This window comes from Pristiophorus japonicus, chromosome 3 (genome assembly GCF_044704955.1).
Source record: "Pristiophorus japonicus isolate sPriJap1 chromosome 3, sPriJap1.hap1, whole genome shotgun sequence".
Classification (NCBI taxonomy): Eukaryota; Metazoa; Chordata; class Chondrichthyes; family Pristiophoridae; genus Pristiophorus; species Pristiophorus japonicus.
In genome coordinates, this window is record NC_091979.1 from 96,855,500 (window position 1) to 97,143,857 (window position 288,358).

At 44.8% G+C, this 288,358-nt stretch overlaps 1 protein-coding gene and 1 pseudogene across 2 annotated transcripts; one reads left to right on the top strand and one right to left on the bottom strand.

Moving 5' to 3' along the window:
* The first annotated feature begins 15,584 nt into the window (after positions 1 to 15,584).
* Positions 15,585 to 164,744, top strand: LOC139259809 (activin receptor type-1-like). Of its 2 annotated transcripts, XM_070875613.1 has the most exons (11): positions 15,585 to 15,922; positions 22,882 to 22,971; positions 82,740 to 82,813; positions 99,242 to 99,505; positions 107,196 to 107,413; positions 108,826 to 108,925; positions 120,551 to 120,697; positions 124,581 to 124,856; positions 134,663 to 134,860; positions 161,254 to 161,384; positions 163,402 to 164,744. In XM_070875613.1, the coding sequence occupies exons 3-11, from the start codon at positions 82,747 to 82,749 to the stop codon at positions 163,534 to 163,536; spliced, it is 1,536 nt and encodes a 511-aa protein (XP_070731714.1). In that variant the 5' UTR covers positions 15,585 to 15,922; positions 22,882 to 22,971; positions 82,740 to 82,746; the 3' UTR covers positions 163,537 to 164,744. The 2 variants fall into 2 exon arrangements, with proteins under 2 accessions (XP_070731714.1, XP_070731715.1); XM_070875614.1 differs by lacking the exons at positions 15,585 to 15,922; positions 22,882 to 22,971 and adding an exon at positions 82,220 to 82,341.
* On the bottom strand, positions 80,029 to 82,657 carry LOC139254210 (small ribosomal subunit protein eS7-like; annotated as a pseudogene).
* Positions 164,745 to 288,358: the final 123,614 nt, after the last annotated feature.

Below are 288,358 nucleotides of genomic sequence, written 5' to 3' on the forward strand. Positions count from 1 at the left end.
AGCACACAACAGTGAAGTGACCGACAATTTGAGGAGAGTATAGCAACTGTCCTCCAGAATGGTCCAGGCATCGGAATCACTGTTTTCAATATGCCAATGGTCCTCTCAATGATGCTGCGCGTCGCAATGTGCGCCATGTTGTATTGACGGTCAGCTTCTGTCTGTGTCACGCGTAGGGGCGTCATGAGCCAGGTGGTCAGGCCGTACCCTTTGTCTCCCAGTAGCCAGCTCTGCCCTTCTGGCTGCTGCTCAAACATGTCAGATATAATGCGTAGGATGAACGCATCGTGGGTGCTGCCAGGGTATCTTGCATCGACTGACATGATGCGCTGCTTGTCATCACACACGAGCTGCACATTGATAATAGGAAAGGTTTCCACTCTTTGATTCTGCTCAGAATCCTCCACAGGTGCTCGCAAGGCTATGTGGGTACAATCAATGCAGCCCTGTACCTTTGGGAAGCCGGCAATCCTGAAGAAGCCCACAGCCCTCTCATGGATCGCTTGTGCGGTCATTGGGAAATTGATGAAGTCATTCCTTTGCGCATACAGTGCAGCCGTGACCTGGTAAATGCAGGCATGTATTGCTCGTTGAGAGATGGCACACACATCTCCAGTTGTAGCCTGAAATGGTCCCGAGACATAGAAAGAAAGTGCAGCTGTTACCTTCACTGCAACATACAGGGCAGTTGGCGTTCTGCTTCTGGGCTGAAAATCTGCTCTCACCATATCATAGATCTCAGTGACAACTTCTCTGCGAAAACGTAGCCTTTTCACACAATCAGCCTCGCTCATGTCCAGGTACGAGCGTCTGGCTCGATATTGTCGACGTGGGTAAGGTCTCCTGCCCATCAACCTACGGGCTACGACGTTCCTGGTGCGGTGAGCTCGAATCAATTCTCTCCTATGCAGTGAATTGATGGCAAACCATTGTATAATACGTGGTGTTGACAATGCAGCACCCATTATGCAAATTTAAGTATAAAACTGTCTATGTGGCTGCCTCTCCCTGTCCAAATGGCCTCAGTCCCCCTCACAGCTCGAAGGCTGCTTGATTGCTGTGTCTTTGCCTGCCGTCCAGTCACTGACGATGCCCCTATCCCATGGCCAAATGGCCTCAGTCCCCTCACAGCTCGAAGGCTACTGCTGTATCTTCGGCTGCCGTCGAGCCACTGACTCCGCCCCTATCGCGTGACCGAATGGCCTCAACCCCCTTCGAAAGCTGCGTGTGTGTTGATTCTTCGGCTGCCGGCCAGCCACTGACGCCGCCCCTATCGCATGGCCGAATGGCCTCAACCCCCTTCGAAAGCTGGGTGCGTGTTGCTTCCTCGGCTGCCGGCCAGCCACTGACGGAATGAAGGCCTGCCTGAAGCACTGCAGCTCAGCTCGAAGGCTGCTTGCTGCTGCTGTTGGGGCTGCCATCAAGACACTGACGCCACCCCTGCCTGTCGCCAATATGAAAGGCCTGCCTGAAGCACAGCAGCTCGAAGGCTGCTGCTGTTTCACACAGGTAGGAACATGGATTATTTAATCTTTTCTTTGCTTATAAATTTTTATTCAGGTTGGATTTATTTGTATAATATTTGTATAAGTATGACTGCTGATTGATTGTAGAACTTAATGACTTCCCTTCCCCCGCCTCATTCCCGACGCCTGATTTGTAACCTACGCCTGATTTTCTAAAGTCTAGACAAAGTTTTTTCGAACATACAAAAATCTTCACTTACTCCATTCTAAGTTAGTTTGGAGTAAGTTTTCACTGCCTAAACTTTGAAAACAGGCGTAAGTGGCCGGACATGCCCCATTTTGAAAAAAAGATTCTGTTCCAAAGTGAAACTGTTCTAACTGACTAGAACTGGAGCAAACCAAATGCCGAGAATTCAAATTTCTAAGATACTCCATTCTAAACCAGTTGCTCCAAAAAAACAGGAGCAACTCAGGCTGAAACTTGGCCCCAAAGGGTGGTAGAAGTTTGGAACTCTCCACCGCAAATGGCAATTGATGCTAGATCAATTAAATTTGAGATTGATAATTTTTTGTTGACCAAAGTTATTAAGGGATATGGGCCAAAGGCACATCTATGGAGTTAGGTCACAGACCAGCCATGATCTCATTGAATGGCGGAAAAGGCTCGAGGGGTTCAATGGCCTACTTCTGTTCCTATGTTCCGAAGGGTGCAGCTATACTGCCCTCCTGAAAGAGGACAGCATGTGAAGCTTCTATTTTGCTAGCTCCACTCCCATGAGGCAGCAGATCAACTTACCCACTGATCTACGCGAAAACAGATTGTAGGTGGTCTTCAACCCGATCAAAGCCCCTATCTGTTATATGAACCTGTCTGTCTACGCTGCTGGGCAGCCTTTTCAAGCTGGAGGAGATGGTGGAAGCCAAAGCCTGAATGCCTGCAGTTTGAGCTTCTATCAAAACTACCCTCGCTGGTAATAAAGGCTCTCGCATTACACTGGAGTTTCCACAGAAGAGACTAAACTCTCCAGGGTAATGCCTACCGCCAGAAAACTGCACATGCTAGAGGAGGACTCGTCCATACTCTCAGCCACGACTCGGCAGCTCCTTGGCAGGTTGTCCAATACATCCACTATTTGCTCCAGGTCCTCGTTGCTTGCCTCTCTCTGATAAGACCCAAGACCTTTTTCTTCTGGGTGCACCTCCAAATGGGCACCTATCTGGCGATGAGTGAGGAAGGTGAGGCAGAGGCACTATTAAAATCCTTCCACTTTATTTGCATAACAATTCCACACTTGCACCTGCTGTAGGGACCCAGTGTCTCTCTGCCCTTTTTGTCTCTGCTTTGAGCACAGAAAGCCAGCTGTTTCTGAGTGTAACACAGAGGAAAATCAATGTTCATTTTAAAATGACAAGAATTAGTTTGATAACTGAAGGAAAATGCTCTCGCAAACACAGAGCACAATCAATACATTGCTGACTATATTATGCCAAAAAGGACATTTACTTTATTTCTAAAATAGACAAAACTGTTTCTGAAACAAAATGGTTATACCTGAAATGTATAACTTGTCTATTTTCTCCATAGATTCTGAGTTTCCTGCTGAGCATTTCCAGCATTTTATGTTTTCGTATATGTAGTTTTTATTTAACCTTCTAAATCATTTTATAAAACCTCAATAGTTTTTTCTGTATATTAATTGTTCATTTGTGTGCATCTGTTCTATTTTCATAACTTATTTATCCAGTTACAGTTATGCTTTATGTTTCATAACTTTTTTCTTGCCTCAATTGCTGTTGAAACTCAACTTTGAACAGTGACCTTCACACATGGTGTCACCCAGCGACTTATGTAAGGTCGACCATTGTACAAATTAGAGCTGAAAACTCAGTGGAACAAGATGCAAAAGGGGAAACAACTTTGTGTAATTGTCTTTGCAGATTCAGCTTTCCAAACAGTGGGCTCTGTTTTAGGTGGTATGGTGGAAAATGTGTTTATTTATCAGTCATTGCTGATTGAAAAACTTATTTTGCTTTGATGCTGGGCTTCCAAAACACTGTAATTAAAGTGTCTGTAAAAGTGCTAATGTTTTACTGTTTGGATAATTACTTAACAGTATGCAAACCCGTGAAATCACTTAGTACTAACAGGGTGTTGCTTCACTCAGTCATGTTATTTACTGTGAGATCTTTGTGGGAACTGGGAGTGATCTCCAGGCAATTTGTCCCTCTCCCTAGTCCAGGAATGAGAGTGGCTAAGTATAGTATTCCTATTGCTGTCCTGGCTGAGATCCACAAACTCAGCACAGACCAGGTATCAAACGTGAGACTTCTGTACCAGGGTTGTTGGCAGAAAATGTAAAACTGTGTACAATTACAGATGCAGGGTCCATTGTCTCCCTCCCAAGTCTATTGGCATATTTTATTTGGGAAGATGGGTCGAGGGCATGGTTCCATGTAAATTTTGAATGTTTACATAACAAATAGGCCAATTTAAACATTTTTGACTTCACAGTTAATTGATTTTTTTAATGTAAAAAATTGTGGGAAAATTAAGTGACATTTGAGTTTGTCCATATTCAACAGACTGACCTCATCATCACTTACTCAAAAACTAGATAGGCACCACTCTCCCTTTCACAGTAGCACGCCCCTCCCCTCTAATTCCCTGAGTTCATATAGGCACACTCTGCTTCCCAGATTATTGACATACTTCCGTCTCCAAACCCCCCACACTTTCCCCCTTCAAACCTCTTCCTCCAGTTCACAAAGGCACTCTCCCCTCTTTTGTTATCTAATCAAAACTGGTCCCAGCTGCAGCTCCTCCCGGATACTGCTGCTTTTCTTTGGCAGTGGAACTCCTGTAAACAGGCAAGAATTCCTGATCTATTATAAGACCAGGAATTCCTACTTGAAGCTTGCAGCAAAGAACACAGAACCGGCAGTGAAAGGTACATTAAGCAGTGGAGTGGCAGTGATTTATCTGACATATCAGCTGCTGCATTGAATGTTTGATGCCCCAGAGGATAATAAGGGATACAGATCTGACTGACCATGCAGACTTTCTCCTTCAATCCTAGTGTGTCCAGAAGTCAATCGCCGACCTGACTGGCAGACTCAATGTCTGATTGATTTACACAAGCCATTCTTCACTTGAAATTACGAACAATAACCTAGAAAATCAATGATGCCATGCCCAACTTTTGGGCATTAAACAGATGCCAAGCCTTCAATATAGTGCGCAGGAAGCATTATGAGCTTAAGAACATAAGAACATAAGAAATAGGAGCAGGAGTCGGTCATTTGATCCCTCGAGCCTGCTCCACCATTTAATAAGATCATGTCTGATCTGATCTTGGGCTCAGCTCCACTTCCCTGCCCGCTCCCCATAACCCTTTACTCCCTTATCACTCAAAAATCTGTCTATCTCCACCTTAAATATATTCAATGACCCAGCCTCCACAGCTCTCTGGGGCAGAGAATTCCACAGATTTACAACCCTCTGAGAGAAAAAATTCCTCCTCATCTTAGTTCTAAATGGGTTACCCCTTATTCTTAAACTATGCCCTGTAGTTCGAGATTCCCTGACGAGTGTCTCTGCATCTACCTTGTCGAGTCCTCTCAGTATCTTATATGTTTGAATAAGATCATCTCTCATTCTTCTAAACTCCAATGAATATAGGCCCAAACTGCTCAACCTTTCTTCATAAGTCAACCCTTTCATCTCAGGAATCAACCTAGTGAACCTTCTCTGAACTGCCTCCAATGCAAGTATATCCTTCCTTAAATACGGAGACCAAAACTGTACGCAGTTTCTCTTCTTCTTCTTAGGCGGTCCCCCGTATTGAGGATGACTTGCTTCCACACCAAAAAGCGATGAGTTCACAGGTGTTTCAATGAAGGACCTGATATTCCAGGTCCCAAACTAAATGTTAAAGGGTGGAAGATGCCTCTGCGTGGATTTTTTTAACGTGTGGTGGTCGTTGCACACCAGCCACCACACGGGCTTGAAGGAGCTAGGTCTTGGTCCAGTGGCAAGGATTACCCAAGACGACTGGAGACCAGCTCAGCTGCATGGACCTAGTGCACACACATATCGCAGTGTGGGCTGGCCCATGCTGCCCCTGGGCCCTTGCCTCAGCTGGACCCCGAACTCACGCCTCTCCTGGGCCTCGATCACGTCAATCTGAAATCTCTCACCGTTCCTGCTGTACCTGCCCACATTCCAATTAGCGACCTGGATTATGGTAACATCCAATCCAGTCACCCTCCTCCAAGATGTCACTCTCCTGCACCAGCTCGCGCTGCTCTGAGGTGGTATGCCGCCACGCTGGTTCCAGGGCCCGTAGCTCCGCTCCTTTTATGCAGTACTCTCGGTGTGGCCTCACCAATACCATGTACAGTTGTAGCAGAACTTCTCTGCTTTTATACTCTATCCCCCTTGCAATAAAGGCTGACATTCCATTTGCCTTCCTGATTACTTGCTGTACCTGCATACTAACTTTTTGTGTTTCATGCACAAGAACCCCCAGGTCCCTCTGTACCGCAGCACTTTGCAATTTTTCTTCATCTAAATTATAATTTGCTTTTTTATTTTTCCTGCCTAGGTGGATAACCTCACACTTTCCCATATTATACTCCATTTGCCAAATGTTTGCCCACTCACTTAGCATGTCTATATCCCTTTGCAAATTATTTGTGTCCTTCTCACAACTTGCTTTCCCACCCCTCTTGAAATCATCAGCAAACTTGGCTACATGACACTCGGTACCTTCATCTAAGTCATTAATATATACTGTAAATAGTTGAGGCCCCAGCACCGATCCCTGTGGCACCCCACTAGTTACCGTATGCCAACTGGAAACATAGAAACATAGAAAATAGGTGCAGGAGGAGGCCATTCAGCCCTTCGAGCCTACACCGCCATTCAATAAGATCATGGCTGATCATTCAACCTTAGTACCCCTTTCCTGCTTTCTCTCCATACCCCTTAATCCCTTTGGCCGTAAGGGCCATATCTAACTCCCTTTTGAATATATCTAACGAACTGGCATCAACAACTCTCTGCGGCAGGGAATTCCACAGAGTAACAACTCTCTGAGTGAAGAAGTTTCTCCTCATCTTGGTCCTAAATGGCTTACCCCTTATTCTAAGACTGTGACCCCTGGTTCTGGAACTCCCCAGCAACAGGAACATTCTTCCTGCCTCGAACTTGTCCAATCCTGTCAGAATTTTATATGTTTCGATGAGATCCCACCTATTCTTCTGAACTCCAGTGGATACAAGCCCAGTTGATCCAGTCTCTCCTCATATGTCAGTCCTGCCATCCCAGCAATCATTCTGGTGAACCTTCGCTATACTCCCTCAATAGCAAGAACGTCTTTCCTCAGATTAGGAGACCAAAACTGAACACAATATTCTAGGTGTGACCTCACCAAGGCTCTGTACAACTGCAGTAAGACCTCCCTGCTCCTATACTCAAATCCTCTAGCTATGACGGCCAACATGCCATTTGTTTTCTTCACCACCTGCTGTACCTGCATGCCAACTTTCAATGACTGATGTACCATGACACCCAGGCCTCGTTGCACCTCCCCTTTTCCTAATCTGTCACCATTCAGATAATGTTCTGTTTTCCTGTTTTTGCCACCAAAGTGGATAACATCACATTTATCTACATTATACTGCATCTGCCATGCATTTGCCCACTCACCTAACCTGTCCAAGTCACCCTGCAGCCTCTTAGCATCCTCCTCACAGGTCACACCACCACCCAGCTTAGTGTCATCTGCAAACTTGGAGATATTACATTCAATTCCTTTATCTAAATCATTGATGTATATTGTAAATAGCTGGGGTCCCAGCACTCAATCCTGCGGCATCCCACTGGTCACTGCCTGCCATTCTGAAAAAGACCCGTTTATTCCAACTCTCTGCTTCCTGTCTGCCAACCAGTTTTCTATTCACATCAATACATAACCCCCAATACCATGTGCTTTAATTTTGCACACCAACCTCTTGTGTGGGACTTTGTCAAAAGCCTTTTGAAATCCACCACATCCACTGGTTCTCCCTTGTCCACTCTACTAGTTACATCCTCAAAAAATTCTAGAAGATTTGTCAAGCATGATTTCCCTTTCATAAATTCATGTTGACTTGCACCGATCCTGTCACTGCTTTCCAAATGCGCTGCTATTTCATCTTTAATAATTGATTCCAACATTTTCCCCACCACCGATGTCACGCTAACCGGTCTATAATTCCGTGTTTTCGCTCTCCCTCCTTTTTAAAAAAGTGGTGTTACATTAGCTACCCTCCAGTCCATAGGAACTGATCCAGAGTCAATATAATGTTGGAAAATGATGACCAATGCATCCACTATTTCTAGGGCCACTTCCTTAAGTACTCTGGGATGCAGCCCTGGGGATGTATCGGCCTTCAATCCCATCAATTTCTCTGACACAATTTCCTGACTAATAAGGATTTCCTTCAGTTCCACCTTTTCGCTAGACTCTCAAACCCCTAGTATTTCCGGAAGGTTATTTGTGTCTTCCTTAGTGAAGACAGAACCAAAGTATTTGTTCAATTGGTCTTCCATTTCTTTGTTCCTCATTATAAATTCACCTGATTCTGACTGCAAAGGACCTACGTTGGTCTTCACTAATCTTTTTCTCTTCACATATCTCTAGAAGCTTTTGCAGACAGTTTTTATGTTCCCAGCAAGCTTCCTCTCATACTCTAGTCTCCCCCTCTTAATTAGACCCTTTGTCCTCCTCTGCTGAATTCTAAATTTCTCTCAGTCCTCAGGTTTGCTGCTTTTTCTGGCCAATTTATATGCCTCTTCCTTGGATTTAACACTATCTCTAATTTCCCTTGTTAGCCACGGTTGAGCTACCTTCCCCGTTTTATTTTTATTCCAGACAGGGATGTACAATTGTTGAAGTTCATCCATGTGATCTATAAATGTCTGCCATTGTCTATCCACTGTCAACCCTTGAAGTATCATTTGCCAGTCTATCCTAGCCAATTCACGTCTCATACCATCGAAGTTACCTTTACTTAAGTTCAGGACCCTAGTCTCTGAATTAACTGTGTCATTCTCCATCTTAATAAAGAATTCTACCATATTGTGGTCACTCTTCCAAAGGGGGCCTCGTATTTGACCCATTTATCCCGACTCTCTGTTTTCTGTTAGTTAGCCAATCCGCTATCCATGCTAATATATTACCCCAACCCCGTGAGCTCTTGCACAGTAACCTTTTATGTGGCACCTTATCGAATGCCTTCTGGAAATCCAAATACACCACATCCACTGGTTCCCCCTTATCCACCCTGCTCGTTACATCCTCAAAGAACTCCAGCAAATTTGTCAAATATAATTTCCCTTTCATAAAACTATGCTGACTCTGCTTGACTGTCTTATGACTTTCCAAAAGTGTGCAGCATGGCATATTGATGTAGACAAAAAGGTAGGTGACCAGTGCCCATGGCTGATAAAACTGTGAGACATTTTGCATCTGCAAATAAGGAGCTTAACGCCTGTCTGAGGCCCCGTCTGCAATATTGGTTTGCAGTGCTGGCTGCATTCAGGACAACCAGGTCTACATGCGACAGAGCTTGGAGGAACAGGAGTGTTCTTCCTGACCCCACTTTAAAACTAGGGGCCTTTGCTGGCCATCGCATGGCCCACCCTTCAATCGCAACCTCACCCCCTGCCCCCCCCGCTCCGCCAAACACCGACGATACTCTCCCTCCCCAATGGCCTGGCCGCCATCACCCTTCCTCCTAGCCAGCCACAGCCAACTCATGGTCATCTTCCTCCCAGTCCCTTGACTGCTGCTGGCAGCAGCTCGATCTTCGAGGCCGCTTATCCGGTGAGCTGCCTGGGGATGCCCATTCGATATCCGCAGCTCACCAGCTCAGTTATGATCTTATTAAATGGCGGAGCAGACTCAAGGGGCCAAATGGCCTACTCCTGCTCCTATTTCTTATGTTCGATGATAATGAAGCCTGAGGTCCAATGTTAGGTGCGCCTTGGGCCTATACATTCAGACGCAGGGATTGATCCCTTCACCCAGTTCACATCGGCCTGTTTTCCATCATAGAAACATAGAAAATAGGTGCTGGAGTAGGCCATTCGAGCCTGCACTGCCATTGAATAAGATCTTGGCTGATCATTCCCTCAGTACCCCTTTCCTGCTTTCTCTCCATACCCCTTGATACCCTTAGCCAGAAGGGCCATATCTAACTCCCTCTTGAATATATCCAATGAACTGGCATCAACAACTCTCTGCGACAGGGAATTCCACAGGTTAACAACTCTCTGAGTGAAGAAGTTTCGCCTCATCTCAGTCCTAAATGGCCTACCCCTTATCCTAAGACTATGTCCCCTGGTTCTGGACTTCCCCAACATCGGAAACATTCTTCCCGTATTTAATCTGTCCAGTCCCATCAGAATCTTACACGTTTCTGAAAGATCCCCTCTCATCCTTCTAAACTCCAATGAATAAAGGCCCAGTTGATCCAGTCTCTCCTCATATGACAGTCCAGCCATCCCTGGAATCAGTTTGGTGAACCTTCGCTGCACTCCCTCAATAGCAAGAACGTCCTTCCTCAGATTAGGAGACCAAAACTGTACACAATATTCCAGGTGAGGCCTCACTATGGCCCTGTACAACTGCAGTAAGACCTCCCTGCTCCTATACTCAAATCCCCTAGCTATGAAGGCCAACATACCATTTGCTGCCTTCACCGCCTGCTGTACCTGCATGCCAACTTTCAGTGACTGATGAACCATGACACCCAGGTCTCGTTGCACCTCCCCTTTTACTAATCTGCCGCCATCCAGATAATATTCTGCCTTCATGTTTTTGCCCCCAAAATGGATAACCTTACATTTATCCATATTATACTGCATCTGCCATGCATTTGCCCACTCACCTAACCTGTCCAATTCACCCTGCAGCCTCTTAGCATCCTCCTCACAGCTCACACCGCCACCCAGTTTAGTGTCATCCGCAAACTTGGAGATATTACACTCAATTCCTTCATCTAAATCGTTAATGTATATTGTAAAGAGTTGGGGTCCCAGCACTGAGCCCTGCGGCACTCCACTCGTCACAGCCTGCCATTCTGAAAAGGACCCGTTTATCCCGACTCTCTGCTTCCTGTCTGCCAACCAGTTCTCTATCCACGTCAGTACATTACCCCCAATACCATGCGCTTTGATTTTGCACACAAATCTCTTGTGCGGGACCTTGTCAAAAGCCTTTTGAAAGTCCAAATGCACCACATCCACTGGTTCTCCCTTGTCCACTCTGCTCGTTACATCCTCAAAAAATTCCAGAAGATTCGTCAAGCATGATTTCCCTTTCATAAATCCATGCTGACTTGGTCCGATCCTGTCACTGCTTTCCAAATGCACTGCTATTTCATCCTTAATGATTGATTCCAACATTTTCCCCACTACTGATGTCAGGCTATTATTACCTGTTTTCTCTCTCCCTCCTTTTTTAAACAGTGGTGTTACATTAGCTACCCTCCAGTCTATAGGAACTGATCCAGAGTCAATAGACTGTTGGAAAATGATCACCAATGCATCCACTATTTCTCGGGCTACTTCCTTAAGTACTCTGGGATGCAGACTATCAGGCCTCGGGGATTTGTCGGCCTTCAATCCCATCAATTTCCCTCCTAATAAGGATATCCTTCAGTATCTCCTTCTCACTAGACCTATTGTCCCCTAGTACAATCGGAAGGTTATTTGTGTCTTCCTTTGTGAATACAGAACCAAAGTATTTGTTCAATTGGTCTGCTATTTCTTTATTCCCCATTATATATTCACCTGAATCCGACTGCAAGGGACCTACGTTTGTCTTCATAGGCTAGCACACCTCAGTACTAAATATCAGCACTGTTATGATCTTCCAGTGCGTTTTCCTGGTGCATAGCCTATAAGTAGCAAAATGTTTCAGCACTAAAGCTGCTTGCTGAATTTTCCCTGCTGCTGGTCCTTGCCGTACACCCAGGAATCTTGCAGGTCTCTGGTAATGGTTCACTCATTATTTCTGCTACCCTGGCCGAACCCAGTGACCACAAGCTTACTGGGCTACTCTTCATATTCAATCTCTAACCAGCCTCCTTTCTGAACCTGGACTACTCTCCAGCCTCTGCACAAGAACTCCAGAGTATTCTCCATCCCCACACAGACTCTGGACTATTTTCTGATGTGCTGACACTTGTTCATCCTGTTCTTTGCTCCCCCAGCAAATTTTCTGCTCCTCACAGGCCTTCAAATACCTTCTTCTTTCACATTTTTCTTCAGAATATCATGGTCATTCTCATCCACGATCCTGCTTCAAGAAACTCCTGGTTTCTCCCTCACCTAGACCATCTCACTACTTCATGTTCTTCCCTTCTCCCTCCATCATAATTGCTGTGGTGGTGCCCACCTCAATCTGTCCTCCCATTCTCCACATTCAAACATCTCAGCATCCTACATCCTAACCACCTCTCCCTCAAGTTCTTGCTTATCTACTTCATTCCTGGATCCCCCCCAGTGCAATCATTTCTCTCCTCCTTCCTGTCTGCCTCCAATCCCTGCACTGAGCAAACGCTCAACCTCATATTATTGATTTCAACCTCCACCTGAACTCACAGTCTCCCACCACAGCCAACTTCCTTCCCTTTCTCACCTCTTTCAACCTCAATCTCCATATTGACTCCCCACTCCCATCCACTTGACCTTGTCATCACATGTGGCTTGGAGATATCGGAGGTCCCTATTATCAACTGCGCTCTCACCAATCATTTCCTCATCTGCCACTAACCCACTATTATCACCCTCCCTTGGACAATGCCTCTCTCACAAAAACAGTCACAATTCAACAACGCCCTAAATCTGGTCCACCACTCAGGATTTCATGGATGTCTTTGTTGATCTCTGTAATAACCGCCTCACCTCACCTTTAATGGCCTTGCCACCACCAGATCCTGGACAGAACTCTTACTGAGTTGCAGAATTCCTAAGAGTGCTGGCCATCTGCAATTAAAATGAAGTAGAAACTGAATCAATCAAATCACTCCAAGCAGTTAGCCACAATATGCAGCACCATGAATTTTAGAAACTTTTTTTGAAGTGACTATTTCCAAGTATTTCCTTTTTACTTCAGAGAGGTAGGGGTTGATTCGAGTATGTGCACTTTATTTTTATAATGAGAATCAAAAGGCAAATAAAGATTTATTTCTCAGTGCAAAACCCAAACTATGTCTTTCTTCAGGACATGGCACTGTCAACATGTTTGTTTCTGTAAATTATTTCATACAATCTAGAAAAGCGACTTTATATGTTTCTGATCTAAAGTTTCAGAGGAAAACTATTAACAAATGCTTATGTTTTTACTTGAGGAATATTGGTTCAGAGAGAGAGACAGACAGAGAGAGAGACAGACAGAGAGACAGAGACAGACAGACGGGGAACACTGATGATAATTTGAGAGCTGCAGTCATTAAGGAAATACGATTTTTTATTTTCAAAACAAATAAGAAACACTTGTTTCACTATCTCTCGGCAGATGGTTTCGACACTTCTTTCATCAGGGATGTGCACCATTCCCCACTTTGACACCTTGGTATCTACATGGAAATAGAGCTTCATGGAAACAGAGCACATTATTAACCGTTGAATGTTTTGGGAGGTCATCTTTGGTGCAAAAACAATGTACGTTCTGGGGATATTTTCATATATTCAATTTATCTTTTTGAAAGCAATCATGTTGGTGTCAAAATCACAATGTTATGTATTTTCCCAAAACTTAATGAAAAACATTTACTTGTTAACGAGGAGAACCTCTTTCCAAATTATCTCCCTTTCCACCCATTCCAGGTCCCAGGACCTTCCACTTAGTGCAATCAATTCTCAGGAAAGAAAGTCTTGGATTGATATCGAATCTTTCACAGCCACTGGACATCCCAAAGCACTTTACAGCCAATGAAGCACTTTTTGAAGTGTAGTCACTGTTGTAATGTAGGATCCCCACTAATAGTGCTGCCTGATTCCATGATGCCCAACCTGATGCTGTCAAACACCAGGACTCACATCTTCATTGTTGCTGAGGCTTTGGATACCCTTAACAGCTCTGCTAAACTCCGGATCCACAAAAACTGCCAAGAACCAGGGTTCTCTCCCTTCTCCAATGCTAAGGATCCTCCAGTACTGGTAAATCACACAACATCCTCCCTCTCCAGAGTTGCTAAATACTTAGTACTCCTTACCTGTCATCCTTCTTTGTATTCTGGGCTTTAACAAAGGTATGGGTAAAAAACAAGTCTTTTGTTAAAGGACAGAGAATCAAGGTCACTGATTTCCAGATTTTGCAGAAATATGCATAGAATCATGGAATATTGATCTGCAAACCACTGGCAAAAATCCCACAATACCATTTAATAAAAACACAATTTGGCTTAATCGGCCACCATAAATCAATGTTCTGTAACACCAATGTACTGTAATTACACAGTACAACACGTTTATTGGTCGGAGTCCAACACCGCCTCAGTGTGCCAGTGCAGCTTTCGGTCACCTGAGGAAAAGAGTGTTCGCGAAGACCAGGATCTCAAACCCGGCACCAAGCCCATGGTCTACAGAGCAGTAGTAATAACCGCCCTCCTATTTTATTCAGAGACATCATCATCATCATAGGCAGTCCCTCGGAATCGAGGAAAACTTGCTTCCACTCTTAAAATGAGTTCTTAGGTGGCTGAACAGTCCAATCCGAGAACCACAGACTCTGTCACAGGTGGGATAGATAGTTGTTGAGGGAAGGGATAGGTGGGACAGGTTTGCCTGCGCTTGATTTCTGCATGCTTTCGGCGATGAGACTCGAGGTGCTCAGCGTCCTCCCGGATGCACTTCCTCCACTTAGGGCGGTCTTTGGCCAGGGATTCCCAGGTGTCAGTGGGGCTGTTGCATTTTATTAGGGAGGCTTTGAGGGAGTCCTTGTAACGTTTCCTCTGCCCACCTTTGGCTCATTTGCCGTGAAGGAGCTGAGTAGAGCGCTTGCTAGAGATATGGACTATGTACAGTAGGCTCCTCAAAGCACTGGAGAAGTACCACCAACACTGCCTCCGCAAAATCCTGCAAATCCACTGGCAGTATAGACGCACCAACATCAGTGTTCTTTTTCAGGCCAACATCCGCAACATCGAAGCATTTTTCACGCTCGATCAGCTCCGAAGGACGGACCACATTGCCCGCATGCCCGACACGAGACTCCCGAAACAAGCACTCCACTCCAAGCTCCGTCACGGCAAATGAGTCCCAGGAGGGCAGAGAAAACGCTTCAAGGACACCCTCAAAGCCTCCTTGAAACAATGTAACATCCCCACCGATTCTTGGGAATCCCTGGCCCAAGACTGCTCAAAGTGGAGGAGAATCATCTGAGAAGGCGACGAACACTTCGAGTCTCTCCATTGGGAGCACGCGGAAGCCAATCACAAAGGAGCATGCGACAAACCAAGCACCCCACCCACCCGTCCCTTCAACCACCACCGGCCCCACCTGTGGCAGTGACTGTAGATCCCGCATTGGTCTCATCAGTCACCTTAGAACACATATTAGTGTGGAAGCAAGTCATCCTCGACTCCGGGGGACTGCCTAAGAGGAGAGTGTATCCTCTTGCTCACGACAAGCAATGTCACGGGAGATCTGCCAGTATATATAATACAGAAACTAGAAATATTAATCGAGCAAAACATCTTGTATGTTAGTTATGTTATTTGACTAAAATCTGAATAACTAGCAACGTTCAGTTTGGTTTGCAAACAATTTCACTCAATGGATGCTTAAAATAGTTTTTTTACTTACAGACGCATTGAAAAGAACATATTTCGTAATTAACTTTATGATAATAGATATTTGAGGTGAGAAAGTTGCAACTGGATTGGCTTCCCGATATTTGCAACAGAAAAGGAATGCGCTGTGAAAGTTGAATAGACGGTGTGTGATATTTAATTGGCCCAATCCCCCTCCCCATCCCCCCTCGCCCCAGGTGTCTGCTTGGGGAATTTGGACAAAGAGGAAATGATGTGGTAATGGGCTTGTTAATTACAGCCTGGGACTGATCCGAGCGACAGACTGTCGCTCCACAGGGCGGAGAGGGAGAAAAACAACACAACAAAAACCCATCGGATACTGGCATCGACAGCTTTGCAACTCTGTACTCGAAGGAAAACCCCGCGATCGATTGATCGCGACAAAAATCACAAACTTGGAGTTCCGGAAGGGCAATGTCGGCGGAATTTAGCTGACATAACTGTCGGTGCAGTTTCAGGGAGCCGTCCTGTGAGTCTCCAAACTCCACTTCAATGGTTGAACATTTTCCCCAGTAGCGGCAAAGCCCGGTGGAAGGTTTGGATCGATGTCGGCCTCTTCGAAAGAGGAATTTTGACTTCGCAAAGAGGTAAGTTAAAGCTATTTCCAACTTTAGATAAAATAAACGAGTCCTTCCATCAGCTTTATATAGCCGATCAGAGTTGGGGAGAGTGTCAACACATTTTTACACAATCTCCAGATAACTTCGATTCAAGCTTTAGTTATTGTACCCGAGGACTTGGAAAAGCTGGGCCAAGTTATTGTTCAAGTTTTCTCCCATCTGATACAGTTGTACAGCTTCAAAAGATGGAATGCCGGTTTAGTTGTGGCAGCCCCAGGCAAATGTGGTCACAGCTGTTACACATTACAATGGCAAGTTTTAAATCTCTCTTCAACAGGGTAACCATAGGAGCCTGCTCTGAATCCTGGGAACCACACAACTAAGGCAACGATTTCCCCCTGTGGTATTTTTCCTCTGCAGTTTAAATGGCGGCCTGAGGTTCAACCTGGCTGGGTGTGGAATTACCTTCACGCTGCCCCCTGAGGGCTACAGTTGCTGTCCAGGTTCGGTGTCGCTCTCATGTAATAAATTATTGACTGGGAATATAACCATGGACTTTCCGCAGTTATTTCCTATTGAGCAGCCTCACAGCAGACCCTATTACACGGAATGTAATTGGAGTGAAATGATCAACCTTATGATAGTGGAAGGGGAGGGTAACAACTGCAGTTTCAAACTTTTTTTTCAGAGGGAAAGGATTACTCCTTTTTGAATGAATGTACTCGGTGTGCATGTATTTAATTAACAATAACCACGGGTTTCTTTGGGCTGAATTCCACTGCTTTGTTGATTCAAGGCTAGACCCTGCTAGTGCTGCTGATTTCCTGCGTTTCATTCTGTTCCCCTGGATCACTCCCTCTTCCCCCCCCCCCATCAAATTCTGGTTTCTCCTCATATCAGTCTCGACCACAAGGAATCGTCCTCATCATGCCCAGCTCTCTGCCACTGTGTAATCTAAGCTGTCTCGTTGTCTCTCTTTCCTTCTCTTTTGCTCTCACTTGCTCTTGCTCTGCTCTCTCCTCCTCCATCTTTTCCAGTCATGCATCATTTACCTCATTCTTCAATAGCACCATGTCATCTTGATCCTTTTCCCCAACATATCATCCAATCTGCTGCCATCCCAGATTAATGTCTCTCTTCAATTAGCCCATGGCCTCCTGGTCCTTCTCTTCCTCAGCTACTCCATTGTCAGGAGGCCATGTGTATGTTGACAACACCCAACTTGATGTCTTCACTACTTCCCTCAATCACAAGATTACCTCTGTGCTGTCTGACTGCTTGCCTGATATTAAGTTGCAGATGAGTTTGAATTTCTTCCAATTGAGAGCAATGGAAAGATAGAAGTACCTGGTATAGTTTTAGGCTCCCACAATAAGCTCTTCCTTGCCATTGACTTCAAACCCTCTGCAGCACTATGAATCAAGCTGTGGAAAATCTCAGCATCCTATTTTATCTAGAGCTAAGCTTCAAGCCCAAAACTGTATCCATCACTAAAACTGCTTAATTGCACTTCCACAGTATTTCCTAATTCTACCCTATCTCAGCAGCTGATACCTTCAACCATATTTTTGTCATCTCCAGTTCAATTTCTTCAATGTCCTCCTTCCCATCCTCCACTCTCCATGAACATGCACGTCCAAAATTCTCATTCTGCCTGCACTAAATTCCACTCAACAGTCATCGATCCCTATTGTTCTACACTGGCTTCCTGTCTCCCAACACTTTGAATTTGAAAAGTTCATCCTTGTCCTCAACCCCTATCATGACTTTGCCCAACCACTTCTGCATCATTTGGTCTTCTGGCTCTGCTCTTCTGTGTATCTGCACCCTTTCCCTTTGCCTAACGTTAGTGACAGAGCCTTCAACTGCCTTGACCCTACTCTCTCAAATTCTCCCCCTCTGCCTCTCAACTATTCTTTATATAAACCTTCTTACAATCTATATTTTAACCAAACTTTTGCTATCCTCTCCTAACTCTCCCATCAGGTTGTGGCCTCTGTGTTCCTTTTTTTATTTTCTCTCCCTCTATATGGCCCTTGGAACATTTTTTTACATTAAGGGCATTATTTAAATGTATGATTTTGTATTTAATTTTATTGCAGTGCTTCAAATATGTATTGATTATCCAAATGTATTAAATTGTAAAGAGATTGAAAATGAAATGGGCTTGTACATGAAAGGATTGGAAAATTCCTCTTTCCATCGCTGAATCCATAATTCTAATTTAGATTTTTTGGGGAAAATTATCTTCCATGTGTCAGTCAAATCTTTGCCTAATTTCTACCAGATGAGAATATGGATTTTGACTGATTTTATGTGTCTTTAAATCATTATCTTTAATTTTGAGTGGAAAAGCTTTCCTTATGGTGTTGTAATTTTCTATTTTAGCCAATTATTAAGTGGTGATCCAATCAAGTTGAAGTCAGTGTGATATTTTTGATATGTCTGTAACCATGAACACATTTTAAAGGAAGAAAGTAGAGTAATAGACAGAAACTTTGCATTAGGCACTACAGGTGAAAGGAAAACAAAAAGATGTAAAGTAATTAAATCAGGAGAGAGAAATAAGAAATGAGAAAAATATTAAAGCAGAAGGATAGATTAGGGTGTGTGGCCCAAATAAATGTTCTTTTATACAAACACGCAGTACAAGGAACAAATTGAATGAATTGCAGGTGCAAATTCAATTTAGAGGGTACAACTTGGTAGCCATACAGAGACATTGCTGCAAGGTCAGGAGTGGGAACTAAATATACTAGGTTAGAAGAGTAAGGATAGGGAATTTGTTGGAGGGGGAGTAGTAGCTTTAGTGATTAAGGATGAAATTACCTCCTATAATAAGAGATGATATAACGAGAGGTAGCAGATAGTGGAGACTTTATGGGTAGAATTAAGAAATAGAAAAGGGTTTAAGACTGTAGTGAGAGTTGTGTATTGACCCCCTGGTCGCAGTTGTAAAGTGGCGGAATATATTAATGCAGAGATTATACAAGCAGGTAGCAAAGACAGAATGATTTTAAGTTCTATATAGATTGGGGGAAAAAGGCAGTGAATTTTTTAAGTGTGTTCGGGACATTTTTCTGCATCAATATATCCTAGAACCAACAAAGGGGCAGGCCATATTAGACTTAAATGAGTAATGAGCCAGATTTAATTAACAGCCTAACGGTGTATGAAAATTGATCTAATAGCGATCATAATAGGATCAAGTTCAACTTTGTGTTTGAAAGGGAGAAATGGAAAACAGTTACTTAGAATCTAGGTTTAGGTAAGGCCAACTTCAATGGGATGGGACAGACGGTTCACAGTAACTGGGCAAATCTATTAATGGGTAAAACAACAGCAGATAAGTAGGAGGTGTTCAAAAAAGAATTTAATGTGACACACAACCAATTTATACCCCTAAAGGGGAAAGAGCTCTACAATCTCAGATGACTAAAGAGGTAAGGGACAGCATAAAAGAAAAAGCATACAAGAATGCAAAAAATAGCAGAAATCCTGGCGAATTGGAGAGACACACACAACAGCAAAGGGTGACAAAACAGATAGTAGGAGCTATGAAAAAAGAATTTGGAAGGGATATCAAAATCAACGCAGAACTATTATTATGTTGGGGGGGGGGGGGTGGAGAAAGAGGAAGATTAAGAGAAATGCGGGCTCCTTAAAACCTGATAATGGTGTTATAAATGAAAACAAGGAAATGGCAGACGTGCTAAATAATTACTTTGTGTCAGTATTTATAGTAGAGGAAGAGGATAGCATGCCAGACATCCCAAAGAAACTAATATTGAACCAGGGATGGGACTCACCAAAATTAATGTAAATAAATTAAAAGTAATGATGAAAATAATGTTACTAAAGAGTGGCAAACCCCCAGGACCAGATGGTTTTCATCATAGTCGTTAAAGGGAGTAGGTGAGAACATTGCAAATGCCTTAACAATGACCTTCCAAAGTGTTTGTGATTCAGGGATCGATACTTTAGATTAGAAAATTGCATACATCACTCTGCTATTTAAGAAAGGGGAGAGAGGGAAACTAGGGAATTATAGACTAGTTAGCCTAACCTCTTTTGTGGGGAAATTATTAGAGTCTATAATTAAGGTAGAATGAATGAACAACTTGAAATTTTCAGCTGATCAAAGAGAGCCAGCATGGATTTGTAAAGGGTAGATTTATCGGGCATGACCTGATTGAAATTTTTGATGAGGTGACTAAAATACTGGACAGGGGAATGTCTATAGATTTTATTTATATGGACTTCCAGAAGGTATTTGATAAAGTACCTCATAAGAGACTGTTAGCTAAAGTTGAAGCTCAAAATTGAGGGCAAATTATTGACCTGGTTAGAAAATTGGCTGAGCGGCAGGAGGCAGAGAGTAGGGATAATGGGCAGGTACTCTAATTGGCAGGATGTGACTAGTGGCGTCCTGCAGGGATCTGTGTTGGGGTTTTAACTATTCACCACCATATTTATTAACCACTTAGCTGACGGGATAGAAAGCCATTTATCCAAATTTGCTGATGATGCAAAGATAGGTGACATTGTAAGCAGTGTAGAAGGAAGCATAAAATTACTAAGAGATATTAAAAGATTCATTGAAAGGGCAAAACTGTTGCAAATGGATTTCAATATAGGCAAGTGTGAAATCATCCGCTTTGGACCCAAAAAGGATATATCAGAGTACTTTCACAGTATTTTCAGATAGTCAGCCGTGGCTTAGTTGATAGCACTCTCGAGTCAGAAGGTTGTGGGTTCAAGTCCCACTCCAGAGACATGAGCACAAAACTCTAAGCTGACACTCCAATGCAGTGCTGAGGGAGTGCTGCACTGTCAGGTGCTGTCTTTCAGATGAGATGTTAACCGAGGCCCCATCTGCTCTCTCAGGTGGATGTAAAAGATCCCATGGCACTATTTTAAAGTTATCCCCAGTGTCTTGGCTAATATTTATCCCTCACTCAACATCACAAAAAAACAGATTATTTGGTCATTATCACATTGCTGTTTGTGGGAGCTTGCTGTGCTCAAATTGCCTGCCACGTTTACTACATTACAACAGCGACTACACTTCAAAAGTACTTCATTGGCTGTACAGTGCTTTGGGATATCATGAGGTCGTGAAAGGTGCTACATAAATGCAAGTCTAAACTTTTCTCCTCTCATCATCTTTTATTCTTCTCTCTTTTGTTTCTTCTCCTGCTTTCTCTCCCCTTTTTTCTTTCTTTAAAAAAATATCAAAAAGGCTAATGGGATGCTGGCCTTTATATCTAGAGGACTAGAATACAATGGGGCAGAAGTTAAATGCATCTGTACTATTCACTTCAAACACTCCCTGTGGTAGTGAGTTCCACATTCTCACCACTCTTTGGGCAAAGAATTTTCTTCTGAATTCCCTATTGGATTTCTTGGTGACTGTCTTGTATTGATGGTCTCTAGTTATGCTCATCCCCACAAGTGGAAACATTCACTCTGTATCCACTTTATCAAAATCTTGCAAAAATTTAAATACCTCTATTAGTTCACCTCTCAGCTTTTTTTTTTAAAAAGAGAAAAGTGAGCCAGCCTACTCATCTTTTCCTGATAATGTATACCCTCGCATTTCTGGTATCATCCTTGTAAATCTTATCTGCCCCTACTCCACTTGCCTCTACATCCTTTTTATAATATGTCAACCAGAACAATACGCAATACTCTAAGTGCACTCTAACCAAGGTTTGATACAGGTTTAGCATAACTTCCCTGCTTTTCAATTCTATACCTCCTAAAAATAAACCCTAGTGCTTGGTTTGCTTTTTTATGGCCTTGCTAACCTGTGTTGCAACTTTTAGCGATTTGTGTATTTGTACTCCGAGATCCCTTTGTTCCTCTACTCCACCTGGACTTGCACCCTCCAAGTAATAAGTGACCTCCCTATTCTTCCTACCAAAATGTAATACCTCACATTTATCTGTGTTGAACATCATTTTCCCATTCTGCAAGTCATTAATGTCCTCCTGTAATCTGTTGCAGTCCTCCGTATTGACTATTGCCCCCAATTTGGTGTTATCCGCAAATTTAGAAATTGTGTTTTTGATTCCAAAGTCTAAATTGTTTAACATAAATTGTGAGCAACAGTGGTGCCAGCACTGATCCTTGTGGAACACAACTACCTACCTTTTGGCACTACCCTTTACCCCTACTCTCTGCTTTCTGACTTGAAGCCAGCTGGCTATCCATTCTGCTACATGTCCCTGACTCCGCATTCTCTGACCTTGTTCACCAGTCTATTATGGGGTACCTTATCGAAGGCCTTTTGAAAATCTAGATAAATGACATCTACTAAATTGCTATTGTGTACTCTCTCTGTTACCTCTTCAGTAAATTCAATGATGTTGGTCAAGCAATCCATGCTGACTATTCATTTATATTTTTGGTTTCTAGAAGTTCTTCTATTTTCTCCTTTAGTAAGGATTCCATTATTTTTCCTATCACTGATGTTAAACTGACTGGTCTAAAATTCCCTGGACATGTTCTATCCTCCTTCTTAAACATGATTATAACATTACCTATCCACCAGTCCTCTGGCACTGAACCTTTTTCTAACAAATTATTAAATGTGTAGTAATACCTCTGCTATCTCTTCCCTAGATTAACTTGTGTGAAGTGAAAGGATTGTGGGCCACTTTCAATGACATGTATGTATATTGTGTAATATTCATTGCAACAGGTAGTCTAAAGTAGTAGAAATAACAATGGCGGTTTTATACTAGTAAAGTGTTGTTTCCTAACATGCAGATGTTGCAGTGGAGACACAGATTTCCCAGATTTCCCAGGTGTGATGAAGGTCCAGTAGAGAGCAGTGGTTTGCTTGGCATCTTGATGTAAAATTACATTTTAACATTTTTATGTATGGACCAATGGGCTGGCTCAGCATCTCACCTGTCAATGTTTTCAATATATCTTGTATATAAGAGGGATATAACTGTCTGTTGTCTCCATTCCTGCAGACCTGCTGGAAGGGATTGATTCAGAAAACGAAGAGCTGGTTCTCTGCACTCTACATTTTCTAAATCTGCTTCTAGGATAGTAACATACAGGTGAGTTGGGTATTGCTCTTCTAAATATAAAAACACCCTTTTTAATCCCTAGCTTCTGTGATGTTGTCAAGTGCCTGTACTACAAGGTTGAGTATTGCAGCCAACCTTAGTTTGGTCAAGATCACATTAGTGTGTTGAACTGTGGGCCTTTATTATCTGTTTTTGTTATCTGAATGTGTGCTGCAAGTTATTGATGCAGCGGGTGTTCAAGTGATCTAGAAATGTTTTTTTTCTCACATTAGTGTTGCATGTTTTCAGCTCTTTAGTGATAGGCATTTTATTTTATGCCTAAGAATACACATTTGATTTTTGTGATGTGAACTATTTATTTTACAAGTGCTTGTAAAACCAATATGGACCACTTTGATTCCACCTTGTCTTCAATAGATGTAGTTTTGCTACCTGTGCAGTGCTAAAGAGTTGTAATTTCCAAAGGTCAAATGTTGGCTTCCTTCCAGTGACTAAGGTGTTAATTATCAGTAGGAGTTTTTTTTCCTGTTGATTAAAGTTTTTATTGCCTCTTTAGGAATAAAAAATAACTGGTTGAACATGCAACAGAAAATTCCACCTACAATCCCCCTGTCATTAAAACATTAAGGACAACACAGAACTCTGAAAATTCAAACCTACAAACTATAGAATTTTAATTATTTTAAAAGGATATAAAACATACCACATAAGACATATTTTGAAAATAAAAGCACATGGGATTAAACGGACAGTAACTTGGATACGTAATTGACTGTGCAATAAGAGATAGAGAGTAGTGGTGAACGGATGTCTTTCTGACTGCTGAGAAGTACACAGTGGGATCCCCATGGGTCGGTATTAGGACCACGGGTTTTCTTGCTGCATATAAATGACCTGGACTTGCGTATAGGAGTATAATTTAGAAGTTTGTGAATGATGAGCAACTTGGCAATGTAGTAAAGAGTTAGCAGGATAGTAACAGACTTCAAGAACAACTTGTATTTATACAGTGCCTTAAACGTAGTGAAACGTCCCAAGGTGCTTCACAGGAGTATTATGCGATTTAAAAAATTCACACGAGCCGCGTAAATAGAAATTAGTGCAGGTGACAGAGGTATGTTTTAAGGATTGTCTTGAAGGAGGAAAGAGAGGCGGAAAGGTTTAGGCAGGGAGTTTCATAGCTTGGGGCCTAGGCAACAGAATTGATGGCCACTGATGGTGTAGCGATTATAGAAACATAGAAAATAGGTGCAGGAGTAGGCCATTCGGCCCTTCGAGCCTGCACCACCATTCAATAAGATCATGTCTGATCATTCCCACAGTACCCCTTTCCTGCTTTCTCTCCATACCCCTTGAACCCCTTAGCCGTAAGGGCCATATCTAACTCCCTCTTGAATATATCCAATGAACTGGCATCAACAACTCTCTGCGGCAGGGAATTCCATAGGTTAACAACTCTGAGTGAAGAAGTTTCTCCTCATCTCAGTCCTAAATGGCCTACCCCTTATCCTAAGACTGTATCCCCTGGTTCTGGACTTCCCCAACATCGGGAACATTCTACCCGCATCTAACCTGTCCTGTCCCGTCAGAATCTTATATGTTTCTATGAGATCCCCTCTCATCCTTCTAAACTCCACTGTATAAAGGCCCAGTTGATCCAGTCTCTCCTCATATGTCAGTTCTGCCATCCCGGGAATCAGTCTGGTGAACCTTCGCTGCACTCCCTCAATAGCAAGAACGTCCTTCCTCAGATTAGGAGACAAAAACTGAACACAATATTCCTGGTGAGGCCTCACCAAGGCCCTGTACAACTGCAGTAAGACCTCCCTGCTTCTATACTCAATTCCCTAACTATGAAGGCCAACATACCATTTGCCTTCTTCACCACCTGCTGTACCTGTGTGTCAACTTTCAAAAACTGATGAACCATGACACCCAAGTCTCGTTGCACCTCCCCTTTTCGTAATCTGCCGCCATTCAGATAATAATCTGTCTTTGTGTTTATGCTCCCAAAGTGGATAACCTCACATTTATCCACATTATACTGCATCTGCCATGCATTTGCCCACTCACCTAACCTGTCCAAGTCACCCTGCAGCCTCCTAGTGTCCCCCTCACAGCTCACACCGCCACCCAGTTTAGTGTCATCTGCAAACTTGGAGATATTACACTCAATTCCTTCATCCAAATCATTGATGTATATTGTAAAGAGCTGGGATCCCAGCACTGAGCCCTGTGGTACTCCACTAGTCACTGCCTGCCATTCTGAAAAGGACCCGTTTATCCCGACTCTCTGCTTCCTGTCTGCCAACCAGTTCTCTATCCATGTCAGTATATTACCCCCATACCATGTGCTTTGATTTTGCACACCAATCTCTTGTGTGGGACCATGTCAAAAGCCTTTTGAAAGTCCAAATAAACCACATCCACTGGTTCTCCCTTGTCCACTCTACTAGTTACATCCTGAAAAAATTCCAGAAGATTTGTCGAGTATGATTTCCCCTTTTAAATCCACGCTCACTTGGACCGATCCTGATACTACTTTCCAAATGTGCTGCTATTTCATCTTTAATAATTGATTCCAACATTTTCCCCACTACTGATGTCAGGCTAACCGGTCTATAATTACCCACTTTCTCTCTCTCTCTTCCTTTTTTAAAAAGTGGTGTTACATTAGCTACCCTCCAGTCCATAGGAACTGATCTAGAGTCGATAGACTGTTGGAAAATGATCACCAATGCATCCACTATTTCTAGGGCCACTTCCTTAAGTACTCTGGGATGCAGACTATCAGGCCCCGGGGATTTATCAGCCTTCAATCCCATCAATTTCCCTAACACAATTTCCCATCTAATAAGGATATCCTTCAGTTCCTCCTTCTCACTAGACCCTTGGTCCCCTAGTACTTCTGGAAGGTTATTTGTGTCTTCCTTCGTGAAGACAGAACCAAAGTATTTGTTCAATTGGTCTGTCAGTTCTTTGTTCCCCATTATAAATTCACCTGAATCTGACTGCATGGGACCAAGTTTGTCTTCACTAATCTTTTTCTCTTCACATATCCATAGACGCTTTTGCAGTCAGTTTTTATGTTCCTGGCAAGCTTCTTCTCTTACTCTATTTTCCCCCTCCTAATTAAACCCTTTGTCCTCCTCTGCTGAATTCTAAATTTCTCCCAGTTCTCAGGTTTGTTGCTTATTCTGGCCAATTTATATGCCTCTTCCTTGGTTCTAACACTATTCTTAATTTCCCTTGTTCGCCATGGTTGAGCCACCTTCCCCATTTTATTTTTATTCCAGACAGGGATGTACAATTGCTGAAGTTCATCCATGTGATCTTTAAATATAATCCGGGATGTACAGGAGCACATAGACTGGTGAAATGGACAGGCATATAGCAGATGCAATTTAATGCGGATAAGTGTGAAGATACACTTTGGGGTGGGCGGGGGGAGGGGGTAACATGTAGTACCCATCTAATCTAAATGGTTCTATTTTGAGGTGGGTGCAAGAGCAGAGGGGCATACACAAGGAAGATTCAAATCTTCGCAGATTAGTATTGAGCTTTGAGTGACACTGGTTTCCATTTTCAAGAATCAATGGTAATCACTCAAGTATCTTGGCTACTTAAATAAAATCTTAAGAAAATTAAATTAATGCCAAGGGATGTGTTGTCTCGATGTATTGGGTGCAATGGTACTAATGTGAGTAAGGAAAAATCTTAAGCTTTAATGTTGTTTTGAAAACTTTTATTTTGACACTTCTAATCATGTCCATCAATGATGGACCTATACCACCACACAAGTACTTCAACTTAGTGTTGTACAGTTCAAATATTTCTCTAGACAAATTCTATTGCTCCAAACTTGGAGAAGTTATTAACGTCTTTGCATCAAATTGATTGTCCGATCTGTTTGCTACTACAACTCATCTCTTCTGTTTCTTGAAATAATTTTTGGCTTGAGTCTATCTGGTGTCACTGACTCTGGAGTGTTATATTTTCTTTGTTCAGAACATTGTTCTGGCCACATTGAGGTTCAGTTTTAGTCCATCCCCACAAAAGATTACATGTTCTCTACATCTGGTTACTGGACTTTTCCAGCAGCTGATTGGTCACGTTTCTGTAAATTTCTGTTTAGGTGTAACTTTTTAAATACGTAAAGCTGATCTGTCCTTCTCGCAGGATGCATTGAAACGAATCCTTAAGGACTAGAGAGTTTCACTTGATGTATTGTGTCTATATACAATGAGCCAGACTTTGGAGCAAGATATTCAATCTCAATCCAAAAAAGAACCAGGACAAGCACAATATGTCTTCATTTTTGGAACTCAAAAAAAATATTGGAGCACTGGTTGCTGACCAGTCAGGGCTGGTGCCATTCTGTCGCAGGCAGCCGCGTTAAAACATCAATGAGTCAGCAGGTTTATTGCCACCTCTTTTTTCCAAAGCTGAGTGTTGGCTGATAGTATCTGGACCTGGAAGTGCTCCTTCTTTCTACCAACGTGGAACTTTATTTAAACCAGGATTTATAGCTAAGCTGATGTATTGGATGTTTACTGTTTATCCTGGACAGGATGTTGTTCCCATTAAATATTTTTCATGCTTCATGGAGCTGACTTTGCATCATATTCCAGTAATTAAAATATTGTGCATGGTTTTAAAATGATGATGGACTGGAAGGGTTTAAAAAATAAAACTATCATGCTAATTCTGGGACTTGTCCTTGCGAGAAAAAAGAAGATTGAGAGATAACCTAATGCAGATCTTTTAAAAGCTGAGAAAATTGCAATAAAGTTGAATTACATTTTGGACTGTGAACTGAAAACTGGAGGGATGCCTGTACAGAATTAATCAGTCTTGAATTTATTTTCCAACCACGTGGAATTACGTGGAACAGACTAGTCTCTCAGCTGAAACAGTTAATGCTGACCATTAATGCTTTTTGGAAAGAAACACAAGACAGATATCATAGAAACTTAGAAATTTACAGTGCAGAAGGAGGCCATTTCAGCACCGGCCGACTAGGAGCTACACGGCCCTCGGTCAGCAGCCCTGAAGGTTACATATAAACCTATGAACAATGGCAGAAAGGTAAAGAACATCCGGCCCAACCAGTCCACCCCACACAACTGATACCCCATGTATTGCAACATTTTACACACTCTCTTTCCCCCCAGCCCCCACCACCCAGAGCCATGGGATCTCCTGGGAGAGGCAAAAAAACAGATCAAAAACCCAGGCCAATTGGGGAAAAAAATATGGGAAAATTCCCCTCCGACCCATCCAGGCAATTGAAACTAGTCCAGGAGACCACTCTGGCCGTATTAGATTCCATGAAGTACTTGCCATCGTATCTGCGCCAGCCAACGAGGCTATCCAGTCTAAGCCCACTTACCAGCTCTAGGTCCGTAACCCTGCAGGCTACGGCACTTCAAGTGCCTATCCAAGCACTTTTTAAATGTGGTGAGGGTTTTTGCCTCTACTACCTTTCCAGGCAGTGAGTTTTAGACCCCTTTAACCCTCTGCGTGAAGAAGCTTACCCTCAAATCCTCTCTAAACCTTCCACCAACCACCTTAAACCTATGCCCCCTCGTAATTGGCCCCTCCACCAAGGCAAATAGGCCCTTGCTATCCACTATAACTAGGCCCCTCAAAATTTTATACACCTCCAATGAGGTCTCTCAGCCTCCTGTTCCAAGGAGAACAAACCCAGCCTATCCAATCTGTCCTCGTAGCTAAGATTCTCCATTCCAGGCAGCATCCTCGTAAATCTCCCCTGCACCCTCTCCAGTGCAATCACGTCCTTCTTATAATACGGCGACCAGAACTGCACTCAGTATTCCAGCTATGTCCTAACCAGTGTATTATACAATTTGAGTATAATCTCCTTGCTCTTGTATTCTATGCCTCGGCCAATAAAGGCAAGCATTCCGTATGCCGTCTTAACCACCCTATCCACTTGGCCTGCAACTTTCAAGGATGTATGGACAAGCACTCCAAGATCCCTTTGTTCATTTACACAGCTAAGTGGCCTACCATTTAATGTGTATACCCTTTCCTTATTAGCCCTCCCCAAGTGCATTACCTCACACTTCTCCGAATTAAATTCAATTTGCCACTGTTCTGACCAGTAGAGTGATATCCTCCTGCAGTCCATGACTTTCCTCTTCATTATCAACCACACAACCTATTTTAGTGTCATCTGCAAACTTCTTAATCATACCCCCAACATTTAAGTCCAAGTCATTGATATATACCACAAAAAGCAAGGGATCCAGTATTGAGCCCTGTGGAACTCCACTGGAAACATCCTTCCAGTCACAAAAACATCCATCAATCGTTACGTTTTGCTTCCTACCTCTAAGCTAATTTTGGATCCAACTCGCCATTATGCCCTGGATCCCATGGGCTTTAACCTTCATGACCAGTCTACCATGTGGGATCTTATCAAAGGCTTTGCTAAAGTCCATATGCACTACATCGTACGCACTACCCTCATCGACCCTCCTGGTTACCTCCTCTCAAAATTCAATCAGGTTAGTCAAACACAATTTTCCCTTAACAAATCTGTGCTGACTGGTCCCTAATTAATCCTTGCCTTTCTAAATGTAGATTTATCCTGTCCTTCAGGATTTTTTCCAATAATTTTCCCACCACTGAGGTTAAGTTGACAGGCCTGTAATTACTCGGCCTATCCCTTTCTCCCTTCTTAAACAAGGGTACCACATTAGCAGTCCTCCGGCACCATGCCTGAATCCAAAGAGGACGGGAAAATAATGGTCAAGGCCTCTGCTATTTCCTCTTTTGCTTCGGTCAAAGCCTGGGATGCATTTCATCCGGGCCTAGGGACATCCACTTTTAAAGCTGCTAAACCCCTTAATACCTCCTGTCTCAATCTGTTTATTTCATCCCAAAATTCACACTCCTCCTCGATAGCAGTATCTGCATTGCCCATTTCCTTTGTTAAAACAGACGCAAAGTATTCATTAACCATTACCACATCTTCCGCCTCCACACTCAGATTATTCTCATGGTCTCTAATAGACCCTACCTTTTCTTTAGTTATCCTCTTGCTCTTAATATATTTATAGAACATCTTTGGGTTTTCTTCGATTTTATTTGCCAAGAATTTTTCATGCTCTCTCTTAGCATTCCTAATATCATTTTTAATTTCACCTGAACTTTCTATATTCCTCCAGAGATTCTACAGTATTTAGCTGTTGGTATATGACATCAGTTTCCCTTTTTTTTTATCCACCCCTGTAAGTCCCTAGACATCCAGGGGGCTCTAGAATTGTTATTCCCACCGTTTTTCTTTAAGGGCACATGTTTGGCCTGAGTCCTTCGGATCTCCTCATTGAATTCCTCCCACTGTTCTGACATTGATTTACCTTCAAGTGGTTGTTTCCAATCCACTGTGGGGAAAATCACTTCTCATCTTAGCAAAATTATCTTTTCCCCAATTTAGGACTTTTATTCCTAGTCTATCCTTTTCCTTATCCATAACTACCTTGAATCTGACTGAATTATGGTCACTGGCACCCTAGTGCTCTCTCACTTATGCCACTTACACCTACCTGCCCAGCTTCATTCCCTAAAACTAAATCCAGAAACGCCCCCTCCCGTGTTGGGCTTGTTACATACTGACTAAAAAAAAAAAAAGTTCTCCTGAATGCATTTTAGGAACTCCGCAACCTCCTATAGCCTTCACAGTATATTTGTCCCAATCAATATTAGGATAATTGAAATCCCCTACTATTACTGCCCTATGGTTTTTGGACGTCACAGGGCCTATAATACACACCCAACAGTGTGATTGTCCCTTTTTTATTTTTCAGTTCGACCCATACGGCCTCATTTGATGATCGCTCTAACATATCATCCCTCCTCACAGTTGTAATTTAAAAAAATCAATACTGCGACCCACCCGCCACTCCCCACCTACCCCCCTTTCTGTCCTGTCTAAACATTCTGTGACCAGGAATATTAATCTGCCAAACCTGCCCCTCTTTCAGCCGTGTCTCTGTAACGACTATAATTTCATACTCCCAAGTATCAATCTGTGCTCTCAGCTCATCCGCCTTGTTTGCTATACTCCTTGCATTGAAGTATATACCATTTAGCACAGGAAGACCTCCTTGCTTACTACTTATAGATTCACTTTTTCTACATTCTTGCTTTCCAGTTTCAGCTTTACTTCCTTCCATATTGAATTTGTTCCCTGGTTCCCATCCCCCTGCCAAGCTAGCTTAAACTGTCTCCAAGAGCACTAGCAAAACTCCCTGTGAGGATATTGGTCCCAGCGCTGTTAAAGTGCACTCCATCTGGTTTGTACAGGTCCCATCTCCCCCAGAACTGGTTCATTGCCTCAGGAATTTAAAGCCCTCCCTCCTGCACCAACTCTCCAGCCACACGTTCATCCTCTATCCTTCTGTTCTTGTACTCATTAGCATGTGACACCGGTAGTAACCCGGAGATTTTTCCCCTAGCTCCCTAAATTCTGCCTGCAGGACCTCATCCTTCTTCCTACCTCATTGGTCCCGACAGGATAAGGATTATAATAAATACAATAGAAGCAGTTTAATGTTAGTGTGGAACATGAGCTATGAGAATTGTTTGTTCTGCTGGATTGAAGGTTCGATGTGTAGTCTACTGCTAACAATTATTCAGTAATTTTAAATTAAGTGACTGACAAGAATAGACAGTTTCAAGGGGTTTTATTTGATCTACTTTTGGTTGTAGGGTGAAATTTTGCAAAACCTTTCTACAGGATATTAAGTAGATTGGATAGAACTGACACTGGAATGGTTTATATGAAGTCTGTGGAATGAGTAGGCTTGATCGGCTGAATAACTTTTTTTGTATGCTTGTTTATGTCCTTGAGTTACTGTATAGAGCAGGGGTGCTCAAAGAGCCCTTAGTTCAACTGTGGTTTGCAGGCTGGCCCAAGTGATGCCGTTCCAGTTGTGCTTTTATTTTTAACTTGCTGGTTTGTCCTGTTTGAGTTTTGTGAACATGGGGGTTTGGAAAAGGTGGTTCTTAGAAAACCTAGATGTTAGTATCTCCAGCTTGAGTTACATACAGATTCATGGGAACATGCATATATGATAAACAGTGTAACAAAGGTAAATCGTTACGACTTGAAACTAAACTGTGACTGGGACAAAGGGCATGGATTCAAACTAATAAATGCAAATTTTAGGAAGTTCTTCATACATGGAATGGCCTTCTAGGAGGAATAGTTGGTGTGACAAATTTGGAATCATTTAAGAAACAGTTAGATGCTGTGATGGGAATGGGAAATGTTTAAGGTATTTTTGGATGGATGAAACACGCCTGGCCCAATGACTTTGATCTGCATGGGTCTTATGAACTATTATCTTTTGAAACAAGCGTTAAAAGCAAAAACATTTTAAACCTGCAGCAAATAGAAGGTCTAGTTAGTACTTGCAATATCTCCAGTTGCACTGGAACCAAAGCATTAAAAAAAATTGTACAGCATCCAAATCTTTTAATATAAAATGTTATGCCAAAGGTCATGCTGCAGTACAGCTGTCTTCCTTCCTGTGCCTTCCTCAAGTGGCCATTATTCATGTGTAAACTTGGAAATGAATGTGAGCAGCCACTCAACCATAGGCCCGATTGCAACTGAGTCTGTTGTTTACATGTATATTTTCTATCTGAGAACACTGGATAGTAATTGTGTGGAATCCCCAGCTAGTAATTGTGTGGGATCCCCAGCGGATTTTATATTTTTGTACAGGCCTGAGTTTGAACCAGACTGTTAAATATTTAATAGTTATTTTTCCCCACCCTTCATTTTTCCTCATCTCTTTTTCTTTTCCCTCTGCTAATCCCTTCCCCAAATCCAGAGTTTTAGGATCCTGGAAAGGAATGAGTTTGAGTAGATGGCATTGTGATGAGTTTTGATTTCAACAACAACTTGCATTTATATTGTGCCATTAACATAAAACGTCCCAATGCGCTTCACTGGAGCATTATCAAACAACATTTGACACCGACCCACATGAGCTATTGAGGCAGATGAAAGCGGTAGGTTTTAAAGAGTGTCGTAAAGGAGGAAAGAGAGGTGGAGAGGTTTAGGGAGGGAATTCCAGAACTTAGGACCTGGGAAGCTGAAGGCACGATAACCGGCAGTGGAGCAATTAAAATCGGGAATGCTCAACAGGCCAGAATTGGAGAAGCGCAGATATGTCGGAGGAGGTTAGAGATAGGGAGGGGTGAGGCTATGTCAGCTCATTACATTGAATCAGCCAAACTGAGGTTTATCGGTTTCCTATTTTTTGTTCAGGATTGTGAACGCAAAGTTTGAAGCGAAGGGGAGGGTTAAAGAAACCAACATTTTTTGGCATGTACCTGTGCTAGCAGGAATAGAGGAGCTTGTTGTTGTATTGCAACTACTGTACCAAAATAACAATATAGTATTCTGCAGTTTACAAATCAGAATAAGGAGCCAAGTGTAGAATATGGCAGCTGAAAATACTAGATAAGTATTCTGCCAAGTTCGAAAAAAATGGACAGCCATTGTAGCCTTGCAGTTGAATGGATTTCACCAATTATTTTGTACTGTTATCATACAATGTTAACATTTTAAGCCACAGTTTCTGTTTGACTATTGTAATATATTTGCTTCATGGGTTCTTTGCTTAAGAATTCATAGCAACACATTGCTATTAAGAACTAGTTGTTAAACCTTTGTTAATAAACTAATCACACTACACATTACCAGTTCATCCACTAGGCTCACAACTGAATACCTCATCGTGGATGACCTAGACGCAATTGACTGGGGTTTTATTGAGACTTATGAACATCACGTGACAGGCTAAGCCATTCACAATGCAACAGCTCTACAACTATTTTATTGCATATTAAATCAAATGCCCCCTTATTAAAGGGGCAATAAAACCGACCATTTGAACAAATTAAACTTTAAACTTAAAATGGTCAAATTAAAATTTGGGTGCTGGGGGTGATGATGCACTCCAGTGCCTACCTCTCACGGAAGGCCACGAGCGTACCAGTGGACACCGTGTGCTCCATCTCCAGGGACATCTTGGCTCGGATGTAACCGCGGAAGAGAGTCGGGCTGAACGACCCCCTCGACCGTTGCTGCCTGGACTGGTTGATGGCCACTTTGGCCGTGCCCAGGAGCAGTCCTATGAGGAGGCCTTCCGACCTGCCCGCTCCCCTCCGCACAAGGTGCCCAAAGATCAGGAGTGTGGGACTGAAGTGCAATCAGAATTTGAGGAGCAGCCCCTTTAAATAGTAGAAGAGGGGCTGCAACCTCTCGCATTCAAAATACACATGGAACACTGACTCCTCTAGTCCGCAGAAATTACAGGCGGCCTGGGAGCCGTGAACTGACTTTAAAAACTTGTTGCATGGGACTGCTCCATAGAGAGCACGCCATTGGGGACCCCTGCCTCCTCCGGACGGCAATATGGTATGCCGTGACGTGTTCGGGCGGCAGATGAGGATGGCAATGTGGAGAGTGTGCAAAAGCAGCGCGTATAGGAATCTCCTCCACGCAGATCTGAAGGGCACGGAGGGGATTTCCCAGAGGAGGCTCAAGTTGTTGGGCGCCGGCTCCCGAGGGAGGTTTCGGGGCTTGGTGCCGATGAGGAATTCCGTCCGGACGGGGGTGACTTCGGATGGGATCACCCCACGTGCTTGAGCATCCTCGACACACCTAACGGAGTCGGGGCCCAGTGCTGTTTTTAGCGACTCTGGTATTGGCTGTGTGCTGGATGTCGGCCGAGGATTGGCGCCGTGCCAGCTCCTCTGCTGCCATCCAGCAGGTCTCTGACCCTGGTTACCTTGCTAGACACGCAACTATTTTGTTGTAATACTTTTAATCAAGTGCCCCCTGATTAAGGGGTGGGGGGGGGGGTGGCACATTCCAAAGATTTTACAGGTGCCCCCTTGTTTTTTTTTTTAATTATACAAGTGCCGCTTGGTTGAAAGGGGGAGGGAGCACTAAAACCGGCAAATTAAACAAATGAACCTTTACACATTAAATCAAATTAAAATTTGGTTGCCGGGGGTGATGATGCACTCCGGCGCCCACTTCTCTCAGAAGGCCGCGAGCGTACCGGTGGACACTCTGTGCTCCATCTCCAGGGACACCCTGGCTCGGATGTAACCACAGAAGAGAGGCAGGCAGACGGGCTGAACGACCGCCCGCTGCCTGGACCGGCTGATGGCCCCCTTGACCATGCCCAGGAGCAGTCCTATGAGGCGGCCTTCCATTCTGCCCGCTCCCCTCCGCACAGGGTGCCCAAAGATCAGGAGTGTGGGACTGAAGTGCAACCAGAATTTGAGGAGCAGCCCCTTCAAATAATGGAAGAGGGGCTGCAACCTCGCACATTCAATAAAAACGTGGAAAATGGACTCTTCCAGACCGCAGAAATTGTAGGCGGCCTGGGAGCCCGTGAACCGACTTAAAAACTTATTGCACAGGACTGCTCCGTGCAACACCCTCCAGGCCAAATCCCCAATAAATAGAGGGAGGACTCCCGCGTAGAGTGCACTCCATCGGGGACCCCCGCCTCCTCCGGATGGCAAGATGGTGCGCCATGGCGTGTCCGGACGGCAGACGAGGATGGCAAGGTGGACTGTAGCCCGTACAGGAATCCCCTCCGCACAGAACTGAAAGGCACGGAGGGGATTTTCCGGAGGAGGCTCAAGTTGTGAGGCGCCGGCTCCCGAGGGAGGTTTCAAGGCTTGGATCCGATGAGTAATTCCGTCCGGACGGGGATCAGTTCGGATGGGATCTCCCCATGTGCTTGAGCCTCCTCGACACCGAACGGAGTCAGGGCCCAGCGCTGTTTTTAGCGACTCGGTGGCATTGGCCGCGCGCCGGACCTCGGCCCAAGATAAGTGCTCTGCCAGCTCACCTGGCGCCATCCAGCCCGCTCCTCCGCCATCGAGCAGGTCCCTGACCCTGGTCACCTCGCCAGCCACGGCCCTCTTATCTGCCTGCCATCTAAAACCGCAGTCGTGGAGGTACGGATTCCTGAGCAGCGGCTCTTGCAGGACAGCTGCCACTCTAGACAGTGGAGAGCTGCGCTTGGTGGCGACTCTGTTCCAGACCCTGAGTTCCTGGTAAAATGCAGGCAGCCCCCGCATTGTGGTCCTGACTCCCCCTAGGCTCACAAACAGGAGCTGCGTGTAATTGAGGCAGTACTGCTGGCGGAAGAAATACATTGCCAGCGCGCACCATCTAGGAGGGGGCTCAATGTAGAGGTATCTCTGCAGGGTCTGAAGACAAAGTTGCATGCTGGGTGCTGACGCACACCAATGCCTGACTGCCCTCCCTGCGGGCCGGGCTGGGGGGCATACACGTTCACAAAGTGGAGCGGCACGTTCCCCCAGGTGAACCACGTCATGGAGCAAGCGGCCTGGCACAGGCTCCTTGACCCCCAAGATCTCCGGCTGAAAATGTGGGGCCAGCAAGATAGCCATCCCACAAGAAGTGGCAGAGAGGTGGCTCATGTGGACCTCTCCTTGCCATTCCAGGAGCCACGTGGCCTCGTCTCCCGGAATGGTGTGGGTTTTGTGCAGGAAGCACACCGCGTATTTCCCCTCCCATAGGAGCAAAACATTGTTAAATCTACGGCGTGCCTCTCTGCCACCATTGATGTTGAGACTGGCTATTGTTATCTTCATGATAAAAGCATAGTTTACCCTCTAACTTAAACTACTGTCATGGGGGGGAAAGGAGAGCCGTTGATGACCTCCACTCCTTCAGCAACCCAGTGAGGAACATTCTGAGCCGGCGCAGCTCAAGGGTTTCTGGTTTTGTTAGGGTTCTCTCTGCGCCCATGGTTTTGACGGCTGCGCGGACGGACCTGATGAGCAGCGCCGGCTCGGAACATTTGTCCAGGGCCAGATGGGCGCCATTGTGGCAACCCTGGCATTGCGCCAAAAAGTCCCGGTGTTCCTTGGCTGGAATGAGGGGGCACTCAGCGGCGGGCACGAGAAGATCCATTGCCTCACTGCTTATGGACTCTAAATCCTCCCCCGTGCTTACGACCGTCCCTGTCCTCCTCCAGGAGGTCGCCACCAGCAGCTGGTCCGTCGACCGCACGGGGTACAGCGAATGGCCCGGCCGCACCATCCAGCCCTACCTCTGCCGCGATCTCACCCCCAGGGGTCCCCCCTGGGCTCTTCCTGGGATGCTGGGCCAGGAAGCAGCAGCGGAGGTACCCTCCGCCCCAGGCACCGGGGAGCATGGAGAGACCGGGCCGAAGAAATGCTCCAAGTCCCCCGGCTCCAACATTAGGGACGAAGATTGGGGTTCCTCGTCCTCCCTGCCACCACCCACTGGCCCAGCGGGTGGGGGGGTCATGAAATTTGTTACATTTTTCTGCCATGTCGAGCAGATCCCGGGGGATGTCAATAATTGGCTGGGCTGGGCGGGTTCGGACTCGACCTCATCGGCCTCGCCTGCCTCAGTACCCGGGACACTCGACCCGGCGTCGATACATTCTTTGTGACCCGCCCCTGCAACAGGCAGGTCTTTTTCCCCATCCCCGGAAGGCTCAGGCTGGGCAGCCTTGGAGGTCTCGCCCACCCGAGGGACAGACTCTCCTCGCCTTTGGCGCGCATTGGGAGCACTGGTGGGGGACGTGGTACACGCGCCGGGCACCAACTCCTCCATGGAGGTATCTTGCTCATCCTCCGCTTCCTTGGAGTGGTGCCTCCTTTTTTGTCTGGGAGGAAGCGGAGGCAGAGAGATCTCCATGTCTGCCGAGGCCTCCGGCTCCGCTCCCTCCTCCTGTATTTCGTTCCCGAGCCCGACCGCGGGTGTCAAACTCTCCACGGAAGCAGATATGGTCAAGGGCTCGGGCACGGGCTCGAGATCGGGATACCTCACCCCTGCTGGTGACGGGAGTTGGCCGAGCGCAGTGATTGGGCTGTCTGCCCCACTGAGGGGATTCGCCTCAGGCTTTTCATTTTCAACTGCGCCTTCCTTCCTTCCGACCTGTCGCGCTCCCCCCCCCCCCCCCCCCCCCCCCCCCCCCAAGCTGGAGGCCGTGATGACATTGGCCCCCAATGATTCCTGCGCATCTACAGCTCCCGTGGTGACTGGGAGGAGCGGCGGCGGCACCAGCCTTTGCCGCCTTTGCTATTTTAGCTGCCTTGGAGGTGGGGCAGTTCTTGCGGACGTGCCCCACCTCCTTACAGGCGTGCCACCGCATGCCGTCCAGAAGACTTGGTAGGCTGTCCCCTCTTGGACCACATTAAAAGATCCTTCTGTTAGCTCCTCCCAGGCCAGCTGAACGAAAACCTGGTGCCGGAAGGAGAACACATGACGGAGGCTGGCTTCTCTGAAGTCGAGTGGTATCGGCGTTATCCCCGACCTTACCTCCCCCAGTAGGTGGGGGAGGAGGAGCTCACCAGGAACAAAGGGCGGGACGTTTGATATAATTGTGCGGTGTCCTTGAGAGGATCCACCGGCAGGAAGGTCCCGCCCACCGTGAGCCCCTTTTCAAGGGCTAGGGACAGCGCCTGCTCCGATCCCAGGAAGAACACAGCCTTCCGACATTTTGGAGACGGCGACAATGGCCGAGGGGCCGACTACCCCAGCCATTGCCCTCACACAAGCCTCAATGGTCATGTTGGGGTGAGTGTAGCTCTTGACCCTGCTCTTTTTTTAATGAGTCTGAAGGGTGGCAGGGCAGCAGGAGGCACCGTGGACGCCATGTGCGCATAAGTTTGCGCTGGCCCTGCCACCGGCGAAGATGGACTCGCCATGTCCGGGTCCCTTTTAAGGGCTACACCCACCCCAATATCACAGGCCTAAAGATCTTAATTGGTCTCCTTGATGAACACAGGGAGCTCTTAAGCAGGGGTGAGGTGTGCCTTATTAATGATTGGGGAGGATAGAGAGAAAGAGAGACTTCCTTCGTTCCTTCCTTCCTTTCCCCCCCCCCCCCCCCCTTCCCCTGGTGCACTCTCCGATGGTAAAACACACAGTCTTTAAACGGTGGTCTTCTGGTGGGGGGAGAAGACGTCTTCCCCCGGGATAGCTGGAACCACCCAGGCACCGTCCTCCACCAGGTCTTAACGATGCTAATTGATTGGGGAAAAGAGACTTCACCCAGGTAGCTCCAGCTAACCTGGGCCAGGCAATTGAGGAGGGGTGTTTTAGTGGTGTGTGGGGCCTAGTTATTCGCAAGAACCCCACACACACTTGCGCACGCCCCCCTCCCCCCCCCCCCCCCCCCCCGATGTTCTGGCTGCCTTATTAATCTTCTTTCCATCCCTCACCTACAAAACAAAGTATTTTGTGGAGAGTGCACCAATATACCCACCTGTAGCTTGTTGATAATGGCTCTCCCTCCTTCCACACTGGATGATATTTTTGTCAAGTTGTTTGTATTTTGTTTTCCTTTTCCCCTCTCTCCAACTCTGCGGCAGCAGTGGTGTAGAGGCTGCTCTCCTCCTCTCCCTTCAGGTGTTGTTTCATTGGCCCCTTTCTCTCCTCCTGGGTACACAGGTTTACAGGCTTGCAGGAGCTCCTCAGTCCACAGACTCACAGCTCCAAGTGAATAGGCCATGCCCAAAACAGCTCTACCAACCTGTGAGCATATCCACAGGTGCATACATTACAACACTAAATGAAATTGCCAAGATACATACCAGCTTGTCTCCGTTGGTACTATTGCTTCCAAAGGGTTCAAGCCCCACTCTGGACTTGGGCATAAAATCTAGGTTGACTCTTCCATGTCGTACTGATGCATTGCCTTTTTGGATGGGATGTTAAATCTGTCTGATCAGGTCAATGTAAAATATCTTGAAGCACCATTTTAAGGATAGGGAGCTCTCCTCATATAAAAACAGAAAATTCTAGAAAAGATGAGCAGCTCAGGCAGCATCTGTGACAGAGGAAGGCAGGTTTAGCATTTCACTGACCCTTCTCGCTGTGTGGCTCAAAGATGTCCAATCATAAGCAGTCTGTCAAAATCGAGGAAGACTTGCTTCCACTCTGAGTTCTCAGGTGACTGTACAGTCCAATATGGGAATTACAGTCTCTGTCACAGGTGGGGCAGACAGTCGTTGAAGGAAAGGATGGGTGGGGAGTCTGGTTTCTGTATACTCTCGGCGATGAGACTCTAGGTGCTCAGCGCCCTCTCAGATGCTCTTCCTCCACTTGGGGTGGTCTTGGGCCAGGGATTCCCAGGTACTGGTGTGAATGTTGCACTTTATCAAGGGGGCTTTGAGGGTGTCCTTGAAACGACTTCCTCTGCCCACCTGGGGCTTGCATGCCGTGTAGGAGTTCCGAGTAGAGTGCTTGATTTGGGATTCTCATGTCGGGCATGTGGACGATGTGGCCTGCCCAACGGAGCTGGTAGAGTGTGGTCAGTGCTTCGATGCTGAGGATTTTGGCCTGATCATGAACACTGATGTTGGTGCATCAATGTTGGTCCCTAGAAGATCAGACTGGAGAATTAATAATGGAGAACAGGGAAATGGCAGAGATGTTGAACAAATATTTTGTATCAGTCTTCATGGTAGAAGACACTAAAAACATCCCAATAGTGGATAATCAAGGGTCTATAGGGAGGGAGGAACTTAATACAATCACCATCCCAATGAAGTAGTACTCGGTAAAATAATGGGACTAAAGGCGGACAAGTCCCCTGAACCTGATGGCTTGCATCCTAGGGTCTTAAAATAAGTGGCTGCAGAGATAGTAGATTACAATCAATGCATCCATCAAAATTCCCTGAATTCTAGGGAGGTCCCAGTGGATTGGAAAACTGCAAATGTAACACCCCTATTTTTTTTAAAAAAAGGAGGCAGACAAAAAGCAGGAAACTATAGACCAGTTAGCCTAACATCTGTCGTTGGAAAATTGCTGGAGTCCATTATTAAGGAAGCAGTAGCGGGACATTTGGAAAAGCATAATTCAATTAAGCAGAGTCAGCATGGTTTTATGAAAGGGAAATCATGTTTGACAAATTTGCTGGAGTTCTTTGACGATGTAATGAGCAGGGTGGATAAGGGGGAACCAGTGGATGTGGTGTTTTTGGATTTCCAGCGGGGACACAAAATCTGCAAAGGGATATAGATGGGGCAAAAATTTGGCAGATGGAGTATAATGTGGGAAAATGTGAGGTTAACCACTTTGGTAGAAAAACAAATTATAATTTAAATGGAGAAAAATTGCAAAAGTGCTGCAGTACAGAGAGACCTGGGGTCCTTATTCATGAAACACAAAAAGTTAGTATGCAGGTACAGCAAGTAATCAGGAAGGCAAATGGAATGTTGGCCTTTATTGCAAGGGGTATGGAGTATAAAAGCAGAGAAGTCCTGCTACAACTGTACAGGATATTGGTGAGGCCACACCTGGAATACTGTATACAGTTTTGGTCTCCATATTTATAGAAGGGTATACTTGCATTGGAGGCTGTTCAGAGAAGGTTCACTAGGCTGATCCTGGAGATGAGGGGGTTGGGCCTATACACATTGGAGTTCAGAAGAATGAGAGGTGATTTTATCGAAACGTATAAGATAATGAGGGAGCTCGACAAGGTTGCTGCAGAGAGGATATTTCCACTCATAGGAGAAACTAAAACTAGGGAACATAGGGCCCAAGTTTCCACATGATTTGTGCCTGATTTTTAGGAGCAACTGGTGGAGAATGGAATATCTTAGAAATCGCAATTCTCCACTTTTTTTTTTCTGCAGTTCTAGTCAGGTAGAACAGTTCTACGTTGGAACAGAATTTTTTCTTCAAAAGGGGGCGTGTCCGGCCACTGACGCCTGATTTCAAAGTTTCCACAGTGAAAACGTACTCCAAACTAACTTAAAATGGAGCAAGTGAAGATTTTTGTAGAACTGAAAAAACCTGTTCAACACATTAAAAAAAAAAATCAGGCGCAGGTTACAAATTCGGCATCCAGAACGAGGTGGGGGGGGGTGGGGAGGAGGGAAGGGAAGTCATTAAATTCGATAATAAATCCTTATTTATACTTATACAAATAAATCCAACCTGAATAAACATTTATAAGCAAAAAAAAAAATAATTTAATAAACCATCTTCCTACCTGTGTGAAAGTGCTTCAGGCAGGCCTTTCGGGACCGAAGGCTGAACGGGCCGGCCCGAAACTTCGGGCAGGGCCCATCCCCAGCACCAGATTTACAGGTAGGTGGCGTCGGGGGGAGGGGGGGGGAAGAGAGCGAGAGAGCGAGACCTTATTCACGCAGCCCCAGTGAGGCCATTTGGCCAGGGCTAGGGGCTGCGTGCTTTGGGCCTCTCCCACACAGTTTCGGGCGCCTGGAGCTACTGCACTTGCGTGCCCACTGTAGCGCGCATGTGCAGAGGTCCCGGCACTGTTTTCAGCGCAGGGACCTGGCTCCGCCCCCCCCACAGCTCGTGCTGTGCTGCTCCGAGGGCCAGAGGACCTGCAGGGAGGTGGAGAATACCGAAGATTTTTTTAGGCGCACTTTGTGGCACGAAAAACGGGCGTCCAGGTCGGGACTACGCCGTTCTAGGCGCGGCTCGAAACTTGGGCCCATAGTCTCAGAATAAGGGGTTGCCCATTTAAAACTGAGAAGAGGAATTTCTTCTCTGAGGGTTTTAAATCTATACAGTTCTCTGGGGCAGAAAATTCCAGAGGCTGGGCCATTGAATATATTTAAGGTGGAGATAGACACGGGAATATAGGATAATGGGGAGTGGGCAATAAAGTGGAGCTGAGTCCATGATCAGATCATGAACTTATTAAATGGTGGAGCAGGCTCGAGGGGCCAGGTGGCCTACTCCTGTTCCTATTAAGTTCTTATTCTCTTCTCCCTCATGCTTAAATGCAGCTAGACTATTCGCTAACTGTGGTAGCGAGTTTCACATTCTCATTACTCTCTGGGTAAAGAAGTTTTGTTGTTGACTGTAAACTCTTCTAGCTTACAAAAGTCTACAAAATACTGCCAAGAAAAATAATTTGAGTTAATTGAGACTGGAGACAGCTTGTGCTCTTCATGGGAATGTGGTGAATGAGTGTGTGATTCATTTTGAGTTATAAATTGAAGTTGTGCAACAATGGAGATGGGCGACTTCATAGAGCTAATTTTAAAAGTCTGACCTAGCAACATTTTGCATCTGTTAAGTTACATTGCTGCACCAAATTTAACATTTAGGGAGTGGGGAGCAACTTTTTTTAAAAAAAAAGGATGCAATCTCAGCTCAGAGTGCCAATATTTTTGTATTTTCTGTGACTTTTGAACTGGTTACTGGCGATGTCATTGTGGCAGAAAAGTACAATTAGCTGATGGCAATATCTTTGACTGGAATTTGAATTTGGAGGGGGTAGAGAGTGCAGTGGAGGGCTGCAATGCGGTCGAGAAAATGGATTACCCACTAGCCCTGCTGAATTTAACGGCGGGGCCTGATTCACATTTTGAATCTCTGTTTCCTGCCCGCAGCCTGCCAGCTGGAGGGTTGGGGAGGTTGAAAAGTTCGTAGGGTGGGGTGCGGGTTGCATTACCTGCTGTAGCAATATCCTGCTGTTTTCGAATTTTTACTGGATCTCCTGGACAAGCAGCCATCCCAAGCTGGAGGCATGATCGAGTCATAGAATCATAAATTTCTATCAGTCCAAATTAAATATGCAGATCGAGATCCAATGATTTATCAGACTTCAGCTGCATTTTTAACCCTGGCTTGAGCGGGAAAACCACTGCAGCATTCCTGCCAGGCCAAACCAGGTCAGAAGAGGATTGGGACACGGAAAGGCACTGAAAAATATATATTTTTTTCCCTCTTTACACTTTTCTTTCTGGGACTACGAGTGTTCCTCTGGGGCCTTGCAGGGAAAGTTCAGTTCCCCCCCCCCCCCCCCCCCCCCCCCAAAACCTTTCTCTTGGAACCTCATTCCCCATACCTACCCAGACTCTGGTGGGTGGGAAGTGGACCAGTGGCTTGGTAATGAGACCTGATGGTTCAAATTGTTGTGGCTTCTTGCAGCCGTCAGCTAATTGACTCCTGAGATTACCCACCAGAAATCTGTTGGGGTTGATCCCATGGTTTTTAAAAGCAATGTGTATTAAGATTTGTTTTTTAAAAAGCACCTAAACAAAAGGTGGTTAATATGTTAATAGGAAGTAGTTCCTCCCAGAGTCTAAACAATAAATAATTCACCAGTTTCTCTGGTGATTTACAAGAGACCTCTTACCATTGTGTTGAAAACTGTTGGTCTGTGAAAGGGACAGGCTTTTTGACAGTGAGAGGCTTTGAAGAAGAAAGCAGACACCAAGAAAGGCAGGCAGCAGAAGGCTGTGTAGGGTGGTGGGGGGGGGGGGGGGGGGGTGACTGTAGGAGAGTGGTTCTGTCTTGGGCTGTGAGACAGAATAGACCATTTAGTTAAGTTATTTTGCAATCTTGCACAAATATAATTTGTACCGTCAGATCATACCTATAGTTCTGTAAGTTTCACTGCATACCTATCACGACCACTGGACGTCCCAAAATGCTTTACAGCCAATTAAGTACTTTTGGAGTGTAGTCCCTGTTGTAATGTAGGAAACGTGGCAACCAAATTGTGTACAACTAGTTCCTCCAAACAGTAATGTGATAATGGCCAGATAATTTCTCTTTGTGATGTTGGTTGAGGGATAAATATTGGCCAGGGCACCAGGGACAATACTGCTCTTCTTTGAAATAATGCCATGGGATCTTTTACATCCACCTGGGAGAGCAGACAGGCCTTTGGTTTAATGTCTCATCCAAAAGATGGCATGTCTGACAGTGCAGCACTCCCTCAGTACTGCACTGGGGTGTCGGCCTCGAGTGCAACTTGAACCCACAGCCTTCATAAGAACATGAGAAATAGAGCAGTAGTAGGCCATACAACCCCTCGTGCCTGCTCTGCCATTTAATAAGATCATGGCTGATCACTTTCCTGTGCGATCTTCATATCCCTTGATTCGCCTAGACCCCAAAAAATCTATCAATCTCAGCCTTGAATATATTCAGAGTCTCAGCATCCACAGTCCTCTAGGGCAAGAATTTCAAAAATTCACAACCCTTTGAGTGAAGAAATTCCTCCTCATCTCTGTCTTAAATGGCTTGCCCCTTATCCTGAGACTGTGCCCCCGAGTTCTAGACACTCCAGCCAGGGGAAACAACCCCTCCGCATCTACCCTGTCAATCCCCTTCAGAATCTTGTATATTTCAATGAGATCACCTCTCATTCTTCTTAACTCCAGAGAGTATAGACCATTCTGCACAATCTCTCATCATAAGACAGCCCTCTCATCCCAGGAATCAATCTAAAACCTCTGTTGCACTGCCTCCAAGGCAAGTATATCTTTCATAAGATAATGAGACCAAAACTGTTGTGAATGGAGAAAGAGTCAGACTGAACACTGAGCTCAAAGTAAACTGTGACCGTAGTCTTTTATTGCAGATCTTCAGATTGCCTCTCCAACCTGTGAAGCCTCCTTAAATACCTGTGCTCCCAAGGGGTTATGGAATCCCTTGGGACTCCAGGGGATGAGCCCTCTGGTGGCTGTACAGAGTATATACAAGTCCACATATATAATGACACTCTTTTTTTTTTTTTTCCCCCCCCCCCCCCCCCCCCCCGCCACTCCCCCCTGCCCCGAACCAAAGTCAATAGTGTAACTATTTACAATGCGAGTCAATCTGGGGCCCTTCTTGCCCTGGTTGATTGTCTCAGTGTGAAAGCTGGTGTTGTTGAATCATTTGTTGGGCCCTCGCTGGGCTGCTGTGCAGCTGGCCTTGCTGGGCTGCCTGGTGTGTTGGGCCCTACATGGCTGCTGTGGATGATGGGTTCTGCTTCGTGGTCAACCGTGGTGCTGGTTACCACTGGTGTGTATGTTGGGGGATCAAAAAAGGTAGGGTCCAAGGTGGGTTGTTCAGGATAGTGTGTGAATCTGAGTTTGATTTTAGTCCAAGTGTTTCTGGTGAATGAGTCCATTTGAAAGTTTGACTCAAAACAGCCTGCTCCCCTCTTTAGCCACGACAGTGCCAGGAAGCCACTTGGGACCTGCTCCATAATTTAATACAAATACAGGATCATTGATTTCAATCTCGCATGACACATTTGTGCTATCACGGTATTCACTTTGTTGAAGCCGCCTGCTCTCTATCTGTTCATGTAGATCAGGGTGAATTAACGAGAGCCTTGTCTTAAGTGCAGTTCAGCAGGTGGGGTCCCTGAGGTCTCGTGCAGCAGCTAAGCAGGACTCGGGATAGGCGAGTCTGCAGTGAGCCTTCAGTTACCCTCTTCAAGCATTGCTTGATGGTTTGCACTGCTCTCTCTGCCTGACCATTGGACGCTAGGGCAGATGTGACATGTTTGATCCCGTTACGGGTCATGAATTCTTTGAACTCAGCACTGGTAAAACATGTCACTCACCAGTTGTCGCTCACCAGGACATCGGGTAAGCCGTGTGTGGCAAACATGGCCCGAAGGCTTTCAGTAGTGGCAACGGACATGCTAGCTGACATTATCTCGCATTCAATCCACTTGGAGTACGTGTCTCCAACCACAAGGAACATTTTACGCAAGAACGGGCCTGCATCGTCGACGTGTACTCTAGACCATGGTTTGGAGGACCAAGACCATAAACAGTGGCGTCTCCCTGGGTACATTGCTTAACTGTGAGCATGTATTACATCTGTGAATGCAGGACTCTAAGTCTGCATCGATACCAGGCCACCACATGTGGGATCTGGCTATCGCTTTCATCATTACGATGCCTGGGTGGGTACTGTGGAGGTCATTGATGAAGGTGTCTCTGCCCTTCTTGGGGACCATTACTTGATTTCCCCACAGAAAACAGTCTGCCTGTTTAGACATTTCATTTTTGCGCTGCTGGAATGGCTTTATCTCTTCTTGCATTTCCACTGGGACACTTGATCAGCTCCCATGAAGCGCACAGCTTCAAGATAATAAGGGGTCCTGGCTTGTCCAGGTTTTGATCTGCCGGGCAGTGACTGGTGAATGCTCACACTCAAATGCTTCCATAACCATGGCTAGATCTGCGGGCTGCGCCATTTCTACCCCCGTGGTGGGCAGTGGCAGCCTACTGAGAGCATCGGTACAGTTTTCTGTGCCTGGCCAGTGGCGGATGGCGTAGTTGTATGCGGACAATGTGAGGCCCATCTCTGGATGCGGGCCGATGCTTTGGTATTTATCTCTTTACTCTCTGAGAACAGGAATATAAGTGGCTTATGGTCAGTTTCCAATTCGAATTTTAGCCCAAACAGGTATTGATGCATTTTCTTCACCCCATAGACACACGCTAATGCTTCTTTTTCAATCATGCTGTAGGCTCTCTCCGCCTTAGACAGGCTCCTGGATGCATAAGCAACCGGTTGCAGTTTCCTGAAATCATTAGCTTGTTGCAGTACACACCCGAGGCCATATGACGATGCATCACATGCTAGTACCAAATGCTTACATGGATCATACAACAAAAGCAATTTGTTTGAGCATAACAATATTCTCGCTTTTACAAAGGCATTTTCTTGGCTTTTGCCCCAAACCCATTTGCTCCCTTTTCGTAGTAAGACATGTAGTGCTTCTAGCAGTATGCTGAGACCCGGTAAGAAGTTACCAAAGTAGTTCAAGAGTCCCAGAAATGACCGCAGCTCCATCATGTTCTGTGGCCTCGGTGCGTTCTCAATTGCCTGCGTCTTCGCGTTGGTGGGCCCGATGCCGTCCGTCGCAATCCTCCTTCCCAAGAACTCCACTTCAGGCCCCAGGAAATTGCACTTCGAGCATTTTAACCTGAGCCCCACGCGGTTGAGTCGACTAAGAACTTCCTCCAGGTTCTGCAGGTGCTCGACTGTTCTGACCTGTGACTAAGATGTCATCCTGGAAGACCATGGTGTGCGGGACTGACTTCAGTAAACTTTCCATCTTTCTCTGGAATATCGCCGCCACTGATCGGATTCCAAACATTTTATAAACAAAAAGACCTTTGTGCGTGTTGATGCAGGTGAGGGCCTTTGATGATTCCTCCAGTTCCTGCGTCATGTAGGCTGAAGTCAGATCCAGCTTCGTGAACGTCTTTCCTCTCGCCAATGTTGCAAAGAGGTTGTCGGCCTTTGGTAGTGGGTATTAGTCCTGCAGGGAGAAATGATTGATAGTTACTTTGTAATCGCCACAGATTCTGACGGTGCCGTCTCCCTTGAGGACTGGGACAATAGGACTGACCCACTCGCTGAACTTGATCGGTGAAATTATGCCCTCTCTTTGCAGCCGGTCTAGCTCGATCTCTACCCTTTCATCATGTACGGTATTGCTCTCGCCTTGTGATGGATGGGTCGTGCCCCCGGAATTAGGTGGATCTACACTTTTGCTCCTTGGAATTTCCCGATGCCTGGTTCGATCAGCGAAGGAAATTTGTTTAAGACCTGGGCACACGAAGTGTCATCAGTGGGCGATAGCGCTTGGACGTCGTCCCATTTCAGCGTATCTTTCCCAGCCAGCTCCTGCCGAGCAGCGTGGGACCATCACCCGGTACCACCCAGAGTGGTAGCTTGTGCATCGCTCCATCGTACGAGACCTTCACGGTAGCACTGCCGATTACAGGAATCAGTTCTTTCGTGTAAGTTCTTAGTTTTGTGCAAACTGGAGTTAAGACTGGCCTTGAAGTCTTGTTGCACCACAACCTTTCGAAAGTCTTTTTGCCCATGATGGACTGGCTCGCGCCCGTGTCCAGCTCCATTGACACCGGGAATCCATTTCCATTTCAACATTCAGCATTATCGGGGGACAATTTGTGGTGAATGTGTGCACCCCAAGTACTTCTGCCTCCTCTATCTGAGGCTCTGGTTTCGTCGTGATCCTCCGTGGATCTGTCCTCCTCTGCAACATGGTGGTTTGCCGGTTTAGCAGGCTTTGCAGCTCGCCTGCACACTTGTTGGAGGTGTCCCATTGTTCCACAGCCCTTGCAAACTTACTTTTTGAATCGGCATGAATGGAAACGATGATCACCCCCACAGCGCTAACAAGGTGTTAATGGCCTTGCATTCATCACCCTTGATGGTGGACTCTGAGTCATCTGTGGACGTGTAGCTGCAGGTATGTGACCTGCCCTGTACATTCTGATTCGAAAACATCACTTTGTTCATAGTACTTGTAGCAGTACTTGTGTGCTGAGAGATTTGCTTCATATTGTCACTGGTGTCAATGAACGCCTGGGCTATCGCTATGGCTTTACTCAAGGTTGGGGTCTCTACAGTGAAAACTTTGTGAAGTATGGTTTCGCGGCCAATGCCAAGTACAAAAAAGTCTCTGAGCGCATGCTCCAAATGTCCTTCAAATTGGCAATGTTCTGCAAGGTGCCTTAGCTCAGCGACATAACTCGCCACTTCCTGGCCTTCAGACCTTTTGTAGGTGTAGAACTGGTACCTCGCCATCAGAACGCTTTCCTTCGGGTTCAAATGCACTCGGACCAGTGTGCACAAATTGTCGTATGATTTCTCCGTGGGTTTCGCTGGAGTGAACACATTCTTCGAGGCCATACGCTGGTGCCCCAGAGACGGTGAGGAGGATCGCCCTTCGTTTGGCAGTGCTTTCTTCCCCATCTAGCTCGTTGGCCACAAAGTATTGGCCGAGTCGCTATACAAAAGTTTCCCAATCATCTCCCTCCGAAAATTTCTCCAGGGTGCCCACTGTTCTCTGCATCTTTGGGTTCGCTATCTGTATTTCGTCGCCAGTTGTTGTGCATGGAGAAAGAGTCAGACTGAACACTGAGCTCAAAGTCAAGTGTGACCTTCGTCTTTTATTGCAGGTCTCCAGAATGCCGTTCCAACCTGTGAAGCCTCCTTAAATACCTGTACTCCCAAGGGATTGTGGGATTCCTTGGGACTCCAGGGGATGAGCCATCTGGTGGCTGTACAGAGTAAATACAAGTCCACATATATAACAAAAACTGTGCACAGCACTCCATGTGTGGTCTCTCCAAGACCCTATACAATTGTGGCAAGACTTCCTTACTCTTGTATTCCAACCCCCTTGTAATAAAGGACAAAATTCCATTTGCCTTCCTTATTGCTTGCTGTATCTGCATGCTAGCTTTCTGTGTTTCTTGCACAAGGTCCCAAATCTCTGAACAAAAACGTTTAAAAGTTTTGCACCATTTTTTAAATTCTTCCTACCAAAGTGAATAACCTCACATTTCCCTACATTATACTCCATCTGCCACCTTACTGCCCACTTACTTAGTCTATCTATTTCCCTTTGCATACACTGTGTTCTCCTCACAGCTTACTGTCCCATCTAGCTTTGTATCGTCAACAAACTTAGATACATTACACTTGGTCCCTTCATCCAGGTCATTAATATAGATTGTAAATAGCTGAGACCCCAACACTGATCCTTGCGGCACCCCACGAGTTACAGACTGCCAACCTAAAAAAGATCTGTTTATCCCTACTCTGTTTCCTGCCCGTTAACCAATCCTCTATCCATGCTAATACATTATCTCCAATCCCATGAACCCTTATCCCTTTATGTGGCACCTTACCGAATGCTTTTTGGAAATCCAAATATACTTCATTCATTGATTCCCCTTTATCTACTCTGCTGGTTACATCCTCACAAAATTCGAATAAATTTGTCAAACACTATTTCTCTTTCATAAAACCATGTTGACTCTGCCTAATCATGTTATGATTTTCTAAGTACCCTGATACCACTTCCTTAAAAATGGATCCCAGCATTTTCCTGACAACGGATGTTCTGTTTTCTCTCTCCCTCCTTTCTTGAATAGCAGTGTTACATTTGCTACCTTCCAATCCACTGGGATAGTTCTAGAATCTAGGGCATTTTGAAAGATCAAAACCAATGCATCCACTATCTCTGCAGCTACCTTTTTTAGAACCCTAGGATATAGGCTGTCGGGTCCAGGGGACTTGTCAGCTTTTATTCCCATTAGTTTCTCTAGTACTTTTTCTTTACTTACTAATTTCATTAAGTTCCTCACCCTCATTCGCCTTGAGTTCCCCACCATTTTAGGTATGCTTTTTGCATCTTCGGCTGTGAAGACAAATATAAAATATGCGCTTCATGTTTCTGCCATTTCCTTAATCCCCCATAATAATTTCTCCTGCCTCAGTCTCCAAGGGTCAAATGTTTACTTTTGCTACTCGCTTCCTTTTTACATACTTGTAGAAGCTGTTACAATTTGTTTTATATTTCTTGCTAGTGTTTTCTCATAGTCTATTTTTCCCTTTGTATCAATATGTTGGTCATCCTTTGCTGGTTTCTGAAACTCTCCCAATCCTCAGTCTTACTACTATTCTTTGCAACATTATAAGCTTCTTTCATAAGAACATAAGAAATAGGAGCAGGAGAAGGCCAAACGGCCCCTCTAGCCTGCTCCGCCATTTAATATGATCAAGGCTGATCCGATCATGGACTTGGGTCCACTTTCCTGCCTGCTCTCCATAATCCCTTATTCCCTTATTGTTTAAGAAACTGTCTATTTCTGTCTTAAATTTATTCAATCCCCCAGCTCTCTGAGGCAACGAATTCCACAGATCTACAACCCTCAGAAGAAATTTCTCTTCATCTCAGTTTTAAATGGGCGGCCCCTTATTCTAAGATTATGCCCTCTAGTTCTAGTCTCCCCCGTCAGTGGAAACATCCTCTGCATCCACCTTGTCAAGCCCCGTCAGAATCTGATACGATTTGATAAGATCACCTCTCATTCTTCTGAATTCCAATGAGTAGAGGCCCAACTTACTCAACCTTTCCTCACAAGTCAAGCCCCTCATCCCCGGAATCAACCTAGTGAACCTTCTCTGAACTGCCTCCCAAGCAAGTATATCCTTATTTAAATATGGAAACCAAAACTGTACGCAGTATTCCAGGTGTGGCCTCACCAATACCCTGTACAATTGTAGCAAAACTTCCCTGTTTTTATATTCCATCCCCTTTGCAATAAAGGCCAAGATTCCATTGGCCTTCCTAATCACTTGCTGTACCTGCATACTAACCTTTTGTGTTTCATGCACAATTATCCCCAGGTCCCTCTGTACTGCAGCACTTTGCAATCTTTCTCCATTTAAATAATAACTTGCTCTTTGATTTTTTTTCTGCCAAAGTGCATGACTTCACACTTTCCAACATTATACTCCATCTGCCAAATTTTTGCACACTTAGCTTGTCTATGTCCTTTTGCAGATTTTGTGTGTTCTCCTCACACATTGCTTTTCCTCCAATCTATTTAGATTGTAAATAGTTGGGGTCCCAGCACTGATCCCTGTGGCACCCCACTGGTTACTGATTACCAACCCGAGAATGAACCGTTTATCACTACTCTCTTTTTTCTGTTAGTTAGCGAATCCTCTATCCATGCTAATATATTATCCCCAACCCTGTGAACTTTTATCTTGTGCAGTAACCTTTTATGTGGCACTTCTATTGCTATCCTTAACTTCTTCAGTTAGCCAGAATGGATCACTTTTCCTGTGTAGTTTTTATTTCTCAATGGAATGTATTTTTGTTGAGAATTATGAAATATTTCTTTAAATGCTAGCCACTGCTTATCAACTGCCATACCTTTTTAATATATTTTTCCAATCCACCATGGCCAACTCACCCGTCATACCTATTGAATATCCTATTGATGAAAATTCCATCAACCTCTTAAACTAGTGCTGATAACCTATGAATTCTATTGAACCTCAATCCTGCATGTTTAGGCAGAACTTCTTATTCTGACAAAAGCTTTTTATCTCCTATCAGAAGTATTGGTTTGCTTTTACAGAATATGGGAGAAAGCCTAATATGTACTGTTATACAATTGCAGATCTTGCTTTGTATGCTAACTCCCTTAACTTCGCCTCTGCTTTTGGTGAGGATATTAACTTAAAGCACATGAGTGTTTACATTAAGCATGGATATGCTTTGTATGTGATTACATCTTGGCACTCCGTGAATCAATTAAAATAGCAGATGCTCTGAGTTTGAAGAAACAATTGCAAAGTTCTGTGTGATATAGGAAAGCCCTCCAAAAAGTCAACCATAAAATGGAGAAACCTTAAGGGCAAGGAGCATCTGACTGCTGTGTGTGTGTATTAATAAAAGTTGCTTAAATTCCTTAGTGTAATGCTAGCAAGTAACTCCATTATAATCATTTTTAATCCATCTGCTTTCCATGCAATGTTTTCTAAATTTGATTTTGAATAATAAGCTTCTCAAAGCATGCAGGGGACAAAAAAACTCTGGGAAAAAGTCATTGTTATTCAAAATGTATGCAAAATTTCAGTGATCTCAAAGGGGATTCAACATGCAGAGGTGGATAATGAAAAGCACAACATGATAGGTCGTGGAATCCTTGGTGTCTCCCAGCTTGCTTGCCTCCAGATTACGCCCTCTGGTCCAAACCTACCTTCTGCCTCTGTGCTCATCCCTGCTCCTCTGACATTTTCATAATCTTCTTCACTCCACAGTTGTGTTTGCTGTACATTTGTACTTCTGGTTTGGTTGCTAAGTTGTTCTGCTTTCCTTAACCACAATCGTAAAAATAAAATCAGTTGGAGCTGTAATATTCTTCCAACTTTATTCTGTAGCCAAATCATGCCTTTCTTTTTCTGCAGAGAATGACCTAAAGGATATTACATCCAATATGATTGCCTTGTGGTTTTTTTCCTGTGGGGATTTGATTTGTATAGACTAATCAGCATCTTTATTATAGACTTTCAGTATTACACTGTGTCCAAAAATCAATTAATAAATGTTTTATTTTCCTACTTTTAATTGGGATTACGGAGACATAGCTCCAGGGTGACCAAGGCTGGGAACTCAACATCCAGGTGTATTCAATATTCAGGAAGGATAGACAGAAAGGAAAAGGAAATGGGGTAGCGTTGCTGGTTAAAGAGGCGATTAACGCAACAGTAAAGAAGGACATTAGCTTGGATGATGTGGAATCTGTATGGGTAGAGCTGCGGAACACCAAAGGGCAGAAAACACTGGTGGGAGTTGTGTACAGACCACCAAACAGTAGTAGCGAGGTTGGGGACAGCATCAAACAAGAAATTATGGGTGTTTGCAATAAAGGTACAGCAGTTATCATGGGCGACTTTAATCTATATATAGATTGGGCTAACCAAACTGGTAGTAATACGGTGGAGGAGGATTTCCTGGAGTGTATTAAGGATGGTTTTCTTGACCAATATGTCGAGGAACCAACGAGAGGGCTGGCCATCCTAGACTGGATGATGTGTAATGAGAAAGGACTAATTAGCAATCTTGTCATGCGAGGCCCCTTGGGGAAGAGTGACCATAATATGGTAGAATTCTTTAATAAGATGGAGAGTGACAGTTAATTCAGAGATTAGTTTCCTGAACTTAAGGAAAGGTAAATTCGATGGTATGAGACGTGAATTGGCTAGAATAGACTGGCGAGTAATACTTGAAGGGCTGACGGTGAATAGGCAATGGCAAACATTTAAAGATCACATGGATGAACTTCAACAACTGTACATCCCTGTCTGGACTAAAAATAAAACGGGGAAGGTGGCTCAACCGTGGCTAACAAGGGAAATTACGGATAGTGTTAAATCCAAGGAAGAGACCTACAAATTGGCCAGAAAAAGCAGCAAACCTGAGGACTGAGAAAAATTTAGAATTCAGCAGAGGAGGACAAAGGGTTTAATTAGGAAGGGGAAAATAGAGTATGAGAGGAAGCTTGCTGGGAAAATAAAAACTGACTGCAAAATCTTCTATAGATACGTGAAGAGACAAAGATTAGTGAAGACAAATGTAGGTCCCTTGCAGTCAGAATCAGGTGAATTTATAATGGGGAACAAAGAAATGGCAGACCAATTGAACAAATATTTTGGTTCTGTCTTCACAAAGGAAGACACAAATAACCTTCCGGAAATACTAGGGGACCGAGGGTCTAGCGTGAAGGAGGAACTGAAGGAAATCCTTTAGTCAAGAAATTGTGTTAGCGAAATTGATGGGATTGAAGGTCAATAAATCCCCAGGGCCTGGTAGTCTGCATTCAAGAATACTTAAGGAAGTGGCCCTCGAAATAGTGGATGCATTGATGATTTTCCAACAGTCTATTGACTTTGGATCAGTTCCTATGGACTGGAGGATAGCTAATGTAACGCCACTTTTTTAAAAAGGAGGGAGAGAGAAAACGGGTAATTATAGACTGGTTAGTCTGACATCAGTAGTGGGGAAAATTTTGGAATCAATTATTGAAGATGAAATAGCAGCGTATTTGGAAAGCAGTGACAGGATCGGTCCAAGTCAGCATGGATTTATGAAAGGGAAATCATGCTCGACAAATCTTCTAGAATTTTTTGAAGATGTAACTCGTTCAGTGGACAAGGGAGAACCAGTGGATGTGGTGTATTTGGACTTTCAAAAGGCTGTTGACAAGGTCCCACCCAAGAGATTGGTGTGCAAAATTAAAGCACATGGTATTGGGGGTAATGTATTGATGTGGATAGAGAACTGGTTGGCAGACAGGAAGCAGAGAGTTGGGATCAACGGGTCTTTTTCAGAATGGTAGGCAGTGACTAGTAGGGTGCCGGAGGGCCCAGCTATTTACAATATACATCAATGATTTAGACGAAGGAATTGAGTGTAATATCTCCAAGTTTGCAGATGACACTAAGCTGGGTGGCAGTGTGAGCTGTGAGGAGGATGCTAAGAGGCTGCAGGGTCACTTGGACAGGTTAGGTGAGTGGGCAAATGTATGGCAGGTGCAGTATAATGTGGATAAATGTGAGGTTATCCACTTTGGTGGGAAAAATATGAAGGCAGAATATAATCTGAATGGTGGCAGATTAGGAAAAGGGGAGGTGCAACGAGACCTGGGTGTCATGGTGCATCAGTCATTGAAAGTTGGCATGCAGGTACAGCAGGCGGTGAAGAAGGCAAATGGCATGTTGACCTTCATAGCTAGGGGATTTGATATAGGAGCAGGGCGGTCTTACTGCAGCTGTACAGGGAGGGCCTTGGTAAGACCTTACCTGGAATAATGTGCTCAATTTTGGTCTCCTAATCTGAGGAAGGACGTTCTTGCTATTGAACGAGTGCAGCGAAGGTTCACCAGACTGATTCCTGGGATGGCAGGACTGATATGAGGAGAGACTGGATCGACTGGGCCTGTATTCACTGGAGTTTAGAAGAATGAGAGGGGATCTCATAAAAACATATAAAATTCTGATGGGACTGGACAGGTTAGATGCAGGAAGACTGTTCCCGCTGTTGGGGAAGTCCAGAACCAGGGGGTCACAGCCTAAGGATAAGGAGTAAGCCATTTAGGACCGAGATGAGGAGAAACTTCTTCACTCAGAGTTGTTAACCTATGGAATTCTCTACAGCAGAGAGTTGTTGATGCCAATTCGTTAGATATATTCAAGAGGGGGTTAGATATGGCCCTTAAGGCTAAAGATATCAAGGGGTATGGAGAGAAAGCAGGAATGGGGTACTAAAGTTGCAAAAATGATCAGCCATGATCATATTGAATAGTGGTGCAGTTCCACATCTTGTGACAAAGTAAGCATATATAATAGCTGTTGTGACGAGACTCACCTAATTTAATCCATACAACTTGCTTTTAATTAATAATACAAAATAAGGAACATGCCACACTACAACAACAACTTGCATTTATTTAGCACCTTTAATGTTGTGAAAAGTCCCAAGGCACTTCACAAAAAAGAAAATGAAAGACTTGCATTTATATAGCGCCTTTCACGACCACCGGACATCTCAAAGCGCTTTACAGCCAATTAGGTAATTTTGAAGTGTAGTCACTGTTGTGATGTAGGTAACGTGGCAGCTAATTTGCGCACAAGCAAGCTCCCACAAACAGCAATGTGATAATGAACAGATAATCTGATTTTGCTATGTTGATTGAGGGATAAATATTGGCCAGGACAATGGGGATAACTCCCCTGCTCTTCTTCAAAATAGTGCCATGGGATCCTTTACGTCCACTTGAGAGAGCAAACAGGGCCTCATTTCAACACCTCAGCTGAAAGCTGCACCTCCGACAGTGCAGCACTCCTTCAGCACTGCCTTGGAGTGTCAGCCTAGATTTCTGTGCTCAATTCCCTGGAGTGGGACTTGGACCCACAGCCTTCTGACTCAGAGGCAAGAGTGCTACCCGCAGGAGTATTATGAGATAAAAAAGTTGGCATCGAGCCACTTAAGGAGAAATTGGGGAAGGTGACCAAAAGCTTGGTCAAAGAGGTAGGTTTTAAGGAGTGTCTTGGAGGAGGAAAGAGAGGCTGAGAGGTTTAGGCAGGGAATTCCAGAGCTTAGAGCCTGGGCAACAGAAGGCACGGCTACCAATGGTTGACCGATTTATAATCGGGGATGCTCAAGAGGGCAGAATTAGAGGAGCATAGACATGTTTGGGGGGGGGGGGGGCGGTGCTTTTGGGCTGAAGGAGATTGCAGAAATAGTGAGGGGTGAGGCCATGGAGGGATTTGAAAACGAGGATGAGAATTTTGAAATCGTGGCATTGCCTAACCGGGAGCCAATGTAGGTCAGCAAGCACAGGGGTGATGGGTGAGCAGGACTTTGTGCGAGTTAGGACATGGGCAGCAGAGTTTTGGATCACCTCTAGTTTACGTAGGGTAGAATGTGGGCGGCCATCCAGGAGTGTGTTGGAATATTCAAGTCTAGAGGTAACAAAGGCATGCATGAGGGCTTTAGTAGTGGATGAGCTGAGGCAAGGGAAGAGGAGCGATGTTATGGAGGTGAAAATAGGCGGTCTTCGTTATGCTGCAGATATGTGGTCGAAAGCTCATTTCAGGGTCCAATATGACACCATGGTTGCAAATAGTTTGGTTCAGCCTCGGACAGAAGTTGGGAAGAGGGATGGAGTCAGTGGCTAGCGAACTGAGTTTGTGGCGGGGACTGAAAACAATGGCTTCGGTCTTCCCAATACTAGCCAGCATCAGTGGGTTAAACACAATGGCTTTTAACTATCCTCCAGAATTTCACTAAGATTTCTCTCTAATTACCTTCCTGTGTCTAAAAAATCTGTGTCTGTTCTCTTTTTTAAAAATCTCTCTCTCTCTCTCTCTCTCTCTCGGCATACAGAGATAGGCATCAAAAAACTTTCCAACACAATGTTTGGAATGTGATGTGATTTTTTTGATTGCCTAGCCAAGCTAACAAATTACTTGTTGTTTAGTTTCAAGAGTTGTGGGAGAGGGGGAATTTCTATTTAGTATATTAACTGTCTTTTGTCTTTACCTACATTTTGCTTATATATATTTTAAAAGGTCTTTCTGTGGGGAAAAGTAGTGAAAAAGTCCCCAAACATGATGGGTTTGTCAAGAGTTTTAGCTTTTAAAGTTTGGAGGAAGATGGTGAAGTGGAGAGTTCTGGGAAAGATCTCCAGAGAAAAGGACCAATTTGTCTGAAGCCTCTATTGCCAGAAGTGAAGTGGAGTGGGGCGGGGGATGCACTGGAGGCCAAGAGTCAGAGCATTGGATTTCCTCTTACTTCACAGTGAAGAGCATAGAGTAAACAGAAGTTAGAAATGGGTTAGGGCTATCCATTATTTTTTTTAAAAGATCATGGAAGTTTACAGCAGAGGAGGATACCTGCCCCTCACGTCTGTGCTATTGTGAACCAATACAAATTCCACTTCTATGCTCTCTCTCCATATTTCTCTCCTCACGTAATGCAGCATCTTCCTCTGCTTCAAATTTTTACTCCCTCTTTAAAGAAAGATGCAATGTATGACTGACTCTTTCTCCTAACCTCCCCTCACTCTGACTATTTTAAGTCAATGATCTACTTGTCACTGACTCCCTAATTGGAGGAAAATTGTCTTCTGCTATTCACTTGATCAAAACCCTTCATCATTTTAAAAATCTCTATTAAACCTCCACTTGGCCTTCTATGTTCCAGTACAAATAGTTTCAATTTCTCAAAGTTTGCTTTACCACTCCCTCAAAGACGACTAAAAATTCACTTTAAATTTGTAAATCTCGAGTAATTATCATGTAAAATTTTATCATTAGTAGATAGTCCCTTAATATTGTAATATTGGCTGTTGTAATTCATTTTTTTTTTTAACAATCTTCTCCTCTTCCCTTCTTTTCACTTGAGCAAAGTTTCCAGAGCATTGCTACCCCTTTTGCATGCTACCCAGGTGGCCATTGTTCAAGTGAGCTTTGGTGAGGGTCACTGGACATCTGATTGTGGAGGATGTCACAGACAAACCAACTTTACCCTTGTCTGTTCCCTAATTCATGGACAGAGAAAACTGTGTCAAATTACATGAAAAATATTTTGTTTGTTCAGTATTTCATGATGGAAGTTGATGCTCAATGTTATTCCTCCCTCTGTTCTGCTATAAGTGGTCATGGAGAATTTAGGTTATTCTGCTGTTTGTTCTTCCAACTGCAAACACTAATTTCCAATGTTAATAACTTAAATAAACTTAATAACTGTTCTTCACCAGATGTTAAACAAACTTTATAACCATCCTTCAATCAAACAGTGGACTCCTTTTTTTGAGGAGAGGCGTGAGTTCGGGGTCCAGAAGAGGCGAGGGCCCAGGGGCAGCACGGGCCAGCTCACACTGAGATATTGTGTGCACTAGGTCCGTGCAACAGAGCTGGTCTCCAGTCATCTTGATTAATCCTTGCCATTGGACCAAGACCTAGCTCTGTCAAGCCCGTGTGGTGGCTGGTGTGCAATGGCATCTTCCACACTTCAACACGTAGTTCGGGACCTGGAATATTAGGTCCTTCATGGAAACACCTGTGAACTCATCCCTTTGTAGTGTGGAAGCAAGTCATCCTTGATACGAGGGACTGCCTAAGAAGAAAAATTCATGGGTTCTCTGGGTGGAAATCATGACTTCAGTGTCTAACATGAATTTTAAATTAAAAGTACACTTATTAGAAAAACAAGACATGATCCTTGAGTAGAACTATTGTTACTTATCAAAATCAGGGTCCAGCTCGCTTGCATGCTGGTTACAAAGTATTCTTGGTAGGCTAATTCTTGATTGGTTAGTGAAATTTAACCGTTGTAAATTGAGAAAGATGTGTTTAAACTGAGACAGTGATATTTGAAAGATGATTGTTAATAGATAGCTGTTTCAAAAGCTGTATTTCAGCACAAGGTAACTTATGCAGTATTACTGCAGCTTCCATATCTCTTTTGTTGCATTCTTTCTATTGCCTCCACTTAACCATCCCATTTTGTAACTTCAGACTTTTTGTGCTAAGCCTCTTTTATGTTGGTGCTGTTTTAATTCGGATTCGGGGAAACCAGTGTCCTTGAATCAACATTGCTAAACCGGCTTACTCATCCTAGTTCTCCGTTCAAAGACCCAGTTTTGTTTTTAAATATATGAATTTGTTATCAGATTAATTCAGCTGGAGTTAGCAATGTAAAATATCAGAACTGACTTGTGGATACCAGTTTCCTGAAATCCAAATTAAAAGAATGGCAATATAAAATGAATTAAACTTCAATGTAGGGGCATGATTAAGAAGTTTGCAGATGATACAAAAATTGGCTGTGTGGTTGATAATGAGGAAGAAAGCTGTAGACTGCAGGAAGATATCAATGGGCTGTCAGGTGGGCAGAACAGTGGCAAATAGAATTCAACCCGGAGAATGTGAGGTAATGCATTTGGGGAGGGCTATCATCATAGGCAGTCCCTCGGAATCGAGGAAGACTTGTTTTCATTCAAAAAATGAATCCTTAGGTGGCTGAACAGTCCAATACGAGAACCACAGTCCCTGTCCCTGCTAACGAGGCAAGGAATACACATTAAATGATAGGATACTGAGAAGTGTAGAGGAACAAAGGGACCTTGGAATGCATGTTCGCAGATCCCTGAAGGTAGCATGACGGTTGGTAAGGTGGTTAAGAAGGCATATGGGACACTTTCCATTATTAGCTGAGACATCGAATACAAGAGCAGTGAAGTTATGCTTGTACTGTATAAAACACTAGTTAGATCACAGTGAGAATATTGTGTACAGTTCTAGTCACCACATTACAGGACAGATGTGATTGCACTGGAGAGAGTACAGAGGAAACTTGTGAGGATGTTGCCAGGACTGGAGAATTTTAGCTATGAGGAAAGATTGGATTTGCTGGGGTTGTTTTCTTTGGTACGGAGGAGGCTGAGGAGAGACTTGATTGAGGTATAAAATTTATTCCAGACAGGGATGTACAATTGCTGAAGTTCATCCATGTGATCTTTAAATGTTTGTCATTGCTTATCCTCCGTCAACCCTTTAAGTATCCTTTGCCAGTCTATTCTAGCTAATTCACGCCTCATACCGTCGAAGTTACCTTTCCTTAAGTTCAGGACCCTATTTTCCGAATTAACTTTGTTACACTCCAGCTTAATAAATAATTCTACCATATTATGGTCACTCTTACCCAAGGAGCGTCGCACAACAAGATTGCTAATTAGTCCCTTCTCATTACACATCACCCAGTCTAGGATGGCCAGCTCTCTAGTTGGTTCCTCGACATATTGGTTGAGAAAACCATCCCTAATACACTCGAGGAAATCCTCCTCCGCCGCATTGCTACCAGTTAGGTTAGCCCAATCAATATCTAGATTAAAGTCGCCCATGATAACTGCTGTACGTTTATTGCACACATCCCTTATTTCTTATTTCTTGTTTGATGCTGTCCCCAACCTCACTACCACTGTTTGGTGGTCTGTACACAAATCCCACTAGTGCTTTCTGCCCTTTGATATTCCGCAGCTCCACCCATACCGATTCAATATCCTCCAGGTTAATGTCCCTTCTTACTACTGCATTAATTTCCTCTTTAACCAGCAACGCCACCCCACCTCCTTTTCCTTTCTGTCTATCCTTCCTAAATGTTGAATACCCCTGGATGTTGAGTTCCCAGTCTTGGTCACCCTGGAGCCATGTCTCCGTGATGCCAATTACATCATATCCGTTAACTGCTGACTGCGCAGTTAATTCGTCCACCTTATTCCGAATACTCCTCGCATTGAGGCACAGAGTCTTCAGGCTTGTCTTTTTAACACACTTTGCCCTTTTAGAATTTTGCTGTAATGTGGCCCTTTTTGCTTTTTGCCTTGGGTTTCTCTGCCCTCCACTTTTACTATTCTCCTTTCTATCTTTTGCTTCTGCCTCCATTTTATTTCCCTCTGTCTCCCTGCATAGGTTCCCATCCCCCTGCCATGTTAGTTTAACTCCTCCCCAACAGCACTAGCAAACACTCCCCCGAGGACATTGGTTCCGGTCCTGCCCAGGTGCAGACTGTCCGGTTTGTACTGGTCCCACCTCCCCAGAACCGGTTCCAATGTCCCAGGAATTTGAATCCCTCCTTTTTGCACCACTCCTCAAGCCACCTATTCATCTGGGCTCTCCTGCGATTCCTAGTCTGACTAGCACGTGGCACTGGTAGCAATCCTGAGATTACTACTTTTGAGGTCCTACTTTTTAATTTAACTCCTAGCTCCTTAAATTTGTCTCGTGAGACCTCATCCTGTTTTTTTTACCTCGATCGTTGGTACCTTTGTGCACCACGACAACTGGCTGTTCACCCTCCCTTTTCAGAATGTCCTGCAGCCGCTCCGAGACATCCTTGACCCTTGCACCAGGGAGGCAACATACCATCCTGGAGTCTCGCTTGCAGCCACAGAAACGCCTATCTATTCCCCTTCTATTCGGACCCCCTATCACTATAGCACTCCCACTCTTTTTCCTGCCCTCCTGTGCAGCAGAGCCAACCACGGTGTCATAAACTTAGCTGCTGCTGCCCTCCCCTGATGAGTCATCCCCCTCAACAGTACCCAAAGCGGTGTATCTGTTTTGCAGAGGGATGACCGCAGGGGATCCCTGCACTACCTTCCTTGTACTGCTCTTCCTGTTGGTCACCCATTTACTATCTGGCTGTGTACCCTTTACCTGCAGTGAGACCAACTTGCTAAACGTGCTATTCATGTCATTCTCGGCATCGTGCATGCTCCAGAGTGAATCCACCTGCAGCTCCAGTGCCGCAATGCGGTCCGTCAGGAGCTTGAAGCGGATGCACTTCCCGCATACGTAGTCGTCAGGGACACCGGAAGCTGTGACGTCACCTTTCGATTTCTTTCTACTTCTTTGCTTCCCTGTTGCAGTTGCACCAGCTGGCCTTTATAGGCCTCTGGCTGCTTGATCTCCCACCTCTCTGACACAGCCCCCAAGAACTCCAGCAAATTTGTCAAACATGATTTCCCTTTCATAAAACCATGCTGACTCTGCTTGATTGAATTATGCTTTTCCAAAAGTCCCGCTATTGCTTCCTTAATAATGGACTCCAGTATTTTCCCAACGACAGATGTTAGGCTAATTTCCTGCTTTTTGTCTGCCTCCCTTTTTTTTTTAAAACTAGGGGCATTACATTTGCAGCTTTCCAATCTGCTGGGACTGCCTCAGAATCCAGGGAATTTTGGTAAATTACAACCTATGCATCCACTATCTCTGTAGGCACATCTTTTAAGACTCTCGGATGCAAGCCATCATGACCAGGGACTTGTCTACCTTTAATCCCATTATTTTACCGAGTACTACTGCTTTAGTGATGGTGATTGTATTAATTTCTTCCCTCCCTATAGCCCTTAATTATGGGATGTTTTTAGTGCTACCATGAAGACCGATACAAAATATTTGTTCAACGTCTCTGCCGTTTCCCTGTTCTCCATTATTAATTCCCCAGTCTCATCCTCTAGGGGACCAATATTTACTTTGGCCACTCTTTTTTTTTTTTCCTTTTTGTGTACCTGTAGAAACTCTTACTATCTTTTTATATTTTGTGCTAGTTTATTTCATAATCTATTTTCCCTCCCATCATTTTTTTATTCGTTCTTTGCTGGCTTTTAAAAGTTTCCCAATCCTCTGGCCTCCGACCAGTCTTGGCCACATTGTGTGTCCTTGTTTTCAATTTGATACCATCCCTTATTTCCTTAGTTAGCCACAGATGGTTATCTCTTCTCTTGCAGTCTTTCTTTCTCATTGGGATATATTTTTGTTGCGAGTTATGAAATATCTCCTTAAATGTCTGCCACTGCTCACCAATTGTCCCATACTTTAATCTATTTTCCCAGTCCACTTTAGCCAACTCTGCCTTCATATCTTTGTAGTCTCCTTTATTTAAGCTTAGGACATTGGTTTGAGATCTAACTTTCTCACCCTCCAGCTGAATTTGAAATTCAACCATGTTATGGTCACTCATTCCGAGAGTATCCTTCACTTGGAGATCATTTATTAATCCTGTCTCATTACACAGTACCAGATCTAAGCTAGCCTACCTCCTGGTTGGTTCTGCAACATATTGTTCAAGGAAACTATCGCGGATAAACTCTACAAAGTCTTCCTTCAGGCTACCCTGGCCAATTTACTTTGTCCAATTACTATGAAGGTTAAAATCGACCATGATTGTTGCTGTTCCCTTTTTACAAGCCCCCACTATTTCCTGGTTTATATTCCGTACAACAGTGTAGCTACTGTTGGGGGACCTATAGACTACGCCTGCTAGCAACTTTTTCCCTTTATTATTCCTTATCTCCACCCAAACTGTTTCAACAGCATGATCATTTGAGCCAATAGCATTTCTCACTATTGCAGTGATTCCATCCTTTATCAACAGTGCTACCCCATCTCCTTTTCCTTTCTGTCTTTCCTTTCAGATTGTCAAATACCCCTGAATATTTAGTTCCCAGTCCAGGTCACCTTGCAACCATGTCTCTGTAATGGCTATTTGATCATGCCCATTTGTATCTATTTGTGCCGTTAACTCATCTATTTTGTTATGAATGCTACGTGCATTCAGATAAAGAGCTTTTAAATTTGTGGGGTTTTTTTACCATTTTTTTCCTGATTTGGCCCCACTTTCTGATAGATTGTATAAACATAAATGTGTGTCATTTCCAGGCACACTCTGGTTTTCATTTCTCCCATTGCTACCCTGCTCTATTGATTTCTCCTTTTATTCTTTGACATTTTAAATTTTTGCTCAGCTGAATCCCTCTTTCTCTTTTCCCCCCCCCCCCACTCCGACTAATTTAGTTTAAAACCCCTCTCTACAGCCCTAGTTATTTGATTCGCCAGGACCTGAGTCCCAGCTAGGTTGATTCCAGAGATGAGGGGGTTGACTTATGAAGATGGGTTGGGCCTATACTCAGTTGGAGTTCAGAAGAATGAGAGGTGATCTTATCGAAACATAGAAGATAATTAGGGGGCTCGACAAGGTGGATGCAGAGAGCATATTTCCACTCATTGGGGAAACTAAAACTCGGGTGCACAGTCTCAGAATAAGGGGCCCCTATTTAAAACTGGGATGAGAAGGAATTTCTTCTGAGGATAGTAAATCTATGGAATTCTCTGCCCCAGAGAGCTGTGGAGACTGGGTCACTGAAAATATATTTAAGGTGGAGATAGACAGATTTTTGAGTGATAAAGGAATAAAGGGTTATGGAGAGCGGGTGGAGAAGTGAAGCTGAGTCTATGATCAGATCAGCCATGATCTTATTGAATGGCGGAGCAGGCTCGAGGGGCCAAATGGCCTACTCCTGTTCATATTTCTTGTTCTTATGTTCAGGTGTATTTTGATTTATCTGTAACTAATAGTTGAGGCAGTTAGAGGGTTAACTTGTAGGCAGGAAAGCATGGAAGAAATGTACTCCTATTCAGGTTTGGGTGGGGAGTTCACAATACAAATTCCTAGTTTAAACATTTTACAAAATCAGAAATTTAGTAATTAAACTGATTTGCATATTTCTGTAACTTACTAAATATCACTGCAGCAATACTATTTTAATAGATATTTAAAGATTATTTTTAATTTTATATAATTTTTGTCCAATACAAAAACGGATCCCCGTCATGATGTAACAGTTCATTTATTCAACATTGTAGTTAAAAACATAGACACATAGAAATCCACAGCGCAGAAGGAGGCCATTTCGGCCCACCTTGTCTGTGCCGGCCGACACAGAGCCAAATGGCCCTCTGTCAGCAGCCCTGAAGGTTACATATAAACCTATGAACAATGGCAGATCTGTGGACCAGCAGTCCAAGGTCCCGTTGTTCATCTACCTTGTACGCACTAGTCTCATTGACCTTCTTGGTTACCACCTCAAAAAATGTAATCGGGTTAGTCAAACATGATCTTCCCTTAACAAATCCGTGCTGACTTGTCCCTAATTAATCCTTGCCTTTCCAAATGTAGATTTAGCCTCTCTTTCAGGATTTTTTCCAATCATTTTCCCACCACTGAGGTTAAGCTGGCAGGCCTGTAATTACTCAGCCTAGCCTTTTCTCCCTTCTTAAACAAGGGTACCACATTAGCAGTCCTCCAGTCTTCTGTCACCATGCCCAAAACCAAAGAAGTCTGGAAAAAGATGGTCAAGGCCCCTGCTATTTCCTCTTTTACTTCGCTCAACAGCCTGGGATGCATTTCATCCAGGCCGAGGGACTTATCTACTTTCAAAACTGCTAAACTCCTTAATACCTCCTCTCTCTCTCTCTCTCTCTCTTCCTTTCTTTCTTTCTTTCTTTCTTCCAGAATTTCACACACCTTGATAGCAGTAACTGCATTGCCCCTTTCCTTTGAAAACAAACACAAAGTATTCATTAAGAACCATACCAACATCTTCCGCCTCCACACAAAGATTACCCTCAGAATTTAAGAATAGTTTGATCTCTCAAGTTTCAAAAGGAATTATAATTTATTTTACTTCTCATAACATTGTATTTTTATTACTGTACGCATAGAGAAAATGTAAGAAATTGTGAAGCAGAATATTAATGTTTAAAGCTGTGTCTAGAATTGAAAAGAAAACTTAGTTAAATCATCATAGCAGTCCCTCGGAATGGAGGAAGACTCGCTTCCACTCTTAAAATGAGTCCCTAGGTGGCTGAACAGACCAATACGAGAACCACAGTCCCTGTCACAGGTGGGACAGATAGTCGTTGAGGGTAAGGGAAGATGGGACACATTTGCCGCACGCTCCTGTGCTTGATTTCTGCATGTTCTCGGCGATGAGACTCAAGCTGCTCAGCGCCCTCCCGGATGCACATCCTCCACTGAGAGTGGTCTTTGGCCACATGTTTCAGGTTGTGCAATCTAGTCTGGTAAATGTAAATTTTCACAATTTGCATCTTTGGTAAATGTAACTGTTATAATCTGCGACTTTCATGCTTCTGTATTGCAACTGGCAATGTTGGTCTGGCCTCCATTTCTGGAAAAAAGAATTGCCCTCAACTGCCCATGATGCACCTAAATTTGTTCTAACATGAACCTTCCCACAGGTGGCTCTATCTGAAGTTGGACCTATTTTATAGTGAAGAACTTGCCACATCTGTATTGGTTAGCGGTCCAGGATTTGGATTAAAACATAGAAACATAGAAAATAGGTGCAGGAGTAGGCCATTCGGCCCTTCTAGCCTGCACCGCCATTCAATGCGTTCATGGCTGAACATTCAACTTCAGTACCCCATTCCTGCTTTCTCGCCATACCCCTTGATCCCCCTAGTAGTAAGGACCTCATCTAACTCCTTTTTGAATATATTTAGTGAATTGGCCTCAACAACTTTCTGTGGTAGAGAATTCCACAGGTTCACCACTCTGGGTGAAGAAGTTCCTCTGCATCTCGGTCCTAAATGGCTTACCCCTTATTCTTAGACTGTGACCTCTGGTTCTGGACTTCCCCAACATTGGGAACATTCTTCCTGCATCTAACCTGTCTAACCCCGTCAGAATTTTAAATGTTTCTATGAGGTCCCCTCTCATTCTTCTGAACTCCAGTTGATCCAGTCTTTCTTGATAGGTCAGTCCCACCATCCCGGGAATCAGTCTGGTGAACCTTCGCTGCACTCCCTCAATAGCAAGAATGTCCTTCCTCAGGTTAGGAGACCAAAACTGTACACAATACTCCAGGTGTGGCCTCACCAATGCCCTGTACAACTGTAGCAACACCTCCCTGCCCCTGTACTCAAATCCCCTTGCTATGAAGGCCAACATGCCATTTGCTTTCTTAACCGCCTGCTGCACTTGCATGCCAACCTTCAATGACTGATGCACCATGACACCCAGGTCTCTTTGCACCTCCCCTTTTCCTAATCTGTCACCATTCAGATAATAGTCTGTGTCTCTGTTTTTACCACCAAAGTGGATAACCTCACATTTATCCACATTATACTTCATCTGCCATGCATTTGCCCACTCACCTAACCTATCCAAGTCACTCTGCAGCCTCATAGCATCCTCCTCACAGCTCACACTGCCACCCAACTTAGTGTCATCCGCAAATTTGGAGATAATACATTTAATCCCCTCATCTAAATCATTAATGTGCAGTGTAAACAGCTGGGGCCCCAGCACAGAACCTTGCGGTACCCCACTAGTCACTGCCTGCCATTCTGAAAAGTACCCATTTACTCCTACTCTTTGCTTCCTGTCTGACAACCAGTTCTCAATCCATGTCAGGACACTACCCCCAATCCCATGTGCTCTAACTTTGCACATCAATCTCTTGTGTGGGACCTTGTCGAACGCCTTCTGAAAGTCCAAATATACCACATCAACTGGTTCTCCCTTATCCACTCTACTGGAAACATCCTCAAAAAATTCCAGAAGATTTGTCAAGCATGATTTCCCTTTCACAAATCCATGCTGACTTGGACCTATCATGTCACCTCTTTCCAAATGCACTGCTATGACATCCTTAATAATTGATTCCATCATTTTACCCACTACTGATGTCAGGCTAACCGGTCTATAATTCCCTGTTTTCTCTCTCCCTCCTTTTTTAAAAAGTGGGGTTACATTGGCTACCCTCCACTCCATAGGAACTGATCCAGAGTCAATGGAATGTTGGAAAATGACCGTCAACGCATCCACTATTTCCAAGGCCACCTCCTTAAGTACTCTGGGATGCAGTCCATCAGGCCCTGGGGATTTATCGGCCTTCAATCCCATCAATTTCCCCAACACAATTTCCCGGCTAATAAGGATTTCCCTCAGTTCCTCCTCCTTACTAGACCCCCCGACCCCTTTTATAACCGGAAGGTTGTTCGTGTCCTCCTTCGTGAATACCGAACCAAAGTACTTGTTCAATTGGTCCGCCATTTCTTTGTTCCCCGTTATGACTTCCCCTGATTCTGACTGCAGGGGACCTACGTTTGTCTTTACTAACCTTTTTCTCTTTACATATCTATAGAAACTTTTGCAATCCGTCTTAATGTTCCCTGCAAGCTTCTTCTCATACTCCATTTTCCCTGCCCTAATCAAACCCTTTGTCCTCCTCTGCTGAGTTCTAAATTTCTCCCAGTCCCCAGGTTCGCTGCTATTCCTGGCCAATTTGTATGCCACTTCCTTGGCTTTAATACTATCCCTGATTTCCCTTGATAGTCACGGTTGAGCCACCTTCCCTTTTTTATTTCTATGCCAGACAGGAATGTACAATTGTTGTAGTTCATCCATGCGGTCTCTAAATGTCTGCCATTGCCCATCCACAGTCAACTCCTTAAGTATCATTCGCCAATCCATCCCAGCCAATTCACGCCTCATACCTTCAAAGTTAGACTTCTTTAAGTTCTGGACCATGGTCTCTGAATTAACTGTTTCATTCTCCATCCCAATGCAGAATTCCACCATATTATGGTCACTCTTCCCCAAGGGGCCTCGCACAACGAGATTGCTAATTAATCCTCTCTCATTACATAACACCCAGTCTAAGATGGCCTCCCCCCTAGTTGGTTCCTCGACATATTGGTCTAAAAAACCATCCCTTATGCACTCCAGAAAATCCTCCTCCACCATATTGCTTCCAGTTTGGTTAGCCCAATCTATGTGCATATTAAAGTCACCCATTATAACTGCTGCACCTTTATTGCACGCACCCCTAATTTCCTGTTTGATGCCCTCCCCAACATCACTACTACTGTTTGGAGGTCTGTACACAACTCCCACTAACGTTTTTTGCCCTTTGGTGTTCTGCAGCTCTACCCATATAGATTCCACATCATCCAAGCTAATGTCCTTCCTAACTATTGCCTTAATCTCCTCCTTAACCAGCAATGCTACCCCACCTCCTTTTCCTTTTATTCTATCCTTCCTGAATGTTGAATACCCCTGGATGTTGAGTTCCCAGCCCTGCTCATCCTGGAGCCACGTCTCCGTAATCCCAATCACATCATATTTGTTAACATCTATTTGCACAGTTAATTCATCCACCTTATTGCGGATACTCCTTGCATTAAGACACAAAGCCTTTAGGCTTGTTTTTTTAACACCCTCTGTCCTTTTAGAATTTTGCTGTACAATGGCCCTTTTTGTTCTTTGCCTTGGGTTTCTCTGCCCTCCACTTTTCCTCATCTCCTTTCTGTCTTTTGTTTTTGCCTCCTTTTTGTTTCCCTCTATCTCCCTGCATTGGTTCCCATCCCCCTGCCATATTAGTTTAACTCCTCCCCAACAGCACTAGCAAACACTCCCCCGAGGACATTGGTTCCGATTCTGCCCAGGTGCAGACCGTCCGGATTGTACTGGTCCCACCTCCCCCAGAACCGGTTCCAATGCCCCAGGAATTTGAATCCCTCCCTGCTGCACCATTGCTCAAGCCACGTATTCATCTGAGCTATCCTGCGATTCCTACTCTGACTAGCACGTGGCACTGGTAGCAATCCCGAGATTACTACTTTTGAGGTCCTACTTTTTAATTTAGCTCCTAGCTCCTTAAATTCATTTCGTAGGAACTCATCCCTTTTTTTACCTATGTCATTGGTACCAACGTGCACCACGACAACTGGCTGTTCTCCCTCCCTTTTTAGAATGTCCTGCACCCGCTCCGAGACATCCTTGACCCTTGCACCAGGGAGGCAACATACCATCCTGGAGTCTCGGTTGCGGCCGCAGAAATGCCTATCTATTCCCCTTACAATTGAATCCCCTATCACTATCGCTCGCCCACTCTTTTTCCTGCCCTCCTGTGCAACAGAGCCAGCCACGGTGCCATGAACTTGGCTGCTGCTGCCCACTCCTGATGAGTCATCCCCCTCAACAGCACTCAAAGCAGTGTATCTGTTTTGCAGTGGGATGACCACAGGGGACCCCTGCACTACCTTCCTTGCACTACTCTTCCTGCTGGTCCAGTTTCCAACTACCTGAATAAATGGGGCTTTAAACACTTTTTTTTTAAACAAATAAAATTTTCTTGCCAAATACCAATTACAGGGCAGAGGACAAACCAATGATTTATTTCCTGTCTGTTTGAGCACATTGGGGATCACAACCAAACCCATTCTTAAACTCACGGTTCCAGTGGAGGTTAAAGCATTGTGATCCAGAGCAAGATCCTTGGCCACCTTTCATATCCTGAACCCTAGCCAACTCAGTGACACTACCTGTAGCGCTCATGCTGTTGCCTTGGCTGAGATCAGTCAAGCTCAGTGTAGAGAAGGGATCAAACCTGGTACAGTACCTGCTTAGTGTGTATGGTTGAGCTATCCACTGCATTAAACTCTGAAGTCAAACTTGATTTATTTGTAAACCATTTTGTCTTGGTTTTTCTGTGTAAAATCAGCCATGATCTTATTGAATGGTGGTGCAGGCTCGAAGGGCCGAATGGCCTACTCCTGCACCTATTTTCTATGTTAAAATTGACTTTTTAAATCCAGTAGAATTCACTCTCCACAAATGTAAATGGACTGAATTGTTAGTTCAAGTAAGTTATGAAATGTTTCCATAAATTCTTTTAATTTCTACCCTCTACTTCAGCCAAAAGAAGACATTTACAAGTTTTCTTTTCTTTCCTCTCCTATTGGTTCAGCATTTCCATGGCCATGTCCTGACCCTGCCATAAGCAGCTGGGACTCCTATTATTTTCAGTTGGAATATTTGAAATTCCAATAAAATGAAATTGTTTTAACGTCAATGCTGCTGCATCACTGGATTAAAAATCAGCTGTCCTACAAAAGCTAATATCAAGGGACCTCTACCACAACAGTGAAGTCTTCCAGAAAATCCATTTTTAAATGCAGATGCTTATTATTCTGTTGCTAAGTTTTTCAAAATTTAAACTGTTTTCTGTGCGGTTCTTCTATTATAGATCTGTACGCTGAGTCTGGGCATGCCTTGTGCAGGATTATGATTTCCACATCTGGTGCCCATCTCCCTCCTCTCCTCCCCTTCCCCCACCCACTCTTTCTGGCAGTTGAAAACACAAGTCAGTTAATATGACAGAGTGAATACTAGATACCAATAAAGCATTGAGTCATTTGACTTGGGTGCAAATGACTGTGTGTGTGTGTGTGTGTGTGTGTGTGTATATATTGATTTGAAATTGCAGATACCAAGACTGGTTAAACAGTCTTTTTAAAAAAAAATGAAACTAGAAAATTCCACTTCCCTGTTCATCAAAAGGGAGTAGTTATTTTTAAAACAAATGATCTCCAGCTGTCTAGACCCCAGATTCTTTTGTTTCCTCTGTGCTCTCTTGTCTTGATTTGTTTTAGCTTTTCCCCACCTCACTGACTTGATTCTCTCCTAAACCAAAGGTATATAGAATTAAGGACTGTTTTAGGCATAGAAACACCATACCATGTGCTCTGCTGTTTTTCTTCATGTGAGCCACCTAGTTTAATTCCATTCCCCTTGCTCCCCAGTTCATTTAATTTTCCTCTTTTTCAAGCAACTATCCAACTCCGTTTGGAATTTTTTTTACAGACACTGCGCTTCAACAAACTATTGTGGCATAAAATTCCACTTTCTGTGCGTAACATAGAAATTTACAGCACAGAAGGAGGCCATTTCGGCCCAGTATGTCCGCGCCGGCCGACAAAGTGCCACGTGGCCCTCGGTCAGCAGCCCTGAAGGTTATATATAAACCTATGAACAATGGCGGACAGGTAAAGATCACCCAGCCCAACCAATCCACCCCACACAACTGCGACACCCCTTGCACCAAAACATTTTACTCTCCACCCCAACTGGAGCCTTGTGATCTCGTGGGAGAGGCAAAAACCAGATTTAAAAATCCAGGCCAATTGGGGCAATAAAGAAATCTGGGAAAATTCCCTTCTAACCCATCCAGGCAATCAATACTAGTCCAGGAGATCACCCTGGCTGTATTCGATTCCCTGCAGTACTTACCATCGTATCTGCATCAGCCAACAAGAGGTTATCCAGTTTAATCCTACTTACCAGCTCTCGATCCGTAACCCTGCAGGTTACGACACTTTAAGTGCCCATCCAAGCACCTTTTCAAAGTGGTGAGGGTTTCTGCATCCACCAACCTTCCAGGCAGTGAGTCCAGACCCCCACACCCTCTGCGTGAAGAAGCTTCCCCTCAAATCCCCTCTGAACCTTCCACCAAACACCTTAAAACTATGCCCCCTCGTAATTGACCCCTCCACCAAGGGAAATAGACCCTTGCTATCCACTATATCTAGGCCCCTCAAAATGTTGTACACCTCAGTGAGGTCTCCTCTCAATCGCCTCTGTTCCAATGAGAACAAACCCAGCCTATCCAATCTGTCCTGACAGCTAAGATTCTCCATTCCAGGCAGCATCCGAGTAAATCTCCTCTGCACCCTCTCCAGTGCAATCACGTAATTCCTATAATATGGTGACCAGAACTGCACGCAGTACTCCAGCTGTGGCCTAACCAGAGTATTATACAATTTAAGTATTACCTCCATGCTCTTGTATTCTATGTCTCGGCCAATAAAGGCAAATATTCTGCATGCCTTCTTAACCATCTTATCCACCTAGCCGCCTACTTTCAGGGATCTGTAGATAAGCACTCCAAGGTCCCTTTGTTCATCTACACTATTAAATGGCCTACCGCTTAATGTGTATACCCTTTCCTTATTAGCCCTCCCAAAGTGCATCACCTCACACTTCTCTGAATTAAATTCCATTTGTCCCTGTTCTGCCCACCTGACCAGTAGATTGATATCCTCCTGCAGTCCATGATTTTCCTCTTCATTATCAACCAGGCAGCCAATTTTAGTGTCATCTGCAAACTTCTTAATCATACTCTCTATATTCAAATCTAGATCATTGCTATTTACCACAAAAAGCAAAGGACCTAGTACTGAGCCCTGCTGAACCCCACTGGAAACATCCTTGCAGTCACAAAAACATCCTTCCATCATTACTCTTTGCTTCTTACCTCTAAGCCAATTTTGGATCCAACTAGCCACTTTGCCCTGGATCCCATGGGCTTTAACCTTCGTGATCAGTCTACCCTGTGTGACCTTATCAAAAGCTTTGCTAAAGTCCAGATACACTATCGTATGCACTACCCTCATCGACCCCCCCGTCCCCTGGTTACCTCCTCAAAAAATTCAATCAGGTCAGTCAATCACAATCTTCCCTTAACAAATCAGTGCTGACTGTCCCTAATTAATCCTTGCCTTTCCAAATGTAGATTTATCCTGTCTTTCAGGATTTTTTCCAATAATTTTCCCACCACTGAGGTTAGGCTGACATTACTCGGCCTGTCTCTTTCTCTCCTCTTAAACAAGGATACCACATTAGCAGTCCTCCGGCACCATGCCCAAATCCAAAGAAGACTGGAAAATGATGGTCAAGGCCTCTCTTTATTTTCTCTTTTACTTTGTTGAACAGCCTGCGATGCATTTCATCTGGGCCTAGGGACTTATCTACTTTCAAAGCTGCTAAACCCTTTAATACCTCCTCTCTCTCTGTTTCTTTCTTCCAGAATTTCACACTCCTCCTTGATAGCAGTATCTGCCTTGCCCCTTTCCTTTGTGAAAACAGATGTAAAGAATTCATTAAGAACCATACCAACATCGTCTGCCTCCACACAAAGATTACTCTCATGGTCTCTAATCAGCCCTACCCTTTTTTTAGTTACCCTCTTGCTCTTAATATATTTATAGAACATCTCTGGGTTTTCCTTAATTTTACCAGCCAAGCTCTCTCTTAGCATTCCGAATATCCTTTTTAAGTTTACCTCTTAACTTTCTGTATTCCTCCAAAGATTCTATAGTATTTAGCTGTGGGTATATGATGTAAGCTTCCCTTTTTTTCTTTATCCTCCCCCGTATGTCCCTAGACATCCAGGGGGCTCTAGAATTGTTATTCCCACTCTTATTCTTTACAGGCACATGTTTGGCCCGAGCCTTCCGGATCTCCTCCTTGAATGTCTCCCACTGTTCCGACACTAATTTACCCACAAGTAGCTGTTTCCAATCCACTGTGGCCAAATCACTCCTCAACTTAGCAAAGTTAGCTTTCCCCCAATTGGGACTTTTATTCCAGGTCTATCCTTGCCGTTATCCATAACTAACTTGAATCTGACTGAATTATGGTCACTGGCACCCAAGTGCTCTCCCACTAATACTCCTTCAACTTGCCCAGCCTCATTCCCCAAAACCAAATCCAAAAACCGCTCCCTCTCGTGTTAGGCTTGTTACATACTGACTAAAAAAGTTCTCTTGAATGCATTTTAAGAATTCCACATCCTCTATACCCTTCACACTATATTTGTCCCAATCAATGATAGTTAAAATCCCCTACTATTACTGCCCTATGGGTTTTGGACTTCACAGAAATGTGGCTGTATATTTTCTCCTCTATCTCCCTCCCACTGTTTGGGGGTCTATAATACATGCCCAGCAGTGTGATCGCCCTTTTTTTATTTAAATTCAACCCATATGGCCTCATTTGATGATCCCTCTAACATATCATCCCTCCTCACTGCTGTAATAGTTTATTTAATCAATACCGTGACCCCCCCATCTTTTTAACCCCCTCTCTGTCTTTTCTAAACATCCTGTAACCAGGAATATTGATCTGCCAAACCTGCCCCTCTTTCAGCCATTTCTCTCTAATGGCTATAATGTCATCCTCCCAAGTGTCTACCTGTACTCTTAGCTCATCCACTTTATTTGCTATACTCCTTGCATTAAAGTATATAACATTTAGCACAGGGAGACCTCCTTGATTAATACTTACTAACCCTTGTTTCCTCAGTCTTAAAGATTCACTTTCTAAGCTCTTGCTATCCAATTTCTGCTTTACTTCCTTCCCTATTGAATTTGTTTTCTGGTTCCCTTCCCCCTGCCAAGCTAGTTTAAACTCTTCCCAACAGCACTAGCAAAACTCCCCGCGAGGATATTGGTCCCGGCTCTGTTGAGGTGCAACCCGTCCAGTTTGTACAGGTCCCATCTCCCCCAGAAGCGGTCCCAATGCCTCAAGAATTTAAAGCACCCCCTCCTACACCAACTCTTCATCCACGCGTTCATCCCCTCTCTCCTTCCATTCTTGTACTCATTTGCACGTGGCACCGGAGATTACTACCTTCTGAGGTCTTAGCCTTCAATTTTCTTCCTAGCTCCCTAAATTCTGCCTGTCGGACCTCATTCCTCTTTCTACCTATGTCATTGGTCCCAATATGGACTACAACCTCTAGCTGTTTACCCTGTCTCTTCGCTCCCCCCCCCCCCAGAATGCTCTGCGTCTGCTCTGTGACATCCTTGATCCTGGCACCAGGGAGACACCATACCATTCTGGAGTCACGTCTGCGGCCGCAGAAACGTCTCTCTCTTCCCCGAACTATAGAATCTCCTATCACTAGAGCTCTTTTATTCTTTGTCCCGCCACCCATGGTGTCTTGGAATTGGCTCTGGCTGCACTCCCCAGAGGTACCATCGCCCTCACCGATGCTCAGAAGTGAATATCTGTTTGAAAGCGAGATGGACTCACGGGGTGACTCCTGCACTAATATTCTTACTCCATCTAGTGGTCACCCACTTCCCCTCTGCCTGCATGCTTTTAAACTACAGGGTGACCCCTGAAACGTGCTATCCATGTAGCTCTCAGCCTCGCGGATGCATCGTATTGACTCCAGCCACCGTTCAAGCTCCAAAACGCAGAGCTCGAGTAGTTGCAGCTGGAGACACCTCCTGCACACATGGTTGTCTAGGGTGTGTGAAGAGCACAGGACTTCCCACATGCTGCAGGAGATGCACTCCACAGGACTGAGCTGCTCTGCCTTCCCTCTAATTAAACTTGCCTAATTTAAAATCTAATTAAAAGAAAGAGAGAGATACTTACCAATCAAACAATCAACCTCTTACCTGCCCAGACGAGGGCTGTGAGATACTCGTCAGAAGTGAACTCTTCACCAGCCTCCAGTTCCTTGGACTCCCGGACCTCCCGAACTCCCCTGTAGTAACCACTATCCATCTTGATTCCTGAATCTCCAGATCTGCCATCTCTATTTTCGTATCCCAGGCTGACTTTGCAAGCACATTAAGCTAGTATGGCAGCGTGCTTATGTTGCGATATGAAACCTATACTTGTGTTGTACTGGGAGTTTTGGTGTTTATTTGCTGGTCTGTGCTGTGATTTTTGTTTTCAAAGTGGAAGAATAATTTAAAACAAACTTGTGCCCCTGCTCCCCTATCAGTATAAAGGTTTTTCTGAATTGGTCTCCAATGGGCCTTAAGGAGAGCAGAGGGGCAGGTTAGTGTATAACAACAATAAGTTGCATTTACATAGCACCTTAATGTAGTAAAATGTCTTGAGGTACTTCACAGGAGTGTTATAAAACAAACATTTGATACTGAACCACATAAGGAGAAATTAAGGCAGATGACCAAAAGCTAGGTTAAAGAGGTAGGTTTTAAGAACATAAGAAATAGGAGCAGGAGTAGGCCATATGGGTCCCTTGAGCCTGCTCTGCCATTTAATACGATCATGGCTGATCCGATCATGGACTCTGGTCCACTTCCCTGTCCACTCCCCATAACCCCTTATTCCCTTATCTGTCTATCTCTGTCTTAACTTTATTCAATGACCTAGCTTCCACAGCTCTCTGAGGCAGCGAATTCGACAGATTTACGACCCACTGAGAAGAAATTCCTCCTCCTTTTCAATTTTAAATGGATGGCCGATTAGTCTAAGATTTTGCCTTCTAGTTCTAGTCTCCCCCATCAGTGGAAACATCCTCTCTGCATTCACCTTGTTGAGCCCTCTCATAATCTTATACATTTCGATAAGATCACCTCTCATTCTTCTGAATTCCAATGAGTAGAGGCCCAACCTACTCAACCTTTCCTCATAAGTCAACCCCCTCATCTCTGGCATCAACCTTGTGAACTGCCTCCAAAGCAAAGTATACCTTTTCTTAAATATGGAAACCAAAACTACATGCAGTATTCCAGTTGTGGTCTCACCAATACCCTGTATAACTGTAGCAAGACTTCCTTGCTTTTATACTCCATCCCCTTTGCAATAAAAGCCAAGATTCCATTGGCCTTCCTGATCACTTGCTGTACGTGCATACTAACCTTTTGTGTTTCCTGCACAAGTAGTCCCAGGTCCTGCTGTACTGCAGCACTTTGCAATTTTTCTCCATTTAAATAATAACTTGCTCTTTGATTTTTTTTCTGCCAAAGTGCATGACCTCACACTTTCCAAGATTATACTCCATCTGCCAAATTTTTGCCCACTCATTTAACCTGTCTTTTTGCAGATTTTGTGTGTCCTCCTTATACATTGCTTTTCCTCCCATCTTTGTATCATCAGAAAACTTGGCTACGTTACACTCTGTCCCTTCTTCCAAGTCATTAATATAGATTGTAAATAGTTGGGGTCCCAGCACTGATCCCTGTGGCACCCCACTAGTTACTAATTGGCAACCAGAGAATGAACCATTTATCCCGACTCTGTTTTCTGTTAGTTAGCCAATCCTCTATCCATGCTAATATATTACCTCCAACACCGCACCCCCCCCCCCCCCCCCCCCCACCCGGGTGAACTTTTATCTTGTGCAATAACCTTTTATGTGGCATTTTATCAAATGCCTTCTGGAAGTCCAAATACACCACATCCACTGGTTCCTCTTTATCCACGCTGTTCGTTACATCCTTAAAGAATTCCAGCAAATTTGTCAAACATGACTTCCCTTTCATAAATCCATGCTGACTCGTGCCTGACTGAATTATGCTTTTCCAAATGTCCTGCTACTGCTTCTTTAATAATGGACTCCAACATTTTCCCAACCACAGATGTTGGGCTTAACTGGTCTATAGTTTCCTGCTTTTTGTCTGCCTCCTTTTTTAAATAGGGGTGTTACATTTACAGTTTTTCAATATGCTGGAACCTCTCCAGAATCCAGGGAATTTTGGTAAATTACAACCAATATCCACTATCCTTGCCGCGACTTCTCTTAAGATCCTAGGATGCGAGCCATCAGGTCCAGGGGATTTATCTGCCTTTAGTCCCATTATCTTACTGAATACCACCTCCTTAGTGATTGTGATTGTGTTTAATTCCTCCCCCTATAGCCCCTTGACTATCCACTGTTGGGATATTGTTAGTGTCCTCTACCGTAAAGATTGGTGCAAAATATTTGTTCAGAGTTTCTGCCATCTCCATGTTCCCCATTACTAATTCCCCGGTCATGTCCTCTAAGGGACCAACATTTACTTTAGCCATTCTTCTTTTTTTTTCCTTTTTATATACGTTTAGAAACTTTTACCATCTGTCGTGCTAGTTTATTTTCATAGTTTATCTTCCCTTTCTTAAATCATTTTTTTAGTCATTCTTTGCTGGCTTTTAAAAGCTTCCCAATCTTCTGTCCTCCCACTAGTTTTGGCCACTTTGTATGCCCTTGTTTTTAATTGGATACCGTCCTTTATTTCTTTAGTTAGCCACGGATGGCTCTTGTTTTCTCTTACACCCTTTCCTCCTCACTGGAATATATTTTTCTTGAAAGTTGTGAAATATCTCCTTAAATGTGCACCACTGTTCATCAACCGTCCTACACTTTAATCTATTTTCCCAGTCCACTTTAGCCAACTCTGCCCTCATACCTTTTGTTTTTTCCTTTATTTAAGCTTAGTACGCTGGTTTGAGATCCAACTTTCTCGCCCTCCATCTGAATTTGAAATTCAACCATGCTATGATCACTCATTCCAAAGGGATCCTTTACTAGGAGATTGTTTATTAATCCTGTCTCATTACACAGGACCAGATCTAAGATAGCCTGCTCCCTGGTTGGTTCTGTTACATATGACCCAAAAAATGTATTTAAGCCATTCTGTAGAATTTACAGTTGGAACACTGGGAATTCATATACAACATCTTTGCCAGTTAGCCTCTTGTAGACAGCAGAAAATGGATCCACTTTGTGCTCTACATTGTTCTGTTGTGCCTTATCCAAATGGACTTTGATGAGCCTTGTATCATCCAGTTTTACACACATTCTCTTGCCCACAATTTCACTAGGAAAAACCAGATCTTCGAGAATGGCATCATGCACTGCACTGCTTCTGGGGCGCTTTTGCTTGTTCTCGTTTCTGGTTGGTTTTGGCAAAATTCTCCTGTGCAATGAAGACAACGTGTTTACCGCTAAATTTCTTTTCGAACTCTCTCTCAAGTTGCACTTGGATCTTCTGAAAAAACATCAGTTGGGGTAATGGCACGAAGATGATGATTGCTTTTCTGCCACTGCTGACTTCAATTTCCTTAGCAGCTGTAATGTTCAGCTCCTGTAACTGAGCCTTCAGGTCACAGTTCATTTCTAGCTCCAGGAGAGCCTGGGAAATGCCAGATTCGAATTTGTCCGGCTTTTCGCCATTCGGCTTCACAATTTTTCTGCAGCAGATGAGCTGAGTCAAGGGCGGTGTTACGGAGGTGGAAATAAGTGGTCTTAGTTATGTGTGGTCGGAAGCTCATTTCAGGATCAAATATGACACCAAGGTTGTGAACCTGTGCTTCCAAGGCAAGCCTGGGATGGGAAAATGGAGATGGCAGATTTGGAGATTCAGGAATCTGGATAGTAGTTACTACAGAAAGACTTGCATTTATATAGCGCCTTTCACGACCATCTGACATCTCAAAGCGCTTTACTGCCAATTAAGTACTTTTGGAGTGTCATCATTGGCAGTCCCTCGAAATCGAGGAAGACTTGCTTCCGCTCTAAAAGTGAGTTTTCAGGTGGCTGTACAGTCCAATGCGGGAATTACGGTCTCTAACTGGTGGGGCAGACTGTGGTTGAAGGAAAGGATGGGTGGGGAGCCTGGTTTGCCGCACGCTTCTTCTGCTGTCTGCGTTTGGTTTCTGTATGCTCTCGACGACGATGCTCTAGGTGCTCAGCGCCCTCCCGGATGCTCTTCATCCACTTAGGGAGGTCTTGGGTCAGGGATTCCCAGGTGCCGGTGGGGATGTTGCACTTTATCAAGGAGGCTTTGAGGGTGTCCTTGAAGCATTTCCTCTGCCCACCTGGGGCTCGCTTGCTGTGTAGGAGTTCCAAGTAGAACACTTGCTTAGGTAGTCTTGTGCCAGGCATGTGGACGATGTGGCCTGCCCAACGGAGCTGGTCGAGTGTGGTCAGTGCTTCGATGCTGGGGATGTTGGCGTGAATGAGAATACTGATGTTGGTGCATCTATCCTCCCAGTGGATTTGCAGGATCTGGCGGAGACAATGCTGGTGGTATTTCTCCAGCACTTTGAGGTGCCTGCTGTTATACACTACTTTTGGAGTGTAATCACTGTCGCAATGTACACACAGAAAGTGGTTAGAATGTGATTCTAGATACGGGAGAGCGACACAGAGGTAGGTTGACAATTTTTCCAATACCTGGAATAAAAGTGCTTGTGACGTAACGTAGTGCATGTAGTATAAGAAACACTGTATGTTGCTGTTAGGAATCAGAATATGTTTAAGCTCTGATTCCTATCAGTCTGTGTATTCGTGATTATTGCTTGTGATTAGTGAAAATAGTGAATACCACAACAATAAAGGCAGTAATTGGGTGCAATCTCTCCCTGCTCTTCCACCCCCCCCCCCCCCCCCCCCCCCCCCAAGAGCAGTTACAGGAGACTGCTTTGATGCGTATCTAGTAAAGGGTGTAACCTGCTAGACGGGGCTGGTCACAGCTTCTAAATTTTACCAAGAAAGTGAAACCACAAAAATGTCTGGCCTGGCAGGCATAATTGCATTGACTTTCAACATAGTGTTTAGTTTAAGAACAGCTGCATTTTCAGGATTTATCTCTGCAGCAGGAAACAATTTATCCCAGAGACCGAGAGCTCAGGATCCCCACCGGGTGAAGCTATGTAGAGACACCAGTGGGGCAGGCAACCAACCTCGTCTCACACACTGGTTTGTGGGGCTGAGGTGCTCATCAGTGACTAAGTCTCAAATGACAGATAATTTGAATAGAATGCAGCGCTGTCTCGGCTCCCACAGCCTAGCCTCTGGAACTCTGCCATTTTCCCTTTTAATACAGCAAGCAGAGAGCTGTTCTGCTGGGCACTGAAGCAGAGGACATTTTAATATGTTTCCCTTGGATCTTTTGCAAAGTGGTTACTTAAATGCCCTCAATTTGACGACTTTGTGGCCTTAAGCCTGCTTAAGGTTTGTTGTAGCTGTTATTCTAAAATCTGTACAGTGACTTTCAGCATATTCCCAGTAAAGTGGCAACCAGCTGAATGCTGACATAGTTTCAAAGTCGTTGGCGAGCATTCAGCTGTCTAAACACAGTGTTGGATGGAGCCAGATAAACTATTTTGAGAAAAATCACATTGTGCAGTGTGCAAGCTGGTTGGTTCAGTAGAATTATGGTTTCAGAAATGCCCTGGAGCTAGGGAGTATTTGGATTGTACCTGTACAAGTATACTGTCTGTGTCTGTGTTTGTGATTGTTTCCCTCTTCCATTGTGTATTTTCCCCATGGCTTTAAAAAAAAAAAGTTCAGATATATCTAGGTAAGGCAAAGATTAATTCAAATGTTAATTGTAGTATGTTTTGTTTCAGTTGTACGATGTTAACTGGCACGATGATCCTTCCTGTACTGATGACACTAGCCTTTCCGAGTTCTAACTGTGAAGGTAAGGCACAGTAATTACTGGATTTTAACCCTTTTCATGCTGAATAAAGTGGGATATCATGCAGTTTTCTAGCTATTGTGGATAGTCATTAAATGGTCAAAATGTTTAGATATGTAGTTATAGAAGTAGCAAGGGCTTCCCCTTCTCTGTTGCGACATGTCTCATCAAAGTGAATTTCCACTAAGTACATTTTGAGGTGATCTGATCCATTTGTTGGGTCAGTTCATGTTGTTAATTGAACAGTATAAGTGAATGCTTGGGTTTCTTAAATAATCTGGTCTTAAGTTCTTGCTGCACAGCTATTCATATTATTAAAATGGCTCATGCAGGATTTTACCAACTGTTGGCCTGCATGTGTTGGAAATGGACCAAGAATGTTACGAGATACAGCTCAGATGAGCATCTCATAATCAAATCGCTTGACATAACTTGGGCACCCCAAGTTTTTATATGAAGACCTGATGGTATTTGCTCCTTGTTGATGAATGAATAATACCTTTGCTTCTTTAACTCCCCCTTCTGGGTAAGAGATGGTACAGTCCCATTCCTTCCTTCCTATGAAAGTGCGTCTGCACTAAGGACAGAACTTCCTACAGCAGCACAGCTGAGACTGGAAATTGGTTATCCTTGGTTCAAAGCCAAGTTGTACAACTCTGGCATCATAAATCAGTGCTCCAGTGAACCACACTGTCATTTCAAGTTGTTACAATCCTGCTTTTGATGCGGTTCAAAAGACAGGTTTTATTGTACAGTTGCAGTGATCTGTCTCTGTGAGCTTTGCTGTCTGCAAGGGGCATTGTTTTTAGCAACAGGAAAGGCCTCAGACTATAATCTGTCTACTTGGCTTCAGCAATTAAAGGACTTTATACCCTTGCAAGTGTTAGTGGAATGTGAGCACCAATGACCTATGGTTATCTACAACTGTGGTACTGAGCCATACAGATCAAGGAAGTTCCAGATTGTTTTCTCCAATTGAACATTGGGAAGACCAAAGCCATTGTTTTCGGTCCCCGCCACAAACTCTGTTCCCTAGCCACTGACTCCATCTCTCTTCCCAACTTCTGTCTGAGGCTGAACCAGGCCTTGGAGTTATATTTGACCCTGAAATGAGCTTTCGACCACACATCTGCAGCATAATTAACACTGCCTATTTCCACCTCCGTAACATCGGCCATCTCAGCCCTTGCCTCAGCTCATCCATTGCTGAAACCCTCATCCATGCATTTGTTACCTCGAGACTTGACTATTCCAATGCACTCCTGGCTGGCCTCCCACATTCTACCCTACGTAAACTAGAGGTAATCCAAAACTCGGCTGCCCGTGTCCTAACTCGCACCAAGTGCCGCTCACCCATCACCCCTGTGCTCGCTGACCTACATTGGCTACCGGTTTCAAAATTCTCATCCTTGTTTCCAAATCCCTCCATGGCCTTTCCCCCCCTATCTCTGTAATCTCCTCCAGTCCCACAACCGCCCCCGGCGCCCCGAGATGTCTGCGCTCCCCTAATTCTGCCCTCTTGAGCATCCCTGATTATAATCACTCAACCATTGGTGGCCGTGCCTTCTGTTGCTAGGCCCCGAGCTCTGGAACACTCTGCCTAAATCTCTCCGCATCTCTACCTTTCTTTCCTCCTTCAAGACGCTCCTTTAAAACCTACCTCTTTGACCACCTGTGCTAATTTCTACTTGTGTGGCTTGGTGCCAAATTGTTTTTACCTCCTATGAAGCGCCTTGGGATGTTTCACTACGTTAAAGGCGCTATATCAATCCAAGTTTTTGTTGTTAGCCAATGTGATGATGAAGGTATTTTCATTGGCCATAGTTTTCCCAGGCTATGAAGGAAACTAATGCAAGAATCCCTACTGCTGATATATTATTCTGTGCGGTCTGCTGGAAGTGTATGTGAGTGGACATTGGGTAAGAACAGGATAATGCTCCCAGTTATAATGCCTTTTCTATCTCATGATAAACAGCTTGACGATACCTAGGTGCCGAGCTGAGCTTGACTGGTTGACGGACCATAAATTGAACCTGGGTTCATGACCCGTAAGACTTAATGTCACACCATACAGTAAATTATTACAGTGCTGATGTCATCTGCTGTGATTGTGTGAAACCCACAAAGTTCCAAGCAGTTGTTTTAAGGGCATGTTAATTTGCAACATCTAAAGATCTGATTGGGTCTCCTTGATCACAAGACCTGATTGCTGAATGGTCCCCTTGGAAGATAAGACCCACCCAGCAGTTTGTCTGGAATGTGTAATTAGAACCGCCGTACCTACGTAATCAGTAACTTTGCAAAGTGTAATTGGAGCCATTCTGACTGCCGACTCCAGACAGAATAGAGCTCACTTGGAACAGACAGGGCTCACTCTCACAGATTAAGATCTCCCACTCCCCAAATAGGTTTATGCTCCCACTCCACAAGTTTGTGACCTCCTCCCCCCCCATCCCAAGTTCCTGACTTACTTCACCCCTCGCCCAAGTTCCTGACTTCCTCCCTCCAAGTTTCGGACATTCTCTTCTCCCCCCACCCCCCCCCCCCCCCCCCCCCGCCCAAGTGCCTGACCTCCTCCACCTGAGTTCCTCTCCTTCTCCCTTCCACCCCGGCTTACCCACCTTCCCCCACTGCCCAAACCCCTTGGGTTTTTGATTTTCTGCCCCTGCTCAGCTCCTCCCCCACAGATTCATGACCTTTCTTCCCCCCCCCCCAAGTTCCTGACCTCCATCTCCATCCCACCCCACCATAGATGGGGCATTGTGTGTGTGTCACGGATCATTAACGGGTTTATTAGGTATGAAGTGAATCGTGACAATGTCGTTATTTAAGGATTTTGTCCAGTCTTACCATCTGGATCATGTTCTCGCTCTCAACCCCATCCTTTAGATCTGGATCACGTTCTTCCCCATCCCCACTGTGCTCTCCGTACTCTTTACCTGCCACCCCTAACCTCCTCTCCTCTTCTCCACCCCCCTCTATCCAATTCTCTGCTCTCGCCCCCTCTGGCGCCCCCCCCCCCCTCTCTCTGATCTTTCTCTCAAGGCGTTTCACACTAGCAAACCAGACAATAATTGACATGAAACCAAAGAAGAAGACATTAGGACAGGTGACCAAAAGCTTGGTCAAAGAGGTAGATTTTAAGGGGAATCTTAAATGAGGAGGGAGTGATGGACAAGTTTAAGGAGGGAATTCGAGAGCTTGGGTCCTAGATGGCTGAAGGCAAGGGTGCCAGTGCTGGGGCGAAGGAAGGGGGGATGCATAAGAGGCCAGAGTTGGAGGGTTGGAGGAAGTTACAGAGATCGGTAGGAGCAAGGCCAACCAGGGATTTGAACAGGAGGATGAGAATTTTAAATTTGAGGCATTGCTGGAGTGGGAACCATTGTAGGTCAACGAGTACATGGGTGATTGGTGAATGGAACTTGGTGCTAGTTAGGATACTGGCAGCAGAATTTTGAATGAGCTTAAGTTTATGGAGGGTGGAAGATGGGAGGCTGACCAGGAGAGGATTGGAATAATCGAGTCTGGAGGTAACAAAAGCATGGATGAGTGTTTCAGCAGCATTTGGGCTGAGGCAGTGGCGTATTCAAGCAATATTATGGAGGTGGCATGGCATAAGATCATTGCTAGATACTTTTACAGATAAAACAGAGAGCAGATTACTGAATGGTATCATTATTATTATTGGAGGGGTCCGATCGTCGTTGGCGGGGGCCTGTCGCCGTCCAGCGGCAATCGGACCTCCAGCGGTGGCGACGACTGGCCTCTCCTCCTCCCTCAATGACTGCTGGACCTCCACTCCTCAACTGATGACCTGGCCACTTCTCCCCCAGCACGTGGTGAGTGCCTGTGAAAAGACACTTGGTTACTCAACCAGAAAACACCAGGACTGGTTTGATGAAAACAATCAGGAGAGCCAAGAACTAATAGATCGTAAGCGCAGAGCATTTTTGAGCCTAAAGCAACATTACAGACAGCTCAAGGCTGAGGTCCAACAACAAAGCTGGGACCTAAAGAACAGGTGGTGGATGGAGAAAACGCAGGTGATACAACAACTAGCCGACAGCCATGACTTACAAGGATTCTTCACTGCAGTCAAGGCCACCTACGGTCCAAACTCCCAAGGTCCCACCCCACTCCTGGCCAAGAACGGGGAAACGCTCATCAAGGACACCAAGACTGTCGGGGCCGGCTGGAACGAGCACTTTGAAGATCTCCTCAATCGAGACTCTGCCTTTGACTCGAGTGTTCTCAACTCCATCCCGCAGCATGCGACCCGCGACCAACTCAGTGAAACTCCAACGTTGCACGAGGTAGGCAAAGCCATAAAACAGCTCCAGAATAACGAGGCTACGAATGCAAATGGAATTCCTGCTGAGGCGTTAAAATATGGCAGAGAGGCGCTGTTGGTGCGGATACATGACCTCATCTCTCTCATTTAGAGGGAGGAAAGCATGCAGGATAATCTCAGAGATGCAGTGATCGTGTCCATTTTTAAAAAGGGAACAAATCTGACTGCGGCAACTACGGGGGAATCTCCCTCATATCAATAACTGGGAAGGTTGTCGCTAGAGTCCTCCTCAACTGTCTTCTCCCTGTGGCCGAGGAGCTCCTCCCGGAGTCAGTGTGGATTTCGTCCCCTACGGGTCTTTGCAGCGCGACAACTGCAGGAAAAATGCAGGGAGCAGCGCCAGCCCTTATACATGGCCTTTTTCAATCTTACGAAGGCCTTTGACGCGATCGACCGTGAGGGCTTATGGAGCGTCCTCCTCCGTTTTGGGTGCCCCCAAAAGTTTGTCAACATCCTTCGCCTGCTCCACGACGACATGCAGGCAGTGATCCTTACCAGCAGATCCGTTACAGACCCATTCCACGTCCGAATCGGGGTCAAACAGGGCTGTGTCATCGCTCCAACCCTCTTCTCAATCTTCCTTGCTGCCATGCTCCACCTCACTGTCAACAAGCTCCCCACTGGAGTGGAACTAAATTACAGAACCAGTGGGAAAGCTGTTTAACCTACGCCGCCTCCAGACCAGGTCCCAAACCACCCAAACCTCTGTCGTTGAGCCGCAGTACACAGACGACACCTGCATGTGCGCACATTCAGAGGCTGAACTCCAGGATCTAGTCGATGTATTCACCGAGGCGTATGAAAGCATAGGTCTTACAGCTTAACATCCGTAAGACAAAGGTCCTCCACCAGCTTGTCCTCTCCGCACAGCACTGCCCCCTATTCATCAAGATTCACGGTGCGGCCCTCGACAACGTGGACCACTTCCCATACCTCGGGAGCCTCTCGTCAACAAAGGCAGACATTGATGCGGAGATTCAACATCGCCTCCAGTGCGCCAGTGCAGCCTTCAGCCGCCTGAGGAAAAGTGTTCGAAGACCAGGCCCTCTAACCTACCACCAAGCTCATGCTCTACAGGGCTGTAGTAATACCTGCCCTCCTGTATGGATCAGAGGCATGGACGACTTGCAGAAGACACCAAGTCGCTGGAGTTATATCACCAACGATGTCTGCGCAAGATCCTGCAAATCCCCTGGGAGGACAGAAGCGCCAACATCAGTGTCCTCGCCCAGCTACCATCCCCAGCATTGAAGCACTAACCACACTTGATCAGCTTTGCTGGGCAGGCCACTTAGTTCGCATGCCAGACACGAGACTCCCTAAGCAACTGCTCTATGTGGAGCGCCTTCATGGGAAACGAGCCAAAGGTGGGCAGTGGAAACGTTACAAGGACACCCTCAAAGGCTCCCTGGTGAAGTGCGATATCACCACTGACACCTGGGAGACCCTGGCCAAAGACCACCCTAAGTGGAGAAAGTGCATCCGGGAGGGCGTTGAGCTCTTCGAATCTCAACGCTGTGAGCGTGAAGAGGTCAGGCGCAGGCGGCGGAAGGAGCGTGTGGTAAATCAGTGCCACCCCCCCGCACCCCCCCCCACCCAACTTTCCCCTGACTAATATCTGTCCCACCTGTGACAGAGTCTGAGGCTCTCGTGTTGGACTGCTCAGCCACCAAAGAACTCACTTTAGGAGTGGAAGCAAGTCTTCCTCAATTCTGAGGGGACTGGCTATGATATTATTATTATTATTATTATTATTATTATTATTATTATTATTATTATTATTATTATTATTACTATTATTATTTTTATTATTATACAACGCAACACAACACAGTCAATCCACAATTAGTCATCCCATGCTAATCATTGTCACCGTTAATGTTTTCTGCTATTACGCTTTGCATGCATGGTTATATCTGCCTTCTGAGAATAATTTGAATAAGATCGAGGTTAGGATTAAATGCATGACACCAAGATTACCAGCCGAACTGAAATACATCAGATCTGCATTTAAATTAATCATTGCATCATTACAATTTATTATATAAATAAATTTAATACTTACTCGGCCGGAACTAACGAGATCGTTCCAGCCTTTGTGGCACTGATTGGGTTCTTTGACCTCGTGTGTTAGACGAAATTGCCGCTGCAATCTTTGCCCATATACGCTGATTTGCCCTTGGGAGTTTTTTCCCACAATCACCCCGGGTCAATTGGGCCACCGATTCTCGACTTTGGCAACTAAGGCAGCATTGGCCTCCTCAGTGAAGCGCTTTGCGTGCCTTCGTCCTCCCATCTCTCCCACTTCAGCTACATCCTTCTCCATCATGACTTCAATATCATTCATTTTATTATCCAGAATTTGAAAAAAAATGGCCTATAGCAACAATAATCCCTCACCAGCTCTGTCTTTCACCCCCCCCCCCCCCCCCACCCGTTCCTCTCTCTCTCTCTCTCTCTTTCCCCCCCCCCCCCCCCCTTTCCTGCGCATGTGCAGATGACCCCTAACCTCTTGAAATGCGGGAAAAGACAGTTGCTATGGAAGCCGGCCTTGCACGACTGAATACATCGCTAATGCCCATTTCATATCGCTACGTCTAACGCTCAAATTAAAAAGTGGAAATTAGTGGGTTTTAAAATAGGCGATATTCCGGCGATCACAAAAAAAATTTAATCGCTAACGTCGGACATACCACCCACTTTTGGGTGATCTGGGCATTAATGAAAAGTCTAGCCCATTAACTTGTCTGCAATATTCTTGTTGGGCTGCGCAGTTGTCTTGAGATCCCGTGCAGCAGACGCACCGGCTTTTAAATGAAAAACCGCATGTGTGGAATTTTGAATTGGGCCGCATGCCCCCCCCCCCAAATAAAATTAGAGGGAACATTGCTTGCCAGTTTTCTCCACAGATGCTGCCTGACCTGCTGAGTGTTTGGCATTTACTGTCTCTGTTTCAGATTTTCCTCATCTGTAGTATAGGAATTAATTTATGTATATCTGGATACTGTCAGGAATTTGCTCCCAATTAAGAGCACGTACATACATCGAAACATAGAAATTTACAGTGCAGAAGGAGGCCATTCCAGCCCATCGTGTCCACGCCAGCCGACAAAGAGCCACACGGTCCCTGGTCAGCAGTCCTAAAGGCCACACACAAACCCATGAACAATGACTGAAAGGCAAAGAGCATCCAGCCCTACCAATCCGCCTCACCACAACTGTGACAACCCTTATGCTAAAGCATTCTACATTCCATCCCAACCAGAGCCATGTGATTTCCTGGAAGAGGCAAATACCAGATAAAAACCCAGGCCAATTTAGGGAGAAAAAAATCTGAAAATTCCTCTCCGACCCATCCAGGCGATCAAAACTAGTCCAGGAGATCATCCTGGCCGTATTCTATTACCTGCAGTACTTACCATTTTATATCTGCTCCGCCCAACAAAAGGTCATCCAGTCTAATCCCAATTACCAGCTCTAGGTCTGTAACCCTGCAGGTTACAGCACTTTAAGTGCCCATCCAACCATCTCTTAAAAGTGGTGAGGGTTTCTGCATCCACCACTCTTCCAGGCACCAAGTTCCAGATCCCCACAATCCTCTGCATAAAGAAGCATCGCCTATCCAATCTGTCCTCATAACTAAGATTCTCTATTTCAGGCAGCATCCTAGTAAATCTCCACTGCACCCTCTCTAGTTCAATCACGTCCTTCCTATAATATGGCGACCAGAACTGCACACAATACTCCAGCTGTGGCCTAACCAAAGTATTATACAATTTAAGCATAAACTCCCTGCTCTTATATTCTATGGCTCAGCCAATAAAGACAAGCATTCCGTATGCCTTCTTAACCACCTTATCCACCTGGCCGCCTACTTTCAGGGATCTGTGGACAAGCACTCCAAGGTCCCTTTGTTCATCTACACTATTAAGTGGCCTACCGCTTAATGTGTATACCCTTTCCTAATTAGCCCTCCCAAAGTGCATCACCTCACACTTCTCTGAATTAAATTCCATTTGCCACTGCTCTGCCCACCTGACCAGTAGATTGATATCATCCTGCAGCCCATGACTTTTCTCTTCATTATTAACCATACAGTCAAATTTAGTTGTCTGCAAACTTCGTAATCATACTCCCTATATTCAAATCTAAATCATTGATATATACCACAAAAAGCAAGGGTCTCAGTACTGGGCCCTGCGGAACCCCACTGGAAACATCCTTCCAGTCACACAACATCCATCAATCGGTACCCTTAGCTTCCTACCTCCAAGCCAATTTTGGACACTTTGCCCTATATTTCATGGGCTTTAACCTTCATGACCAGTCTACCATGTGTGACCTTATCAAAAGCCTTGCTAAAGTCCATATATACTACATTGTACGCAGTACCCTCATTGACCCTCTTGGTTACCTCCTCAAAAAATTCAATCAGGTTAGTCAGACACGATCCTCCCTTAACAAATCTGTGCTGACTGTCCCTAATTAATCCTTGTCTTTCCAAATGCAGATTTATCCTGCTTTTCAGGATTTTTCCAATAATTTTCCCACCATTGAAGTTAAGCTGACAGGCATGTAATTACTCTGCCTCTCCCTTTCCCCCAACTTAAACAAACTACTACATTAGCAATCCTCCAATCCTCCGGCACTGTGCCCAGATCCAAAGAAGACTGGAAAATGATGGTCAAGGCCTCTGCTATATCCTCTTTTACTTGGCTCAACAGCTTGGGATGCATTTCATCTGGGCCTGGGGACTTATCTACTTTCAAAGCTGCTAAACCCCTTAATACTTCCTCTCTCACTTTATTTATTTCATCCAGAATATCACACTCTTCCTCGATAGCAGTATCTGTATTGCCCCTTTCCTTTGTGAAAACAGATGCAAAGTATTTGTTAAGAACCCTCCCAACATCTTCTGCCTCCACACAAAGATTACCCTCATGGTCTCTAATAGGCCCTACCCTTTCTTTAGTTACCCTCTTACTCTTAATATATTCATAAAACATCTTGGGGTTTTCCTTAATTTTACTGGCCAAGAATTTCTCGTGCTCTCTCTTAGCATTCCTAATATCCTTTTTAATTTTGCCTCTTAACTTTCTATATTCCTCAAGATTCTATAGTATTTAGCCATTGATATATGACATGAGCGTCCCTTTTTTCTGAATCCTCCCCTGTAAGTCCCAAGACATCCAAGGGGCTCTAGAATTATTTTTCCCAGCCTTTTTTTTTTAAGGGTACATGTTTGGCCTGAGCCTTCCAGATGATCTCCTCAAATGCCTCCCACTGTTCCGACACTGATTTACCCACAAGTAGCTGTTTCCAGTTCACCGCAGCCAAATCACTCCTTAACTTAGCAAAATTAGCGCTTCCCCAATTCAGAACTTTTATTCCAGTCCTATTCTTGTCCTTATCCAGAACCAACTTGAATCTGACTGAATTATGGTCACTGGCACCCAAGTGCTTTCCCACTAATACCCCTTCAACCTGTCCAGCTTCATTCCCCAAAACTAAATCCAAGACTGCCCCCTCGTGTTGGGCTTGCTACATACTGACTAAAAAAGTTCTCTTGAATGCATTACAAGAATTTCGCACCCTCTATACCCTTCACACTGAATACGTACACAGGGAGCTAGATGTGCGTGGAAGTTCATTAGCTTGCGTGCAATTTCCCCCAAATAGATTTTGAATTCCTTTCTATTAAGCTGAAATAATAATATCGCACAATTTAAAAAGTCTAAGTTGCTTGTCCACTTTTGTTCAGAAAATCACCGGAGGTCTGCATCTGCTGTATACAGTTGATGCACATTTCAAGGTCTGTTTTTCCCTTTACATTTTTGAAGGTACAACACAAAACACTGTTCCAAATTCAGTATTCAGAAGGCCCATAGGATAGCTGGTTGAGAAATGGTAAAAGTGCCATTGGAGATAAGGCATGTTATTGTGCAGATTGGAGGAAGGTTTATACTGGCTACACTGTACCTGACTGGGTATTTTATGCTGACACTGGGCGACTGAAATAGAAACAGTTTCATTCTCTAGCACTTAGTATTCCTTTTAAACACGATTGTGGTTTGGGATTTTTCTTGACCATTTTTCCATGGAAAGAAATTGAAAATAAGAGTTACATTTAATGCTTTTTTTTATTAGTTTAAAACAAAGTTAGCTAGATGGAAGATGGCTAAAGGTATCTCATAGACATAGAAACATAGAAAATAGGTTCAGGAGTAGGCCATTCGGCCCTTCAAGCCTGCACCACCATTCAATAAGATCATGGCTGATAATTCCCTCAGTACCCCTTTCCTGCTTTCCCTCTATACCCCTTGATCCCTTTAGCCGTAAGGGCCATATCTAACTCCCTCTTGAATATATCCAATGAACTGGCATCAACAACTCTCTGCGGTAGGGAATACCACAGGTCAATAACTCTGAGTGAAGAAGTTTCTCCTCATCTCAGTCCTAAATGGCCTACCCCTTATCCTGTGTCCCCTGGTTCTGGACTTCCCCATTATCGGGAACATTCTTCCCGCATCTAACCTGTCCAGTCGCGTCAGAATCTTGTAAGTTTCTATGAGATCCCCTCTCATCCTTCTAAACTCCAGTGTATAAAGGCCCAGTTGATCCAGTCTCGCCTCATATGTCAGTCCCGCCATCCCGGGAATCAGTCTGGTGAACCTTCGCTGCACTTTCTCAATAGCAAGAACGTCCTTCCTCAGATTAGGAGACCAAAACTGAACACAATATTCCAGGTGAGGCCTCACTAAGGCCCTGTACAACTGCAGTAAGAATTCCCTGCTCCTAAACTCAAATCTCCTAGTTATGAAGGCCAACATACCATTTGCTGCCTTCACCGCCTGCTGTACCTGCATGGTAACTTTCAATGACTTGATGAATCATGACCCCCAGGTCCCGTTGTACCTCCCCCTTTCCTAATCTGCTGCCATTCAGATAATCTGCCTTCGTGTTTTTGCCCCACAATATGGATAACCTCACATTTATCCACATTATACTGCATCTGCCATGCATTTGCCCACTCACCTATCCTGTCCAAGTCACGCTGCAGCCTCTTAGCGTCCTCCTCACAGCTCACACCGCCACCCAGTTTAGTGTCATCTACAAACTTGGAGATATTACACTCAATTCCTTCTTCTAAATCATTAATGTATATTGTAAATAGCTGGGTTCCCAGCACTGAGGCCTGCGGTACTCCACTAGTCACTGCCTGCCATTCTGAAAAAGAACCTGTTTATCCTGACTCTCTACTTCCTGTCTGCCAACCAGTTCTCTATCCATGTCTGTACATTACCCCCAATACCATATGCTTTGATTTTGCACACCAATCTCTTGTGTGGGACCTTGTAAAAAGCCTTTTGAAAGTCCAAATACACGACATCCACTGGTTCTCCCTTGTCCACTCTACTAGTTACATACTCACAAAATTCCAGAAGATTTGTCGAGCATGATTTCCCTTTCATAAATCCATGCTGACTTGGACAGATCCTGTCACTGCTTTCCAAATGCGCTGCTATTTCATCTTTAATAATTGATTCCAACATTTTCCCCACTACTGATGTCAAGCTAACTGGTTTATAATTACCTGTTTTCTCTCTCCCTCCTTTTTTAAACAATGGTGTTACATTAGCTACCCTCCAGTCCATAGGAACTGATCCCGAGTCAATCGACTGTTGGAAAATGATCACCAATGCATCCACTATTTCTAGGGCCACTTCCTTAAGTACTCTGGGATGCAGACTATCAGGCCCCGGGGATTTATCGGCCTTCAATCCCATCAATTTCCCTAATACAATTTCCCGCTTTATAAGGATATTCTTCCGTTCCTCCTTCTCACTAGACCCTTGGTTCCCTAGTATTTCCGGAACGTTATTTGTGTCTTCCTTCGTGAAAACAGAACCAACGTATTTGTTTAACTGGTCTGCCATTTCTTTGTTTCCCATTACAAATTTACCTGAATCTGACTGCAAGGGACCTACGTTTGTTTTCACTAATCTTTTTCTGTTCACATATCTATAGAAGCTTTTGCAGTCAGTTTATGTTCCCAGCAAGCTTCCTCTCATACTCTCTCTTCCCCCTCCTAATTAAACCCTTTGTCCTCCTCTGCTGTATTACAAAATTCTCCCAGTCCTCAGGTTTGCTGCTTTTTCTGGCCAATTTATATGCTTTTTCCTTGATTTCCCTCGTTGGCCACGGTTGAGCCAACTTCCCAGTTTTATTTTTTACTCCAGACAGGGATGTACAATTATTGAAGTTTATTCATGTGATCTTTAAATGTTTGCCATTGCCTATCCACCGTCAACCCTTTAAGTATCTCGTGGTAAATATGCTAAATTTGTTTTCCTCCCAGAGACTAAACTTGCTTGTTTAGGTAATTAGAAAACATCTTGTTTATTATTGCGCGAAGTTCATTTGTGTGGAGTGTGTTATTAAGTCTGGTCATAACAACAGTTCTATATATTCACCTTGTGAAATAAGGCAGCTTAACAATTCACATGTTGATGTAGACCCTTCTTATCAAGGACTAAATACTATTGTTACCGAGTGTTTTTTTTATTGATATGTGCAAATATGGATCTAATTGGGGGTATAATGGGAATTATGAAATCTTAGACACTTCTATGAAAGGAAAGACATGATTTTGAATTCAAATGGGCACAAGGGTTGTAAATTGGCCCTTGTTGTTTAGATGGTAGGATATGGTTTTGGGCTATTGTTACCCCCATATCATTGCCACTTGTGAACAATGTAGTTTTTGGGTGGGCAGTCCAGAAACTTCAGTCCAGTTTCTAATACAGACGTCTCTTATTATTTACCCACTCCTGTTGCTTGTGATATGTAGGCATTTAGTTATTAACTACTTTGAATTCATTTTCAACAAAAGAGAGAAAACATTAAATGCCATTACTCTCTGCCCCAACCATGTGGTGAACCTTGTTTGGTTCGAGACTTGAAAAAAGGTGTCAATCCCAAGGAAGTTTTTGATTTCAGCAATGAGTGGCAGGATTGGGAAAGACAAAATATGTTATCCAAAGACTCGGGCCCCAAAATGGATCATGTCCTGCTGCCACCCGTTTCTCAGCGGTATTCGGGCGGCACTTCATTTTTTACAGCCTGCTGCTGTTGAGTCCCACCAGTGGGAATTTGATGAGAATGTAGTGTGTGGCAGCAAGAGAGAGGTTTGGCGGGCGGTGCAAGTGATTCGACTCGGCAAAGATCGAAGGCCGAGTTCTGCGCATGTGTCTGTCAAGCTCGGCGACCTGTCTCTCCCCCGCTCCGGCCCTAGCTCGGCGACCTGCCTCTGCACCGCTCCGGCCCAAGCTCGGTGACCTGTCTCTCCCCCGCTCCGGCCCTAGCTCGGCGACCTGTCTCTCCCCCGCTCCGGCCCAAGCTCAGCGAGGGAGCCAAAAAGCGGCCGAGAAAATCATACAAGAGGCAGTTGGGATTTCTAAGAGAGAATCTGTTAGAAGAATAGAATTCCATCTCTCACTTTTGCTTATGTCTGAAATTTATCGCACTGACATCAGCCTTGTCATTACTAACCCCGGTGACAGAAACACTGACACACCTGCTGGTTCATGCTGCGTATTGTTAATCTCCTCAGTTTCATGTTCATATTGGCACTAACACTAAATTTACCTGCATTTGTCACCACAATTAGGGCCACCCTTGCAGCGCTTACCCCGAACACGGATGTCAACAACCACATCAGTCCAAAGCAATGATGCAGACCGAATGTTCCCATCTTCTCCAGAATGTGCTGACTCTGGTTGAGCTGAGGTTCCATGGGCGCTCCCAGTTCTTGGATATCTTATCCAACTAATCATTTCTCATGTATGACCCAAGCCGTGAACCTAGTGCAAGGGCTCCTGGTCCCACGGCTAAAGATAAACACCTTCATTTCAACAATAACGATTCAGTGGCCAAGGTTCATTGAACATGTTTGATTTCTGAACTTTGCTCTGTGAATATAAATCAAGGAATGAGAGTCCAAGTTAACAACGACCTCATCTCTTAACCCAAATGTTAGGACTTGAACAATATATAAACATGTTTCTTATACAACAGTGACTACACAAAGTGCTTCAGCGGCTGGGAATCATTTTGGGTCATCATGAGGTGGTGAAAGGCACTATAGAAATGCAAGTTCTATCATGTATAATCAAGTTTATTTCTCCATTCGCTTGTGTGCTAATATAGACGTCCCAAAAATTTTTTTTAAATGTTAATTACTTTAAGAGTAGTCGCTATTGTTATGTTGGCAAATATGGCAGGCAATTTGAGCATAGCAGTCCCTCAAACAAGAAGAATGGCCAGTTCATGTGTCTTTTTGTGGCATTGGTTGAGGGGTAAAGGTTAGGTCAGGATGCTGGGAGCATTTCCCTGTTCGAGTAGTGCCATAGGATCTTTTACATCCCAAGAGGGCAGACTGGATCTCAATTTAACATCTCATCTGAAGGACAGCACCTCAGACATTACAACACTCCCTCGGGACTGCAGTGCCAGCTTAGGTTATGTGAAAGGGTAGTGGAAGCAGATTCAACAGTAACATTCAAAAGGAAATTGGATAAATACTTGGAAGAGAAAATTGTAGGGCTATGAGGAAAGAGCAGGCAAGTGGGACTAATAGGAGAGTTCAAAGAGCTGGCACAGGCACATTGGGCCGAATGGCCTCCTTCCATGCTGCATGATTCTATGTTCTGAACCTTCCTCTCATTGAGAGGGACTGTGAGGGGTGAGACACGGGTGTGGTGGGCGGGGGAGTGGAGGGGGTGGGGAATTGGAAGGGAGAAAGGGAACTCTGGGAAGACTGATCATGTTCTTGCATTGGAGTGGATGAAATCCAGAAGTCACGACACTGTCACTATTCACTTCATACCCAATAAACCTGTTAACAATCCATGCACAATGTCCCATCTATGGTGGAGGTGGGGGGGAGATAAGGTCATGCACTTGCGCTGGAGGGATGTACTTGCCCTGGGGTAAGGCACTTTGGCTGGGGCGGGATGTACTTGGACTGGGCTGAAATTGTAAAAATCGCTTCCAATTTCTTATAAATCCTACTGTAAACTAAGTGTTAAGCACTCAGCAGCCTTTCATCAAATACTCCCGTTTTCAAAATGGCATCTGCACCATCCGCTTAAGATCGGCTACTTTTCAGGACGGTATTTAGGGCGAGCAGTAAATAGATCTTGGTGATCAAATTTGAGATTTTGGCGCTGTGGGCAATACTTGATTTTTTTGGGGATCAAATTCGCATTTCTGGGTGGTAAATGGACGGTAGTGGGCTTGATGTGATGAATTTCCAGCCCTCGGTATATTTTGATGAACGGGTGAAAACAGGTGCTAAGTGGCTGCTGTGCTAATAATCTGGTTTGAAAGTCCGGTTTTAGCATGTAATTTTGGTCCTAATTGCTGATTACCATAATTTGAACTTGCCTGGAGGTGCTAAAACCGAGATCTGCAGGTTTAGCACTCAAGCGCTGATTAGATGACATTTTCGTGGAGCAGTATATGTGGGCTCCACGCACCCATTTCCACTGAAGGTGTGGAATGTGCTGGTTGAAGCATAGCGGCACGTTTCAGGATGGCTTGGGGACCGAGTGAGAGGGCGCACAGGGTCTCTGATGCGACATTGAAGGTCCTAGTGGAGGAGGTCCAGAGGAGGAGGGAGGTCCTGTACTCGCAGGGGCAGGGGGTGGGGGGGGGGGAAGGGGTCTACCTTGCCCTCCAGTGATTGGAGTTCTGTGCTAGGAACATTCACCTTGTGTCAAATGAAGTAACAAAAAACAAAATGGAAAATACTGAAGTAAGGTGCTAATTGTGTCTTTCTAAAATATTATGAATACTGAATGACCATTATTTCAATTAACCTAATAAGTATTGTGGTTCTGAGATTTGAAACTTTTGGAACTCTTGTGTGAAGGATGCACACTAAACAACAGTTATGAGTTTCCGGACATCTTGTGCCAACACAATTCTTAGTTTGTGGTATTTGTATGTCTTTGTGGGCTTGATTAATGCTTGAATTTCTCCAGTGGCTCAACTTGTTTTTGAATTTTGTTTTGCAGGTGAGGAGCCGAAGTCAAATGTGGGCCCCTATAAATGTGTGTGTGAAGGGATGTCTTGTGGAGGAGACGACCAGTGCTCAGGGCAGCAGTGCTTTGCTTCACTAAGCATAAATGACGGTCATCCAGTTTATCAAAAAGGTTGCTTCGAGGTGTATGAACAGAGTAAGCTGACATGCAAAACTCCACCATCAGCGGATCAGACAGTAGAATGTTGCCAGGGTGATTTGTGTAATATGAACATTACAGCTCAACTGCCACCAAAAGGTAAACTTTTTATGGAACACTGGCCCCTATCAGAACACTGTGTAATCTGTTAGAATAGTTGCCAATTGAAATAAAAACATAAAATGCTGGAAATATTTAGCAGGCCAGGCAGCATCTGTGGAGAGAGAAACACAGTTCTGATGAAGGGTCATCGACCTGAAAACATTAACTCTGCTTCTCTCTCCACAGATGCTGCCCGATCTGCTGAGTATTGCCAGCATTTTCTGTTTTTATTTCCGATTTCCAACTTCCAGCATCTGCAGTATTTTGCTTTTGTATAGTTGCCGACTGTCCATGTGTTGTATGGATGTCTAATGTTTTCGGCCCTAATTTACACTGTGCAGCAACGGAGAGAAAGTACGGGTCTTTAGAATAAATACATCACGGTGCATTATGTGGTGAATTCAATGACTTAAAAAATGGGATACCTTTCTGCCATTTCCGAATAGTGCAAACTGAGTGCAAACGCTTGGATCTGATTATGTGAACTTTTATCTGGGAGATTGTAGCAGCAAAGCATGGGTGACTATTAGTACTTTTGGATTGTTAAATAATACCCAATCTTGTTTTGAATCCTCCTGCACTGCTCTTTGAATATATACTGCATGCGGGGATCTTGCCTGTTATTGTTTTACACTTCTTATCTCTTCCTTTTCTGTTTACTAAAGCTAACATTCTAACTTTTAAAAAGAGCTCAAAAGTGATTACCAGCATTATTATTTCTAGCTTTATACTATTGCACATGATACAGCTCAGCATACCACAGTGTGGGTCAAGCTGTTTTTGATGAGAACAAAGTGTTTACCACTCTTTTTCTACCACCGTTTTCAATTTGGCTCATCATCCACATTGATTTCTCTTCATTTCTTCACTTTTTTTCTTTCCTCCGCTTCATCTGTTTCTGGAGATCCAACTTATATTTAAGCTACATCCATGGCTTGCTACTGATCACCAGTGAGGGAAAAATAACTATCTAATTTGTTCTGTGCCATTCCTGTCAGTTCTGTGGACCCTGTTCTGGTTCCCATTTTATCTCCTAGCAATTACATCAATTTTCCCCGATAATACCTGAATAAATAGATAAGTAGGCTAGGTTCAAATCCATGCAATTATGTTCTGGTTTCAATATTTGTTGGGCAAGAATAATCAGTTGATGTTTACAATCCCAGAATTTATATTGATGATATTTATGTCTAACATCCTTCACATCTAAACTACAGAGTTTACAGACTAACATCTTACTCTGTCACCACCACCTTTTCATTAAACCTATTGGGTGTTGAGATGCTTTGCTTTTATTACAGACCCATTTCATTAATTTGAGTCAGAAGAACAGATAATTTAGGGGGGCTGGAGGAGGGGGTTACAGATGTAAGGAGTGTCAAGGTCATGAAGGAATTTTGACACGAGGATGAGAATTTTAAGTTTGAAGTATTGAGGGATCAGGAGCTGATGTAGGTCAGTGAGGAGGATAGGATATGGGTAGCAGTGTTTTGGATGAGCTGAAGTGTATGGAGGGTGGTGGGTGGGAGGGTGGTGAAGAGAGCACTGGAGTGGCCAAATCTAAACATGATAAAGATATGGATGAGGGTGTCAGCAGCAGATGGACTGAGATAGGAGTGGAGGTAGACAATCTTACAAGGTGGAAGTAGGCGGTCTTTGTGATGGAGAAGCTATGGAGTCAAAAGCTCAGCGTGGAGTTGAATAGGACACAAATTGCAAACAGTCTGGGTCAGCCTGAGGCAGTAGCTGAAGAGGGGGATCAAATTGGTCGTAAGTGTCGGGAGTTTGTGGTGAGGGGCCGAAGACGATGGCTTTGGTCTTCGCAATGTTTAACTAGATGAAATTGTAATTCATCCAATCCTGGAGGTTAGACCAGCAGTCTTGCAACACACGGTAGAGGAGTCAGGAGGTGATGGTGAGATAGAGCTGGGTGTCATCAGCATTCATGTGGAAGCTGAGCCTGTGTCTGTAGTTGATGTTTTCAGTTATTGAACGTTTATAGTTGTGGAATGGTTACATGTGTGTTTATGTTTTAGGCTACCTCTGTCATTCTTATACCAATACTTGCTTTTGTATCACATGGAAAGATATTCCCCACTCTGTTTGCTGATTTTTTTTTTTAAAGGTGGTTAGCTCTGCCGTTAAACATCTGCATGCTGTGGATAGTGTTTCAGGTAATGCTATCTGAGAGAAAGTGCCACGACAGAAGCTTCGTAAATATTTGAATCTGCTGTGGTGGTATTCTGTGCAGACATTTGAGATACACGCAGAATGTTGAAATGCATCAGCATTGGTTCTTGGATTTGGGGGTCTGGCTTTAGCTTTGGCGTGCCTCTCTCTCAGTGCTGATCAGTCTTGATTTTGGAAGGGACTGACTGCTCAGCTGTAGTTCTATGACATTGTAGTAGGTCACTTTTTTCTACTCCACTAGTTTGTATGGCTTTAGACTGTTCTGAGTCCAGCAGCAAGAGATGTTTTTTCTCACTGCGGTATAGTATCCTGTGTAGAATGCTAATTTTGGCTACTGGAGGATGTTCACTCTTCTACTGCCTTTCCAGCGATCTTGTCTCCAATTAGCTCTAATATGTTTACTAAATGTAGGAGTGGAATGCTGACTTCATTTATAAGCTTAGCAACTTTATAGATAGTGGTAGGTGAACAGTCGGGCCAATCTTTCGTGATGATGTATTATTTTAAGTACTAAGGAGATAAATTATTTGTAGGTTTGTAATGTCAATTTAGATGACTTTAGCAACCTGATAAATTAGGACTAAGGGCCAAGGACAATTTCCTAATGGACTGCTTGTGTTGATTTTGCAATAAGAGGACCAATCATGTGTAGAAACATAGAAAATAGGTGCAGGAGTAGGCCTTTCGAACTTGCACCACCATTCAATAAGATCATGGCTGATCATTCACCTCAGTACCCCTTTCCTGCTTTCTCTCCATACCCCTTGATCCCATTAGCCGTAAGGGCCATATCGGGATACTATACCGTAGTCAATGTGCAATGTGTAGGTATTCCAATGTGATAAATATCTGTATTTTTGTCCCGTGAGGCAGTGAAGTATCCAATTAAGCTCACCAGTTATGTCGCAAAAGGCCAGCTCCTCTATTGAAGCGTGTTGGAGCTGCTCCCCTAACTTGGTGCTAGGGGTTGTGAGAATCTTTCTATTTCTTGAGAAAATGAGCCTCAATTTTTGTCTGAAGCAATTTTGGCAATCAGATTGTTTTTTTTTAAGATATGTAGCTTTTGTTGTACTGTCATTTTTTCCTGCAAGTATCCCCCAAAATATATCTCAGCAATATCATAAATTAATATGTTTTCAGATCCAATTTATAGTATAATGCCTGCAGGTTACTGCAGTCTGTTACTCCAACCATGAAAATACAAAAGCTAAATTTGTGGTGCAACAGCAATGAAAATGTGGAGTAAGTAATATGCTGCTGTTATGGCACTTATTAATTGGGCCAACGTCAAGGGAATCTTTATCATCACTAACTCAAGCTCAAGCAGTTTTATTCAGTCTTCTGAAAAACTCTTCAGTAGATCAGTTATCCAATTTATCTGGTAATTGTTATCGGATTCCAGACTTTCTGAATCCCTTCAGACAAGTTATTGATGGTACAAACGCCCAGATACAGTTACACTGTCACCAATGTCTGCTATCACTTTCCTTCAATTTCCTGTTGCCTGCACTTAAGGTAAAGGTGCGTAGAAATTCAGATATTTATAAGGGCTGGATTTTCGGCTTTGCTGATTTCGGGACGGTAAAGGTTGCGCCTGGGCACAGTTTGCAGCTCTGGTCAAAATTGGGCAGCCGGGCTCTGAGTGTGGGGGGGGGGGCATTGTAGCACTCTTGGGGCGCAAGGCCAGCTGAGCATACAGAAATCCCGAGCTAAACAGCCGGCCCAGGAGCACTCTGAGACCTGGGGAGAAAAAAAAACTTGGCAAAAAAACCCACCAAAAACATTCCCAATACATAGCCCACACCACCACAACATAAATCGAAAAAAAGACAAACTAATCACAATTACTTGAGCTGGACATTATTTACCTCACTGCAGCCAGTATAGGTTGGACTGCCCACTTTCACAGTCAGCGGTCTCAGCTGCGGGGCATACGGGTCAGGCAGGAGTCCAAAAGTGAGCCAGTGTCGCAACTAGGGGTGTTGCACTTTTCTGGGCGGTACTGCTCCGTGGGCGCACAAAACTGGCCCTGAAAACCCCCGCTGGAAGCTGACCGTCCGCCCAGAAGAGCTCACCGAGGCATTGCTGCCCCTCCCGGGGTGAAAACAGAAGCACATGTCACTGGAAAATCGAGCCCCGAGGCTTCTCATTCTTTCCTCACAAGTAAAATGACCTATTAACTCCATTTCCATGGTATACTTTGCAGGTGAATCTTGACTGTGATAATTGCAGTGCATCTCTTTTAGTTCTTATCCTCGGCACTCAGTTTAGCAGCTTTTCTAATTCAAGCAACCTGAGTCCATGTTATGTTGTTTATAAGGTTTTGTTGCCCACCTCTCATCAGTTCTGAACATTGGATTATATCTGCTGAATTTATGCTGCTGGTTGGTTCTCTTTCTCACCCATTTTAAGTCAAATCACATTTTACTTCCAACGCCTCTGCTTCAGCATTCCTATACAATGCAATGTAATTTGAAGTTTTCCTTGCACGCCTTCACACTGCAGTGCAGGGAGAACCTTGGTGTATTTCAGCTGCAGCAGATCATCATTGGAATGGGCATATATCTAATCAAAAACTGCCAAGTTTGAGAACTTGGTACGTGGTGTTGTGGGTGTGAAGCTATGTTGACCACTCTGGTGTCCTGTATTGGTGTTCCAATGGACTGCCAGCACATTCGGTGATTGAGGTTTGCAACAGCTTATAATTCACTGCTTTGAGTTTTTGAGACAACTAGTGGGGATACTGTTCTGTAGTTAGGAGTATCCGTTTTATATCCCTCTTGTGCACAAGCACAGTGATCCTTGGTTTGAATATCTTAATTTGACAGGGAAGTTTCCCTGATGAGCCAGGGGAGCAGTTAGTTTATCGGGTAAGGTTTGAGAGGCTAAGCACCAGAGCAGGTAGTTTTATGGGCTCAATTTTCCCCAGTATTTGCAGTTTTTTTTGGGAGCAGGCTGCTTTTTCTGGCCTAACTTAAAAATCCCCACTTTCCCCAATCAATTTGCACCAGCGTAACTCAGTTAGTTACGAAATTTTTAAGTCGGGTTTTTTTTTTCAGCCAAAGTGGGCGTAACCAGCCACCTACGCCACCTCTGGCCATTTAGGGAAGTTTGGTCAGCTGAGAGTTACTCCAGTTCTGATTAGGCCAGCGTATGTGGCTTGTCCTGAAAAACCTTCCCTAGAGTTAAGCAAATTGGCGCAGGCAAGGAAAGCGGTGCAGCAGATGCCCGGACACACTGAAAGAATTGAAAAACACATAGCAGCAACTTGCCTCCAACCTCACCCGAAGGCTGTCCGGTTCTCACACCGCCAGGGAGGGAGGGAGGGAGGGTGGGGTGGGGTGGGAGGGAAAGAGATGGCCCAGCGTCCGAGAATGCGACTGGACCGGACAGGGTGGTGCTATGTGTTTTTCAATTCTTTTAATGTGTTCGGAGGTGGCTGCATGCTTCATTTTGCAGCCTCAGCTCGCATTGTGTCCCTGGTTACCATGGCAGCCCGATCTTTTTGGTGCAGATCAAGGCTCCACCCCCTCGGGTTAGGCCACGCCAAAATGAAGAGATCCAACGGGGAAACTTGCAACACTTTTTTTTTGGCGTATTTGGCCCACAAAACTCTTCAAGTACGCCAAAAAAATGCTTTGGGGAAAATTGAGCCCATAGAATCAAACTTGAAGCAAATGTTTAACTTTCTTGTGCTTATTTGTTATTTGACTGACTGATCGGGTTCATGCACCTCAGTGGATTTTTTTAAAAACTTGATCTTGAATTCCAGATGACTTTTTTTAGCAAATAATAGCAGATGTTGAACAGTATATCAACAAAATTTTAATTATTTACAGAAGAGAGCTAAAGTAAGCTCGAGCTATACTGTGCTATTTATGATCTGCTTTTCCTGAGGCCGAACGAAGTTCTAATCTTTTGAATGATAGTTGGTGTTTTTGTGCTGTTTGAGGCGGTTTCTGTTGGGCTCTCACTACAGCCAAATGCTGTGCTCCATATTCCTGCTAAGGTATCAATATAAATCCACTTGAATACAGATCAGCTGGTTTAAGGCTATTACACAGTCTACTTGGATATTTCTAAGTGAGTATATCGGGTGAGACCCTGCGATCTCCAATGAGATGCCAGTCTAGTGATGCTTTTCAGGACGTAATGTAGAAAACTGTCAGAATATAGGGCAACCCTGTCACCATATGTCATGCCATAAGATTGTAAAATACAGCTCTGTTCACTACATGGGCCTTCGTATCTCTGCATTGTCAGAAGGTGCAACAAGGGCAGACGATAACAGGTTGTCTCATGCCACAAACATTTGTTTAATGTTAAGTTTATGATCATTGTGTTTCCTTTCCATAGATTGCTTGATATTTTTTGTCAATGCTGAGTTGAATGTATCTGATAATTTTACCACGTAGCAAAAAATTGTGCGGCGCTACAAAGCTGGGGCATGTATTCCCTTTATAAATGGAAATATAAACTGTTACTATTGCTCTTGAGTTGTATATCTTGGGGACTAAAAAAATTAGTTAGAAATCTTTACATAGGCAAAATACTGTGGATGCTAGAAATTGGAAATATAAACAGAAAATGCTGGAAATACTCTGCAATGTTCCCTCTAAGCTGCGCAACAGCGCAGTAATGGGAATAGTCCCATGCAGGCCACTCACCGGCTTCCCCATTGTAAATATCGCACATGTGTGGAAATGTAAAGAAACAGGCCGTGCAGAACAAAGCGCAGCTTACAGGAAACATTGCTCAGCAGGTCAGGCAGCATCTGTGGAGAGAGAAACCGAAATATTTACATTTTAGTTCAGGATTTCTTTTTCCACTTTTTCTCCATCTTCTCTCCTTAAGGCTTTAGTTTCCTATTGAGGTAGTTTTTACAGGCATTGTTGTTTGCACTATTTAACCCAAATGATCATTACTTACATGTGGGTCTTGACTGAATGTTGGTGCAATACAATCACGAGGAACAGCACAGCCTAGCTTGGTTCTGCTTTCACCTGACACCCACACAGAAACTTCAATGGGGGTCAACCCCCTGGATATTGAATAGGGGTGGGAATCTTTACTGTGGTTTTTCCCCTCCCTGACAAACCAAGGGGCAGTGAAGCCAAAGTAATGACCCAACAGCTGTCTCAATTGAGATCGGCTAAACTCTGCATGGAACTGAGTTTGAACCTGGGACCTTTATGGCTTAATTGTTCACTGGGTTAATTCACTGACTCATCTGACAAAGGTATATCTGTTTAATTATGCTGCTTTTGAAAGGGGTTGATCGACAGGAAAACCATTACTCCTTTCTAAAAGAATGTGTATATACTCTTTGACCTCCAGATTTAATCATATTAAATATGTTGTTGAAGTAGTCACATATAATGTAAAATGTCCATGACATTTTAGGGAAATTTGAAGTTTTGGCCTGTCTTCTTATAAATGTTCAGCATTAATAAATGCTTGATGTCTTTTTCATCATTTCTTTTCCTTCCTTTCAAAGGAAAGTCGCAGCAAGGAGCAGCATTGGGTTACAGTGCAAGAACCCTGACTATTGTTGTTATTGCTCCAGTAATTGTGCTGATCATTGTCTCCATGGTGACAGTACTGATATTGCGAAGGCTCCACCAAAATCAGATGCAAAGACTAAATACTCGAGAGGTTGAATATGGTGCCATTGATGGACTGATTGCCTCTAATGTTGGAGATAGCACATTAGCAGTAAGGATTGCTCCTTTATATCTATCCTTTATCATCGGCTTTTTTTTTGATTGTGAGGCTTTTATGTTTGCTTCCCGGTCTCTGGTCAAAAGCACTGTTGGATCCTGGCAATTTTTGCTATCAAATCAGTTTATATATTTTGAAAACTGGCCAGATTTTATAAATCTAACGCTTTTGTATCTTCTATCTCATACATTTTCTAAATAAATGACAGTAAACCCAAGAGCTGGAAGTTCATGAAAAACTGCTACCACCGGTTTGCCGCCAAAAAAATGCTATGACTTCGCTATGATTTCGAGGTGGAAGATTCATGAAAAAATCCACCTGGCGGGAAAAATTGACGTTGCACGAGGATTCATGGCGGAAACCGCGATCCTCGCCAACTTTAGTCCGATTACCGCTGCGAGTTGGGCCTAGGGAGTGGGGAGAAAACACACACTATTTTTCCAAAAAATAAAAAATTACAAAACATTCACAAGACCCTTTTCTAGTGAATTGCTGCGAAAGAATTTTAAAATAAACTTTAACTTACCTTTTGTGGCAGGTTTTCACACCTACTGCAGTTTCCAAAGGCTGTACCAACAGGTTTTCCTCTGCATTTAAAAAAAATCTTAATTACGGGTCACCACTGTGACCAAACTCAGACGAAAGCACTTTTTCCAGTTTTGCTCTCTGGCAGAACACTCTCCAGCGGTATTTCAAAACTGCCGATGGAAGACGTCAATGAATTTCCCGCCCACTGTTTTCCGCCCAAAACGACGAAATACCGCCAAAAAACGCAATGGAAGGTTGATGAATTTCCAGCCCTTGGAGTATTCTCTCCCCGGCCCCCCCCCCCCCCCCCCCCCCCCCAAAAGAATATACACATGCAATTTGTTTTTAAGAAGCTTGGAACATGGTATGGTAAAATTGTGGAGTTTAAGAGTCCATATCTCATCAGTAGCAGTGTTTTATGCACACTTAAACTGTGCCACCCAGCCGCTTCCTTCGTTCAAACTTTAAACCAAGGACTTGTTATGTGCACTACAACGTGAACACGTATTGGAAAACTAATTGGCAATTTTGATATGCAAATGTTTGTTATTTTATCTATCTTGCTAATAGGACTGAAACTATACATTTTACACAGAACGTGCGTGTCTTGTACATGTGACGTAGTGCAGTAGTGGCAGGATCTTTGTCTTGCCAACACTTTCTGTACTGATAGCTAACCCGAGCTAGTGAGAAGATGCCTATAACAATAGTTTTGTGTTCAATGGACATGATTGCAAGAGGAAGCTGCTGTTGTGACTCAAAGAATGACAAATCTTGTCTTCCTCTTTTTAAAAAAAAAAATATTCTGAAGGATTAAAAATGTTTTCAAAAATAAATAATTGCAGTAAATTTTGCAGGATAATGTCTTTTTCTAACAGGACCTGTTGGATCACTCCTGCACATCAGGCAGTGGATCAGGCCTTCCATTCCTCATACAGAGAACAGTGGCTCGGCAGATTACCCTTGTGGAATGTGTAGGTGAGTTACTATTGCGGTCACAATGGATGAGCAAGTTTTCAATTTGTTAACACTCTCTCAATTTTAAAATATTATTCTTTAAGGAGTATTTAGGGCTCTAATTTGTTTTTTAAACAAATACATATTGTGTAAACTTTTGTTTCTGAAAATCAGAAGCTGTTTCTCAAACACATGGGGCTCAAAATTGGCCAACCTGGTTTTTTTTCGGCGCACTCTCCAGAGGTGCGCCGACTTTGTGGGCTGAAAACGGCGCCGAAAAGATGTCTCCGGATTCTGGCCGCTCTGTGGCCTCTCTCATGGCTTGGTGCGGTGTGGTCTGTCGATTAGGGGGCGTAGCTAGGGTCCTGTGTGAGAAACGGTGCCGGCAGCTCTCTGCATGCGGACTGGAGGTTTCGCACATGCGAAGTAGCTCCTCTGCAGCGTGGGACCCGATGCGACTGTCCCTATCCTAGGCCGAGTGGCCTCATGACGCGCGCCGGGCTAGAACTACATTCGCTGGAAGAGTCGGAGAGCGAGCGAGAGAGTTGGTCGGTCGTGGAAGTCGAGGTTCCATGTCTCCTTTGGCAGGTTGGCAATTTATCTCAGAAGTCATTTTCTGCTTGAATGTCAGCGGCCTGTGCTCTCCCCGTCGTCCCGCGGCTGAGTGGCCTCCCACACCGGCTGGCCCGCTGACTTCCCAGGCCGAGTTTTGATAGGAAGGTAGGACTTAGTTTTATTTTTTATTTCTTGTTGAATGTTTTTATGTGTCTCGAATGTTGTTGTGCTTTGTTTAGTGCTCTGCAAGGTCCTCTCCGCTTCCCTTCCCACCCCTATCTCTGGCCGAATGGTCTCAGATGTACCTACCTGCGCTGATTTCTTAACTCTCCAAGGCTTTTCTGTGCGGCCACAAGTGACCACATATGCTGGCCACATAAGTTAGTTTGGAGCAACTATTATCTGTCCAAAGTGGCCTAAATGGCCAAAACGGGCGTAGGTGGCTGGTAACGCACCCTTTTGGAAAAAAAATCGAAACGAAAAAAAATCCTAACTAACTCACACACCGGCGCCAATTGAATGTGCAAAATGGGGATTTTTAAGATACTCCAGAAAAATCAAGTTGATTCAAAAAAAGAATGGAGCAACTCCTGGCCAATTTTGAGCCCATTAATTCTGCAAATATATATATAATAGCAAGTACCTATTCTTTTGTCGCTCTCTATATTGGGGGGGTGGGGGGAGGGCTTATTGCGGAGTGGTCCTCGAGAGCTAGAGAAAATAAAGATGTTTTTGACTCTGCTATGTCACCCATTCTCCTCCACGTCTCTCTTGAAAGACACAGATTCTTATTAACTACCCCATTCCATTTTCCTCCTGTAGGTGCTGGTTCTTACTGTGATGTAGTTTGGCAGCACCAGCACTCTGCTAGCTCATCCAGGTCTCCATCTTGCATGTAGAAGTTTAGGCAGTGAGTGTGGATAGGTCACTCAACAGTGGAGTGTGCCACAGCCAAGTTTGACCCACTGTCTACAGTCATTCACTTTCCAACACTCAACACTAAATGCAGACCAGAAGTTGGAACCTCAGCTGATTTTCCCATCTCTAGCTCAGAAGCACTGAGCTAACTCCACACTGACCAGGAAATACAAACTGGGGCATTGTGATTAAAAGAGACATTCAAAGTGAATAGCTGCTTTCTTTTCTTTTCATCTTTCATTACTTGAGTTTTTCTTCCTCTCTGTCACAATACTTGACACCTGCCTGAAAAAACAGCATGCTTTGTTGCAATAAAAATGCCAAATTTATGGAGACAATGTGCAATCTTGTGTATTTAATGGCCAGTGACGGTGATTTGTGGTCAGCGGCGAAGCAAAAGTGTTTCACAGGCCCCGAAGAAAGCTGCCCACAGCGATCTCTGTGGCAAGAGTTTGCCTTTTTTGACGTTCGTGATTTCAGCACAGTGTAGTGGGGATTCCCTAGTGTGATGTTGCTGTCACGTCAATAAGCTGTCTAAGCAGTCAATCACACTGCAGAACTCTGAGACGGGGAATCAGGAAATGAGAAGCTGCTTTTTATCCGGACTTTTTACAAAACAAAGATTGGGGCTCAAATGGGATAAGATAGAACCTGAAATATGAACAAACTTCAAAAAAATATACTTAAAGAAAAAGTTTCTTCTTTGTAATTTTTTATCATTGGAGAAATTTAACACTCTACAAAATTTTATTTATTCAGGGCCATAACTTTTGTTTAGCAGTCAATACACTGTTACAATCCTAGTTACACCTAATCCAACATTTAAAACAGTGATATTACCATGCAAAAGCCCACTGATTGCCAGTTACGGGCAGGTGAGGGCACAGCACATTAGTGTTGGAGCAATGAATGACTGATCGCAACTTCAGGATTTCCGTGTTTAGATGTGCATGCGCTAAATCCTGAAGTTGCGGTCAGTTTCAAAGGGGTAATAATAGCAAACACTACCAGTTCACTGTTATAACCCACCGCAAAAGAAAGTGCAGTTGTTTTATGCCATTGGGGAATTAAGGGTTATGGGGAGCGGGGCGGGTAAGTGGAGCTGAGTCCACGGCCAGATCAGCCATGATCTTGTTGAATGGTGGAGCAGGCTCGAGGGGCTAGATGGCCTACTCCTGTTCCTAATTCTTATGTTATTTATCCTCGTTGAAATGCAAAAGGGCTAAAACTTTTTTTAAAGCTAGATTTAAAACTGATTAATTTTAATCAATGCCCTGCTTATATGCACCCGGTTTTAATTTGTTTGTCCCAGTTTGACAGAATCTGACAAGTGATGTTCCCCAGAGATCTGTACTGCGGGCCTCCAGCTTTTCACTATATATATCAATGACTTGGATGAAGGATTAGAGAATTGTATATCCAAGTTTGCAGATGACTCAAAGTTAGGAGGCACAGTAAGTTGTGTTGATCGGAGCAGGAAGTTGTAAAGGGACATCGACAGATTAAGTGAATGAACAAAACTGTGGCAAATGGAGTTCAATACGAGGTCATCCACTTGGATCCGAGAAAGTATTTTCTTAATGGTGAGAAACTAGGAATTGTGGAGGAGCGAAGAGATTTGGGAGTCCAAGATAACAGATCACTGAAAGGTACAAAAAGTAATCAAAAGGCCAATGGGATGTTGGCCTTTATATCAAGGAGGATGGACCACAAGGGAGGTAGTTATGGTTGAATTGTATAGAGTCTTGGTCAGATGTCATCTGGAGTACTGTATTCAGTTCTGGGCACCTCATCTTGGGAAGGATTTACTGGCCTTTGGGGTGGTACAGTGCGGATTCACTAGAATGATAACTGGCACTTTGAGCATTAAATCATGAGAACAGACTGCATAAACTGAGCTTTTATTCCCTTAAGCATAGAAGGTTGAAGGGTGGTTTAAAATGATGAAAGGATTTGACAGGGTAGATACGGAAACTATTTCCTCTGGTGAGGGAAACCAGAAAATGGGCACACAATCTTATAATTAGAGCTCGGTCATTCGGGAGTGAAATCAGGAAACATTTTTTGACAAAAGGGTAGTGGAAATCTGGAACTCTCTTCCCTCAAAGGCTTTGAATGCTAGGTTGATTGAAATGTTTAAGACTGAGATTGATGTTTTTTTATTAGATAAGGGTATCAAGAGATCTGGATGAATGCTGGGTAAATGGATTTGAGGTACAGATCAGTCATGATCTGATTGAATGGTGGAACAGGCTTGAGGGGCTTAATGACCAACTCCTGTTCCTATGCTGTTTATAATAGGATGCTATTTTTCAGTTGACCTGTATGCTTGGCATGAGTGCCACTCCCAACATTACAATGCGTCTCTGCCAGAGGAGCTAAACCGTGCCGGGCAACATCATTGTATGTGTGAGATATCTCCTTTTCGATTTTGCTGCAAATCTGTATTTCAAATCGTAAATAAGTTTTTTTTTTAAACATCCAAATCACAATAGCTGTACTGCCATTCAGTTTCTAAGAAATGAGGAAAACGAACCATTAATGAATGGCAAGAGTAGATGAGCAGCATCGCATCGCACAGCACAGTAATGCAAATAGGCAGTGTATAATCCTGCCTCACTGCTTGCAGTGCTTTTAAAATGCTGCTGAGGCAGCACCATTAGAATGAAACTTGAAACAAATCCATTTGTCTGCCATGGATTTAGGCAAAACTAATTGGGGCTCATGCAGAATTGCTAATGAGGTTACATAAAAGCAGATTTCATTTAATCTTTTACTGTCATTTACAACTAGATAATTGGAAAATGGCACACAAGTTCTTGGAACAAAATTACATTATTACATGGTTTAATAAACATAGGACTGGATTTTCGGGTCGTTTGCGACCGGGTTTTCGCTGTGTTTTGACCCTCCGCGGTGGCAAATGGGGCGGTCAGCTGTTTTCCATCCGGACGCAATCCTCGGGTCGGTTTTTGCAACGGTGCTTGGGGAGAGCTGCGGCAGGTGTTCAACGGCTTGCATTGGGACACCGGCAGAGGTTTTGTCACTCACCCAACCCATGTGCCGCAAACGCGCCCCGCGATGAATGCCAGGGACAACACAGCGGTCCAGCCCTGCTGGCGGCGGTGAGTTGGATAAACTGTTTTTTAAAAAAAAAAAGTACGTTGAAAGTTTTTGTCTTTTTATATTTTTGCAGCAATTTGTGTGACATGGGTGTTGGCAATTTTTTTGAAAGTTTTTGTCAATTTCTTTCTTTTTTTCCCCTGCTAAGGCCTCTCTCGGAGCGCTCCCAGCCCCGCACTAAAGCTGGCGAGGATTCCGTTTTTGCGCTGCAAAAGAAGTACAATGCCACCCTTTTGCGCTGAGGCGCAAGGTCCAAATGATGAAAGTTGCTCCACAAAGCGCAAACATTAATCGGGCGGTAAATTTCCCGCCCCGCCTCTGTTTTTGCTGGGAAAATGGCAAAGCTGAAGGGGTTGATCTTAACCCTACCCACCTGAGGAAATAGATGGGCAGTTACAATCCCCAAGTTACTTAACCCACCCTGAAGCTGCTGGCAGCTTCTGGGTTTCAAATTTACTTGTTCTCCGGAGCAGGCGGCAAGGACACCCGCCCAAAGCCGGCAGGGATCTTTTATAGAATATGTATCTTGGCTCCAGAAGAGACCCAAAAAGGCAAGTTTGCTTTTTGAAAAAAAGATTTCCTTGTGAACCCAGGAGCAGTGGTGCTCTTCTGAACCCCACAAGGAAATCGAAGACCTTCCCGCCTCGATCTAATTACCTCCTGATTGTGGGAACTCTGTGGGATGGCTTGGCAACCGTTCACAGGGACTCGCCTGCTCGGTGATGGGTTTCCAGACTTTGTACCGCTTGCTGTCAACTCTGCCCGGAATGGGTGGAAAGTCAGGATTTGCCATTTAAATGAATCCCAGGAGTTGAAATGCCCCTGTACATTTTATTTTCCAGCACGACTGAGTTTTGAACAGACATCAAAGCTCACCCACCGAAAACCAGCCTGCAGTTAAAATCAGGGCCAAACAATCCAAAGCTTTAAACGATTTAATGTGACGTAATTTGCAGCCCTACGTGTGCGTAGGAGGTGCGCATGCGTCTGTAAGGGCCGCGCAAGTGCAGGGTTTTCACACGCTGAGTGTGTGTGCGAAAGCCCGGAACATGCGATCTGTCAAGAATTTTTTTGACGGATTCAATGCCTCCCCGGGAAAAGGGCACCCACAGGTGGAGTGTTGGGCTGTCTGCCCGTGAGATTCTTATGCCTAGTAAAACCAGGCGTAAGGCCTGCATTTTCCAGCGCAAGAGTTTGAAAAAACTATTTTAATGTTTTTTAATCATTTATACATTTAAAAAAAAAACTTGTGCAATAAGGTAGGTTTATTTTTAGCCCTGTTGAAACATTTTAATTTATTTTTCAAAAAATTTAAATTTTTGTTTTAAATATTTAATTAAATGCCACTTCAATTTTAAATATGTAATGTTTTAAAAAATTTATTCGGCGTGTAGATGTATTTTTGGTGTATTCCATTCATCCTTCTGAGGTTTCCATACAAGGTAATCCCCATAAGCATGAATAATGGGATTCCCTTCTTTCATTCGTTGGGCTGGCCCACGTGAACTTGTGAACCACGAGTGCCCCTGAGATACGTGGACCTCTACCTGCGGGTACCCAGAGAGGCCCAAGACGATGAGTCTCCATACCTCCCGGACCACCAGGTACAGGGGCATTTTATTTGTGGATCGTGGGCATTTCCCCGCAGGAAGCCTCCAACTGCAAATTCAATGCTAATGATTTGAGAGAGATTTGTTTCCCCTGATGTCTCCCTTGGGTCCTCAATGATGGCACATATTCGTGTGGGAGGGTGGGATGGTCAATGATGTCAGTGGTTCCTAAGTCCCCCCCCAATTTGCCATAGCTCCTTCATTGTGGCTCTTATGTTCAATGGTCAGGATATGTGTTTTGTTGCGCCTGGAACCGGTGCTTTCAGGACTTCACAACGGTGAATTGCTCCCCCTAGTGGCCAAACTATGGAGTCCATTTTTGTTCCCTGATATTTTTTTTTCTCTCCTCTCTGGATCACTTTGTACCTAATTTTCTATAAAACTGTCAAGATTTTCAAACTGGGATTGCTTCACAGATGTGCTTGATTATGTAAGGGAGTGATACTTAATTTCAAAGAGTGTTGTAGTTAGCATTCAGGGATTCTACCACTGATGTAAAACAGTTCTGTTTGGAGAAGGGTTACATCTTTGATCAGTGCTATCTGACAAATAATTCTGACTGTTACAGCCTGGCACGATTACGGTCTCATATGGTGGATAATTTGGGGTAGTCTATGACTCATTTAGAACATAGTGCGGGGCGTATGGCATCATATGTAGAATAGTCTGGTTGGTGAGTATGACAGTCCAGGATTCGCTGGTCGCAGGGCATCTGGAGGAGGTTCTGCGGGGGTGGTATTGCTGCCTCTGGAGTGGCAGTCATGATGGCTTTTATAGATTCCTTACATCATGCACTCAAGAAGTAGGGGTTGATGAGGGTAGGGTAGTTGATTTTGTGTATATGCACTTCCAAAAGGTGATTGACAAAGTATCACATAATAGACATGTTAGCAAACTTAAAGCCCATGGCATTAAAGGGACATTGGCAGCATGGATACAAAATTGGCTATGGGGCAGAAAGCAGAGAGTAGTGGTGAACAGTTGATTTTCAGACTGGAGGGAAGTATTCAGTGTTGTTCCCCAGGGGTCGGTATATTGGACCACTGCTCTTTGATAAATATTAATGAGCTGGATTTGGGTATACATAATTTCGAAGTTTGCAGATGATATTCAACTCAGAAATGTAGTAAACAAGAGGAGGATAGGAACAGACTTCAGGATTACATGGACAGTCCGGTAAAATGGGCAGGCACATGGCAGATGAAATTGAGTGCAATGAAGTGTGAAGTGATGCATTTTGGTAGGAAGAATGAGGGAGGGAATATGAACTAAATGGTACAATTCTAAAGGGGGTGCAAGAACAGAGACCTTGGGGGGGTGTGGTCACAAATCCTTGAAGGTGGAAGGACAAGTACAGAAAGCTATTTTAAAAAGCACATGGGATCCTTGGCTTTATTAATAACATAAATAGGAGCACGGGGTAGACCTATTTGGCCCTTTGAGCCTGTGCTGCCATTTAATAAGATCATGGCTGATCTTTTACCTCAACTCCAACTTCCCACACCATCCCTATATCCCTTGATTCCCTTAGTATCCAAAAATCTAGCGATCTCTGTCTTGAATATACATACCGACTGAGCATCCATAGCGCTCTGGGGTAGAGAATTCCAAAGATTCACAATCCTCTGAGTAAAGACATTTCTCCTCATCTCAGTCCTAAATGGCTGACCCTTTACTCTGAGACTGTAACCCCTAGTTCTAGACTTCCCAGCCTGGGGAAATATCCTCCTGGTATCCTGTCAAGCCCTTTAAGAATTTTATATGTTTCAGTAAGATCACCTCTCGTTCTTCGAAACTCTAGGAAACATAGGCCGAGTCTACTTAATCTCTCCTCAAAGGACAATCCTCTCATCCCAGGAATCAGTCGAGTGACCCTTCATTACGTGCTTTCTAAGGCAAGTATATCCTTCCTTAATTAAGGAGACCAAAACTGTACACTGTACTTCAGGTGTGGTCTCATCAAGGCCATATAGAATTTTAGTAAGATGACTTTACTCTTGGTACTCCAATCACTTTATAGTAAAGACTAACATACTAATTGCTATACTTGCATGTTAACATCCTGTGATTCGTTACAAGGACACCCAGGTCCCTCTGAATATCAATCGATAAATAGAGCACAAAAGCAAGGAAGTTACGCTAAACCTTTTATAGCACTGGTTATGCCTCAGCTGGAGTATTGTTGAATTCTGGGCACCACACTTTAGGAAGGATATCAAGACTGTGGAGAGGGTGCAGAAGAGATTTACTAGAATTGTACCAAGAATAAAAGACTTCAGTTATGTGGAAAGACTGGAGAAGTTGAGGTTGTTCTCCTTCGAGCAGAGAAGATTAAGAGACTTACTAAAGGTGTTCAAAATCATGAATGGTTTTGATAGAATAAATAAGGGAGAACTGTTTCCAGTGACAGGAGGGTTGGTAACCAGAGGACGTAGATTTAAAGTGACTGGCAAAAGAATCCGAAGCAACATGAGGAAACGGGGCTAGAACTTGCGGTTGCCAACCTGATCTTAAAAAAAAAAAAAAAAATCCCCTTAACTTCAGGCTCCTGGGCTTCAGAGACTTCGGGTCCTGGGCCATCAGGGCCTGCATAAAGGCCCACAGATCCCAGGGATGCAGGCGGTTCAGAAGTGACCATGGGATCACAAGATCCTCCAATCAGAAAGGAGGATTCCTATATGCTTATGGGGATTCCATTTATGAATGGAATCCCCATAAGCATAAGAACATAGGAGCAGGAGTAGGCCATACGGCCCCTCGAGCCTGCTCTGCCATTTAATACGATCATGGCTGATCCGATCATGGACTCAGGTCCACTTCCCTGCCCGCTCCCCATAACTCCTTATTCCCTTATCCGTTAAGAAACTGTCTATCTCTGTCTTAAATTTATTTAATGACCCAGCTTCCACAGCTCTCTGAGGCAGTGAATTCCACAGATTTACAACCCTCAGAGAAGAAATTCCTCCTCATCTCAGTTTTAAATGGGGGGCCCCTTATTCTAAGATTATGCACCCTAGTTCTAGTCTCCCCTATCAGTGGAAACATCCTCTCTGCATCCACCTTGTCAAGTGCCCTCATAATCTTATACGTTTCGATAAGATCACCTCTCATTCTTCTGAATTCCAATGAGTAGTGGGCCAACCTCCTCAACCTTTCCTCCTAAGTCAACCCCCTCATCTCCGGAATCAACCTAGTGAACGTAATAAGCATATTAGGAATCCCCAAATAATTAAATAATTTATAAAACAGGAATAAAAATAAATGTTCCCATTTTCACCTTTAAAAGTCCCTTCAATAAAGCATTTACAATCAATTTAATTTTTTGAAAAATAACTTTAAACATTTTAATCCAGACCAAAATATGTATAAACTAATTTTAAATGTTTGTGCATGATTTTTATTATTTAAAAAATGCTAATTTCGATTTATATTAACCCTTATGCTGGTGAAAGCGGGTCCCACTCCTGTTTTTACCAGGCATGAGGGATTTGTGGGCAGTAGTTGGGCAAATAGCCCAACTCTGTGCCAGTGAAAGTGATCTTTGGGTTGGTGTGGTTGATCTGTCAAGGTGAACAGATTTTCATGCATGCACGGTGCTTGCAGAAACCCAGGTCTTGCGAGGCCTTTCTGATAGCTTACGATGGTGTATGCAGTCATCGAGAGCGCAAAATCTGGGCCATTATTTTATAGCGAGTTATTGTAATCTGGAATGCAGTGCCTGAAAGGATGGTTGAAGCAGATTCAGTTTTAACATTCAAAAGAGAATTGGATAAATACTTGAAGGGAAAATATTTTACAGGGCTGTAGGGAAAGAGCAAAGGCGTAGGATTAATTGGATAGCTCTACTAAGGAGCCAGCACAGGTACGATGGGCTGAATAGCCTCCTTCTATGCTGTATCATCCTATGAAGAGCACCACAGCTCAGGACTTTCATGACTTAATCCAAAGTATTCAGTCTGTTCTCAGGCAGACCGTTAACCTAACTGAGCCTGTGCACAGCAGTAATGGACTGCAGGGTGTGGTTGCATATACAGTAACAGTTTCTCACAAGGATGACAATGTGGTTGCGTATTTTCCAGGCTTCTCCAATGTCACCAATGGGAGAGAATTTCTGTCACCACCGAATTACACCAATGTGACTGATGAATGCCAGGAAGACCGAGAGAAAAATGAGGTCTTCCAGGCTGCTGGTCTGGATAATTTAAAAAATCCAGCATGTTTATGTTGATGTGTCTACGGGCTGCAGGAGACAAGTGAATGTTGGAGCTGGCAGCGAAGAGAGTTTTAAAAGCACTTTTACTGGAGCAACTGCTTCAAAAAAGCAATGGACAAACATGTGAAATCCATGAGTACGCATGGTGTCACTTTTTTCTTTTCATAAAAAAAGGACTATGAAAATTATATTTGTTGTACAATTTACCTTTTTTTGTCTCTCCAAATCTTTTTTCCTTATTCTGCCTTTTCTTTCCTGACCCTCACACCTCTTTTATGGCTTGTTACTTTATTCTTCATTGGACACACTGAACTGTTTTTGAGAGTTTTGCTTTAGTACTTCAGTTTATTTTGTTTTGTCTGTCTTTTCCTTTTCAACTCATTTATGCAATGTGACCAGGGCTACACTAAGAACTGCTTTAAATCCACAACTTCTCATAAGAACATAAGAAATAGGAGCAGGAGTAGCTCCACTTCACTGCCTGATCCCCGTAACCCATTACTCTATTATCGCTCAAAAATCTGTCTGTCCCCGCTTCAATGACCCAGCCTCCACAGCTCTCTGGGGCAGAGAATTCCACAGATTTACAACCCTCAGAGAAGAAATTCCTCCTCATCTCAGTTTTGGGCGAGAGAACACAATAGCAGTTGGCTCTCATTAGGGGAGAAATCAAGACTTTAGAGCGAGGTGGAAGTGGAGCCATGAGAGTGAACTTTGTCACTGGGGCTGAGGGTGATGCAAGAGGTGCAACTGAAGCAAACCATATATAAGCCAATATTTTGGAAAATGGTTGCTTTGCATCAGGTTTGCCCATTTATATAACATTTGTACTGTATATAAGAAAAACAATTTTCTATATTTTTGAAGTTTAAAATTGAAAGGTTTTTATAACTTCTAGTTTTCATTTTGCTTGTATCCAATCAAGTACCAAATTATTATCCGTGTTACTGTTGAGTCTAGCTTCAAATTCTCATGCAGCTGCTTGTTTAATGTCGCTATCAATTACTGAATCCTAGGACTGGTAGTCCAAAGGATAGTACAGTCTGTAGAATAATTTGCATCTCTGCCAATTGTTTCTCATTTTACATCTTGGGCATTTGTTGAAGCAGCTGATTGTCTTGTTATGGTAGTCAGGTTGTGCTGTTGGAGTGTATAGACATGTATGAAGTGTATGTTCCACTAGACAGGTCAAATAACGTAGTATTTCTCCTGTGATCTTGTTCACAGGCAAAGGACGTTTTGGAGAAGTTTGGCGGGGTCAATGGCAAGGAGAAAATGTTGCAGTAAAAATATTTTCTTCTAGGGATGAAAAATCTTGGTTCAGAGAGACTGAGATCTACAACAGTGTCCTGTTGAGAAATGAGAATATTTTAGGTGAGTAAGTTATTTCATTCTGCATGTATAAAATTAAAGCTGTATTAAGTTGTCAATTTCTGTTAAGTTATACATGCTTGGTTTGATTCTTCTCTGTCTGGTTTGATACTTGAGAGCTTCGCTGAGTCAACATTTGGGACACTACAGTCGGCCTCAATGAAGGGGGGATAAAGTCAGCTTGTGTTCTCATTCCTGTTGGCTATCCAGTGACCCCAGCTAGTAAGTGCATATTTGCTAACACATGCTGAGATTCGGATCTACCTCAGTTGTGAAACCCCTTGCCTTCCCCACCCATTATAGAATAGTCTATGGACACTCGGGGAGGTCGTGGAAATATTAGATGAGATAAAAATTGATAGAGGAGGTACTAGAAAGGCTGGCTGTACTTAATGTAAATAAGTCACCAGGACCGGATGGGATGTATCCTCGAAGGCTGATGGAAGTTAAGGTGGAAATTGCGGAGGTACTGGCCATAATCTTCCGATCCTCCTCAGATATCGGAGTGGTGCCAGAGAACTGGAGAATTACAAATGTTACACCCTTTTTGGATAAACCCAGCAACTATAGGTCAGTCAGTTTAATCTCTGTAGTGAGAAAGCGTTTAGAAACTATAATCGGACAAAATTAAGTCATTTGGACAAATGTGGATTAATTAAGGAAAGCCAGCATGGATTTGTTAAAGGCAAATCATGTTTAACTAACTTGATCGAGCTTTTTGATGAGGGGAATGCGGTTGACATGGTGTACATGGACTTCCAAAAGGCGTTTGACAAAGTGCCATATAATAAGCTTGCCAGCAAAGCTGAAGCCCGTGGAATGAATTGGACAGTGGCAGCATGGATCTGAAATTGGCTAAGTGACAGGAAACAGAGAGTAGTGGTGAACGATTGTTTTTCGGACTGGAGGAAGGTATACATTGCTGTTCCCCAGGGGGTCTGTACTCGGACCACTGCTTTTCTTGATCTATATTAACGACTTGGACTTGAGTGTACAGGGCACAATTTCAAAGTTTGAAGATGACACAAAACTTGGACGTATAGTGAAGAGCATAGTGATAGACTTCAAGAAAACATAGACAGGTCGGTGAAATGAGCGGACACATGGCAGATGAAATTTAACGCAGAAAAATGCAAAGTGATACATTTTGGTAGGAAGAATGAGGAGACTCAATATAAACTAAAGGGTACAATCCTAAAGGGGTGCATGAACAGAGTGACCTGGGAGTATGTGTCCATACATTGTTGAATGTGGCAGGGCATGTTGAGAAAGGGTTAACAAAGCATATATTGGATCCTGGGCTTCATAAATAGAGGCATAGAGTATAAAAGCAAGGAAGTTATGATGAACCTTTATAAAACACTGGTTCGGCCTCAATTGGAATATTGTGTCCAATTCTAGGCACCGCACATTAGAAAGGCCTCTGGGAGGACGCAGAAAAGATTTACAAAAATGGTTCCAGGGATGAGGGACTTCAGTTAGGTGGATAGACTAGAGAAGCTAGGATTGTTTTCCTTGGAGCAAAGAAGGTTGAAAGGAGATTTGATAGAGGTATTCAAAATCATGAGGGGTCTAGACAAAGTAGATAGAGCAAAGCTGTTCCATTGACAGAAGGGTCGAGAACCAGAGGACACAGATTAAAGGTGATTGGCAGAAAAACCAAAGGCAACATGAAGAGAAACATTTTTTACGTATCGAGTGGTTATGATCTGAATGCACTGCCTGAAAGGAAGGAGGAGGCAGATTCAATTGTGGCTTTCAAAAGAGAATTGGATAAGTACCTGAAGGTAAAACATTTGCAGGGCTACGGGCAAGAGTGGGGGAGTGGGACTAGCTGTGGTGCTCTTGCAGAGAGCCGGCATGTGCTCAAAGGGCTGAATGGTCTTCTCCTGTGCTGTAACCATTCTATGATTCATTGTCTAGGCTGATACATGAAGAATGGCTACTTGAACATGGTACCAGAGGGCTGCTTCTGCCCATAAAGCATATTCTAGCAAGAATCAGTACATTTAGGAGAGAAGGAGGTGAGGGAGGGGGGTGGGGGGGCGGGGGAATGAATTGGATACTTTACTCAGGTTGGTACAGAATCCATAGATGGTGCATGTAAATGACGTTTGTGTAATTGAAGTCCTTAAATTAGTTGACATATCTGCCTTGAAAGCTACCGAACCAGTAAAGTTCTGGAAAACTATTTGGCTCATCTATAAGCACTGAGGTTATTTTATCATTGCAATGTCAACAATCCTAAATCTTAAGTGGTTAACTGAACTCTGCATGGTTTTTGCTTTTAGATTTCTACCAAACATCTCCTTAATCTCGTTTCTCCTCCTGTCCTCACCAACAAGTATGAGGAGCTCATGGACTTTTTTTAATCACTAAAATGGACACCATCCATTCAGCTGCCTTTTGATGCTTCTCCCATACCCAGTCCTGAACTCTTGTCATTAGTTTCTCTCCTATCTCCCCTTATACCCTCTCCAAGCTCCTCATGTGCATGAAACCCATCTACTCACTGAAGTCCATTCCCACAATACTGATTACTCAACTTTCATTCCTGGCCCCCATGCTTGCTGACATTGTAAATGATTCCCTCTTTTCAGGTACTGTCCACCTTCCTTTCAAAGTATCCTCCCTCTCAAAAAATCCACCCTTGATGCCTCAGTCTTCTCAAACAACTGCTCAATCTTCAACCTCCCATTCCTCTACAAAGTCCTTAAGCGTGTTGTTGCCTCCCATATCTGTACCCATCTTTCACACAGTTCCCATGTTTACACCTCTCCAATCAGATTTCTGCCCTTTTCACAGCACTGAAACAGCCCTAATCAAAGTCACAAATGACTGTCTCTGCGATTGTGATCATGGTGCACTATCCCTCCTTATCCTTGATGACCTATGTGGAACCTTTGACACGGTCGACCATAGCATCGTCCTCCAATGCGCCTCCTCTTATGGTCCAGCTCAGTGGGACTTGCTTTGTTCCACTCTTGCTTATCCAATTGTACCCAGAGCACTTTCCCACCCTCGCGCCATTAGCTCTGGAGTCCCCCAAGGATGAATCCTTCACCCAGCTTCCTCATCGGCTCGCTTCCCCTTGGTGACATCATCTGAATATATGGGGTCAGCTTGCACATGTAGGCTGATGACTCCCAACTCTACAGCATCCTATCTAACCCCAAGCTGAGCTTACAGCCCCACATCCTCTACATCACAAAGACCATCTGTTGCTGAAACCCTCATTCTTGGTTTTTTTACCTCCAGACTCTGCTGTTCAAGTTCTCTCCTGGCTAGCGCTTCATCCTTCATGCTCTGTAAACTTCAGCTGCTCCAAAACTCTGCTGCCCATATCTTATTCTTGACCAAGTCCCACTCACCCAATACCCATGTCCTTGCAGACCTATATAGTACCATAATGCAGTGGATTGCAGATGCCATGTTGGTGGGGGAGCGGGGGGTTGGAAATGGGGGATGAGGGGGAGCAGTAAAGGAAGGAAGCTGGAGAAAGATTCACCCTTTTTCTGTTTTCATACCATAACTGCCAGGTCAAAACGGCATTGATACAAGGGCACCTTTCCACTCTCGAATGCAAAAGATATTTGACTTGGGTAGACTGGAAATGGGTGGGGGAATGTGGTGGGGGTTGTGCAGTCAAAATAAAATCTCATAAAATTCTGCTCCGAAGTGGCACAGATAAATACTTGTTGGGTTATTTACAAACGCTTAAAGAAGGATATGAAGAGGAAAAAATGTTATTACCAAAAGTAAATATGTGCATGATTGTCATATGTTTGGCATATAAAAACATACTTAAGATACCATTCAAACCTATTGTAGAATAGCATTTAGTACTTGTGAAAATCAAAAATTGTGTTTTTTTTTTCCCCCATAGGTTTCATTGCCTCTGATATGACGTCCAGAAATTCGAGCACACAGCTGTGGCTAATTACACATTACCATGGGGCAGGATCTCTCTATGACTACCTGCAGCACACTACTCTGGACACTGTTGGTTGCTTAAGAATATCATTGTCCATTGCCAGTGGTCTAACACACTTGCACACAGAAATCATTGGGACACAGGGGAAAGTTGCAATTGCACATCGAGACCTTAAAAGCAAAAACATCCTCGTTAAGGAGAATGGGCAGTGCTGCATAGCAGACTTGGGTAAGCACTTCCATCAATGCTGTTGACATCAAAGATATGTTAGCAGTGAGATTTATGAACACAGTGATGAATATTGCAAACCAGTTTCAAATAAATATGCTATATATGTATTTTTAAGATTAACGTGCTTGGAAAGTTTGTTTTTAAAACAAAGGGCCCAATTTTCCCCAGTATTTGTGCTTTTTTTGGGAGTAGGCTGCTTTTTCTGGCCTAACTTAAAAATCTTCAGTTTCCCCAATCAATTTGCACCAGCGTAACTCAGTTAGTTACCTTTTTTTTTAGGTAAGTCTTTTTCCTCAAAAGGGGGCATTACCAGCCACCTACGCTAATTCTGGCCACTTAGTGAACTTTGGCCAGCTAATAGTTACTCCATTTCTACTTAGGCCAGCATATATGGCCTCTCGAGAAAACATAAGAACATAAGAATTAGGAACAGGAGTAGGCCATCAAGCCCCTCGAGCCTGCTCCGCCATTCAATAAGATCATGGCTGATCTGGCCGTGGACTCAGCTCCACTTACTCGCCCTCTCCCCGTAACCCTTAATTCCCTTATTGGTTAAAAATCTATCTATCTGTGACTTGAATACATTCAATGAGCTAGCCTCAACTGCTTCCTTGGGCAGAGAATTCCACAGATTCACAACCCTCTGGGAGAAGAAATTCCTTCTCAACTCGGTTTTAAATTGGCTCCCCGTATTTTGAGGCTGTGCCCCCTAGTTCTAGCCTCCCCTACCAGTGGAAACAACCTCTCTGCCTCTATCTTGTCTATCCCTTTCATTATTTTAAATGTTTCTATAAGATCACCCCTCAACCTTCTGAACTCCAACGAGTAAAGACCCAGTCTACTCAATCTATCATCATAAGGTAACCCCCTCATCTCTGGAATCAGCCTAGTGAATCACCTCTGTACTCCCTTCAAAGCCAGTATATCCTTCCTTAAGTAAGATGACCAAAACTGCACGCAGTACTCCAGGTGCGGCCTTACCAATACCCTATACAGTTGCAGCAGGACCTCCCTGCTTTTATACTCCATCTCTCTTGCAATGAAGGCCAACATTCCATTCACCTTCCTGATTACCTGCTGCACCTGCAAACTAACTTTTTTTTGGGGATTCATGCACAAGGACCATCAGCCGGTCCAGGCAGCGGGCGGTCGAGGGGGTCGTTCAACCTGACTGCCTGCCTCTCTTCCGCGCGTACATCCGCGCCAGGGTGTCCTTGGAGATGGAGCACGCGGTGTCCACCGGTACGCTCGCGGCCTTCCGCGAGAGGTGGGCACTGGAGGGACTGGAGTGCATCGTCACGCCCAGCAACCAAATTTTAATTTGATTTTATGTTTTAAAGTTTAATTTGTTTTAATTGCCAGTGCTTTTAGTGTCCCCCTCCCCTTTTATAGGGGGCACTGGAGGAAAAAATGTGATTTTAGTGCCCAAAAAAAAACCCCCAAAAAAAGAAAAACACAAAAAAAAAAACACAAAAAAGAAAAAAAGGGCCTTGTAAATGTCTGGTGTGTCATCCAGGGCGGGTGGCACGGTTTAATGTTTGTTTTTTCAGGTAAACTCCAAAAGAGTTTCATGCACAAGGACCCCCAGGTCCCTCTGCATCTCAGCATGTTGTAATTTCTTCCCATTCAAATAATATTCCCCTTACTGTTTTTTTTTTTCCCAAGGTGGATGACCTCACACTTTCTGACATTGTATTCCATCTGCCAAACCTTCGCCCATTCGCTTAACCTATCCAAATCTCTTTGCAGCCTCTCTGTGTCCTCTACGCAACCCGCTTTCCCACTAATCTTAGTGTCATCTGCAAATTTTGTTACACTACACTCTGTCCCCTCTTCCAGGTCATCTATGTATATTGTAAACAGTTGTTGTCCCAGCACCGATCCCTGTGGCACACCACTAACCACCGATTTCCAACCCGAAAAGGACCCATTTATCCCGACTCTCTGCTTTCTGTTCGCCAGCCAATTCTCTATCCCTGCTAATACATTTCCTCTGACTCCACGTACCTCTATCTTCTGCAGTAACCTTTTGTGTGGCACCTTATCGAATGCCTTTTGGAAATCTAAATACACCACATCCATCGGTACACCTCTATCTACCATGCTCGTTATATCAAAGAATTCTAGTAAATTAGTTAAACTAGTAAATTAGTAAACCTTTGCAGAGAGTTAAAGAAATGGGTGCAGGTAAGTAAATTGGAGGCCATTCGACCTGGGCTAGGGGCGGGAAGCGGAGCGTACCTGGACCGGCACGTATTCGGGGGCCACAGAACGGTGGGAAGGCACTGGAGAGGATTGGTGGGGGATGGTACTCACCGCAGCGGACCAGGAAGGCACCTCACTTGGAGCTCTACTGCGCGTGCGCGGCCATTTCAGCGACATCAAGAACGTCCGTTTTTCCCATGCGCAGAAGGCCGGGCTCCTTTTTTCCATTGCAGACCGCTGACTCCACCCGCTGAGGCGACTGGCCACGCTGCGCGGCTGCAGATTAGAGGCCAAACATCGGGGAAACTTCGATTTTTTTTTTTTTTTTCTGGAGCATCTATTTACCTAATTAAGCGGCGCAACTCAGGCAATACACCAGAAAACGCGCTCGGAAAATTGAGCCCATGTGTGCCACTTTGGAATGAGAATCTACAGGTCTACATCTTCACTAATGAAAGAACATGCCTTCTATATATATCTATGTATTTATCTATCTATATAAATATACATGCATGCATGCATACACTTTTGAAGTGTAAAACATTTTCTTTCATGGGTTGCAGCTAATTTTAGATTTGTTCTGCATCCAAAAAAAATTGTAACATTATATGTTCTGATTTTTTTTCTGTATCAGAAAATAAATTGAAGTTTTTACAATTGCAGTTCATTTAAAAAAAAAATATATAATCATGGAGGGGCTAAGGCTGCATTGCATCAGAGAGTGATTTGATCTTCCACTCATGATTCAAAACTCTGGTTACTGATATTCCCTTGTGGAGATGGAAAGCATTGGGTAGAGGGTAGATAGTTCCCCCATTTGTAGAAACATTGGGAGTGTGTTATCCTGAGTGTATTTTAAACCTCCAAAAAGATCTTTATTGAGTGGCGCTCACACTGGGCTGGGAGCAAGTTCCACAGCACGAGTAATTACTTGAAATATTTATCTTGCTTTTGTGTTGCCAGTGACGCAAACAGGATTGTTTAAAGTTTAAAATTATTAAATGGAAATCCTGATTTAAAATTTTTTTTTTAACACCTTTTTTGTCACATGAATAGTCAGACCATCTACCACTATTTTTCACTGCATTTCTGGCAATAACAGGTAAGCCCCTAAAGAAAGAAATAACTTGCATTATTATTACACTCTTCTCAATCTCACGAGATCTCAAAGTGCTTTACAGCCAATTAAGTACTTCTGAAGTGTAGTCAAAGTTGTAATGTCGGAATTGCGGCAGCCAATTTATACAAGGCAAGCTCCCACAAATAGCAATGAAATAAATGACCAGATTATCTGTTTTAGGTGTTAGTTAAGTGATAAATGTTGACTCGGACACCAGGAAACTCCCTGCGCCTCTTCGAATAGTACCATGGGAATCTCTTGCATCCACCAGGGGGGCAGACAGGAACTCTGTTTTAACATCTCCCCCAAATAACTGCACGCAGCAGAGCACTCAGTATTGTACTGAAGAGCCAACCTGCATTATGGACTCGTGCCTCTGCAGTGAGACTTAAACCTTGACTTTCTGACTCCGATGCGTGTGCTGTCACTGAGCCAAGACTGACACACCTAATTAAGTACATAAGAACATAAGATAAAGGAGCAGGAGTAGGCCATTTGGCCCCTCGAGCCTGCTCCGCCATTTAATAAGATCATGGCTGATCTGATCATGAACTCGGCTCCACTTCCCTGCCCGCTCCCCATAACCCTTTATTCCTTTATCACACAAAAATCTGTCTATCTCCGCCTTAAATATATTCAGTGACCCAGTCTCCACAGCTCTCTTGGGCAGAGAATTCCACAGATTTACAACCCTCTGAGAGAAGGAATTCCTCCTCATCTCAGTTTTAAATGGGCGGCCCCTTATTCTGAGACTATGCCCCCTAGTTTTAGTTTCCCTATGATCCACCTTGTCGAGTCCCCTCATTATCTTGTATGTTTTGATAAGATCACCCCTCATTCTTTTGAACTTCAATGAGTATAGGTCCAACCTACTCAACCTATCTTAATAATTCAACCCCCTCATCTCCGGAATCAACCTAGTGAACCTTCTCTGAACATCCTGCAAGTATATCCTTTTTTAAATACCGAGACCAAACCTGTATGCAGTACTCCAGGTGTGGCCTCACCAATACCCTGTACAGTGCTTTTATACTCCATCCCCCTTGCAATAAAGGCCATCATTCCATTTGCCTTCCTGATTACTTGCTGCACCTGCATACTAACTTTTTGTGTTGCATGCACAAGGACCCACAGGTCTCTCTGTACTGCAGCACTTTGCAATTTTTCTCCATTTAAATTATAATTTGCTTTTTTAGTTTTTCTGCCAAAGTGGATAACCTCACATTTTCCCACATTATACTCCATCTGCCACATTTGTGCCCACTCACTTAGCCTGTCTATATCCCTTTGCAGATTTTTTATGTCCTCCTTACAATTTGCTCTCCCACTCATCTTTGTATCATCTGCAAACTTGGCTACATTACACTCGGTCCCTTCATCCAAGTCATTAATATAGATTGTAAATAGTTGACGCCCCAGCACCGATCCCTGCGGCACCCCACTGGTCACTGTTTTTCAACCGGAGAATGACCCTTTTATCCCGACTCTCTGTTTTCTATAATTTAGCCAATCCTCTATCCATGCTAATATATTACCTCCAACCCTGTGAACTTTTATCTTGTGCAGTAATCTTTTATGTGCCACCTTATCGAAAGCCTTCTGGAAATCCAAATACACCACATCCACTGGTTCTCCCTTATCCACCCTGCTCATTACATCCTCAAAGAACTCCAGTAAACTTGTCAAACATGATTTCCCTTTCATAAAACCATGTTGATTCTGCTTGATTGAATCATGCTTTTCTAAATGTCCTGCTATACTGCTTCCTCGAGGGGCTGAATGGTCTCCTTTCTGTTCCTGTGTAACAGGTTCGAGGGGCTGAATGGTCTCCTCCTGTTCCTGTGTAACAGGTTCGAGGGGCTGAATGGGCCTCCTCCTGTTCCTGTGTAACAGGCTCGAGGGGCTGAATGGCCTCCTCCTATTTCCATGACAAGACAATAACAGAGATAGATGAAAATGCGTGACTGGGTTGTGAGCAAACGAGACTCTGATCCGTTGCTCTGTGAATATTGCACCGCAGTTCCCACAGGGAACGGAGAGTGCGACTATTAGCAGTGAGATGGGTGGGACCGACCATGTGTGGAGCCTTGTGCTCCCATCTCTGTCGGATGGGCTTCCCCATCGGCCTGTGTCGCCGGGGGAAGCAGGGGACCCCCAAACACAAGGGCAAACATCAACTTTAGATCCCGAGAGACTCTGGGGCTGGTTACAGTCTGGTTGCTGAAACATCTGTCAACTCATCCCTTTTGGTGTGGAATCAAGTCATCCTCGTTCGTTGTATGGAGAGAAAGCAGGAAAGGGGTACTGAGGGAATGATCAGCCGTGATATTGAATGGTGGTGCAGGCTTGAAGGGCTGAATGGCCTACTCCTGCACCTATTTTCTATGTTTCTATGTTTCTTTAATAATGGACTCCAGCATTTTCCCAACGACATGTTAGGCTAACTGGTCTATAGTTGCCTGCTTTTTGTCTGTCTCCTTTTTTAAATAGGAGAGTTACATTTGCGGTTTTCCAATCTGCTGGGGCCTCCCCAGAATCCAGGGAATTTTGGTAGATTGCAACCAATGCATTTACTATCTCTGCAGCCACTTCCTTTAATACCCTAGGATGCAAGCAATTACGACCAGGGGATTTGTCCGCCTTTAGTCCCATTATTTTATCGAGTACTACTTTAGTGATTGTATTAAGTTCCTCCCTCCCCATAGCCCCTTGAGTTTTTAGTGTCTTCTACCGTGAAGACCAATACAAAATATTTGTTCAAAGTCTCTGTCATTTCCTTGTTCCCCATTATTAATTCCTCAGTCTCATCCTCTAAGGGACCAACATTTACTTTAGTCACTCTTTTCCTTTTTATGTACCTGTAGAAACTCTTACTATCTGTTTTTATATTTCGTGCTAGTTTGCTTTCATAATTTATCTTCCCTCTCATTGGGCTCAATTTTCCCCAAAGCATTCTTTTGGCGTACTTGAAGAGTTACGGCCGATTTTTTTTTTTTGCGGCCCGAGTGTGCCAAAAATAATGTGTTGAAATTTTCCCCATCGGATCTCTTCATTTTGGCGTGGCCTAACCTGAGGAGAGTGGAGCCTTGATCTGCGGCAAAAAGATCAGGCTGCCATGGAAACCTGAGAGTTCTCCTGCCCCGCCCCCCCCCCCCCCTTCCCTCGCCCTGCCCCCTCCCGCCGCTGTCCGGGCATCTGCTGCACTTATCTGCACCGATTTCTTTAACTCTCTGCAAGGGTTTTCTCAAGTGACCACATACGCTGGCCTAAGTAGAAATGGAGTAACTATTAGCTGGCCAATGTTGCCTAAATGGCCAGAACTGGTGTAGGTGGCTGGTGACGTCCCCTTTTGAGAAAAAAAGAGCTTGCCTAAAAAAAATATATAACTGAGTTATGCTGGTGCAAATTGATTGGCGAAACTGGGGATTTTTAAGTTAGGCCAGAAAAAGCAGCCTATTCCAAAAATAACCGAGCAACTCCTGGAGAAAATTGAACCCATTATTTTTTTAGTTGTTCTTTGCTGGCTTTTAAAAGTTTCCCAATCCTCTGGCCTCCCACTAGTCTTGGCCACATTGTATGCCCTTATTTTCAATTTGATACCCTCCCTTATTTCCTTAGTTAGCCATGGATATTTATCCCTTCTCTTACACTCTTTCCTTTTTATTGGAATATAATTTTGCTGATTGTTATGAAATGCCCCCTTAAATGTCTGCCACTGCTAATCAACCGTCCCACACTTTAATCTATTTTCCCAGCCTACTTTAGCCAACTCTGACTCCATACCTTTGTTGTCTCCTTTGTTTAAGCTTAGGACACTGGTTTGAGATCCCACTTTCTCACCCTCCAATTGAATTTGAAATTCAACCATATTATGGTCACTCATTCCTAGAGGATCCTTTACTAGGAGATCGTTTATTAATCCTGCCTCATTACACAGCACTAGTTCTAAGATAGTCTACTCGCTGGTTGGTTCCGTAACGTACTGTTCAAGGAAACTATCCCGGATAAGCTCTGAACTCTTCCTCAAGGCTACCCTGGCTAATTTGCTTTGTCCAATCAATATGAAGGTTAAAATCACCCATGATTATTGCCATTCCTTTTTTACAAGCCTCCAGAATTCTCTTCTGGTCCAGTGGTCTCAAGATTCTGTGCCCCGATACCCTGTCTTTCCCACCTACTGTGCTGTACTCCATCTCTCCTATTTCTGTTCCTTGGCTCCCCATTCTCCAGTGCTCACTGGTCCTCTTCACACAGTGTTGTGCTTCCTGACTATGCTCTACTACCCCACTTATGTGTGCCATTGTCTAGCTTGAAATGCTCCACATCCAGTTATCCATGAAATAGAAGTTAAACACAGAAACAGGCTGTTTGACCCAGTCTATATTTGTGTTTACCCTCCACATGAGGAAATGGTTCTAATCACATTTATCCACTCTGTTGTCTTCAACTTTTTTTTCCTTCTCTAATCTAATCTTGAATGTTGTTTAATTTCTGCCTCAACCACTAACCATGGAAGTGAATTCCACAGCCTCACAACATTCCGTAAATAAGTTTTTCCTGCTGTCTGTTATAAATGTCTTGCATTTAATTTTGTATCTATGATCCATCATTCTTAACCGCTCAAAAACTGGGAACAATCTGTTTCTATCTGGTCTATGCCATCCTTTCATAAATTGTCGCACTTCGATCATATCTCATCCCCTAATCAGTGTTCTAACAGAAAAAGACTCTGAGCTCAGTAAGGAATTCTCACTATAGTGGTGACTGCTAACAAAATGTGGCAACCTTCAGAAGAAGATATAGTGAGCTCAAAGGCCAATCATACACTTATACAAAAGGAAAATATTGCGGATGCTTTCTCTCCACAGATGCTGCCTGACCTGCCGAGATTTCCAACATTTTCTGTTTTTATTCCAATCATACACTTGTAGTACCCAGAGACATTTTTTAATTGTTTAATTGTGCTGTATCTCGGACTGACTAGAGAGCCAGTCTGTGGTTCATTTTGACACTGTTGATAGCATTTTTCCAGAAGTCTTTTAGACCAATAATTTGTTGGCTTATCCTTGCCTCTTTTTTTTTTTTGAAGAGGGGGTAAACATTAGAGAGTTACTTGATTAATTAGTGAACACTACTTAAATGTTTCCCATCTATTAGATTGACTCTTTGCTTTGCTTCATTACCCAGTTCTTCCTCCCCCTTGCTGTGCAACACTCCCCAATCTGTGTGGTACAACAATGCTGCAATTTTCAGACTACATAAGAAGTAGGAGCAGGAGTAGGCCATTTGGCCCTTCAAGCTTGATATGCCATTCAATAGGGTCATGGCTAATCTTCTAACTCAACTCCACCATCCTGCACTATCCCTATATTCCTTGATTCCCTTAATATCCAAAAAACATTGATCTCTGTCTTGAATATTCTCGATGACTGAGCATCCACAGCCTTCTGGGGTAGAGAATGCCAATGATTCACAACCCTTTGAGTGAAGACATTTCTCCTCATCTTAGTCCTAAATGACCAACCTCTTATTCTGAGTCTATGCCCCCCAGTTCTAGACTCCCCAGCCGGGGAAACCTCCTTCCACCATCTATCCTGTAAACATAAGGACATAAGAATTAGGAGCAGAAGTAGGCCTACTTCGCCATTCAATAAGATCATGGCTGATTATCTATCTCAACTCCACTTTCCTGCACTTTTGCCATATCCCTTGATTCCCTTAATATCCAAAAATCTATCGATCTCCATCTTGAATATACTCGAAGACTGAGCCTCCACAGCTTTCTGGAGTAGAGAATTCCAAAGATTCATCACCCTCTGAGTGAAGAAGTTTCTCCTCATCTCAGTCCTAAATGGCTGACCCCTTATTCTGAGACTGTGACCCCTGGTTCTAGATTCCCCAGCCAGAGGAAACATGCTCCCTGCAATCTACCCTGTTGAGCCCTGTAAGAATGTTGTATGTTTCAATGAGATCACGTCTCATTCTTCTAAACTCCAGAGAATATAGGCCTAGTCTACTCAATCTCTCCTCATAGGACAATCTCCCCACCCCAGGAATCAGTCTGGTGAATCTTTGTTGCACTCCCTCTATGGTAAGTATATCCATCCTTGGGTAAGGAGAACAAAACGGTACACAATACTCCAGGTGTGGTCTCACCAGGGCCCTATATAATTGCAATAAGACATCTTTACTCTTCTACTCAAATTCTCTTGTCATAAAAGCCAACATACCATTTGCAGGATAAGTATCTAAATTCTATGGACTACACATGAGGAATACCACAGGAGATATATCTATATCTGAAACCGTTGTTATAGTGGTATTCAAATGCTCAGTTGGTTTCCCTGCAAAGTATGAGGAAAAATTAAGGATGCTTAAGTATTAAGTTAAACTTGAAGTTAACTGACCCATTATTTTGATCCTGAATGGAATGCTGTGCAGTTTGTTGTAACTTGCTTTCTTTTGCATTTGTTTATAGGTCTTGCCGTGATGCACTCCCAGTGCACTAATCACTTAGATGTGGGTAATAACCCCAGGGTAGGGACCAAGCGATATATGGCACCTGAAGTATTGGATGAAACAATTCAGGTGAACCTGTTTGACTCCTATCGGAGAGTTGACATCTGGGCCTTTGGTCTGGTTCTGTGGGAAGTAGCAAGGAGGACAGTTAGCAATGGTGAGTGCTAAGAAGGTATTTGGGGTTCATATAATAAGAGTCTTAATGTAACAACTGTGAAGACAATTATCTTTTACAAGCAAATCTGCTAAAAATGTTTTAAAAGGTGTATAATATTATCCATTATTATCTTCATTTAACAAGTGTACATAGGGTACTGGTTGGCTTAATCCCACAGCTTAGTTTTTTTAATGACTGATCAATATATATATTGATTTTGCCTTTGATTTCAGTAAGCTATATTGGTAGATGTTTAACATGCATTTGTACAATTACACCAATATTTTTAATCTGGATTTCAATGAAGTGTAATGGTAGGTCTTTGAATTTCTCGTACAATGTTTCTCTCACTTCAAGTAGTTTGTTCAAGAGAATGACTCCAAGCTATTTTGTACTGTTAGGAGAAATATGAAATGATGAATTAAGAATATCTCTCAAGAAGCATATTGCACAACATTAAAGCATATTGCCATAAATGTAGTTTTCTCTAGAAACTGTTCATGAACTGTACATGATAGGCATTGTATAACAGTTGTGTATTCAACACTGATTTGCTTTGTTGGTTGTCCACAAGTAGGGGCAAGACCCCATGGGTTCTGTAGATGTTTCCTATTTGTTCTTTACCTGCTATGCTCAATGTTTTGAGGAAGTGTTCCCCTTGAATTGCTCCAATGTTCTCGTGTGTACCACATTGTTCTCTTACTACTATATTGGAAATGTTTAGGTAGAGCAGGAGGCCAGTGAAATCAGAGAGGGCAAGGTGAGTTGAGATGGAAATATAAATCACTAAGAATGAGGAGTTGCTCTGCGGAGGTTGAAGGAGAATATCTTGGGGAGAAACACGGGATGGGATTTATGGTGATTGAGAATGAGTATTTTAAAGGTGCAGCGAAGGGTGGCACAAGGTGACGAGCTTGAAGGAAAAGATGATGCCAGAGGAATAGTGGCGGAGGGAAGAAACCAAGGTGTGATTTAGTGATCAGTTAACATAAAACAAAACCTCTATGCAGAAAATATTTTCCCAAGTGAATTGTGTTCATGATATTTTCATTTTTGCACTATTTACAAGACTATGAAAAATAATTGTGGTCATTTCTGATATAAGAACATAAGAAATAGGAGCAGGAGTAGGCTATTTGGCCCCTCGAGCCTGCTCAGCCATTTAATAAGATCATAGCTGCTCTGATCATAGACTCAGCTCCACTTCCCTGCCTTCTCCCCATAACCCCTTATCCCCTTGTCATTTAAGAAACTGTCTATTTCTGTCTTAAATTTATTCAATGTCCCAGCTTCCACAGCTCTCTCAGGCAGAAAATTTCACAGATTAACAATCTGCTGAGAAGAAATTTCTCATCTGTTTTAAATGGGTGGCCCCTTATTCTAAGATCATGCCCTCTAGTTCTAGTCTCCCCCCATCAGTGGAAACATCCTCTCTGCACCTTGTTAAGCCCCCTCATTATCTTATATGTTTCAATAAGATCACCTCTCATTCTTCTGAACTCCAATGAGTATAGGCTCAACCTTGCTTTAAAAATCAACCCCCTCATCTCCGGAATCAACCTAGTAAATCTTCTCTGAATTGCCTCCAATGCAAGTATACCCCTCCTTAATAAGGAAACCAAAACTCTACGCAGTACTCTAGGTGTGGCCTCACCAATACCCTGTACAGTTGTAGCAGGACTTCTCTACTTTTATACTCTATCCCCCTTGCAATAAAGGCCAACATTCCATTTGCCTTCCTGATTACTTGCTGTACCTGCATACTAACTTTTTGTGTTTCATATACAAGGTCCCCCAGGTCCCTCTGTACTGCAGCATTTTGTAATTTCTCTCCATTTAAATAATTTGTTTTTTTTATTTTTTCTGCCAAAGTGGATAACCTCACACTTTCCCACATTATACTCCATCTGCCAAATGATTGCCCACTCACTGAGCCTGTCTATATCCCTTTGCAGATTTCTTGCCACCTCCTCATAATTTGCTCTCCCACCCACCCATCTTTGTATCATCAGCAAACTTGGCTACATTACACTTGGTCCCTTCATCCAAATCATTAATATAGATTGTAAATAGTTGAGGCTCCAGCACCGATCCCTGTGGCGCCCCACTAGTTATTTTTTGCCAACTGAAAAATTACCTATTTATCCCGAATCTCTGTTTTCTGTTAGTTAGCCAATCCTCTATTCATGCTAATATATTACCCCCAACCCCGTGAACTTTTATCTTGTGCAGTAACCTTTTATGTGGCACTTTATCGAATGCCTTCTGGACATCCAAATACACCACATCCACTGGTTCCCCCTTAACCACCCTGCTCATTACATCCTCAAAGAACTCCAGCAAATTTGTGAAACATGATTTCCCTTTCATAAAATCATGCTGACTCTGCTTGAGTGAATTTTCCAAATGTCCTGCTACTGCTTCCTTAATAATGGACTCCAGCATTTTCCCAACGACACATGTTCTGAGGTAATGATGATAATCGTGTCTTAAAAAGGTAGGCATTTAATGATTGATTTTTCCCAAAGCCAGCAAAAAAAAAAGTTCCTCAAAGAAAAAAGAAAGACTTGCATGTGGGAAACGCGGCAGCCAATTTGCACACAGCAAGCTCCCACAAACAGCGATGTGATAACAACCAGATAATCTGTTTTTGTTATGTTGATTGAGGGATAAATATCGGCCAGGACACTGGGGATAACTCCCCGTCTCTTCTTCAAAATAATGTCATGGGATCCTTTACATCCACCTGAGAGCACAGACTCGATTTATATATGGTTTGTTTAACATGCATACAGGCTGTGCTTGATAGCCTCAGAGATTCGTATTGAAACCATCTCGTAAGAGAAAATGTTTACTTGAAATTCTAATAAAAACCAGAGCTGCTGATTAATATGTATGATACAAAATGGGTTTTGCAATGAAATCTGTTTTCTTCTTGTATTTGATTGAAGTAAAGTATTCCAATTAATTTAAAACCAGCTTTTAAGCTGAAGGATTGATGGTTGCCATGTGTTACACAGAAATAGCAGGTGTAGAATATTCATTTTGCTGCTCCAAGGCAGTTACACCATAGTTCAAGCATTGGACATTGATTGCATTTCCTCCTTCTAATAGCCTTGAATGTGTTTTTTTTCTATTGCTGCACTTAGTTGGTGATGCATTAGCCGATGTTATTTCAGAGAAAATTGCTGTTCTGTGCACTATTTCACTTTAATCTTAAGCCTTGTACTTATTACATTTCCGAGAATGTATTAAACACAAAGCCATTTACAGACCTTCATTGAATGAATTGGTCTTATTTAAAAAATACTTGGCTGAAAAATAACAGATCTGACCAATACATATTTTTAAAAATATTTTAGAAAGTTTAAATATGCTTTAACTGGACATTGAAGGCTCGTGAAAGTACTTGTGTGTATATATTTCAAAATTAATTTTTAACCCATTTTTATGCAATGCCTCAGAAGGAAGAAATTACACTGTGTAAACCACTTTGCATTTTCAATAATTAAAGATACATATGACCTGTACTTTCAAAATATGGAGGGTATAACCATTTTTCCAGTGGTATAACCAATTAATGATTATTGCCTAAGTTAAAGTGAAACAAACACTAATTTGCTAAAAACATATAATCTGCCAGAATCTCTGGAACTAGATTTTCCATCATGGATGAACTGCCTGGACAGTCAAAATCCACCTTTTGGTCACATCCAGTGGAATGTTGATTAATTGTTCCATGTATTAATCCACAAGAACCAATATGGATATTATTAAAACACAGCAACGTGGGCTATGTGGATCTATTGAAAGGGCTGTCACTAAATTTTAGCGGAAGCTAAGTGGAAAGGTTGAATTTTGTATCTGCCTGCATTCTCCCCAGATGTGTTGGGTTTTCAAATCTGAATAGAACGGCCTCATCTGAATCACTGAAGGAGATTTTGTCATCAGATTGGATACACGTGGAAAAGAACTGCTCATTCTTTGTATTAACAGAAAATGCTGGAAATACTCAGCAGGTCAGGCAGCATCTGTGGAGAGAGAGAAACCGAACTAACCTGTCAGGTCTTGCATCAGAACTGGAATAAATTAGAGATATAACCGGTTTAAGCAAGAGGCAGGGAAAGTGGGAGGGGAGGAGAGGAAAGAACAAAAGGTGAAGGTGTGTAATAGGGTGGAAGGCAGGAGAGATTAAATGACAAAAAGGTTGATAGTGTGGGGCAAAATGAGATGGCAATGGGACAAGTAAAGAAACAAAAGAAGGGTCTAGAAGAGAAGTAAATAGGTATAGCAGAATCATTCACAGCTGCCATTCGATGAAATAGAGGCAGATGTCGTAATCTGAAATTGTTTAACTCCATGTTGAATCTGGAAGGCGGTAAAAGTGCCTAATCTAAATGAGGTGCTGTTCCTCAAGCTTATACTGGAACAGTGTAGGAGGCTGAGGACAAAGAAGTGGGAGTGGAGTGGAGAATTAAAGTGACGGATGACCAGAAGCTCGCGTCACACTTGTGGACTGAGTGGAGGTGTTCCTCAAAGTGGTCACCCAATCTGCGTTTGGTCTCCCTAGTGTAGAGGAGACCACATTGTGAACAACAATGAAAGAAGTACAAGTAAATTGCTGTTTCACCTGAAAGGAGTGCTTGGGGCCCTAGATGGTGGGAAGGGAGGAAGTAAAAGGGCATGTGCTTGCACGGGAAGGGGATCTTGGGGGTGATTGAGGAGTGGATCATAGCATTGCAGAGGGAACAGTCCCTTCGGATGCTGAAAGGGGAGGGGAGAGGAAGAAGTGTTTGGTGGTGGGATCACGCTGGAGGTGGTGGAAATGGCAGAGGATGATCCGTTGAATGTGGAGTCTGGTGGGGTGGAAGCTGAGGAAAAGGGGACGGAGGTGTTGGGGTGAGGGCAGAAGAGTGGGAAATGGGACAGACTTGGTCGAGGGTGATGTTACGGAAGTGGAAATAGGGGGTCTTTATCATGCGGATATGTGGTCAAAAGCTCATTTCAGAGTCAAATATGACTGCAAGCTTGTGAAATGTCTGGTTCAGCCTCAAACAGAAATTGGGGAGAGGGATGGAGTCAGTGGCCAGGAATGGAGTTTGTGATGGGGACCGAAAACAATGGCTTCGGTCTTCCCAATATTTAATTGGAGAAAATTTCTGCTCATCCAGAACTGGATGTCGGACAAGCAGTCTGACAATTTAGAGACCGTGGAGGGATTGAGGGAAGTGGTAGTGAGGTAGAGTTGGGTGTCATCAGCGTACATGTGGAAACTGACTTGTGTTTCCGGATGATGTCGCCAAGGGGCAAAATGTCGTTGCAGGAAGTGGGGAGGTAGTGTAGTCAAAGTAGCTGTGGGAGTTGGTGGGCTTATAGTGGCTCTCTGCAGCGGGGCCAGAGGCTATATTTAGATAATTTTAATATAATATATAAAGGGGGAAGGGAGCCGAAAGGGTGGGGGTGTGAGGGAGAGAGAACCTGATGGAGGGAGGGAGGGAGGGAGGCGGTTATTGGGAGTATATGCATGTGTGCTAGACCCATGCAGCAGAGTCTGGTCTCCAATTGTCTTGGGACCCCTTGCCATTGGACCAAGACCTTGCTCTCTCAAGCTCGCATGGTAGCTGATGTGCAACGGCCACCCCACGTTAAAGAATTCAAGCACAGGCACGCTGTAAAATGAAATTCGGGACCTGGACCTTCAGGACCATCCTGGATAATCCCAACAGCGACAGACCTGAACGTCGTACTGCTATCATAACCCGAGAACTCAGACGCTTTCGACATCAACATCGCCGCCCTGAGCGAGTCACGACGGGCAGGCGAAGGTCAGCTCAAGGAACAAGGTGGAAAACCAGAAGAATGCATTCTCCATGGGGTTGGCATTGTCATCAAAAATGAGCTAGTTTGGCATCTTGGAGATTCCCCTTGTGTGATTAAATGAATGACTCATGACCCTCACTGTACCCCGGAACCAGTATGCTACGGTCATCAGTGCATACGCTCCAACCCTGGAAGCTACGGATGAGGCCAAAGAGGAATTCTACTCCAGCCTTGAACAATCCCTGTCCTGAGTTCCAACGGGCGAGAAGTTGCTTCTTTTTGGCGATTTTAATGTCAGAGTTGGAAAGGACACACACACCTCTGGAGAGGTGTGATTGGCAGGGAAGGAGTAGGGAAAATCCACTCCAACGGAACCCTCCTGACGAAATATTTAGAACATCATAGTCTTGTCATAACCAACACCTTTGTTTTGTCAGAGACAAGTATTAGGCCTCATGGCAACACCCTTGCTCCAGGCATTGACATCTGTTAGACTATGTTATCGTCCGAGCGAGGAACCGCAAGAATGTTTGCATCACCGCGCAGTGACGGGAGCTGATGACTGCTGGACAGACCACCGCCTAATCAGCTCTTGTTATCTGGAATGCATAAGGGATGGTTTTCTAGACCAATATGTCGAGGAACCAACTAGGGGGGAGGCCATCTTAGACTGGGTGTTGTGTAATGAGAGAGGATTAATTAGCAATCTCATTGTGCGAGGCCCCTTGGGGAAGAGTGACCATAATATGGTGGAATTCTGCATTAGGATGGAGAATGAAACAGTTAATTCAGAGACCATGGTCCAGAACTTAAAGAAGGGTAACTTTGAAGGTATGAGGCATGAATTGGCTAAGATAGATTGGCTAATGATACTTAAGGGGTTGACTGTGGATGGGCAATGGCAGACATTTAGAGAACGCATGGATGAATTACAACAATTGTACATTCCTGTCTGGCGTAAAAATAAAAAAGGGAAGGTGGCTCAACCGTGGCTATCTAGGGAAATCAGGGATAGTATTAAAGCCAAGGAAGTGGCATACAAATTGGCCAGAAATAGCAGCGAACCTGGGGACTGGGAGAAATTTAGAACTCAGCAGAGGAGGACAAAGGGTTTGATTAGGGTAGGGAAAATGGAGTACGAGAAGAAGCTTGCAGGGAACATTAAGGCGGATTGCAAAAGTTTCTATAGGTATGTAAAGAGAAAGAGGTTAGTAAAGACAAACGTAGGACCCCTGCAGTCAGAATCAGGGGAAGTCAAAACGGGGAACAAAGAAATGGCAGACCAATTGAACAAGTACTTTGGTTCAGTATTCACTAAGGAGGACACAAACAACCTTCCGGATATAAAAGTGGTCAGAGAGTCTATTAAGGAGGAGGAACTGAGGGAAATCTTTATAAGCGGGAAATTGTGTTGGGGAAATTGATGGGATTGAAGGCCGATAAATCCCCAGGGCCTGATGGACTGCATCCCAGAGTACTTAAGGAGGTGGCCTTGGAAATAGCGGATGCATTGACAGTCATTTTCCAACATTCCATTGACTCTGGATCAGTTCCTATCGAGTGGAGGGTAGCCAATGTAACCCCACTTTTTAAAAAAGGAGGGAGAGAGAAAGCAGGGAATTATAGACCGGTCAGCCTGACCTCAGTAGTGGGTAAAATGATGGAATCAATTATTAAGGATGTCATAGCAGCGCATTTGGAAAATGGTGACATGATAGGTCCAAGTCAGCATGGATTTGTAAAAGGGAGATCATGCTTGACAAATCTTCTGGAATTTTTTGAGGATGTTTCCAATAAAGTGGACAAAGGAGTACCAGTTGATGTGGTATATTTGGACTTTCAGAAGGCTTTCGACAAGGTCCCACACAGGAGATTAATGTGCAAAGTTAAAGCACATGGGATTGGGGGTAGTGTGCTGACGTGGATTGAGAACTGGTTGTCAGACAGGAAGCAAAGAGTAGGAGTAAATGGGTACTTTTCGGAATGGCAGGCAGTGACTAGTGGGGTACCGCAGGGTTCTGTGCTGGGGCCCCAGCTGTTTACATTGTACATTAATGATTTAGACGAGGGGATTAAATGCAGTATCTCCAAATTTGCAGATGACACTAAGTTGGGTGGCAGTGTGAGCTGCGAGGAGGATGCTATGAGGCTACAGAGTGACTTGGATAGGTTAGGTGAGTGGGCAAATGCGTGGCAGATGAAGTATAATGTGGATAAATGTGAGGTTATCCACTTTGGTGGTAAAAACAGAGAGACAGACTATTATCTGAATGGTGACAGATTAGGAAAAGGGAAGGTGCAACGAGACCTGGGTGTCATGGTACATCAGTCATTGAAGGTTGGCATGCAGGTACAGCAGGCGGTTAAGAAAGCAAATGGCATGTTGGCCTTCATAGCGAGGGGATTTGAGTACAGGGGCAGGGAGGTGTTGCTACAGTTGTACAGGGCCTTGGTGAGGCCACACCTGGAGTATTGTGTACAGTTTTGGTCTCCTAACTTGAGGAAGGACATACTTGCTGTTGAGGGAGTGCAGCGAAGATTCACCAGACTGATTCCCGGGATGGTGGGACTGACCTATCAAGAAAGACTGAATCAACTGGGCTTGTATTCACTGGAGTTCAGAAGAGTGAGAGGGGACCTCATAGAAACGTTTAAAATTCTGACGGGTTTGGACAGGTTGGATGCAGGAAGAATGTTCCCAATGTTGGGGAAGTCCAGAACCAGGGGTCACAGTCTAAGGATAAGGGGTAAGCCATTTAGGACCGAGATAAGGAGAAACTTCTTCACCCAGAGAGTGGTGAACCTGTGGAATTCTCTACCACAGGAAGTAGTTGAGGCCAATTCACTAAATATATTCAAAAGGGAGTTAGATGAAGTCCTTACTACTCGGGGGATCAAGGGGTATGGCGTGAAAGCAGGAAGTGGGTACTGAAGTTTCATGTTCAGCCATGAACTCGTTGAATGGCGGTGCAGGCTAGAAGGGCTGAATAGCCTGCTCCTGCACCTATTTTCTATGTTTCTATGTTTCTATGTTTCTATCTCCATTGAACTTGCTGCAAAATGGTGGCGGCAACAGAAATGCTGTCGCAGAAAAATCAACACAGAAGGACTCAAAGATTCTGCAAAGAAAGCCCTATTCAGTCAAGCTTCACCGCTAACCTGATGACTCCCAATGAACTGGAGCCACAGAGTATCCATAGTGTCTGATCTGCCCTTAAGCCCACCATAATTAGCATTTTGAGGAGATTCTTGGTTTCTCTACGAGAAAACATCAAGACTGGTTTGATGAAAATGACCAGGAGATCCAGTAACTAATAAATCATAAACACAAGGTGTTCTTGAATTGGAACATTACAACTCGAGGGAAAGAAAACAGATCTAGAGACAACTAAAGGCCGAGGTCCAACAAAGAAAACTCATGAGCTAAGGAAAAGATGATGGGTAGAAGGAGCTCAGGAGATCCAGCAACTAGCCGACAATCATGACATGCGTGGATTCTTTAGCACAGTCAAGACCACCTACGGCCCAAGCACACAAAGTCCTATTCTGCTGAGAGCCAAGAACGGAGAAGTGCTCATTAAGGACAGAGAGGCATAGAAACATAGGAAATAGATGCAGGAGTAGGCCATTTGGCCCTTCGAGCTTGCACCACCATTCAATAAGATCATGGCTGATCATTCCCTCAGTACTCCTTTCCTGCTTTCTCTCCATACCCCTTGATCCCTTTAGCCCTAAGGGCCATATCTAACTCCCTCTTGAATATATCCAATGAATTGGCATCAACAACTTTCTGCGGTAGGGAATTCCACAGGTTAACAACTCTGAGTGAAGAAGTTTCTCCTCATCTCAGTCCTAAATGGCTTACCCCTTATCCTTAAACTATATCCCCTGTTTCTGGACTTCCCCAACATCGGGAACATTCTTTCTTCATCTAACCTGTCCAGTCCTGTCAGAATCTTGTAAGTTTCTATGAGATCCCCTTTCATCCTTCTAAACTCCAGTGTATAAAGGCCCAGTTGATCCAGTCTCCTCATGTCAGTCCTGCCATCCCGGGAATCAGTCTGGTGAACCTTCGCTGCACTCCCTCAATAGCAAGAACATCCTTCCTCAGATTAGACCAAAACTGAACACACTATTCCAGGTGAGGCCTCACCAAGGCCCTGTACAACTGCAGTAAGACCTTCCTGCTCCGATACTCAGATCCTCTAGCTATGAAGGCCAACATACCATTTGCCGCCTTCACCGCCTGCTGTACCTGCATGTCAACTTTCAATGACTGATGAACCATGACCCCCAGGTCTCGTTGTGTCTCCCTCTTTCCTAATCGGCTGCCATTCAGATAATATTCTGCCTTTGTGTTTTTGCCCCCAAAGTGGATAACCTCACATTTATTGACATTATACTGCATCTGCCATGCATTTGCCCACTCACCTAACTTGTCCAAGTCACCCTGCAGCCTTTTAGCGTCCTCCTCACAGCTCACACCACCACCCAGTTTAGTGTCATCTGCAAACTTGTTTTTACTCCAGACAGGGATGTACAATTGTTGAAGTTCATCCATGTGATCTTTAAATGTTTGCCATTGCCTATCCACCATCAACCCTTTAAGTATCATTCACCAATCTATTCTAGCCAATTCACGTCTCATACCATCAAAGTTACCTTTCCTTAAGTTCAGGACCCTAGTCTCTGAATTAACTGTGTCACTCTCCATCTTAATAAAGAATTCTACTATATTATGGTCACTCTTCCCCAAGGGGCCTTGCACAACAAGATTGTTAATTAGTCCTTTCTCATTACACATCACTCAGTCTAGAATGGCCAGCCCTCCAGTTGGTTCCTCGACATATTGGTCTAGAAAACCATCCCTAATACGCTCCAGGAAATCTTCCTCCACCGCATTGCTACCAGTTTGGTTAGCCCAGTCAATATGTAGATTAAAGTCGTCCATGATAACTGCTGTACCTTTATTGCATGCATCCCTAATTTCTTCTTTGATGCTGTCCCCATCCTCATTATTACTGTTTGGTGGTCTGTACACAACTCCCACTAACGATTTCTGCCCTTTGGTATTCTGTAGCTCCACCCATACAGATTCCACATCATCCAAGCTAATGTCCTTCCTTACTGTTGCATTAATTTCCTCTTTAACCAGCAACGCCACCCCACCGCATTTTCCTTTCTGTCGTATCGTTCCTAAATGTTGAATACCCCTGGATGTTGAGTTCCCAGCCTTGGTCACCCTGGAGCCATGTCTCTGATGCCAATTACATCATATCCGTTAACTGCTATCTGCACAGTTAATACATCCACCTTATTCCAAATACTCCTCGCATTGAGGCACAGAGCCTTCAGGCTTATCTTTTTAACTCCCTTTGCCCCTTTAGGATTTTGCTGTCATGTGGCCCTTTTTGCTTTTTGCCTTGGGTTTCTCTGCCCTCCACTTACTTTTCTTCCTTTTTATCTTTTGCTTCTGCCCCCATTCTACTTCCCTCTGTCTCCCTGCATAGGTTCCCATCCCCCTGCCATATTAGTTTAACCCCTCCCCAACAGCACCAGCAAACACTCCCCCCTAGGACATTGGTTCCGGTCCTGCCCAGGTGCAGACCGTCCAGTTTGTACTGCTCCCACATTCCCCAGAACCGGTTATAATGTCCCAGGAATTTGAATCCCTCCCTTCTGCACCACTCCTCAAGCTTTGTATTCATCTGAGCTATCCTGCGATTCCTACTCTGACTAGCACGTGGCACTGGTAGCAATCCTGAGATTACTATTTTTGAGGTCCTACTTTTTAATTTAGCTCCTTGCTGCCTAAATTCGTCTCGTAGAACCTGATCCCATTTTGTTACTTATATGCACCACGACAACTGGCTGTTCACCCTCCCCCTTCAAAATTTCCTGCACCTGCTCCGAGACATCTTTGACCCTTGCTCCAGGGAGGCAACATACCATCCTGGAGTCTCTGTTGCGGCCGCAGAAACGTCTATCTATTCCCCTTACAATCGAATCACCTATCACTATAGCTCTCCTACTCTTTTTCCTGCCCTCCTGTGCAGCAAAGCCACCCACGGTGCCATGGACTTGGCTGCTGCTGCTCTCCCCTGATGAGTCATCCCCCTCAACAGTACCCAAAACGGTGTATCTGTATCTGTTTTGCAGGGGGATGACCGCAGGGGATCCCTGCACTACCTTCCTTCCACTGCTCTTCCTGTTGGTCACCCATCCCCTATCTGGCTGTGTAACCTTTACCTGTGGTAAGACCAACTCACTAAACGTGCTATTCATGTCATTCTCAGCATCGTGAATGCTCCAGAGTGAATCCACCCGCAGCTCCAGTTCCGCAATGCGGTCTGTCAGGAACTGCAGCCAGATATACTTCCCGCATATGTAGTCGTCAGGGACACGGGAAGCGTCCCTGACTTACCACATAGTACAGGAGGAGCATAACACGTGTCTGAGCTCTCCTGCCATGACTTAACCCCTAGAGTAACTTAATTTGGCAACAACAATGCTAAAATGTTACTTACTGATAAAGAAAAGAAAAAGAAAAAAAACTACTCATCAATCACTTACCCACTTGGCTGTGATGTCACCTTTCGATTTCTTTCTACTTTTTTGCCTTCTCTCCCTGCTGCAGCTGCACCAGTTGGCCTTTATAGGCCGCTCCGACGTCCCCGAACCTCTTGCTGTGACATCACACTTCGCTTTCAATGCTCGCTGGAAGGAGCACTTCGAAGATCTCCTCAACCAAGACTCTGTCTTTGACGTTCGTATCCTTGACTCCATCCCACAGCTTGCTGCCTGCCACTATCTCGACACAATCTCAGCCCGGCATGAGGTTGAAAAGTCCATCTGACAGCTGAAAAACAACAAGGCCTCAAGAGCAGATGGAATCCCCGGCGAAGTATTAAAGCATGATGGAGAAATACTCGGCGCGAATCCATGACCTCATCTCCCTTATCTGGAAGGATGAGAGCATGCCAGGGGATTTCAGAAACACCATAATGTGACTATCTTCAAGAAAGGTGACCAGTCTGACTGCGGTAATTACAGAGGAGTTTCCCTGTTGTCTGCCACAGGGGAAATCATCGCAAGAATCCTCCTCAATCGTCTCCTCCCAGAGATACAATGTAGATTCCGCCCACTAAGAGGCACAACCGACATGGATTTGTCACTCGGTGAAAATCAAGAAAAATGTCGGGAGCAGCATCAACCTATACATGGCCTTTTTTGACCTCTCAAAGGTCTTCGGCTCTGTCAACCGAGAAGGACATTTGTAAACGTAAATATTGGAAATTTCCACTTACAAGTCTCCTCGCACCCAATCTGACAAATCAGAAATGCTGGTTTCCAGCGCATGCGCATTTCCAATGCCTTCCCAGGTCCGTAGGAACTCCGTACGGACCCGGGGAGGCCGGAATTTCAGGGCCATTACCCCCAACCCCGTGAACTTTTATCTTGTGCAGTAACCTTTTATGTGGCACCTTGTCAAATGCCTTCTGGAAGTCCAAATACACCACATCCACTGGTTCCCCTTTATCCACCCTGTTCGTTACATCCTCAAAGAGCTCCAGCAAATTTGTCAAACATGATTTCCCCTTCATAAATCTATGCTGACTCTGCCTGACTGAATATGCTTTTCCAAATGTCCTGCTACTGCATCTTTAATAATGGACTCCAGCATTTTCCCAACCACAGATGTTAGGCTAACTGGTCTACAGTTTCCTACTTGGCCTTTCCACCAGATATAGCAACCTTGTGCACCAAACCTATCCAAGAATTATTAATGCTGGGGTGGCCAATTTCCAAGAGGAAAATATGGGGTATCTCTTCACAACCAACATCATCATAGGCAGTCCCTTGAATCGAGGATGACTTGCTGCCTTGCCAAAAAAGGATGAGTTTACAGATGTTTCAATGAAGCACCTAATATTCCAGGTCCCGAACTACATCCTGAAGGGTTGAAGATACTTGTGCGTGGATTTTTTTAATGTGGATTGGCCATTGCACACCAGCCACCATGCAGGCTTGACAGAGCTAGGTCCAGTGGCGAGAGTTATCCAAGACGACGGAGACCAGCTTTGCTGCACGGACTTGGTGCGCACACGTATCACTGTGTGGGCTGGTCCGTGCTGCCCCTGGGTCCCTGGCCCCGAACTCACGCCTCTCCTGGGCACCGATCACATTCCACAGTGTCGCCGCTCCTGCTGTATCTGCCCAGAAATGAGAGAAATTAAAAAGATAAAAGACATATACAAGAAAAAATGAATGCGAATATATAGGTGCAATGGGAAGCATGAAATTCTAGCTAAGCTTCAATGGCGTAGGAGTATGGTGGGGGAAAAAAAGTAGGTTAACACCAAGGATGCGGAGCAGTCTACCCACAGTGTCTTGGGATGTTTTTCTTTCTTAAAAAAAAAAAGTGCTATATATATGCAAGGTGATTGTTTTTAACCTCAAATCCTTAGTCCAGCTCTGCCGAGATGAAATTTATAAACATGAAGTCCTACTAGGAGCTGAGATTTTTTTTTGGAGTGCGGGATTGGGTGCTGGGGTGTTCTGTGTACTGGATGAGCATCTAAAATCCGGAGTTCCGAAATCTGGAATGATCTGGACTCCGGACCGATTGGTGGCCGGACTGTCCGGAATCCGTAAAATATTCCGGAATCAGGACCTGCAGCTGCCCAACCTCTGACCTTACCTCGTCGCTGCTGACCCTACCCCACCACCACTCGCCTCACCCTGCTCGCCACCGCTGCCCTTACCTCGGGGCCTCCTCACCGGCCCACCCCAACACCACCTCTGCGACGGGGCCCGCTGGCCCGAACACTTTCTTGGCAGCGGGGTTCGCCCGAACAGCTTCATGGCGGCGGGGCCTGTCTGAAATGGAAACTGGAGCCCGATTATCACCCATTTATCGCCGGCGCAACTTTTGGCTTACTGGATTGAGCTGCATTACCCAGCCTATTTATTTTTTTTAAAGTATGACCTCATCCTCGTGCAAGGCCCAGAATACTGTTTATAATGGAAACTAGCGCCCGATTATCGCCCAGATTATTGGCAAGCGCTACTTTTGGCATTTCGCCCATAATTCGCCCAAATGATCGCTGGCCTAAAAAGATGTTCAAGAAAAGCTTCACTCACCTGACCTTAACTTGGCACTATGGACACCATTTTGTAACTCGGAGGATCTTTAACAAAAGGCTGTTTCAAGTGGTTGTCAGGAGAAGCAATATATGAGTGATTTTAAGGGCGTTTTTGACTCTTGCCAATCACCTAATCACATTTGTATTTGTTGAGGACAATTTTTGTGATTATAGTGATGGGGACTGTAATTTCTCAGTATTGATGACTAATCACATGCTGGAGAATAGAGATGGGAGAAGGTTTATTGAAGAGCATTATGTGCCCAATCAAAGAGGTGGCAGACTGCTGAGGAGGAGGAGATGTTACACCCAACGCATTTGCGAGGATAAGCGATCATACCTGGACTTGTCCGATAACACATGCGTTAGAAGGCTGCGATTCTGAAAGGAGGTAATCAGTGAGAGATACCAGCTAATTAAGAGATCTGCAGCCTTCCAGCACCATCAGGACTGCACTGCCCGTTGAGGTTAAGGTTACTGCGGCACTTTCCTTCTACGCATCGGGTTCCTTTCAGGCCTCAGCTGGTGACATTTGCGGTATCTCTCAGCACGCCACACATTGCTGCATTCGACAGGTAACTGAAGCCCTTTACGCACACGGGATGGACTTCATAAACTTTCCTATGACCAGGGAGGCACAGTGAGAGAGCTTTGGGTTTCTCGAGAATAGCAAACTTCCCCAAGGTGCAGGGAGCAACAGAATGTACGAACAGAATGTACGTGCATCGCCCTGCGAGCACCTTTACAGGATGCAGAGTTGTTTTGGAACCGAAAGGGATTCCACTCCCTGAATGTGCAGCTCGTTGTCGACCACAGGCAAATAATTATGGCAGTTAATACATATTTTCCAGGGAGCATCCATGATGTGCACATCTTGCGTGAGAGCACTGTCTCTGACCTATTTAAGAGTCAGCCCCAAGGTCACGGTTGGATGCTGGGGGATAAAGGAAATGGCCTTGCCAGCTGGCTCATGAACCTCCTGCATAAGCCCTAGACAGAAGCCGAGAAGCACTACAACGAAAGCCATATAGCTACGCGCAATATCGTTGAAGACAATTGGAGTTCTGAAGCAGCGCTTCAGAAGCCTGGACCACTCGGGTGGCAACCTACAATACCACCCTGAGCAGGTCGCTGAGTTCATTGTGGTGTGCTGCATGTTGTATAACCTAGCTATCAGGAGAGGACAACAATTGCCAGATGGGACTGCCGGTTCATCTCAGGAGGGGAGAAGGATGAGACACTCTGGGAGGACAATCAGCCTGGCGATGAACCCATGTCCCACGCCTCCCCCCCCCCCCCCCCCCCCCCACCACACCACTGGAAAAGCCCCATGGTAGTTACGCAGCTGCAAAACTCTTGCATCAGCAGCTCATAAATGAATGCTTTGCATAAAGTTACGTTGGTGACAGTTACAGTTGCATTACGTTTCATCCTTGCCTGGCCATCGCCATTGTTTGCAATCCTTGTATTGATGTTTTACCTTGTGTTATTAGAAGACACTTCACAACAATTGTAAACTTAAATTTAAAAAATTAATAATTTAACAGCTACTTAAAAATTTTTTTTAACAAACATATATAACACCCCAACCCCCTACAGTGAACAACATTTTTAACAGAACAATATAACAAGAACACCCTCTCATCATCCCCAAGTCAACAATTTTTAAAAAAATAACAAAACAATAATATACGCTCACTGCCCCCCCCCCCCCCCCCACCTACAGCCACGCTTCCCCCCTCTAACTTGACCCCTCCCTCGATTGTAACCCCCTTTAGTTTCCCACGTAATCCCCGAGAAACGGGACCAAGACATCTTGCAGCAGAGAACCTAAGGGCTGCGTGACATCGGCAAAATTACCTCAGTAGATCAAGGAGAAGATGTTTGCGAAGAAACGTCTTCCGAGTCAAAGTTCTTCCTCCTGTCTCGCATCTGTCATGCTGGTTGGTGGTACGGCACTTTGGGGTGCAGTGCCGTATCCTGAAACTAATCGTGTGCCACAAGGCATCGACTGAGTCAGTTGTTTGCCCCATTGCCACAACTATCTGCTCCATGCCCTCCGTTATTCTAGCAGACAGTGTGGCAATGTTGCCAGTCAACCCATCAAGCGCATGGAGGAGCTCTCGACCTATGTCGCGCTCGCCCTCGACAGTGACACCATGTCCTCAATGACATCTGCTCGTCGCAGGACATGCCTACCTTGCTGACTCAACCTCCGCTGTGTTGGCGTGGGCACTGGACAACGCTGAGTGGCCTGCTGCAAGCCGCTTGGCCCCGCTACTTCATCCATTGAGGATGACGTGGTCGCAGGTACCAGAGATGACACCTCTGGCTTAGAATCGTGCTCCTCCTCCTCGGTTTGCTGTTCGTCACCCGTGCTGAGCACAACCTGCAGCAGTACAGGTGTTGCTCCAGGGGCCTCCCGTTGCGTCTGGGGACCTGGAAAATATAATTGAGGTTAGAAGAAGAGAAGGGGAGACATGAGAGTGCTTGCGCTACGCAGGTATATAGAAACATAGAAATTAGGTGCAGGAGCAGGCCATTCAGCCCTTCGAGCCTGCACCGCCATTCAATAAGATCATGGTTGATCATTCAACCTCAGTACCCCTTTCCTGCTTTCTCTCCATACCCCTTAATGCCTTTGGCCATAAGGGCCATATCTAACTGCCTTTTGAATATATCTAACAAACTGGCCTCAACAACTTTGTGCGGTAGAGAATTCCACAGGTTAACCACTCTCTGAGTGAAGAAGTTTCTCTTCATCTCTGTCCTAAATGGCTTACCCCTTATTCTTAGACTGTGACCCCTGGTTCTGGACTTCCCCAGTATTGGGAACATTCTTCCTGCTTCTAACCTGTCCAATCCCGTCAGAATTTTATATGTTTCTATGAGATCCCCTCTAATTCTTCTAAATTCCAGTGGATACAAGCCCAGTTGATCCAGTCTCTCCTCATATGTCAGTCCTGCCATCCCAGGAATCAATCTGGTGAACCTTCGCTGAACTCCCTCAATAGCAAGAACGTCCTTCCTCAGATTAGGGGACCAAAACTGAACACACTATACCAGGTGTGGCCTCAGCAAGGCTCTGTACAACTGCAGTAAGACCTCTCTGCTCCTATACTCAAATCCTCTAGCTATGAAGGCCAACATGTCATTTGCCGCCTTCACTGCCTGTTGTACCTGTATGCCAACTTTCAATGATTGATGTACCATGACACCCAGATCACGTTGCACCTCCCCTTTTCCTAATTTGTCACCATTCAGATAATATTCTGCCTTCGTGTTTTTGCCACCAAAGTGGATAACCTCACATTTATCCACATTATACTGCATCTGCCATGCATTTGCCCACTCACCTAACCAGTCCAAGTCACCCTGCAGCCTCTTAGCATCCTCTTCACCGCTCACAATGCCACCCAGCTTAGTGTCATCTGCAAACTGGGAGATATTACATTCAATTCCTTCATCTAAATCATTGATGTATATTGTAAATAGCTGGGGTCCCAGCACTGAACCTTGCGGTATACAACTAGTCACTGCCTGCCATTCTGAAAAGGACCCATTTATTCCTACTCTTTGCTTCCTACCTGCCAACCAGTTCTCTATCCACGTCAATGCATTATGCCCAATACCATGTGCTTTAATTTTGCACACCAATCTCTTGGGTGGGACCTTGTCAAAAGCCTTTTGAAAGTCCAAATACACCACATCCACTGGTTCTCCCTTGTCCACTCGACTAGTTACATCCTCAAAAAATCTAGAAGATTTGTCAAGCATGATTTTCCTTTCATCGATTTGGACCAATCCTGTCATCGCTTTCCAAATGCGCTGCTTTAATAATTGATTTAACAATTGTACAAGGAGCAACACTACTGCAATAAATGTGAACGAGAGACATTGCATATGATCAACTTGAGAGTACAGAAACTGCATGCATAACATTACAACATTCATATATTATAATCGAATGCCACTAAATTACTTTAAATTACCACTGCTTTACAAATTACTCGTGGCGCAATAACGGGATCTGCACCACCATGGATGGCAGAACGATTATGCCTGCCCACTAAGGCTGCAGCACACTCCTCCGGATCAGTGAGAGGGTGCAGGTCAGCAGGCCCTCCTCCGGTCCACCTCCGCTCCGCCTGATTCTTAGATATCTTCTTCTGCAAATGTGACAAGAGCATGGCATAAGCTAATTAACTAGGTACTATTATGGAAACACAACAGATATTGTAGTCCACAATTAGTCACCCCACATGTTATACATCGTTAATGTTATATGCTAATACGGTTTGTATCCAATGGATGCATGGTTATAATAAATATTTTCTCTGAACATAGATAAGATTGTGTTTAGGAACTAATGCTTGACACAAAACCTCTTGCATAAAATCTCCAGGAAAAGCCCCATCCACTGGCCATACCATTCGGCGCCTGAGGGGAGGTAGCTGGTTTATTTGAATCGATGGAGGTAGCCCAGTGGCAGGGGGCGGGGGGGAATTCAGGACCGCTGGTGAGCTCAGCAATGACAGGACTGTAATGGGAGGCAGCACCGTGTCCATGGGCTGTGCTCGGAGGCCTCGGTGGCCAGAGCTAATGTCCCAATGTGAGCCAGGTCAGCTCTCCCCTAGTCCAGGTTGGGTCACTGTTTGGATACAAACCATATTAGCATTTAACGTTATCAATGAATAGCATGTGGGGTGACTAATTGTGGATTACAATATCAATTGTGCTTCCGTAATAGTAACATAAGAACATAAATAGGAGCAGGATTGGCCAAGCGGCCCCTCGAGCCTGCTCCGCTATTTAATACGATCATGGCTGATCCGATCATGGACTCGGGTCCTCTTCCCTGCCCGCTCTCCATAATCTCTCATTCCCTTATCGTTTAAGAAACTCTCTTTCGGTCTTAAATTTATTCAATGTCCCAACTTCCACAGCTCTCTGAGGCAGTGAATTCCACAAATCCACAACCCTCAGAGAAGAAATTTCTCCTGATCTCAGTTTTAAATGGGCGGCCCCTTATTCTAAGATTATGCCCTCTAGTTCTAGTCTCCCCTATCAGTGGATACATCCTCTCTGCATCGACCTTGTCAAGCCCCCTCATAATCTTACACATTTTGATAAGATCACCTCTCCTGAATTCCATGAGTAGAGGCCCAACCTACTCAACCTTTCCTCATAAGTCAACCCCATCATCTCTGGAATCAACCTTGTGAACCTTCTCTGAGCTGTCTCCAAAGCAAGTCAATTAGCTTATGCCATGCTCTTGTCATGTTTGAGACACTCTCAGTCTGGGTAAACCTGACCAGACCCCTCAGTGCTCAATCGTGCCCATCCACCAACGTAACCAAAAAGGAGACAGCGCCAAAGAGTTGCTCATAGCACACAATCAGCAATATAATTTAATCATCAACTTTCAAAACTGAAGTGGTAGAAATACTGAATGTTTGCAGTCTGTCTGTTTCCAGTCATTCCTTTGGCTACAATTTTTGATCAAAGCCTTTAAATAATAATTAATACTGTTGATTAAATTTAAGGCATCTCAGCAAAATTAGACTTAAAGACCGCAGGTTCCGACACCAGTCCAAATCTTAGCAGGGAAGCTACCCAAGATTACCCAGCTTAATTACAATCCGGCAGATTTACATTCTAATTAATGAGTCAGTACATCATTACAATTTTAAATGTAATAATTTAATACTTACTCTTGCCAATGGAACTGTTCCATCGCTTGCAGCACTGGTCTGCCTCTCGTCTATCGTGGGCCACTGATGATACAAGGGCGGTGATATTGCTTCACATTTTTTGATAAATCCAGGGTGGAGGTTTTCCACGCCTACCCCGGGTTAATTGGCCCCATCAATTCTCCACTTTGTTAACTAAGGCCTCATTAGCCTCATCTGAAAAGGCTTACGCCTTCCTTCTCCCTGAAACCTCCTGCATGCTATCTCCCGAATCTTCCGGCATCTTGAGCACTCCTTCAAAAATCGACTTCCTTCAAAAACCTATCTTCTCTCTCCCTCCCTTTGCCTTCTGAACACGCACAGGTGACCCCTGACCTCCCGAATCGCAGGAAAAGTTCTTTGCTGAAAAAAAAAATACGCAGAACGGCTGTTGCTATGGACGCCAGCCTTGCACGACTGAATACATTGCTAAGGCCCATTTCACATCACTAAAGCCATCGACCAAATTAAAAAGGCAAAACTAGCGGTTTTTAAAATGGGCGATATTCCAGCGATCCTGCAAAATAAAAAAAGCACTAAGGCCAGAAATATCGTACATTTTTGAGTGATAGTGAACATAGTGGAAAGTTAGCCCAGATAATTCTATTAATATAGTGTTATACAGTCAATAGTCGGTCACAACTTCAGTCCTTGCTCCCTTCCCTCTTGAAGCACTCTATCCAGACATCCTGCTGAGAACAGAAGAAACTAATGTTTGTCTTGATGGTGAAATGCAACAATTTGGAACTTGAGCACACCAGCCTTCTTGAGAGGAAGGCTTTCCAGTGCCTGTGCCACTGGCCTCTTACAGCAATTTTTGGTCCCTTATTAACAGTGCAGTATGTATACTTCCATATAGTTATTGCAATATGGTTGTATATCTGCTAACACTGAAATTGTGGAAGGTCTTCAATCCAGCTAATTTGCTAAGAAATATGTTTAAAATTGTAAGTTTTTTAATAACTGGACCCTAGGCATAGATTTTCATCTTCACGGCCTAGGTGATAATCTGGCAGAGTGGATTGCCTGCCCTTTATAAAAATGGAATGAAAATCGTGTGGGCGACCTGCTTCACTAGATTATTGCCCAGACAGTGAAGATGAAAATAAACCCTATGTCATGGTCATCATATTAATCAACTACTGTTCCTGTTCCTGGTTCCAGTTACAGAAGTCAGTGCAAGCTTCAGATATTTTGTTGAATATTTGTGTTCATTGAGGAAAGCCATGTTGGCATTGGGACACTTCATTTCGAAGAAAGAAAGACTTGCATTTATATAGCACCTTTCACGACCACCGGACATCTCAAAGCGCTTTACAGCCAATGAAGTACTTTTGGAGAGTAATCACTGTTGCAATGTGGGAAATGCGGCAGCCAACTTGCGCACAGTAAACTCCTACAAACAGCAATGTGATAATGACCAGATAATTTGTTTTTGTTTTGTTGATTGAGGGTTAAATGTTGGCCAGGACAGCGGGGTTATATAACTCCCTTGCTCTTTTTCGAAATAGTTCCAGGGGATCTTTTATGTCCACCTGAGAGGGCAGATGGGACCTTGGTTTAACATCTCATCCGAAGGATGTTACCTCCAATAGTGCAGCACTCCCTCAGCACTGCACTGAGTGTCAGCCTGGATTTATGTGCTCAAATTTCTGGAATGGGACTTGAACCCACAACCTTCTGTCTCCGAGACAAGGGCATAATGTCAGCATCAAGCATTCTTTGATCAGATAGTCTGCTACAGAATAAAGATCCCTCTACTCTATTAATGCTTTAGTCCCACCGTCCAAAGAACGCCCTCGGCTCCAGCCAGGATGATATTTATATTTCATGCTAGTCCTTGTAAATGATATTGTCAATTAGACCTAAATTAAACCTAGCATTCAATTAGACCTAGAACGGTTTTGTGCTATGATCCTCCAGACAATAGAGAATGTGTTGCAAATGTTCAAATTCAAGTCACATAGGATCATTACTACCAGCAAAGAGACTTTCATCCTATTGATCGCCATTGATTCTGGCATGAAAGGACAGTATGCCATCCTCTCCCACTGTACACCTTATTTTTAAGATGGATTTTCCCTGCCCTGATCCATCACCAATTACTGAGTGGCTTGCACACTATCCCGAAGGCACGGACTTACACTGGGGTTATTGTTTTATATATACTGAGAATCCTCCAGCAGCTCACCTTAGTGACCATTCTTATGAGTCTGAATACTGAATGCTAGGCTGTTTTACCACATGGGCCTTGCAACGGAACCAATCCTATTGCCCAACATTTGCACATTCCAGTGGGGAAACCTGCAGATATTTAGTGCCATGCAATGTGAAGTATTTACTGATTGAGTCAGTGGATAGCCTTATACTTCTTGTTTTAACCTAACCTGCACTTTTGATACCATATTGCTTTTTTTGAATAGTCTACTCCACTTAAGCCTGTTTGATATGTCTTTTAAAAGCCAATTTTTAAAACTTTTTTTGCTGAGTATTTTGTGTAGGTGTATAAAGAGTGCTTGTAAGACAGATATACAATGCCTATTTTAGGAACAAATACATTATCTCCTGTTCAATGTGTTTCTAAAATGTCAAATGACATTTTACTCATTAAACCGTGATGCCTAACCACTGTACATTGTACCTGTTTCACAAATAGTCAAAAGGATTGATCGAGCTGTATTTGGCTACCTACGGTGAATTTCCCTGTGTGCAGCCAAAAGAGCTTGGTATCCATGGAAACTGGTTCAAGTTATTTTCCTGTTGTGGAACTAATTGCCTGATATTTTTATTTTTATGTCAGCTGGATTCAGAGATTACAACAATCGATCACCAGCACTGCTTATTAATATGTATCTTTAATTCCTGATTAGAACCTAAGAAATAGGAGCAGGAGTAGGCCATACGGCCCTTGAGCCTGCTCTGCCATTCAATAAGATCATGGCTGATCTGATATTAGCTTCAACTCCACTTTCCTGCCTGTTCTCCATAATCCTTCACTCCCCTATAGTTCAAGAATCTGCCTATCACAGCCTTGAATATATTCAATGACTCGGCCTCCACAGCTCTCTACAGTAGAGAATTCCAAAGATTCATGACCCTCAGAGAAAAAATTCCTCCGCCTGTCCATCTTAAATGGACAACTCCTTATTCTGAAACCATATCCCCTAGTTTTAGATTCCCCCACGAGGGGAAACATCCTCTCAGCATCAACCCTGTCAAGCCCTCAGAATCTTATGTTTCAATAAGATCACCTCTCATTATTCTAAACTCCAATGTGTATAGGCCCAACCTGCTCAACCTTTCCTCAGCAGACAAACCCCTTCATCCCAGGAATCACCTAGTGAACCTTCTCTGAGCTGCCTCCAATGCAAGTATAATCCCTCTTTAAATAAGGAGACCAAAACTATATACATTACTCTAGGTGTGTTCTCACCAATACCCTGTACAGTTGTAGCAAGAATTCCCTACTGCAGCATTCTGTAGTCTCTCTCCATTTAAATAATATTTTGCTTTTGTATTCTTACCAAAGTGGATAACTTCACATTTTCCCACATTATACTCCATCTGCCAAATTTTTGCCCACTCACTAAACCTGTCTATATCCTTTTGCAGACTCTTTGTCCTCCTCACGACTTGTTTTCCCACCTATCTTTGTATCATCAGCAAATTTGGCTACAATACACTCGGTCCCTTCATCCAAGTCATTAATATAGATTGTAAATAGTTAGTCTTGGGTAATCCTTGCCACTGGACCAAGACCTAACTCTGCCAAGCCCGTGTGGTGGCTGGTGTGCAACGGCCACCACACGTTTATTAAAAAAAAAAAAATCTTAGCTCAGACATCTTCCACCCATCACGATGTAGTTCTGGATCTGGAATATTAGGTCCATTGAAACACCTGTGAACTCATCCCTTTTTGGCGTGGAAGCAAGTCATCCTTGATTCGAAGGACTGCCTATGATGATGAAATAGTTGAGGCCCCAACACTGATCCGTGTGGCACCCCACTAATTACAGTTTGCCAACCTGAAAATGGCCCATTTATCCCAATGCTCTGTTTTCTGTTAGCCAATCCTCATCCATGCTAATATATTGCTCCCCACTGAGAAGAAATTTCTCCTCATCCCTGCCCATTTAAAACTGAGATGAGGAGGAATTTCTTCTGAGGGTTGTAAATCTATGGAATTCTCTGCCCCAGAGAGCTGTGGAGGCTGGGTCATTGAATATATTTAAGGTGGAGATGGACAGATTTGTTGAGTGATAAGGAAGTGAAGGGTTATGGGGAGCGGGCCGGGAAGTGGATCTGAGCCGAAGATCAGATCAGCCATGATATTGAATGGCTCCTATTTCTTATGTTCTTGTGTTCCCAACACCATGAGCTCTTATCTTGTGTAGTAACCTTTTATGTGGCACCTTTTCGAATGCCTTTTGGAAATCCAAATACACTATATCTATTGGTTCCCCTGTATCCACCCTGCTCGTTACATCCTCAAAGAACTCTAACTTTGTCAATCATGATTTCCCTTTCATAAAACCATGTTGACTCTGCTTACTTGTATTGTGATTTTCTAAATGTCCTGCTACTACTTCCTTAATAATGGATTCCAGCATTTTCATATTGACAGATGTTCGGCTAACTGGCCTATAGTTTCCTGCTTTCTGTTTCACTCCTTTCTTGAATAGGGGTGTTACATTTACAGTTTTCCAATCTGCTGGGTCCTTTCCTGAATCTAGGCAATTTTGGAAGATTACAATCAATGTATCCACCATCTCTGCAGCCCCTTATTTTAAGACCCTAAGATGCAGGTCATCAGTTCAGGGGACTTGTCAGCCTTCAGTCCTATTAGTTTGCCTAGTACTTTTTCCTCTAATTGTTTTAATTTCAGACTCCCTCCCTTTTGCTCTCTGACTGTCTACTATTATTGGGATGCTTTGAGTCTTCCACCATGCAGACAGATACAAAATATTTGTTCAAAGTCTCTGCTATTTCCTTGTTTCCCATTATTAATTCCCCAGTCTCATCCTCTAAGGGACCAACATTTACCTTTGCTACTCTCTTCCTTTTGATATACTTGTAGAAGCTCTTACTATCTGTTTTTATATTTCTTGCTAGTTTCCCCTCAATCTATTTTCTCCATCTTTTTATTATTACTTTAGTCAAACTTTGTTGGTTTTTAAAATGTTCCCAATCTTCCAGCCTACCACTAATCTTTGCAATATTGTATGCCTTTTCTTTCAATTTGATACCATCCTTAATTTCCTTAGTTAGCCATGGATAGGTCATCCTTCTCGTAGAGTCTTTCTTTTTCAATGGAATATATCTTTGTTGAGAATTATGAAATATCTCCTTAAATGTCTGCCACTGCTTATCTACCGTCTTATCTTTTAATCTATTTTCCCAGTCTACTTTAGCCAAGTCTACCTTCATACTTTTGTAATTGCTTTTATTTAGGTTTAAGACACTAATTGCAGACCTAAGTTTCTCACCCTCAAACTGAATGTGAAATTCGATCATGTTATGATCTCTCTTCCCTAGAGGATCCTTCACTGTGAAATCATTAATTAATCCTGTCTCATTACAGATTATTACACCACTATTCAAATATCATACACTTGTTAATTGCACATGCATAGTTATCCTGTCAACATTAATTTACTATTTTGACTTTTATTCATACAATTTTTCTCTTGTTTAGGAATTGTAGAAGATTATAAGCCTCCATTTTATGATCTAGTTCCTAATGATCCTGGTTTTGATGATATGAAAAAAGTCATTTGTGTGGATCAACAAAGACCAAATATTCCTAATAGGTGGTTTTCAGACCCAGTAAGTATTGCTATAAATACTGCATTACTGTCATATTGACAATATATGACTAGTCTAGAGCTTTCCAGAGTTGACAGTATATTGTTAATGGGATACATATGTTTTTACTTGGTGTAACTGAAAGCAAGATATAATGCTTATACATTCTTAATATGCAAGGTTAAAATTGAATTTGATGCACAATGGATAACTGGAAAAAAAGTAATACTTAAAAAAAAAACTAATGCAGTATATTGCAGTAAAATGTTATTGGCTAATGGGAGAATTACATTCAACAAGAAATTTGGATAAAGAATAATGAGATGGCAATAAATGAAATTTGATAGCACTTTGTTTGGTTTGGGCTGGTATGCCATGTGCACAAATTATACATATAGAAACCCTAATAAATTATGCCTGTGTTTTGCACCCCTTTTCCTCAAATTCAGCATTGTTTTCTATATAATTAATTCATTTCTTGTGATATTGCATTCTGTCAAGGCCAAGTTAAGTGTTCAGGTGGAGTGCAGTTAGACGGCAGGGGATAATTGGACCAGGAAATGTAGAGACAGTTCTGTCCCCATCCCTTGTCTCTCTCACCGCCCCTGCCCCGCCCTTTTTTAAAGCCAGTCCTTATTTCTATATAGTTCCATTATAAATTTGTATACTGGCATTCATATCCTTTAAAAACTTCAATGATGGGAGGATGCAATACCAGCATAGCAAATTTACATGGGCAGTTTTCATTAAAATTATGGAGAAAATAATTTATAATGGAAAAATTGACAAAGTGAATGCCGAGATATGAATGTGTGTAAAATTACATGGACAATTCAGCAGCCTATGTATGTATAGCTGTAGGATTTAAAAAAATCACATTTCAGTATCCTTCTTGTCTTTAATACTTGAACTGCATCAATATTGTTTCAAACTTTCATAGTTAACATTTTTAATTTATGATTTCCCATTTTGAATTTGTTTGAGTTGATTTTTTTTTGTAAAATTAAGTAGTTGGATCTCTTGACACTAAATACTGATGCATGAGAAAACATTATAAATACCATTAGTTGGACAATTTCACTTCTGGAATAGCGTAGAACATGCTGTGTCTGAAAACAATAATAAAATGCAACTTAACTACTTGGTGTACCAACTATACATTAGATAATTAAGATGTCCTTTGAAAATGAGCAGCTGTTTATATAACGTCTTGATGTTTCAAACAAGACATGGGTATGTTTTTGAGTGAAAATTATACCACTTTGATTTGTTAGACACGTGTATTTGAACAATTGCGTGAGAAAGTTGAATGATCCAAAATATGAGGAAACATTTTTTTAAATTGAATTTCATAATGTTCCATGTGTAAAAATAACATTTTTGATTTTTGCTCCATTGTTCTGGGAGAAGCAGGTTTATCTATCTTGGAGTGAATTCCTATACTGCTGATGGAACATGAGTGAATAACTCATGAATTTGCTTCAGGTTTGGAAGCCCCATTCATGCTGGAACCTCCAAAACCCAGTGCAAGGCCATCTTGTTGATGTCATGACATGTGTGCAGCAAACATTTCAGTTAATTTTTTTCTGGAAGGTTGTACAATTAGGGATTTATTTTTGGACAATTTAACTTTTTTCTTCTTGGCTCTGTTTAAAATGTGCCCCTTTCGGACCAGAATTGTAACAGAGCTCCTTTTATTAAAAGGTGCGTCTTTGCTCTACTGCAATGATCTGTTTGATTCTCTGCACTAGCTGGACTTAAATCTTTTTAGTTATGTATGGTTTTCAGTTCTTGGCTTTGTCACTACCGTTGTCTTGCAAAACTGTAATGCCGTACCTCAAGCTGCAAAATCATAACGATCTTCCTTATCACTTGGCAATCAGCTAAGTGGCAGAGAGAATGGTTATAGAGAAATGACTTGTCTCTGGATTTCAAAAAGCAGGAGTTCTGGAGAAAGACAACATTTAAAAAGTCTCATTTGTGTGAGCAGTAATGGAAAATATTTTAAAGATAACCCCTACTACATCTTTCTTAACAGACATTAACATCTCTCGCAAAGGTGATGAAGGAATGCTGGTATCAAAATCCATCTGCAAGATTAACTGCCCTACGCATCAGAAAAACTCTGACCAAAATTGACAACTCATTTGATAAGTTTAAAACAGACTGCTGATTATTCAGTTTTCTGAAGATGTCTAATGGTTGTGTTTTCACATATAGAAATATAATGGACTGAAGAGAGGTGGTTTTGTAGTTTCTGGAATGCTATTCTCAATATTCAAATCTATTCAGTATAACTAATAAAAACAGAAAATTGCTGGAAATATACAGCATCTGAAGATAAAGATTAACATTTTGGGTGTACGTCCTTATCAGAACTCATTTCCAGTTTTTTTTTTCTCTATCCGTATGACTATTCTTGAAACATGCTTTGCTTGAAGAAATTAACGTTGCAACAGTAACAAAGTTGATAGCATATGAAACTATGGAAACACAAGCATATCATTTTAGCTGTTTAATGTGTAACCAGAAAGGAAGCTGAAGATAATTTTAAAATTCCTTGCAAAAGTAACGCATCTTGGGGCATTGAAAGCAAATGTTCCCTGCTGTTGTAAAATCTTGACAGTGTTTTTTTAAGATTATGGCTTAATATTTATACTCCAAATGTTGTACTCATTGTTGTGGCCTTTCCATAATTATTTTGCACTAGTGACTTTTGCTTTCCTTGTATGCACTGTATATGTTACAGTTTTAAATGCATAAAATCTTTCAACAAGCCAAATTAGAACTTTTTATATGATCTAGCACCTATCTGATGGCAATTACATATATTATTTTAGACAAAATCTCTAGCTCTAATTCTTAATTGTTCTAATTATTGGTATATGCTACATGCACTGATAACCCAAATGTTTTCACACCTGCCTTTCCAAATTTGTGAATTATTTATTGCAATACCAGTGCTGACTTATTTTCCATAATTGTGAAATAGTACAGCAGTTATATTTTCTCTTTTATAGGTAGATTATTGACTGTATTTTCTCTCAATGTTTACATTTAACACGGTAAATATTCTGTCTGCAATGTTAGATCATAAACTATAAAACCTGTTCTTTTAAATCTTTGTGCTTTGTTGCATATTGTAAATGCTCTCACAGAAGCAAAAATAATTTAAGTGCACTAGCAACTTGTAGGTGATTTTATATATCAATGAAATATCACATTTTTGGATTGTGTAAACTTTTGGTGGTACAAGGTCTTAAACTGTAAAATGTACATTGTGAACTTTACCAGAGAATTAACTACTGTATTTTTGTTTTAATCTATATTTTATACTATAGCAGTCATTTGTATAATTTAAATAGAACATTTGCAAATGCACCCGCACATACTGTTTGTGATTATTTCCTTGAAGTAGCCATCTGTGCTTTTTCCCCAACAGTTTACTTAAGTTTCAACTTCATTCTGCTCCATATAAAAATCACAGTGGATATGCGCTTTGGATTTTTGCTCTATACCATAATTCACACATCCATCTTGTTACTTTTATCCTGTTAACATTATTGATATTAGCATTGCTTCCATGAATAAGGAACCCTTTACCATGGAGACTTTGGTTGAACTCAGATATTTTTTTTGTTCTGCTTCTGACTTATTGAAACTTATTTTTTTACACCAGATTCTGTTTTCAAAACTTAATTGGAGCAAAACCTTTCCTGTTACCAGTCACAAACAAAACATCTCCAGAGATCAAAACATATTTTGTAGTTTACAACAAATTCCACAGAGGTCCCTACTTCTTTGAAGATGTGGTTAAATCAAGGGTTGAAGAAGTGGGATATCCTTAGATTGTCAAGCACAACATGCACACCAAGCCAGTCCACAGTTATTACTCCTTTAACAACCACTTGTGCATAAAAAAATTTGTAAACAAATTAGGAGGTGTGCGATCAGTTTTGCCATTCAAGAGCTTGAAGATCCTTCCTAATTTTGGACGATGATGCAAGCCGAGTCCATCGTTGTCCCAGTGCCTCAATCCTGTCTTAGATTTTCAGTCATATTTCCTTTGGTTTCTGATTACCAAGTCAGATAATTAGGAGACTTATTGTCCATCAGGAAATCATTTATGATGATGTTTGAGGGAGGAATGTTGGTCAGGACACTGGGGAAAAAGTGTTATCCATTGGTCATTTACAGATCCAATAACTTCAAGCAATAGTAGAACATGTATCTGAATCACAATCACAAGTAGCTTTACCTACAGTATATAACCACCATTTGCTTTCTTGACTTTGGTTTAGTTCTCTCCATGTATTGCACTCCTTATCTCAACCATGACATCTTTCTGACACATTTTTCACATTATTTACAGTCTTTTTCAGGAGTGTCTAATTACTTTCTTCTTTTTCATTACAATTATTGCAATTCTTCTTCATTACTTATTTATTTCCGTTGCTGCTGTTGATTCGCAAACTTTAGATTTGCCAATGCAAGCCTTCAATGTTAGTTTTGATTCTTGTGAAAGTCTCTTCCTCGTACTGTTCAGATTCTGTTTCTGTTTCTACACTGTTTCTGTTTAGACTTTTCCCTAGAGCCTCAATGGTTACATGTACCAGCTCGGGTGAGGAGACGCACTACGTACATCTCCATTGTTTCATCAGAATATTGTATTTTTGTCTCCAACACATTATTAGGTGTTTCAGTGCCTCTCTGCTCATACAGATCATTTGTGTAGAAGTTCTGACATCTTTTAGTTGTTTGATGTAATACCCGCCCTCCTGTATGGCTCAGAGACATAGACCATGTACGGTAGACAACTCAAGTCGCTGGAGAAATACCACCAACTATGCCTCTGCAAGATCCTACAAATCCCCTGGGAGGACAGAGGCACCAACATTAGCATCCTTGACCAGGCTAACATCCTCAGCATTGAAGCACTGACCACACTTGATCAGCTCTGCTGGACAAGTCACATCGTTCGCAAGCCGGACACGAGACTCCCAAAGCAAGCGCTCTACTCGGAGCTCCTTCACTGCAAATGAGCCAAAGGTGGGCAGAGGAAACGTTGCAAGGACACCCTCAAAGCCTCCCTGATAAAGTGCAACATCCCCACTGACACCTGAGAGTCCCTGGCCAAAGATCACTCTAAATGGAGGAAGTGCATCTGGGAGGGCGTTGAGCACCTCCAGTCTCATCGCCGAGAGCATGCAGAAATCAAGTGCAGGCAGCGGAAAGAGCATGCGGCAAACCAGTCCCACCCACCCTTTCCCTCAACGACTATCTGTCCCACCTGTGACTGGGACTGTGGTTCTCATATTGGACTGCTCAGCCACCTAAGGACTCCTTTTAAGAGTGGAAGCAAGTCTTCCTCGATTCCGAGGGACTGCCTATGATGAGATTTGATACAGTCTCGAGTCCCAAATTCTCTTAAAACCGTTTCAATTTTTGGCTAGATTTCCTGTCATCTGTAATTTTGCTGGGAATAGTACATTTTGAATAATAGATTTACAGAAGTGTACAGTAGCCACATTCCCATACAAGGTGCTCCCCATCACCATGATTAATACCATCTGTGCAGCTGCCACTGCTATATCCTCCACTTGGACAAGTATGAGCGGAGAAAAGGGAGTCTGCATGGATTTATGAAGGGTAAATCCATGTCTTAACTAGTTGATTTTTTATGAGGATGTTTTCAGCATGGTGGATAAGGGAGAATCAATGTTGTCTATATAGACTTAGAGATTATTAGCAAAAATTAAAGTACATGGAATTGGAGGTAACTTTGAGACATGGTTTGGTAATTGGTTGTGAGGTCGGTGTCGGATTATGGATAAAGGGAAGATTCTTTGGTGGGATGTGATGTTCCCCAGGGATTTCTACTGGGGCCTCAGCTTTATATATAATCAATGATTTGGATGAAAGAATGGAGTGTTTACCCATACTTGCAGGTGACACTAAGTTAGGAGGCACAGTAAGTTGTGTATCTGTGAGCAGGGAGTTACAAAGACATAGGCAGACTAAGTGAGTGGGCAAAACCGTTACAGATGGCGTTCAATGTGGGGAACTGCGATTATCAACTGAATCTGAGAAAGACATATCGGCATAAAGGGCAAAGGAATTTAGCTGTCCATGTGCACAAATCACAAAAGGCTAGTACACAGGTAGAATAGTAATCAAAAAGACTAATAGATGGATTCCAGACTACTGCATTCAGTTTGGGGCACTGCACCTCAGTAAATATACATTGGCCTTGGAGAAGTTAGTGTAGATTCACCAGAATGATATTGGAACTTAAAGGGTTTAATTGAGGCCCAGGCCTGGAATAAAAGTCCTGAATTGGGGAAAAACTAATTTTGCTAAGTTAAGAAGTGATTTGGCCATAGTAGACTGGAAACAGCTACTTGTGGGTAAATCCGTGTTGGGACAGTGGGAGGCATTCAAGGAGGAGATCCGGGATGCTCAGGCCAAACATGTGCCCTTAAAGAAAAAGGGTGTGAAGAATAATTCTAGAGCCGCCTGGATGTCTAGGGACTTACAGGGGAGGATAAAGAAAAAAAGGGACGCTTATGTCATATACCAACGGCTAAATACTACAGAATCTTTAGATGAATATAGAAAGTTAAGAGGCAAGGATATTAGAAATGCTAAGAGAGAGCACAAAAAATTCTTGGCCAGTAAAATTAAGGAAAACCCTAAGATGTTCTATAAATACATTAAGACTAAGAGGGTAACTAAAGAAAAGGTAGGGCCTATTAGAGACCATAAGGGTAATCTTGTGTGGAGGGAGAAGATGTTGGGAAGGTTCTTAATGAATACTTTGCATCTGTTTTCACAAAGGAAAGGGGCAATACAGATAGTGCTATTGAGGAGCAGTGTGATATTCTGGATGAAATAAATATAGTGAGAGAGGAAGTATTAAGGGGTTTAGCAGCTTTGAAAGTAGATAAGTCCCCAGGCCTAGATGAAATGTATCCCAGGCTGTTGAGCAAAGTAAAAGAGGAGGCTTTGACCATAATTTTTCAATCCTCTGGATTTGGGCATGGTGCCAGAGGATTGGAGGACTGTTAATGTAGTACCCTTGTTTAAGAAGGAAAAAAGGGATAGGCCTAGTAATTACAGGCCTGTCAACCTAACCTCAGTGGTGGGAAAATTATTGGAAAAAATCCTGAAAGACAGGATTAATTAGGGATTGTCAGCACGGATTTGTTAAGGGAATATTGTGTTTTTTTGAGGAGGTAACCATGAGGGTCGTGCGTATGATGTAGTGTATATGGACTTTAACAAAGCTTTTGATGAGGTTCCACATGGTAGACTGGTCATGAAGGTTAAAGCCCATGAGATCCAGGGCAAAGTGACAAGTTGGATCCAAAATTGGCTTGGAGGTAGGAAACAAAGAGTAATGGTTGATGGATGTTTTTGTGACTGGAAGGATGTTTCCAGTGGGGTTCCGCAGGGCTCAGTACTGGGTCTCTTGCTTTTTGTTGTATATATCAATGATTTTAGATTTGAATATAGAGAGTATGATTAAAAAGTTTGCAGACGACACTAAAATACGCTTTGTGGTTGATAATGAAGAGGAAAGTCATGGGCTGTAGGAGGATATCAATCTACTGGTCAGGTGGACAGAGCAGTGACAAACAAAATTTAATTCGGAGAAGTGTGAGGTAATGCAATTTGGGAGGGCTAATAAGGAAAGGGTATACACATTAAGCGGTAGGCCACTTAATAGTGTAGATGAACAAAGGGATCTTGGAGTGCTTGTCCACAGATCCCTGAAAGTTGCAGGCCAGGTGGTTAAGAAGGCATACGGAATGCTTGCCTTTATTGACCAAGTCATAGAATATACTAAAATTGTATAATTCTTTGGTTAGGCCACAGCGGGAATACTGCGTGCAGTTCTGGTCGCCGTATTATAGGAAGGATGTGATTGCATTAGAGAAGGTGCAGAGAAGAGTGATGAGGATGCTGCCTGAAATGGAGAATCTTAGTTATGATGACAGATTGGATAGACTAGGTTTGTTCTCATTGAAACAGAGGAGGTTGAGAGGAGACCTCATTGAGGTGTACAAAATATTGAGGAGCCTGGACATAGTTGATAGGGGTTATTTCCATTGGTAGTGGGGTCTATTATGAGGGGGCATAGTTTTAAGGTGGTTGGTGGAAGGTTTAGAGGGGATTTGAGGGGAGGCCTCTTTATGCAGAAGGTTGTGAGGATCTGGAACTCACTGCCTGGAAGAGTGGTGGATGCAGAAACCCTCACCACTTTTAAGAGATGGTTGGATGAGCACTTAAAGTGCCGTAACCTGCAGGGTTATGGATCTAGAGCTGGTAATTGGGATTATACTGGATAACCTTTTGTTGGCCGGCACAGATATAATGGTAAGTACTGCAGGGAATCGAATACAGCCAGGGTGATCTCCTGGACTCGTTTCAATCGCCTGGATGGATCTGAGAGGAATTTTCCCAGAGTTTTTTCTCCCTAAATTGACCTGGGTTTTTATTTGTTTTTTGCCTCTCCCAGGAGATCTCACACCTCTGGTTGGGGTGGAGTGTAGAATGTTTCAGTGTAAGGGGTGTCGCAGTTGTGTGAGGCAGAATGCTTGGGCTGGGTACTCTCTTCCTTTCCACCATTGTTCATTGTTTGTAGGTTTATATGTAACCTTCAGGGCTGCTGACCGAGGGCAGGGTGGCTCTTTGTCGGCCGGCGTGGACACAATGGGCCGAAATGGCCTCCTTCTGCGCTGTAAATTTCTATGTTACATAATCTTTGCTTGTATTCCCTCGAGTTTAGAAGATTGAGGGGTGATCTTATCCAGGGGTTTAAAATGGTAAAGGGATTTGATAGAATAGATAGACAAACAATTTCCTTTGGTGGAGGAAAATTAGAGCTAGGCCATGGAATTAGGAATGAAATCATGAAGTAAATTTTCATGCAAAGGGTTGTGAAAATCTGTAACTTTTCCCCCCAAATGGCTGTGAATGCGAAGCCAATTGAAATTTAAGACTGAGCAACAGATTTTTGTTAGCTTAGGGTATCGAGCGATCTGTTGAAAAGGTGGGTAAATTGAATTTCAGATTAGCACATCATCTAATAGAATGGTGGAATACGCTCAGGGTGTTGCTACATTTAAAATCCTTATCTTTAAATTCCCCCATGGCTTCACCCCACCCGATCTCTGCAGTCTCCTCCAGCCCTATATTCCCAACTTCTCCGAATCCTCTGATCGTCATCTCAGTATAGCTTTTTGAGCACTCCTTTCTCATGTACCAACACCCCCACCCCAGCCCAACCATCCTGTCGTGCCCACTATTAGTGACAAATCCTTCAGTCACCTGGCTCCTACTCCTAAACCCCCCCTGCCTCTTTTTTTTTAATGTTCCTCAAAACCCATCTCTTTGAGCAAGCTCTTGATCACCTCTAATGTCTCCTTTCCTAGCTTGGTGTTTTTTATGCACTCATCAGTGAAGCATCTTGAGATGTTTTTCACATTAACGTTGTGCTATAAATGGAAGTTGTTGCTTAACATTTCAGTTTTAAATGACTCTTTTGCTCAGACAGTCACACGGAGCAGGATACAAGCGAGCAAAAAAACACTTTGCTCAGTTGAACGTACTTGGTTGAAAAACAAATGCTGGCTTTCCTGCTCCAACTGATTTATTTCCTTCTGTATCGCCTCAAAACTTTTTGGTGCCTTCAGGATGAGTTACTTCCAGTTCTCACACCATGTAGTGTTTGTTGAATCTTTTTTAGTTTACCAATTGAACTTGAGAGTTTTACAAGATAATTATGGATGAGGAAGGCCACTGGATTCATCCAGCCAGATGATGCCCAATGCCCAACCTCCATTGTAGCATCCAATTATTTTTTTAAATGATTCGAGGGTGTTTGCATTACTCCAGCTGGCAGGTTATTTCACATGTTGATCACTCTGTGAAAATTTTCCTTGTCCTAAAAGTATTGTTCTCTAGTTTAAAACAGTGTTCCCTACTTGAACTCCCATTCAGTTTAAAATAATGTTCTGGCTAGCTTTGTCTATACCCGTAAAAATCTGTTGTTGTTGTTGTTGTTGTTTGTTTACGCCTCCTATAAGGTCACGTCTCGGATGTCTCCTTTTCACACTGAAAAGCTCAAGTTTATCCAGTCTTTAACTCATGCCCTTGACACTGGGGATTTGTCTCGTGGCTCTTCTCTGCATTGCCTCCAGCACTTGAATGTCTCTCTTGTTTCTTGGTGACTGAATGCAGTATTCAAAGTGCAGTTTTCATCATTACCTCCTCTGCTGTATGTTCTACTGTTTGGAATATGTAGTTCAACAGCTGTTTTGATCACTGCTCTTCATTGATGAGACAATATTTAGTGCCAAGTCGATGAAGACTTCTGTCTCTTTCAGCTTCATCTGTAACTATTTCCACATTATTCATGGAGTACCCTTGACATCTGTTTTTGTTCATATGTGTAGCACTTTACAAGATACTTAAGATATTGAACTTGAATGGGGTCTAATGATTGCATAGCTTACAGTAATACTTGTATTTCAATAGACATTTTCAACTTGATTATCCCAAAGATATCCGTTGCTTCAACGTTCTTGAATTGATTTGTAAGAGTAGAATAAGCAGTTGTGGTTATAAGCAGTGCTGCTTTTTATTGATGGGACAAAAGGTTGAACATAACATAGAACCATAGAGGAATACAGCACAGAAGGAGCCATTTGACCCATTGTGCCTGTGCCAGTTCTTTGGAAGAGCTATCCAATTAGTCCCACTCCCTGCTCTTTATCATAGCCCTGCAAATTTCCCCCCCTAACATTTAATATTTCTTAATCACAATTATATTACCATAGCTGATTAAACTTATTTTCTCTGCTTCAATGGAAGTAGTCCCAGTCTCTGAAATATCTCAATAATTATAGTTTCCCACTCCTGGCATTGTCCTGCTGCATCTCTGCTGGATGTTCTTGTTGGAAATGTGATTCTGCTATAGATACCTCCTTTGGTTCAGTGGCATCTGTCACTCTCTAAGTGCTCTGAGCATTATACTTTCTAGGAGTTGACTGCTGCTGCTCTACATCTGCTTTTATGATAGTGGGACTTGGGGTTCAGCAATGATCAGGACTCGATCTCTGTGACTTTTACATGTGTATTTCTTCAATCTCGCTGAAGGCGGACTGAGTTAACACTATATATGTTATGTATGTAAACCTGTAAATACATTGTATAGCCACCAGAGGGCTCATCCCCTGGAGTCCCAAGGGATCCCATAATCCCTTGGGAGCACCTGTACATAAGGAGGCCTCACAGGCTGGAGAGGCACTGTGGAGACCTGTAATATAATAAAGGACTACGGTCACATTACTTTCAGCTTACAGTATCTGGTCAGATTCTTTATTCAAGACATAACAACTGGCGACGAGATACAAATGACAAACCCCACTGCAACAATGCAGAGAACCGTGGGCATCCTGGAGAAATTTTCGGAGGGAGATGATTGGGAAACCTTCGTAACATAGAAACATAGAAAATACGTGCAGGAGTAGGCCATTCGGCCTTTCGAGCCTGCACTGCCATTCAATGAGTTTATGGCTGAACATGCAATTTCAGTACCCCATTTGTGGCCAACGAGCTGGAAGGACAAGCGAGCGCTGCCAAACGAAGGGTGATCTTCCACCGGTTGCGGGGCACCAACCTATGGCCTCATGAAAAATCTGCTTGCTCTAGCGAAACCCACAGAAGTTATATCATGATTTGTGCACACTGGTCTGGGAGCATCTAAACCTAAAGGAAAGTGTTCTGATGGCGAGGTACTAGTTCTACATGTACAAGAGGTCTGAAGGCCAGGAAGTGGCGAGCTACATCGCCGAGCTAAGGTGCTTTGAAGGACATTTGGAGCACATGCTCAGTGACTTCTTTGTACCTGGCATTGGCCATGAAGTAATACTTCGCAAACTTTTGACTGTAGAGACCCCAACCTTGAGTAAAGCCATAGCGATAGCCCAGGCGGTCATCGCCACCAGTGACAATACCAAACAAATCTCTCAGCACACGAGTGCTGCCAGAAGTACTGTGAACAAAAGTAATGTTTTTGAATCATAATGTACAGGGCAGGACTCGCATGCCTGCAGCTACACGTCCGCAGATGTCTGAGCCCACCATCAAGCATGGTGAATGCAAGGCCATTAACACATTGTTGGTGCTGCAGAGGTGATCATCATTTCCATTCATGCCGCTTCAAAGGATACATTTGCAAGGGCTGTGGAACAATGGGACACCTCCAACGTATGTGCAGGCGAGATGCAAATCCTGCTAATCCTGCAAACCACCATGTTGCAGAGGAGGACAGAGCCACAGTGGATCATGACGAACCAGAGCCTCAGACCGAGGGGGCAGAGGTATACGGGTGCACACATTTACCACAGTGTCCCCCGATAATGCTGAAGGTTGAATTAAATGGACTCCCGGTGTCAATGGAGCTGGATACGGGCGTGAGCCAGTCCATAATGAGCAAAAAGACTTTCAATAAATTGTGGTGCAGCAAGACTTCAAGGCCAGTCCTGACTCCCATTCGCACTAAACTGAGAATGTACACAAAGGAACCGATTCCCGTAATCGGCAGTGCTACTGTAAAGGTCTCCTATGATGGAGCGGTGCACAATTTACCGCTCTGGGTGGTACTGAGCGATGGCCCCACACTGTTTGGCAGAAGCTGGGATGACGTCCGAGCGCTCTCGTCCTTCGACAACACTTCGTGCCCAGGTCCTAAACAAGTTCCCTTCGCTGTTCAAACCGGGCATTGGGAAGTTCCAAGGAGCAAAAGTGCAGATCCATTTGATTCCGGGGGAGCGACCTATCCATCACGAGGCGAGAGCGGTACCGTACATGATAGAGGGTGGAGATCGAGCTGGACTGGCTGCAACGCGAGGGCATCATTTTGCCAATCGAATTCAATGAGTGGGCCAATCCAATTGTTCCAATCCTTAAGGAAGACGGCACCATCAGAATCTGTGGTGATTGCAAAGTAACTATCAATCATTTCTCGCTGCAGGATCAATACCCAGTACCAAAGGCAGATGATCTATTTGCGACGCTGGCGGAAGGGAAAACATTCACGAAGCTGGACTTGACCTCGGCCTACATGACGCAGGAGCTGGAGGAATCATCGAATGGCCTCACCTGTATCAAAGGTCTCCTCATTTACAACAGATGCCCGTTTGGGATTCGATCGGCCGCGGTGATATTGCAGAGGAATTGGAAAGCTTGCTGAAGTCGATCCCGCGCACCGTGGTCTTCCCGGACGACATCTTGGTTACAGGTCGGGACACCGTCGAGCAACTGCAGAACCTGGAGGAGGTTCTTAGTCGACTTAATCATGTGGGGCTCAGGTTAAAACGCTTGAAGTGCGTTTTCCTGGCACCGGAAGTGGAGGTCCTGGGGAGAAGAATCGCGGCGGACGGCATCAGGCCCACCGATTCAAAGACGGAGGCAATCAAGAACGCACCAAGACCACAGAACGTGACCGAGCTGCAGTCGTTTCTAGGACTCCTGAACTACTTTGGTAACTTCTTATCAGGTCTAGGCACACTGTTAGAACCACTGCATTCTTACTGCTTAAAGGAGATGAATGGGTATGGGGTAAAAGCCAAGAAAATGCCTTTGAGAAAGCTTGGAAACTGTTATGCTCAAACAAATTGCTTGTGTTGTATGATCCATGTACATGGCACTAGCATGTGATGCGTCGTCATATGGTGTCGGGTGTATATTGCAACAAGTTAATGAATCTAGGAAATTGCAACTGGTTGCATATGCATCCAGAAGTCTACCTAAGGCTGAGGGGGCCTATAGCATGATCGAAAAAGAAGCGTTAGTGTGCGTTTATGGGATAAAGAAAATGCATCCATATCTGTTTTGGCTCAAATTTGAATTGGAAACCGACCATAAGCCACTTGTGTCCCTCTTTTCTGAAAGTAAGGGGATAAATACGAATGCATCGGCCCGCATCCAGAGATGGGCGCTCACGTTGTCCGCATACAACTACGCCATCCACCACAGGTCAGGCACAGAAAACTGCCGAAGCTCTCAGTAGGCTGCCATTGCCCACCACAAGGGTGGAGATAGCACAGTCCGCAGATTTAGTTATGGTAATGGAAGCATTAGAGAGTGAGCAATCACCTGTTACCGCCCGACAGATTGGAACCTGGGCAAGCCAGAACCCCTTACCGTCCTTAGTAAAAAAAAAAAAACTGTGCTCTATGGAAGTTGGTCTAGTGTCCCATTAGAGATGCAGGAAGAAATAAAGCCATACCAGCGGCGCAGAGATGAAATGTCCATACAGGCAGACCTCCTCCTGTGGGGTAATCGGGTAGTGGTGCCAAAAAAGGGCAGGGACACTTTCATTAGTGACCTCCACAGTACCCACCCAGGTATTGTAATGATGAAAGCGATGGCCAGATCCCACGTGTGGTGGCCCAGTATCGATGCAGACTGAGTCCTGCGTGCACATGGTCACAGTTAAGCAATGCACCCAGGTAGGTGCCACACAGTTTATGGTCCTGGCCCTCCAAACTGTGGTCCAGGGTCCATGTTGACTATGCAGGCCCATTCTTGGGGAAAAATGTTCCTTGTGGTTGTAGATACGTACTCCAAATGGATTGAATGCGTGATAATGTCGGCAAGCACGTTCGTTGCCACCATTGAAAGCCTGCGGGCCATGTTTGCCACACAAGGCCTGCCTGTCACTCACAAGGACGTCAATGGGTCGTGCTTCACCAGGGCTGAGTTCAAAGAGTTCATGATCCACAATGGGATCAAACATGTCACATCTGCCCCGTTTAAACTAGCGTCCAATGGTCAGGCAGAGCGAGCAGTGTAAACAATAGTGTAACCTGGTGTTCTCCCCGCTGAACTGCTCATGAAAAGGGCACTTAAGACAAGGCTCTCGTCAGTACACCCTGATCTACACGAACAGGTAGAGAGCAGGCGGCTTCAACTGAATACACATCATGATCGCGCAAATGTGTCACGTGAAATCGAGATTGATGATCCTGTATTTGTGTTGAACTATGGACAAGGTCCCAAGTGGCTTCCTGGCACTGTCGTGGCCAGAGGGGAGTAGGGTGTTTCTGGTCAAACTTTCAAATGGACTCACCTGCAGATAACACTTGGACCAAACCAAATTCAGATTCACGGACTATCCAGAACCCACAATAGACTCTATCTTTTTCGACCCCCCCGCCCCCCCCCCCCCCAAACACACACACACAAGTGGCAACCGACCCAGCGGTTGACCACGAAGCAGAACCCATCACCTGCAGCAGCCCAGCAGGACCCACCACGCCCAGCAGGACCCACCACACCCAGCAGCCCTGCAAGGCCAGCTGTGCAGCAGCCCAGCGAGGGCCCAACAAACGACTCACCAAAACCAGCATTTGCACAGAGGTGATTAACCAGGAAAAGGAAGGCCCCAGATCGACTCACATTGTAAATAGTTACACTATTGACTTTGGGCAGGGGGGTGGGGGTGGGAAAGAGAGGAGTGTTCTATATGTAAACCTGTAAATATCTTGTTTAACCACCAGAGGGCTCATTCCCTGGAGTCCCAAGGGATCCCACAATCCCTTGAGAGCACCTGTATATAAGGAGGCCTCACAGGCTGGAGAGGCACTCTGGAGACCTGTAATAAAGGACTACGGTCACACATTACTTTCAGCTACAGTATCTGGTCAGATTATTTATTCAAGACATAACAATATAAGATAGGCTTGGTTTGAATTAAGTGTACAGAGCTAAAGATATGATGAGAATTGGTCAAACACTTCTTCATATAATGTAAAAATAATGAAAGTTTAATCCTATACTTTTACTTGCTCTGCATTCTGTCTTACAATTAAGAACACAATTTCTCTCCTTGCAGTTTCTTGTCTTTGCAACTGTAGCATCTTACTATCTCCCATCTCTGACTACCCTTTTATCCTTGCAACAATACGCTAACTTTAAAAAAAATACTTTTTCAGATCCTTTCTGTGGGAAAAATGGTCAAAATATCCAGAAACATGACTGCTCTTTATGGCCTTTAAGTCTTTTCTAGAATTTGGGTACATAAAACTGCACTCAGTGGGGGTAGATTTGACTTTGTGAGAGTGCAAAATGGGTGACAATGAATTGGTAGCCTGTTTTACATCTCTCCCGATTTTTTATTTCCATTGGAGTCAATAAAGTAAATCTGTGTCATCTGGTTACTGACCCTTCTGCCAGTGGAAACAGTTTCTCCCTGTCTACTCTTATCAAAACCCCTCATAATTTTGATCACCCCTACTAAATCTCCCCTTAACCTTTTCTGCTCTAAGGAAAACAATCCTAGCTTCACTAGTCTCTCCACATAACTGAGGTCCCTCATTCGTGGTACCATTCTGGTAAAACCCCTCTGCACCCTCCCTCTGGTCATTTGTGGGCGAGCACAAAAAATGGAGCATGAAAACTCCCAGATTGTCATGAAAAAAAAACGATTCCTTTACTAATTAATGTCCTTCCAGCCCTACATGGCATGGCTTACATGTGATTCCAGTCCCATACTGGGCAATTAATACTGTCTGCCATTGTTGCCCACATACCAAGAATACATTTAAAAAAAAAAAAGATTTGATCCTTCTGTTACGAGCATTAATAATAATGATTCTGGACCCTCTATTCCTTAGGCAGGAATTCTCACAAGAACAGGATATTCTATATATAGTATACAGGGAGCAAAATAACTTAGTGTGCCAAGAGCAGGTTTGTTAATGGCAGTCATCAGGTAGGAATAGGACTGGATGAAGAGGGATGAATAGCATTGGAGAGGAAAGAGAGGTGATGGGAGATGAGGAGAAATGGATAGTAAGGGGATAATAGCATGGCCCCCGGCCACAGGAGAGCAGAAAGGATTGGGAGAGGCAATGGGTAGCAAGGAGTGAAATGGATTGGAAGGAGAACAGAGAGCTGAAATTGGAGAATGGAGACAGGAAAGGAGCTTCATAACATTCGCTGATCTTCTAGATCCATTATTCATACAGCAGTGAATGCACATATAGAGGGGACAAAATTGCCCTGCGCTCTGATTTGGGGGTGGGGGGGTGAGGTGCGGTGGGGGGTGGGAGAGATGGGGGTGGGGAGAGAGATGGAGACTGGGGAGGGAGAAAGGGAGAGAGAGAGAGACGTGGAGGGAGGGTGTTAAGGATGCAATAAAGGTTCAAACTGAGTACTGTTTAACTAAGCAAGGTGCAACCTTGCTTCTGCTTTATTTAGGCCCCAAATGCCTGACTCACAAAATGGCTGGCCTTTTATACCAGGGCAGCACCATGTGCATGCTGCTCAGTGACACCATCTGGTGGCTACAAACAGCATGTACATACATGACAATACTTTCCTCAGAGATCTTATCACAGTCTTTCACAGGTTGAGACGGTCCAGTGCTTTGCAAAATCTACATGGATCCTGGATGAAGATTTGGATAGCCATGACCACAGGCTCAGCGGTGATTCCGCTGGTGCTTTGCTTAGCTGCATGCAGGTGTTGCACTGATGCACGCATGCTTCCAGCTCAGAATCAATTCCTGGCCACCATACATGGGACCTAGCGATGGCCTTCATCATTACTATACCAGGGTGTGTGCTGTGTCACTCAGGCACAAACTTCTTGGAGGCCACATGAGTGGGAGCGGGAGTCCCATAAAAGGGCGCGGCCGTTGGAGGAGGCCACAGGAGCGGGAGCGGCAGCTCGGGAGACCCATAAAAGACGCGGCTGTCGGCGGAGACCAGCTGGTGCAGGAGCAGAAGGTAAACAAAAAAGTAAAATGAAATCGAAGTATGGCGTCACAGCCAAGCGGGTAAGTGATTGGCTGGTGGATTGGTGAGTATTTAATCTTTTTCTTTTTCTTTTTCTTTTTCTTTTTTCTTTTTTTTATCAGTAGGTAACCTTTTGGCATTGTTGCCAAATTAAGTTAATTTAAGGGTTAAGTCATGGCAGGAGAACCCAGACCTGTGTCATTCTCCTCCTGTGCTATGTGGGAAATCAGGGACACTTCCAGATAGTAGTGGATGAATTAACTGTGCAAATAGCTGTTAACGGATATGATGTAATTGGGATTACAGAGACATGGCTCCAGGGTGACCAAGGCTGGGAACACAACATCCAGGGGTATTCAATATTCAGGAAGGATAGACAGAAAGGAAAAGGAGATTGGGTAGCGTTGCTGGTTAAAGAGGAAATTAATGTAATAGTAAGGAAGGACATTAGCTTGGATGATATAGAATCGGTATGGGTAGAGCTGCGGGAAACCAAAAGGCAGAAAACGCTCGTGGAAGTTGTGTACAGACCACTAAACAGTAGTACTGAGGTTGGGGATGGCATCAAACAGGAAATTAGGGATAGAAACATAGAAAATAGGTGCAGGAGTAGGGCATTTGGCCCTTCGAGCATGCACCGCCATTCAATGAGTTCATGGCTGAACATGCAACTTCAGAACCCCATTCCTGCTTTCTCACCATACCCCTTGATCCCCCTAGTAGTAAGGACGACATCTAACTCCTTTTTGAATATATTTAGTGAATTGGCCTCAATAACTTTCTGTGGTAGAGAATTCCACAGGTTCAGCACTCTCTGGGTGAAGAAGTTTCTCCTCATCTCTGTCCTAAATGGCTTACCCCTTATCCTTAGACTGTGACCCCTGGTTCTGGGCTTCCCCAACATTGGGAACATTCTTCCTGCATCTAACCTGTCTAAACCCGTCAGAATTTTAAACGTTTCTATGAGATCCCCTCTCATTCTTCTGAACTCCAGTGAATGCAAGCCCAGTTGATCCAATCTTTCTTGATATGTCAGTCCCGCCATCCCGGGAATCAGTCTGGTGAACCTTCACTGCACTCCCTCAATAGCAAGAATATCCTTCCTCAAATTAGGAGACCAAAACTGTACACAATACTCCAGGTGTGGCCTCACCAAGGCCCTGTACAACTGTAGTAACACCTCCCTGCCTCTGTACTCAAATCCCCTCACTATGAAGGCCAACATGCCATTGGCTTTCTTAACCGCCTGATGTACCTGCATGCCAACCATCAATGACTGATGTACCATGACACCCAGGTCTCTTTGCACCTCCCCTTTTTCTTGTGGAAAGCCTTCTGAAAGTCCAAATACACCACATCAACTGGTTCTCCCTTGTCCACTCTACTGGAAACATCCTCAAAAAATTCCAGAAGAGTTGTCAAGCATGATTTCCCTTTCACAGGTCCAAGTCAGCATGGATTTATCATGTCACCTCTTTCCAAATGCGCTGTTATGATATCCTTAATAATTGATTCCATCATTTTACCCACTACCGATGTCGGGCTGACCAGTCTATAATTCCCTGTTTTCTCTCTTCCCTCCTTTTTTAAAAAGTGGGGTTACATTGGCTACCCTCCACTCCATAGGAACTGATCCAGAGTCTATGGAATGTTGGAAAATGATTTCAATGCATCCATTATTTCCAAGGCCACCTCCTTAAGTACTCAGGGATGCAGTCCATCAGGCCCTGGGGATTTATCGGCCTTCAATCCCATCAATTTCCCCAACACAATTTCCCAACTAATAAGGATTTCCCTCAGTTCCTCCTTCTTACTAGACCTTCTGATCCCTTTTATATCCGGAAGGTTGTTTGTGTCCTCCTTAGTGAATACCGAACCAAAGTACTTGTTCAATTGATCTGCCATTTCTTTGTTCCCCGTTATGACTTCCCCTGATTCTGACTGCAGGGGACCTACGTTTGTCTTTACTAACCTTTTTCTCTTTACATATCTATAGAAGCTTTTGCAGTCCATTTTAATGTTCCCTGCAAGCTTCCTCTCGTACTCTATTTTCCCTGCCGTAATCAAACCCTTTATCCTCCTTTGTGAGTTCTAAATTTCTTCCAGTCCCCGGGTTCGCTGCTATTTCTTGCCAATTTGTATGCCACTTCCTTGGCTTTAATATTATCCCTGATTTCCCGTGATAGCCAAGGTTGAGCCACCTTCCCTTTTTTATTTTTACGCCAGACAGGGATGTACAATTGTTGTAGTTCATCCATGCAGTCTCTAAATGTCTGCCATTGCCCATCCACTGTCAACCCCTTAAGTATCATTCACCAATCTATCCTAGCCAATTCACGCCTCATACCTTCAAAGTTACCCTTCTATAAGTTCTGGACCATGGTCTCTGAATTAACTGTTTCATTCTCCATCCTAATGTAGAATTCCACCATATTATGGTCACTGTTCCCCAAGGGGCCTCGCACAACGAGATTGCTCTCATTACACAACACCCAGTCTAAGATGGCCTCCCCCCTAGTTGGTTCCTCGACATATTGGTCTAAAAAACCATCCCTTATGCATTCCAGGAAATCCTTCTCCACCGTATTGCTTCCAGTTTGGTTAGTCCAATCTATACGCATATTAAAGTCACCCATTATAACTGCTGTACCTTTATTGCATGCACCCCTAATTTCCTGTTTGATGCCCTCCCCAACATCACTACTACTGTTTGGAGGTTTGTACACAACTCCCACTAATGTTTTTTGCCATTTGGTGTTCTGCAGCTCTACCCATATAGATTCCACATCATCCAAGCTAATGTCCCTCCTAACTGCGTGCAATAAAGGTACAGCAGTTATCATAGGTGACTTTAATCTACAGATAGATTGGGCTAACCAAACTGGTAGCAATACGGTGGAGGAGGATTTCCTGGAGTGTATAAGGGATGGTTTTCTAGACCAATATGTCGAGGAACCAACCAGGGAGCTGGCCATCCTAGACTGGGTGTTGTATAATGAGAAAGGATTCATTAGCAATCTTGTTGTGCAAGGCTCCTTGGGGAAGAGTGAACATAATACAGTAGAATTCTTCACTAAGATGGAAAGTGACAGTTAGTGCAGAGACTAGGGTGCTGAACTTAAAGAAAGGTAGCTTCGATGGTATGAGATGTGAATTGGCTAGGATAGACTGGCGAATGATACTGGAAGGGTTGACAGTGGATAGGCAATGGCAGACATTTAAAGATCACATGGATGAACTTCAACAATTGTACATCCCTGTCTGGCGTAAAAATAAAATGGTGAAGGTGGCTCAACCGTGGCTAACAAGGGAAATTAGGGATAGTGTTAAATCCAAGGAAGAGGCATATAAATTGGCCAGAAAAAACAGCAAACCTGAGGACTGGGAGAAATTTAGAATTCAGCAGAGGAGGACAAAGGGTTTAATTAGGAGGGGGAAAATAGAGTATGAGAGTAAGCTTGCAGGGAACATAAAAACTGACTGCAGAAGCTTCTATGTATTTGTGAAGAGAAAAAGATTAGTGAAGACAAATGTAGGTCCCTTGCAGTCAGATTCTGCTGAATTTATAATGGGGAACAAAGAAATGGCAGACCAATTGAACAAATACTTTGGTTCTGTCTTCACTAAGGAAGACCGAAATAAACTTCTGGAAATACTAGGAGACCGAGGGTCGAGCGAGAAGGAGGAACTGAAGGAAATCCTTATTAGTCAGGAAATTGTGTTTGGGAAATGGATGGGATTGAAGGCCGATAAGTCCCCAGGGCCTGATAGTCTGCATCCCAGAGTACTTAAGGAAGTGGCCCTAGAAATAGTGGATGCATTGGTGGTCATTTTCCAACATTCTATAGATTCTGGATCAGTTCCTATGGATTGGAGGGTAGCTAATGTTGTGTATCTGTAAAGCATGCACCCCCATGTTCCGCCACCAGGGAGCGCATCCCCTGAAGTCCCAAGGAATCCCAGCATCCCTTGGGAGCACTGTATATAAGCCGGCCTCTAAGGCCTGTTCCTCACTCTGGAGTGTCTTAATAAAGACTGAGGCCACTGTTACTTTAACCTCCCTCTGTGCAGTCCCATCTGTGTTAGAAACACAATAAATGTAACCCCACTTATTTAAAAAAAGGAGGGAGAGAGAAAACAGGGAATTATAGACCGGTTAGCCTGACATCGGTCATGGGGAAAATGTTGTTATCAATTATTAAAGATGTAATAGCAGCGCATTTGGAAAGCAGTGACAGGATCGGTCCAAGTCAGCTTGGATTTATGAAAGGGAAATCATGCTTGACAAATCTTCTAGAATTTTTTGAGGATGTAACTAGTAGAGTGGACAAGGGAGAACCAGTGGATGTGGTGTATTTGGACTTTCAAAAGGCTTTTGACAAGGTCCCACCCAAGAGATTAGTGAGCAAAATTAAAGCACATGGTATTGGGGGTAATGTATTGATGTGGATAGAAAACTGGTTGGCAGACAGGAAGCAGAGAGTAGGAATAAACGGGTCCTTTTCAGAATGGCAGGCAGTGACTAGTGAGGTACCACAAGGTTCAGTGCTGGGACCCCAGCTAATTACAATATACATTAATGATTTAGACGAAGGAATTGAATGTAATATCTCCATGTTTGCAGATGACCCTAAACTGGGTGGCAGTGTGAGCTGTGAGGAGAATGCTAAGAGGCTGCAGGCTGACTTGGACAGGTTAGGTGAGTGGGCAAATTCATGGCAGATGCAGTATAGTGTAGATAAATGTGAGGTTATCCACTTTGGTGGCAAAAACAGGTAGGCATAATATTATCTGGATGGTGACAGATTAGGAAAAGGGGAGGTGCAACGAGACCTGGGTGTCATGGTGCATCAGTCATTGAAAGTTGGCATGCAGGTCGAGCAAGCGGTGAAGAAGGCAAATGGCATGTTGGCCTTCATAGCAAGAGGATTTGAGTATAGGAGCAGGGAGGTTGTACAGGGCCTTGGTGAGACCACACCCTTGAATATTGTGTACAGTTTTGGTCTCCTAATCTGAGGAAGGACATTCTTGCTATTGAGGGAGTGCAGCAAAGGTTCACCAGACGGATTCCCGGGATGGCAGGATTGACATATGAAGAAAGACTGGATCGACTAGGCTTATATTCGCTGGAATTTAGAAGAATGAAAGGGGATCTCATTGAAACATATAAAATTCTGACTGGATTGGACAGGTTAGATGCAGGAAGAATGTTCCTGATGTTGGGGAAGTCCAGAACCAGGGATCACAGTCTAAGGATAAGGGATAAGCCATTTAGGACCGAGATGAGGAGAAACTTCTTCACTCAGAGAATTGTGAACCTGTGGAATTCTATACCACAGAAAGTTGTTGAGGCCAGTTCATTAGATATATTCAAAAGGGAGTTAGATGTGGCCCTTATGGCTAAAGGGACCAAGGGGTATGGAGAGAAAGCAGGAATGGGGTACTAAAGTTGCATGATCAGCCATGATCTTATTGAATGGTGGTGCAGGATCGTAGGGCAGAATGGCCGACTCCTGCACCTATTTTCTATGTTTCCATGTTTCTATGTTTATCTCCTTTTCTGAGGCATTACAACTCGATTGCCTCACAATATGCAATCAGCTTGAATAGACAGTTTGTCCTTGCGACGAAGGTACGGTTTGGCCTCCTCGCACATTTGCTTAGGTATGGCAGACCAATCCCCTTTGAGGATGCAACCCTTTACCACTGATAATATCGGGTCCTGGCTGGTTCAGGTCTTAACTTGTTGAGCCATGACAGGGGTACCTTCACTCTCAAAAGCACCATGATTAACATTAAATCTGCCAGTTGTGGCATTTCAACCTCCGGTGTGGGCAACGGCAACCGGCTCAAGGCTTCAGCACAATTCTCTGTGTCAGGTCTGTGGCGAATGACATAATCATAGGCAGATAATGTCAGCGCCCACCTTTGGATGCGGGATGAAGTGTTGGTATTGATTCCTTTGCTCTCGGTAAACAACGAAATGAGCGGCTTGCAATCGAGTCCGGGGTCGGCGAGAGGCCTATAAAGGCCAGCGGGAGTCGAGCAGTTTGAGCAGTCAGTCGAGGAGGCGGGAGCTCGGAGCAGCGCGAGTCCGGGGTCGGCGAGAGGCCTATAAAGGCTAGCGGGAGTCGAGCAGTTCGAGCAGTCAGTCGAGGAGACGGGAGCTCGGAGCAGCGCGAGTCCGGGGTCGGCGAGAGGCGTGCCGGTGCAGCTACAGGGAGAAGGCAAAGAAAGAAACAAAGGTGACATCACAGCCTAGGGGGTAAGTGATTGGCTGGTGATTGGTGAGTAGTTTTTCTTTTTCTTCTTATATTAGTCAGTAACTTTTAGCATTCTTGTTGCCAATTTAAGTGTATCTAAGGGTTCAGTCATGGCAGGAGAGCTCGGTCAGGTGTTATGCTCCTCCTGTACCATGTGGGAACTCGGGGACACTTCCAGTGTCCCTGGCGACTACGTGTGCGGTAAGTGTATCCACCTCAAGCTCCTGACGGTCCGCGTTACGGAATTGGAGCTGAGGGTGGATTCACTCTGGAGCATCCACGATGCTGAGAATGACGTGAGTAGCACGTGTAGCGAGTTGGTCTTACCGCAGGGAAAGGATCCACAGCCAGATAGGGAATGGAAGACCAGCAGGAAGAGTAGTGCAAGGAAGGTAGTGCAGGGGTCCCCTGTGGTCATCCCCCTGCAAAATAGATACACCGCTTTGAGTACTGTTGAGGGGGATGACTCATCAGGGGAGGGCAGCAGCAGCCAAGTTCATGGCACCGTGGCTGGCTCTGCTGCACTGGAGGGCAAGAAAAAGAGTGGGAGAGCAATAGTGATAGGGGATTCAATGGTGAGGGGAATAGATAGGCGTTTCTGCGGCCGCGACCGAGGATGATATGTTGCCTCCCTGGTGCAAGGGTCAAGGATGTCTCGGAGCGGGTGCAGGACATTCTGAAATGGGAGGGAGAACAGCCAGTTGTCGTGGTGCACATTGGTACCAACGACATAGGTTAAAAAAAAGGGATGAGGTCCTACGAAACGAATTTAAGGAGCTAGGAGCTAAATTAAAAAGTAGGACCTCAAAAGTAGTAATCTCGGGATTGCTACCAGTGCCACGTGATAGTCAGAGTAGGAATCGCAGGATAGCGCAGATGAATACGTGGCTTGAGCAGTGGTGCAGCAGGGAGGGATTCAAATTCCTGGGGCATTGGGACCGGTTCTGGGGGAGGTGGGACCAGTACAAACCAGATGGTCTGCACCTGCGCAGGACCGGAACCAATGTCCTAGGGGGAGTGTTTGCTAGTGCTGTTGGGGAGGATTTAAACTAATATGGCAGGGTATGGGAACCAATGCAGGGAGACAGAGGGAAACAAAAAGGAGGCAAAAGCAAAAGTCAGAAAGGAGATGAGGAAAAGTGGAGGGCAGAGAAACCCAAGGCAAAGAACAAAAAGGGCCACTGTACAGCAAAATTCTAAAAGGATAAAGGGTGATAAAAAAACAAGCCTGAAGGCTTTGTGTCTTAATGCAAGGAGTATCCGCAATAAGGTGGATGAATTAATTGTGCAAATAGATGTTAACAAATATATGATGTGATTGGGATTACGGAGACGTGGCTCCAGGATGATCAGGGCTGGGAACTCAACATTCAGGGGTATTCAACATTCAGGAAGGATAGAATAAAAGGAAAAGGAGGTGGGGTAGCATTGCTGGTTAAAGAGGAGATTAATGCAATAGTTAGGAAAGACATTAGCTTGGATGATGTGGAATCTATATGGGTAGAGCTGCAGAACACCAAAGGGCAAAAAACGTTAGTGGGAGTTGTGTACAGACCTCCAAACAGTAATTGGGATGTTGGGGAGGGCATCAAACAGGAAATTAGGGGTGCATGCAATAAAGGTGTAGCAGTTATAATGGGTGACTTTAATATGCACATAGATTGGGCTAGCCAAACTGGAAGCAATACGGTGGAGGAGGATTTCCTGGAGTGCATAAAGGATGGTTTTCTAGACCAATATGTTGAGGAACCAACTAGGGGGGAGGCCATCTTAGACTGGGTGTTGTGTAATGAGAGAGGATTAATTAGCAATCTCATTGTGCGAGGCCCCTTGGGGAAGAGTGACCATAATATGGTGGAATTCTGCATTAGGATGGAGAATGAAACAGTAAATTCAGAGACCATGGTCCAGAACTTAAAGAAGGGTAACTTTGAAGGTATGAGGCATGAATTGGCTAGGATAGATTGGCGAATGATACTTGGGGGTTGACTGTGGATGGGCAATGGCAGACATTTAGAGACCGCATGGATGAATTACAACAATTGTACATTCCTGTCTGGCGTAAAAATAAAAAAGGGAAGGTGGCTCAACCGTGGCTATCTAGGGAAATCAGGGATAGTATTAAAGCCAAGGAAGTGGCATACAAATTGGCCAGAAATAGCAGCGAACCTGGGGACTGGGAGAAATTTAGAACTCAGCAGAGGAGGACAAAGGGTTTGATTAGGGCAGGGAAAATGGAGTACGAGAAGAAGCTTGCAGGGAACATTAAGGCGGATTGCAAAAGTTTCTATAGGTATGTAAAGAGAAAAAGGTTAGTAAAGACAAACGTAGGTCCCCTGCAGTCAGAATCAGGGGAAGTCATAACGGGGAACAAAGAAATGGCAGACCAATTGAACAAGTACTTTGGTTCGGTATTCACTAAGGAGGGCACAAACAACCTTCCGGATATAAAAGGGGTCAGAGGGTCTAGTAAGGAGGGGGAACTGAGGGAAATCTTTATTAGTCGGGAAATTGTGTTGGGGAAATTGATGGGATTGAAGGCCGATAAATCCCCAGGGCCTGATGGACTGCATCCCAGAGTACTTAAGGAGGTGGCCTTGGAAATAGCGGATGCATTGACAGTCATTTTCCAACATTCCATTGACTCTGGATCAGTTCCTATGGAGTGGAGGGTAGCCAATGTAACCCCACTTTTTAAAAAAGGAGGGAGAGAGAAAACAGGGAATTATAGACCGGTCAGCCTGACCTCAGTAGTGGGTAAAATGATGGAATCAATTATTAAGGATGTCATAGCAGTGCATCTGGAAAATGGTGACATGATAGGTCCAAGTCATCATGGATTTGTGTAAGGGAAATCATGCTTGACAAATCTTCTGGAATTTTTTGAGGATGTTTCCAGTAAAGTGGTCAAAGGAGAACCAGTTGATGTGGTATATTTGGACTTTCAGAAGGCTTTCCACAAGGTCCCACACAAGAGATTAATGTGCAAAGTTAAAGCACATGGGATTGGGGGTAGTGTGCTGACGTGGATTGAGAACTGGTTGTCAGACAGGAAGCAAAGAGTAGGAGTAAACGGGTACTTTTCAGAATGGCAGGCAGTGACTAGTGGGGTGCCACAAGGTTCTGTGCTGGGGCCCCAGCTGTTTACATTGTACATCAATGATTTAGACGAGGGGATTAAATGCAGTATCTCCAAATTTGCGGATGACACTAAGTTGGGTAGCAGTGTGAGCTGCGAGGAGGATGCTATTAGGCTGCAGAGTGACTTGGATAGGTTAGGTGAGTGGGCAAATGCATGGCAGATGAAGTATAATGTGGATAAATGTGAGGTTATCCACTTTGGTGGTAAAAGCAGAGAGACAGACTATTATCTGAATGGTGACAGATTAGGAAAAGGGAAGATGCAACAAGACCTGGGTGTCATGGTACATCAGTCATTGAAGGTTAGCATGCAGGTACAGCAGGCGGTTAAGAAAGCAAATGGCATGTTGGCCTTCATAGTGAGGGGATTTGAATACAGGGGCAGGGAGGTGTTGCTACAGTTGTACAGGGCCTTGGTGAGGCCACACCTGGAGTATTGTGTACAGTTTTGGTCTCCTAACTTGAGGAAGGACATTCTTGCTATTGAGGGAGTGCAGCGAAGATTCACCAGACTGATTCCCGGGATGGCGGGACTGACCTATCAAGAAAGACTGGATCAATTGGGCTTGTATTCACTGGAGTTCAGAAGAATGAGAGGGGACCTCATGGAAAAGTTTAAAATTCTGACGGGTTTAGACAGGTTAGATGCAGGAAGAATGTTCCCAATGTTGGGGAAGTCCAGAACCAGTGGTCACAGTCTGAGGATAAGGGGTAAGCCATTTAGGACCGAGATGAGGAGAAACTTCTTCACCCAGAGAGTGGTTAACCTGTGGAATTCTCTACCACAGAAAGTAGTTGAGGCCAATTCACTAAATATATTCAAAAGGGAGTTAGATGAAGTCCTTACTACTCGGGGGATCAAGGGTTATGGCGAGAAAGCAGGAAGGGGGTACTGAAGTTTCATGGTCAGCCATGAACTCATTGAATGGCGGTGCAGGCTAGAAGGGCTGAATGGCCTGCTCCTGCACCTATTTTCTATGTTTCTATGTTTCTAATTCAAACCTCAGACCGAACAGGTATGGATGCATCTTTTTAACACCGTGCACACACGGTAAAGCTTCTTTTTCTACCATACTGCTCTTTCTGCTTTAGACAAACTTTTGGATGCATAGACTGGTTGGAGTTTCCCAGACTCATTGGTTTGTTGTAACATGCAACCAATTCCATATGATGATGCGTCACCCGCCAAAACTAAATGTTTCCATGGGTCATAATGTACCTCCAGCTTGTTTGAGCAAAGCAGATCGGTGGCTTTCTCGAAAGCTCTGTCTTGCAATGTGCACCACACCCAGTTGTTGCCTTTTCTCAATAGCATGTGCAGTGGTTCAAGTAAGGTACTGAATTTAGGTAGGAAGTTACCAAAGTAGTTGAGTAGACCCAGGAATGAATGCAGCTCCATCACGTTCTGCGGCTTGGTTGCATTTTTGATGGCTTTGGTTTTCACGTCAGTAGGTCTGATGCCATCAGCGGTGATTTTCCTCCCAAGGAATTCAACCTCTGGTGCCATGAAGACGCACTTCGAGCGTTTAAGTCTGAGTCCCACTCTGTCCAAATGCAGTAGAACCCCTGCCAGGTTGTTCAGATGTTCCTTGGCGCCATGACCGCTGATCAGGATGTCATCTTGGAACATGAAGGTTCTGGGAATGGACTTCAGTAGACTTTCCATATTCCTCTGGAATATTGCTGCAGCCGAGCGAATTCCAAACGGGCACCTGTGGTAAATAAACAGTCCTTTGTGTGTGTTAATTCACATAAGTCTCTTTTGATGTTTCGACCAACTCCTGCATCATATGAGCCGATGTCAAGTCCAGTTATGTGAATGACTTCCCTCTGGCTCATGTCGCAAACAAGTCATCAGCCTTCGGTAATGGGTACTGATCTTGCTTCGAAACTCTGTTGATCGTAGCCTTGTAGTCTCCACAGATTCTGACTGTGCCATCCATCACTTTTCAGGCACAGGAACAATGGCGCTGGCCCATTCATTAAATTCGATTGGTCATATGATCCCTTCAGGCTGGAGTCTGTCCAGTTCAATTTCGACCTTCTCCCTCATCATTTACAGCACTGCCCGAGCTTTATGATGGATGGGTCTTGTATCTGAGTCCATGTGCATCTGCACCTTGGCTCCCGTGAAGTTGCCGATACCCGGTTCGAACAGCGAGGGGAACTTGCTCAATACTTGGGCACACGTATCTTCCTGTGACGACCACGCCTTTATGTCATTCCAGTCGCATCTGATTTTCTCCAACCAACATTGGGCCATTGCCTGGAACAATCCACAGCGGTAACTCATGAACCGCACCGTTATACGACACATTAATTTCTGCACTGCCAATCACCTTTATCAGTTCTTTGGTGTACGTGCGCAGCTTGGCGTTAACAGGGCTCAGCCTGGGTCTCACAGTCTTGGTATCCCACAGCTTATTAAATGCCCTCTCATTCATGATCGATTGACTCGCCCCTGTGTCCAGTTCCATTGATACCGGTATCCCGTTGAACTTCACATTAATCAAAATTGGTTTACTCTTGGTTATGAAAGAGTACAGTCCATACACTTCCTCCTCTGGCATCTCGGATTGCGTATCCGGATTCACGTTAGTCTGACTCTCATCCTCCACTTGGTGTGTCGCAGCTCGCTTACTCATCTGCGGACACTTGCGCTGGAGATGCCCCACTCTCAGACAGCCTTTGCAATTATATTGCTTAAATCGGCATTGCTGGTGCTGATGATTTCCCCCACAACGCCAACATGAAGAAGTCAGATACATTCCCTCTGGCGGACTTCGGGCAGCCACAGGTTTCGCGAACGTAGCTGGATAAGCCCTGCCATGTACTGCTCTGCCGAACGCCGAATCAATTGCATTTACAGGACTTGCCGAGGTTCGGTTCTTCACCGATATTTGCTTTAAATTCCTGTCCGTCGTCGTACATGATTGAGCAATCTGGATGGCCCTTTTTAAATCCAACTTCTTCACCGCCAGAAGTTTGCACAGGATCACCTCGTGGTTGATACCGATAACAAATCCCGCAGCCTGTCTGTCAACACCGTCCTGAACTTGCACGGTCCTGCGAGACGTCTCAGGTAGGCAATGAATTCCGCTGCGCTCTGGTTCTTTAATCGAACGTGTGTATAAAACCTGTATCTCGAGATGATGATACCATCGTCTGGCTTGAGGTGCCCCCGTACCAATGTATACAGCCCCTCATATGTTTTCTCTCTTGGAACTCTAGGCATGAGTAGATTCTTTATCAGACTGTAGATCTTTGAACCGCACACAGTGAGGAACACGGCCCGGCACCGATCTGCATTGTCGACCCCCTTCACTTTGTTGGCCATGAAGTACTGATTCAAATGGCTCACAAAGTCTGCCCAATCTTCTCCCTCCATAATCGCTCTAAAAATCCAATCGTGCTCATTTTGCAAACAAAGGTTCTGTATTCTCGTCGCCAAATGTTATGTATGCAATAAAGGTTCAAACTGAGTACTGTTTAACTAAGCCTTGCTTCTGCTTTATTTAGGCCCAAAGTGCCTGACTCACAAAATGGCTAGCCTTTTATACCAGAGCAGCACCATGTGCATGCTGCTTCGTGGCCTCCAACAATGACACAATGGAGAAAGAGTCAGACTGAACACTGTGAGCTCAAAGTAAAGTATGACCGTAATCTTTTATTGCAGGTCTCCAGAGTGCCTCTCCAACCTGTGTAGCTTCCTTAAATACCTATGCTCCCACGGGATTATGGGATACCCTGGGACTCCAGGGGATGAGCCCTCTGGTGGCTGTACAGAGTAAATACAAGTATACATATCTAACAACACTCCCCCCTGCCCCCCCAAAGTCAATAGTGTAACTATTTACAATGTGAGTCAATCTATGGCCCTTCTTACCCTGGTTGATCATCTCAGTGTGAAACCTGGTGTTGTTGAATCATTTGGGCCCTCACTGGGCTGCTGTGCAGGTGGCCTTGCTGGGCTGCCTGTTGTATTGGGCCCTGCTGGGCTGCTGTGGATGATGGGTTCTGCTTCGTGGTCAACCGTGGTGCCGGTGCCACTGGTGTGTATGTTGGGGGATCAGAAAAGGTAGGGTCCAAGGTGGGTTGCTCAGGATAGTCCATGAATCTGAGTTTGATTTGGTCCAAGTGTTTCCGGTGAATGAGTCCATTTGAAAGTTTGACCCGAAACACCCTGCTCCCCTCTTTGGCCATGACAGTGCCGGGAAGTCACTTGGGACCTTATCCATAATTTAATACCAATACAGGATCATTGATTTCAATCTCGCGTGACACATTTGCGCTATCATGGTATGCACTTTGTTGAAGCCGCCTGCTCTCTACCTGTTCATGTAGAGCAGGATGAACGAACGAGAGCCTTGTCTTAAGTGCTCTTTTCATGAGCAGTTCAGCCGGTGGGATCCCAGTGAGTGAGCAGGGTCTCGTACGGTAGCTAAGCAGGACTCGCGATAGGCGAGTCTGCAGTGAGCCTTCAGTTACCCTCTTCAAGCCTTGCTTGATGGTTTGCACTGCGCTCACTGCCTGACCATTGGACGCTGGTTTAAACGAGGCAGATGTGACATGTTTGATCCCGTTACAGGTCACGAAGTCTTTGAACTCAGCACTGGTAAAACATGGCCCGTTGTCGCTCACCAGGACATCGGGTAAGCAGTGAGTGGCAAACATGGCCCGCAGGCTTTCAGTGGTTGCAGCGGACGTGCTAGCTGACATTATCTCACATTCAATCCACTTGGAGTATGCGTCTACAACCACAAGGAACATTTTACCCAAGAACGGGCCTGCATAGTGGACGTGTACCCTAGACCACAGTTTGGAGGGCCAAGACCATAAACTTAGCGGTGCCTCCCTGAGTACATTGCTTAACTGCGAGCATGTATTACATCTGTGAACACAGGACTCTTAAGTCCGCATCGATACCGGGCCACCACACGTGGGATCTGGCTATCGCTTTCATCATTACGGTGCCTGGGTGGGTACTGTGGAGGTCATTGATGAAGGTGTCTCTGCCCTTCTTGGTGACCACTACTCGATTGCCCCACAGAAGGCAGTATGCCTGTATAGGCATTTCATCTTTGCGCCACTGGAACGGCTTTATCGCTTCCTGCATTCCCACTGGGCCACTGGGACACTGGACCAGCTCCCATGCAGCACACAGCTTTTGACGAGAGATAATAAGTAGTCCTGGCTTGTCCAGGTTTTGATCTGCCGGGCAGTGACGGGTGATTACTCACTCTCAAATGCTTCCATAACCATGGCTAGATCTGCGGGCTGCGCCATTTCCACCTCCGTGCTGGGCAATGGCAGCCTACTGAGAGCATGGCGCAGTTTTCTGTGCCTGGCCTGTGGCGGATGGCGTAGTTGTATGTGGACAACGTGAGCGCCCATCTCTGGATGTGGGCCGATGCGTTGGTATTCATCCTTTTACTCTGAGAACAGGGATATAAGTGGCTCGTGGTCAGTTTCCAATTAGAATTTTAGCCCAAACAGGTATTGATGCATTTTCTTCATCTCATAGACACACGTTAACGCTTCTTTCTCAATCATGCTGTAGGCTCTCTCAACCTTAGACAGACTCCTGGATGCATAAGCAACCGGTTTTAGTTTCCCGAAATCATTAGCTTGTTGCAATACACACCCAACACCATATGACGACGCATCACATGCTAGGATCAAACGTTTACATGGATCATACAACACAAGCAATTTGTTTGAGCATAACAATTTTCTTGCTTTTACAAAGGCATTTTCTTGGCTCTTGCCCCAAACCCATTCATCCCCTTTTCATAGTAAGACATGCAATGGTTTTAACAGTGTGCTGAGACCCGGTAAGAAGTTACCAAAGTAGTTCAGGAGTCCCAGAAGCAACCGCAGCTCCGTCACATTATGTGGCCTCGGTGCATTCTTGATTGCCTCCGTCTTTGCGTTGGTGGGCCTGATGCCGTCCGTCGCAATCCTCCTTCCCAGGAACTCCACTTCTGGCGCCAGGAAAATGCACTTTGAGCATTTCAACATTAGCCCCATGCGGTTGAGTCGACTAAGAACCACCTCCAGGTTCTGCAGATGCTCAACTGTGTTCCGACCTGTGACCAAGATGTCATCCTACATAAGAACATAAGAATTAGGAACAGGAGTAGGCCATCTAGCCCCTCGAGCTTGTTCCGCCATTCAACAAGACCATGGCTGATCTGGTTGTGGACTCAGCTCCACTTACCCGCCCGCTCCCCGTAACCCTTAATTCCCTTATTGGTTAAAAATCTATCTATCTGTGACTTGTATACATTCAATGAGCTAGCCTCAACTGCTTCCTTGGGCAGAGAATTCCACAGATTCACAACCCTCTGGGAGAAGAAATTCCTTCTCAACTCGGTTTTAAATTGGCTCCCCCGTATTTTGAGGCTGTGCCCCCTAGTTCTAGTCTCCCCGACCAGTGGAAACAACCTCTCTGCCTCGATTTTGTCTATCCCTTTCATTATTTTAAATGTTTCTATAAGATCGCCCCTCATCCTTCTGAACTCCAACGAATAAAGACCCAACCTACTCAATCTATCATCATAAGGTAACCCCCTCATCTCCGGAATCAGCCTAGTGAATCGTCTCTGTACCTCCTCCAAAGCCAGTATATCCTTCCTTAAGTAAGGTGACCAAAACTGCACGCAGTACTCCAGGTGCGGCCTCACCAATACCCTATACAGTTGCAGCAGGACCTCCCTGCTTTTGTACTCCATCCCTCTCGCAATGAAGACCAACATTCCATTCGCCTTCCTGATTACCTGCTGCACCTGCAGACTAACTTTTTGGGATTCATGCGCAAGGACCCCCAGGTCCCTCTGCACCTCAGCATGTTGTAATTTCTCCCCATTCAAATAATATTCCCTTTTACTGTTTTTTTTTCCCAAGGTGGATGACCTCACACTTTCCGACATTGTATTACATCTGCCAAACCTTAGCCCATTCGCTTAACCTATCCAAATCTCTTTGCAGCCGCTCTGTGTCCTCTACACAACCCGCTTTCCCACTAATCTTTGTGTCATCTGCAAATTTTGTTACACTACACTCTGTCTCCTCCTCCAGGTCATCTATGTATATTGTAAACAGTTGTGGTCCCAGCGCCGATCCCTGTGGCACACCACTAACCACCGATTTCCAACCCAAAAAGGACCCATTTATCCCAACTCTCTGCTTTCTGTTCACCAGCCAATTCTCTAATACATTTCCTCTGACTCCGCGTACCTCTATCTTCTGCAGTAACTTTTTGTGTGGCACCTTATCGAATGTCTTTTGGAAATCTAAATGCACCACATCCATCATTACACCTCTATCCACCATGCTCGTTATATCCTTAAAGAATTGCAGTAAATTAGTTAAACATGATTTCCCCTTCATGAATCCATGCTGCGTCTGCTTGATTGCACTATTCCTATCTAGATGTCCCGCTATTTCTTCCTTAATGATAGTTTCAAGCATTTTCCCCACTACAGATGTTAAACTAATCGGCCTATAGTTACCTGCCTTTTGTCTGCCCCCTTTTTTAAACAGAGGCGTTACATTAGCTGCTTTCCAATCCGCTGGTACCTCCCCAGAGTCCAGAGAATTTTGGTAGATTATAACAAATGCATCTGCTATAACTTCCGCCATCTCTTTTAATACCCTGGGATGCATTTCATCAGGACCAGGGGACTTGTCTACCTTGAGTCCCATTAGCCTGTCCAGCACTACCCCCCTAGTGTTAGTGATTGTCTCAAGGTCCTCCCTTCCCACATTCCTGTGACCAGCAATTTTTGGCATGGTTTTTGTGTCTTCCAATGTGAAGACTGAAGCAAAATAATTGTTTAAGGTCTCAGCCATTTCCACATTTCCCATTATTAAATCCCCCTTCTCATCTTCTAAGGGACCAACATTTACTTTAGTCACTCTTTTCCGTTTTATATATCTGTAAAAGCTTTTACTATCTGTTTTTATGTTTTACGCAAGTTTACCTTCGTAATCTATCTTTCCTTTCTTTATTGCTTTTTTAGTCATTCTTTGCTGTTGTTTAAAATTTTCCCAATCTTCTAGTTTCCCACTAACCTTGGCCACCTTATACACATTGGGCTTTAATTTGATACTCTCCTTCTCTCCTTTATTTCCTTGGTTATCCATGGCTGGTTATCCCTTCTCTTACCGCCCTTCTTTTTCACTGGAATATATTTTTGTTGCGCACAATGAAAGAGCTCCTTAAAAGTCCTCCACTGTTCCTCAATTGTGCCACTGTTTAGTCTGTGTTTCCAGTCTACTTTAGACAACTCTGCCCTCATCCCACTGTAGTCCCCTTTGTTTCAGTATAGTATGCTCATTTCTGACACAACTTCCTCACCCTCAATCTGTATTACAAATTCAACCACACTGTGATCACTCATTCCGAGAGGATCTTTTACTAGGAGATCATTTATTTTTTCTTATGTTCTTATGATTCCTCCAGTTCCTCCGTCATGTAGGCTGAAGTCAGATGCAGCTTCGTGAACGTCTTTCCTCCCGCCAGCGTTGCAAAGAGGTCATTGGCCTTTGGTAGTGGATATTGGTCCTGCAGGGAGAAACGATTGATAGTTACTTTGTAATCGCCACAGATTCTGACGGTGCCATCTCCCTTGAGGACTGGGACGATAGGACTGGCCTACTCGTTGAACTTGATCGGGGAAATGATGCCCTCTCTTTACAGCCTGTCTAGCTTGATCTCTACCCTTTCTCTCATCATGTACGGTACTGCTCTCGCCATGTGATGGATGGGTCGCGCCCACAGAATTAGGTGGATCTGCACTTTTTCTCTTTGGAATTTCCCGGTGCTTGGTTCGATCAACAAAAGAAATTTGTTTAAGACCTGGGCACACGAAGTGTCGTCAGTGGGCGATAGCGCTCGGACATTCTCCCAGTTCCAGCGTATCTTTCCTAACCAGCTCCTGCCGAGCAGCGTGGGACCATCGTCCGGTACCACCCAGAGTGGTAGCTTGTGCACTGCTCCATCATAGGAGACCTTTACAGTAGCACAGACAATTACAGGAATCAGTTTTTTCGTGTAAGTTCTCAGTTTCATGCGAATTGGAGTTAAGACTGGCCTTGAGGCCTTGTTGCACCACAACCTTTCGTAAGTCTTTTTGCCCATGCTGGACTGGCTCACGCCCATGTCCAGCTGCATTGACACCGAAAGTCCATTTAGTTCAACATTCAGCATTATTGGGGGACAATTTGTTGCGAATGTGTACACCCATGTACCTCTGCCTCCTCGATCTGAGCCTCTAGTTCTTCGTGATCCTCCGTGGATCTGTCCTCCTCTGCAACATGGTGGTTTGCAGGTTTAACAGGTTTTGCAGCTCGCCTGCACACTCGTTGGCTGTGTCCCATGGTTCCACAGCCCTTGCAAACGTACTTTTTGTATCGGCATGAATAGAAACGATGATCACCCCCACAGTGCCAACAAGGTGTTAATGGCCATGCATTCATCACCCTTGAGGGTGCGCTCTGAGTCATCTGCACACATGTAGCTGCAGGTATGTGTGACCTGCCCTGTATGTTACGATTCAAAAACATCACTTTGTTCACAGTACTTGTAGCAGCACTTGTGTGCTGAGAGATTTGCTTCGTATTGTCACTTGTGGCAATGAACGTCTGGGCTTTCGCTATGGCCTTACTCAAGGTTGGGGTCTCTACAGTCAAAAGTTTGCGAAGTATGGTTTCGTAGCCAATGCCAAGTACGAAAAAGTCTTTGAACATGTGCTCCAAATGTCCTTCAAATTCGCAATGTCCTGCAAGGCGTCTTAGCTCGACGACATAACTTGCTACCTCCTGGCCTTCTGACCTTTGTTAGGTGTAGAACTGGTACCTCACCATCCGAACGCTTTCCTTCGGGTTCAAATGCTCCCGGACCAGCGTGCACAACGATTTCTCCGTGGGTTTCGCTGGAGTGAGCAGATTCTTCATGAGGCCATACGTTGGTGCCCCACAGATGGTGAGGAGAATCGCCCTTCGTTTGGCAGCGCTCGCTTCCCAATCTAGCTCATTGGCCATGAAGTATTGGCCGAGTTGCTCCACAAAAGTTTCCCAATTATCTCCCTCCAAAAATTTTGCCAGGATGCCCACTGTTCTCTGCATCTTTGGGTTCGCTATTGGTATCTCGTCACCAGTTGTTGTGTATGGAGAAAGAGTCAGACTAAACACTGTGAGCTCAAAGTAAAGTGTGACCAAAATCTTTTATTGCAAGTCTCCAGAGTGCCTCTCCAACCTGTGAAGCCTCCTTAAATACCTGTGTTCCCAAGGGATTATGGGGTCCCTTGGTACTCCAGGGGATGAGCCCTCTGGTGGCTGTACAGTGTAAATACAAGTATTCATGTATAACAGGCACCATGTGGTGGCGACAAATAGCATGTACATACATGACAGAGGGAGAGACTGGGTGAGGGAGGGAGGGAGAGACTGGGTTTGGGAGGGAGGGGGAGAAAGACTGGGGGAGAGCGATTGGGAGGGGCGATAGGGAGAACTCGGGGGGGGCGGAGCGAGAGAGTCGGGGGTGGGGTGGGGTGGAAAGAGTGAGAGTCGGGAATGCAGGAAGAGAGAGACAGGGAGGAGAGGGAGAGATGGGTTTGGGCAGGGGGCGGGGAAATGAGAGACAGGGGGCGGGAGGAGAATGAGAGCCGGGGTGGGGGGGAGAGAGAGTGATGGGGAAGGGGAGAGAGGTGGAGGGGCGGAGAGAGACAGAGTGGGGTGGATGGTGGGGAGTGTAACATAGCTCCACCTTGTGGACTACTGTTCCACCTAATGGATTACTATGGTAATGCAGCCATTTCTGTAAATACAATAAAAGCATCATGTGACTAGGTCACCTGACAAGTTCCTGTCGAGCCATCTTGTAAGTGTGTGTTTGTGATGTCGTAGATAATATATCACAGGTAGAGAGAAAGGTGGGATGGGGAGAGAGAGGGAGGGGAAAGAGGGTGCAAAGAGAGGAGTGGGGGAAAGAGCGCGAGAGACGGGTGGGTGGGGAGAGAGGGAGATGGGGGAGAGAGAGACTGGGGGGAGAAAGGGAGAGACTGGGGGCAGAGAGCGGCGAGAGAGTGAGAGAGGGAGAGACTGGGGGGAGAAAGGGAGAGACTGGGGGGAGAAAGGGAGAGACTGGGGGGAGAAAGGGAGAGACTGGGGGCAGAGAGGGAGAGACTGGGGGCAGAGAGCGGGGAGAGAGAGAGGGAGAGACTGGGGGGAGAAAGGGAGAGACTGGGGGCAGAGAGCGGGGAGAGACTGGAGAGAGATGAGGAGATAGGGCTTGACTTTCCATCAGGATCGCCCAGTTACCGCCCATTTAACCGCTGAGATTGAGTTTAACACCAAATTTGATTAAAAATGGAAACTAACGCCCAATTATCGCCGCCATAACTTTTGGCATACAATTAACGCCAGGAATTAGTTGAACCACCTGCCCATATTTTTTGTATAAAATCTGACGTCATCACTCGTGCACTGCCCAGAAGAATGTTTATAATGGAAACTAACGCCCAAAAACCACCCAGATTATCGGCGAGCGCTACTTTCGGCATCTCCCATATAACCACCGAAATGATCGCTCGCCCAAAAAGACGCTCAAGAAAAGCTGCACTTACCTGACCTTAACTCAGTGACCTTCCACCCAATGTATTTACAGGGATAAGTGATCATACCTAGACTTGTCTGATAACACGTGCCTTAGGAGGCTTAACTTCCGAAAGGAGGTCATCAGTTAAATATGCCAGCTAATTAAGGGAGATCTGCAGCCTACCAGCACCATCGGAACTGCACTGCCCGTTGAGGTCAAAGTTACTGCGGCACTTTCCTTCGATGCATCAGGCTCCTTTCAGGCCTCAGCTGGCGACATTTGCTTTATATCTCAGCATGCCACACATTGCCTTCGACAGATGACTGAAGCCCTTTATGCTCACAGGATGGACTTTATAAAATTTCCTATAACCAGGGAGGCACAGACTGAGAGGGCTTTGGGTTTCTCGAGAATAGAAAACTTCCCCAAGGTGCAGGGAGCAAAAGACTGTACACACATCGCCCTGCGAGCACCTTTTCAGGATGCAGAGGTGTTTCGGAACCACTCGAAAGGGATTCCACTCCCTGAATGTGCAGCTCGTTGTCGACCACAAGCAAATAATCATCGCAGTAAATGCAAATTTTCCAGGCAGCATCCATGATGCGCACATCTTGTGAGAGAGCACTGTCTCTGACCTGTTTAAAAGTCAGCCACAAGGTCACAGTTGGATGCTGGGGGATAAAGGATATGGCTTTGCCAGCTGGCTCATGACCATCACCCGCCACCCCCCCCCCCCCCCCCACCGCCACCCCGCGTAAGTCCCAGTCGGAAGCCGAGAACCGCTACAACGAAAGCCATATAGCCACATGCAATATCGTTGAAAAGACAATTGGAGTGCTTAAGCAGCACTTCACATGCCAGGACCACTCAGGAGGCAAATTACAATACCACTCAGAGCAGATCGCTGAGTTCATTATGGTGTGCTGCATGTTGCATAAATTAGCTATCAGGAGGGGACAAGAATTGCCAGATGGGACTACCAGTCCAACTCAGGAGAGAGGGGAGAAGGACGAGGAGGTGGACAAGGACCTCGGAGAGGACAATCAGGCTAGCATTGAAGCCATACCCCCACCCCACCCTAGACCGCAGGAAAAGCCCCGTGGTAGTTAAGCAGCTACAAGACTGTTGCATCAGCAGCTCATAAATGAACGCTTTGCATGAAGTTATGTTGGTGACCGTTACAGTTGCATTACATTACGGTTTCATCCTTGTCTGGCCTGGCCATTGTTTGCAAATTTTGTATTGATGTTTAACATTTCTGCAAACTCATGGTCTGCAGGGCTGTAGTAATACCCTGTAGTAATACCCGCCCTCCTGTGTGGCTCAGAGGCATGGACCATGTACAGCAGACACCTCACGTTGCTGGAGAAATATCAGCAACGATGTCTCCGCAAGATCCTACAAATCCCCTGGGAAGACAGGCGCACCTACATCAGCATCCTCGTCCAGGCCAACATCCCCAGCATTGAAGCACTGACCACATTCTATCAGCTCCGCTGGGCAGGCCACATAGTCCGCATGCCAGACACGAGACTCCCAAAGCAAGTGCTCTACTTGGAGCTCCTTCATGGCAATCGAGCCAAAGGTGGGCAGTGGAAACGTTACAACGACACCCTCAAAGCCTCCCTAATAAAGTGCGACATCCCCACTGACATCTGGGAGTCCCTGGCCCAAGACCGCCCTAAATAGAGGAAGTGCATCCGAGAGGGCGATGAGCACCTCGAGTCTCAACGCCGAGAGCATGCAGAAATCAAGCGCAGACAGCGGAAAGAGCGTGTGGCAAACCAGTCCCACTCACCCCTTCGCTCAACGACTATCTGTTCTACCTGTGACAGAGTCTGTGGCTCTCGCATTGGACTGTTCAGCCACCAAAGAACTCACTTCAGGAGTGGAAGCAAGTTTTCCTCGATTCCGAGGAACTGCATATGATGATGATGATGATGATATTGGAGGACACTGCACAACGTTAAGTTAAATAAAAATATTTAATGATTACAAAATGTCTAAAGACATTTATTTAACAAATATATAAACACCCATCCACTCCCACACCAACAGTGATTTAAAAAAAAATATCAGTAACAACAGCATAATATATAACAATGTAACAACAACAAACTTGCAAAAACAATTATAAATATAACAAACACCCACCCAACAATCATCAAATTTATTAATAACAATAATACAAAATACAAAATACATTCCCCCTCTCCTACTTGCAGCCACACCTCACCTTGCCTTTACCCCCCTGATCTGATGAACCCCACCTCTCCCATTTACACCCCCCCTTCTACCCACACCAAGCCGCCTTGTAGTAGGGTACCTCGAGCACTGCTGCTGTGTGGGGGCTGATGGTGGCAGAGTCACGGATGAGGCTGGAGAAGCTGGAGAGGACGTTTCCTCCGAGTCACAAGCAACTGCTTCCTCCTGACTCGCATCCATCGTCAATGGCCGTATGGCACCTTGGGGTGCAGTGCCGTATCCTCAGAGCACAGCCTACCATCTGGCATCCATGGAATCGGCTATTCTCTGCATTGCCGCAACCATCCGCGGCATCTCCTCCCAGACTATCGCAGTCAGAGCAGCAATGTGCCCAGTTAACCCGTCCATTGCCTGGAGGAGCTCTCGACCAATGTCGACGCTCATCCGAGGCAGTTGTACCATGTCCAGGTTGACTTCTGCCGGTCTGGGAGCAATCCAACCTTGCCGAACCAACTTCCGGGGGGGTTGGCGCAGGCATTGAACCACTTGAGATATCATAAAAACATAGAAACATAGAAATTGGGTGGAGGAGTAAGCCATTCGGCCTTTCGAGCCTGCACCGCCATTCAATAAGATCATGGCTGAACATTCAACCTCAGTACCCTTTTCCTGCTTTCTCTCCATACCCCTTAATGCCTTTGGCCGTAAGGGCCATATCTAACTCCCTTTTAATATATCTAACGAACTGGCCTCAACAACTTTCTGTGGTAGAGAATTCCACAGGTTCACAACTCTCTGAGTGAAGAAGTTTCTCCTCATCTCGGTCCTAAATGGCTTACCCCTTATTCTTAGACTGTGACCCCTGGTTCTGGAACTCCCCAGCAACGGGAACATTCTTCCTGCCTCCAACCTGTCCAATCCCATCAGAATTTTATATGTTTCTATGAGATCCCCTCTCATTCATCTAAACTCCAGTGGATACAAGTCCAGTTGATCCAGTCTCTCCTCATATGTCAGCCCTGCCATCCCAGGAATCAATCTGGTGAATCTTCACTGTACTCCCTCAATAGCAAGAACGTCCTTCCTCAGATTAGGAGACCAAAACTGAACACAATATTCCAGGTGTGGCCTCACCAAGGCCCTGTACAACTGCAGTAAGACCTTCCTGCTCCTATACTCAAATCCCCTAGCTATGAAGGCCAACATGCCATTTGCCTTCTTCACCATCTGCTGTACCTGCATGCCAACCTTCAATGACTGATGTACCATGACACCCAGGTCTCGTTGCACCTCCCCTTTTCCTAATCTGTCACCATTCAGATAATATTCTGTCTTCCTGTTTTTGCCACCAAAGTGGATAACCTCACATTTATCCACATTATACTGCATCTGCCATGCATTTGCCCACTCACCTAACCTGTCCAAGTCACCCTGCAGCCTCTTAGCATCCTCCTCAAATCTCACACCACCACCCAGCTTAGTGTCATCTGCAAACTTGGAGATATTACATTCAATTCCTTCATCTAAATCATTGATGTATATTGTAAATAGCTGGGGTCCCAGCACTGAACCTTGCGGTACCCCACTAGTCACTGCCTGCCATTCTGAAAAGGACCCGTTTATTCCCACTCTCTGCTTCCTGTCTGCCAACCAGTTTTCTATCCACATCAATACATAACCCCCAATACCATGTGCTTTAATTTTGCTCACTAATCTCTTGGGTGGGACCTTGTCAAAAGCCTTTTGAAAGTCCAAATACACCACATCCACTGGTTCTCCCTTGTCCACTCTACTAGTTACATCCTCAAAAAATTCTAGGAGATTTGTCAAGCATGATTTCCCTTTCATAAATCCATGCTGACTTGGACCGATCCTGTCACTACTTTCCAAACGCGCTGCTATTTCATCTTTAATAATTGATTCCAATATTTTCCCCACCACCGATGTCAGGCTAACCGGTCTATAATTCCCTGTTTTCTCTCTCTCCTTTTTTACAAAGTGGTGTTACATTAGCTACCCTCCAGTCCATAGGAACTGATCCAGAGTCAATAGAATGTTGGAAAATGATCACCAATGCATCCACTATTTCTAGAGCCACTTCCTTGAGTACTCTAGGATGCAGCCTATCAGGCCCTGGGGATTTATCAGCCTTCAATCCCATCAATTTCCCTAACACAATTTCCTGACTAATGTCCTGCCGCAAGGAGCTTGGCCCCGCTGCTTTGGTGGATGAGGACGTGGCCGCAGGAACATCTTCCACCTCCTCACTGTCCTTGGTGGACAAAAGCACTTGTACAAGCAAAGGAGAGGCTCTTGCCTCCTCGCCTCCAGATACAGCTTAGAGAGCCTGGGGAGCCTGCAAAGCGTGGGGACCTAGAAAATATATGAGGTTAGTAGAAGAGACATGGATGCCAGGGTGACATGAGAATGCTTACGCAACGCAGGCATTTGTATGAGGAGCAATACTACTGCTATAAATATCACTGACAGACATCACATATAATTATCATGATTGTAATGCAATGCAGATTCTGTACTATGATATTTCATGATCCCATCATTAATTACATAACATTACATCAATCATATATTATACTGAAATGGCATTAAATTACTTTAAATCACCAATAGTTTATACATTACTCACGTAGCACAAGAACACATTCAGCACCATCACAGGTGGCTGAACGATTGTGAACCCCCACTAATGCCAACGTCCGCTCTTCAAGATAAGTGAGTTGGCACAGATCTGCCAGTCCGCCTCTGCTCGGCGCGGCTTTTTGACAGTTTCCTCTGCAAAGGTGACAAGAGCATGGCATAAGCTCATTGCCTAGGTACTATTAAAGATATTAATAGATAATATTACTATTACACAACACACAGAACACACAGATAATCCACAATTATTCATTGTCCTTGCGATTCATCATTAACGTTATATGCTAATACGTTTTGTATGCAATTGAATACATGGTTATATCTTTGGTCTGGGAATAAATTTAATAAGATCATGGTTAGGAACTAACACATGACACCAGCTTAATTACAATCCAGCAGATCTACATTTGAATTACTGAGTCATTGCATCATTACTATTATATAAATTTAATAAATTTAATATTTACTCTTCTGGAACCAACAAGGTCGTCCCAGCGCTTGCGGCACTGGTTCGGCTCACAGACACCATGTGCCGCTGATGAGATGACTTTGGCAATCTCTGCCCATATTCTCTGATACACCATGGGGGGTGGTTTCCCACGACCACCTCGGGTCAATTGGACCCAACAAATTTCTACCTCGTGGACTAGGGCAGCATTTGCCTCTTCTGAAAAGTGCTTGGCATATCTTCTGCCACCCATCTCTGCCACCTCACCCAGATCACTCCCTTCATCCATCTCCTCCACCTCTCCAACATCACTTAACACGGCCTCCTCAACATATTCTATTATTTATTATTAATTATTCCCCTCAAAAAACAGGTCCTCAATCTCCAATCAACAAAACAACAGCTTTCCAACAACACTCAACTCTCTCTCTGTTCTGCGCATGTGCAGATGACCCCTGACCTCTTGAATCGCGGGGAAAGTTAATCACCTAAAAAAAAACATGTATGCACAGAACAGCCGTTGCTGTGGATGCCGGCCTTGCATGACAGAATAAATCGCTAACACCCTTTTCACATCGCTACGGCTAACGCCTAAATTAAAAAATCAAAACTAGCGGTTTTTAAAATGGGCGATATTCCGGCGATCTCGAAAATTAATAATATGATTAATGCCGGAAATATCACCCATTTTTGGGCGATATAGATGTCAATGGAAAGTCTAGCCCATAGACTGTAGAGAGAGACTGGGGAGAGGGAGAGAGAGAGAAATGGGGGGGGGGGGTGGGGGGAGAGAGAGAGAGAGAGAGAGAGAGAGAGAGACTTAGGGAGAGATATTCCCTATGCTTCTTACAATAATGGTGTAAAAAACTCTAACATCCACTGTCAGGACCTCATGTAATCGTCTCTTCAAAAACCTATAGGCAGTTATTGCTCAGGATTACACTGAGCTGGGGTACTAAGGGCATTCAATGAATTGCAAACAGGTTAGTGGAGCTGTTGTCTGATATGAGCACCTTCGCTATCACAGCACAAATAGGAAAGCATTGTCAAGAAGCGTTTCCCATAAGAGGGAAGGAATTCTGCTCAATTTTCAAAATTGACTGAATTTCAAATGTTTAAAAATAAATGGGAGGAAAGCTCGATCCTGAACCAACACTTATTCTGCGCTTCTCCTTTTGCTCTGATGTTCTTTGCAGAGATACTGCAAGACAGCGGGACTTAGAGAAAGTCAGAGTCAGGGACTTAGGGAGAGAGAGAGAGACTGAGACAGAGGAAGAGAGAGTGAGAGACTGGGTCAGAGGGAGAGAGGCAGGGACAGAGGGAGAGGGAGAAAGGGACAGAGCGAGAGAAACAGAGGGGGAGAGGGACAGAGAGACAGCGAAAGAGGGAGAGAGAGAGATAGGTGAGGGTCCACTCCAGACGCATGTGGTCCATTCCCAACGGCTGAACAGCGGCCGCACTTTGGAACAAGACAGATGGAGGCACAGTATGTGTACAATGGGCACTGAAAGAAGACTAAAGCAAACGAGGTTTAGGCCAACGGTGAAATTTTAAAAAAATTCTCAAAATTGTTTAAAGCCAGAAAAAAATACGTGAAGGTGATGTTGAATGGTAAGTTCCAGTTAAATTTTGCCAGGTGTTGTCCCCTTTTTGAAAGAGTTTATCAGGGTTATTTAAATCATGTTATGAGAGAGGGGAAAAGTTTCTGCCCCCATTTGTGTCTAAGTCTGTGAAAGACGAAAGGAGCGGCAGCAGAAAAAGAGGAAGCAGCTTCTCCAAAACTGATCCCAACTCATCGCCAAAGCCAAGGATAGATAACCTCACCGCCGCCTTCGGCAGTTTAACCATTTTATTCACTTTCTTATTTGAGCTCCGTTTGGAATAAGAGTTTATTTTATTATTTTTTGTTGCATGTTTAATGACAGCGTTGAAGAGGGAAAGAAAAACTTGGAGTAACCTCTTCTGTCAAATCTGCAATGAGATTTGAAAGAATTTAAAGATTTTTAATGAACTAAAATGAGTGATAGAAACACTTTCCCCACTAAGTTTCAAATATGATTTTGAAAGAAACAAGCCAAAGTCAATTTTCCCCTCATCTAAACAAGTTTCAACCAGGTCTTGAAGTCCAAATGCTTTTAAAGAGGCTCCGAATTGCTTAAAATGTTTTAAAATTGAAATTTCTCAATATTTAATTTTGAACGATTGACTGAAGTGAGTAGCTTTACACAAACATGCAACCATGCTGTTGAGGGCGGGGAGGATTTATAGGAGTTACATATTACTTTTTATTGATTTAAAAAAATATATCATTAAGATGTTTAGAAAGAGAACCAAAAAGGAGGAAAAACACAAACCATTTTATTTTGTCTGTCGTTCTATAGTCTGAACAAGTCTCATGAATAATGTAAATATAGATTTCCTCTTAAACATTTACTGGAGTGTTCATAGAAACATGAGTTATGTAATGACGTATAAAAATTGCAAGAAGCTACTTTAGAAGAAACCACTATTTGTTTATTGAGAAAGACACAGAAAATACTTTGCTTAAACTGATGATGTACAATTTTGATTTGGTATAAATGTTTGAAATAGGAGATTAAAAATTGAGAGTACAATAAAGTTTGTTTCCCTCTACAAAATAATTCAACACTTTTTGTGTTAAGAGCCAGGATTAATATTGTGGAGAATATTTGAGAGAAAAACATTAGAAGCGAAATTTGTAAATTAACATCTTTATGTCACCATATTAGTATCCAAGTCAATCTGATTAGTTCTTCTGTCCAGGAAGAAAGTTGCATATATTTATTTCTGTTAAATCATAGGGCTAGACTTTCCACTTTCGGGCTAAGGCCGAAAAAAATGGGCCTTGTTCCAGTGATGCGGGACTTATCGCCCGTGCTGATCGCCGGCTCAAGGCCCATTTTTTTTTTTTGCGATTTTCCACTCGGCCTTACCCCGGCGATGTCAAATGGACGATGTGATTTCTCGGCGATCTCACGATCGCCCAAAGAAAACAGAAGTGAATGAAAAAAAAGCTTCCCTAGTAACGCATTACTGCGCATGTGCAGGTTGATTTTTTTTTTAGGTTAATGTTCTTTCCCGCGTTTGAGGAGGTCAGGGGTCATCACACATGCTTAGAAGCTCTGTGAGGGTCGAGGAGAGAGAGAGAGAGAGAGGAGAAGGTATTTTGTGGTCAGAATAAAGTCATATTAATCGATATGGAGGCATCACTTGACAGGCGTAGGGCCAAGCCTTTCAGCGAGAAGGCCAATGAAGCCCTGGTGAATGTAGTGAGCACCAGGTGGGCGGATCTGACACGGGGTGGGCATGGGAAACCTCCACCCCAAGCATATCGCAGGATTTGGGCAGAGATTGCCGACGTGGTCACGTCGACATCAAATGAAGCCAGGATACCAGACCAATGCCGCAAGCGTTGGAACAGCCTATTAGCAGCCGCTAGAGCAAGTTGAAATTTATATTTATGTATTGTTTAATGATGTAAATAGTAACTAGAATCTGCAATGTTATATTTGGTTACATGTAAACATAACTAAATTATGAATACATTTATGCAACCCAGCATAAAGTTAAATGTTGCAGTGTGAAATATGCAACGTAATGCTAATTTGTATTAGAACATTTAAATCTGTCAGTCTTAAATGTCTTCAATGTCTTAAATTGCCTGCTGCATTTGCTTATGCCGTGCAATGTTATCGTATCATTTGCAGAAAAAGATATCGATCAATAATCGGGAGCAGCGCAGGACGGGCGAGGGCTATGCAATGGTGCAGTCCCTGAATCCCTACGGGGAGCTCGCGGTGGCTTTGGTGGGCCCAGAAAGCCGTTTGGTCACATCCCATGGTGTGGCCGAATCCACCCTTGAGACATGTGAGTAATGAGAAATGTGCATTGTTCAATGTGTGAATCATTAGTAGATACTGAAACTATCGTAGTTATGAATGTAATGTTATGCAATTAAAATATAATTTGATGTTATGCAATGTTATGCAATTACAATCTAATGTTATGCTAATATAATATAATCTGATATATAATGGTGATGTACTATAGATGTTCGAATGAGGTCATGTTAGGTCAAGTTAAAGCTTGTGATCACCTGTGCATATGTGGTGAATGAAAGCATTGCAATGTTTTGACTTGGAGAAAAATTGTAATGCAATGAATTGAATAGTTAATCGTTGTTTATCAAATTAAAGGTCAAGTGGTCGGCGAGTCGTTGGAGTCGATTGCCACTGAACCGTCTCCTCTATCGCAGGAGGCTGAAGAAGAGGAGCCACTGCAAACTCCTGCAATACTGCTTCACCAGGAGGAGGGGGAGGAGGAGGAACCGGAGGAAGAAGAGGAGTTTTTTTTGTGGGTGGGGAACAACCTGCGGCCATCTTGGTTGAGATGGAAGAAGCACCGGGACTAAGCGGTGTGCAGGTGGCGACGCCAAGGCGCATCACATTGCAAACGCCGACCCCACGGAGGTCTGGTCAGCGTGGCGAGCAATCGCCTGCCTTGGAGGGCCAGACAGAGAGCTTGATTTCCCTGTGCAGGAAGACGGTCGCGATCGGTCGCGACCTTATCTAGGGGTTCGAGGGATTCTCTGCGAGCTGGAGCCAGTTCTCTGCGAACTGGAGCCAGTTTCCAGCATCCTGGAGTGAGTTCTCGCAGAATTTCTCCAACTGGTCTTCTGAGCAGTCACTGATTGCAAGGGAGACCTTGGAGGCTATTCGGCAGCAGACAGCCGCAACAATGCCCTATGGCATGCGTTGATGGCTGGGCACGGCGCTGCATCCCAAGGTGTCGTGTCTGCTCACAGCGAGACCCCTAGCACGCAAGCGAGTACGGAGGGCACAGTTCCTCCGGACTCGGAACTAGAGCCTCAGGCTTCCGCTTCCTCTCCGTCACCTCCAGCACGGCAGGAAGTCTTGACATCCCACCCTGCACAACGTCTTGGTGTCGGTCTGCGTAGACCAAAACGGGCAGGTAGGGTGCGAACACGGGGTGGGACAGGATTTGGAGGGAAACGTGGCCGCAGATAGGGAGGGGCAATTCTTTTCTATGTAGTTCACTTGTTTTAAAATGTTCACTTGCTGTTATAAATTTATTATACTCTTGTTATTGTTATTGTTATTGTTATTGCCACTAAATTAGCCAATATTATTCAATAGTTAAATGTTCACTTGTTCTCTTGTTATCATTACTTAACTGTTCACTTTCCATTCTTTCTTAAATGGTCACTTGTTAGCATGACTGAAATGTTCACTTGTTGTCATGAATGAAATGGCCACTCATTAACACGACTGAAATGATCACTTGTTATCATGAGTGAAATGGTCACTTGTTATCATGACTGAAATAGTCACTTGTTATCATGACTGAAACGGTCACTTATTAGCATGACTGAAATGATCACTTGTTGTCATGACTGAAATGGTCACTTGTTATCATGACTGAAATGGTCACTTGTTGTCATGACAGAAATGGTCACTTGTTATCATGACTGAAATGGTCACTTGTTATCATGACTGAAATGGTCACTTGTTGTCATGACAGAAATGGTCACTTGTTATCATGACAGAAATGGTCACTTGTTGTCATCACTTAATTGCTCACTTGTTAGCATGTCTGAAATGGTCACTTGTTAGCATGACTGAAATGTTCACTTGTTATCATTACTTAAATGGCCACTTGTTCTGTAAAATGTTCATTTCTTCTTGTAACGTTTTGGGGATTTTGAGGGAAGGGTGGGTTGGTGGGGAGGTTGGAGGGAGGGTGTTGTTCATTAGTTGTTTAAAATAAATTTTGTTCGTTAATAAAAAAAATATTTTTCTAAAACTTTTGTACCTTCTCTCTTAGTTACATAAATTTTACAATGTACAGTTTTTCATGCTTAATTGTTTGTTTATTCAGTTTAACCATGCAAATGAAACTTTTGATTAACTGTATCTGTAATTGAACGTTTGAATATCAACAATAATAGTTCATGCGAAGCGTTCATTAATGAGCTGCTGACGCAAAAGCTTAGCGGCCGTGTAACTGGCACTGGCTAACGGTCTTCGGGAAAGGTGTGGTGGTACCGGTGCTAGATTGCCATGCTGATTAAGCTCCCCTATGTCCTCGCCCGCGTCCTCTCCAGCCCGTTCCTCCTCTTCATCTTCGCCGGCTGTCTCATCTCCTTCTGGAGGTGGACCTGCAGCATGATCTGGCATTATTTGTCCTCTCTTTATAGCTAGGTTATGCAGCATGCAACACACAACAATAAACTCTGCTACCTGATCAGGGTGGTACTGGAGGCTGCCTCCCGAATGATCCAGGCATCTGAAGCGCAGCTTTAGGACTCCAATTGTCTTTTCAACGATGTTGCGAGTCGCTATGTGACTTTCATTATACCGTCTCTGCTTCAGTGACAGGATTACGTAGAGGGGTCATGAGCCAACTGGCAAGGCCATATCCTTTATCCCCCAGCATCCAACCGTGACCTTCTGGCTGATTGGCAAACAGGTCAGGGATAGCACTTTCACGTAAGATGTGTGCAAAATGGATGCTGCCAGGAAGTGTAGCATTTACTGTCATAATTGTTTGATTGTGGTCGATCACAAGCTGCACATTTAGGGAGTGGAACCCCTTTCTGTTAAGAAACATCTCTGCGTTCTTTAAGGGTGCTTTCAGGGCAATGTGCGTGCAGTCTATTGCTCCCTGCACCTTGGGGAAGTCCGCTATTCTTGAGAAACCCAATGTCCTCTCGGTCTGTGCCTCCCTGGTCATTGGGAAGATTATGAAGTCCATCCTACGAGCATAAAGGGCTTCAGTCACCTGTCGAATGCAGCAGTGTGTAGCATGCTGAGAGATATGCCAGATGTCGCCAGCTGAAGCCTGAAAAAATCCCGATGCGTAAAAGGCTAGGGCAACAGTAACCTTCACCTCAACGGACAGTGCGGTTCTGATGGTGCTGGAAGGCTGCAGATCATCCTTGACGAGTTGACATATCTCATCGATGACCTCCTTCCGGAATTGCAGCCTCCTGAGACAAGCATTTTCAGACAAGTTCAGGTTAGATTGCTTCTCCATGTAAAGTCCTGTCCCCTCAGTACAGATTCACACGAGGCATGTAGTGAAGTCAAGGTCACTCTGGACCTGCACCTTTTATTTCACAGCTCTGGAATGCTGCACTTGCCTGAGACCTGTGCTTATAAACCTGTCTCTTGCAAGTGCACCCCCGGTGGTAAGGTATGCTGGTGGTTACAGGTCATACCTTATTACAGTCATGTATAGCATGTTGGGATACAGTTATATATAATAATGTAAGATACATGACATCACCCTCCCCCAAGGTCTTCTTGTCTTTACAAGTTCAGTCTCTCAGGTGGTCTACGCTTTCGCGTGGAGCGTATGAGTTGTGGTTCAGTTGTTTGCCTTGGTGTCTATTTTTCTTCGGGTGTGGTTGCTGGGATCTCGCCTGGGCTGTCTGTTTCGATTGGTGTGATTGTTGTTGACTCGCCTGGGCTGTCTGTTGGGATTGCCCTTTCCTCAGGTTGTTCCCTCTGTCTGTCCACCAGGTGTGGTGCGAGTTCCACATTGTAGTCTGCCTCTGGTTCCGCAGTGTTGTTGGTAAATCTGCTTTTGACTTGGTCTACATGCCTCTGGCAGGTTTTGCCATTGTCCATTTATACTACCAGTAGCCTGTTTCCTTCCTTGCCCATTACTGTCCCTGCAAGCCATTTGGGACCCCTGCCATAGTTTAGTACAAACACTTTGTCCCCTATCTCATTCCATCTCCCCCTCGAATTTCTGTCATGGTACTCAGTCAGCTTACGGCGCTTTGCCTCAATGATTTCGCGCATGTCTAGGAGGATTATTGAGAGCCTTGTTTTTAAAGTCCTTTTCATCAACAGTTGCGCGGGGGGGATCCCAGTTAGTGAGTGCAGACGAGATCTGTATGCCAGCAGCAGTCGTGACAGGCGACCCTGCAGCGTGGGTCCTTGGATTTTAAGTATGCCTTGTTTAATGATTTGCACTGCTCTCTCCGCCTGACCGTTGGAGGCCGGCTTGAACGGTGCCGTCTTGACGTGATTTATGCCGTGGTCAATTATAAAGTCTTGGAATTCTGCGCTGGTGAAGCACGGACCATTGTCACTGACTAATATGTCAGGGATTCCGTGAATTGCAGACATGGTTGCGAGGCTCTCCACAGTGGTGGAGGTTGTGCTCGAGTTTAAAATGGTGCATTCGATCCACTTTGAAAATGCATCTACAACTACGAGGAACATTTTGCCCATGAATGGGCCTGCAAAGTCTACGTGCACTCGCGACCACGGGTTGGTAGGCCAGGGCCAGGGGCTCAGTGGAGCCTCCCTGGGGGCATTGCTGAGTTGGGCACAAATGGTGCACCTTCGGACGCAGAGCTCCAAGTCCGCGTCAATACCAGGCCACCAGATGTGGGATCTGGCTATGGCCTTCATGAGAACGATCCCCGGGTGCTCGCGGTGGAGCTCCCGGACAAATGCCTCTCTGCCTCGCAGAGGCATGACTACTCGGCTGCCCCACATCAGGCAGTCTGCTTGTAGTGATAGCTCATGCATGCGCCTGTGAAAGGGTTTTAATTCCTTGGGGCAGGCATCGCGAGCCTCTGCCCAGTCACCGGTTAGGACACATCTTTTTACTAAGGATAACGTGGGGTCGCTGGCCGTCCAGGCTCTGATTTGGCGAGCCGTCATGGGCGAACCTGTGGACTCAAAGGCATTGATTGCCATGACTTTTTCACAGTCCTGTTCGTCAGACCCTTCCGTGGTCGCCAGGGGTAGCCTGCTGAGCGCGTCGGCACAGTTGTCTGTGCCTGGTCTGTGCCTTATGATATAGTCGTATGACGCCAGCATGAGTGCCCACCGTTGAAATCACGCCGAGGTGTTGCCGTTTATTGCCTTGCTCTCGGATAGGAGGGACGTGAGGGGCTTGTGGTCGGTTTCTAACACGAACTTGGCCCCGAAAAGGTATTGGTGCATCTTTTTGACACCGTACACGCACGCGAGCGCCTCCTTCTCTACCATTTCGTACCTGCGCTCCGCCCGCGAAAGTGACCTGGAGGCATAAGCTATGGGTTGTAATTTGCCTGCACTATTGACATGTTGCAAAACGCACCCGACCCCATACGCTGATGCATCGCATGTGAGAACTAGCTTTTTACCTGGGTCAAAGAAAGTCAAAACACTGTTGGAACACAGAAGGTTGCGTGCCTTATTGAAGGCGCGTTTCTGGGCGTCCCCCCAAAACCAATCGCACCCCTTCCTGAGTAGCATGTGGAGAGGCTCCAGCAGCGTGCTTAAGTTCTGCATAAAGTTCCCAAAGTAATTGAGTAGCCCGAGAAAGGCGCGCAGTTCTGAGACATTCCGGGGCCTGGGTGCCAGGCGAATTGCTTCTGTTTTGGACTCTGTTGGGCGGATTCCATCAGCGGCAATCCTTCTGCCCAAAAATTCAACCTCGGGTGCGAGAAACAGGCACTTGGATTTCTTGACTCGTAGGCCTACCCGATCCAACCGCTTTAGTACTTCCTCCAAATTACGGAGATGGGAGTCGGTGTCCCTGCCTGTGATAAATATGTCGTCTTGAAATACAACCGTCCCCGGGATGGACTTGAGCAGACTCTCCATGTTGCGCTGGAATATGGCAGCTGCCGACCTGATGCCGAATGGGCATCGATTGTACATGAAAAGGCCTCGATGTGTGTTGATGGTGGTGAGTAGCTTGGATTCCTCGGTCAATTATTGCGTCATATACGCAGATGTGAGGTCTAATTTTGAGAAAAGTTTACCTCCAGCCAATGTGGCAAATAATTCCTCCGCTCTGGTACTGGTCCTGTAGGGAGACTCTGTTTATGGTCGACTTGTAGTCCCCACAGATTCGTACGGATCCATCAGGCTTCCTGACTGGGACGATGGGACTTGCCCAGTCGCTAAATTCCACAGGTGATATAATGCCTTCCTGCAGAAGCCTGTCTAGTTCGTGTTCAATCTTTTCCCTCATCACATAGGGTACAGCTCTGGCCTTGTGATGGACCGGTCTAGCATCCTGTGTGATGTAGATTTTGACTTTGGCCCCTTTGAAAGTGCCCACACCTGGCTGAAAGAGATGTTCAAATCGCTTTATAACTGTTGAGCAGGAGGTCCGTTCCTCTAATGACATGGCATGGACATCATCCCATTTCCAGTTTAGTTTTGCCAGCCAGCTTCTCCCCAGCAGTGCTGGGGGGGGTCTCTGGGGACAATCCACAGGGGAAGTCGGTTCACTGTCCCTTTGTGTGTGACAGAGAGCATGGCGCTGCCGAGGACTGGTACGATTTCTTTGGTATAGGTCCTTAGTTTGGTGTCGACCCTTGTGAGTTTTGGTCTGTCTCTTTTATGTGGCCACAGTTGTTCAAATTGTTGAGCGCCCATGAGAGATTGACTCGCTCCTGTATCTAGCTCCATGTTGACAGATATCCCATTGAGTAGGACCCTCATCATTATAGGAGGTGTCCTGTCGTAGGAGCAGCGGCCATTGATCGTGTTGACCCGCTGTACATCGGTGTCCCGGGTACTGTCCCCACCGTCTTCTGGTCCGCTTTCCGACCCATCTGATTTGTATACCAGCCGAGCTGCCGTTTTTTTTGCATATGCGGGCCAAATGCCCTGTATATTCACAGTTCCTGCAAACAGCCTGCTGAAATCGACATTCCCTTGACGAGTGCCCACCCCCACACCTCCAGCACAGATTGCTTGCAAAGAATGAGCTGCGTCTGGCTGATTTCTCTTGAGCTTCTCTCAGTTTGTAGTTGATTGCTCTCATTGTGGGTTGATGAGGTGTGAACGGCCGTTCCTGTGGCCCTTGATGGCTTCTGTTGCCACTGCTTGCTGTTGAAAGCCTGTTCTGCTGGTTTTGTCTGTGTGTGGGGGTAGCAGCTTTTCTAATGCTGTGAACTCCTTGTTCCATTATTTCGTTAGTTGTCATACCGGCATTGTAAATCAAACTCGTTTCTTCTTCCCCTACCAAGAATGTCTGTGCAACCAGTGCTGCTGCCTCTAAGGTCAGTTTCTTGGTCTCTATGAGCTTTCGGAATATGTCTGCATGGCCTATTCCTTCAATGAAAAAGTCTCTCAGCATTTCTCTCCTCAGTTCATCAGAGAACTCACATAAACTAGCCAACCTCCGAAGTTCTGCCACGAAGTTGGGTATGCTCTGGCCCACACAGCGTCTGTAGTTGTAGAACCTGTGTCTGGCCATGTGTAGGCTGCTCGCTGGCTTCAGATGGTCTCTTACCAGTGTGCTCAATTCTTCAAACGACTTGCTTGCTGGTTTCTCAGGTGCCAACAGATCCTTCATTAAAGCGTATGTTTTCGAGCCACAGCTGGTCAAGAGATGGGCTCTTCTCTTGTCTGCCGTATCATCGCCTAACCAGTCTTTGGTTACAAAGCTTTGCTGGAGCCTTTCTATAAAGTCCTCCCAATTGTCTCCCGCATTGTACTTTTCATCTGATCCGTTGTTCGCCATTCTGTGGATTCTGTAATCTCGTAAACTGTCGCCACTGTAAAGTCCTGTCCACTCAGTACAGATTCACACGAGGCATGTAGTGAAGTCAAGGTCATTCTGGACCTGCACCTTTTATTTCACAGCTCTGGAATGCTGCACTTGCCTGAGACCTGTGCTTATATACCTGTCTCTTGCAAGTGCACCCCCGGTGGTAAGGTATGCTGGTGGTTACAGGTCATATCTTATTACAGTCATGTATAGCATGTTGGAATACAGTTATTTATAATAATGTAAGATACATGACACTCCAAGTACCTTCGTTGGCTATACGATCTCCTCCTCTGTCTTCGTCTCCGTCTACGCATTACTGTGCCACCTCTTCGATTGATCCTTTCAGTAACCAGTGTGTGAGCAGTTACAATTAAAGGCAGGGAAAGCATAGGCCCCATAATCACTATCAATAATTACTTTCACTAATTTTAATAATCTATCTACTCTATACTCACTAATCACTGTAGTCTGCCCTCTCTGTACCAGTCAGTTTGATAGGCCCCAACAATATCATTAAATAACTTCACTATGTAAAATCTATTTACTAAATTATTCCAATATATGAGATCTATTTAGCATAAATAAGTTGATAATACCTATTTATATTCCTTTTCCAAAATTTCTGAGTACAATTTTCTTCAATTTTTCTGTCTAAATAACTCAGAACTAATTCTCCATCCTTCCTCCGAAGTTAAAAATGGCATCCATAGTGCCCATTTCCCTCTGTAAGGCCCTGAAAAAGCAACTATTTTTGAGCACTCATTTGGGCCTTGCATCGGCCCAGCGAAGTGCATGCTAGGTGCCAAAACTTGGGATGGGCCTTGCGTGGGCGATCATTTGGGCGATCATCTCGCCGATCAAAATGGAAACTTAGGGGCCTGTTTTTCCGGCGATATTTTGGGCCTAGTTTCCACTTTTTGCTCAAAATGGGCGATAGAGGTCCGTTTTGGGTGATAGAAGGGCCTTAGATGGGCGATGTGAAGTGGAAAGTCTAGCCCATAGCCTTTCCTGCTATTTTTTAATTCAGTGATGCAAATTGTGTATGTGTTTTTCTGCATTTGTGAATAAGTGCTACATTTCTGACATGTTGCATGGGGTGTGTGCTGGTTCAAGAAGATAACGTGCTGAAAATTCCGGCCTCGGAGTGCGAAGTGTGTACGGACCTGGTGAGGCCTTGCAAAAGCTGGTTTTCGGGGCGCAATGCGCTTGTGGCGAAAACCGGCTTTTCCGATCTGTCAAGATTTCTCTTGACAGATCCTCTGTATCCCTGGGAGAAGGACATTCGTGTGGGAGAGATTGGGCAACAGCCTTCAAACTTTTACACCTTGAAAAAGCAGGCATATAGCTTACTTTTGCCAGTGTCAGAGTTTTAAAACATATAAAAATTAAATTTAATCATTCATTTTTATGTTAAAAACACTGTCCATTGAGGTAAGTTTATGCAGTATAATGTGGATAAATATGAGGTTATCCACTTTGGGGGCAAAAACAAGAAGGCAGAATATTATCTGAATGGCGTCAGGTTAAGAAAAGGGGAGGTGCAACGAGACCTGGGTGTCATGGTTCATCAGTCACTGAAAGTGGGCATGCAGGTACAGCAGGCGGTGAAGAAGGCAAATGGTATGTTGGCCTTCATAGCTAGGGGATTTGAATACAGGAGCAGGGAGGTCTTACTGCAGTTGTACAGGGCCTTAGTGAGGCCACACGGAATATTCTGTTCAGTTTTGTTCTCCTAATCTGAGGAAGGACATTCTCGCTATTGAGGGAGTGCAGCGAAGGTTCACCAGACTGATTCCAGGGATGGCTGGACTGTCATATGAGGAGAGACTGGATAAACTGGGCCTTGATTCACTGGAGTTTAAAAGAATGAGAGGGGATCTCATAGAAACGTGTAAGATTCTGACGGGACTGGACAGGCTAGATGCAGGAAGAATGTTCCCGATGTTGGGGAAGTCCAGAACCAGGGGACAAAGTCTTAGGATAAGGGGTAGGCCATTTAGGACTGATATGAGGAGAAACTTCTTCACTCAGAGAGTTGTTAACCTGTGGAATTCCCTGCCGCAGAGAGTTGTTGATGCCAGTTCATTGGATATACTCAAGAGGGAGTTAGATATGGTGCGTCGCTGAGGCGTGAGTACGGAGTCGGCGAGAGGCCTATAAAGGCTGCGAGAGGCGTCTAGAGAGACGTGAGTCCGGGGTCGGCGAGAGGCCTATAAAGGCCGCGAGTTCAGCAGTCGGGGGGTGCGTCGCTGAGGCGTGAGTCCGGGGTCGGCGAGAAGCCTATAAAGACCGCGAGTTCAGCAGTCGGGAGGCACGTCGCTGAGGCGTGAGTCCGGGGTCAGCGAGAGGCCTATAAAGACCGCGAGTTCAGCAGTCGGGGGGTGCGTCGCTGAGGCGTGAGTCCGGGGTCGGCGAGAAGCCTATAAAAACCGCGAGTTCAGCAGTCGGGAGGCACGTCGCTGAGGCGTGAGTACGGAGTCGGCGAGAGGCCTATAAAGACCGCGAGTTCAGCAGTCGGGGGGTGCGTCGCTGAGGCGTGAGTCCGGGGTCGGCGAGAAGCCTATAAAGACCACGAGTTCAGCAGTCGGGAGGTGCGTCGCTGAGGCGTGAGTCCGGGGTCAGCGAGAGGCCTATAAAGACCACGAGTTCAGCAGTCGGGAGGTGCGTCGCTGAGGCGTGAGTCCGGGATCGGCGCGAGGCCTATAAAGGCCGCGAGTTCAGCAGTCGGGAGGCGCGTCGCTGAGGCGTGAGTACGGAGTCGGCGAGAGGCCTATAAAGGCTGCGAGAGGCGTCTGGAGAGACGCGAGTCCGGGGTCGGCGAGAAGCCTAAAAAGGCCGCGAGTTCAGCAGTCGAGGGGTGCGTCGCTGAGGCGTGAGTCCAGGGTCGGCGAGAAGCCTATAAAGACCGCGAGTTCAGCAGTCGGGGGGTGCATCGCTGAGGCGTGAGTCCGGGGTCAGCGAGAGGCCTATAAAGTCCCAGCTTGTGCAGCTACAGGGAGAAGGCAAAAAGAAGTAGAAAGAAATAGAAAGGTGATGTCACAGCCAAGGGGGTAAGTGATTCGCTGGTGATTGGTAAGTAGATTTTCTTTTTTCTTTTCTATATCAGTGAGTAACTTTTAGCATTGTTGTTGCCAATTTAAGTTAATCTAAGGGTTAAGTCATGGCAGGAGAGCTCGGACACGTGTTATGCTCCTCCTGTACTATGTGGGAAATCAGGGACGCCTCCGGTGTCCCTGACGACTATGTGTGCGGGAAGTGTATCCCCCTCCAGCTCCTTACGGACCGCGTTGCGGAATTGGAGCTGAAGGTGGATTCACTCTGGAGCATCCACGATGTTGAGAATGACATGAATAGCACATTTAGTGAGTTGGTCTTCCCGCGGGTAAAGGGTCCACAGCCAGATAGGGAAAGGAAGACCAATAGGAAGAGCAGTGCAAGGAAGGTAGTACAGGGATCCCCTGCGGTCATCCCCCTGCAAAACAGATACACTGCTTTGAGTACTGTTGAGGGGGATGACTCATCAGGGGGGTGTAGTAGCAGCCAAGTTCATGGCACCATGGGTGGCTCTGTTGCACAGGAGGGCAGGAAAAAGAGTGGGAGAGTGATAGTCATAGGGGATTCAATTTAAGGGGAATAGATAGGCTTTTCTGCGGCTGCAACCGAGACTCCAGGTTGGTATGTTGCCTCCTTGGTGCAAGGGTCAAGGATGTCTAGGAGTGGGTGCAGGAAATTCTGAAAAGGGAGAGTGAACAGCCAGTTGTCGTGGTGCACATTGGTACCAACGATATAGCTAAAAAACAGGATGAGGTCCTACGAAACGAATTTAAGGAGCTAGGAGCTAAATTAAAAAGTAGGACTTCAAAAGTAGTAATCTCGGGATTGCTACCAGTGCCACGTGATGGTCAGAGTAGGAATCGCAGGATAGCTCAGATGAATACGTGGCTTGAGCAGTGGTGCAGCAAGGAGGGATTCAAATTCCTGAGGCATTGGAACCGGTTCTGGGGGAGGTGGGACCAGTACAAACCGGACGGTCTGCACCTAGGCAGGACCGGAACCAATGTCCTCGGAGGAGTGTTTGCTAGTGCTGTTGGGGAGGGGTTAAACTAATATGGCAGGGGGATGAGAACCAATGCAGGGAGACAGAGGGAAACAAAATGGAGACAGAAGCAAAAGACAGAAAGGAGATGAGTAAAAGTGGAGGGCAGAGAAACCCAAGGCAAAAAACAAAATGGGCCACTTTGCAGCAAAATTCTAAAGGGTCAAAGTGTGTTACAAAGGCAAGCCTGAAGGCTCTGTGCCTCAATGCGAGGAGTATTCGGAATAAGATGGACGAATTAACTGTGCAGATAGCAGTTAACGGATACCATGTGGTTGGCATCACAAAGACATGGCTCCAGGGTGACCAAGGCTGGGAACTCAACATCTAAGGGTATTCAACATTTAGGAAAGATTGACAGAAAGGAAATGGAGGCGGGGTGGCGTTGCTGGTTAAAGAGGAAATTAATGCAATTGTAAGGAAAAACATTAGCTTGGATGATGTGGAATCGGCATGGGTGGAGCTATGGAATACCAAAGGGCAGAAAACGCTAGTGGGAGTTGTGTATAGACCTCCAAACAGTAGTAGTGATGTTGGGGAGGACATCAAACAGGAAATTAGGGTGCATGCAATAAAGATGCAGCAGTTATCATGGGTGACTTTAATATGCATATAGATTGGGCTAACCAAACTGGAAACAATACGGTGGAGGAGGATTTCCTGGAGTGCATAAGGGATGGTTTTCTAGACCAATATGTCGAGGAACCAACTCGGGGGGAGGCCATCTTAGACTGGGTGTTGTATAATGAGAGAAGATTAATTAGCAATCTCGTTGCGCGAGGCCCCTTGGGGAAGAGTGACCATAATATGGTGGAATTCTACATTAGGATGGAGAATGAAACAGTTAATTCAGAGACCATGGTCCAGAACTTAAAGAAGGCTAACTTTGAAGGTATGAGGCGTGAATTGGCTAGGATAGATTGACGAATGATACTTAAGGGGTTGACAGTGGATGGGCAATGGCAGACATTTAGAGACCGCATGGATGAACTACAACAATTGTACATCCCTGTCTGGCGGAAAAATAAAAAAGGGAAGGTGGCTCAACCGTGGCTATCAAGGGAAGTCAGGGATAGTACTAAAGCCAAGGAAGTGGCATACAAATTGGCCAGAAATAGCAGCAAACCCGGGGACTGGGAGAAATTTAGAACTCAGCAGAGGAGGACAAAGGGTTTGATTAGGGCAGGGAAAATAGAGTACGAGAGGAAGCTTGCAGGGAACATTAAAATGGACTGCAAAAGCTTCTATAGATATGTAAAGAGAAAAAGGTTAGTAAAGACAAATGTAGGTCCCCTGCAGTCAGAATCAGGGGAAGTCATAAATGGGAACAAAGAAATGGCAGACCAATTGAACAAGTACTTTGGTTCGGTATTCACTAAGGAGGACACAAACAACCTTCCGGATATAAAAGTGGTCAGAGGGTCTAGTAAGAAGGAGGAACTGAGGGAAATCCTTATTAGTCGGGAAATTGTGTTGGGGAAATTGATGGGATTGAAGGCCGATAAATCTCCAGGGCCTGATGGACTGCATCCCCGAGTACTTAAGGAGGTGGCCTTGGAAATAGCGGATGCATTGACAGTCATTTTCCAACATTCCATAGACTCTGGATCAGTTCCTATGGAGTGGAGGGTAGCCAATGTAACCCCACTTTTTAAAAAAGGAGGGAGAGAAAACAGGGAATTTTAGACCGGTCAGCCTGACATCAGTAGTGGGTAAAATGATGGAATCAATTATTAAGGATATCATAGCAGCGCATTTGGAAAGAGGTGACATGATAGGTCCAAGTCAGCATGGATTTGTGAAAGGGAAATCATGCTTGACAAATCTTCTGGAATTCTTTGAGGATGTTTCCAGCAGAGTGGACAAGGGAGAACCAGTTGATGTGGTGTATTTGGACTTTCAGAAGGCTTTCCACAAGGTCCCACACAAGAGATTAATGTGCAAAGTTAAAGCACATGGGATTGGGGGTAGTGTGCTGACGTGGATTGAGAACTGGTTGGCAGACAGGAAGCAAAGAGTAGGAGTAAATGGGTACTTTTCAGAATGGCAGGCAGTGACTAGTGGGGTACCGCAAGGTTCTGTGCTGGGGCCCTAGCTGTTTACACTGTACATTAATGATTTAGACGAGGGGATTAAATGTAGTATCTCCAAATTTGCGGATGACACTAAGTTGGGTGGCAGTGTGAGCTGCGAGAAGGATGCTATGAGACTGCATAGTGACTTGGATAGGTTAGGTGAGTGGGCAAATGCATGGCAGATGAAGTATAATGTGGATAAATGTGAGGTTGTCCACTTTGGTTATAAAAACAGAGACACAGACTATTATCTCAATGGTGACAGATGAGGAAAAGGGAAGGTGCAATGAGAGCTGGGTGTCATGGTACATCAGTCATTGAAGGTTGGCATGCAGGTACAGCAGGCGGTTAAGAAAGCAAATGGCATGTTGGCCTTCATAGCGAGGGGATTTGAGTACAGGGGCAGGGAGGTGTTACTACAGTTGTACAGGGCCTTCGTGAGGCCACACCTGGAGTATTGTGTACAGTTTTGGTCTCCTAACTTGAGGAAGGACATTCTTGCTATTGAGGGAGTGCAGCGAAGGTTCACCAGATTGATTCCCGGAATAGCGGGACTGACATATCAAGAAAGACTGGATCAACTGGGCTTGTATTCACTGGAGTTCAGAAGAATGAGAGGGGATCTCATAGAAACGTTTAAAATTCTGACGGGTTTAGACAGGTTAGATGCAGGAAGAATGTTCCCAATGTTGGGGAAGTCCAGAACCAGGGGTCACAGTCCAAGAATAAGGGGTAAGCCATTTAGGACCGAGATGAGGAGAAACTTCTTCACCCAGAGAGTGGTGAACCCGTGGAATTCTCTACCACAGAAAGTTGTTGAGGCCAAATCACTAAATATATTCAAAAGGGAGTTAGATGAAGTCCTTACTACCAGGGGGATCAAGGGGTATGGCGAGAAAGCAGGAATGGGGTACTGAAGTTGCATGTTCAGCCATGAACTCATTGAATGGTGGTGCAGGCTCGAAGGGCCGAATGGCCTACTCCTGCACCTATATGTTTCTATGTTATGGTTAAGGGGATCAAGGGGTATGGAGAGAAAGCAGGAGATGGATACTGAGGGCGTGATCAGCCATGATCTTATTGAATGGCGGTGCAGGCTCGAAGGGCCGAATGGCCTACTCCTGCACCTATTCTCTATGTTTCTTAACTCTATTAAAACACATTTAAAAAAAAATGTCAAAAAATATATTTTTTCTGAAACATTTAATTACATTTGATTTCAATTAATTTTAAATATGTGAGGTGCTTTTTTAATTTATTATGCTGTGTTTCTTTTTTTAGGAGGGTTTTCTTGTTGATAGCAATGGGATCTCGTACAAATGGAGATCCCATTTTTATCAATGAAAATACTACCTAGTGATTGGTGGACCAGGCCCATGTGACTCCAACATTTTCGTACGTACGGGGAAGTCATCCCACATACGTTGCGCAGCGAATGAAGGCCTCTGTCCGGAATTGAAGGTGCCTCCGAGACTACCAGGTATTTTCATAAAACATTTCGGGTCGGTGGCGTTCGTCCGAACGACACACCCCAATTTCCCCCCCAACATTTATTAATGGAAGTGATTGAAGATGAAAGTATGGATATCTGTTTTTGTTCAATTCTTTTTAAAAATGTGAACTAAAGAGCTGCAGCACTTTATATTTGTTAGATGTCTGGTTTCAGTATGATTAATATTCTAATTACTTATGTGGACGTACAGCACGTCAGCGCTATAGGAAAGCTGCTGCTTATGCAGCCACTGCTACAATGACATGAGAGATGGGCTAATACATTGAAAACTGTCGAGGAAATTTTAGCTTAAATTAACTCAGCGGAGACTTTCAGAGTCGTGCTTCGAGAGAAAGTTTATTTCTAACGAGATATCTCGGAGAGCCCGCTTAGTCCACACTAAGGCAGAACTCTGACTTTTACAGGAAAACCCGCGCTATATTTATACAGTTAAAAGAGAAGTTTTATCTTCAAATTCCACACATTACCATTAATCATATTACTCCGAGAATACAAAGGTCATCCCGGAAGGCACACATTATCTGTTCTTGCATAGTTTCTCCCTGTCTGTGTCGATAATCAGTTTCTCCCTGTCTGTGTCGATAATCAGTTTTAGGAGACTCATGCAAGGAACAGATAATCAGTTTTTGTTTTCTTAAGACAAAGAAGTTTGGGTGTTTTCTCTAGCTCCATTATTTCAACAATATCAGCAAGAAGTGATTTTAACCCTTCCCTTTACCATACTACATAGATCGTTTTCTTCCACAACTCCCTCCTTGTTGATCTTTATAACCGATCAACACAGTTTATTTTTCTTTATTGAAAAGGGGGTTCATATCCTTCGGGGTAGGGTCACATCTTGAGGCATTCTTCTTCGTCATATTCATCTAATTTTTCTTCTATGCGGCTTAACCTTCCTTTCACAAACATACTTTTCCCTTCTACTTGGGATACTAGGCCCATTACCTGGTTAATTAGCCTTTTTACTTTTATCCACATCCCACACATGATTATTAGTAATATAAGCATAACCACACCTACGATTACTATGGGGTGTATAGCAAGCTTCAGTACTGCTGAAGCTTTGGGGGACCATCCGGAAAACACATCCCACCAGTGGTGTACTGTCAGGGAGGTGACTGCATTTGCGATTTTTACTAGTTGTCCCTTCTTGTAACTCATTTCTATTTTGAACTGGTGGATGTCTCGGCCCCTTTTGGACAGAGCCTCCTCTATTTGTTTGTCATTTTTTATCAAATTGTGCAATCGGATCAAATTAATTACAGGGGGTAAAGGATCAATTTTGTGCACAGACAGATATTTTACTACATTCTGCCACTGCCCAAAAGTATAAGTTCTTCTTTCTTCTGGATCATACAGGGTGTAGACTTCTCTCACACATGTATTAATGGGGGGTTTATACAGAATTCCGTCCAGGTAGACAGGTCTATTTCCCGTCAGGCAGACCTCATTCTGTCCTACTTCAGAAATATCGGTGTCATTGGTTGGTTTTAGTTCCCATCTACATATTCCAGTGGGGTGCTGTAGAGAGCATGGTTCGTGTATGGCAGTCTGATAGGGACACAACATTCCGAACGGCCACCTAGCACATCCCCTGTCGTGATGTGTTAGATTCTTTTCATCGACCCAGTCTCCTTTAAATTCTGGGTACCAGAAGTTTCGTCCGAACAACTGGGGTATTACTTGGAACTGACACCATATTTCTCCTTTTGTCTTATTTACTATTTCCATAGTGATGTTACATCCTTTTAAATCGCAACCAGTATATTTTTCTTGGGGTTTAATGGTTACATTTAGAAGTTTATCTTTCTGATTGATTTCCAGTAATCTCTCCCATGTGTTAGCATGGAAGGATAGTACTTTCCTTTCTAGCTCGGCTCTCAGTAACTGTCTGATCATCTCCCTGAACATGCAATGGGTGTACTTATTTACTTCCTTTTGTTCCTTCATTAGGTTTTCTATTTCCTTCTCTATCTTTTCATTCTGCCCCCAGGTCATTTCGTCTGTGATATAACCTGATACCTGCAATTGCTGTAATCCTTCATCCCAGGCATTTCTTATTTTTATGCCTTTCCCCACTAGTCCTCCGACGACCTGGATTTTGTTTTGTAGGGTCTCGATATCCATGGAGTTCAATGCTCCCATCCCAGCTCCTACTCCACCTAACAAAGTCCCCAACACATCCCGTCTCCTTCTCCGGGGCCTTTTCAGAGAGACTTCAACACTTGTTATATTGCAGCCATCCTCTTTCTTCGGGGGATATTTAATTTGTATTGTTAAATTAACTACCCCCGGGGACCTTACCACTGGGATACAGGTGGTCAATATTCGTTTCAAATGTCCCGGATCTCGGGGGGAATGTTTAATTTTATTATGGGTCCATTGTTTAATATAAGTTACTCCATTTAGTATTTTCGTGAGGTTCATACATTTTACCCATTCTCTGTTTCCTATTTCAAAGTAGCAATCTTCTTCTGGTCCACAGAATGTGCCATTGGTTTCTTGGTCCTCACCTTGGTCCTTGCTTGTTAGGCAGGTCATATGTACCTTCCAGTTTAGGGTTATGTTGAATCCCTCCTCACTGTTTATTTTCACTTCTCCTGTTCGTGGATCTATCCCCACTCCACAAGCTTTGCACATTACTGTGAAGTTCCCTATTTTACAATTTTTTCCTTCCGGGCACACAAAGTTATCTTGCCGTTCTGACCTATCACTTCTTTCCCACTCCATATCTCCCTTCCATTCTTTTCCTTCTTCCTGTCTGACTCTTCCTACTGCTAAAATGATCAGAATGCCCAATGTCCGCTTACAGCTTTTCCAAGAGTCCCGCCTCATCTTCCCTTTTTTCTCTGTTTCTATAACACTCCTGTATTAATTCGTTAAAATAACAGCACGCAAGCACGAGGGTAACAGTGATCCAAATAATAAAGGCCCAAATTGGCATACAAGCAAGTTCTGACATTCGGCCTGAACTCTGGGTGTCTTATTTTAGGTTCAATGTACCCTTGCGAAGGGTCACAAAAGAGGGGTCAGTACAGTTCTTTGGTGAGAAGATGGCCGTCTTCTCGGGTAGGTAACCGTAGCACGTCCTAGTTCTATGTCTCTTCTTTTGGCTGTGATTCGTTGGGGAAGTAATATTTACAACGGGTGGCGTGCACCCAGTTTGGATGCTTTTCCAATTTCAATGCGGTTCTCGTCGTGAGAATTATCTGATACGGTCCTTTCCACCTAGGAGAAAAAGATTCTTTGTTTAATGTTTTCACTAACACTTGGTCTCCTGGCTTGAATGGGTGCATATTTCCTTCCGACAGGGGCACCTGTGTCTGCTTTATCTGGTCATGCAGACTTCTTGCTATTTCACACATGGCCTGAGTATACTTTAGTGATTTTTCATCATTCCAAATTAATGCTACCTTTTCCGCTACCAGTGGTGGTTTTACTCCGGTAGGCATTGGCCTTCCCAACAAGGCTTCATGCGGGTGTCAAACCAGTGTTTCGTTTTTTTTTGGTTTCTTAATGTATATAGTACCAACGGTAGGGCGTCTGGCCATTTTAATCCTGTCTCCTGACATACCTTGGTAAGGGTAGATTTTATTATCCCATTTACTCTCTCTACTATTCCTGAAGACTGAGGTTGATATGGTATATGTAACTTCCACTGGAAACCTAGTGCTTCTGCAAGATTTTGCACTATTTTTCCTGTGAAGTGTGTTCCCCTGTCACTGTTGATTCCCATAGGTATCCCATATCTTGGTACTATTTCTTTAAATAGAATCTTTACTACTGTTCGGGCATTGTCTCTCCTAGTGGCGTACGCTTCTACCCACCTTGTGAACATGTCTACTATGACTAATAGGTACTTAAAACCTGATACTGGAGGCATGTGGACAAAATCAATTTGCAAATTTTCAAAGGGCATACTAGGTTGGGGTAGATGATCATATTCAGCAGGTGTTTTACCTCTGTTATTTTGTTGACAAATTTGGCATGTTCTAGCAACTTTTTCAATTACCACTGTTAGTTGATGATACCTTGCTGGACAACGGCAATGAGTCATTAACTCACTGGCTGCAACATAGGGGAAAAAATGCAATTCTGCAGGGAGCTAAAAAACATGGGGACATTGGGGAAGTCACCCGCTGTCTGCAGAAAGCGGAAGAATCAATGATAGATTTCGCAGGCAGGTGGAAAAATAGCTGGGACGAGCATGCAGGAATACCCTTGGATCAAAACAAACTTTTAGCAGTGCAGACCTTGTTGAATTGTATGTTACCACAGCATGCCAGAACGTACAAGATCAAGGTCTTGGACTGGCAAGGAAAAAACTGGAAGGAAACAATTACCACTGTTATTCCTGGTGCATACCACTGTGCATTAATAGCATGTATCATCCCTCCTTTGCCCATGTGAGCCTGACCGTGTGCTAGGCGAGACAGGGGCAAGAATAGAGATCTAGGGCAAACAGTTCGCCCATCAGGGTGATACCAAATGTCATCTTTTAGAAAGCAACCCTGGTTTTCCCAAGTCCTTCTTTCTTGCATAGTAACTTGTTGTTGGGCTGTTTTAAGTAGTTGGACGTCAAGTGTCTGTGGAAGGGAGACTGAGACTGCTTGAAGGCAGTCTGTCTGTGCCGAAGCGGCCTGTTTGGCTGCTTCATCAGCCCTCCTATTTCCCACTGACACTTCATCCTCACCGATTGTGTGTGCTGCACATTTGATAACGGCTACCTTATTTGGCAACTGAATGGCATCTAATAGATTAAGCACCAATTGAGAGTGCTTAATATGCTTTCCACCAGAGGTGATAAAGCCTCTGTTTTTCCATAGTTGTCCAAAATCATGGACCACACCGAATGCATATCTGGAATCAGTATAGATATTGGCAGTTTGATCTTTTGCTATTATACAAGCTCTGGTGAGGGCAAATAATTCAGCAGCCTGAGCCGAGGTTCCGGGAGGCAGGGCAAATGCTTCAACAGTTTCATGGGGGTTTACAATTGCATAGCCTGACAAAAGCAAATTATCTGATGGTCTGTACGATGACCCATCCGTATAGAGAATGAGATCAGGATTGTCCATGGGCTCTGTGAGCAAATCTGGTCTCGGCAAGGTGGCTAATTCCACTGTTAACAGACAGCCGTGCTGGTCTGGATCCTCTATTTCTCTGGTGGGAACAAAAGTGGCGGGGTTCACTATCGGCGCGCGTTGAAAGGTGTAGTTAGAGTGTGATAGCAGCAGTACTTCATAAGCTGTTCTTCTAGATGCTGTGAAATGCTGGGTGGCGGCGGAGTTCAATAGTAATAGCACTGCATGAGCTGTAACGACAGTACACGGATAATCCAAAACAATAGGTACTGACTTCTCCACCATGACCGCAGTAGCGGCTACAGCGCGTAGACATGCTGGCATTCCCCTCACTACTGGAGGAAGTAAAACCGAATAATAGGCGACTGGTCTATTTCCCCCACCATGTTCTTGGGTTAATACTGCCGTTGCAAATCCTTCTTTCTCATTCACATACATCTGAAAGGGTTTAGAATAGTTCGGAAGTCCCAATGCCGGAGCGTTAGTGACAGCTTTCTTTAACTGCTCAAACGCCTCCTCCCTCTCTGGGGTCCACTCTACCTTGGGTGGGGCATCATTTAGGGCAGCTGATCTTAGGACCGCATCCCATTCTCGATAATCAGGGATCCACTGTCTGCAGTACCTTACCATCCCCAAAAAAGACAAAATATCCTTTTTTGTCTTTGGTATGGGGATACTCTGAATAGTCTGAATTCTTTCGGGTCCTAGCTGCCTCTGCCCTTGAGATATGTGGAAACCCAGGTACTGGACTTGAGGCTGGCAAAATTGTAGCTTTTGTAATGATACTCGGTGCCCTCTTTCACATAGGTGTTGTAATAATTTCAGGGAATCTTGCATGCATCTGTATCCGTGGGTGGAAGCCACAAGCAAATCGTCTGCATATTGTAACAGTACAGACTGGTCTGATAATAAACAGTCTTCTAGGTCTCTTTTTACTGCTGCTGCATATACTGCGGGGCTTTCGGTGTACCCTTGGGGCAACCGGGTCCATGTGTACTGCTGTTTCTTGTAGGTGAAAGCAAACAGATACTGACTCTCTTGATTTACTAGGATGGAGAAAAAGGCTGAGCACAGATCTACCACAGTAAAGACAGTTGCTGTTGGTGGGATGGCAGATAGCACAATGTTGGTGTCCGGTACCACAGGGGTGATAGGGACTACTATCTTATTAATAGCTCTTAGATCTTGCACAAATCTCCACTCATTCGGCCTATTAACCTTTGGTATGGGCAGTATCGGAGTGTTACACGGGCTCTGTGTCTTTTCTAGAACTCCTTGTTCCAACAATGCAGAAATGACTGGCTCTATCCCATCGTCTGCCTCTGGAGGTAGTCTGTACTGCTTAATGCTTGGTAACACGGCGTTCTTTATCAGTCGTACCCGGTGGGGTGCTGCAGAATGTACCTTCCCAACATGATTCTTATGTTTTGCCCAAAGTTCAGAAGACACTTGATTCAATGCCATTGGCAGCTTAGGGCTCGGTTGTCCAGGGGGTTGCTGTTTTTTAAAGGTGGAGGCATGACTTTTACCTTTCCACTGGAGAATCCCCCTGGAACGGGTGATAAATTCTATCTGGACATTCTGTAATTCTATTACTGCCCAAGGTCTATAGCCTTGATGCTGCTTCTCCTTTTCTATTTCTACAATCATCGGACCCATCTTTGGGTTTCGCCGGCGGTTTTACAGCCAATGTCAGATGGGGTGTCGAGTTCTCTTCTTTAAACCGCTTCTGCTGTAAGGGTGTCAAATCCATGGCTACCCCTAATCCTTCTGGTCCGAAATAAATGCAGTGTGTAGCTTCTATTATCTCTTCTTTATCTAGAAAGGGCTGTATTAAGCACTGGTAAGTTTCAGCTTTTTGTCGAGTGTACCAGGCTGTGCAGTGAAGCTGAACTGCCTCAAAGCTTGTTAAGATGATATACATCAGTTCGTCCGCATTAGAGTCAAATTTAGCTTTTAAGTTTTTTACAATATCCTGTATCAGGGGGGAATAGAAGTTGCCACTCAATTGCCAACAATAGAAGGCAGCCTTTTCTTTGTTATCTTCCCCCTCCTCCCTTTTAATCCCATCAAAGAACTGATGGATTTTATTTGGAGGGAGCTCCATGAACATCCCTTCCTTTGTGCAATATATTGTGGCTCCTAGTTTGCACAAAGTCTGTCTTCCTAATAAAGGGAGAGGGGCTGTTTTAGAGACTATCAAAGTCTCATTATCTACTTGTTGTCCTTCAATTGTCAATTTAGTAGGTTCGGACAAAAATTCTTTCAGGGGGATACCGGCCACCCCCATGCTCAAGACGGTAGTGTTGCTTACAGGTAATCCCACAGAGGGTGGTACAGAAGACATAGTAGCACCGGTATCCACCAGAAACTTTACATAAGTGTTTCCCACTTTTATTACTGCCAAAGGATTCTCTTCTATGTCTGTAGATAAGCGGAGGGTTGCCGCCTGTGCCACTACACCTCCGGGGCATCCCTATGCTGATTGGTGCGGGTTGGGGTTAGAAAAGGAAAATTGAGGGGCCAGTGGAGGTGTAGGTTTGGGGAAATTCCCCTGTAACCCTCCAAACTGTTTAGGTGGGCACCTACAATCTCGAGCCCAGTGCCCCTTCCTTCCGCAATTTCTACACTCATCTTGCGAGTGATCTCGCTGGGACCACTGTCCTCTTCTTCCTCCCCTCCTTCCCCCAAACCCTCCTCTATTCTGTGCTTGTCCTCTTCCTTTCTGCTGATAGTATTGTCCTGCTGTTTTGGCTTTGTTATCTTTGTAGGTAAATAGTCCCTCCCTGTCCATGTTTGCCAGTACTGTAATTGTTTCCTTCCAGTTTTTTCCTTGCCAGTCCAAGACCTTGATCTTGTACGTTCTGGCATGCTGTGGTAACATACAATTCGACAAGGTCTGCACTGCTAAAAGTTTGTTTTGATCCAAGGGTATTCCTGCATGCTCGTCCCAGCTATTTTTCCACCTGCCTGCGAAATCTATCATTGATTCTTCCGCTTTCTGCAGACAGCGGGTGACTTCTCCAGTGTCCCCATGTTTTTTAGCTCCCTGCAGAATTGCATTTTTTCCCCTATGTTGCAGCCAGTGAGTTAATGACTCATTGCCGTTGTCCAGCAAGGTATCATCAACTCTCCAATCCCCCCTTTCTCCTGGCGGGATAGAGAACATATCTTTTACTCCCTGCCAGGAGGATCCGTAGGCTGCTTGTAATAATAATTTATATCCCCCGGTAGCGGATTGTAAATCGTACATGTCTGCTCAAGCCAGTTGTGAAATGCTATAGGTTTCTTTACCGGGTTTGGGGCGGCAGAGATCATATCTCTGGTCTCTCCCGGGGACCAGGGTTTTAAAACCGCTGTGGTTCCTATCATTACCCTGGGATTTTGGAGGAGGAGGGTAGAGTCGGCTTCTGCCTGGGCTGGGGTTGTTTGCGACCTTAGTCGAGAACTCATCCCAGATCTCTGATTGACTTCCCCTCCCTCTGCTGCTTCAGCCCCTGCTCCTAATACCTCCGGGTTTCCTCCATCGGCTCCTCCATTAGGTGGTGGGGCCGGGAGGACAGCTAGTTCTCTCCGGGCTTGATCTCTATGGGCAATAACCATTTCTATAATTTCCTGCCAGCTATTTTGCTTTGGGGGTTCTATACGAGGATAAAGTCCCACGGTGGGTGCTGAGGGGATAGGGAGGTTTGGAGGGCTATAAGAGGGAGGTTTTTCATTTTCCCCCTTTTCTTTTCCTCCTGATTTATTCTCCGAATTTTTATTTTTCGGAGGCTGATGTCTCTTAGCAACCTCAATCCATTTATTAAAACAATTTTCCATGTAATCCTTGTCCCAAGTAGGGTCTCCCCCTCCTTCCTTGGTTGTTTTTCTCCATTCCTCAATTAAAGATAGTTTAAAACTTCCTCCATATGGCCAATCCCCATCAGACCAATCGTACAAATCGCTACTAAACGTTACCGCGTTTCTTTAATTACAGTGTCCGCCGGCGAGCCGGGCGGCACAATTGGATCTCCTACCTTCTCTCGTTGCTTTACTACCTTACGGATTCTCTTTTCGGTTTTAGAATGTAATTTCATTCCTTTGGTCAAGGGGTCGTCTTTCTTTCCTTGACTAGAGCTGTTTCCCATTCTTCCGGGTGCGACGTCTCGCGATTTTTCTGAAATGAGAATTAAGGACACTCCTACAAAATATACAGTAATATTTTACAAAGCGCTCACCGGTGTTCTCTTTTCCGCTCAGCTCGGGGTCTCCTTATTGCTTTCTTGTTATTTTAGCTTCTTTGTGGTAGCTACCTTAAATGCCTCACCCTTCAAGGGATCTTGGTGGCTCGTCCCCCTTTTAGCTAGGACGGCCTTGGTACCTTCCCCCTTTCAGCTAGGAAGGTCCTTAAAATTCCTCTTTTCTCTTTTCAAAGTTAAATTTGGTTCTTTTGGATCTCGTTTTTAGAGATCCTGCCTGACTACGCCAGAATCTGTCGAGGAAATTTTAGCTTAAATTAACTCAGCGGAGACTTTCAGAGTCGTGCTTCGAGAGAAAGTTTATTTCTAACGAGATATCTCGGAGAGCCCGCTTAGTCCACACTAAGGCAGAACTCTGACTTTTACAGGAAAACCCGCACTATATTTATACAGTAAAAAGAGGAGTTTTATCTTCAAATTCCACACATTAACATTAATCATATTACTCCGAGAATACAAAGGTCATCCCGGAAGGCACACATTATCTGTTCTTGCATAGTTTCTCCCTGTCTGTGTCGATAATCAGTTTCTCCCTGTCTGTGTCGATAATCAGTTTTAGGAGACTCATGCAAGGAACAGATAATCAGTTTTTGTTTTCTTAAGACAAAGAAGTTTGGGTGTTTTCTCTAGCTCCATTATTTCAACAATATCAGCAAGAAGTGATTTTAACCCTTCCCTTTACCATACTACATAGATCGTTTTCTTCCACAAAAACTTTAAAATGAATACTAATTGTATGAATAGATATGCCTCTTCAGCTCACCATGGGCTTTTGGATTGTTTGACGATGCGTAACCGTGTAACTGAGTGACGTTTCTGAAGTATTACTGCATTATTATGCAGTTCTTTTATATCCCAGTCATTTCTGACAGTTTAAAAAAAAATAGAGTTTGAACATGATGAGCTAAAGGCTTTTAATTAATTATACTATAAACAACTTACAGAAAGGGCATGTAAATGACAAATGAATGTCAATAATAGTTAAGTGTGAGGTGATGCATTTTGGTAGGAGGAATAAGATGGCAACATACTCCTTGGAAAATAAAAATCTAAATGGGGTAAAGGTGCAATAGGATCTAGGGGTATAGATTCACAAATCATTAAAAGTAGCAACGTAGGTTAAAAAAGCCATAAAAGTGCAACTAAAACACTGGGGTTCATTTCAAAAGCAGAGAAGTTATCTTAAACTTTTATCGAACCTTGTCTGATTGTCTCATGATTTGAGACGATAGGGTTGCAATATGGCATTATTGTATATATGCTTTTAAGTGGGTGTTGTTAAAGTTGTTGTTGTAACAGTAGTTGTTGCTGTAAAATTTGCTCATGGACGAAAAGATCGCACTCAAAGGAATTTGTGGCCTGCTCAGTACAAAAAAAATAGAAAGAACATTGCTCACCACCACCTTTGATGCCCTAGTCCCTATTAAAACAATTATTCTCCATCACCTTGTTCTCCCTGGTTACGGTCCTCATCTTCACTCCCTTAAGTCCACAGGACGCAGACTTGAAGGGATATCATGAACAAGTGGTTTAGCCATTCACTGCTAGATCTGCTGGACCACATAAAGCATTATCGGGTCCTGCTCTCATCTGCCAAAATTGTTCACTATTCCAGAATCATTCTGGAATGCAAAGATAAACCCTATTTTCCACTGCTAACCATCTTCTTAAACCCTCTCCCCTGTCTCCACCATCACTTCCGACAATAAGTGTGAGCTCATGGACTTCTTTGTCTCTAAGATTGAGACCATCCGTTAAGCTGCCTCTGCCACTTCCCTTCCTTCCCCTAGCCCATCAGGCCAAACTTCCTCTAAGGATCCTCCCTGCCCTAGCCCTGACCTCACATCTTTCTCCAGTTTCTCGCCAATCTCCCCTCATGACCTCTCCGAGCTCATCCTGTCTATGAGACCAACTTCTTGCTCCCTCGACCCAATTCCCACCAAACTGCTGACCATCCAACTTCATTTTCTGGCTCTCATGTTAGCTGCAGTGTTAATGGTTCTCTCTGCCCAGGTACTCTCCCCCTCTTCCTCAAATCTCCCAACATCAGCCCTCTCCTCAAAAAAAAAACAATCCTACACTCTCCCTTTCCTCTCCAATGTCCTTGAATATGCTGGTGCCTCCAAAATCAGCTTACACGTGTCCATCTTTCCCGCAACTCCAGGTTTGAATTAGGTTTCCACCCCTACCATAGTACCGAAACGGCTCTCAAAGTCACAAATGACATCCTTTGTGACTGTAACAAAGGCAAATTATCCTTCCTAATCTTGACTTATCTGCAGCCTTTGACACGGTTGACCACTCCATCCTTCTCCAACGCCTCTCCACTGTCGTCCAGCTGGATGGGACTGCACTCGTCTGGTTCCATTCTTATGTCTAATCGTAGCCAGAAAATCACCTGCAACAGCTTTTCTTCCCACTCCCGTATAGTTACCTTTGGGATCCCTCAAGGATCTATCCTTGGCCCCCTCCTATTTCCCATCAACATGCTGCCACTCAGAGACATCATCCAAAAATACAGCGTCAATTTCCATATGTACACTAATGACACCCAGCTCTACCACACTACCACTTCTCTCGACCTCTCCACGGTCCCTAAATTGTCAGACTGCTTGTCTGACATCCACTTCTGGATGAGCAGAAATGTTTTCGACCAAAGCCATTATTTTTGGTCCCCGCCACAAACTCTGTTCCCTAGCCACTGACTCCATCCCTTTCCCCAATATCTGCCTGAGGCCGAACCAGACTGTTCACAATCTTGCTGTCATATTTGACCTGGAAATGAACTTTCAACCACATATCCGCATCATTTGCTAATGCAGTTTGGGAGTGTTTAAATTAATATGGCAGGGGGATGGGAACCAATGCAGCGAGACAGGGCGAAGTAATATAGAGTCAGAAATAGATGGTAGAAAGGTAAAAAGCAATAGTGGAAGGCCGAGTAAACAAAGGCAAGAAACAAAAAGGGCCACACTACATCATAATTCTAAAAGGGCAAAGGGTGTTAAAAAAACAAGCCTGAAGGCTTTGTGTCTTAATGCAAGGAGTATCCGTAATAAGATGGATGAATTAACTGTGCAAATAGATGTTAACAGATATGATGTGATTGGAATTACAGAGACATGGTTCCAGGATGATGGGAACTCAACATCCAAGGGTATTCAACATTCAGGAAGGACAGAATAAAAGGAAAAGGAAGTGGGGTAGCATTGCTGGTTAAAGAGGAGATTAATGCAATAGTTAGGAAGGACATTAGCTTGGATGATGTGGAATCTATATGGGTAGAGCTGCAGAACACCAAAGGGCAAAAAATGTTAGTGGGAGTTGTGTACAGACCTCCAAACAGTAGTAGTGATGTTGGGGAGGGCATCAAACAGGAAATTAGGGTGCATGCAATAAAGGTGCAGCAGTTATCATGGGTGACTTTAATATGCATATAGATTGGGCTAACCAAACTGGAAGCAATAAGGTGGAGGAGGATTTCTTGGAGTGCATAAGGGATGGTTTTCGAGACCATTATGTCAAGGAACCAACCCGGGGGCAGGCCATCTTAGACTGGGTGTTGTGTAATGAGAGAGGATTAATTAGCAATCTCGTTGCCCTTTGGGGAAGAGTGACCATAATATGGTGGAATTCTACATTAGGATGGAGAATGAAACAGTTAATTCAGAGACCATGGTCCAGAACTTAAAGAAGGCTAACTTTGAAGGTATGAGGCGTGAATTGGCTAGGATAGATTGGCGAATGATACTTAAGGGGTTGACAGTGGATGGGCAATGGCAGACATTTAGAGACCGCATGGATGAACTACAACAATTGTACATCCCTGCCTGGCGTAAAAATAAAAAAGGGAAGGTGGCTCAACCGTGGCTATCAAGGGAAATCAGGGATAATATTAAAGCCAAGGAAGTGGCATGCAAATTGGCCAGAAATAGCAGCGAACCGGGGACTGGGAGAAATTTAGAACTCAGCAGAGGAAAAAGGGTTTGATTAGGGCAGGGAAAATAGAGTACGAGAGGAAGCTTGCAGGGAACATTAAGACGGACTGCAAAAGCTTCTATAGATATGTAAAGAGAAAAAGGTTAGTAAAGACAAATGTAGGTCCCCTGCAGTCAGAATCAGGGGAAGTCATAACTGGGAACAAAGAAATGGCAGACCAATTGAACAAATACTTTGGTTCGGTATTCACTAAGGAGGACACAAACAACCTTCCGGATATAAAAGGGGTCAAAGGGTCTAGTAAGGAGGAGGAACTGAGGGAAATCCTTATTAGTCGGGAAATTGTGTTGGGGAAATTGATGGGATTGAAGGCCGATAAATCCCCAGGGCCTGATGGACTGCATCCCAGAGTACTTAAGGAGGTGGCCTTGGAAATAGCAGATGTATTGACAGCCATTTTCCAACATTCCATAGACTCTGGATCAGTTCCTATGGAGTGGAGGGTAGCCAATGTAAACCCACTTTTAAAAAAAGGAGGGAGAGAGAAAACAGGGAATTATAGAGTGGTCAGCCTGACATTGGCAGTGGGTAAAATGATGGAATCAATTATTAAGGATGTCACAGCAGCGCATTTGGAAAGAGGTGACATGATAGGTTCAAGTCAGCATGGATTTGTGAAAGAGAAATCATGCTTGACAAATCTTCTGGAATTTTTTGAGAATGTTTCCAGTAGATTGGACAAGGGAGAACCAGTTGATGTGGTGTATTTGGACTTTCAGAAGACATTTGACAAGGTCTCACACAAGAGATTAATGTGCAAAGTTAAAGCACATGGGATTGGGGGTAGTGTGCTGACGTAGATTGAGAACTGGTTGGCAGACAGGAAGCAAAGAGTAGGAGTAAATGGATACTTTTCAGAATGGCAGGCAGTGACTAGTGGGGTACCGCAAGGTTCTGTGCTGGGGCCCCAGCTGTTTACACTGTACATTAATGATTTAAACGAGGGGATTAAATGTAGTATCTCCAAATTTGTGGATGACACTAAGTTGGGTGGCAGTGTGAGCTGCAAGGAGGATGCTATGAGGCTGCAGAGTGACTTGGATAGGTTAGGTGAGTGGGAAAATGTATGGCAGATGAAGTATAATGTGGATAAATGTGAGGTTATCCACTTTGATGGTAAAAACAGAGAGACAGACTATTATCTGAATGGTGACAGATTTGGAAAAGGGGAGGTGCAACAAGACCTGGGTGTCATGGTACATCAGTCATTGAAGGTTGGCATGCAGGTACAGCAGGCGGTCAAGAAAGCAAATGGCATGTTGGCCTTTATAGCGAGGGGATTTGAGTACAGGGGCAGGGAGGTGTTACTACAGTTGTACAGGGCCTTGGTGAGGCCACACCTGGAGTATTGTGTACAGTTTTGGTCTCCTAACTTGAGGAAGGACATTCTTGCTATTGAGGGAGTGCAGCAAAGGTTCACCAGACTGATTCCCGGGATGGCGGGACTGACATATCAAGAAAGACTGGATCAACTGGGCTTGTATTCACTGGAGTTCAGAAGAATGAGAGGGGATCTCATAGCAACGTTTAAAATTCTGACGGGTTTAGACAGGTTAGATGCAGGAAGAATGTTCCCAATGTTGGGGAAGTCCAGAACCAGGGGTCATAGTCTAAGGATAAGGGGTAAGCCATTTAGGACCGAGATGAGGAGAAACTTCTTCACCCAGAGAGTGGTGAACCTGTGGAATTCTCTACACAGAAAGTTGTTGAGGCCAATTCACTAAATATATTCAAAAAGGAGTTAGATGTAGTCCTTACTACTAGGGAGATCAAGGGGTATGGTGAGAAAGCAGGAATGGGGTACTGAAGTTGCATGTTCAGCCATGAACTCATTGAATGGTGGAGCAGGCTCGAAGGGCCGAATGGCCTACTCCTGCACCTATTTTCTATGTTTCTATAACGAAGACCGCCTATTTCCACCTCGGTAATAACGCCCGTCTTTGCTCTTGCCTCAGCTCATTTGCTGCTTAAACCCTCTAGACTTGACTATTCCAACACACTCTTGGCTGGCCTCCCACATTCTACCTTACATAAACTTGAGGTGATCGAATACTCGGCTGCCCGAGTCCTAACTCGCATCAAGTCCCGTTCACCCATCACCCCTGTGTTTGCTGACCTATGTTGGCTCCCGGTTAAGCATTGCTTTGATTTCACAATATTCTCACCCTCATTTTCAAATTCCTCCATGGCCTCGCCCCTCCCCATCTCTGTAAATTCCTTCAGCCCCTCAAACACCCCCCTCCCCCCGCAATATCTGTGCTCCTCTAATTTTGCCCTCAAAGTATCCCTAATTATAATCACTCAACCATTGGTGACCGTGCCTTCTGTTGCCTAGGTCCTATGCTCTCGAATTCTCTGCCTAAACTTCTCCACCTTTCAACCTCCCTTTCCTCCTTTAAGGCACTTCTTAAAACCCACCTCTTTGACCTTGTGGTCACCTGTCCTAATTTCTCCTAATGTGGCTCGGTGTCAAACCCTTTGTCTCACCTGCGAAGCGCCTTGGGACATTTTACTATGTTAAAGGCGATATATAAATACAAGTTGTTGTTATTTTCTGCTACTTACCAGTTCAGCATTGGTGACTTTGGGAACAAATTTGACGATGTGATTGGTCAATTTTCCGCTGCTTACTTGTTTGCCATTGGTACTTGGCCCACTTATTCATGTTTAGTCAATTGGATATTCAATTGTTGAAGTGCTTGAAGATCCGATAGAGAGATGAGGCCACTTTTCTGGTGTGACACCTTTGGAAAGGCATTATGTGACGGAGATGTACTGGATTGTTAAACAAAAATAAGATGAGACTCGACAGGTCTTATCGGCCAATACCATCCTTTGCATACACAAGTGTTAGAAGCCAAACATTACAGTTTACTTGTTTTTTAAATTTTCAATGGTGAAGCTGACTGCATCCCTCTCATAACTGCCGGCCGCCTACCTGCGACCTCGGGTCACCTGATTCAAACTGCAGATAAATTCGCTGCCCACCAACTCGACACTGTCTGGAATCCTGGCGGCAGAGCACGCTTGCGCTCCAGACTGAAGCGAGGGAGCAGCGCCTCCACAGCACCAACAAAGTCCTCTGCAAGTAGCACGCTCACTGCTCTTTGATATGCCGCCATGGCAAGTCTGAGGTGTGTGGCTTGGCTTTTTGTTCTCAGCTGTATTCACCTAACTACAGGTAAGATGCTGGAGTTGTAGAAATACCTTTCTGCAAACTCAGCGTGACAGATCGACTGATTTAAATGTCAGTGGTTAAATGACATGTTTTACTAATGCGAATTATGCTGTGATGGTTTGACTTGTCTCATAATGTTATTGCTGAGGGGCCGCTCAGCCCGTCTTCAGACAGGCTTATGATCCCAGCGCTCGTGTTAATATTGTTCATAGATACTTTTTTATTGTTTTATATGTTTTACACGCAATTGTTGCTAAAGAGAAGTTATTGCAAAATACACCTTACTGTTTCACGTGCCTCTTGTTATTGCTTAAGCTGAAATTTCGTTTATGTTTCTAAGTCACATTTGCTTAACCGAGTGGACGCTCCTATCCTTTAGATTTATAACCCAGTGAAGGCAATTGTACTAAAGATGGGAACTTACTGTACTGCAACCTCCTCGACAGAATGAAATTTGGGCTCATCATTTCCTTGGCAGTAAAGTCTGGCAAGACTCTCCCATCTGTAGATTCCAAGACCTGTTTATATCTGCTCCCTGACCACCCCCCCCCCCCCCCCCACCCTTGTCTCGCAAAATCGGCTTGATGCAGATTGAAAAAAAAAATCAAATTCTAATCCTGCGAATGTAAACATGTAACCAATGCGTGATATGTGCTTGACGTTTAAGGGAAGCAAAATCTTGCTGTGCAATATAAACGGAGCAGCTCTTAGCCTGCTAGTATAGTTCTCCAGCCGAATTGCGGACTACGCAATTTAGTATCTCTGTGAATTTGAAGCTGGGTGAACCTTGCTAGATTGCCAGATGCACCAACTCTTGTCCCATCAACATCAGTTTTTCACTAATTTAATGGAATTCATTTAGAGGTAGGTGGGTTGGGGATCTGATTCCTTAGATCTAGATTGACAACTTCTATCCTTTCTATGGAAAATATCTATTAAAAGGTCCTCCAGTGAAGTTGATTCTAGATCTCATTCACTGATGATCTGTGTGAAGTTTGTTCATTCTAGAAGCAGCGGTGAATTATATTTACTTGTTATACTGTAATATGCTTTTATACTTGCCATTCTAAGCACACAAAACATTCTGGAAAACCAGTTATCCAATAAAAGGGAATGTTTTATAACTTGTTAGTTTGGCTCATTTTTGCCTCTGAGTCAAAGTTGTGCATTCAAATTCCACTATGGATGTGAGCACATAACCCAGGCTGACACCAGTGAAATATGAAGGCACTGCTGCACTGTTGGAGGCACCAGCTTTTTAATGATGCATTAATCTGAGATCCTGTCTTCCTAGTGATGATCTGACACTATTTGAAGAAAAGTAAGGAACTCTTCTGGTAAACATTCTTCCCTGAACGAACACCACCTAAAACACCTACTGGAAATTGTGGTTGGAGGCTTGCCACCAGCATGCGCCTCCGAACCGAAAGAAAATTACAAACTTATCTGGGGTCTCTGGAGCTTCGAACTGTTCTGAGCCTTGGTGTATGGCTGCGTGAAGGCCCACAAATCCCAGGGACGCTTGCCCCTGGGACCATGTGGGCCAGGCCAACCAGTCAAAAAGGGGTCTGGCATCCAGTTCGGGATGAGCAGAAGTTTTCTCCAATTGAAATATTGGGAAGATCGAAGCCATTGTTTTTGGTCCCCGCCACAAAGCCCGTTCCCTAGCTGCTGACTCCATCCCTCTCCCCAACTTCTGTCTGAGGCTGAACCAGACTGTTGATAATCTTGGTGTTACATTGAAGCCTGAAATGAGCTTTCGACCACATATTCGCAGCATAACTAAGACCGTCTATTTCCACCTCAGTAACATTGCCCTTCTCTGCTCATGCCTCAGCTCATCTACTGCTGAAGCCCTCATCCATGCCTTTGTTACCTCTGGATGTGACTATTCCAACACACTCCTGGCTGGCCTCCCACATTCTATCCTATGTAAACTAGAGGTGATCCAGAACTCAGCTGCCCGTGTCCTAACTCGCACCAAATCCCATTCACCCATTACCCCTGTCCTTGCTGACCTACATTGGCTTCTGGTTAAGCAACGCCTCAATTTCAAAATTCTCATCCTTATTTTCATGGCCTCATCTCTTCCTATATCTGTAATCTCCTCCAGCCCCAAAACTCCGAGATGTCTGTGCTCCTCTAATTCTGTCCTCTTGAGCATCCCTGATTTATAATCGCTCAACCATTGGTGGCTGTGCCTTCTGTTGCCCAGGCCCCAAGCTCTAGCACTCCCTGCCTAAACCTCTCCGCCTTTCTACCTCTCTTTCCTCCTTCAATATGCTCCTTAAAACATACCAACATACCTCTTTGACCAAGCTTTTGGTCACCTGCACAAATTTCTATTTATGCGGCTTGGTGTCAAATGTTTTATCTCAATACTCCTGAAAAGTGCCTTGGGACATTTCACTATGTTAAAGGAACTATATAAATACAATTTGTTGCTGATTCCTATGATGCCTATGGGGATTCCATTTATGTATGGAATCCCCATAAGCATAATAGAAATCACCCAATAAATAAAATTTCACACCACTTAAATAAAAATACCTTTTTATTTTTAGGATTTGTTTGACCACTTTTCGCAGAAAGGATTTGAAAATGATTTATTTGTCGAAGCTTTTTTTTAGCAAGTGTATTTCACAAGTTTAAAAAGGCACCAAGATGAAAGATTGTTAATATGCTAATTGAAGATCAGTTCTCAGAGACTAAACAAGCAAATTATTAACTTCATTGAATCATAGAAATTTACAGCACGGAAGGCGGCCATTTCAGCCCATCGTGTCCATGACAGCCAACAAGAGGCTATCCAGCCTAATCCCATTTTCCAGCTCCGTAGCCCTGCAGGTTACAGCACTTCAAGTGCGCATCCAAGTAATGTGGTGAGAGTTTCTGTCTCTATCATCCTTTCAGGCAGTGAGTGCCAGACCCCCACAACCCTTTGGGTAATCGAAAAGCATCTCATCCTGTTATGTTGAAAAGTCTTTTGATCCACATTCCTTGCTGCTCTCTCTGAGTGAGATGGGCAAGAAGACTTCTTGAAACTGTAATGCTGTGAGGACAGTCAGGTTTTGTTAGAGAAAATTGTGAGGGCTTTCACTGCAGTGAAAAGGTTAGAAATGCTGGAGGATAGTTAGAGGACCTCTTGTTTAAGTCAAGCAAGATGATTTAATGATGTGGGAAAACATGGTGCGGTCTTTATTTTAGGTCAGCATTGTCAATCTGCATCGAAGGAGTCAGATCCACAACCTACTTACTCTGAATTGATTCCATTACATTTGTGCAAAGTGCCTTGGAATGTTTTACTGTGTTAAAGTCACTACATAAATGCAAGTTTGTTTTATATCACTATAATTTGTAGTTGTTGAATCAGTGAACCTGATAACTCATGTATATTCACTCACCATGAAATAAAGCAGATTAATGATTGTTATCAAGTCTCATCTCATCAGTATGCCTTGGGAGATTGAAGAAGTACATCTATCCAATTCACATCAGAGATATTGTTACACTATTTAGTGTGAGTCAGATCCCACAAAAAGTAAGCTCAGACCACTCAGACAAGTGACACCACTGACCCCAAGAAGGTGTTTACATCCGATCTGAATTTGTAACTGTTTTGTATATGCTGACTATGGATGTATTCTGTGTAGTCACTGTGAGATTGTATAAGATGGAGACTTGTTTACCTGATATATTATCAATAAGGTTCACACCGTGTACATACATGCTGGCACCACTAAAGAGTGCAACTGGTGGAGAGCGGGGGTTTCCTGCTCTGGTGGCAGGGTTCTGTATAAAAGGCTGCACACCATGCTTGCACAGCACTCGAGTTTGGAATAAAGGACCAAGGTCACTACAGTTCAAGTACAGCATGTTGCCTTGTGGAGCGGCCGTCGGGGTAACAGCTCCCTAGAGAGCTCTGCTGCTAAACAGCTCCTCGGCCCTCAATCTCCCCCCTCCCACTGTCTAAACTTCCCCAAGCCCCAGTCCTAGCCCTAATAGACCCCGATAGGGGGTCTTAAAGAAATAAATAGCCCACCCTAACCCCAACCCCGTGAATCCCAAAGTTCGGGCCTACCTCAGGCCTTCCGCCACACTGCACATCGGCCTTTCCCGGCTGGACCTCCTGCTGACTCGACGCGACCTGGACCTCCCGGCTGGATGACTCGACGCGACCTGGACCTCCTGCTGACTGGACGCGACTTGCTACTGCAGCGGCTGGACGATTCAACGCGACCTGGTCCTCCCAGCTAGACCTCCTGCGGCGACTCAGCGGCTGGACCTGGCTATCAGGCCTCCACCTCCTTCCCCCCACCCAATCTGGACCTCTCCTTCTCCACTGATGGCCTGGTCTCCTCTCTTCCTCCAGCACCTGGTGAGTACAATGGCCAATGCCTGCCCCCAAACAAATCTTGGACCACCTACCATCAAAGGCACTACCTAGCGCCGAGCCTGTGGCCCCAGCCAACACCTTGCCATAGGCAATTAGGCCCAGATAAGCTGTGCCTGGTCTCCAGTCATCCTGGACCCCCTTACCACTGGACCAAGACCTCGCTCAGCTAAGCTCGTGTGGTAGCCAGCGTGCAACGACCATCCCACATTAAAAAATATCACGTACTGGCATCTTCCACTCCTCTAACATGAAGTTCGGGACCTGGAATGTCAAGACCCTCGTGGACAACCCCAACAGTGACAGACCGGAATGCCGCACCGCCATAGTTGCCCGGGAACTTAGACGCTCTGATAGCGACATCGCAGCCCTAAGCGAGACTCAGTGGGCAGGGGAAGCCAGCTCAAGGAACAAGGTGGAGGTTACACCTTCTTCTGGAAAAGGAAACCAGAAGTAGAATGCTGCCTCCACGGAGTCGGCTTCGCCATCAAAAACAAGCTGGTCGACCGCCTCAAAGACTCCCCCTGTGGGACTTACGAATGCCTCATGATGCTTCAACTCACCCTATCCTGGAACCAGTGTGCCACAGTCATCAGTGCTTATGCCCCAACACTCGATGCAACAGATGAGGCCAAAGTGGGTTTTTACTCCAACCTCAAAGTCCGTGACCTGCGCTCCGCGGGCGACAAACTGATCATCCTCGGCGACTTCAATGCCGGGGTTGGCAGGGACACAGATAGAAACATAGAAACATAGAAAATAGGTGCAGGAGTAGGCCATTCGGCCCTTCGAGCCTGCACCGCCATTCAATGAGTTCATGGCTGAACATGCAACTTCAGTACCCCATTCCTGCTTTCTCGCCATACCCCTTGATCCCCCTAGTAGTAAGGACTACATCTAACTCCTTTTTGAATATATTTAGTGAATTGGCCTCAACAACTTTCTGTGGTAGAGAATTCCACAGGTTCACCACTCTCTGGATGAAGAAGTTTCTCCTCATCTCTGTCCTAAATGGCTTACCCCTTATCCTTAGACTGTGACCCCTGGTTCAGGACTTCCCCCAACATTGGGAACATTCTTCCTGCATCTAACCTGTCTAAACCCGTCAGAATTTGAAACGTTTCTATGAGCTCCCCTCTCATTCTTCTGAACTCCAGTGAATACAAGCCCAGTTGATCCAATCTTTCTTGATATGTCAGTCCCGCCATCCCGGGAATCAGTCTGGTGAACCTTCGCTACACTCCCTCAATAGCAAGAATGTCCTTACTCAAGTTTGGAGATCAAAACTGTACACAATACTCCAGGTGTGGCCTCACCAATCACCAAGGCCCTGTACAACTGTAGTAACACCTCCCTGCCCCTGTACTCAAATCCCCTCGCTATGAAGGCCAACATGCCATTTGCTTTCTTGACCGCCTGCTGTACCTGCATGCCAACCTTCAATGATTGACATACCATGACACCCAGGTCTCGTTGCACCTCCCCTTTTCCTAATCTGTCACCATTCAGATAATTGTCTGTCTCTCTGTTTTTACCACCAAAGTGGATAACCTCACATTTATCCACATTAAACTTCATCTGCCATGCATTTGCCCACTCACCGAACCTATCCAAGTCACTCTGCAGCCTCATAGCATCCTCCTCGCAGCTCACACTGCCACCCAACTTAGTGTCATCCGCAAATTTGGAGATACTACATTTAATCCCCTCGTCTAAATCATTAATGTACAATGTAAACAGCTGGGGCCCCAGCACAGAACCTTGCGGTAACCCACTAGTCACTGTCTGCCATTCTGAAAAGTACCCATTTACTCCTACTCTTTGCTTCCTGTCTGCCAACCAGTTCTCAATCCACGTCAGCACACTAGCCCCAATCCCATGTGCTTTAACTTTGCACATTAATCTCTTGTGTGGGACCTTGTGGAAAGCCATCTGAAAGTCCAAATACACCACATCAACTGGTTCTCCCTTGTCCACTCTACTGGAAACATCCTCAAAAAATTCCAGAAGATTTGTCAAGCATGATTTCCCTCTGGGGAAGCGTGATTGGCAGAGAGGGGATAGGGAAAGCCAATTCCAGCGTTACCCTACTCCTGACAAAATGTCTAGAGCATGAGCTTGTCATCACCAACACCTTGTTCCGACAGAGGGACAAATACAAGGCATCGTGGCAACACCCTCGCTCCAAGCACTGGCACCTGCTCGACTATATCATCGTCCGAACCAGGGATCGCAAGGATGTGCGCATCACCTGCGCCATAACAGGAGCTGACGACTGTTGGACAGACCACCGCCTAATCCGATCCACCATTGACATCAACATAGTCCCAAAACGAAGGGGGCAGCAGAAGCAGTGTCGCAAAAAAGTCAATGCCGGGGCACTTAAGGACCCAGCTAAGAGAGCCCTTTACAGTCAGCGCCTCACAGCTAACCTGGCGTGCCTTGACCCCGAGATGCAGAAGGTCCACAGTGCTTGGTCTGCCCTCCAGACCTCCATAACCAATGTCTGCAAGGAGACGCTCGGTCACTCAACCAGGAAACACCGGGACCGGTTTAATGAGAATGATCAGGAGATTCAAGAACTAATGGACTGCAAGCGCAGGGCATTTGAGCCTTAAACAGCAACCCAACTCTGGAGCAGCAAAGCAGCATTACAGACGGCTAAAGGCTAAGGTCCAACAAAAAACCCAGGACCTAAAGAACAGGTGGTGGATGGAGAAAGCACGGGAGATACAGCAGCTGGCCGACAGCCATGATGTGCAAGGATTCTTTACTGCAATCAAGGCAACATACGGTCTAAACTCCCAAGGCCCCACTCCACTCCTGGCCAAGAACTGGGAAACACTCATCAAGGACACCGAGGCTGTCAGGGCCCGCTGGAAGGAACACTGCGAAGATCTCCTCAACTGAGACTCTGCCTTTGACTCGAGTGTTCTCGACTCCGTTCCGCAGCATGCTACCCGCCACCATCTCAGTGAGACCCCAACACTGCATGAGGTAGAAAAGGCCATAAGACAGCTTAAAAAAAACAACAAGGCTATGGGAGCGGATGGAATCCCTGCTGAGGCACTGAAGTATGGTGGAGAGGTACTACTGGCGTGAATACATGACCTCATCTCTCTCATCTGGAGGGAGGAGAGCATGCCGGGAGATCTTAGAAGCAGTGAGCGTGACCATCTTTTAAAAAAGGGGACAAATCCGACTGCAGCAACTACAGAGAAATCTCCCTATCAACCACTAGAAAAGTCGTCGCTCGAGTCCTCCTCAACCGTCGTCTTCTGTGGCCGAGGAGCTTCTCCGGGAGTTGCAGTGTGGATTTCGTCCCCTCCGGGGCACAACAGACATCCTCTTTGCAGTGCGACAGCTGCAGGAAAAATGCAGGGAACAGCGCCAGCCCTTATACATGGCCTTCGTCGACCTTACAAAGGCCTTCGACACTGTCAACCGCGAGGGTCTATGGAGCGTCCTCCTCCGTTTCGGATGCCCCCAAAAGTTCGTCAACATCCTCTGCCTGCTCCACGATGACATGCAAGCCGTGATCCTTACCAACGGATCCATCATAGACCCAATTCATGTCCGGACCGGGGTCAAGCAGGTCTGCGTCATCACCCTAACCCTCTTCTCAATCTTCCTCGCTGCCATGCTCCACCTCACAGTTGATAAGCTCCCCGCTGGAGTGGAACTAAACTACAGAACCAGTGGGAAGCTGTTCAACCTTCGCCGTCTCCAGGCCAGGTCCAAGAACACTCCAACCTCTAGCTACAGTACGCAGTCATGCCTGTGTCTGTGCACACAGGCGGAACTCCAGGATGTAGTCGACGTATTTACCGAGGCGTATGAAAGCATAGGCCTTTAGTAAGACAAAGGTCCTCTACCAGCCTGTCCTCGCCGCACAGCACTGCACCCCCCCCCCCCCCCCCCCCAAAACATCAAGATCCGCGTCGTGGCCCTGGACAACATGGACCACTTCCCCTATCTCTGGAGCCTCTTATCAACAAGAGCAGGCGCATTGATGTTGAGATCCAACACCACCTCCAGTGCACCAGTACAGCCTTCGTCTGCCTGAGGAAAAGAGTGTTTGAAGATTAGTCCCTCAAAACTGTCACCAAGCTCATGGTTTACAGGGCCGTAGTAATACCCGCCCTCCTGTATGGCTCAGACGTGGACCATGTACAGTAGACACCTCAAGTTGCTTGAGAAAAACCACCAACGATGTCTCCAAGATCCTGCAAATCCACTGGGAGGACAGACGCACAAACATTAGCGTCCTTGTCCAGGCCTACATCCCCAACATTGAAGCACTGACCACACTTGATCAGCTCCGCTGGGCAGGCCACATAGTCTGCATGCCAGACACGAGACTCCCAAAGCAAGCGCTCTACTTTGAACTCGTCCACGGCAAACGAGCCAAAGGCGGGCAGAGGAAACGTTACAAGGACACCCTCAAAGTCTCCCTGATAAAGTGCGACATCCCCACTGACACCTGGGAGTCTCTGGCCATAGACTGCCCTAAGTGGAGGAAGTGCATTCGGGAGGGCGCTGAGCTCCTCGAGTATCGTTGCCGAGAGCATGCAAAAATCAAGCGCAGGCAGCGGAAGGAGCATGCGGCAAAACAGGCTCCCTGCCCACCCTTTCCCTCAACGACTATCTGTCCCACCTGTGACCGAGACTGTGGTTCTCTTATTGGACTGCACAACCACCTAAGAACTCCTGCTAAGAGTGGAAGCAAGCCTTCCTCGATTCCAAGGGACTGCCTATGATGATAGACATAACCGTAACGGTGGGAAATTGGGTTGTGTAAATTAGTTGTCATGTTTGTCTATATGATAGCAGAAAGACTAGCATTTAATAACACCTTTCACAACCTCAGGAGGTCATATGGCACTTTACTTTAGATCTCTATTGTCAATCAGCATCGAAGGAGTCAGATCCACAAATGTAGGATGTACTTTTGAAGTGTAATCACTGTTGTAATGAAGGAAAAGTGATCCATTGGTTGTAAGATGCCTTGGAATGTCCTCTTATGAGGCAATATGTTTCTTTTTCACAGCACTTTAATTTGAGAAATCAGGAACCAGAATTTATACCTAAGATTTGAATTCGAATAGCCAAAATGAAAGATATAAAATTAGGTTTAAAACAGCGAGCTAATAGTACGCACACTGCTCCAATTCAATTAAATTGAATTCTGCTGCTTTGTTATCCAGCATTGCTGCCACAGACTTCAAAAAGATGGGAGAGACCAATAAAATACGCCACTATTACCACCATCTGATCACAGTGCTAACTCGTGAGTCGTCAGCTTAAAGAAGTTCGTTCATTTAAAATATGAAATGAGTGGTCCAGTGATGTGGCATTTTGATTTGTTTAAAAAGTTACTCGGGTTGATTAAAAGTTGATTAAAAGTCTATAATATATGTCAGTAGTAGGTTACTCCTCTGGCACTGTCCCATGGGCGCCGCCAGCCCTCTGTTGTCCTGGGCCGGCCCCGGAGTCCCTTCGGCTGTTTAAATGCTGGCCACTGAGTTTCTTCGGCCAACTCTGAGCCAGCCTCGGTAGCGACTCCGGAGTCCCGGCGGCCCAATCTGCGGAGGCGAAAGCAGCTTGATGTAGTTTCCTGTTGTCCTGGGGAATCGGTAAGGCCCTGAGGTCGTCTAGTCGGTAAGGCCCTGAGGTCGGCGAATCGGCGAGTCGGTAAGGCCCTGAGGTCGGTGAGTCGGGAGGTCGGCGAGTTGATAAGGCCCTGTGAGGTCGGCGAGTCGGGAGATCGGAGGCCTCAGAAGTCCCAACCACCAGAGGGTCATTGACTGCACCGTGCTGCAACTCAGGCCCTGCAGGGGTTCACTCTGCAGTATTTTAATCAACGAGAGCACTTTTAAACAACTTGGAGAATTTTTCCTTTGAAACCTCTGGAGAAACTCTTAAATAACTTTTTGGAAAGCTTTGGAAGAAACCTTTAAAACATCCCTCGGAACCCCAGCGGACAGCTGACCTTCCTAATGCCTGCCCTCCAACCAAGCCTTGGGCCACCTACCTTCAAGGGTGCTACTCGGCGCCAAACTTGTGGCCAACATCTCGCCGTTGGCAATTAGGCCCATACAGCAGTGCCTGGTCTCCAGTTGTCTAGGATCCCCTTGCCACGAGACCTTGTCTAGGACCCCCTTGCCACTGGACCAAGACCTTGCTCAGCTAAGCCCGTATGGTTGCCGGTGTGCAGCGGCCACCCCACGTTAAAAGAACTCGCGCACCGGCATCTTCCACTTCGTTAATATGAAGTTCGGGACCTGAAACGTCAGGATTCTCATGGACAACCCCAACAGCAACAGGCCGGAATGCCACACCGCCATAGCTGCTTGGGAACTTAGACGCTTTGACATCGACATCGCTGCCCTAAGCGAGAACCGGCGGGCGGGGAAGGCCAGCTCAAGGAACAAGGTGGAGGTTAGACCTTCTGGAAAGGAAGCCTTCACTGTCTGCTTCCCATCAAAAATGAGCTGGTTGACCACCTCAAAGACTCCCCCTGTGGGGCTAACGAACGCCCCATGACTCTCCGACTCACCCTATTCCAGAACCAATGCGCCAGAGTCATCAGTGGGTACGCCCCAACACTCGAAGCAATGGATGAGACTAAAGAGGGTTTTTATTCCAACTTCGAGACATTCCTGTCCCACATCCCCACTTGCAACAAATTGATCCTCCTAGATGACTTCAATGCCAGGGTCGACAAAGACACAGCCCTCTGGGGAGGCGTGATTGACAGAGAGGGGGTAGGGAAAACCAACTCCAGCAGTACCCTACACCTGACAAAATGTCTAGAAAATGAATTAATCACCAACACCAACACAGTGCCTGTGAAGAGACACTTGGTCACTCAACCAGAAAACACCAGGACTGGTTTGATGAAAATGATCAGGAGAGCCAAGGACTAATAAATCTCAAGCGCAGAGCATTTCTGAGCCTCGAGCTACAACCAACTTGGGAGCAGCAAAGCAACATTACAGGCAGCTCAAGGCTGAGGTCCAACAAATAACCCGGGACCTAAAGAACAGATGGTGGATGGAGAAAGCACGGGAGATGCAACAACTGGCCGACAGCCACGACACACGAGGATTCTTCATCGCAGTCAAGGCCACCTATGGTCCAAGGCCCCATCCCACTGTTGGCCAAGAATGGGGAAACACTCATCAAAGATACTGAGGCTGTCGGGGCCAGCTGGAAGGAGCACTTGGAAGATCTCCACAACCGGGAGTCTGCCTTTGACGAGAGTGTTCATGTTGCACGAGGTAGGAAAAGCCATAAAACAGCTCAAAAATAACAAGGCTACGGGAACGGATGGAAGCCCTGCTGAGGCGCTAAAGTATGGTGGAGAGACCCTGTTGGCGTGGATACATGACCTCATCTCTCTCATCTGGAGGGAGGAGAGCATGCCGGGAGATCTGAGATGCAGTAATCATGATCATCTTTTTAAAAAAAGGGGACAAATCCGACTGCAGCAACTACAGGGGAATCTCCCTGCTATCAGCCACTGGGAAAGTTGTCGCTAGAGTTCTTCTCGACCCTCTTCTCCCTATGGCCGAGGAGCTCCTCCCGGAGTCACAGTGCGGATTTCGTCCCCTACGGGGCACAACGGACATGATCTTTGCAGCGCGACAGCTGCAGGAAAAATGTGCTAGTCCTTATGCATGGCCTTTTTCGACCTTACAAAGGTTTTGACACTGTCAAGCATGAGTGTAAAGTCCTTACTCTACAGTATGAAACCACACGAGGCACATTCTGTGAACAAGGTCACTCTGTGACCTTAACTCTTTATTCACAGGAATCCAAAGACGATGCCCATGCGTGGAACCTCCCTTTTTATACCTGTGTGATAAGGTAAGGAGTGTCTCCCACAAGTTCGCCCCTTGTGGTCAAGGTGTGCATCTAGGTTGAGTGTATACAGTAATACAGTGGTGTTACATTGTGGTTATATACATGACATCACCTCTTCTCCCTTTCCCCCCCCCCCCCCCCCGCCCCCCGCCCCAAAGTCTTGTTGGGATCATAGGTTTAGTCTTTCAGGTGGTCTACGCTCCCTCGTGGAGCGCCGCAGTTGGGGCTCTGGTTGTTGGACAATGACGTGAGTGTCTGTCACCTGTGGTGATTCCGGCCTGTCTGGGCTGACCGCAGGGACTGTGCATTCTTCTGATTGCTCTTGTTGCTCGTTCACTGGTGGTGTTGTAAGCTCCATCTCATGGTCTTCTTCAGGTTCCTCCGTGTCGATGCTGAACCTTTTTTTTACTTGGTCCAGATGCTTACGGCATATCTGACTATTGAGTTTTACCACGATGACCCTATTTCCCCTCTTTGTCAATTACAGTGCCCTCAAGCCATTTGGGCCCCATGGCGTGATTGAGGACGAATATAGGATCATTTATTTCTATTCATTTCCCCCTCGAATTACAGTCATGGTACTCATTTTGTGACTTGCGCTTGCCCTCAACTATGTCGGTCATGACTGGGTGAATGAGGGACAACCGAGTTTTGAGTGTCCGTTTCATTAGTAGCTCTGCGGCCAGGACCCCCGTGAGCGAGTGCGGGCGGGATCTATAGGCCAACAGGAGGCGCGATAGGCGCATTGTAGGGAGGGTCCTTGAATCCTGAGCATACCTTGCTTAATGATTTGAACCACATGTTCCACCTGGCCATTGGAGGCCGGCATGAACGGCGCAGTCCTGACATGGTTGATGCCATTGCCCGACATGAACTCCCGGAATTCATAGCTTGTGAAACATGGGCCATTATCACTAACCAGGATGTCCGGCAAGCCATGGATTGCAAAGATCGCATGTAGGCTTTCCACGATAGTGGATGACGTGCATGAATTCAGAATGATTCACTCGATCCATTTCAAGTATGCATCTACCACGATAAGGAACATCTTGCCCATGAACGGGCCCGCATAGTCAACATAAATGCGTGACCATGGCCTGGTGGGCCACGGGCTGAGCGGGGCCTCCCTGGGGGCATTACCCAGCTGGGCACACGTCGTGCACCTGCGAACACAGTGTTCCAGGTCTGAATCAATTCCAGGCCACCAAACGTGTGACTGGGCAAGGGCCTTCATCAGCACAATGCCTGGGTGCTTGCTGTGGAGTTCTGATGAATGCCTCCCTGCTCTTCTGGGGCATAACTACCTGGCTGCCCCATAGTAGGCAGTCGGCTTGGATGGAGAGCTCATCCATCCGTCTGTGGAACAGTCTGACCTCAGGGCATGCTCCATGTACGTGTGCCCAATCCCCAGTCAGGAGACACTTCTTAATCAGGGATAGGAGGGAATCTCTGTCCAGATTTTGATCTGGCGGGCTGTGATGGGGGAGCCTGCGCTGTCAAAGGCATCGACGGCCATGATCATCTCGCTGCTTTGCTCTGCTGCCCCCTCAGTGATGGCTAGTGGAAGCCTGCTGAGCGCATCAGCACAATTTTCAGTGCCGGGCCAGTGCCGGATGGAGTAGTCATAAGCAGCCAGCGTGGGAGCCCATCGCTGTATGCGAGCTGATGCGTTGGCAATGATAGCCTTGCTGTCTGACAACAGGGATGTTGATGGCTTGTGGTCCGTCTCTAATTCAAACTTCCTACCAAAGAGGTACTGATGCATTTTTTTTTACACCATGGACACATGCAAGTGCTTCCTTCTCGATCATCCCATATCCCCGTTCTGCTTGAGAGTGACCTGCAGGCATAAGCCACAGGTTATAGTTGACCTTCAGCATTGCCCTGCTGCAACATGCACCCAACCCCATAGGACAATGCATCACGTGTCAGAACCAATTTTTTACAGGGGTCATACAGGGTCAACAACTTGTTTGAACAAAGTAGGTTTCGTGCCCGATCAAAAGCCCATTCCTGACAGTCCCCCCAAAACCAATCGCAACCCTTGCGTAGGAGCACGTGTAGCGGCTCCAACAACGTGCTCAAGTTCGGCAGAAAGTTCCCAAAATAGTTCAACAGTCCCAGGAATGAACGCAACTCTGATGTGTTGCAGGGCCTGGGTGCTCGTCGAATCGCCTCTGTTTTGGATTCGGTGGGCCGAATCCCCTCTGCAGCAACCCTCCTGCCCAGAAACTCAACCTCAGGAGCTAAGAACACACATTTAGACTTCGAGTCGCAGGCCTTCCTGGTCCAGTCGGCGTAGCACCTCCTCCAGGTTGTGGAGGTGTTCCTCGGTGTCTCGACCCGTGATGAGGATGTCGTCCTGGAATACGATCGTTCCAGAAATGGATTTAAGCAGGCTTTCCATGTTTCATTGAAAAATCGCGGCTGCTGATCGAATGCCAAACGGGCACCTGTTATAAACGAACAGACCCTTGTGCGTGGTGATGGTGGTCAGTAGTTTAGATTCGTCTGCCAGTTCCTGGGTCATATAGGCTGAAGTGAGGTCCAACTTGAACAGCTTGCTGCCTGCCAGCGTGGCGAAGAGGTCCTCCGCTCTCTGGAGCGGGTATTGATCTTGTAGGGACACCCGATTGATGGTGGCCTTGTAGTTGCCACAGATCCTGACACAGCCATCCGCTTTTAGGACGGGAACGATGGGGCTCACCCAGTCGCTGAATTCAACAGACGAGATGATGCCCTCTCTGCAGCAGCCTAATTTGCTCTCGATCTTTTCCCGCATCACATACGGCACCGCTCTGGCTTTGTGGTGCACTGGCCTGGCGTCCAGGGTGATGAGTATCACTACTTTAGTGCCTTTGAAAGTCCCGACGCCAGGTTGGAATCGTGAATCTAATTGTTGTAGGACTTGTGAGCACGAACTTCGCTCCACAGATGACATTGCGTGAACATTTCCCCCCCACCCCCCCATCCCTATTTCCAGTTCATCTCGGCTAACCAGCTCCTCCCCAATAGTGCGGGGCCATTGCCTGGGACAATCCAGAGCGGCAGCCGCTTCACTAACCAATTGTGTGTGACAGCCGACATTGCACTGCCTAGCACTGGAATGATTTCTTTAGTGTAAATCCGTAATTGTGTCTCAATACGTGCTAATTTGGGTCTACTGGCTTTGGGTGGCCATAGCTTCTCAGTGCTGAACACCCATGAGTGACTGGCTGGCCCCAGTGTCCAGCTCCATACATACAGGATACCGTTTCATAAAACCCTCATCATCATTGGTGGCGTTCTGGTGTATGAACTGTGACTATTCGCCACATGGACCAGCTGAACCTCGGCGTCCATCGATTTGCCCCAAAAGTCATCCTGCCTCAAAGAGCCCTCTTCTGGTTCATCCGCCTCATATATTAGTCTGGTTGCAGTGGTGTTACATTGTGGTTACATACATGAAAGCGAGGGTCTATGGAGCGTCCTCCTCTGTTTTAGATGCCCCCAAAAGTTTTTCAACATCCTTTGCCTGCTCCACGATGACATGCAGGCAGTGATCCTTACTAACTGACCCAATCCACATCCGGATCTGAGTCAAACAGGGATGCGTCATCGCTCCAACCCTCTTCTCCGTCATCCTCGCTGCCATGCTCCACCTCGCAGTCAACAAGCTCCCTGCTGGAGTGGAACTAAACTACAGAACCAGTGGGAAGCTGGTTAACCTATGCCACCTACAGGCCAGGTCCAAGATCACCCCAACCTCTGTCGTTGAGCTACAGTATGCAGACGACGTCTGCGTCTGCGCACATTTTGAGGCTGAACTCCAGGATATAGTCGATGTATTTACTGAGGCATATGAAAGCATGGGTCTTATGCCAAACATCTGTAAGACCAAGGTCCTCCACCAGCCTCTCCTTGCCGCACAGAACTCCCACCCCCCCCCCCCCCCCCAGTCATCAGGATCCACAGCGCAGCCCTCAACAACGTGAGCCTCTTGTCAACAAAAGCAGACATTGCCACGGAGATTCAACATTGCCTCCAGTGCACCAATGCAGCCGTCGACCGCCTGAGGAAAAGAGTGTTCAAAGACCAGGCCCTCAAATCTACCATCAAGCTCATGGTCTACAGGACTGTAGTAATACCCGCCCTCCTGTATGGATCAGTGCCATGGACGATGTACAGAAGGCACCTCAAGTCGCTGGAGATATATCACCAACGATTTCTCCGCAAGATCCTGCAAATCCCCTGGGTGGACAGGCGCTCCAACATCAGTGTCCTCATCTAGGCTAACATCCTCAGCAGTGAAGCACTGACCACACTCTCTCAGCTCCACTGGGCAGGCCAAATCGTTCACATGCCAGATATGAGACTCCCAAAGCAAGTGCTCTATCCTTCACGGCAAAAGAGCCAAAGGTCGGCAGCGCAAACGTTACAAGGACACCCTCAAAGACTCCCTGATAATGTGCGACATCACCACTGACACCTGGGAGTTCCTGGCCAAAGACCGCCCTAAGTGGAGAAAGTGCATCCGGGAGAGCATTAAGCTCTTCGAGTCTCAACGCCGAGAACGTGAAGAGGTCAAGCGCAGGCAGCGGAAGGAGCGAGCGGTAAACCAGTCCCACCCACCCTTTCCCTCGGCAACTATGTCCCATCTGTGACAGTCTATGGCTCTCTTATTGGACTGTTCAGCCACCAAAGAACTCACTTCAGGAGTGGAAGCAAGTCTTCCTTGATTCCGAGGGACTGCCTATGATGATTTTGGTCTAAAGTAGCAGAGTAATGGGGTGTGATTCTGCTTTACTTTCCTAACGGAGTGAGTTCTTAATGTTAGCCAGGGGATTATTACCAGATGCTGAAAAAAAGCAAAGTACCTGCTTATGGATGGAAAATTGGCAGAGCAATAACATATATTTAAGTTCTTTCCATTGGTTCTGTCAGTAGGCAGCATTGGGTTAACGGAAGCAGGGGCAGATTAACCATGGGATGGTTGGGGCTGCAGCACTAGGCCCACCAAATAAATGTAGGAAAAAAATATATAAGGCCTCCCCAATGGGCTGAATAGACAATAAGAGAGGAAAAACAAGACCGAGGAAAATAGATTCACTTGTTTATACCTATATACAGAAATGCCTTTTGCCACTAATGTACCTATATACAGAATATAATATGTACTAGCCTGTTTTATTTCACATGTTATTGAGAGAAATGTGCATAGATGTATAGTAATCTAGTATTGCAATGTTACCAGAACCAGACTTTATACTTACTTAATACAGAATATATTGTTTAATTGTTGAATATATTGGCCTATGTTTTCATGATCAGAATCAGAATCATATACATAATGTAATGAACATGAACAAACCGCACTATAGGCCCATTTGGATCAGTTTGCCCCAGGCCCTTAATCTGGCCCTGAACAGAAGTGCTGATATTAAGTAATATGCTACTAATCTGTACTGATTCTAGTGATGTAGCCATCAACAACACAAATTGCAAGTTGTCGATTACCAACCTTGATGATCTGTTTAAGAAGTAAGCAGTGGTCTGCCACACCTTCTGGTTTCTCTCTCTCTCAAATCCTCTTGCTGCTTTCCTGCTTATTTGTAAACTCATTTTTCCTTTATTGTAACATGGTCTGGTTGGTAATGTTTGCACTCATTTGCCTCCACAAAATTCAGATGGGATCACTTGGACTTTGGGCGATAGTGTAAAATGGCCGATATCCAATCTGCGCCCGTTGTACAACTTTTTCGATTTTCATTTCCATTGACCTCCATCGGCTGTAACTCAGTTAAAATTACCCAAAACCATTTATGCTCGATTTTTAACTCCAGGTGAGAACGCAGCAAAGTGAGCAGTGTGCCCGTCTGGGAGCAGCAGCTGGCAGGCTTGACTTAATTCAATGGCCGGGTATCATTAGTAAAACTGTTGGAAAGTCGGTAAGATGCGGCTGCCTAGCAGTTAACATCGATCGGCATGAGGCTACTGCCAGGGACACGGGTAAGTCCCGAGCAAGAAGTAAATATTCTTGGAATCTCTGTTGTGGAGGGTGGAGAAAGCCTGGGGCAGGGGAGGCTCAAGGTTTCCTTGTGGGACCTGGAGGAACACTCCCGCTCCTCTTGGTTCACAGGAAACTAAAGAAAATTAAAAACTTAGTTTTCTGGGCCTGATCTTGCCATGGACACTGTTTCTCTTCCCACCACATCTTGGGGCAGATTGGATACCGATTACCTCATCGGAGTCCGATACGGATATTTAAAGAGGACTCGTCTGGCTTGGGGCAGATATCCTTGCCGCATTTGGTCTTGTTGAGGCAGAAAAGAGGTGTATAAGTGACTCATACCTTTTTTTACTGTCTATTTTCTGCCAAGCAGGAAGAGTTGAAATGAACCCTCTGTCAGCTTGGCTCAGTGGTTGTCTGAATCATAAAGTTCGAGGTTCAAGCCCCCTCCAGGCAGTTGAGGATCGAAATCTAAGCTAACACCCCGATGCAATACTGAGGGAATATTGTATTGTTGAAGATGCTGTCTTCCAGATGAGGTGTTAAACCAAGTTTCTTGTCTTCCTGCTCGGGGATCTAAAATATCCCATTAGCTTTTTGAAGAACAGCAGGGAAGTTCTTCCAGTGTCCTGGCCAATAATTATCCATCAACCAATAATACTAAAAATAGATTAACTGATCATTTATCTAAGTTGTTAATTGAGGGCAAGTTGGCTGTTGCATTTGCCTGTATAAAAGCCAGTGAGTGCATTTTAAAATAGTTAATTGACTGTGAAGCTTTGGGTTGTCTTTTTCTAATTTCCACCCTTTTGCTTTCTCCCTTTTCTTTTTTTCTCTTTTTTTTTTCCTACCCTTCCTTTCTTTCTCTTTCTCCCCCTTTTATTTAAGATCAACATATTTGAATATTTTTAGCTGTTATTAGCTGGAAATATATCTGTAGAACAAAGATTATATTTTGCTCTTGTTAGTTGCAAGCTTTTCTACTTGTTGGTTGATAGAGCTCCTAAGCCAGTAAGAAATAGCTGTTAAAATTAAATATATATCCACACCATATTTCAATTTTAGCATCTCTTAAAAATGGATGTGACATGACTTGCAACAAGGATCATCTATAAATGGCCAGTCATACAATCAACACTTCCAGAAATTACTTCAAAATATTATTGACAAGGGATAGCAAGAGTTGTTGTTGGGTTAATATGCAAGACAAAACATTCTTGCAAAGCTTCTGGAATTTTTCAACTCCAACAAATAATTAGTGTTTCACTCTCACAGCAGCTGTAGAGACATATTTTATGGACACCATGTGTCACTGTTGCTTTTTTCCCTCTTTTTCTCTTCCCGGCTCTAGGTACCTCGTGTTTCAATGTTGCCTCTGCGTGAAGACGATGATCAATGAACACGTGTCTGAGCTCTCCTGCCATGATTTAACCCCTAGATTAACTTAATTTGGCAACAACAATGATAAAGGTTACCTACTGATTGGTGAGTAGTTTTTCTTTTTCTTTTCCCTATCACTTAGCCCCTTGGCTGTGATGTTACCTTTCGATTTTCTTTCTACTTCTTTGTTTACCTTCTGCCCCTGGCCTCACGAACTCCCGCCTCCTGCTCGATGCTGCTGCCGATCTCCGGACACCTGCTGGGCCTTTATAGGCCTCACGAACTCCCACTCCGCCTCCTCGACGTGCTGATGCAGTTGTAGAAGGTAAACAAAGAAGTAGAAAGAAATCAAAAGGTGACGTCACAGCCAAGGGGGGGGGGGGGGGTAAGTGATTGGCTGAATGGTGAGTAATTTTTCTTTTTCTTTTCCTTTATCAGTAGGTAACTTTTATCATTGTTGTTGCCAAATTAAGTTAATCTCGGGGTTAAGTCATGGCAGAAGAGCTCGGACACGTGTTATGCTCCGCCTGTGCTATGTGGGAACTCGGACACTTCCAGCGTCCCTGACCAACTACATATGCCGGAAGTGTATCCACCTGCAGCACCTGACAGACCGCATTGTGGCACTGGAGCTGCGCATGGATTCACACTGGAGCATCCGCGATGCTGAGGATGTCGTAAACAGCACGTTTAGTGAGTTGGCCACACCGCATGTAAAGGGTACACAGCCCGATAGGGGATGGGTGACCAACAGGAAGAGCAGTGGAAGGAAGGTAGTGCAGGGGTCCCATGTGGTCATCCCCCTGCAAAACAGATACACCGCTTTTGGTAAGGTTGAGGGGTTGACTCATCAGGGGAGAGCAGCAGCAGCCAAGTTCATGGCACCGTGGGTGGCTCTGCTGCACAGGAGGGGAGGAAAAAAAGTATGAGAGCTATAGTGGTAGGGGATTCTATTGTAAGGGGAATAGATAGAAATTTCTGCGGCCGCAATCAAGACTCCAGGATGGTATGTTGCCTCCCTGGTGCAAGGGTCAAGGATGTCTCGGAGCGGGTGCAGGACATTTTGAAAGGGGAAGGTGAACAGCTAGTTGTTGTGGTGCATATAGGTACCAACGAAAAAAATGGGATGAGGTCCTACAAGCTGAATTTAGGGTGCTAGAAGTTAAATTTAAAAAGTAGGATCTCAAAGATAGTAATCTAAGGATAGCTACTAGTGCCACATGCTAGTCAGAATAGGAATCGCAGGATAGCTCAGATGAATATGTGGCTTGAGGAGTGGTGCAGAAGGGAGGGATTCAAATTCCTGGGACATTGGAACCGGTTCTGGGGGAGGTGGGACCAGTACAAACCGGATGGTCTGCACCTGGGCAGGACCGGAACCAATGTCCCAGGGGGAGTGTTTGCTAGTGCTGTTGAGGAGGGGTTAAACTAAGATGGGAACCTATGCAGGGAGACAGAGGGAAGTAAAATAGGGGCAGAAGCAAAAGATAGAAGGAAGAAAAGTAAAAGTGGAGGGCAGAGAAACTCAAGGCAAAATCAAAAAGGGCTACATTGCAGCAAAATTCTAAAAAGGCAAAGTGTGTTAAAAAGACAAGCTTGAAGGCTCTCTGCCACAATGTGAGGAATATTCGTAATAAGGTGGACAAATTAACTGCACAGGCAGCAATTAATGAAAATGATATTGGCATCATGGAGACATGGCTCCAGGATGACCAAGGCTGGGAACTCAACATCCAGTGGTATTCAACATTCAGGAAGGATAGACAGAAAGGAAAAGGAGGTGGGGTAGCATTGCTGGTTAAAGAGGAAATTAACACAATAGTAAGGAAGGACATTAGCTTCGATGATGTGAAATCTGTATGGGTGGAGCTGTGGAATGCCAAAGGGCAGAAAAGGCTAGTGGGAGTTGTGTACAGACCACCAAACAGTAGTAGTAAGGTTGGGGGACAGCATCAAACAAGAAATTAGGGATGCGTGCAATTAACATGAACGACTTTAATCTACATATAGATTGGGCTAACCAAACTGGTAGCAATACGATGGAGGAGGATTTCCTGGAGTGTATTAGGGATGGTTTTCTGGACCAATATGTCGAGGAGCCAATGAGAGAGCTGGCCATCCTAGACTGGGTGATGTGCAATGAGAAAGGACTAATTAGCCATCTTGTGCAAGGCCCCTTGGGGAAGAGTGACCATAATATGGTAGAATTCCTTATTAAGATGGAGAGTGACAGTTAATTCAGGGACGAGGGTCCTGAACTTAAGGAAAGGTAACTTCGATGGTATGAGACCTGAATTGGCTAGAATAGACTGGCAAATGATACATAGAGGGTTGATGGTGGATAGGCAATGGCAAACATTTAAAGATTACATGGATGAACTTCAACCTTGTACATCCCTGTCTGGAGTAAAAATAAAATGGGGAAGGTGGCTCAACCGTGGCTAACAAGAGAAATTAAGGATAGTGTTAAATCCAAGGAAGAGGCATATAAATTGGCCAGAAAAAGCAACAAACCTGAGGACTGGGAGAAATTTAGAATTCAGCAGAGGAGGACAAAGGGTTTAATTAGGAGAGGGAAAATAGAGTATGAGAGGAAGCTTGCTGGGAACATAAAACTAACTGCAAAAGCTTCTATAGATATGTGAAGAGAAAAAGATTAGTGAAGACAAATGTAGGTCCCTTGCAGTCAGATTCAGGTGAATTTATAATTGGGTGCAAAGAAATTGCAGACCAGTTGAACAAATACTTTGGTTCTGTCTTCAGGCAGGAAGATGCAAATAACCTTCCGGAAGTACTAGCGGACTGAGGATCTAGTGAGAAGGAGGAACTGAAGGATATCCTTATTGGGCGGGAAATTGTGTTAGTGAAATTGATGGGATTGAAGGCCAATAAATTCCTGGGCCTGATAGTCTGCATCCCAGAGTAGTTAAGGAAGTGGCCCTACAAATAGTGGATGCATTGGTGATCATTTTCCAACAGTCAATCGACTCTGGATCAGTTCCTATGGACTGGAGAGTAGCTAATGTAACACCACTTTTTTAAAAAAGGAGGGAGAGTGCAAACTGGTAATTATAGACTGGTTAGCCTGACGTGGGGAAAATGTTGGAATCAATTATTAAAGATCAAATAACAGCGTATTTGGAAAGCAGTGACAGGATCGGTTTAAGTCAGCATGGATTTATGAAGGGGAAATCATGTTTGATTAATCTTCTGGAATTTTTTGAGGATGTAACTAGTAGAGTGGACAAGGGAGAACAAGTGACTGTGGTGTATTTGGACTTTCAAAAGGCTTTTGACAAGGTCCCACAAGAGATTGTTGTGCAAAATTAAAGCACATGGTATTGGGGGTAATGTACTGATGTGGATAGAGAACTGGTTGGCAAACAGGAAGCAGAGAGTCGGGATAAACAAGTCCTTTTCAGAATGGCAGGCAGTGACTAGTGGAGTGCCGCAGGGCTCAGTGCTGGGACTCCAGCTATTGACAATATACATCAATGATTTAGATGAAGGAATTGAGTGTAATATCTCCAATTTTGCAGATGACACCAAACTGGGTGGGTGTGAGCTGTGAGGAGGATGCTGCTAAGAGGCTGCAGGTTGACTTGGACAGGTTAGGTGAGTGGGCAAATGCATGGCAGATGCAGTATAATGTGGATAAATGTGAGGTTATCCACTTTGGGGGCAAAATCACGAAGGCAGAATATTATCTGAATGGTGGCAGATTAGGAAAAAGGGAGGTGCAATGAGACCTGGGTGTCATGGTATATCAGTCATTGAAAGTTGGCATGCAGGTACAGCAGGCGGTGAAGAAGGCAAATGGTCTGTTGGCCTTCATAGCTAGGATTTTGAGTATAGGAGCAGGGAGGTCCTACTGCAGTTGTACAGGGCCTTGGTGAGGCCACACCTGGAATATTGTGTTCAGTTTAGGTCTCCTAATCTGAGGAAGGACATTCTTGCTATTGAAGGAGTGCAACAAAGGTTCACCAGACTGATTCCTGGGATGACTGGATGGCAGGATTGACATATGAGGAGAGATTGGATTAACTGAGCCTTTATTCACTGGAGTTTAGAAGGATGAGGGGGGATCTCATCCTCAAAGGGGATATAAAATTGTGATAGGACTGGACAGGTTAGATGCAGGAAGAACGTTCCCGATGTTGGGGAAGTCCAGAACCAGGGGACACAGTCTAAGGATAAGGGGTAAGCCATTTAGGACTGATGAGGAGAAACTTCTTCACTCAGAGTTGTTAACCTGTGGAATTCCCTACCGCAGAGAGTTGTTGATACAAGTTCGTTGGATATATTCAAGAGGGAGTTAGATGTGGCCCTTACGGCTAAAATGATCAAGAGGTATGGAAAGAAAGCAGGAAAGGGGTACTGAGGTGAATGATCAGCCATGATTTTATTGAATGGTGGTGCAGGCTCGAAGGGCCAAATGGCCTACTCCTGCACCTATTTTCTATGTTTATGTTTTCTTTGAAAGGGACGATTATGTCTCGTGTCCACTGAATAGCCATAAATGCCAACGGTTTACCTCTATACTTTTTTTGTTACTAGATTGGTCTCAATTGAATGTAATCCTACTAGTTATCTCCATACTCCTCAGTAGAGTGTCAGTTATTACTTCATTGATTTGTATTTGGAGGATCTTTTTTTTTGGAGTGGCAGAATGCTGCTCCGAGACTGACTCTTTGCCTGGGTAGATGCCCTTGTTTCACCACTACAGGTGTGGGTGTCCACCTCAATGTGAAAGTGACCCTGTCCCTTGGATTTGGGTTGGGGTCATGGTCATCATCATAGGCAGTCCCTCGGAATTGAGGAAGACTTGCTTCCACTCCCAAAGTGAGTTCTCTGGTGGTTGAACAGTCCAATACGAGAGCCAGAGACTCTGTCACAGGTGGGACAGATATTCGTCGAGGTAATAGATGGGTGGGGCTGGTTTGCCGCGCGCTCCTTCCGCTGTCTGCGCCTGACCTCTGCATCCTTCTGCCAACTGAGCCTGATCTCTTCATGCTCTTTGCGTTGAGACTCGAAGAACTCAACGCTCTCCCGGATGCATTTTCTCCACCTCGGGTGATCTTTGGCCAGGGTCTCCCAGGTGTCAGTGGTGGTGTCGCGTTTTACCAGGAAGGGTTGAGGGTGTCCTTGTAATGCTTCCGCTGCCCACCTTTGGCCCATTTACCATGAAGGAGCTCCGCATAAAGCATTTGCTTAGGGAGTCTCGTGCCTGGCATGCGAACTATGTGGCCTGCCCAGCGAAGCTGATCGAGTGTGGTCAGTGCTTCAATACTGAGGATGTTAGCCTGGACGAGGACACTGATGTTGGTGCGCCTGTCCTCCCAGGGGATTTGCAGTATCTTGCGGAGACATCGTTGGTGATAATTCAGCAGAGGAGGACAAAGAGTTTAATTAGGAGGGGAAAAATAGTGAGAGGAAGCTTGCTGGGAACATAAAAACTGACTGCAAAAGTTTCGATAGATATGTGAAGAGAAAAAGATTAGTGAAGACAAACATGGATCCCTTGCAGTCAAATTCAGGTGAATTTATAATGGGGAACAAAGAAATGGCAGACCAGTTGAACAAATACTTTGGTTCTGTCTTCACGAAGGAAGTCACAAATAACCTTCGGGAAATACTAGGACCGAGGGTCAAGTGAGAAGGGGGAACTGAAGGATATCTTCTTAGGCGGGAAATTGTGTTAGGGAAATTGATGGGATTGAAGGCCGATAAATCCCTGGGGCCTGATAGTCTGCATCCCAGAGTACTTAAGGAAGTGGCCCTAGAAATAGTGGATGCATTGGTGATCATTTTCCAACAGTCTATCGACTCTGGATGAATTCCTATGGACTGGAGGGTAGCTAATGTAACACCACTTTTTTTAAAAAGGAGAGAGAGAGTAAACGGGTAATTATAGACCAGTTAGCCTGATATCAGTAGTGGGGAAAATGTTGGAATTAATTATTAAAGATGAAATAGCAGTGCATTTGTAAAGCAGTGACAGGATTGGTCCAAGTCAACATGGATTTATGAAAGGGAAATCATGCTTGACAAATCTTCTGGAATTTTTTGAGGATGTAACTAGTAGAGTGGACAAGGGAGAACCAGTGGATGTGGTGTATATGGACTTGCAAAAGGCTTTTGACAGGGTCCCACACAAGAGGTTGGTGTGCAAAATTAAAGCACATGCTATTGGGGGTAATGTACTGACATGGATAGAGAACTGGTTGGCAGACAGGAAGCAGAGTGTCCGGATAAATGGGTCCTTTTCAGAATTGCATGCAGTGACTAGTGGGGTGCCGCAGGGCTAAGTGCTGGGACCTCAGATATTTACAATATACATTAATGATTTAGATGAAGGAATTGCGTGTAATATCTCCAAGTTTGCAGATGACACGAAGCTGGGTGGCGGTGTGAGCTGTGAGGAGGATGCTAAAAGGCTGCAGGTTGACTTGGACAGGTTAGGTGAGTGGGCAAATGCATGGCAGATGCAGTATAATATGGATAAATGAGAGGTTATCCACTTTGGTGGCAAAAACACGAAGGCAGAATATTATCTGAATGGCAGAGATTAGGAAAAGGGGAGGTACAATAGGACCTGGGTGTCATGGTACATCAGTCATTGAAAGTTGGCTTGCAGGTACAGCAGGTGGTAAAGAAGGCAAATGGTCTGTTGGCCTTCATAGCTGGGGGATTTGAGTATAGGAACAGGGAGGTCTTACTGCAATTGTACAGGGCCTTGGTGAGGCCTCATCTGGAATATTGTGTTCAGTTTTGGTCTCCTAATCTGAGGAAGGACGTTCTTGCTATTGAGGGAGTGCAGCGAAGGTTCACCAGACTGATTCCCGGGATGGCAGGACTGACATATGAGGAGAGACTGGATAGACTGGGCCTGTATTCACTGGAGTTTAGATGGATGAGAGGGGATCTCATAGAAACATATAAAATTGTGACAGAACTGGACAGGTTAGATGCAGGAAGAATGTTCTTGATGTTGGGAATTCCAGAACCAGGGGACACAGTCTAAGGATAAGGGGTAAGCCATTTAGGACAGAGATGAGGAGAAGCTTCTTCACTGAGTTGTTCACCTGTTGAATTCCCCACCGCAGAGAGTTGTTGATGCCAGTTCATTGGATATATTCAAGAGGGAGTTAGATATGGCCCTTATGGCTAAGGGGACCAAGGGGTATGGAGACAAAGCAGGAGAGGGATACTGAGGTGAATGATCAGCCATGATCTTACTAAATGGTGGTGCAGGCTCCAAGGGCCGAATGGCCTACTCCTGCACCTATTTTCTATGTTTCTATATCTCCAGCGACTTGAGTTGCCTTCTATACATCGTCCATGCCTCAGATCCATTCCAGGAGGGTGGGTATTGCTACGGCCTATAGACTAAGAGCTTGGTGGTAGATTTGAGGGCCTGGTCTTCAAACACTCTTTTCCTCAGAAGGCTGCACTGACGCTCTGGAGGCGATGTTGAATATCCGCATCAATGTCTACCTTTGTTGATAAGAAGCTCCCGAGATATGGGAAATGGTCCACGTTGTCGAGGGCCGCGCCGTGAATCTTGATGATTGGAGAGCAGTGCTGTGCGGCGGCAATAGGCTTGTGGAGGATCTTTTGTCTTACGGATGTTAAGCATAAGGCCCATGCTATCATATGCCTCAGTGAATACATTGATTATATCCTGGAGTTCAGCCTCAGCATGTGCGCAGACGCAGGCGTCATCCACATACTGCAGCTCAACGACAGAGGTTGGGGTGATCGTGGACCTGGCCTGGAGACGGTGCAAGTTAAACAGCTTCCCACTGGTTCTGTAGTTTAGTTCCACTCCAGCGGGGAGCTTGTTGATTGTGAGGTGGAGTATGGTGGCGAGGAAGATTGAGAAGAGCGTTGGAGCAATGACGCAGCCCTGTTTGACCCCGGTCCGCATGTGAATTAGGTCTGTAATGGATCCATTGGTAAGGATCACGGCCTGCATGTCATCGTGAAGCAGGCGAAGGATGTTGACAATCTCTTGGGGTCATCCGAAACGGAGGGGGACGCCCCATAGACCCTCACGGTTGACAGTGTCAAAGGCCTTTTTGTAAGATCGAAGAAGGCCATATATAAGGGCTGGTGCTGCTCCCTGCAATTTTCCTGCAGCTGTCGTGCTGCAAAGATCATGTCCGTTGTGCCCCTTAGGGGACGAAATCCGCATTGTGATTTCTGGGAGGAGCTCCTCGGCCACAGGGAGAAGATGGTTGAAGAGAACTCTAGCAACAACTTTCCCAGTGGCTGAAAGCAGGGAGATTCCCCAGTAGTTGCTGCGGTCAGACTTGTCCCTTTTAAAAAAAAAATGGTCACAATCACTGCATCTCTGAGATCTCCCGGCATGCTTTCCTCCCTACAGATGAGAGAGATGAGGTCATGTATCCGCACCAACAGCGCCTCTCTGCCATACTTTAGTGCCTCAGCAGGGATTCCATCCGCACCCGTAGCCTTGTTATTCTTGGGCTGTTTTATGGCTTTGCCTACCTGTGCAGCGTTGGCATTTCACTGAGTTGGTGGTGGGTCGCATGTTGAGAACACTCCAGTCAAAGGCAGAGTCTTGATTGAGGAGATCTTCGAAGTGTTCCTTCCATCGGGCCCTGACCGCCTCGGTGTCCTTGATGAATGTTTCCCCGGTCTTGGCCAGGAGTGAGGTGGGGCCTTGGGAGTTTGGACCGTAGGTGGCCTTGACTGCGATGAAGAATCCTCGCATATCATGGCTGTCAGCCAGTTGTTGTATCTCCTGTGCTTTCTCCATCCGCCACCTGTTCTTTAGGCCTCGGGTTTTTTGTTGGACCTGAGCCTTGAGCCATCTGTAATGTTGTTTTGTAGCTCCAGAGTTGGGCTGTTGCCTGAGGCTCAGAAATGCTTTGCGCTTGCGATTATATTAGTTCTTCGATCTCCTGATCATTTTCATCAAACCAGTCCTGATGCTTTCTGGTTGAGTAACCAAGTGTTTCATCACAGGCACTAGTTATAGAGGCCTGGAGGGCAGACCAAGCGCTGTGGGCATTCAGCATCTCGGTCATCAAGACACACCAGATTGACTGAGGCGCTGGCTGTATAAGGTTCTCTTAGCAGGGTCTCTCAGTGCCCCGGTATTAACTTTTTTGCGGCACTGCTTCTGTTGTCCCCTCTGCTTTGGGGCTATGTTAATGTTGATGATGGATCGGATTAAACGGTGGTCCATCCAGCAGTCGCCGCTCCTGTCATGGCGCGGGTGATGCGCACATCCTTGCGATCCCTGGCTCGGACGATGACATAGTGTTTGGAGCGAGGGTGTTGCCACGATGCCTTATATTTGTCCCTTTGGCGAACAGGGTGTTGGTGATGAGTTCATGTTCTAGACATTTTGTCAGGAGCAGACTTTCCCTACCCCCTCCCTGTCAATCACGCCTCCCCAGAGGGCTGTGTCTTTGCCGACCCTGGCATTAAAGTCACCGAGGAGGATCAATTTGTCATCTGTGGGGATGCGGGACAAGAATGTCTCCAGGTTGGAATAAAATCCCTCTTTAGCCTCATCCGTTGCATCGTGTATAAGGGCATACGCACTGGCGCATTGGTTCCAGGATAGGGTGAGATGAAGTCATGAGGCGTCCGTTAACCCCACAGTGGGGGGGGAGGGGTCTTTGAGGCGGTCGACCAGCTCATTCCTGATGGCAAAGCCGACTCCATGAAGGCGGCGTTCTTCCTCTCGTTTTCCTTTCCAGAAAAAGGTATGACCTCCACCATGTTCCTTCAACTGCCGTTCTCCTGCCCACCGGGTCTCGCTGAGGGCGGTGATGTCAATGTCAAAATGTCTGAGTTCCCGGGCAACTATGGCGGTGCGGCATTCCAGCCTGTTGCTGTTGGAATTGTCCATGAGGGTCCGGACGTTCCAGGTCCTGAACTTCATACTGACTAAGTGGAAGATGCCTGTGCGTGAGTTCTTTTAACATGGGGTGGCCGCTGCACACTGGCAACCATACGGGCTTAGCTGAGCAAGGTCTTGGTCCAGTGGCAAGGGGGTCCAAGACAACTGGAGACCAGGCACAGCTCTATAAGCCTACTTGCCTACGGCGAAGTGTTGGCCGCAAGCTCGGTGCCGAGTAGCGCCATTGATGGTAGATGGCCCGAGGCTTGGTTGGGGGGCAGGCATTAGGAAGGTCACTTCCAAAGTTATTTTAAGATTTAAAAGTTGATAGAAACTTTTTAAACAAATTGGGAATTTTTAAGAGTTGTTAAAAAGTCTAAGATGTATTTTAGAAGTTTAAAAGTATTTCCAAATTGTTTTAAAAGACTAAGAGTTGATAAAAATTCACAATTTATTTAAAAAGTTTCTAAAGGTTGTTAAAAAGTCAAAAATGTAGAAAGTCTAAAATGTAAATCAAGTTGTTTAAAAGTTAGTGTTCACCGCTAGCGGCCCAGGGCAGGGACAGCCCATCGTTGGGCCGGGCTGGCTGGTTGTAGTGACCCAGAGTGCGTCGTTGGGCCGGGCCGGGCCGGCTGGCTGAAGGGACCCAGAGTGCGTCGTTGGGGTCTTGGTGGGAGAAACATGTTGGATGAAAATTCCACCTGCTGTACTTCTGGTGGTGCAATTTCTAGGGGTGGCTTGACCCATCCACCTCCACGGAGGTGTGTGGGGGACCTGACCCATCCACCTCCATGGCACGAACCTGGTATTGCAGTACTTCCAGGAACGGTGCAGTGGCTCTAGGCCTTTTGGCTAAGAGCATTGGCGCAGAGTGATCCTTGAATGGGCCCAAGGTGACTTCTGGCGTTTGTGATTTGACAAAGAATTGGAACAATTGGCTACGAATTTCAAAAAAAAAAAAAAAAAATTCTACCTCACTGTCTTGAAATAGGATTACATTCTCAATGTATGGTCAATTGTTAAATCTACATCTTTATCCAGAGTTGAATCATTTGAAGTTTTCCTAAATGTTTGTAATTGTATTTGCTACATTTCACACCTTACAGTTGTCAATTTTGAATTCATCCGCTTGGCTACTAACACTCTGGTTCTCTTTGAAATGTAATGCTTTGCTCCAAATATCTGCTTTTCCAGACATCTATAGGATAGAGATCTTAAGACCACTTCTAAATCAATGAGCTATAACCTCTTGATGCAAAGCATGCAATTCTACAGCAGTTTGTGGTGTTTCCTCTGCTTTAGAGTATTTCAATATCACAATTTAAGGCCAATTGATAGAGATAGATCTTCAATCGGGCAATCTGCAATGTCAGTTTTATGCCCGGTGTCAAGTTGAAAATCTACCCCGTAGAATCATGAGAATTACAGCTCAGAAACATAGACACATAGAAACATAGAAAATAGGTGCAGGAGTAGGCCATTCAGCCCTTCGAGCCTGCACCGACATTCAATGAGTTCATGGCTGAACATGCAACTTCAGTACCCCATTCCTGCTTTCTCACCATACCCCTTGATCCCCCTAGTAGTAAGGACTACATCTAACTCCTTTTTGAATATATTTAGTGAATTGGCCTCAACAACTTTCTGTGGTAGAGAATTCCACAGGTTCACCACTCTCTCTGGATGGAGAAGTTTCTCCTTATCTCGGTCCTAAATGGCTTACCCCTTATCCTTAGACTGTGACCCCTGGTTCTGGACTTCCCCAACATTGGGAACATTCTTCCTGCATCTAACCTGTCTAAACCCATCAGAATTTTAAATGTTTCTATGAGATCCCCTCATTCTTCTGAACTCCAGTGAATATAAGCCCAGTTGATCCAGTCTTTCTTATGTCAGTCCCGCCATCCCGGGAATCAGTCTGGTGAACCTTCGCTGCACTCCCTCAATAGCAAGAATGTCCTTCCTCAAGTTAGGAGACCAAAACTGTACACAATATTCCAAGTGTGGCCTCACCAAGGCCCTGTACAACTGTAGTAACACCTCCCTGCCCCTGTACTCAAATCCCCTCGCTATGAAGGCCAACATGCCATTTGCTTTCTTAACCGCCTGCTGTACCTGCATGCCAACCTTCAATGACTGATGTACCATGACACCCAGCTCTCATTGCACCTTCCCTTTTCCTCATCTGTCACCATTGAGATAATAGTCTGTCTCTCTGTTTTTATAACCAAAGTGGACAACCTCACATTTATCCACATTATACTTCATCTGCCATGCATTTGCCCACTCACCTAACCTATCCAAGTCACTCTGCAGCCTCATAGCATCCTCCTTGCAGCTCACACTGCCACCCAACTTGGTGTCATTTGCAAATTTGGAGATACTACATTTAATCCCCTCATCTAAATCATTAATGTACAATGTAAACATCTGGGGCCCCAGCACAGAACCTTGCGGTACCCCACTAGTGACTGCCTGCCATTCTGAAAAGTGCCCATTTACTCCTATTCTTTGCTTCCTGTCTGCCAACCAGTTCTCAATCCACGTCAGCACACTACCCCCAATCCCATGTGCTTTAACTTTGCACATTAATCTCTTGTGTGGGACCTTGTCGAAAGCCTTCTGAAAGTCCAATTGCACCACATCAACTGGTTCTCCCTTGTCCACGCTACTGGAAACATCCTCAAAAAATTCCAGAAGATTTGTCTAGCATGATTTCCCTTTCACAGGTCCAAGTCAGCATGGATTTATCATGTCACCTCTTTCCAAATGCGCTACTATGACATACTTAATAATTGATTCCATCATTTTACCCACTACCGATGTCAGGCTGACCGGTCTATAATTCCCTGTTATCTCTCTCCCTCCTTTTTTCAAAAGTGGCATTACATTAGCTACCCTCCACTCCATAGGAACTGATCCAGCGTCTATGGAATGTTGGAAAATGACCGTCAATGCATCCACTATTTCCAAGGCCGCCACCTTAAGTAATCTGGGATGCAGACCATCAGGCCCTGGGGATTTATCGGCCTTCAATCCCATCAATTTCCCCAACACAATTTCCCGACTAATAAGGATTTCCCTCAGTTCCTCCTTCTTACTAGACCCTCTGACCCCAGCAGAGAAAACAACACAAATTGCTGTAGAATTGCGTGCTTTGCATCAAGAGGTTACAGCTCATTGATTTAGAAGTGGTCTTAAGATCTCTATTCTATAGATGTCTGGAAAAGCAGAAGAAAGCCAATAAGCCCATTACTCACATGCAAAGCCATTTCTTGTACTGGAGTTATGAGATAATCCAGTTTCTCGCTCTCCTATATGGCTCAGAGACATGGACTATGTACAGCAGGCACCTCCGAACACTGGAGAAGTACCACCAATGATGTCGCCGCAAGATCCTGCACCAATGTCTGTGTCCTCATTCAGGCCAATATACCCAGCATTGAAGCACTGACCACGCTCGATCAGCTCCACTGGACGGGCCACATCGCCTGCAGGCCTGACATGAGACTCCCAAAACAAGTGTTCTACTCTGAGCTCTGACACGGGAAGCGAGCCCCAGATGGGCAGAGACACGCTTCAAGGACACCCTCAAAGCCTCCTTGAAAAAATGTAACATCCCCACCGAAATCTGGGAATTCCTGGCCCAAGACTGCCCAAAGTGGAGGAAAAGCATCTGGGAAGGCACTGAACACCTTGAGTCTCTTCGCCGAGAGCAAGCTGAAGCCAAGTGTCGACAGTGGAAGGAGCGCATGGCAACCCAGGCACCCCAACCTCTCGTACCTCTAACCACCGTTTGCCTCACCTGCGACAGAGACTTTGGTCTTTTCAGTCACCTGTGAAAGCAAGTCATCCTCAACTCTGAGGGACTGCCTAAGATGATGATGAATCCAATTTCTTTACCTTTTTTTTACGTCTAGTTTATATTATTCCTACTCAAATACTTAATTCCATTTTAAGATCATGTTCTAGTCATTTGAATTATGTTATAGTCATGTAATTTAAAAGATCCCATGATGGCATTTTAACAAAGCGGGGAAAATTGCTCTCCTCCCTGTTTCAGGCAGATAATTTGAATTATTCAAATTAATCCCGCCTTGCGGGAGTCAAAGGGAAGAGGCGGAAAATTTGGTTCTTTAACTGTGTTACCACCTCCCAACGCTTTGTGATGCTGATTGGGGCGGGATCAGGTTGGGAGCAGAGTAGCGCTGATGCATAGTAACATCCCTCCCCTTCAGTTAAAGGGAAGGGATGTTGCGAGCCTACTGAGGCCTCTGTAGCACCCACTGGGCCACCAGAGAAAGGTTTGGCCAGGCTAAGAGGGTGCCGGGCTGCCTGTTGACTGCCCGACCGAACTCGCAGCCCCATTGTTGGGTGACTGCAGAGTCGGCGGAGAAGTAATAGAAAATGGCGACTGCTGCGGTGCGCCCTCCCATTTAAGGGTGGCCATACCGCCCAGTCACTGCTAGCTTCCTGCCTCTTGAAGCTCTCAGTGGCACCAATCGGCTGCGGCCGTGCTACCGCTGGGCAACTTCCCCAACGGGGCGAAAAAGTGGTCAGCATGTGGCCAACAAGGGGTCGGCGTGCTGGGCGGGGCAGAAAGTCGGGGCATAACTAGCCCGGGGGCAATTGCGGATGGGTCACATCCTACCCCCCCGGTCGGTAACGACAACAACTTGTAATTATATAGTGCCTTTAACGTAGTGAAACACCCCAAGGCACTTCACAGGAGTATTATGCTATAGAAATTTGACACCAAGCCACATAAATAGAAATTAGCGCAGGTGACCAAAAGCTTGCTCAAAGGAATATGTTTTAAGGAGTGTCTTGAAGGAGGAAAGAGAGGTGTAGAGGTTTAAGCAGTGAGTTTCAGAGCTTGGGGAGAGGTAATAGAAGGCACGGCCACCGATGGTTAAGCGATTATAATCAGGGATGCTCAGAAGGGCAGAATTAGAGGAGCGTAGACATTTCTGGGGAGGTGGGGTGGGGCTGGAAGAGATTCGAGATAAGGAGGGGCGAGGCCATGGAGAGATTTGAAAATGAGGATGAGAATTTTGAAATCGAGGCGTTGCTTAATTGGAAGCCAATGTAGGTCAGCGAGCACAGAGGTTGTTGGTGAACGGGACTTGGTGCGAGTAAGGACATGGGCAGCTGAGTTTTGGATCACCTCTAGTTAACGTAGGATGGAATGTGGGAGGCCAGCCAGGGGTCCGTTGGAATGGTCAAGTCTAAAGGTAACAAAGGCATGGATAAGGGCTTCAGCAACAGATGAGCTGAGGCAAGGATGGAGATGGGCAATAGTACAGAGGTGGAAATAGGCAGTCTTCATTATGCTGCAGATAAGTGGTCTGTTATGTTCAGAATAAATCCACAGGACTATATCGCAAGCTCAAACTGTTGTGACCTTGGTCTCTCTATTTCAGACTCTAGAGTGAGGAAGCACCATGGTGAGTCATCGTTTATACCTGCTTGTCCCAGGGTGCACAGGTGATCCTTGGGTCTCCCACCAGTGTGCCCCCTGGTGGCAAGTCTACATTTGGGTAAGGTCTACATACATACATAACATCACTCCCTTTCCCCCCCCCCCCCCAAAGTCTTATTGTGTAAGTTATTTGTAAGTTGAGGTGATCTGCCGCTCCGGGTCGATTGCCTGGGTTGAAGTCTTGACATGGTGGGTTCGTCCTTGTGGTTGACGGCGAAGTTAATCGTGTTGGTGGGTCGTTGGGGGCCAGGTCCTTTATAGTGTGGTTCCTGGTTATCTGTCATTCGCCGTTTGGTTTCGTCCCATTGCTTTACTCATTAGCCCGGTACATGGTTTCACAATCAAACACTCTCTTTTCATCACATACACTCCATTCCCCCCCTTGGCTAATGTGGTGCTAGCAGCCCGACTGGAGCCCTGAACATGGTCTACATCACTTATTCTAATGTCACGTGGAGGGGCCGTGAACTTATGGTGCATTCTCTGCTGATGGCATGCGGAAGGCTCGGTTCTGAGTGATTCTGTCTGTAGGTTGTGTAACACCCAGGATAGCCGGGTCTGTAGGGAGTCTACCGTGGCACGCGTGCTGCTAGGTTTAGTGATTTGGGCGTTGACTGAGGTCTGGAAAGCCCAGGATGGCCGTAATGACTGTGAGACTTTGGGTAGTGGCGGGAGGCCTACTGGTCCCCATGGACTTTGGACCGTAAGGGGGTCCCGGACCACCGACTGCGTGTAGCCGCCCTGCCTTGCTTTGCAATGTTGGGATGGGTCTATCGTCTTTTTGGCGGATAGGTTGCCACATCCAGTCTAGCAGTTCACCTTTGGCAGGCGGTAACATGGGATCCTGGCTGGTCCAGGTCCTAAGCTGGGGTGCCGTTATATAAGAACATAAGAATTCGGAACAGGAGTAGGCCATCTAGCCCCTCGAGACTGCTCCGCCATTCAACAAAATCATGGCTGATCTGGCCGTGGACTCAGCTCCACTTACCTGCCCGCTCCCCGTAACTCTTAATTCCCTTATTGGTTAAAAATCTAACTATCTGTGATTTGAATACATTCAATGAGCTAGCCTCAACTGCTTCCTTGGGCAGAGAATTCCACAGCTTCACAACCCTCTGGGAGAAGAAATTCCTTCTCAACTCGGTTTTAAATTGGCTCCCCCGTATTTTGAGGCTGTGCCCCCTAGTTCTAGTCTCCCCGACCAGTGGAAACAACCTCTCTGCCTCTATCTTGTCTATCCCTTTCATTATTTTAAATGTTTCTATAAGATCACCCCTCATCCTTCTGAACTTGAGCCAACTGGGTTCCCACTGCCAGCACTGGGCACTGAGCCGCCACCAGACTGCAGGGACTCAATCCAGCAGCTCTGGAACTAGTTTGTCCTCATGCACCGGTCACTGCATCAATAAGGCATCTTACCAGTCTAACATACTTGTCTCTCAACGGAACCACAAATGTAACGTTTTCCTGAACTTGAATGTCTATGAATGCTATGAGCCTCTGGCATAATATGGAGGACGAGGAGGAGGAGGAGGACGAGGAGGAGGAGGAGGAGGAGGAGTACGAGGAGGAGGAGGAGTACGAGGAGGAGGAGTACGAGGAGGAGGATGAGGAGTATGAGTAACTTTATATGAATAAGAAAAGGCTACCTGGCATTATTCAATTTCAGCATTTGCAGAATATTTGGATTAGCAATTTTGCAAATACATTTCATGTGAATATTGAAAAAACTGACAAAGCGGGTTCCATTTGGAACAAATCCAAAAGAAGGTACACAGCGAGTATTAATGAACCAGACAGAAGCTGAGTTACAAGCACTATTACACTTCTAAAATTGGGAAATATTCTACAATAGCTGGCGCATGTGAAAGTGCTAAAGATGTTTCTTGTGATACTGTACCATGACCTCAGTTACGGTCACGCATAACAACAAAAGCAACTTGTATAAATATAGCAACTTTAAAGTAGTGAAACATCCCAAGGCGCTTCACAGGAGTATTATAAGACACAGAATTTGACACCAAGCCACATAAGGAGAAATTAGCACAGTTGACCAAAAGCTTAGTCAAAGAGGGAGGTTTTAAGGAGCGTCTTGAAGGAGGAGAGAGGTGGAGAGGTTTAGGCAGGAAATTCCAGAGTTTAGGGCCTAGGCAGCTGAAGGTAATGCATTTTTAATGCAGCAAGTTGTTGTTATGTTTTGAATAAAGAGTCAGACTAGATACTGCAAGCTCAAAGTAAGGTGTGATCGTAATCCTTCATTACAGATCTGAGTGCCTCTCCAGCTTGTGAGGCCTCCTTATATACAGGTGCTCCCAAGGGATCGTGGGATCCCTTGGGACACTAGGGGATAAGCCCTCTGGTGGTTAGACATACATGCATACCCCCCCCCCCCCCCCAAAGTCGATAGTGTAACTATTTACAATGTGAGTCGATCTGGGGCCTTTCTTTCCCTGGTTGATCGTCTCAGTGCAAATGCTGGTTTAGGTGAGTCATTTGTTGGGCCCTCGCTGGGCTGCTGCACAGCTGGCCTTGCTGAGCTGCTGGGGGTGGTGAGTCCTGTTGGGCTGCTGCGTGATGCATTCTGCTTCGTGGTCAACTGCTGGATCGGTTGCCAGGTGTGATTGTGTGTGTATGTGTGTGTGTTGGAGGGTCGAAAAATGTGGAGTCTACTGCGGGTTGTTCTGGATAGTCCGTAAATCTGAGTTTGGTTGGGTCCAAGTGTCTCCTGCAGGTGAGTCCATTTGAGAGTTTGACCACAAACACCCTACTCCCCTCTTTGGCCAAAACAGTGCTAGGAAGCCACTTGGGACCCTGTCCATAGTTCAACACAAATACAGGATAATTTATCTCAATTTTGCATGACACATTTGCACAATCATATGTATTCTGTTGAAACCGCCTGCTCTCTATCTGTTCGTGTAGATCAAGGTGTACTAACGAGAGCCTTGTCTTAAGTGGCCTTTTCATGAGCAGTTCAGTGGGAGGGACCCCAGTGAGCGAGTGGGGTCTTGTGTGGTAACTAAGCAGGACTCGGGATAAGCGAGTCTGCAGTGAGCCTTCAGTTACCCTTTTCAAGCTCGGCTTGATTGTTTGAACTGCTCGTTCTGCCTGACCGTTGGATGCTGGTTTAAACGTGGCAGATGTGACATGTTTGATTCCATTGCGGGTCATGACCTCCTTGAACTCTGCACTAGTAAAATCCGGCCCATTGTCACTTACAAGGACATTAGGCAGGCTGTGCATGGCAAACATGGCCCGTTGGCTTTCAATGGTGGCAGCGGACGTGCTTGCCGACATTATCACACATTCAATCCATTTGGAGTAGTATGCATCTACAACCACTAAGAACATTTTTCCCAAGAATGGGCCTGCATAGTCGACATGAACCCTGGACCACGGTTTGGAGGGCCAGAACCATAAACTTAGTGGCGCCTCCCTGGGTGCATTGCTTAACTGTGAACATGTATTACATTTGTGCATACAGGACTCTGTCTGCATCGATACCGGGCCACCACACGTGGGATCTGGCTATTGTTTCATCATTACAATGCCTGGTTGGGTGCTGTGGAGGTCACTGATGAAAGTGTCCCTGCCCTTTTTTGGCACCACTACCCGATTACCCCATAGGAGGCAGTCTGCCTGTATGGAAATTTCATCTTTGCGCCGCTGGTACGGCTTTTTCTTCCTGCATCTGTAATGGGACACTAGACCAACTCCCGTGGAGCACAGTTTTTTTTACTATGGACAGTAAGGGGTCTTGGCCCTTCCAGGTTCTAATCTGTCGGGCAGTAACAGATGATTGCTCACTCCAAAATGCTTTCATTAGCATAATTAAATCTGCAGACTGTGCCATCTCCACCCCTGTGATGGGCAATGGCAGCCTGCTGAGAGCATCAGCACAGTTTTCTGTGCCTGGCCTGTGGCGGATGGCGTAGTTGTATGCAGACAACATGAGCGCCTATCTCTGGATGCGGGCCGATGCATTCGTATTTATCCCCTTGCTTTCAGAAAAGAGGGATATAAGCGGCTTATGGTCGGTTTCCAATTCAAATTTGAGCCCAAACAGATATTGATGCATTTTCTTTACCCCGTAAACACGCTAACGCTTCTTTTTCGATCATACTGTAGGCCCTTTCGGCCTTAGACAGACTTCTGGATGCGTAAGCAACTGGGTGCAATTTTCCAAATTCATTAGCTTGTTGCAATGCACACCCAACCCTGTACGATGATGCATCCATCACATGCTAGTACCAAACACTTAAATGGATTGTACAACAAAGCAATTTGTTTGAACATAACAGCTTCATAGCTTTCTCAAAGGCATTTTCTTGGCTTTTACCCCATACCCATTCATCTCCTCCTTTACGCAATAAAGGGTGCAGGGTTTCTAACAATGTGCTAAGACCCGGTAAGAAGTTACCAAAATAGTTCAAGAGTCCTAGAAACGACTGCAGCGCCGTCACGTTCTGTGGTCTCAGTGTGTTCTTGATTGCCTCCGTCTTCGAGTTGGTGGGCCTGATGCCGTCCATCGCGATTCGTCTCCAGGAACTACACTTCAGGCACCAGGAAAATGCACTTCGAGCATTTTAGCCTGAGCGCCACACGATTGAGCCGACTAAGAACCTCCTCCAGGTTCTGCAGGTGCTCGACAGTGTCCCGACCTATAACCAAGATGTCGTCCTGAAAGACCACGGTGCGTGGGACCGACTTCAGCAAGCTTTCCATATTCCTCTGGAATATCGCCGCGGCCGATCGAATCCAAAACGGACATCTGTTGTAAATGAAGAGGCCTTTTTGCGTGTTGATGCAGGTGAGGCCTTTTGAAGATTCCTCCAGTTCTTGTGTCATGTAGGCCGAGGTCAAGTCCAGCTTCGTGAATGTTTTCCCTCCTGCCAGCGTCACAGGTTGTCTGCCTTCGGTAGTGTGTATTGATCCTGCAGTGAGAAACAATTGATAGAATCTGTGGTGAATACAAAGTAACTGACGGTGCCGTCTCCCTTGAGGACTCTGAAAATCGAACTGGCCCACTCATTGAATTCGATCGGCAAAATTATGCCCTCTTGTTGCAGCCTGTCCAGTTCAATCTCCACCCTCTCTCTCATCATGTAAAGTACTGCTCTCGCCTTGTGATGGATGGGTCATGCACCCGGAATCAAATGGATCTGCACTTTTGCTCCTGGGAACTTCCCGATGCCTGGTTTGAACAGCGAGGGGAACTTGTTTAGGACCTCGGCACATGAGGTGTCATCGACGGAAGAAAGCGCTCGGACGTCATCCCAGTTTCTGCGTATCTTCTCAGCCAGCTCCTGCCGAACAGCGTGGGGCCATCGCCCGGTACCAACCAAAGTGATAACTCGTGCACTGCTCCATCATTGGAGACCTTTACGGTAGCACTGCCGATTACAGGAATCAGTTCCTTTGTGTACGTTCTCAGTTTAATACGAATGGGAGTCAGGACTGGCCTTGAGGCCTTGCAGCACCACAATTTATTAAATGTCTTTTTGCTCATTATGGACTGGCTTGTGCCCGTGTCCAGCTCCATGGACACCGGGAGTCCATTTAATTCAACCGTCAGCATTATCGGGGGACACTTTGTGGCAAATGTGTGCACCTCATATACCTCTGCCTCCTCGGTCTGATTTGTGGTGATCCACCGTGGATCTGTCGTCCTCTGCAACATGGTGGTTTGCAGGATTAGTGGTTTGCAGGATTAGCAGCTCGCCTGCACATACGTTGGAGGTGTCCAATTGTTCCATAGCCCTTGCAAACATATCCTTTGAAGCGGCATGAATGGAAACGATGATCACCCCTGCAGCGCCAACAAGGTGTTAATGGCCCTGTATTCACCACCCTTAGTGGTGGACTCTGAGTCACCTGCGGAAGTGCAGCTGCAGGCATGTAAGTCCTGCCCTGTACATTTCGATTTGAAAACAACGTTACTTTGTTCACAGTACTTGCAGCAGCACTCGTGTGCTGAGAAATTCGTTTGGTATTGTCACTGGGCTATCGCTATGGATTTACTCAAGGTTAGAGTCTCTGCAGTCAAAAGCTTGCAAGTATTACTTCATGGCCAATGCCAACTACAAAGAAGTACCTGAGCATATGTTCCAAGTGTCCTTCAAATTCGCAATGTCCTGCAAGGCACCTTGGCTCGGCGACGTAGCTCGCCACTTCCTGGCCTTCAGACCTCTTGTACGTGTAGAACCGATACCTCGCATCAGAACGCTTTCCTTCGGGTTTAGATGCTCCCGCACCAGTGTGTACAACTCCTTGAACAACTTGTCTGTGGGTTTCACTGGAGCGAGCAGGTTTTTGCCCCGCAAATGGTGAGGAGGATCGCCCTTCGTTTGGCAGCGTTCGCTTCTCCTTCCAGCTTGTTGGCCACGAAGTATTGGTCATGTCGCTCCACAAAGATTTCCCAATCATCTCCCTCCGAAAATTTCTCCAGGATGCCCATGGTTCTCTGCATTGTTGCGGTGGGGTTTGGCATTTGTATCTCGTCGCCAGTTGTTATGTCTTGAATAAAGAGTCAGACTAGATACTGCAAGCTCACAGTAAGGTGCGACAGTAGTCCTTTATTACAGATCTCAGAGTGCCTCTGCAGCCTGTGAGGCCTTATAGTCAGGTGCTCCAAGGGATTGTGGGATCCCTTGGAACTCCAGGGGATAATCCCTCTGGTGGTTAGACATGGTATTTTCAGGTTGACATACATAACAGTTGTGATCTGGAATGTGCTGCCTGAAAGGGTGGTGGAAGCAGATTCAAAAGGGAATTGGATGTATACTTGAAAAGGAAAAATTTGCGGGGCTATGGTGAAAGGACAGGAGTGAGTGGGACTAATTGGACAGCTCTTTCAAAGAGTAATTATAATCAGGGATGCTCAGGAGGGCAGAATTAGAGGAGCGCAGACATCTCGGCGGGTTGTGGGACTGCAGGAGATTTGAGATCTGGAGGGACGAGGCCAGTGTAGGTCAGCAAGCACAGGGGTGCTGGGTGTGCAGGACTTGGGGTACGAGTTAGGACACGGGCAGCCAAGTTTTGGATCACCTCTAGTTTACGTAGGATTGAATATGGGAAGCCAGCCATCAAGAGAAAATAGATTAACTGCTATCTTTTGTTGTTGTCTGTTTGGATGAGAAGTTAAACCCTATCAGGTGGATGTAAGGAGAAATTAGTGCAGGTGACGAAAAGCTTGGTCAAAGAAGTAGGTTTTAAGGAGCGTCTTGAAGGAGGAAAGAGAGGTTTAGGCAGGGAGTTCCAGAGCTTGGGGCCCAGGCAACAGAAGGCATGGCCACCAATGGTTGAACGATTTATAATCCGGGATGCTCAAGGGGACAGAATTAGAGGAGAGCAGACATCTCGGACTTTGGGCTAGTCAGCATTTATTAACTGACACTAACCTATTTTTAGTTCCTGACAAAATGATACATTTCTGTTGTTGTAGATAAACTTCACACGAAGTAGATCATTTTCTTCCTTACAATCATGCCATTTGTTGTAGTAGTTGATTATATTGTACCAAGGTATGAATGCTGTTCTCCTTGCAATAAAACAATTCCCCTTGCACCTGGTTTCATAAAATATAAAACAAAATAGGTTTTCTTTTTCTTTCTCTCCATTCTCTTTATGGATGCTTGTTGTTTGTGGGGGTGAACACACGTACACTTTTTATCCTTGGCCATGGGTGTTGATCTGAAATTGTTCACAAGACAGTGTGGGGAAATGTCACCAGCTGACTTTACTTATGATTTATTGTCCTTCTCTTTGGGGAAAATACTGAAACGTTCCTTGCCAATCCAACCAAAAATTGCTATACACGTCAGGTTCTTTGCATTGGGAAAATTTGGATCCAGAAATACCCTCTGCAATGTCTGCTGATATTCTGCTTTTCTATTTATGAATAAGGATATAAGAATGATATACACACAGAGGGTCATGCAGAAACAAACTTCAGAAAGAGAGGTAATAAAAATTGTAAGAGAAATAGCAATATTCTGGAATTTACAGATAACTTGCTGCACCATTGAATCACTGATTAATGGCAGACCTCCTGATCATTTTCATTCTGTTTTAGATGGTTTATATAAATTAATAATACACACATTTTGGGTTTAGCATAAATACTTAAAGATCATCAAATTAATTTATTCCTCATAAGCCAGTGATCTTAAAACTGAAATTGAAACATATCTTAAGAGTATGCATAAAAAACTAAATTTTGTAAATATAAATTTATTAAGCAAAGATTGAGGTATAGATGAACTGACTTGTAACATTATACTTAATATATTTTACTTTTTTTAACTGCTAGCTTTAATAGTTGCCCTTAATACATATTGGCCTGGAAATCCCAGGCTCCTTGGATCCGTACAGAGTGTCTACGGACCTGGAAAGGCATCGCAAAAGCTGGTTTTCAGTGCACAATGCGCATGCACTGAAAGCTGGAGCTTGACAGATCGCACACATCTCGGGAGTAAGGACATTTGCAAGGGCAAGATTGTGGTATTTACCCATATCTAGCCCAGCAAATGACTTCAAAACTCTTGCGCCTACTTTTACAGGCCTAAGAGTTTTAAAATATACAAAAATATAATAAAATTAAATTAAAAAAACACATTTTGTTAAAAACCCTGCCCACTAAGGTAAGTTTATTTTTAACCCTAATTACAAAACTCTTTTTTTTAAATCGGCAAAATCTATTTTTTTGTAAGGCATTTATTAATTTTAATTTCAATTAATTTTAATTATGAAGTGTGTTTTTTATGTTATGGTATTTAGTGTGTGTGTGTTTTTTTTCATTAATAGCAATAAGAATTAATAGATACGGAGTTCTCATTGCTATTAATGAGAAGGCTGTGGAATACTGTACCTGATTGGCTGTGCAGTCACACTGCACCTTCTCCATGGGAACCTCGAGGATGGGAACGCGCTTCGCAGTGCAGGAAGAGAAGGCCTCCCCACCGGAACACACATTCCTCCGGGACCACCAGGTAAATACGTAAGAATTCTCTGGTCAGAGGCATTCGTCCGAAAGAAGCCTCTGACCGGAATTTCAGGGCCAATGTACATAAGACAATCTAGTTGGCAAGGTTGTATTTCATTTGTTTATAAACAAAGGGTCTGAATATTTCACTACACTTTTAAAGGTGAACCATATTGCTGATCATTTTACGTGGGAAGAAAAGTGGGAGGATTTGATTGGCAGCAAATCCTCCAAGATTGTTTTCAGCCTTATCTCACTATCATCTGCTTGTTGATTGCATTATATATAGATTTTTAAAAAATTGCTTACCATATGCGGCAACTGTGGTTAGATAAGACAAGTACAGTTCCCACCACACACAGCGGGTGCATTTACGCTAACGCGAGTTGCTTGCTATATGAGCTGGACGATACGAATTTAGTTATGTACAACATTTTTGTTTGCCCAAACTATTAAGTGCAACAAGATTCCACTGTACCTCCACATTCACTTTTCATATTTCAAGGCAAGCTTCAATAAATACCTTCCCACTTAAGGGAATTAAGTATACAAAGTAATTGCACCTTCATGAAGTTCCAATTACTCACTGAACACTTTTGTTACTGCAGTCAGTGCCAGCTGTAACCTGACTCTTAGTTAGAAGTAATTAAGTATTAATAGGTAATTGCATTGTAATGAGGTGTGAGCGATTTCATTGAACACCTGTTTCTGCCCGAGAGCCAGTGCGCTGCAGCAATTTTATAATTGGCAATAATGGGAAATGGTTTGTGGTGTTTGCCCAATTTAAATGTGGGTGATATAAGTGGTGGAGTCATTAATTAGATGTAAGTGAAAAGATAATTATATCTGCACGTGGTTTAAGACCTGAAAGACATTGGGGCAGAAATTCTTCTCGGACTTCCCGCGGGCAAAGCACTAAATAATAGACATAAAATGCGCACTTACCTGAAGCTGCTGCGCTCGCTCGAAATCCCTATCCACAGGCCTCCTCTCCCTGCGTGTCGCAGTGCGTGCTCATTGGGACGTGTGCAGGAGTCACGTGTGCCTGCTCACTCAATCACAGGTTAGTATTTTCTCATTCATTGTAAATAGGAGTGTTGTAGGTTACGAAGCTCCTATTGCAATGAATGAGAAAAACCCCAAAATGCACAAACACGACAAAACATAAAAAAACCACCTCACACAATACACCAATAGAAATTAAAGTTTTTATACATGTTTCTTAAAGAAAAGAAATTGCCAATTTAAAAAAAAAAGTTAGGGTCAGGGTTTAAAATAACATTACCTGAGTGGGCAGGGTTTTAACATTCAAATAAAAATTTAAAAAACATATGTTTTTATAGGTTTTTAAACACTTACGCCTGTGAAACTAGGCTATGCGCCTGCTTTTTCAGGCGCAAGATTTTTGAGGACATTTGCCGGGCAAGATATGCGTAAATCCCGCAATCTTGCCCGTACAACTGTCCTCGCTCCCGAGATGTCTACGATCTGTCAAGCTCCATTGGCAGATCGGAAAAGCCGGTTTTCAGCGCATGCGCATTGCGTGCTGAAAACCGGCTTTTCCGATGCCTTCGCAAGTCCATAGAAACTTTGTACGAGCCCGGGGACGTCGGAATTTCTACCCCAGTGTGTATGGAGCCATATAAATTGGTAATAGCATAATATTTTGAGTAGGAAAGACTATAAACTGATTGATTAATTTATTTTTGTGCTCCATGTGCATGCGAGGCTCAGTGCACTGGAAATATGGACAGTGATCCATAACACCAGGGGCTAGACTTTCCACTTCACATCACTGACCTAGTGCCCATATATCACCCAAAACCACCTGCTGTCGCCCATTTTGACTGAAAAGTGGAAAGTTAAGCTGGAACATCACCGGAGAATTCTCCCCCCCCAACTTTCGGCTCACATCGCCGAGGTCATCGCCCAGCCCAACTTTCGGCACATCACTGGGCTGATTGCTCGCCGAGCACATCGCTGGAGAATAGTTGTTTTTCCCGGGCCTTCCTCACAGAACTGGGCACTACGACGCCATTTTGAATGTCGGAGGAAGGGTGGAGGCTGCTAAAATAAGAGGGCTTATAATTTGTGAGTTATTTAAGGGTCTTTTACAGAGAGATCCACTCACATTTATACTTGTATTTAATAATAGCTTTTATTTTAGTAGATTAGACATTTTATTATTAAAAAAGGGCATTTATAGCAAGTGATAATAATGATAGCGATGGGACCTATAGCTTCTCTACCATTACTTGTAACTGTTCACGCGTTGGCGTCTGAAAAGGTCAATCGAAGAGGTGACAGAGTAATGCGAGGCAGAGGAGGCGAACGTACAGCCGACGAATGTAGAGAAAAGCAATCTTACCTCAACTTGTCAAACACATGCCTTAGGAGGTTGCGCTTCTGGAAGGAAGTCATCGATGAGATTTGCCAGCTCATCAAGGGGGATCTGCAACTTACCAGCACCATCAGGACCACACTGCCCATTGAAGTAAAGGTTACTGCGACACTATCCTTCTATGCATCTGGATCCTTTCAGGCTTCAGCTGCCAATATCTGTGGTATCTCTGAGCATGCCACACATTGCTCCATTCGACAGGTGACTGAAGCCCTTTACGCTTGCAGGATGGACTTTTTATAAGCTTCCCTATGATCAGGGAGGCACAGACCGGGAGGGCTTTGGGTTTCTCGAATAGCAAACTTCCCCAAGGTGCAGGTAGCAATAGACTGCACGCACATCGCCTTGAAAGCCCCTTTATAGAACCCGGAAGTGTTTCGTAACTGAAAGGGATTCCACTCCCTGAATGTGCAGCTTGTTGTCGACCACAACCAAATAATCATGGCAGTAAATGCTACATTTCCAGGCAACATCCATGATGTGCACATACTGCATGAGTGCTATCCTTAACCTGATTGACAATCAGCCACAAGGTCACGGTTGGATGCTGGGGGATAAAGGAATATGGCCTTGCCAGTTGGCTCATGACCCCCCTGCGTAATCCCTTGATGGAAGCCGAGAAGCGTTACAACGAAAGCCACATGTCTACATGCAACATTGTCGAAAAGACAATTGGAATGCTCAAGCAGTGCTTCAGATGCTTGGACCACTCTGGTGGCAGCCTACAGTACCACCCTCACCAG

Excerpts from the sequence above, each read along its gene's own strand:
- LOC139259809 (XM_070875613.1), top strand. The coding sequence starts at position 82,747 with ATGTTAACTGGCACGATGATCCTTCCTGTACTGATGACACTAGCCTTT. Across the intron at positions 108,926-120,550 it reads TACCCTTGTGGAATGTGTAG|GCAAAGGACGTTTTGGAGAA; the intron begins GTGAGTTACTAT and ends TCTTGTTCACAG. Across the intron at positions 124,857-134,662 it reads GTGCTGCATAGCAGACTTGG|GTCTTGCCGTGATGCACTCC; the intron begins GTAAGCACTTCC and ends ATTTGTTTATAG.